Here is a 272,358-nt window from a genome sequence, read left to right on the forward strand (position 1 = left end):
GACGAAGGGATGCCAAGGCGGAGGAGCGGGGACTGCCTCCCTGAGGGCTGGGCAGGACTCTGCCTCGCTTTTGCTTTTTAAGGGTTTTTCTCATGTTGTTTGAAATTTTGGTTTGTTTATCCATCTGTTTGTAATTCTGCTGAGGTTTGGGTGTTTTATAGTTAACGAGAAATTGTTTTATGCACCCCAAGCTATTACGAGTGGGAGCAAGGGTGGGGGTTCTTGGAAGCTGTTGCTACGGACAGCTGAGTAAAGCAGATTTCCTACAAGGCCCTTTAAGTTTCGAGCCACAGCGCCGGCGTCCTCGGGGGGACCTTGCAGAAGTCTCTGCTCAGCGCAGATGCTGTCCCCACTTTCCTGCTTCTTTTACTCAAAAAGGCTTGCAGCGGGGAGCCTGCTCTCCCACGCAGACGCGCAGCGTCTGTCCCTCCCACGCCGGCCGATTTAATCCACCCCATTGCCACCGAGCTGGGGATGCTTTCGCATCGTGCACTGCCGGACGCTAAGCTGCCTCAGGTTTGTTACAGACCCCCAAAATGACTCAACACGAGACCCGTGATACTGCGGAAGTGAAGAATTCATTAATTTTACTACGATACAAAAACCATTCCTGTGCTTCAAGATGGGGTCATAGGAACGGAAAGACATCCTCAGCAACCCACGCACTACTCTGGCTCTCATTGGCTTCTCCATCTGGATCCTACCCAGCTAAAAATCTGTCTGGTAGCTCATGGAGCTTTCAAAGGAGTACTGGATCCTAGTCAAGTCCTTATCCTGGGTGTTGTATCAGCACAGCCTGTCCTTTTTTAACCGTTTTGTCCCCATGGATCGCCTCTTGATTGAAATCTCACTGCCTGTGGTTTCCTCTACTTCATAAGCTTGGTACTGTATCAAGATATCAGCTTCTAACTATTTGTTGAAGGATTAATTCCTCTCGCTGCTTTGTTTTAGAAACGTTCGTGCCCCTCGGTCATGGTTAGACTGAGTCACTTTCTGGCCAGACACAAGCAAAACTCTGCTGAATGGACAGGCAAAGCCAAAGGACCAGCTTGGTCCTCAATTTGACTACAAACAAATCATTCATCCACTGTGAATGAAGTGTTCCCAACAGAGCGAGGGGAAAAGGTTCAGGCCTTGGTGCGCAGCCCTCGTGCACTGAAAACCGTCCTTCCCACCAACGCAAGCACTTCTTCTGGTTGTCACCTCCATGGTTTGTACAGCCGTGTAAGTCAGCAACGGCTTTGACTCACTCGCTGCTCAGGGGAGATGCTAGATATGGCACTAATACAGGAACTATAGGTTGAATAACCTCAGATTTAGGGATTTAATAACTCTGGGGTATTTTACTGCTGTAAAATCAGGCAAAATGGTGGAATATAATCCATTGGGAGCAAATCCCTGGGAGGCGTTCACTGCTGGAAGGGGCTGGGGAGGATGCTGGTGGGTCTGAAACTCTCCCTGAGCATCTCCAGTGCCACTGCCACAAGGGTGAGGAGGAGAGGATGGAGGAGGTCACATCGACTCTCTGTGCCTTGGTGTCCAATGAACCACTTGCACAACTCGCTCCAACATGTTTATGGGATCTGGCAACACGGGCGAAAGCAGTACATTTCATAACCAATAACATACTAAAAATAGTGAAAGCACATAAAAGCCTTAGCAATGCCACCACAGAGCTGGAGGGACTCTCCATGCACATTTCGACGAGGGAATACTAACCTGGCCACCACTTCTGTAGAAGCAGGGCATCTGGGTATACCAGAGTTGTTACAGGAACAGAGTTAAGTCATAAACAGTAGCAGAAGCAGAAAGAAAGAAAGAGGTGTGGGCAAAGACGACCAGGCATGCTTTCAGCTGAGATGTGAAGGAGATAGGGAGCTAAAGGCAGATGCTGCTCCAGATGGCGGGAGCAGCAAAGAAGAAACGCTGGCACGTGCTGTCACCTGCTATCTAGCTCTCTTGGCAGCTGGTTGGGTTTTATTTTGCCAGGAATTAATAGGACAAAAGGAGAACCCACAGCAATGCAGCAGTGAAGCGGAGCTTTGCCCCAGAAGTGGGAAGGAGACAAAGCCATGGCACCTCCCTGCAGCCTGAGCCCCGTCTTGTCCCAGCCCTGCCCGTACTCCACGCTACTGCCACGACACAGCCCACACATCCAGCAGACTGAGCAGCATCAAGGCAATTCCCAGTTACTGCTCTGTTCGGAGAGCGGGGCGGGCTACGGTAAGGTGTATGACATGACTGGCAGCTGTGACCACTGCGGCCAGGTTCGTCTCTGAACCTGCAACCCCTGAAGGAGCCAAGGAGATGAAGGATTCATCCATCCCCAACTCATGCACAGCCTGCTCAGCAGCCCCGGGGGTTTTTTTGCCTCCAGGAGGTTGCTGGCAGACTGTCGACAAACACTCAGAGGCAGCAACGGTGGGTGGAAGCCAAGAGTGGGCTCTAGATGTTTTGGAGACCATTTTTCACGGGGTTTTTCCGGGGTGTTGAAAGAAACCCTTCATTCCCCATGCTTCTGGGACCTCGAGAAATACAACGGGGTGCTGCTGGATCTCTGGAGCTAATTAAATCCAAGCACCGAGCCTCAGCAGTTGGAGAAAGCTTGCTGAGCTTCATTGGTTATGTCGGCATTGCATAGGTGCCCGCGCAGCAGTCCTACCCGGCTCACGCCGAGTGCTGCAACACCCCCAGAGGGTCCACCTCTGGGCAGCAAGAAGTCCAGGGCAGAAATGCAATGGCTTTTCCATACCAGCAATGCCTCAATGTTGTGCTCCAAGCCCCACTGTGGTGTCACGGTAAGGACGGGGAACGAGACGCCGTCCCCAGCGTGGGGCTGGCAGTCAGGCAGCGCGGCGCTTGCACCAGGGAGAGCTGAGCCGTGCGGATGGGGGGCACGACCCAGCGCTTGCAGCAGGGAGTGGAAAGACTGCTGTAAGAGGTCAGCGCGTGGATACTTTTAAGAAACTGGCCTCGATGATTCACCAAAATGAGGTTTTGCATCACAGCCTGGATCTGGCCCTTTGTCTTCCGAGCCCCGGTCCCTTCCCAGGCAACTGTTCTGCCTGACGCAGAATAGGAGCACGTGCGAAACACGAGACCGTTCCGCAAACTGAATCCATCTGTCGGGTGTCCCAGCGCACCCCATTGTATCAAATCAATCTTACCCACATTTCCACTCACACCGAGCAAACGGTTTTCCAGACGGCACAAAGAGGGAGAAAGAAACGCGAGCGGGATGCAGCGAGGGAGCTGCGTGCTTCCCTTGACTTGCTCGTGCAACCCCCGGTCTGCCAACCGGCGAGGGCTTTCGTACGGGAAGGGGGGCAACTACAGAGGGACCCCCAAGTCTGTGTGACCGAGAGCAAGCGACTTAAAAAGGGAAAACCAAAATTAATAAATCTCCTTTTGTTCTGCTTGGACCCAGCTGAGGGAAGTTGATATAAAAAGCACAGAGAACTGAAACAGAGGGAGAAGGCTCACTCGCCTGCCAGTTGTGTTGTTCAAATCCAGCTCGCGCTCGGTAAGAAAACAAAATCCAAAGCCAAGACCACGCTCACATCCGCGTTCACATCCTCATTTGCATTTTTCCAAAAGATCGTGCTCTTGCATTTCAGTACCCGAAAGCTGTAAGATCCGTGTGTGCTCACACCCACCCATCGGAGTCATCCTGACTCACCGCTGGCTGCCGCTCGCCTGCCCCGGCCGTCGGCGAGAGCTCGTGCCCACCCCGGGCCATCACGGCTCTCGGTGAGCGCGGTTACCGCAAGGCAGGAGCTCACCAGCAGCCTCTGTGGCTTCTCATTGATTGTTATTAATGATTTTTAATCTGATGCTAAAGAGGTGAGGCCGGCAGTGCTGTGGGTAACAGCTGTCTCTGATTAACTCTGCATCGCGGAGTCGTTTTCCTTTGGAAGCCCACAGCCAACTATAAACTCCCTTTGGAAGGCCGTGGTGCCATTGTGTGAAAAGAGAAAAAAAAAAGGGGGGGGGAGGAGGAAAAAAAGTAAAAATCTCAGGAGACAATTAATTTATCATCTGCTTCTTGCTAACGTGTGTCCACAGGATGAACCCCTGTCACAAGACAGGGGAAAAACCAGTCTTTGTCAAAGCCAATCTGGAGATTTCCTCAATCCCCGAGGAAAACAAATATCTGCTAATCTCAGAGTCTCTGGGCCAGAACTGAATATCCATTAGACTGGGTCAAAGCCAAAACTTCAACTCTAGTCCTCTGCTTTTCCTTTTTGGGTTGGTTCTTTGTTTGTTTTGCAGAAAACGGGTGAACGCGGTGACTCCCTGCAGCACCGAATGCGGGTCTCACCAGCCCTCCCTAGCTGACCAGCCAGCTCTCCACCACTGCGGCGTGGCACGGGTTCCTCCTCTGCGGCACCGCAATCGGTGACATTCCCTGATGGTCCCTCTCCAGGGGGACCTCTGCCCCTCGAGAAGACACGCGTCTCGGCAGCGTAGCACGGCAATCCCCGCGCACACAACGCAGGAGAACACGGATGGAGGGGACTCAACAGGGATTTTTTTTTTTTTTTTTTTTTTTTTTAGGGCCGGCGCTTGGGCAACTGTACGTGCTTTGCGGCTTGAGTCCCAGAGCTCAGACATGGCACTGCCGTCCTGGCACAGCCACTGCTGCCACTTCTGTGCTCAGGCCAGGCACCCAGCGTACCCATCCTGATGCTCCACATCTGTCCCGGTTCTCCCTTCCCCCTGGCCCGGGGTCCTGGGCTGCCCGGCTACATGGACTAAGACACGTCAAAAAGCCATGAGGCCACCAAGATCTCTGTGGCTCGGGCCGAATTTTAACAAAGGTGTCCAGAAGAGAGAAGCTGGTGATTAACCCCTCCAACACATCTTCCTCAGCCCTCAGAGCCGTGGAGATCTTCCAAAGCAGTAATTCCCCAGCGAAGCAGACCACACAGATGTAAGCAGCTGGAAGAGAGGGCTTTAATTTTTTAATTAATTTTTTTTATGGTGGTGTTTTAACCTGCAGACAGTAATTTTAGGAGGAGCCGCTCATCTCCTTACATTTCCTTCTGCCCTACCTTAAACAACATTCACAGAGATAGAGAAAACTGCAAGGACATCACCAGGGGCTAAATCCCAAGTCTTCACGCCTACATCCCAGGACACAGCCTGCAGCTGCAAGCAAAACAACAAAAAAAAACCCAAACCAAACGAACCAGAGATTTGCCTGTCCAAAGCCATGATTTGTCCAGCTGACGACAGACTCGGGGACGCATTTAAAACCCCCACAAGGAAACCACAAAGGGCGACATAATAAGCCAAGACCCCTCTTCCCTATGGACATCCGTCACACAGGAGCCAGATGGTGAGCACATAGTCACATCACCGTCCTCTGGCGAACAGCATCAGACCAAATTTGCCACCGATTTGCCGTTACTTTGCTAAAACCGCAGGAGAGTTTCCCGTAACTCGGTAAGGGAGGGCAACGGGGGCTGCTGCTCCCTCTTGCCACCATCACGAACCATGGAGTCCAAGGCGTGAAGCCCATAAATGTGTCAGCTCTGGCATCCACCACACCACGAGAGCAGTCTGATAACCTCATGCACTCATTACATCACGAAACCGGCAATTTTGCCTGAAGTTTTTAGTTTGTTTTTAACACAGCAGTTGCATAAGCATTTTTGCATGCGGTCAGTTGTTAAACCTGGCCCAAGGTTTCCTTCAAAATGGTGAAAGTGTTATTTTAGGGGGGAGGGAGGTTGTGCACACTGAAAAAAACCAGACCTATGCAAGCTTCAAATAAGTCTTTTTTTGTCCTGCAGACTAAAATTATTTGAGTTTAAATCACTGCTATTTTTTGGAATAGCACCTGGGAGAAGGTTTAACTCTCTGAACAAGCATTAATTTTAAAAAAAAGGAAGTTTATTAGTTCTATTCTTCAGAGGAATATAAGTCCTGTATTATTAACAGCATCAGGGATTATTAAAAACTGGTGAAAGCAAATTAAAATCTAATTCTGTTCTCACCATTTCCTGACCTCTTATGCTTTTCCTATCCTGGAGAGCGAGATGCTGCAAAAGACTGGTGGGATGGACGGGGCGTACGACGGGAAGGGGTCTCCACACAAGGTGAGGAACGTGCCTTCAAGCGGCTTCCCTGCCGCTGACAACCGACTCGTATTTTCCATTTCTGCTGGTTTTCACTTTCTTGTCCGCACACGCTGGAGCGGGAAGCAGCGAGAGTTCCCAGAGCCACAGCAAAAGGGTTTGGATTTCCTCCCCCCTCCGACCTCCTGATTTGCATTTGTATGAATGACAGCTTTTTCTTTTTTTCCATTGCATTTTATAAAATAGTTTCCATAAAATAGAAAAGAAGAGAAAATCCAAGCTCTTGTTATCTGAATATAGCCCTTGAGCAAAAGGAAAACGGAGCCCTACAAAGAGACTCGGCAAATTAACTCATTCCTGTTACAGCAGAAACCTGTCGTTATTAGATGCAGCATCATTAAACATAAGAAGCCTAATGCCAAATTTTAGCCGGAGAATAATTAACACCCAGCTCCTCGCACGCTTTCCTGGTGCTCCTGTTTCACCCGCTCCTTTAGGATACAGCCGTCTCATGCAAATCACAACAACCATCCGTAAAGCACCGATTACTTATCTTACAAGATGCAAACAAACAAATGCTCATTTTCCGTCCAGAGTGGCAGAGAGGTAGTAAATAAGGGAGAAAGAGATTCATCTGCTTACCTTGGTTTTTTGAAACACTTCTGTGTATCCCTGTGAACACTTACTTGCAGGTTGTATTTATTCTCCAACAGGTAATTTCATATACTGTTGCAGTTCCAATAGTTTGGGGTTTTTTTAAAGAACGTGACATAAAATCAACTAACCTTGAACTACCGCGGGCTGAGAGCCCAGGTTGCTCTGCAGATCTCTCATTCACGAAGGAAACCGTTTTTTCCAGGGGAAGAACAAAACTGCCTGGTGAGAAGGATCGGAATCAGTTTATGTGTTAACATGCTTTTTCTGGGACATAGCTCCACCTCAGACGTGAAAATAAAATAAATAAAGGGGGTTAAGAAACAATTGGAAACAGTTGATTTCTATTAAATTCTACAGGACTTTTCCTTGTGCCGTTGTTTTCAAGACGTGTCCGATCTTATGAGATCAGACACGCAGGTGCCCCGAGTGCAGTGAGAACACAAAACTTCTTTAATAAATCACACATGCAAACTCTCTATCATCTACACGCAATTGTTTTTCATCTTTTTTGCGTTTGTCAAAACAAGAAGGTTTTCCAGGGAAGATGCCATTCCTTTTGGAAGTGTCACATCTGTGGATTGCTGTGGAACACAGAGACATTGCTTTTCCCAAATCCCGTGACAGTAACCCATAAACACCTGAAACGCCTTAAATACTGCAGGCAGGCGGATCTACAGCTACGTACGGAAAACCTACGGAGCACCAGGTTTCTCCAGGATAGAGAGCACGTGAGGGAGGATGCAAACTTCATGCTCTCATGGTTGTGGCTAAGCAGCCGCTGGGTCATCCGGGGAGTGACGGGGAGGACTCCGTGTACGTGTGAATGCAGGTATTCGGCATTTCTCTGACACCTCAGGTTAAATTCTCAAGGAAAATCACTCTGTATTAAAGTATAGCCCCTTCTGCCCCTGAGTTTTTCTGTCTTGCAATATTTGCAGACTAAGATGATATAGCTGGTGATTTTGGGCTTATGTTCAGTTTGTGTAAAGCCCGACAGAAAACCATAAAACCTGGTGGAAATAAATCTATACGCTAAAGCCAGAAGCCATAGTTGTAAAAAAACAAAACCACCGAACAACAAACAAACAAAGCGAAACCAAAGAAAAATATTTTCCCTACAGTCCTTTTTCTAATCTACCGCTGATGTCTCACCTGAGCGAAGAGCCACTCTCTATCCTAGGTACTTCTGGGCATAAACGTCGGAGCAAACGGGTTGGGAAAATGGCTGCAAAGGAATATGCCAGCAATAGGAAACCTTCAGCCTGATGCACCCCAGTCAGCCACACTTGGAAACAAATTCCTCACACCCAGCCGTCAGAGAAAGGCAGAGGGTGGGCAGGGAAAAGAAACAATTTGAACGCGGCTTTTATTTGCCTGGAAAAAATGAGATTAGTAAAAGCCAGTTAAGATGAGGAAAAGGTGCTGAACCACCTGGGACAGCCGGGGTGGCTAACAAAACCAGGTTTAAGTCACTTCTGTCAGCTTTTATGTTCACACTGAAATGATACTGGGGGTGTTTTAAAGACAGCCCATGGAAAACATCCAGACAGGCATTTATGGCAGCACTTATCAGCTCTGTTTGCACTAACACTTTAGAGACGTTTCTAGCTAAGCCTGCGAAGGAAGCCAACATGAAAAGGGGCAAAAGTCAGCTGCTTCTCTCTGTGCCGAAGTTTGTCATGAACAAACCCTTAAACTAACGGGTAATTCTAGCTCTGTAAGAAGCACAACTGGAGCGGAGCGAGAATAACGGAGAGGGGATGCGTTGCTCGCTGTCTGAGTTTAAACCGGTACATCCACGTCAGGGGAAGGACGTGGGTGTTGTCAGGACTAGGGCAAAACGTCCCCAAGTTGATGGGGACAGACCAGAACACAGGAACTGTCCCAACGCTCCCCAAAAAGTCTTCAGGGGTGGTATTTTTGCTCTAGATGTGTGATTTTCCTCGATTCCCCCTGTCTTGAGCCAAGACTCTGGGACCGTACCCAGCCCCCAGGTCGTAACAAGAAACATGTTGCTCCACAAACGCTTTGACACGGGGGTTATTCCCAGTCTCACACCTTCTGCTTTACGTATAAAATCTGGTCACCCTCTCAGCTGAGCAAAAAGGACCGCAGGCACTTTGCTGCTGTCTGGAAAAGGGCAAAACCCTCGGCTGTCCCAGCACCGCAACCCGGGGAGCTGGTGGCTGGCACGGAGGAGGATCTGCTGCCCAACGCAGCCTCCACGAAAGGCGTACGAAGCAAAACGTACGGTGCGATTAAGGTACACTTTGGGAAAACAGAAAGCTCTACCGGGAGGCACCGAGAGAGCAGCCGGGAAAAGGCAGGGCTGGAAGTGCAGGAGACAGCTAGGACAAAAATAAGCATTATTTAGTAGCCAAGGAAGTATTTTCCTTTCTCTTCTATGCCTATAAAGATTATGAAAAACAGAGCCTGCAGGATGCCGTGGAGGTCAGAGAGTGAACCCAGGTCTCTTCTTGCTCTTGCTGTACATCCACCGTACGAACACACAGGCACAACCTTTTGCCCTGGTGAAGCCCCTTCGCCGTGACCTCGGGGGCAGCCGAGAAGCAGCGTCACCGCGTCCAGTGTTTGGAGGGTCCAGACAGAAAGGACAGCGACTGGCGCTTCCACAGCCCCTTCTGTTCGAGAAGTCAAGGTGGAGACCCGAGGGCTCAGTCTGAACTACATCAGCGCGAGTTAAAAATGAACTGGTTTCCATCTTACCCAGAAAGCTGGAGAAGAACGGGATGAAAGGCACGTACGACTCCTCCACCCTGGTCATTGCAAGCAATTACTCGTAACAACCTTTGCTGAAAGAAAGCTTTTAGCCACTGATGTGGCTATATCCAGGGGAATAAAACGGCCAAACCGGTGCGGAGCCTGTACCTCCCGACTCTCCCATCCACTGTCCTCTTCTTTCAGCACCCACATCACTGCGTGGCATCTGCTTTCATCATTTATTTTTTTTTTTTTTACCGTGTAATCACCAATAATCGTTTCTATGCACTAGGACTATTAGACATGCTTGTAAAGTGATTTCCTACCCCCGAGAGACTGTGCGGTCAGATACCTCGTGCGCTAACCCTTGAATTTTATCTACTTCAACACATACAGGGGCCCGAGGCCTTGAGGAAATTAACCATCCAAACAAATTCTGCTGAGGTTTAAAAGATGAATTATTTTAATAACGCTGAACTTATATTGGATTCTGGTTTGGAGACAGCACTCTGCAAAATCAGGCAAAATGTCTCAAACAAAGAGGGATTTGACCAAACTTCAGCTCAGTTGTCACATAGTTTTCTGTCTCCTTTCCTTGTGTTGCTGATTAACAAGATTATTTATGTCTAAGCACAAGTTCACTCTCTTTTCCTTATCCAGAAGCTTGTTCTTTCCGTGAGTTCCAGAGAAAAATGAAAGTTAGCGGATTAAAAATAGAAGAAAAAAATAAATGGCTATCTATCTCAAATGACTTTTGCTTCTGGCACTTCGAGAGCTGTTCCTTGTTTTGTTTGCTTTGCTTTATTTCTTGCCTTTTCGTCTCCCTCTTCTCAACAGCAAACTGCAAAGGTCAGACGCTACCACGATACATATGCCTTCCGCAGCAAGAGCTGCTCTGCAGTACTTGGCAGACAGAAAAACCAGACAGTTCCTTAAGCGAGGTCGCAATCCAGCCTCGCTAAGATCACCACCGCGTAAACAAGACACGAGAACCCTGAGTCATAGTCTGAGTGCAACAGAGCAGACGTCTCTCCCATATGGGTATCAGATGCAGAGCAACCAGGGATGGCGCACATCGATGAATAAATTAAAAAAAAAATAGACAATTGAGAAAAAGAGTGGATTTTATATCTGCGCGGAAGCGAGACGTCAAAGAGTCCATGCTGCCGGGGTGAAGACGACTCCAGTTGTTCCACAGAATTTTAGAGAAAAAAACAATGGGTGAGAAAGAAGTTCCTGAACTAAGAATAACCTGCCCCGGGACTTTCTGTGGAAGGTGAGGTTCAGCCATCGTTGCTGGGGTCCTTTATAGCTCCCAGTGCGTTTCACGCCAAAACGGATCACAACCGCGTTCCGTACGATGCTGCAGCTATGAAATACGCCCACCGCCGCGAGAGGACAGCGATGGCCCGACCGACCCGACAGGAAAGAGGGAATTTTGAGTTAATGCTTTTATACCCCGTGATCTTTACCAGACACGCTCTGAGACAGGGCGGACTTCAGAACCATTTGGCAAACATCACGGGTGTGAGCACTAAATTGAAGTCTGACCTGGAAGGAGCCACACTACAAGATGTTTGGCGGGTTTCTGCACCTTTGTACAAAGGGGTGCTGTGGGGTGACCCTGCAGCTTCTCAGGCGGCTAAAAGCATTTCAGACCCGCTGTTTACCTTGCCTAAACGACGTCAGATTGCTGCCAGGCATGCCTATGGGGCAGTCGTAGGAGAGCTCTCCCATCTGCACCCCAAACGCTGTGCAATACAGAAAGAAACGCGCACTTTCTTCTCTTCTTTGCTCTATTCTGCAGGTGACAGCCCCCCCAAGCCCTACCAGACGGACTTGTCCTTTTCCGATGCCTGCCCACACCACGCACGTGCGTGGGACTGTGAGCAAGCGAGCGGGAGTCCAGCAACCACATCTATAGAGCAACGGATGTGAAATCGTACCATCCACGATGCAGAAAGCTTCTCTCTGTTGCTGTTGGACAGATCTGGTGACCTCCATAATCTCTGTGATCTCAGGGAAGTCGGGCTACGGGTGAAAGCCCGTGTTCATGCAGGAACTACCCATCGGTTAAAGCCCAGCTACAGCAGCAAATCCCCTGGCTCAGGATTGCTTTAGTAGTTTCCGAAGGTAAATATAGCGTAAAGCAACACCGGGGGAGGAGAGGGGGAGGGCTCTCGCTTGGAGGAAGAAAGGCAGGACCATAGGCTTAGCAAGCTGTGGAGCAGTGATTCTTTCGTGGCAGAAGGTGGTTTTATCTCTAGCAATTCACTAGCGCCAAACTTAATAAAACCTTGTGTCACAGTCTATGACTTTCGAGCAGCGTCATGTCCCACAGCTTGAGCCCCTTTCCCTGCTGCAGGGAGCGAGCCCTTGCTGGACCAGCACAGGTTTGTCTCCCGTCGGCTGCAGCGGAATGGGTGAAGCACAGCTCCAACCTGGTCCCCAAACTGGAAGCAGATGGTCACTCCAGGCTGCCAGGCCACCCTGCTTCTCTGCCGAATGTTACTTTTACCCAAAAAGCACTTCCCTCCTCTCCAGGGCTCCCAAACAAAGTTCCAAAAACTAAAAGAAACCAGCTCCCCCTGCCCCGGGCTTTCTGCTTTGGTCTCAGCCTGGCATGAATCCTGCAGCAGCAGTTAGGTTTCTTCTAGGAAAAGAAAAAACCATCCCTGGCAGATCCAGCTCCTTCCAGCTCTCTGTGATGAAGTGGCAGTTGCCTACGCATCCCAGATCCTCCCCATTGCATCCTGCGGTTTATCCCCAAACTCCCACACTGCCCGCTGGTCCTTTAAGGTCTGTGAGTGAGATAACCTTGGCACAGTTCCCTTTGGCTTGTCTGAATTTCAGCTTTTCTAAGAGAAAAGGCGGGGGGGGGGGGGGGAAGCTTGTTTCAAAAACCCTGCACTGAAAAGTGCTGCTGTGATGGACTAGTGTGACAGTGGGCTGTGCCCAGTCCGCACGGGACGGGAAAGGGATCTATTACATCTCCAAAATTCGGGGTCTGGGTCTGCACGGAGTTCAGGATCTTAGCTACCCACACCTGTGGTTCAGACCTATCAGCCAGGGTAAGAGCCGTGCCGGTGGCAGGCAGGAGATCCCATATGTGGTTCCTCCATCACTGTCTCTTCTAGGATGACAGCCAAGCCCGAACTGGAACCGATGACAGAAGACATACACCTGAGGATGCCAACAGCCACGTGTCTGTAAACATCACGCCTTCGCGTGGCCAAGTGCATCACGCGTGCTGGAGAGAAGAAAGACGACAGAAGTTCTGGGAACCACCTCGCACGTGGAAGGGACAACACTTTTGGTGGTCCTCGCAGCGCCACACGCGATGGGGCAGAGCAGGGGGCGGATTCTGTGCTTTGTGAAGGCGATGAACGCAGACATTCATGTTGTGAGCTCCGGGAAGGACAAGTCTCCGCAGGACAGCTCTGTGTGTGATGTCCTGCCAAAGGCATGTTGGCCCTCACGATGGAAAAGGATCTTCAGCTGTAGTTGAAATCCAAACTGTGGTGTTGATGAATTACAACAATATATATCTGAAGTACTTTTTATTTTATTAATGAATAAAACAGGACGTGGAATGAAGATAAAAAGGGAATTCAGCTGAATTCAGCTAGCTTGTTAATTGAGTGGAAGCTTTCGCAGCTTGAAGTGAAAGATTCATTTCTGGGAACACATGAAACTAAACCAAACAAAAAAATTGAAAGTGGATTGCAGGAAGCAGCTCTAAACTAATAAGAGAACAGACTAGATGAGACCTAGAAGGTTTAGATGATCTGTTAACGATGAGCAGAGACACAATGACCATACAATGAAGCTGCTGGACAGTGAAGCGGGAGGCCTGCATTTAGTCCCTTGTCCTGCTCAGGAGATGCACACGGTGAGATATTGCTTCAAGGAGCTAAAGGACTAGGCTTAAAACACTGGGAGGAGTTGAATGACTATAGTTGGTCTTGGCTTCATCTCTCTGCCATAAAAACAAGTGAATTTAAGACACAGGATAAAAAGAAGTAGCACCAAGTGAAAAAAAAAAAAATAGAAAGTTTGTGTACACCAGCTGTTTATAGCAGGAGAATGAGTCAGTCTATCCCAGCAGTTTTCATTACGACCCAGATTAGGCCTTCAGCAAATCCCCACCTTGAAACTGGAAAAAGCCTCTGTACGTTGTATATAAATAGAAATTTTCCAGACACATGAGGACAAGAGCTCAGACTAACTGGACAGACAGCACCCCACAATGTAAAACACTTATTACTAAGAAAATGACCTTATTTATGGCAAATGTTAAGAACTAAAATAATGGAAGAAAGGGAAAAGCTAGGCATGTTTACATACTCCAGGAGTCTTTATTCCATGCACTACAACGGGGTGCTGGGATTGCCTGTTCCCCCTCCCAGGAATCACGTCGCTGTTTAAATGCAAAGCTCATCTGTCACAGGGGCAGACTCCACTTGATGCAGAGCCCAACAGAATTAATATCCCAGGCGAGGATGAAAGCCAGGACAGGTTGACTTGTTGCCAGTGATGGTGATGGCACCAGTCTGAACCCAGGCTGCTCCCAGGCGAGCTCTCTTGGGCACCACCATCTATCATTGCCTTCTACCCCAAGACTTGTGTCCCTTCCACAATCAATACAGCGACAGTTCCAGGTTCCTTTAGTCCATGTGGGACTACGGCTGACTACCCAGAAGATTAATTTTTCCCTGAATCCTCAAAAACATCAGCGACAGAAAGAAATGACAGCTGCTATTGCGCACCAAAACCGAGCCAAGCGTGGAGATGCTTCCTGAGCTCGCGAGGAAGGAACCCCTCGGCTGCAGCCTGCTTGCAAAGGGACTCGTTATCCATAAAACTAAACTTTATAAAACACAGCTAAAGGAGCTCTGGGCTTTCCCTGCAAAATCCATGGGATTTCCTGGGGTGTCTGTGATCCCAAGCAAAGACCAGCAGCTGCCTGCAGCTGCTCCCTGGGTAAGCCGTGCTTTAGGTCATGCACGGACTATTTGGAACGAGTCGGTGTGCTAGAAGGAGGCCTTATGCCAAACAACTCCAAAGAGCTGGAAGCAGATTTATAGGAGCACTAACCAAAAGTGCTGCAAATGCAAGACAGTGCCTCATGGCCTTGGTAGCTTTGATCCATCTTTGGTTCTGGGACTTTTTTTAGTTTAGAGAAACTACTTTACCAAGAGTAAAAGGCTATCCTGAGGAAAACCGAGTAGCAAAAAGCCTCACCAGAGCTGAAAGCCACTAGAAATGAACCAAATGCAATGCTGACCAAAACGGAGGGCAATAGCATTAGCTCAGGGAAGGCTTCCTAGAAACGTGACGGTGCTGCACCGGAAGCGGATTTAAAAGCAGAGGTGCGCAAAGCGATATGGAGCCAGCAACAGGAGCACCGAGCATAAAGTAACGAGGTAAAACTCAGGGTTTGGTGCAGAAAGCTTGGTCTTACTAATGGCACCTAGAGCTGGAAAAGATGCAATTATTATGAACCACAGAGCAAGGAAAAGAATCAACAGATTTGTTGTACTCACAGGTTACTGCAAGAAAAATACCACCTCTGTATAGACTAAATAATTATAAGAATACATTAAATAGAAACATTTTCCATTACCTACAGAGAGAGACATTTTTGGAGAGATGTCTAATGCCAAATATACTTCTGTACTTGATGCATCATCAGTGTTCTGGCAGGTGCCCTTAGAAAAATAAAGTGCATGTTTGTGGGCATTCAACACTCTGAGAGACACTTTCCTGTCACTTGGGTTGAGTTCAGCACCAGAGGTGTTTCACTGGAAAATACAACATATTTTTGTTGGTGTATCCAGGAGGGTTCCAAAGTCTACAAAGCCGATGCTTACATCTGGGGAAAATCTGCAGAAAAGGCATGACAGAAAGCTCCAACTCACTTTGGAAAGAGCTGGAGCTGTTAAGCTAAAGCTGAATTCCACGTACTGGAATTAAAGGAAAGATACCGGGCAGAGAAGAGTTTGGCAAGATGTACCCGGCTGCCACAACAGACGAGGAGATTCAAGGATTTCCTGGAATGACGATGTGCAAACAAAGCTGCCCTACTTCAGCTGCTCAAATTAGCAACCTGAGCGCGCTACTGTACAAAAAGCTGTCCCAGGGAACAAAGGATGCTGATCTTAACAGAGCACACACGGGAACTGAAGCAGCACGGCTTCAGCCCTTAGATGCTGTGATACACATCTCGAGAGGGTATTGGCACAGCCTCCATCACCAGCATGGTCAAAATCAAGACCTGTGCCGTGCGTGCCTTGGCGTTCGTAGAACTAGTACGCTCAAAAGGGATGGAGGTTTTGGCCACAGTTGGTGGTTACGTGTTTAAAAGCAGAAGCCCCTCCTTGAGGAAAACAGGTGTTATCTGCAATCAACCATAAACCACAAACATGGTTGGGATCCACAACCACAACCATCGCTGCTGCCAAAAAGATGCTGGCAAGGCACTCCTTCAGAACACAGTTCTGTTTCGGCTACGAACGCACAATTTGCAAAGCAGATAAAAACGTCTGGTGGTTGCAGAGACGCTCTACGCTCCCTCATTCATTGCTCTGGTGATGCCAACAACAGCTTTGCATATTGCGTTAGCAGCAGCACCACCACCGTGCCCTGTGCTCAGAGACCTGCTGATTGAAGAGATGGATTGCTGTCTCCTCCTACCCCAGGTGGGACCCCAGAGAACACCCTGCCCCAGCTCACCCTCAGAAGAACCTGCCCACCCAGCACCCACATTACCAGTAACAGACCTACCACATTCGGGGATCTCCTGCTCTAGAAATGAAATAAACTGGATAAGCCTCATAGCTCAAATATTTACAAAACAAAAAACAGTCTGCATATACTCTTGGGAAAAACCACAGATTGCAAATGCCAGATCTATTGTAGAAGAAGAGATCTCGCCGGTAGGCACTGGATCCAGCTAGTACACTCCTAACACATCTTTAGCCTTGATAGGATCTTTTGGTTTGGTGATGGGATTTTGTTTAAAGGCACCGGGGTAACAGAGAGGAATGTTTTATGCCAGCTGAAATAAACAATCACATGGAAGTAGTAGCTCAGGATTGTCACGTACGGCAAAACTGGTCAAACAGGAGGACGAAAATCAGTGATTCAAAAAACTTTTCACCAGAACGATGCAGGTACCTTTCTCTTTCCATGATACAGCTCGCTAGAAGATATGGCAGCTAACAAGACCAAGCTGACGTTTGCTAAATATGGCACCTGCAATAATAGTCCTTGTTGATGGGCTTAGCCATCTGTAGTAACATCAGGATCCGGAGTTTCCTTTCTGACTCACTCCTATTATCACCAGTGCATCGGGATGGCACAAAATGCCAAAACAGCGAAGGACCTACTGAAAAAAGACTCTCCAGAGTCAGACTCTCGTTTAAACGTTTGTATTTTGTCACTACTATTGCTATGTTGGCGAGCGAAGGAGAACGTGAGCAGGGACACCTTTCAGAGGCACTTTCAAGCAGCAGCTGGACCTGGCTGCGGTGCTGCCCAGACGCTCGTGGTACAGCAAGGCGGAACAAAGCCCTGAACAAAACAGGTCTCTGCTAAAAGTCGTGGCTCGGCGTCATTACCGAACAGCTCAGCTCCTGATTCTGCTGGAGCCTCTTAAAGTCAGAGCCTAGAAACGATCATCCCTGGGAACGACCTGGTAGGGAGAGAAGTTTTGGAGGACTCAGTAAAGACGGTCCGATGCCCACGAGTGTGTGGTGGTGGGAGCGTCACGGTCACGCACCCGTGCTGGGAAACGTGCAGACCCTGCTGTTCGGGGAGGTGATTACGGTGATGGATCTGTGGCCTGCCTGGCCTCCCAAATATTTTGTTGATAAGGACTCAGCAGACTGAAGTCACAAGAAAGGTTTTATTTCAACAGATCAGTGAGTTTGATCTGCTCTGCGGGGCACGGTAAAGTTTTAAAAGCAGACAAAAAACCAGAAGATGGTTTCTAATCTGCAACCTTGAGTCTTGGTTTTACTAATGTGTGCTAACTCCAAGCGAATTACGCTTAATCATAGCTTGTAAAATAATAATTTAAAAAAGACAAATAGCACTGCTTATGCATTAATGACCAAAGCCGCTGAACTGGTGACAAGCGAAAGTCGTGAATGAATGACTGTTAGTATCCTACAAGTAGGTGCTAGCTGCTGCACAAGGAGGAAAGGAGCCTCAAAGAGACAGAAGGCTCATAAAGACAGGGAATACAGAGCAGACAAATAACATTTAGGAATAATATTAACATAATATTTAGTCCCAATAGGCAGTAGTCTTAGCACGCCAGCAACTGATACAGGCAAAATTGTCACGACAGACAGAAAACACCACGCCACAGGAAGGGGCTAAAGGGCAAGAAGTAAAGGTTGTTTGCATGCGAAATTGTGTTCCTGTCAAGTGACGGCATGGGGGAAGGAACAGATCTTAAACGAGAACAGGATATAAGATGAGGACAGGCCAAGGAGGAGCGCAAAAGCACAGACAAGTATTTGATGCGATAGAGAAGAAAAAGCCAAATGAGGTTCTGAATGGATGCGATTTGGGCAAAAGTCAGTGTTCATCAAGGCCAAGAGAAAAGGATGTTGCATTAATTGAGACATGATGAGATAACAACTTGGACAAGAGTTTTAGCTGTGAGGAAGAAAAGGTTGAATACTTATGGCTGAAAACACTTAATACAGGAACAGGAAAACAAGATGATGTTTATTGGCCAGAAAAAGAAGGAAAATCTCTATCCACCACCTGAATTGTGTCAGCTGAGACAAGTCCTCCCAGGAGGCTTTCCTTCCCCTCCCACATTGTACAGCTTCCTCCTTTAACTCTGCTCCCTTCCCAGCTTTCTGTTATCATTTGGATGTCTATCTTTTCTTCTGCAAAAAGGACTTGACCAAGGAAAACAGAGGGCTTGTAAATCTGCCTGCCTGAATGTGGCTTTTTGATGTCTGGAGCACACAGACACACTGCTGAAATTTATGGTTTCCAAGGACTGAGAAAGGGAGAAATTTATGTTAGGAAAATGTGACTGTCATCATCGTTTATCTCCCGGTTTTGTAATGGAAAACAGACATGTTACAAACACATACACACAAAGCCCAGCGTGAGATGGTTTATGAACTCGAGTGCATTAACCAAGACCCATTCCGTAAAGACTGGTAATAATAAAATTAATAACGCAATAAATCACACGCCATCTGTAACATCACATCACCATCCACCTGGCAGGGGAGACAGCACCCCGTTGAGAAGCAAGGCAGCAGCATCTCTCTCCTCCTCCATCCTTCATTCTGTCTGTATCAATCAAAAAGACTTTGGATCCTTCTGATCAACAGACTGACCACAAACACCCCAACGGTCCTTACGGAAGCTGTTGTACGTTACACAAGCAGCAAATAAAATGCAGAGCTACGCCAGATTTACTGAGGACGCTTCAAAGTGAGAGCTTCAGGAAAGCCCATCCTAAACACGTGGATTACCTGAAATCGTACAGCTCATTACACTGAAGCAGATAACTAGAGCAACTCGAGCAATTAGCTGGAAGGAGTTAAGCCATTAAAATGGAAACGCTCAAATCTGTGTACTAAAGGATACAGACAAATTTGCATTCCCGCTAAATGAGTGTGCTTTTCAGTCCTTGGCAGCTCATTTGGAGTTTTGGATTTACGGCAGGAAACAATATAGATTATGCTTCAGACAACCACAGCTGATTTCTTGAGACTATTTGCAAGGAAACCTGAAACTTGCAATAAGATAAAAGAGTATCTATTTGATCTGGTACCAAATCATTTGAATTCAAAGCTACCTCAATTTCTGAAGTTTACACCAAGCCGTTTCAAAGTATTTAAACCGTTTTGCAAGCGTTTAGACAGGAAGCTTTTCTATACTCACCCTGGAGGAAGTGGTGGCATTATTGATATTTGTCCTGCACTACATTAAGTGTGGCTGTGGAGTTATTTATGTGCTTTTCCTGACTTCTTTTGACACAGGAGTTGATTGCAGTGCTGTATGATTACGTCTGCATCTCCGAATCTTTCTCTCTCAGCTGGAAAGTCTCAAGTTCCAAGCTGGGATTCCCTCTCCACCCCCTTCTCATGTACTTAACCCTCCTTCTGCTGGAAGTGCCTGGTAAACACCCACAAAACCCCTCTTAGGTACAGAAGGCTGCAGAGAAGCAGGAAGTGGGAAGGCAGCGTTTTAAGAGGAAAAGAAGTATTTTTTTAGATGCTCCCTCCTTATTAACTCTTGTGCTATAAGAAAGCTCTTTCTGTTATGACACTTTTAACTGTGGACCCTTAGAAACCAAGCAGTCCCGAAGACTAAGGATTTCAAGCCTCTTTTTTTTAAAAAAAAAAAAAAAATTGTTTCTGTCTTCAATTCTTTTTCTTATGATCTTTGTCAACCCACCCCTCCTCCCTCGCTTCCCAGACCACCTACGGACGGAAGCACTGTTCATTACTAACACTGTCGGCTACCAACAAGCATCTGTGCACGAGAACCTATCGCTTTTCTGTTTCACCGGTCACAACTCAGTGCGAGGCACTTCTAGCCAAACTCAACCAAAAAAAGCAGAGCTCAGACTGCTCTGAAGGTTTCGAGCAAACCTGGCACACGCAGACGACCACGGTCATTATACTCAGAACTTGCACGCTATCATTTCCATTTACTCACCAGAACCAGCATCCCTGACACATCATGGGCTCCACTGCCATCGTGTATTGCTCTGGACAAAGTCGGGGACACAAACTGAGAATGGCAACTAAATGCTACAGACCCTGCCTGCGATGAGACGCGGGCTGTTGGTAACTCAGGGACGGTCGCCTGGGGCTGCGCTGGTGCAGCGGGAGCCGTTCCCATCTCTGCTCCAGAATTTCCCTGTCAGTAATTGTGAGGATACCTGCCTTGTGTCTCTCGGACACATGAAAACTCTGGTATGCAGCCATTAAGATAAGGACGATTGATTACTCTAGATAGAATATTAACTTATGCAACATAAAGTTTCCTTCCCGTCCTTCCTCACAACATCTAAGCAAGTGATAGACAGTGGCGTCAGTCATCGGGCGTGCTTCGCTATGCACATCTGGTATTTCCACGGAGGTATCTGTTTTCAGCGCTCCTTCCAAGTAACTACAGGGGTTCAGATACAGAGGGTGAAGGAACATCCTTGAGCGGCAGGAGACACTCCTTGGCCAAGCTCTTTCTCTAGGAGATCTCAGCTGTGCCTGCTGGGGCGACCCACGGTAGCGCAGATGTGCAGACAGAAATTACCCCGTATGCATTGGTGAGCTGCTGCTTGTGTTTTATCTCTGCCCAAGTTAATGCACTTGGGTTTTGGTGCGAAAGACATGAGGTTGCTCTGGGCTTTTTTCAGCATGTTGACAAACTTTATTTAGGAATTTGTTCTATTGGCAGCTGAGACTTTTTAGTAAAACCAGATCAAGGGGAACAAACTAGTGGTGGGTTTAGTGTTTCTGGATGGTTTAGGGCCAATCTCGCTTTCGCATAGCTGCAATCTGGAAGCAGGAAAAGTACCTGAGATATAGAACAGAAACTCCTTTTAAGATTTTCAGTTGATTAAAGCTGAAACCATAGAGAACGGGACTGGAAAAGACCCATAAACTCCAGAAATAAGCACCCAAGACCTATACCACAGCATTGCTAACAACAGAGAAAAAGAGGAAATTCTCATCAGAGAAGAATGAGCTTTCAAGCTCAAAAATCGTTTCAAGGTAGAACTTGATACCCTCATGAATTACGGACTGCATGACGAAACAAAACCGCCAACCTCCGCTGCTGTCACGAGGGCTTGGTCTGCCCGGTTACCTGGTGCTGAACACAGACTGAAGGCGAAACCGCTCACCGTTTGCTGGCTGTTCGTCGTGCCCCATCAGTGCCACACGAAGGTCAAGGCTCGGGGTCCCGCTGGTTACCTGAAAGACTCAAAAAGAATTTCTGATGTCATGGGAGACTGCCACTGCAGGAAACCTGGACATCAGCAAAGCCCTCAATCTTTTACACTTTTTTCACTTGTACATTTTAATTTTATGGCTTTTGAATGTAGAGTATTTAATACATTACTGGGTTGTGCTTTACAGCATGTGCTGGGTAGGGAGAAAATAGGGGCACCGTCCTCTGAGAGAGTCCAGGGAAAGGATTTGATGCCCGTGGGCTTTGCTGCGTGGATGTGTTGTGAGACTGGCGAAGCTGCTGACGGTGGGAACCACGGGCATCCCACGGGAAAACCCTTACACACTTATCACAGCGTGCCAGGCTGCCCTAGGTCAAGGCACACTCCCGTTACCAGCACAAATCGCGGGGCTGCATTTGGTGATATTCTTGCCAGTGGCAGCCGATCAAGAGCAGAAGGTACCTACAGATGAGAAATCCACCTCTCTCGACTGTTCAGTCATTAATCTTCCTTCACACACGTTGTCACACACTCTGCCTCGTTTCCCACCTGAATTTGACTAGTTTCTGGTTCTTGCAATTCCCTCCCTGCCCAAACCGAAGAGCTCTTCACTAGCCAGTGTTTTCTTCCCAAGAGCAAGACTCCAGTCAAGGGCTTTCAACTCTTACCCTCTATTTGCCCAGATCTGCACGGTGGTTAAAGCCGCAAAGATTCAGAGGGACTCGGAGCCAAAAGCCTGCAGCCACGAGGGAGCTCAAATCCAAGCACACGCTTCTCTGTCAGGCTCAGAAAGCTCCATGCCATCAATCAGATCAGTGAAACGACGCAGGTAAGAACAAAATAAAAGCGAAACACACACAAAAAATCCTTCCTCAACATACTGAGCCACTTACTATCTACAAAGCTTTCTCAGTCATAAGCATTTGCTCAAAGAAAGGAACCGGCGTGGAAACCTATGTCAATCTGTGCAGACATTTGCAGAGGTCAAAGTTTCTTATGGGAATATTCCTGCAAAAGTTGATTTTGTGGCAGAAAAGATGAATACCTTCCACCTTTTACAAAAAGTAAAGCAAAAGGAAAAAATGATTTTCACTAACAGCAAAGCGCATTCAGCCTTTTGCCACAGAAGAAAATTTCCATGAAAACGTAGGAAAATGTCAGAGGTGGAAAGCATGGAGATGTGCTGTTTTGTTGAAATCCAGAGAAGGGGCCAGAGAAGCTCCTGGTTTCATTATAATGGTCAATTTAACAAAACTCAAAGGCATTTCAGGCAGAACCCAAAACAGATGTAATCCCCCCCCCCCAAGATGCTTACAAACGATTTAAAAACACAGTAAGGTACAAAGAAACTTTAAAAAAAAAATCAGAATAAAATCCCAAACCTCCACCCACCACCTCCCCCTCTGCCTACCTCCAAAGCCGCTGTCCCTCGGATAAATGTAGGAGATTTTGGTCACTACTTCATTTCAAAAAATGAAGAACTTCTCAACGTGAACCACCTCCCTGGGCTGCACTTTTAACTGCAGAAAGGAACGAAAAGCAACTTGAATGAATGAAAAGGGAGGAAGGGATTCAAAACAAATCAACAAACTGTTTCTCATCTTTTCCTTGATTCCTCCCGCCTCCACTTTTATGAACATTTTTGCTTTTTTTTTTTTACTTCTCCTCTGGTTTTGCTGAAGAGAGCAGGGAGCCCATTAGAGCAAGGGGATTAAGAGAGCTGAAGTAGGATTGAGTAATAAAATTGCTGTTAAATAACACCAATTATGCAAGGCAGATGGCCCCGAGGAGAGAGCACAGCGTTTCACATGCGCTGGGACGGGAAGCAGAACCGATCCTGCTCTGCTTCAGAAAGAGCACGTCGTTTGGGTCCGATTAAATCACGCCAATTTGTGATTATTAGAGAAGGGCCACCCTAAGAGGGTTATGACATCGGGGAGGTGGAAGCAGGCATTTTGGGGAGGAAAGGAATCAAATGCCAAATTTAGCTGCTGTTTAGCCTAGACTGGAATTTCGCAAGAGTTCTCAGTGCAATTCACAGTACCGGCTACTCGGGTGGTCACCTGGGTGCTTGCAAAAGAATGTTTAATTTTGCTCCCCTCCATGGGAACGCCGGGGAAAATCTGGTTACTAAACTGAAAATGTTACTAATTAATGGCAGGCACGTAATTTCTGACTGTGGCGATATTTGTAACTCTTAAATAAGCCAAGTAAGAGAGCAACTTCCCTGTGCACCAGGTAATGTCTGTAACTGGGGTTTTCTTCTGTTAAGTGCAATTCAGAATCCAGCAGACCAAGAGTTCCTGATTTATTTCTTTTTAATTAGAGGTGGCCAGCCAAGCTCCTCTGGTAAGATCAAAGCAGCAAAATGGATCTAGGTTCTTCATAAGATTAAAAATAAATGTTATAGAAATGGGAGAGTAAAAAAACGTGTAAGAGGAAGTGAGAAGAGGGGAGAAGCAACTTCTAGGACCAAAGTAGTAGGGGGTGTGAGCCAACCCCATGCAAACTCAAACAACAAGATAGCCATATATAAATATATATATACACACACATACACACACATCAAGCAAGCTGAAGTGCACATTTCAGCTAGTCAAATGTTGCTGACCAGCTCCCAATTCTTCTTCTGCTTTACTCAGAAAACCAATGGTAACCTTAATATATAGTTCCTCAATTAAAAATGGAATTATTTTAAATATACATACAGATTTGGTAATATCAAAAGAGTAAAGCCCCTTTGATTTCAGTGTACTTGCTTAAATGTTCAGACCCTGCTATGACGCACTCAACAGTTTGACAAGCAAACCCCAGTACATCTTGAAAACAGAAATCCCAAAGATTCCTTAAGAAAAGCAGGGAATCAGCATGGAAAACAGCGCTATCTATTATTTGCAAATTAAATACCATAAATCCAGCAAGGGACAATGAAGAGTCTGTCCTTGCAGCTGGCATCACGGAGTAGCATGGAGAGATGTCAGGCTAAGCTCAGCTTTCCATCCAGGCTTTTGTTGACCTGTTTCACAACCAGATTAACTTTCCTTTAACTAGTACGAAAGAGCTGAAATAAAATATTTACTGGAAGATTATATAACATATATTGACACTCTCTCAACCCAAGGTGATGGACAGAGATGAAACTGGACAGCCTAAATGTTCAAAACCACAGATTAACCTGAGGGACCGGAAGAACAACAGAACTTTTCCCAGTCTACCGATCAATTAAAAATATCCATGCTGATGAACAACATCCTAAAAATTTAATCTTCTGCCCAAAATATAAAATTTTATTAAATATCATCAGAGGACATTTTAACTTTGCAAAATGCATACTTAAAAAAACTGAAGAGCAAACAAACAAGAGAAAGCTTTCAAAAGTAGAATTCTTTAAAAAAAAAAAAAAAAGCCAGAAAGTGAAACAAAGTAGACATTTGTTCTCCACTTAAATTTTGCACATGAAGCTGTAGATGCAGAAAAATAGGTTTTCATCTGCCTCCATCCAGTTTATCATGCTACAGAGCAAGACTTGATTAAAAATCCCCTGGCACCCTTCGAAAGAGGAGCGTTAACCCCTTGCCCCGGCCAAACTGCCCGTGGGCAATAGCGTCCCACACGCTTCAGCTCTAACGTCAGCTCTGCGCGACTCCTCTTGCCGCACGGTTAGCGACTCCTGTTTTTCTGGGGTACAAACCAACATCTAAGTATATCGAACCTTGTTTAGCAGCGAAATCGAGTATGTCCGTTTGTAGTAGCGCACGAAACCAGCAATCTCAGTTTACCCCAAACACCACGCTAACTGAATGACTTTCTTATTCCCGGCTTCATTCAAGGAAATGAGGTTTGACTGGTGAGTACTCACCTAAATCAGCAGAGCTTACAGAAGTGCTTTGGGATCGCAGCGAATGAAAGGAACATTCTTATTTCTGATAATGGGAAACAGTTTTTGTTGAATTATAGTTATGGCTCTACATTTTCAGTACTTACATAATTAGGAATTCAGAAGGAATATCGATTGCCAAGTTTGTGCAGAGTGAGATTATAGAGTGATTTGGGGTGGGGTTTTTTTTAGGTATTGGTTTCCTCGCTGTATTTTCTAACATGAAACTCCACAGTGGCTCTGTGAAGTGGATAATAACGTACAGGGCCACCAAAGCACAGCCGAACGCACGCCAGGATCTCCACGATGGAGACAAGCACTACAGCAACATTTTGGCCGGGATTCCTTGCTTTATAGGCAAACTGTCAATACTGAAATGCCTAAAAATGTGGCTAATTAAGGCATTCCAGTTGATTTGGGTCACAGAAGGGTGCTCATTTTTATAGTTTTGTTTTGCAAGACAAAATATGTAAAACTAACAAGGAATGAAAGAAAGAAAAAGAAAACCAGAAAAGAAATAACCCACGCCCTTCACTTATTTTAGACCAATTTCTGGTTGTACAATCCATCAAACCATAACGTTTTGATTCGTTTTTACACTGGGACCACAGAAGCCCTTAAGAATTCATGAGATGGATGCTCTTTCAGGTGGGATTCAAGAGGAAGTGATGTGAAAGGTCACCGTAATGGTACCGCACTGCCTGTCCGGCCATAACTACATGTCAAGAATTTGAGTACAACATCAAGATAAATGGTGAGGTCCCGGCTATAGCGACCTTAATATCGAAAATAACCAACGGGGCCAAGCTGGGTAACCAGAGGCTCTTCTCCCCCAAAGCCTGAACATTATTACACAAAACAAAATCAAACCATGAAAACAGTATTCTGCAGGTGGCAAGATGAATTACGGATAAACTCTGCAGCTGATCCTGGTCTAACCTTACAAGAAATGTCCCCTGAATACTCTTAGTCATATGTTCTCAATCTCTGCCTCTTGCACAAAAGCAGCATGAGGGGAAAAAGAACAGTTAAAAATGGGCATGTTAGAAGGTTTGCTGAGGGAAAAGAACCTTATTATTAAAAAGGCAGAGACGGTGAATAACAGGAGACATAATGAGAACACATTTCTAGCTGACCTACTAAATGGTCAAGCATTCTTCAAGGGCAGAACTACATCCATGGTGAAACGACCCCAACCTACCCAAACAGAGCGCCAGGGAAAACCCTCAGTACCCCTGGCTTTTCGTTCCTTGAGTTACCTTACACTACTTTTAGGACTTCTTACTGTTACGTTGACATGTTATTGTTACTCCAACCTCTGTATGAATATATTCTTCGCACTTGCACAGAACCTCACAGGCTCTTCACAGTCACAAGCGTTTCCTAGAAGGGAATTAATTCCTGAATTACTCTTCTTGGGAATGACTTATTTGGATGTGACATACCCTGTGATGTCTAGAAAACACATAAAACATTCCTGAAGACATTTCCTCCCTGGACAAGGACATCAAATCTACAGAAAAGGAACAGGGACAGGGATTACTCATAGGAATACCTCGCTCAATGTTGAAGTCTCCTTTCTTCGAACCATAAACATCGTGTGACACAGCTTAGGCCAATGTAAACATTGACATAACACTGCGAAAAATTCACATCTTGAGAACACACAGCCTTAACATCTGAATGCACAGGAGGGTCTTAATAAGCTGCTCTCCTTACCCATTTTATTTCATTCGATTTGTACACTCTCCGTTCCACACTGGTGGAGTGGGTTTCATTCTCTTGCAATCTAGTGAATGCTATTTCACTGCACAGCGTGCCTTTACAATCGCTTTTAGCAGAAGAGACTTGAGCATGAAGCAGTTTAGTGGCTAAAGAAAACTTCTCCTGAACTCAAGTTCATCTTGTCCTCGAGCTGAAAAATGCAGAGAGAACAGAATTCTTAATTGCACCATAAAACAAAGACAGATACCCTCCAGTTTAAACGCATCTGTGTTCCCCTCAAAAGCAGAAGATACCTAGGACGCAGAAGGAAAGCCAAGTAAGAGTAAAACTTTCTGAAGAAGGCAAGAAAAAAGCGCTGGGGCCAATATGAATATAGCAAGAGAGCGGTATGCGGTAGCACGCAGCAGCTTTGCCATCCCAGCTTTCTCACTGTCATTTCCAAGTGATAAATTATTATTCAACAGCCACGCTAAAATGTACAGGCCTTGCTTTATTTTTAGGCTTCTATTTAGATGCCAAGCTCTTCAAACATCATCCAGTCTGAGAAACGGTATTAAAAAAGAAACTGAAGAGTAGCCAAATTCTTGGCCTGTTGCAAACATTGTATTCAATAAGCTGTGGTTCAGTTTGAATTGTACTTGTGCGTCAAGAAATATCCTAAAGAGAAGTAGGAATTCACATAAAGCGTAATACTTACCAGGGACAACATTCCCAGAAATTGGGCCTGCTTAACCCTTCCTTTCATTAAAAAAAAAAAAAAAAAGTTATCCAGAATTCAATCCTGTAGAATTTGTGGCTATGTCCCATTCATTAATACATTAAACGCATTATGAGCCATATATTGACAATAACCATAGAGCAACTCAGCTGAAAAACAAATACAAAGCAACATCTCCCCCAGTAAACTCTATATTTTTCTAAAACGCGCACCATTAAGATAATCAGGTTATAGCAAACATGTATCTCTTCCACTCAAGCTTAGCAAATAGGAAAATGTAGCTTTCTTGCAATCGGTATCAAACTTCCCCTAAGTTTCAGTGGAGAGAGGATTTCACCTTCCGTTGCAAGTTGGGTAACAAGACAGGTATCGGACTTTTGCAGCCCAGCTTTTTATGGCTGAATCCCACAAACGGCTGGACAAAGGAGGCAGGAGGAACTAAAAAGGAGAGCGCTCAGAAGAATCGTTCACATTTTTAAAAAAATGAATTCATAAATTCTTTGTATAAAACAGGATTTGCAGACTCAAAAATTTCACTATGGTATTTTTCTTGCCCTGGAAGTTCAGATAATAACATGATCTAAGATTGAAATCTTCCTTACAGACTTAGTCTTCCTTCTCAGTTTGACAGCAGAGCTGGCCAGACAGCATCTGACTTCAAATACTCCCGAACTACGCTCTTACAGCACAGTCCAGTCAAACCGTACTCATTCCTAAGGCAGAGAGCAACTTAGAGCTGCACTATTCATAAATACACATTTATTTTTCATTAGAAATGCATAATTACAGCATTTAAAAGCATTTTCCCCTAGAAAAGTAGTTAAGCAACAGTACAAACAAAATTGTTAGTCTTCTGCAAATACAGTTTTCATTACACTGAACAGAAAACACCAGCAAAAGGCTAATACTTGCAGTTATGGGATTTTTCTTTTTTTAAATATTTTCCATTTTTGTTATAAACACCATAGCAAATAAAAAAAAGCTGTTTAAACAGTGAAAAATATTTGAGCTCTTGATCTTCTATATGTGGTAAAGCAAGTATTGCAAAGCAGCAATACACTTCCTAAGATATCTGCAGACATTCAAATGGCATATTTCACAGAAGAAATGAACAGGATGAAACATTAATTTAGTCTCACGGGTTTGATTCATTAGATTTCCTTCCCTCTTTGTGAAAGAATTTTTTCTCTTTAAGTGTACCTAAGGGCAGGCCATTTTTATTTTTGTTTTCTGAAGGCCAGATCCTCAACTGATGTAGCGATGTAGCTCCGCTTTAATAAAATGGGTCTGATTTATTCCAGGCGAGGACAACCAGATCATCAGAACTCTATTTGCAGGAGATGTTTGAGGTGTGACCATTAGTCTAACAGGCATTTCCCTTCTCCTGTTGTTGCACGAAGACCGCGGCGCTTGGCTTCTGACTGCGCTTCGCCGGCATCGTGGTTGACGCAGCTTTTCACAATTCTCTTATTGAATTTGGATCGCTCCGTGTTCTATCTGCATTTCTGGTTGGATTGCTGATTGAAGGGTATCAGTGCCCTGCAAAAGGGAAACGTGAAGTCAGTAAATCAATACAAGTGCTTTCCATCGGTGTAGCCAAGGGAATGTGAACATTTTATACTAATATAAAGTTCTTGTATATACCAGTGCAAAATCTGCATGGATACCCTCTCTGTGACAGAGCTGAAACGGGAATACACTTACAAAGGCACCAAAAATAACATAAAGAGTCCACATGAAGACTAAGTAGACTAATGCCCTTCAGGCTGGAAAGAGAAGGCTGAAATAATGAATCATGATAAGGATCTATAATAAAATCATGAGTGGCACAAAGAGAGGAAACAGAGAACAATTATTCCCTCTCTCTTCCCAAAAAAGAACCAGCTCTAAAAAGAGACCAAACCAAAACCTGTGTCTGGCACGACAACGTGCCGAAGCTGTGGAAGGACTTGTCCCAGCACGATGTACGCACTGACAGCTCCGGGGTAGGGAGCTGAACAGCGTTACGGGAGGAAAGTCCACCAAGGGTGATCACAGAAAACACAGTAGGAAGTCCCGGAGTGAAAGAACTATTGTAGGTAAGGAGAGTAAAAATTACCTGTTGGCCCTGTGCATGGAATTTCCCCAGCTGGTGCAGGATAGGGTCTAAAACTGCTGACTTTACCCACTGCAGTCTTTCTCTATTTTGTGTAAAATGAGAATAGCGCTACTATAGTGAACTTTTTTCTCAAAGAAAATTCTTCCTACAGGCCTGACTCTACTCACTTGCCAAGCAAAAACCATCCTTCGCAAAAGAATTTCAAGTAAACACAACTGACTTAAGTTTTCAAAGGAAGTCTCCTTAAAAATTAAATTACTGCCTAGCAGTAATCCGACAATGCTGCGAAAGGATAATCCCATAGCAAACTGCCGTTTTAGCCAAGTTAGTTGGAGTAAGGAAAACTAGATTACGAAACAAACTCCATCTTTAGAGCTATAAAATGAATAGCATTTAAGAACAGCTGTATTGGCTTGGAGAAAGTCCATCACACCCAATAAGCCTTCCCCTGATAGCAGCCAATCTCACAAACATAGATAAACTACAAGAAAAGGGCAAGCATTTAATGATATTTTCCTGTACACTCCCACAGATTCCAGAGATCTGCCCTCGATGGATTTTCCCTCCATAAATTCATCTAATAGATGCTTTGTGTAACGCCCTGGATACAGCGTTATTTCTGTGGCAATACTTCTGTTAGGAAAAAGTCTTACTTGAAGCCCTGGTTTATATCTGCGAGATGACCCACAAAGACACAAGGGTGGAAACTCAACTAGATTTCCCATCCTTTAGGTTTTACTACACAGTCGCGAGTTATTTATTCAAATGAAAATACTGGAGGTTCAAAATTATCACGCGTTGCTCCTAAATTAAGGGTTTGTTGTCAAATTATTTCTAACCGTCCCTCTGCCTTGTTGCAAGTAATTGCACAGAGCTACAAGATTTTTTTCCTGTTCAGCTTTAAAGGTGATTTGGTGTTTACTTAAACGTTCAACAAATTAGTGCTGAAGTGGTGAATAATTCTATCAGAATTTCAAGCAACCATCAAAGTTTTCTTTCCCATTAGAGGAAAACTGTACTATTATTATCAAAGACTAGCGACAACAGCAATACTGAATATTTACCCACCATTCAGACCAGAAGTAGACGACTGCCCAAAGGGACTAGAAGCACACTTTAGATTTGGAATTATGGGTTTTTTGCAAATCTAACAAAATTTACCACCGGCGTATGAATTTGAGCACAGAATTAATCCAAATATTCCGTCATCATCACATTCTGTATTTCTAAATTTTGCAAGCTGCAAGAGTGCTATCGAGCCATGAAAACAAGCCAACTAAACTTAAATCCCCAAAATGCATCTGATTTCAAACCATGCCTCCCTCCGTGCGTGCATTTGCAATTTTATGCCAGCAAAAGACTGTTCATATAGTAATAGTCTGTGTTTACATATGTGGCTTAGGGTCACTATGAAACCATCAGAATCCTAGCTATTAGTACTTCTGTCTACAGCTAATTTGCAAATACAAAATCGCGCATGAATACATTGAAAATACGAAATTGAAGCGCGTATTGCTGAAGTCAGAGAAGGGATTCATTTCAAACAGCCTCACTCCTCCCTTCAGCTTTGCACGCGCGATTGCTTCCAAAGGCACGCCTTCCAGGCAAAAAGGTCTGAAAACTGGTGTCTTGCTTTCAGACATTCAGTAAATTTGCAGTTGTGGTGTTTCAAACACGAATTTTGTGTGGGGCATAGCATCCAACCCAGGTGGATAATAAACTCCACTTTTATAAGGTTGGATTGATAAATAGATTAAAAAAATCATTGAAAACATCTCAGAACCTCGCAATGAACCATATGAAAACAGATAAAAGCGTGACCACAGCCTCACTGGGAGGGGTCTCCCTTCAGCTAAGAGATCTGACTGGGACTATTCCGTATTTTTACCCAGAAGAGCCATTGGGCTATCCATGTAACTCAGCGTAATGCAAATACCCAGTTGGTTTCTCCAATTCATTAATGGATCCTTAGCTTTCAGTTTGTGTAAACTGAGGAAATATTTATGGCAAACTTATTTTTAGTCTTGTCTGGTTTTCCTTTCATACTCTTCTTATTTCACATTCCTTTGCCGCTTCTCTTCAGCTTTGTATAAATCTCAGTGGTTAACCACAATATTAAAACCTAACACGGTGCAAAGTGTCCCCAAAGAGAAAAATAACTCCTCCGGTGGCTGCCAGTCACGCGGGAGACGGATGCCGAGGTTTAGAACTGCCCTCCGCATCCTCCTGCCCATCAGAGGAGAGAGGGGAGGACAGGCACAAGGAACGGACCCAGGACAAAGTCCCTGGGAGGGAAATTTGAGAATTTCCCAGGCCTGGCGCGAGGACAGCAGCACGAGAAACACCTCTGGCTACCCAGCGCCTAGACACTTTGTTAATTGCACGGGACCAGCACTACTTGAGGATTTATAAGAAATAAGTCCCTGTAGTAACTCTTATTGTCCGGCGTACTATTACAGATGACTATGAATAAAATATTGAGAAGGTTAGTGCAGAGACAGATCTAGAAAATAGGGAAAAATGACTATTGAGGGCTCATCTACAGGGGAAGAGCAGTGTACAGAAAACTGGAAGGTAATCTTGCAGCACAGCACACTCGCGTGCCGGGCACTCTGATCCTTTCTGGCAGGGAGCACAATTCTTCTGAAAAGCACTTTGTGGCATCCGGGTGGGAATCCAGCGCGGCCCGGAGGGGCTAAGAGAGTTTAGAGCTCTGGTCTCCCTGCCCGCCCCAGCCCGCGCAGATGGCGCTTGGGCAAGATGCGATGCAGCTCCATCTTTTGTCTGAGCCTTCTTCGCCACTGGAATAGCTAACGGGCTCTAACTCCATACAGCGAACTGAGCTGCAGACTGCCCGGCCCATGGAAGAAGCACCAAGCACTTGAGCTTTGTGCACACCAAGTCTGGATGTGATTCCCTTGATTTCTTATGCATTTATTTTTTTTTTTCCTCGATAGACTCAATATCCAAACGTTCATAGCCAGATCAGAATTCTCTACAAAACTGGGTAGGTGTTGGACAAAATTCCACTCTAATATTGGCTGCTAAGGTTACCGTTATATTTTGGCTAGCAAGCAATAGCTTATTTTACAGTTGGCGTTCTCTAGAAAAGAAGCCCTCTACAGTGGGGTTCAGGGCAGAATGGGTAATCATCTTCAGAAAAACTTGTGACAAATGTTTTAAGTCAACATTCTTGTGTTGTCATCAGTCACAGCTTCAGGCTGATGAGAAATTTTTTTCAGGTGTCAGATACATGACTGTTCAAACTGATTTAAAAAGGAAAAAAAAAAAAAAGATAATTCCTCCACCATAACTGAGAGGATCGAGCGTTCACTTACAATTGCTAACATTGCAACTCCTGCGGGAAATCCAGGCTGTTGATCAAAATAACTGGAAAACTGCTGTCAGAAAGGGAATAACATTTTTTAAGAGAAACCTCAGTTTGAAAAATACTTTTTGGATAGATTCCAAACAAGTTTTTTACCCTGTCCTTCAATATGGCTTTCAGCCTTCAAGGATACAAAAAACTAAAGATGACCAAAATAACTATTCTCTAGAGGCACTGAGCAAGAACACAGAAGGAGGAATAGTCAAAGACCATTTATACCTTTAACAAAATCGTGTTTCTAATTATAGATGATTTTTTAATTTTTTTTTTTTTTTAATGGTTTGGAAACAGGATCATAAACTTATTGGGACAGCAGTATTTGTGGATAGATATATAGTTCATCTGACAGATGTTTCAATCAAGTTAAGTACATTCAAATGGCAAAAAGACATATATACATACTTGATTAGCCGCGGAGTGGTCTGTCACCGGTGTCAGCTGCACATACTGCACTTGGATATCGCTCCCCTGGAGCGGGGATCCGTCAACACTCCCTGACGCAGGCTCAGCAGAAGCAACAGCTATCAGCTGAGCACCCTGCAACACCTGCAGGGAGAGCAACGGAGACAGCAGCTTGTAAACAACCACAATCAGAAACGCATTACGAACCACCTAACTTAAACCAGATGCAAACCCAAAGAGCATTAAAAAGAAACACAAGAAAACTTGTCTATCGCTAACAGTTGCTTTAAATCATGCGGGTTTCCGAGAGGACATGGTACGCAGATGGGAAGAGTCCCATACTAGATGCTTGCCGCATTTTGCCTAACGAGATTCATAATTCTGTTAATGATTACTGCGAAGACGAAGTACGCTGGGCTGCGCAGGTGACAGAGTGTGACAACGTCAAGAGCACGCAACAACATCACTGAGTAATGCTGTTACCGTTACGTAGACAAATGCAGATCCAAGATACTCCTCACAGCCAAAGGTATTCAACTTTGGACAATTTATTACAGTAATGTTCATAGGAAGGCGTAGATTTAAGAGCTACTGCTAATGAATGATTACTCTAAATACATAGTCTTCACCAGTCTAATGCAGGCAAGTCCCCTGTAGGCTTCAAAAACCAAAGAACAGTTGATCCATCTCAAAGTGCTTGCTTAAAAATGTTCCTGTGATTAGACTAATTTTAATTTACTTCTTGAAACACAAATCAGAATAAAATACATGTATTTGAACAAGGACAAGCCCCCCAGTCTCATTTTCTAAATACGGCCAAAATACACATATTCGGTTTTAATTTCTATATGCCATGGACAATGTACTTTGAAACGATGGTATTTGAACCACAATGAACAAAAGACATCTTTCAAATGAAGGAAAGAGAACAAAGAACAAAAATAACATTCTTAACAAAGGTTTTTCTTAACAAAGTATGATTTCTCAGCTGATCTGCGGGTGGGTGGCCATGAAGGAGTGAGTAGACCAGAATTTCTCTAGGGAGTGTGGGAAGCAAAAAGAGGTGACCTCCATAAATGACCTTCAGGGGTGTTGTCAGGATTTTATAGGGATCTTGGGTGTTCTGAGATACCGTCGCCATCAAACTGCAAAAGGATGCTACATTTTGTTTTTACAGGAGTCAGCAGAATTCTCTCATCCTAGGGTATTTGTTTTGGAACTACACGATACATACTGTCGGAACCACAGCACCATCTGTCCTATTGATTACCTGCAGGTCTTAAATATATTTAGTTTCCTTTATTTCTGAACTACAAACCTCAGGACGACTGTGAGCAACCAAACAAGCCCATCGCTCTCACATACAAACTGTTTTACAAGAGAGAAGCCTAAAACTTACAACAGTATCAGCATCCCTGGTTTATGGTATGTTCTCAGCTGGAGAAGACCAACTAACTCTGTTACACGTTATCTTATACCAAGCCTATTAGATTCCCAGTGATAATCTACCTCTACCATCCTGCCCACAAAAAAACCCCAACAAAACAACCCAGCAATATTCGCATTAAATACTTCTTGCTGTCAAATTACACGTCCCTATTGGTTTCATGCGAACGGTTATCCGCTTTTCCTATCGTGTCTTCCTGCTAGATAAACTATTTGTAATTAAGCTTCCATTCACAACAAAATGGGAAGCATTTTTATAGGATGCAATGATGAAGCTGAGCTGGTTTTCACAGCTACATGCACTGTGCTTGGTTTCCAGTTGTAGAGTTTGGAAGAACAGATTGATAAGTTGGAGAGATAAGACATCAAACATTATAAAACTCACAATTAATATAGTTTTTCCTTCTTTGTCATGTCCTGTTTGTGCAGACCCCAAGGACCACAGGCAGGTGAGGGTCCATGCAAGGCAGATTCATTTCCATGAGCATTATGCCAAACGATTTGGGTTTTGCAAACCAGGTGATTGGCTCCAAATCGGATGTCGCGCCGATGTGTTTACTCTCCAGCAATCGCCGCCTTTGTATTTTTCCTTATAGCCACAAAACATCAGACTTCGAGACCCAATCTTGCTTTTAGGAAACCACGAAGGAGGAAGCACGGTGACAGAGCAACGTAGACCATGCTGCGGAGAATACAGCACCGAAACACTCTAAAGAGCTTTTTACTGCTGATTCACATCAATCAGCCACTGAAGACACGCTACTAGCACTGAGAGAACAAAAAAATCAATTTGGACTTTGAAATCTAAAAGCAGAACAATCAAATGCTGGAAGAGATTTCTTAATGTTTCTCCACCTCGCGTGTGCTAACATAAATCTGTCCTAGATTTCTTGAAATACTGCCTAGCTTGTTATCGTGGCACGACCGGCCGTATAACCAGTCACTGAGTAAATGAGAATAAAAGCACGAGCAGGGAGAAGAGTCCATCTGAATTAAACGGACTGAATTGTAAATGAGGGAATGAGCAACAAGCTCTTTTTAATACCTGTTCATAGGTAACGCTCTAAACAAAATTCTTATTTTGCCGTTTCTGTTTGAATTACTGTACAGCTTCCGAAAGGAAGATACAAGCGGATGAGAGCAGAAAGGGAGAATTGCCATCTTTACCTCCATCATCATCATCATCGTCATTATTATTATTGTTAAAGGCATTTGGAAATAAAGCTGTTTCTGTAGTCTCAATGGCCCAGGACCTTGTGTTGAATCTGCTGAGCCAACCTGAGGATCAATGCAATCTCAGGCTCAGCCTGGACCGTTGGATCCCACTTTGTGTGTCGGAACACCTCCGTCGTGTGCAGCACGACGCTGACCTGCAGTGTACTAAAGAGATCGCTTAACTAACCACACCGTATTCATAAGATAACACGGTTTACCAAGAATCTCAATGCATCCAGATAGGAAAATCCAACTGAACTGACATTAAAACCGGCAATAAATTATATTTTTCTCTAATGGAGATTAAGATAAATTTATTATATTTCTGTTTAACTTTTAAAATAGGCTAAAAATTTGTTCTGCTGAAGAACGATGACTGACATCACCCTTAGTACTTCTCACAAACAGCAGTATCGATAAGTGTTCTGTTCAGGAAGAGCCCAACTCGGGCAAATAGATTGGCAAGTTAACTCGGGCTGGGAAGAGCCCTAACAATGCTAAAAAAGAGTGCCTTGAAAATTAACAAGCAGACCAAAAAAATGTGGTGGGTTTTGTTTTGTTTTTTAAATAATAATTCAGTGGAGTATTTAGAAAAAGTATGTTTGGTCATCTATTACCGCTTGCTGTCAGTGGTAAAAAATTGTCTTGACAGTGACGAGATCCTCAGCTTTCGTGCAGCCGGAGCACACTCTGCACAGTGCAGAATTATTTCCACCGCAAAAGTAAGCAACTGCACAGCTGGAACAGAGCAGCTCGCTGAATTTTTCTGTCCTTTCAGCTTGCAGTTACAACCACGGACACATGCTTCTCCCCAAACACAAAATCTACTGAAAAATGTTTATCAAAAAAAAAATCAGAATACTTTAGGGAAATGTCTGCAAGATATTTGAGAATATCTTTGAGGCGCATGTCTTTGAGAATGCTTCAAAGCTACGACTGCTCTCAAGCACATTTGTGACCTGGCCCGATCTTTGCAAGCCTTCGTGTCCCAAACCTTGTTGCCTCAAAGACTACCACATTGCATGGCGACCCCCGTGAGGGCAACTTGCCTAAATTAAAAAGCAAGCTTAAAAGAGCCCCTCCTCTCACTATTCCCATCACCTTTCAGAGCAAAAAAAAGTTCCCTAATGCCTTCAGATGGAAATATAAATGCGCTTCTAATAGTTTTGATTTTAAATGGTCCTAAAAATGCTAGAAGGAATAGGAGCCCTCCTACCCACTCCAAGCGTGTTGTGCCCATCCGTACGTTCCCTGTCCCTCCTCACAGCGACGTTAACACATCCCCAGGCCTCCTGATCAGATCCGCAGCAGAAGCACAGACCCCTGCAGCAGTATCCCACTGACCCGAATATCTTTGCCTTTCTCTTTGGTTTTATGGGTCATTTTCCCCCCTCTCCACCTTTTTTCCTCTATCACTGTCTCTTCAAAGTCTTGATGATTTGGGTTGTGCAAGCTATTGAGCCTGAAGGTCCTGGATTTCGAGTTTTTGTCCCTTCTTCAGCGAGATGCTTGCCATATAAAACACAATAATAAAATTAGTATTAATAATGAAAACCAGCTACTTTCTCTGCTCCCTTCCTTTCCATTTAAAGACCATTTCAGGCCATAACTAATAGATCCCATTCAACATTCAACTGCCAGGGCAGGAAATAAAATTTTTAAAAAATATTTAAAGGTAATAGGTTTTCCTTCAGTTTCTTCCAAAATTATTCAAGCATAGTTTCCAACCATAGTTCAATCCATATCACATCCCTCTGCCGATTTTACTTATCACTGAGAATTACTCTTCTGGAAACCCGTAACTTAAAACTTTTCTCTAGACCCTAACCTTCAAAACCAGGTAACTGTTTTGGGATAGCTGAAGTTTGTTTACCAAAAAAGCCCATTCCTCAGACTGGTCCTTGCCAGACTGAGCCTTCTAAAACACATTCTTGCTACTGTTGTTGTGAGCTTTTTTTATTAATCTAGGCAAGCACATATGTTTGCCTACCTATAAAAAGCTCAAAACCAAGACACATTGGGATTTTGGTGTCTTTTTTCCATCTTTTCTTCCCATTTCTAGTGCAGGAATGCAATAAAAGATGACATTTCTTTAAAAAAATGAGTTTTGGAATCACTGAAAGAATGGTTGTTTATAGAAGGTTCACATCTGAAAATCCTGTAACACTTAGAGCCAGCAAGTAACCATTTCAGCAAATGGTGCACAACAGAAATGAGTTGTGCATCGGAAAAAGGAAAGATCTCCGCGATACGCTCTAGCTAAAACATTGGTAAAAAGGACACTTTGGGCCCAAAAGTGTAAGGATGGTTATGGGTTTAGATGATTCCTAGAAAACAAAAAATTAAGAAAATACCTGCCGATCATCCTCCTACACCGTCATTCATCACTGCTGGCAAAACTACGCCAATACATTCAAATACCGAACAGCCCCTTCAAATGATAGGAGGCTCGGCTGAGAAACACGTTCGCTGAAATAAGATAACTCCCTCTAGGTGACGCTTTTCAGTCTTAACATTTTCTTCACGAAGCCTTCAGACTAAAAACATCCGTTCTATTTAGTGCCAACAAAACATTTATTTAGTAGATTTACAGGTGAGTTTACCTGGGGCACCTGGTGTCTATATTTAGGTGCAGAACTTAAAACTTTTTAGTATCAGAAATTATTGAGTTCCTTGAAAACATCAGAGGCTTAGACTAATCAAGGTCTCTGTCACCTTGGCAATTACTAAGCAATCTGGAACAGGCAATGCAGAATGCCAAAAGAATGGAGCTGTATGGAAAAACCCCAAGATTTTCTTCCCTAAGATTGGCTTTTGTAGTTCTTAATTTCACTTGATGAAACAAAGCAAGACCCAACACTAGGAAACAAGTCCAGTATGGAAGGAATTAAAGGGAAATCAGTAACAGGATCTACTTTACACTCCTTCCTCTTTGAGTCATCGGTTCAATTTAACCAAGGTCAAGTGTATTGAAAAGCTCAGATCCGATAGTGGCTGATACAAAGTTATTTTGGTGATTTTACAGTCCAGATCCAATAAAATTAAAATGTTAACGTGACAAAAAGGAGTGGCAGCAAAGGACAGGCTGACCTAACTGTGCTCGACGAAGCAGTCCTCTTCATGCTACAATCAAGCAGTATTCGTCGAAAACCACTGTAACCCTTGCGCTGTATTTATCTATCCCATATGTATATAAAGTAAGAATGCATAGAGCCTGATGATGTGTTATCTTTCCGGCGAAATAAATTCACATTCGACCTGTAATTCTTCAGAAGAAATACAGAGCTGACAACACGGACCAAGGATCGCTACGCATTGCCGCATATTTCTACGCTGTACTTAAAATTAAACAATATGTATTTTGATCGAATTACAAGACAGTTTTAAGGACTAAGTTTTTTCTTCCAAACTTTTCAAAATATTAAAAGCAATAAAAGACTGGAAGTTCCTCTTCCAAAAAGATAAGGAAGACAGATGGCTCGCAGCGTTGCAGGGAATATCTGCAGCTTTTCTCTCTCAGTCACTAGTGATGAGAAGCATACAGAGGTGTGAGCAGCACATGGAAGATGTAACCCGTCCTTTAGATCATTTATTGGCAACCCTTTTTTTAAGCAGAAGCCTCCAAAATATGAGGCCTCTCTTCTTGTTAAGGGGAATTTTTGTGGCTGCTGTATGTCCGACTTCAAACTACTAAGATCACCCTAAAGGAAAAAGCCTAAATACATACCACTCGCATTTTTTCCAAAAATTACATCTATTAATTTGTTATTTTTCAAGCTGAACTTGTTCTGATTATCATTTCGTTATTACCAGTATCGCCACAAGAGAAAAACCCCTCTGGGCCGTAACGTCTACTCCAATAATGTGTTTTATATCCAGCCACCAGAGAGTTTCCAGAAATTCACAGGTTTTTCTATTTTACTGTTACAAAGGGCTGATCATTGTCTAGTTTGTCTTACATGACATAAATTAAAGACCCTTACACAAAGCAATTTCCATGAAAACCACAGCTGCTTTTTGAAGTATAACATCTCTTTTAGAGGCCGTCCCATCTTTATTTTAAATACTTCAATTGACAGAACAGCACGGAGCATCTAACGTACCGCCCCATCTTCTGGGTCTTCTCATTACTCCCTGCAGGAGAAGGTCTGGGAGGTGAAAGCTTGTATTTTGTCCTGCCAGGCAGGCCACCAAACGTTCACCAGTATAAAAAAAAAAAATAATTCTGGAATATTTGTTCGTAGAAAAATACACTACATTGCATCTAGCTTTATTAAAAGGCAGGTTGAGTCAATCATATCTAGTAATCTAGGTCAGAGTGTCAAACTGACCCGTTACTTTCATTACTTAGCATTTAATTACGCTGCCATTTACGTATCACTAATTATTCATTTTCTTTCATATCTCTGATTAAAATACTGAATGGCATTAGTCAAAGATATTTGTGGGAAAACACCAGAAAATACAAGTTGGAAGGCTTAAAATGACTTTTTCCAATATATCAACTAAATTCTTTTGAATACATTTAACACTGGCTTCAGTCACTTGCTATAGGGGTACGTTTTCAAATGATCGCAACACCATCTCGGAAACACAAAGCAAATAAGTTTACTGCCAATCAAGCTCACAAAACCAAGGCCATTTTTAATAAAATAATGCTGATTCACATTAAGTATGCTAACACGTTTTAATTCTTTACTCATTACCTTCTAAACATTTCCTCTAAACTGGGCATATTTATTGAATTAAAAACACACTCCTCCTAATGTCTGTGCCCACATCAAAACGTAAAAGCAACTGATGCCGAACAAAAGATTCAGCTCTTAATTCCCCTCTTCACTTGAGCAAGATACCAGGTATGGACTGGGCTATGCAGAGAAGAAAAAAGAAAAAATAAGGGTGCCGAGAGACCCCGTGGTAACGAAGCAGCTACCAAAGTCCAAGTCCCTGAATCACAAATCCTGTTGGCAGTTTCCATCACCCAAAATCAAATTGCTCCACTCCCTGTCCTCAAATATTGCAGTGTCGTATGATACGGGTTTTGCAGAAAATTACACGGCAAGAGCTTTGGTAACGTTAAGGTAACATATTCCCGTTAACGTCCCAATACCTTTCTCTTAAAATAAAAGTACGTTTGATCTAAGGTAACCGGAAACAATATAAAAAGGATCCACTGCTCTTAAAGATTAGGTTATCATTCTGAAGTTAATGATCTAGTTCGTAAAGCTTAAATTAGAGCCGTTCCTCACTCCAACAACAATCTATACCTCAATTTGCTGTTTATTTCCTACATAAAACGTGCCAATACAAAAATAAATTCAGCATATATAAAAGTCTAATATATAGCAGTTCACAGAGAGAGGAACTCTCCCTGCTGCGTATTTCTAAGTGTGCTGAATCGAACCGTGCAAAATGTGACCTTAAATCTGTCAAAACTTCATTAACTAACACCCCTACAGAGTCATATAACTGAGAGCACCTCCTTTAAATTCCCCAAACTAAAAGGCATGAAAAGGGAAACTGATTTCAGCTCTACCAAGTGTGGAAAAATGAAAAGAATAATTCCAGAGTACATTTTTATCGGCGGCATTATTTCCTTGCATAACAAATAATAAACCATCTCATCTGCTTTTACTTTGAGCATATACCACAGCACAGATCTACTCAGCAACGTCTACTCCAAGATTCCCTTAACGCGCCTGTACGAAACCTGGCGAAGCAGCCCGACACAAACTGCAGCTCTTGTGGTTCCTTAAACAAACTTTACACAAATGTCCATCTTTCTGGCTACCGCGGTTGGATTGAGTTAGATAAGCGATGGCAAATTGCGGTTTAGCGTATTTAAACCATCTGCGTCTTCAAAAGCCCTTTCCCAACGCACCACCTTGCTTCCTGAGACCCCCGTTTCAGTGATCCCCAAGGAGAGCAAGTCTCTGCCTCTGAAGACCAACTATTCAGTAAAGCCACCACTACTTTCCAGCGCTCTGGTTTTATGGGGAGTAGCAGCCAGCAGTGAAATGTTGTAAGAGGTCCCGAGCAAAGAAAAATGAGACACGCAGAACTGCGTGAAGTTTTGGAAGGGAAAGCGTGGCAGAGGTTCATGATCTTTATTAACACTCTGGGTACAAGCTATTTAAAAAGAAAAATTACGAGTAAATATTCTGAGGTCTTTGAAAAGTGTTCACATCTAATTTGGTAAATAAACCGGAGAAACCTAAGGGGCAGAAAAAGATCAAATTAATACAGTTCAAGTTGTCTTTTAAAAACCAAACACGCACCTGCTCTCCCCATCACTCTCTGACCCTTTCCTCTCTCCAGGTTAAGCGCATCCTGCCTAAATTTAAGTGAACACCTAAAGACAAAGATGCAGTTGGTAAAAGTATCTCACGCCTTTGCCGGGTCAACGCACGTACTCTCCCACGGCAAGCTGGGGGTCCCTCAGCAGTCTAACAGCTCCTTTGAGAAGTGGTTGGCATTGAACACAGAAGGGTAATCGCTGTAATTAAAACTTTATCCGTGAACTATTACGCTGGCTGAAAGGGATGCAAAGTTAATTATGAAGAAATAAAAGCCCAAATCAAGCTTTGTACGATGTGATCTAAATAGAGTGAGATTACAGGAAATCCCGTAAGTACATGGTCCACACTGAGATCAGCGGTATTTTAGTTTAACTCGGTATCACAGGTAGACAGACAGTAACGTGTCTGCCAGCGCTCACGGATAACAAAGCAGGGAAAGAGGTACTCGTGCTTTGGGGTCACATCCCATGGAAGCCAGCTGGGGTCCTTCCTTTGACTTCAAGTAGAGATGGGCTCAGGCCCTATAAAATGGTGTAAAATGCACCAAACCAAAACACGGACTTCCACTGAAAAGACACTTTCAACTAGCACATGTGCAAAACTTTATTATAATTCATTGGCAGTTCAACTGCAGATGTAATTTCAGTAAAAATGACTTGGTTACGGAAAGAAGAGTTACCTCATCTAAATTCACTGTATCAAATTAAAGAGGCTATTTGGAAGTATGAGGCTTGTAAGGAAATCCGCATCGTACATCTGACTCATCTTTTGTATGAAGCTCCTCTTAGTAAATCGTCCACGGATGGAAACTTCTCAAATACCTTTTTCAGATGTTGCACTTCCCAAACCGCAACGTACGGTTACACAAAAGGTAGTCTGATTTCCCTGCACCTGCCCTAAATTTCGTAGTTTTGGTATTTCGTGCCCACCTTCTCTGAAGGCAAGGCTCTGCTTCATCGACCTCTTTTCTGTACCTCTTCTCTGGTCAACCAATGTTTGACATCATACGAGCTACACGCACGCATATGGGGACGCGACTGCCAGGTAATTAATCCACCAAAAGGTATCTCATACATCCCAATCACCTTTTGGCAAGAAAGAAAAAAAAAGACAGAAATATGTAACTACGCATTTCAGCTCAACTCAGCCTTCAACATTCTGTCACAGCTTTGCAAAATCTTTTGAGTTAATTCAATCTAAGAACAGTAAATATTATTCAAATCTATGCAATTGCAACATTTTGTGATGAAATGGCTTAGTGTTAGCAATAAGTACAATAAAATTGATGGAACTACTTCCAAAAGAAAGGTTTTTTTAAGAGTGGACAATTAAATCTCTCTGCGATAATTCACTATTTTGAGCAATACTAAAGAAGCCTTTGGCTTAAATCTGTGGGGTTTGTTGGTTTGTTTTTTTTTTTTTTCCCAACAGAATGTTATTTTTGGGTTTTATTCAATGTACAACTGAGTGCTATTAAGAAATGGCTGGACGCTTCAGAGAAAAATACTACAGCGGCAAAGAAATCTTACTAAGCTGGAGCTGCCGAGTGCAAAAGCTCAAGAAACAAGTCACACACGAGCGACCCAGACTCCCTCCGACTGTCCAGCGCTGATAAAGGTTATTGAAGTGAGTAATGAACGGTGACTCACGCAGCAGCTGGCTGGTGGGAAATTGGTTGTTGTGACATAACCCAGCCAAGAGGGAAAGGATAAGTCAGACCTAAAGGACTGTCTTCCTTTACATTTTTATGTGACAAGTCCCTGCTAGTTGAATAAATGTAAACACGGCTTTAAATGTCACCCCGCTGCTCCCATCCTTCGGTCTCGAATCCCGGATGGGATTAGTTACGCTTAAAACAAAAGGTCAAGATAAATGCTGAAGTACTTGTAGCATTTACTATGAAATTCTGGTAAAGTCTTCAGGCAGTTGCAGCAGAAATAGCATTCCATTTTTTCATAAATAACTGAAAACTAGGATTTGGACTCTTAGTGGTGATGAGAGGGTACATCTCCTCTGATGAGGCTAGTAGTAAATATGCCACTTAAAAATAGTAAGACCGGATCACTGAGGATCTACCAGAATCACACACATCTGTTATTTTGCTTAAAAACGTCTAAAACAATTTATCAGTTTCCCCTCGGAATGGTGATTTTACTTTGATTCCAGAAAAGACAAGGCATTTGGGGGGAACCACAAATGTTTACATCACAACTGGCAGGGATTTTTTATTATTTTTTTTCCTCAAATACTAGCAAAATAACATCTGAAAGTTTGGCTCTTGTTGCTAGGGTAACACAACACTGCTCCTACCGTACACTGCAGGATCCTATTAAGTTGGAGAAATGTGGATGGGGGAAAAAAAAAAAAAAAAAGCACATGCGACAACGGCACGAGCCTCTTCTGCACAGAGGAACAGAAAAGTCCTAAAGAAAAGAAAATGAATATACTACCTCCTGCACTTTAATTAGGAAACGATGTAATCAGCTTGATTTCTATCAATCGGTCTCAGAAGTACGTAATGGCTTCACAAGAGAAGCAGAACGGTAGGAACGAGCACGGCGAGGAGTTAACTGTAACCGTGCCTGCACTATAAATCAGGAGTTGGAGAAAGTTGTAAGGCAGTACTTGTCAATTAAAGAACACAAGAAGAAAGCAGTACTCCTGAGAATTACCTGGATTACATTAACAGGTTTCGGACAGAAACTTGCACAAAAATATAATGCTGTAGACATAATTCAAGGGGAAAAAAACCCAACAAACAAAACCCCAGGAAGAACGAGAAACAGTGCAAACTGGAAGGAGCAGATTCAAACGCTGGGGACTCTCCCTTTAACAGAGCCAGGCCCCGAGGGAAGATGCTCTCTGGTTTGCACACACGGGAAAGGAATCCAGAACTTGAAAGCGTCTGTCCTCTTTAGTTTTGCTCTTCCACCCAAATCTCCAGTCAGACAGGACTGACAAGGAGCCCTAAGACACACAAACGCGAGGAGTTCAATTCGTGCTACAGCAGGGTACGGACTTTTGTAAGGGGAATGTGCGCTCCAGAATTTTGGGTAGAAATAAACGTATGAAATGGCTGGGTTTTAGAAAGAAAAACAGACAAGAACACCTGGACATCTCGCAACACCCGTACAAAAGACTACAGGATATCAGTAGGAAGAGAATTAAAATACCCAACTGTACCTCTAATCCTGGCTTTTATCTACTAGTAAAGTTTATGCAAAAAGAATCCAAAATAATGCAAGCTTTATCTACTTCATTTAAATTATTCACACTGAGAAAGATAGCGTCGCTGTAAACTGCTCGGTGTGCTCCAATGATGACCAAAACTAAAAGCAGATGTGTATTATAAGCTATATATCATGTTCCACCTTAGAAAACCTTATGTCTCACGTCAAAAACATTTTCAGAAAATAGTTCTCAAACGAAAGCAATTAGGAAAAATGATTGATTTCTTTCATTAAAGTGGATGTTCTTACATATATCCACTGTCATTTTTAAAACTATCGTCTTTTTGACAAATTTAATAATGTTAGACTAACACAAATCACCATTCTCTGATTTCCATCAAAGTTCACAGATAAGACATCAGTTATATTTACTTCTCTCCACGTGAAGCCGTATCTTTTCTACTTAGCTTCTCCATCAGAAGCCGCGCGGTAACGTTAACTCAGACGCGCTTTCCCTGTAGCCGACGCACCAAGCGGACAAACGTTTCCGATACCCCGGCGAAGAAACTGGGAATCGGCGCTTCTTTTACACCAGCCTTTGCAATGAGGCAAACACGCTTTTTCTAATTTAAAGTCATAAAATGAAAATGAATCTGAATGGAGCGTCAGTTTGACTAAGTCGTGTACTACATGTTACGGTACTGCAGATGATACTGCTCCAATTTTGCAAAGGAATTCCTGGTTACAGTATTAATTTCCTCCTTTATTTATTTTTCTCAATTTGGAGCCAGTAAGCTGGCATTTAAGAATTATACAAATTCTTACAAATGCGAATTGCCAGTTACATTCCACGTTGACAACACAAGCAAAATCATTTTTTCTTGTAGTGATTTTCAAAATTTATTTTTTTTTTTTTTTTTTTGCTTGCATGGATTAGCCTACGGCATGAAGTTCTGCATGGGAAAGCATTTTCAGAGAAACTACTATTAAACTATTAACTGCTATAACCAAACCTCTGCTGTTTAAATTCTGAACAAAGAGGAATATAAGTGATTGTTTATCCACTTCACTTCCTGCATTGCTTAGAAAACTGTATCAAGTCATTCTAAACACATTAGGTAACACATACACCCTGCTCTGCTATAAATCATTAAAATCTCTTTGGTTTGGGGGTGGAAAACAATTGGCACAGGAGTCGAGTGCCTGTTCTCCCCTGTGAATTAAACTCCAACCATATGTCTATTGTCAGGGCAATTTTACCCTTTGAGAGCGCCGGTCTCGGTGGTTCTCCAAGATTTTGTGCCCTTATCTCTCGTTTATTCGCCCATTCGTTTACCATTTGTGCTCGTTTTCCACTTCAGTGAAACCCGCGGCAGATGATTACTTTGGGATGTAATTACAGGAACCGTCCATCAGGAACACCATCTCCAAATCCTCGACTACTTTGCTGTAGAGCTGAAAGTTTCACCTATGTGGAGCTTCCAGACGTTAATGGCCTGAGGTTGAACTTAAATCAGGGTCTCCCATACGGCAATATATTTTGCTACCAGCTGAGCCTCCAGGCCAGCCAAAGGTCTTTACTTTCTGAAGCCACATGCAGATAGCATTTGCATACATGTTAAACTTTCCGATCATCATTGGGATTTTTTTAAAATGCATTTTTGAACAGCTCTCAATTTTTTTTTTTTTTTTTTTTTTTTTTTTGAGAAAAGGGAGAGGAATATGGAGTGTGAATTTGAAGCAGACTTCAATGAAAGCTCTGGACCCAAAACCATTGTTTTCTTAGAGTACACATCTGGTTTTCCCCAACATACTGCCAGTTCTGTAACTCAGTTTAATACCCAGCTGGGATAATGTAAAACTAGCATATAACCTAAAATAAATGCTAGAAGCACATATTTTTGTTCAGTAATACTTACACGCGTTCAGTTCAACTTGACTAACATTCTACCCGCATACTGAACAGTTTGTATCAATGAGGGGGGGGGAAAAAGAGGGGGGGGAAGAAAAATCACACCCCAAACCAGGCACCGTGCATGTGTGTGGCCACACAATTGGAAACGAGAACTAAAGCTCACCAGAGCAGCGTAAAATCTTGCTTTAAGGTTAAAATGACTTATTTTTACAATCAAAACACGAGTTTTGAACGCAAAGACATTTAAAATGCGGTTTTTCTCACAACATCAGAAAGGAATTATCAAAGCGTCTCACACTAGCGTGGTGCAGGAATGTTCCCCGGGCTGCCGACAACCTTTTCCCTCACCAACTCGAAACTTTCTTCCTTCTAGTCCGTGGGAAGTACAAATGTCTGGTAACAAAATTTTTAATTCTTAGGAAACTAAGGCTGTTGGAGTGCACGGAGGAAATTGCTGAACAAAGCAAGCTGAATCCACAGAACGCTCTTGTAGAGAAAAATCATCATCTTTTGGCCACTTTGATGGCCAAAACACAAATCAAAAAGCCGTGCGGCAATAAAAGTGACAACCTGATAATGTCATCCTGAAGGCTGCTAAGAGGTAAGCACGAAGCAAGGACCACAGCGAGCTCAGTTTGAAAGCAATTTGTAAACTGTTACTAAAGGAGGTTAAAGAAGTGTCAGTAAAAGTTATTCCTTCTTCCAGCCCATTAACGCATGAATTATTTTGACTTAGATTACCAGATTTTTATTCACACAATAACTTTACATCCTACAGCCTGACTCTATATGTCTGGCTGTTCTTATAGAGATGAATAAAGGCTTAAAATGGATTCAGCATTTTAGGAAAAAAATCCAAACATTTGGACTTGATCAAATCTGGTCCTGATACAAATTACAGCACTTACAAACCAGATTTGCAGCCCTCACGTGGTTTCTGAGACTGCCTTGGGAGTGTAAAATGCCAAGATGCTATTAATATAAAGATTCCATATAGCATGTACTCAGGCATTTTTTTCATATCTAATAAAGAACACGCTACTTTTTTTTTTTCCCCTTCAAAATTCAACATATTAGACTTCAGCACAAGAAGATCATTAAGACAGGCACCCTGAATGACCCTGCAGCAGCGTACCAACCAGCGAGAGTACTTACACCGACTCGATTACTCCAGCTGAGTAACACAGGCAGCCTTGGGCCCTGAATTCACCGTTAATAGAGGTATTCTGGGAATATTTCCCTCTTACATTTATAATTTCTTTCTGAACACCAAGGTGTTCTCAGAAACCTAATTTCCTCCTGGTACCAACATTTTCCTCCAGAAAAAAACCTTCGGTTGCATCTTGCTGTAACCACAAGGGTCCGAGTGCAAGGACTCCCAACTCCATACTACAGAAGTTATTTCACAACCTCCATTAAATCCAAGTTTCAGACTTTCGGAATCTTTTGCAGGGAGAAGGAGAGGAACGGGATTTAAGGAGGAGGAGGTAGTAAGTGGTACTTCAGCATTTGCCACAGCAAGAAGATAAAAGCACGGGAAAGAAGAAAGGGGGAAACTAGACTCCCCAAGGGTGCAGGAGATTTATAGCTTACCGAGTGTTCCCTCCGATACTTTGCTTTTATTTACCTACCAATGTGCATACTGCTTTTTCCCCGCATATGGCTTAGAAATTAGATCACACAAAGCATAAAGGCACCCACTGTACAATAAATAAGCCACAGAGAAGTAACAAACTGGCATCAGAAAAGAAAAATTTAAAATTTTCTTTCCCTTTTGACCGCAGTCACATTAAAAAAATCTTTAGTAATTATCCATCCTAGCATTTGAGATAAATAATAAACCACTGTACGTCACGGAGCATGATTAGCCTGTGTTATAAAAAAAGCAATAGTAGTTAATAATTAGATTTTAAAGTTTAAAAGATGGTAGACACAATCTAGCAGGCAAACGGTGAACAGGTAAACTTTTCTAACAGGTTTGAGAGTCTACGTTTTGTGAAAAATTTAATCTCCAAAATACACGGAAATGAAAATGGCTAGCCATTTTCATAGCAATGACAACATCCTATATGTGACCGATCGGGGGTTAATTTAATTGCCTGAGCGTCCAGACAGACAGATGGAAAGAGTGAGATGAAGACGACCATGAAATCTGGTCTCACCCTCCCGGAGCGCGAGCTACGCACGGCGAACGTGCAAGCAGCCTGTGCCAGCACGTTTACCATCTGCAGATCACGCCCGAGTCCATCTCACCAGTAGTTTTAGAGGAGGGAACTTCTGCATTGTCCGGGGATGATCCTCCTCTGCCTGCAATCCCCAGATTGTCATTATTAGGGCTCAGCGATCCGACGTTTTCCTTCTCTACGCTACTGGGGAGCAGACCTGAACTGAATAGTGAATTCACTTCAAAGCAAACGCCCTCCTGCTTTGTCCCTTCAAGCTGCATCCAATTTGCAGATTTTTCAACTGTTCTTCCCTTCTGAAATCCTGGGCGTCTTCTGAAGAGCAGGGGCAAATACCAGCCTTGTGCTGGCTAATGACTGCAGGATTGCTGGGTTCACACCACATTTTGTGCTGACTATTGTATTAAAGTGATTCAAAATGTCAAGAGGCAACTCAAGGAAAAAAACCTCAACTTTTTTTTGGTGAGGTAAGGTTGGTCAGAAGTAACATTTACAATTGAAATACTGTAATTTGAACCCTTGACAACCTTTGATATTTCTTCACTTGGTTCAAAATTTGTTATAGTGTGAATTTCTACCGCTGTAAAAATGTCCTGTCATTTTGAACCGAACCACTGGTGACATTTACTGTGGTCTTTTCAGAGACCCACTCAGGCCAGCCCTAGACCTCTTACAGCTTTACGGACAAAGAGCTCCTTTGAGAGTACGAGCCAGCTCCATATAGACTGATGCATGTCTTTAAACCATTACAGATCTCATGACATAAAACATAACTGCAGTTGCTGACATTCATAAACGAATTTGTAATGCATTAGAGCAGAGGGAAACGGTTACGTTATACAGTCCCCCTTGGGCTTTTCAGGGTCTCCAGCGAGCAAGAAACCGAGCAGTACACGACGTTGCGCTGTGAAGGAACAAATCCACACCTGAGGTTGTGCCGACCCCTTCATATCTTCCAATAACGAGCAAAACCATCTATCAGAGAGCGTATTAACATTACCACTGACAAACATTGCTTCTTCGGACAAGTAACAAGTGCTGAATGTCAGGAAGGCAAAGATTAAATAAAAAAAAAAATCCAGTTGACGTTGCAAAAAACCTGTCTGAAGTTTATTAACGTGTTACTACCAAGGAAAGTTTCTAAGTACTTGGACACTGCAAACGACAAAACGGTTTTGCGCTGAAGGGGATAACGGTGCGCGGGAAAACACCCAACGCGGACAAAACTGTAATAATGGCACAAGAATGAATCCAAAAATGTTTCCGCTTCTCATGCGAGAAAAGCGCATCTCAGCGCTCATACACATTTTATCTGTCTAAAGAATCTGAGACTAAGGATGCACAGAGAGACAGAAATTCCACTTAAAAGATTAAGAGAGCAAGCGGAAAGTTCAAAGTGACCCCATCTATTTGATTCTCAACAGACTACCTTCGGGTAAGATATCGACAAGAAAAAAACAGTAATAAAATGCCTGCTGCCGAGCACTGCTGTTATTGGACACAAAACACAGGCTAAAAGTGTATTACTGTATGGTAAGATAAACTTTTACATCTTGATAAATAGCTGAGAAAGTTTGTAGACATTATGTTGATGAAATGCTGAGATAATTCAGCAGTGGGTAGAACTGCAATTAGTTTTTGTTATGCCAGATGCCTAATAAAACCAAAGGGGAAAAGTTCTGTATTGAGAAACAATTTGAAATAGTTAAAATCAGAGAAATCGCACTTTGTAACTTGGGTTTAGAACTAAGTCCATCAGCAACGACCATACTTACTATAAACAACAGAAGTTTCTATTCACGCATACAGCCTAAACCACTTGACCAGGAGCCAGCTGTGCAGTAAAAGCAACGCTATCTTTCAAAAGCTTCCAATGGAATATTTTAGATATACAGATAAAATTCAAAATACATCATATGTATCACTGGAGGGAAAAAAAAAAGGGGGGGGGGGAGAGAAAGCAAACATCAGTTTTATTGTTTTTACTGCAGCTGGAAATTAGATTTCAGATTGAAAGGAAAGGACAAACAATACTCAGTCTTATGTCTAAATATCTTTGTTCACTGGTTGATAACTGGGGAAGGTTTTCTTCCAAGGAAAATAAAGTAATGAACCCAACCAAAAAAAACCAAAGGGTGAGAGAGGATTCAGTCTGTGTGATATTAAGGATACAAATCATCTTAAATTACATGCTAATAAAGAGACAGCTCTGAGCTTTACAGACCAAAAATTTCTCACGCTTATCCAATATTCTAAATGTTTCTGGCCTCGATCCTTCTCTGGGCACAGCTGCTTCAGACTGAAGTACGAGCAGATTTTGGCCACCGAGGTAGCGCAGCCAGGCCCAGGATCGGAGCGCGGGCGCAATGCTCCGGGTCTCTGTCATCCCCCTCCCACCCGTGACACAACCCCCCCCCCCCCCATCTCTCTCCAGCTTTTAGACAAGCACCTGAAGCTAGAAACCATCATCATCCCGGGGATAATGCAGAGGTTTTTCTTCTAAGCAAACCTGCCATGCAGACTGGGACAGAGAAGATAAAGAAGAGTGTGCAATTTATTTTTTTTTTTTTTTTAAAAATCTGATAAAACCTTCATAAAGTGGATTTATTAAACATGCCAGACAACTTGGAAAGCTAAACTAGTTTTAATATCGTGATGACTGAGTATATTTAAAAAGAAAGGGAGGATGATTTTGCTTCAAATTTTAATTAGATAAAATCTATCGTAGATCTCAAAAGCATAAACAAAAAAGAGTAATAAGCTGCTAATCTCCTACCCGTTTCCAAGTTTTTACTCACTCAATGGTAACAAAAGTGAATGGTCCCAAAATTTCTTTAATAGGATATAGTTTCTATTGGTCACCTCTGACTAACACTGCTAAAAGCAGCAGATTAACAGTTTTGGGAGATTACACAAATTTTCCTGACTTTGAAAGTTCTGCTTTCAATTTCTTTAACAGCATTATTGTCTATTTTTATAAAAAGCCAAGAATTTCAAATGAAGAATTTTTAGAAGGGTTTATTTAAGATCTACGTTCTTACTTTTTTATGTACGAGGCGGCACCACGACCAATAATTTCTTTGAAAAACTTAAGGATTTTGAAATATCTGGCTAATGAGTGAATAATTGTCGAGGAACTCGATGACTTACGTCGCTGGTATCCCAGGTAAATAGGAACTGCCCAGATACAGAATGTTCTCAGCAAAGTGTCCAAGACTCTGGAAACTGGCTCAAGGCGAGCCGCGTGTTTTTGGAAACACGATGCAGCGGAAGGACTTGTGGAAGGACTCCTATGGGACAGGCTGAACTGAAGGAATATTCAAAGGCTACGAAAGATTTATTATATAATGCAACCACCTGAATTTTTCTATGTAAGACACATCGCGTTTTAAATTTAAAGAGATACCTAAATGGTGTTGTCATCTTTTCTCCTATAGAGCGCGTCCGTCAAAGCAAAGAATTTTGTGGTAACCTGGGAAAGCATTACAGCCATGACAACAGTGAAAAATGCTAAGCAAAAAAACTGACAAGTTGGTATAAAAGCCTTGACCGGATATTCTGAAGGGCAGACCACTGAACCCCATTCCCAGTATTGCCTCTGTAAACAGGGAAAATCTTCAAAATTCAAATTACGTATTAAACACTTGTGTTTCACATGACATCCCCAGCTACAGCAACGGATTTTGCCAGTATTTACCTTTACAACACAAGAAAAAAAATAATTACTATTCTTTGCATTAGCAGGAAATCCTCCCCTTCGCTAAGCTGTACCTTCCACTTCACTCTCAAGAAGCCACAAGCCCTGTTTCCCCCAGATCTGAGTTTCCTTAACCTGGGCACACAGAGACGAGCTTAACGCAGACCTTTGGGGACCTGAAGCTTAAACTCCAGGTGGGTCCCCTGCTCTTACACCCTTTTTTCAGAACGGAATAGAATGTTATCTCACCTAGTATCTGACTAAATACTGCCAAGTATTTTTACAGACTTAGTAATTTATTGCTCTGTGTCGTTTTATTGTGATCATAACCTTTTCATTAGCTTGTAAATTAATGATGTGAAAGAGTGAATAAAAAACAAGGGTGAAGATATTCCAAAGCTGTCATGAATATTTTTTTAATAAAAACATTTTGAAAGCAAGTATTTATTTTAGCTGAAAAAAAATGCCTCTAAGTTCCTTTAGTTCTTTTATACGCAGCTGTAGGCAACTGCTAGATGAACGAAACATTCTGCAGCTACCTAACAAGAAACAAGTACTTCTAGTACAGACAGTAAGATTAAAACCAAACTCATTAAAAGACACCAATAGCTGACCTGGGGCTACTTCTGCTAACATTTGGTTAACACTTCGGAAGGGATGCAAAGAATCTACGCCCCACTTTGGCAGTCTTTAGACTTCGGGTGATTACGAACAAGGTTTTCTCAAGGAGGCTCGAATTTGCTGTACAGGTCTATGGACCACAGCCAGAATTTTTTTTATTTTTTTTTTTTTTAGGGAATATACACGTTAAAACCCAGTATTGAAAATCCATATAATAAAAGGTAGGCAACGACACAAACGGCAGATTATTCTGATTGTAAATCGAAAGCCCAGAAGTCGCAGAGTGCCAAATTTACCAGTGGAAATGTAAATCCTGCCCTCACGGCCGCTCACTTCGTTATCGGAACGAGAGGGGCTCCACGGGACGAGGGGTCTGCAGCCCTGCTCCCAGCTGACCCCACAGCTGGAACACGCAGCCTGCCAGGGCAAGGCTCTGTTAGCAGAGAAAAGCACAACGTTGGCTCTTCCGCACCCTTCAAATCCTTGTTCCTTATTTTTATTTCTTAGACGTGCGTGTGTGTGTACGTATACATATGTATATGTATATGTAATTTCAAATAAACAAATCACTTCGCTTTGTCGACTAAATTAAAAGCTTCCTGAAGCAACTGCGTTTGCAACGCAATAAAGGAGAATTCATTTATCTGAAATTTAACAAGGAAATCAAATCCATCCCAAAGATTTTGGGGGAAAACCTTATCACAAACATGCCAAGGTTCCTCTGTCCACCAGGAATCACGAAGCACGTGAACAGAGTTGTTAACTCGGAGAAGAACCACACTGCAACCTGCACCACGTATCAGAGCGCTCTGAAAATGTGAAAATCTAATGGTTTTTATATAACTGGTTCAAATCTGACACTGCTAGGGGACTATGGACTTTGAGTGAGTTTTTCTGTGTAAGTCTGTGAATTCTACTAATTCACAGAAGAAAAATGGAAGAGTTTTCTGTTATTAGTCACTCACAAGCTCCTTCGTAAAGAAGTAGGGCTCAGACGTGATCTCAAACAAGGCAGAAAGGAATCGAGCCCTTTTCCTCCAAAAGCAAGAAAACGTCTTCAGCTTCTTCCTTGGTACAAGCAGGACAAAATCTATTACGAATCAGAGAAAACTCTCAAAGATGTAGACAAGAAATCCAGAATTCAGAATTTCTTATCGTAGTTCCCTACCAACTTAAGTGATCCAGGGCAAGTCACTGCTTCCACCTCTTCTCCTGTACCATGAAGTTGTTTCCTCTTCCTTACAGGGACATTTGGAAAACCGACAAAAAAGCTTGAAAGATGAAAAACAAGGGTATGAGCCGCTTCTGGCAGCGACTCCGCTGTCAGAGCTGCACTTAAAAACCGACTTAAAATGGGAGATAAATCTCTGCCCCCCTCTGGAAGTAGGCAACCAATTAGAATATGAAATTTTATACGAGATAAGTTTTTCTGTCCCAGAATTTCTTCTGTGCTTTCTCTCAAGTTTTTACAGGATCCTACAGACCTGAGCTTCAGCTGAAATTTCTCTGACAATATAACTTTTTCCATTGTTGGAAATATTCACACAACCGCTGTCTGGGATTTCTTTGCTATTAACCGCGCAGCTAATTGGTACTTCAGCACCCAAATCTGGCTATCTTTTTGTACAGTAACTACGACTGCCATTAGAGAGACGTATTGACGGTCAAAGAACTGCATGTGAAAGGAACTTCAATTCAAAGACAACGTCCTCATTAACTCAAAGACAACATCCTCGTTAACTCATGCACTTCTGAAATTATAACTACATTAGGACCTTGTAATGACGCAGAATATCTGTGATCAATCCCTCGAGATTCTTCCTGAGGTCTCTTAAAATGCAAAAGGTGGAGTAACACAGAATATCATTAATAAGATACACGGCAATTACTGTCTAATTGCAAATTTATGGATTTTTAAATCACGCATCATCGAGCAAAAATAGTTCTGCTTTAAAATTGGCAATGTTATATTCCTTACACTATCTCAAACATTATTTGCTGTTCTGTTAAAGAGGAAAATGTTGTGAGTAGCATGTTCTCTGGCAGAAGGCAGGCAAATTCTAATGTACTAATTATGATTAATTAGACAGCATTTAATTCGCAACCATAATGAAAAAAACAAACCAAGACAAAATCTGTGCAGACTGAACAACAAAAACCTGACACACATGCACAGATATATATACACACACACACACAAACCAGAAGTTTTTCTACTGTTTCAGACACTCTTTCATATATCCCTTACATTTGCTGACAATTATGTGGTATGTTAGTGTTCGCACGCCACGGTATTTTCTCAAGATTACTTCAAGAAAGTTTCTATGGTTTTAAAATCAAACAATCAGTTTTGTTTCTGGAATCTTTACTTAATTTAGCATATCTAAAAAAACTTAATTTTTTTTATCCTCACTTCTCTGCTCACAACACCTGGTCTGTACAAATTCTTATCTTTTTTTTTTTTAACCTTTCCTATCAATTTTCCACAGTTAGAGTCTTCATGGCTTTTTTCCACATCTCTCCATGAGCAAATACACCAAGGTTTATGAAGCATTTGTTCTAGCCAACACCCAGTTCTCATGTGTTCGACAGCATTATGTGTTAAAAAAAAACACCTTGTAAGAATAAAAGGGTTTCCTCTTCTGCTTGATTTATCTTGTGGATATTATTTTCCTTTTCATAGGTGACTTGCAAGAATAGTGAATAGAAGGGCAAAAATCCAGGCAGAGATGATCTTTTCGTGACAATAAACCCCACTCCTCTCCCCTTCCCTTGACTCTCCCAGCCTCGGGAGCGCTGTTTAGCACAGCTCCAACCTATGAAAAATTAGTAACAAATGGTTATATTTGTCATAGAGTGAAAATATTTCCAATACTCGGGGTTTTTTTATATGGCATATGTATATATACGCATACATACATATTTCACTAGCTTGGTCAATTAGGGAAAGTGGTTCAATATGCTCTTAATTTTTCTCTTTTTTTTTTTAAAAAAATAATTTTTAAGTCCTCGTGTTGTCAGATGTGCACATTTTGCCAATTTGAACCAATTTCTACCTCCTCCCAAAACCCGTGGGGGCACTTCACACATATTTCATTCCTGGACTCTGAATCCTGAGAGGACGTACAAGGGACTGTAAAAGGGTTTGCGCAGAATATTTGGGAAGGTTTAAACTTTGAACTGATAAGGCGGAAAGATCGCGGCCAGGCGCGTGACCGCAGGATTTTGTCAACTGCAGAGGAAGACAGAAAAAGGTAGTCCGCTTCTAATCTTATCTAAAGATTTGTGTTGCTCCAAGCACGGTACAAAAGTTTCAGCAAAATACAACACAGTAACGTGTATTTTAATACAATGCAACCCCGAGCTGACATATCACACACTAACTAAATGCTGGATTCAACTATTAGCGACTACTGAGCCTACAAAGTAGAAAATACCAAGCAACTAAAATAATAAGACTTTTGTAGCTGGAGCCAAACACTTCAAGGTCTGATCCAGGTCTTGTCAAATCAATGGCAAAATTCCCCGTAGCTTGAAACAGAACAGCATGAAACAAAAGCACGAAGAGTAGAAATACCCGATATTCGCTCAGAAAAAACACAATTCAGCTGAGAATATGAGTAACAGCCACATGAGCTGGGACACTGGAGATAAGCTGGGGAAACCCAAGATGCCCTCCCCAAAAGTTGTGGTAGCGTGATGTAACCTCTAGAATTAAGGTAAACACAGAAAGTTGTATCCTGGCCAAGGCCAGAAGAGCTTTTTCTGCAAATGTGTAATTATATACTTCTCCTCTAATGCCTCCCCTATGCCTCCCGATTCCCCAGCTTTAGATAATGTTATTAGGAAAGCTATAACCACAGATGAGTTAAGATAAAATATATAGAGATATATATAAGCACGCACGCGCACACAAAATCTTGGATGTCTCCTTTTCCAACTGCAGCGTGACACGTCCTGCAAATAGTGAGTCTATATTGAATATTTTGTTGCTCTTACATTGACTAAGCAGACTAAGAAAATTGCGTGGTACTTCTGATCAGCTGGAATCATACAGTCATGGCTCAAAAGACAGTAGACTGCCCTGTTACATGTAAAAATAAACATTTAAGAGTGCCTATCTATAACAGGACATAGAAAAAAAATTAAGTGGATAAGCTAAACTACATTAAATCCTTCAGCACGCTCATTCGTAATTCAACTGACTTTCATTAAATTCAATCTAATTATACTCAAAAGTGAATTAAGAGATATGAATTAAATCTGTTTGAATTCTGTAAAAAAGTGTCCACGCAGGGGCTTATTATGGTTTAAAATAATCCACTGAATGTATATCTTTGGGTAATTTAGATAAGCTTTTTGAAGTATTCTTGTACAGAGAAGCCCAAACGAACACAGGTTCGCTCTCAAGCATGAGTTCAGTAGAATTATCAAAGGTATTCTCATACATAAATCTACAATTTTTGGATTATGCTTTTAAAACATAATATAAAAATTAATCTGTTGACATTTTTAATGCAGAATGGTGCACACGACCATTGTCTGCTATAGCTTTGTGCTCACTGCTGGCCATGTTTATTAAATATTTATTGCAGGCACCTCAGGACGTAACATCCATCCAAGCAGCCTTTATTGAATGCAATCAATCTCGCACTTGTCCCGTTAATGTTCAGCCTTCTAAGCCAGCAAAGGAGCGCCAAAGTTGGTATAAATCACGTGGGAAATGCGGGGGTTTTTGGGTAACAAATCTGACCTTCTAGAATATCACCTGAAAGATTGTTATAATCGCTGTCCACAATAGACTTTTTTCTCCCTGATGCAATTACATTTCCCTTTTTATTAGAAGCTTTATTTACCGTGTACAGTCACCTCATGTCCACTGACTATAATCCCCTACTTTTTTCACTCTATCCCCCCCGAAACCGCCATGGAAGAGGACTCCCTCCCATCGCCAGCCTGCTGTAACGATGCCCGGACCACGTTACGCTTTGATATTCTGGAGCCCAGCCAGTTCCAGCTCTATTAGTGCTGCGCATTACCTCCATCCAAACAAATCGCTATGGGTATTCCCCTCGCTCCGGGAGGCAAATGCTCCTGGAATGTGGGAATTGATGCCAAAACCAAGTCCAGATCTGGAGTGAGAATCAGCACCCTCCGTTTTATGAGAAATAGATTGAAAATGCTCCCGAGGTCATACTGCAGGTGTACGATCCCCAGAACCTGTCGGGACGTACCGCTTGCTTGCTTCCTCCGTCTTTCACGCCTCCAACACGTGAGGTTCAAGAAAAGAGGGAAGGGAAAGTCCCGAGGTATTCTGTAAAGATTAACATTCAAATGATAACTTACAATCTTGATGATAGCCTTAAATTACTGCAGAGTTTGGCCAGGTCCGGTGTCGTGACTAAGCCGCAGATCAAGAGCCCACTGCTCTATAACTCGCCACGTGCCAGGAGTGCGCAAGTTCTTACTTACGTGACAATATACAGCAATACAGTATGAGCACACGGATCATAAATCTGCGATTTAATTGCTACCATCTAAAGCACAATACAGTTCTTGACGTGTTAAAGAAATCCAAGAGCGCTTACATCTCGTGTGCGAGCATAACGTATACGCGCGTTTTGTGAACGCTACCCGCGTTTTCCATTTATCTACTTACAATCCCTTTTGAAACCCTGCCAAAGCAAAATCTCAAAAAACCCTCTCGCTTACCTAGAAGTCTCCTGCAGTGAATATCCTAACATATCCATCAAGCACATCTACGCGTTTTCAACAGTCTGAGAAATTACTGAAAATTTTATTAATAGAGTCATTAAATGTTTCAGGTTTCCTTTTCTCTGAGGAAGTTGATGCCTGTCCCCGATGAATAATTATATTTAGGAGATTCCTGAGCTCTGTTTCTAGTTTCAAATACTTGTAGCTAACGGCAGCAAGAAATAACTCCACGAAAAATCTTCACAAGAAAAGCTTCATTCAAATACATTATGGTTTCATTCCAACACACTGTTACACTGAAATTGGAACAAAACCTGCTACAATTTTAATGCATCAATCTACAGAAATACACACCAATTTAAGTCACACGGGTGAAAAAACAGGAGCAAGTTATATATCGCCAATCCCCGCGCTTACTTTGATAGCTGCGTCTTAGGGATTTTCATTAAACGTACGGAAAGGGAAAGCCCAGCCCCTCGAAGCTCTGGATGGAGCGCCGGGCTCTCGTTTATCTTTCTCTCTCGTGAGCCCTTGCACTGTAGCTGGACAAGGTCACTTGCCTTTCCAGGCACCATCTCAAAATCGGAGTTAACTTTCACCTTTTAAATGATGCTTTCGATATAGTCACTGGGAGTTTTTACGGGAGAGATATTAACATGATTTTAAATATTGAGGGATTATGAGCGACGAGAACAATTCCGTGTCCGGTGCTCGGAAAAAGGCAGGACAGACAAAGCACAGTTGCCTGCTGAGATCGTTCTGAAAGAGGATATTTGTCCTGCTCTTGCTGTCCTGGGCCTCTTTTGGCCACGCTTCACCTTTGCCAGACTCGCAATTGATGTACAGTTGTTTTTGAGACTTTACTAGGGTGTTTCTTGGAACTAGCAAACACCAAACCCATTTTCTTGACTCATTATGGCTTAAGTTTTATTTTCCACTAATTCGGGTAGGGATGGGTTTCCCATAAGGGATTAATTCCCTGTGCTACCTAGGCTCTCCAAGATTTCTGTTTCTGTTTTAGCACGCAAGACAAGAACATTTTTGCCTGAAAGGAACACTGTCATTACAAGAGAAATAACAAATATTTCTGTATATCGAGCTGGTATTATTCTGCTTTGTATGGCAAACTAGTCCTGATAGTCAAATACTTCTGGAAGTTGCTACACAAAATGTTTTTGCTTTAGGATTTTTTTCATGCACACAAATTAAGTTGAACATTCGCATTTCTTCTCCTAGTCCTTTGTTTTCTGAGTTTTCAAGAGAATCGCTTCATGGAAAAGATAGAAGTTCTTAGAATTTCTTTTTTTTATTAAACAAATTTTAAAGAACACAAGGTTAAAGGTGAAAGATGCCACTGCTATTGTTGGCTGGCTGTTTGCGAGTTGTCTGAAAATATATATGGAGCAGTCTCTCTGTAAAAATGGCCTTTCGTTTGGATAACTGTAATAAAGATTTGCTTGGCAAGTGTTTTCACAGGAAAAAGCTTTACATATGTGATTTTTTTTTTCCATAAAAAGACACAAACTGAAAACAGAGATAGCAGTACACAAGCCTATACGTAGCAAAAAATCCTCAGCAATTTTGAAAACAGAAAATTAAAAGAAATTCTGCCACAGATAAATTAAAGCCCCCTTAGCTCCTGTGTAGCCTTGTTTAACAAGTACCTTTGAGGAGATATTTGGGTTCAAACTTCTTCAAAGTCTGAACCCAGTGACTTGGGTGACGCTGGATGTGGTCCAAAGCTCGTCTTTTCATTTAATGCCAAGTTCTGAACTGTCAATTCAGTAGAGCAGACACACAATGCCAAGAAAATTCTTTAGCAGTTCTTTAGCACCCTGCTACTGTTATTTTGCCCTTCTAAATCCAGCTGCAACCAAAGAATCTTAAAAGCCCCGCAGACATTAGTTAATTAGGCCTTGAAATTTGGACACGAAACCACTACATTTTTGGATCAGTTTTCATTGCATTTCTGCAGAGATGTTTCAGGCAAACAGTGATTTAATTGGTAAGTAACTTCATTTGAGTTGAAAATGTCTTGTGTTGAAAACGCAAACTTTTAAAAGGGAAAGGCTCACAGATGGGGCTTCAGCCAAAGGGAACCTTTAACTCCCCAAATCCTCCTACCCTCTTGTCAGAGCTCAAGCACAGCTTGGGGGGTTTAGGAAGTAGAGAAACAGCCCACGTGTTGTTCCTAGGAAACAAGGATGGGTTAAAGATCCAGACCGATCCCTCTCAGTATCCTCCTTTCCCACCTGTAAATCCCAGTCCACGCACACGCAGCACAGACGCCCACTCGTGCACGCAGCCCAGGCGCTCAGAAGTGCATAACGCAGCGAGATTTAAAAGTGGGATTGCTGGGGGAAAGCCCGGGGAGTACTGCCTGCGTTCGAGACAAGAATCCCGCCCTCGGAGCAGTCTAGCTAAAACCCACGGTAATCGCCGATCAAATTCTTGTGCTAGAAAAAAACCCATATATAAACTAGATTTGCCAAACAGTGTCTATATTGTTTTGCTCCTGTTTTAGTAAGAGTACAGGAATAAAGACGCAAGCAGAACTTAGGTCTACTTTGAATTCTGTGTCTTCAGTTATTAGCTTGTACATCATCTGTACATAACTGCACGCATTACTATCCACACATAATTGAAATCCCGTTGATAACCTATTTCTGTCTTCAGAGAGATAAACGACCCTTACAAAAATTATTCCCTTCCTCCAAAACCTCGCAGCTAGCGCTTCAAAAATACACGACACCACGCAGAACAAGCATCTCCTCATTTAAAACAATGCCTTCTTTTTCTTTGCTTGTGCATATGAATACAGGAGGAGGGAAGTTTATAGCCTGAACTCTCTTTCGGTCAAAATCTACGCCCAGTTTGTAAATACAAGTTTGGCTATCGACAGGCTCGTCACAAGTTATTGTCTGCCTGAGGTCTGCGATAACACATTTAGCATAAAATGAAGATCTGAGCACAAAGCTGCTACGCGCTGTTGGTAAATTCAGTTGCGGCACAAAACGTTACTACCCAAATCTGCAGAGACCTTGGGTGTCTGCTTAAAAACACACAGCTTTACCTTCTGCGTCCTGCCCGAGACAGCTGGATGTCGAGTGTTTCTCATTTAAGAGCATTTAATACAATTTAGAAAGACTGAAGTATCTAAGCAGATGTATCTAATTCCCCTCAAGTGATTTTACAAAATGAATTTAATTCCTCATGAGTGTTTTGAATGACTTACCCCACAAAAAAAAAAAAGAGAAATGCCAGAAATCTAGAACTTACACACAACTTAGCAGTAACAGACCGTATCTGTAAACAACTTAAAAGAGGGAAAAGAGCCCTCGTTTCAGCTGCAGTGTATTTACTAGTGAAAAAAAGAATATGTTAAAGCAGTTCACAATATTTTACTCAAAACATACTGCTTACAGAATGCTTTTCTTCTCAAATGTACCTTAGTAACAGTATAAATACAACTTCTGCATTTATAAGCTAGTGAGCTTACCTGCGAAAGGGCAAATCTTTAGCCAAGAACCTAATACTCCCTAATATTAGGAGAAACACTATGGGATTTTTAAATTGTCAAGACTGGTTTTTAACCTTAACATTCAGAAAGGTGGATGACAGCGTAACATGCACGTCCTGGGAGCTGACAAACCATTCTGATGACAAATTCCAGCAGAAACTTCTGCAAGAGAGTCCAAACCAGCTTAGCAACATGTAAAAGCAGCGTAGCGGCAGGTGAAATTCATCCCCAACAAGTACAAGTTAACACCACATGGACTTACAAATTAACTATGTACGTTCCTGAAAAAGAAACGCAGTTAAATAGAGGTTGTAATGTCAGGCTAAACAGATGTGAGAGGCACGGGAACCAAGGAAATTAAAAATGTTACGTCATTTTGTAAAATAGTATTTAGTGCTATGCCGTTAAGTACGCGTCCCATTTTAGCTTCTCAATCTTAGAAACAAACCAAAAAGCAAATAGAGAAAGTGGCCCAGAGGAAAGTAGTAAAATATATTGGGAGACCTAAAAGTTCTTTCCTGCGGAAGAGGGGGGTAAGGTTTGCAGGTTACCAAGACAAAGAGGCACCACGGGGCTGTGGCACCCAAGGCCAATCTCTCCTCACACTTCACTGATTTAGTTCAGCATCACGAGACGCTCTCCAGCTTTGCTTTTTTTGCAGCATTTTAAGCACTTTCTAAATGCAAACTGACTGTTATTTCAGTGCTCGTAGCACGCTCGTTTTACGTCGCCAATAACATCAGTTCCGGTTATCAGAGGTTCACTACGCGGGTGCTGACGGCACGGCGCGGACTGAAGCGCGTCCTGGACTGACGCACGTCTTGCCTGCTCTTTACCTCACGCTGACACGCTGCTGAAGTCCTCTCGCTACGCCGACAGCACTAGAAACCGCTGCCGTAACACCTGAACGCAGCAGGGTGAGCTGAGGATAAAGAGGACAAGAGTGCTAAGGGGAAAAAGGCTGTTTGGATTAAGAGAGTGGAACATTCTTTAAATGAAGCCATATTTGAAATGGCTAGAAAAGGCTTCCAAAACAGGCAATTTATTTTCTTCGTTGCTGCTGCAAATCAAGAAAAATTCCAAACTGAATTTGAGCAGCAGGAAGATTTATTTTTTTTAAATGAAAGACTTAATCATGGAATCGAAACCCACATCTGTAACTTAAAAGTTATATTTATATGTGACAAAACTACTGAAACCGATACCACAGAGCACCACATATCTTTAGCAAACGGATGTATGATGACAGCTGAAGTGACTAACAACAATATTAATTAATTTTGGTCAGTCCTGAAACTTTATTAAAAACTGCTAACAGATTTCACAGCCTGTCAGATGAATTTACTGCACCCTCAACAAAAAAACAAGTGGGAAAACGAAGAGACGAAAAGACAATTATTAGCTATCAGAAAAGTAAATTCTTACCAATTTCATGCTCTTCGCTATCTCAGGGTGTGATGCAGAATCTAAACTAAGTGTCAGGAAGAATCCCTCGCTCTACAACGGCTCCTCTTTAACATTCCTCCTGAAACGTGAGCACCCTCTTTACGGCAATTCACTATCTGCTTGCTAAAATTTTCAGGATGTTCATTCCAAATACATATTTCTTACTACTTTGCTGAACAGTTAAACGTTGTCAACTGAAATAAAGCAGACACAGCTGGAAATGCAGCTCTAAGAAAACAAAGACATTATAAGCTCAATCTTTTAGCATGTAAAGTTCTTATTAAGTAAATAGGGCTCTCCTTGCCAAACAGGCATGGGAGAAAATGTTATTTTCTAATCACTCTCTAAAATAGAAAAAGTTTAGAAAACTTTCTTCTTTAATAAAAAAAAAATACCCTTTTCTCATTCCTATATATTACGAATTTTTACATAAACATCTAAATAATACTTTTTCAAAATCCCATAACCTGCATATTCTACAAACATCAATATCAGATAAAATCACCACGGCAGTCCATGAAAAAAAAAATAAAAATTCCTCCTCTATCAGTAAAATCTGCAGAAAATAATAAAAAAACAGCAATTTTTTTGCACATCTGTTTGACACCAAGAAAATAAAATTTCTTTTTAAAAATCCTTCGGCCTAGACATATCAGTCAAAACAGTGGGAGTAAATTAGAGAGTATTTATATATAAGCCCACATATTTTACCAATACAGTAAAATCCCACCTCCACCCATATGGGGTTAAAAATGATTATACAAGATATTAATAAAAAGTAAAATACTAACAGAAAGCATATATTCAGTAGAGTATTTTTGCAATATTTCCTCTAATCCATTATCTTCCGGCAAGTTTTTGGATCATTCTTCAAAATAAAAAAAACCTATGTTATCAATGAAGAATGTTGCCCAGGGAATAAATTACTTAAGGGATCAGAAAAACATTTGTTATTCTACCATTTCTTAACAAAAAAAGAAGCATCCGACCTGTTCTCTTCTTTGGCAGGAAAGTGTTAAAGCTTTGCAAAAATCAGCTTTAATAACAGTATTACCAAGTGCTCCCTTTTCCCACTTAGGCTGTAGGATATTTTTTTCCTGACGCGACAGATAGTTAACATGCAAAAATAAACTTTTTCTTAGATTTCGTACTGAATTATGTACTAAACGCCAGTGACATCTTTTGCCAAGATACTTCTGACACACAAGACTCTTCCCGCAGGCCGGCTTCTGAAGAGCAATGCATCCCAAATGAGCTCAATTAATGCGAGGTTAAGTTTTTTCTCTGCAGCAACGGTGCAAGTGCTGTCAACAGCAGTGACATTCGGACTTCAGTTCTTGGAATTAAAAAAAATATCAATCAATCAATTCTAGCTCTAATTTAATGAATACACCTGTTGGATGAGCTTTTCAGCAATGTAGATGCTTTGAGCTGACAGAAAAGCCCACTGTTAATTAAGACATTACTTTAGAAAGTCACTAAACGACTTCACCAGACCATGAACAGCCTTGCCAAGGAGAGTCACCTAAAGGCTTCCTTGGTTACAAACCACCGTGGGGCAGCTCTAGAGCTGGACACCCCGGCCAGGAGGTTCACAGCGCTTATTTTTTTGCTGGCAAAGCTTGACGCAAGCAGCCGGACTGACCGCGACGTGACCGCCACAGTGAACACATATAGGCCAATGTGCAAATTGACCTAACAGCAGCAAAACAGCTCCTCCCCATCATCAGGGAATAATTTGCCTATAAAGAAAATGAGCTGCTCGCAAGTCTGCTACATGTCTTAAAGGGCTTGGCCATTATTGACTTTAAACCACTGGCACAAAATCATATGCTTATTACTTAATTAATCCAGTCTTCTGGGTTTGAAGTTCGTGTAATCGACTTGTTCAAGGGAAGAGCTGCAAGGACTGAGTCCTTCAAGTAAAGTCAAGAGGACAAACATGAACTATCCACACTTTGCTCCTGCAGAACATCTTGGAACTCTGACAGCTCTGGGATGTGCAGAGCAGCTCCTGCTTCCTCCAACTCGATGAGGAAAAAAAAGAGAGAAGGTAAAACTATCTGAATATTTATCTGCACAGCTGCATATTCTGAATCTTGGGCTTCTATTGGGACAGTCACCAAGCACAAGCTGCTGAGGGCTGTTAGCAGTCTTGGAACAGACACTGTCACTGAATTGCTCGCAAGTTTTACAATCCAGCTTCGTAGTTACAACTAAGATCCAAGGCCAACACAATCCCAAGCAGCAGAACACACTGAAAGCGTAGCTCGTATCCAACTGCCTCCCTTGGGGTGAAATTGTTTTTGTCTTGAAAAACAACTGAGAAGAAACCCAAGGACCCATGCAATGATCTAAACATTATCAGAAGATGTTCCCCAACAAAGCAGCAGGTAACGGCAAGCACATCAGAACCATCAGGTTCTGCTGACAGCAGGGTTGATTGGGAAACTTTCCCAAAGATGTTGAGATTTCATGGCTTTCAGCAACCACAGCCAAGCAGGTTCGCACAGGATAAGCCTGTAGCTTCTGTAAGCCTAGTGTAAATTCTTGGTTGCCTTACTCTGTCCTACCATCGTTATATGGTCAAGGATGACTCATTAGAGTAGAATATCACTGGTACTCTTGAACTGGTAAGGGATGGATAAAAGCATGGGAGAAAGCAGATGGGTTTTGCAGTCTTGTACGCATCGGTTTCCTGACTCAATGCTTTGTAGCCATCTTACTGCAGCCCTGCCTATATTTAATAAGAGGAAGAGGAGTATGCGGGTGGAAGAAAAAGCAAATCTACCTCTTGAGCAAGCATAGTCCTTTATTGCATTGAATAGCGTTTCCTTGTTTAGCGCCGAAGAACTGCATGAAGGCAAGCCACCCAAGAGTGCTCGGGTTTCTCAGAGTCTTTTGGGGATGTCCTTGGCGTCTGGGTTTGAAGTTAGTGTCATCAACTTGTTCAAGAGAGAGATTTGCTAGTCTACCATCTTGTCGCTGCAGGTTTGGCAAGTGAAACATCTGCAGATAGAGGCCTTCCTGGGATAGAAGGCTCTTCAGATGAGTAAAGGTACTCACAGCCTTTTAGCTATTGCTGGGCTTTTTCATGTTCAAAGCGGTAATCTGAATCCATGAGACAACAGTGAAGCCATTGTGGGCAGAAGACATTTTTTTCCCCAGCTTTAACAGAATCTTACAGGTTGTCAGTGACAACTAGAAAACCTAATTTCATTGCCCTGATATATGAAAATACCTAAATCAAAAACTGATGCAAACTGCAGTAAAATCTCAGTATGCTCTATCTTCACTTAAGGGGTGAAAAGAAGCAGACATTGCCCTTTAAGCCCTCAGCGTGAGGCACACGAAATGACAGAACTGATCCAAAATACAAGTCCCAGATCGGGAATATGAGGTACATGAACGACCGCAGAGGAACGTACATATGGATGGATTTTCATGACATTGAGAACAACATGTTTTACAAGGGAAATGAAAAACCATACTGTTGTACATCAGCATAAGCCAAATTAAGGAGATTTTTCAGTTTCAAGTCTGGGCACAAAATAAGAGGGACTAAACATTTTTCAGAAACTAAAAGTCGACTGTTTATTTCTTTTCTAGCACCATCAACCACATTCTTTTCCATATAAATTAAGTCCAAATTTTAAAAGAAAAACATTCCAAAATATTTGTGAAAGTAAATAGCCTAGAATTATTCGCGACATGAATTTAAGCATAGAAAGTTACTGATCTATAAAAAGCAACTCTTCTAGAACCCTAAGAATTCTTTCTTCTTTCAGTATTTTTCAAAAAAAACCCCGTATCTGGTACACCTGGCACACAACCAAGCCCGTAAGAGTGACTAATCGAGAGACAGGGATGCAAGGATGGGAGCTGGAATGTGCTTGGGTCAGATGAACTTCCTAACCCCAATCTGGATGGCTAAGGTTTGCTGACTTTGTTTGGTCTATCTCACCGGATGCTTTCCTTGGCATTGATACAGGTGAGGGTTTTTTGCAGTCAGCTACAACAGTCTTCAACTGTAAAATTCTGAGCAGTCATTTTGATGTTAAAGAGAAGAGCTCTGACTGAAGCTTTGGCTGGGATATTAAATTCTAAATCATAAGAACCTAATAAAAGACAAAAATAGTCTTATAAATATTTATAATTTATTCTTATTACATTTTATTTATTACTGAAGAAAGTATGAACCATGGAAAATTACACTGAGCCATCAAGCTTAGCATATTATAAGTGAAAGGCCATTTTTTACATTCTGGAAACAGATAAACAGAAAGGCTTCTAAATAAATCCTTTAAAGCTCCTAATCCAAGACAAACATGACGATTATGATTGTAGAACGCTCCTGCAGAGCGTTTGTCGGGTACTTTAATTGTTTCATGCGGTAGAAATAACCCCTCTACTGATAGGACAGCAGCCGTAGTTAAAAGCTAGAGCACATCTGGTTATTTTACACATACTAAAAATGGCTTCTTGTTCAGACATGCAATGACCGCTAAAAAAAAAATAAAATAAAATGTGAAACCAACTATTTTTCCTGTTAAAATATTTTGACAATATTAATGCTGGAACTCTTGAGCTGTGCCATTGCTTTTTACAGTGGAAGTAATGGTTTGTATTGGCCCAAGCTGCTACTACACCCTGTAGAACGATGGGGCTTGCTGGGTCTCCGTCTCTGCCGGCAGCTCTAGTGAGAATTCAAAGTTGCCGTGAGCCGCATTTAGTGCAAAGGCCGTAACTGACAACTGAGACGTCAGAACTAGATGTTCTTTGCATTACTATCTATTATTTCTAATATAGAAACCAAATCTAAATACACGCAAGAAAGTTATTTGCCACTTGGTCTTAAGTGTCACATAACAGATAAACTTCCCCTAAATTTACAGTGAAATTTGAATCATGGCCACATTTTGCCCTCTGACACCTTCTAACATGGTAACCCAGAACTGGTTTAGGCTCTTCTTTTTGAAGAAGAGAGAGAAATTAGGATCATGATGCTGTGTAGTGAAAGACCCTTTTGATTTTAGTCAAAAAAAAAAAAAAAAAAAAAAAGATTTCTGTTTATTCTACTACCTGGAGTTCTTTGCCTATAGGCAGCATTATCATCTAAAAATTAAGTTGACTTTGAAGCCGTTGCAATAAAACATAAATGGCCAGCAAACGAAACGACAATGAAAAAATGGTAAGGGAGAAAAGAACAAGCTTAGACTTATCCTCTTACTTCCATGTATTTAACCTACATACCTCAGGAAGGAAGAGGCCGGATAACAAGTTGATTGCCTTTTTTTTTGTGAATCACCTTCGTTCTGAACTTTTTGATCTTAGCCTTCTCATAACCTTGAAATCCAATAATGATAAAATTCCGGAGATGTTATGGAGACCACAAGGGCACTTAACTGAAGTGTACTGTTACAGATATGACATTTAGAATCAGGCCTGGAGTTGGCTGGACAGATTCGCTAATATAATAAAAATAGCCTTTGCTTTCCCACATTTTACTATCTGTCTTTGTTTATTCAACCATTCAGCAAACCCAGCTGGATCACAGACATTGTCATCAAAGAAACATTCTAGGTCAGCCAGAAGTGGATGCCAATTGTCTAAAAATAAATAGAGGCTTTGTCACTGGAGTATAATTTTAAGGCCCTTGTAATGAATAATGGAATAGAAAAATCTTTCCAAGCAAGTGGGATACACTGATTGCAAGCAGAAAGATTTCACAGTTAATCTGAAATTCACAGTTATTGTAAGCTCCAGATAACCTAATTTTTATTTTGCTTCAATGAAAATGATACATAGAAGAGCTTATTAAAAGGTTTGGTATTTTTTTTACATACTTAAAGAGCTGCAGAATGCCTTGGAAGACAGATGAGACTAGCATTTACCTATCACACAGACAAGAAAACTGAAACGATGTGGTGAACCAATTTCCTATGGGTCACCAAGTGGCAGAACTGGGATCAGATTTCGCACGTTCTAGCTCTTATCCCTGATATAATGCACAAATTATTTCCTCTAAGCTAAGAGAACAGACAAGATAAGAACACATAGCTTTATCGGTATAGCCTAATTGCTAAAGATCTTAAAGGAGCTTAAATAAGAAGCAGAGCACCTACAGAAGTCAAAGATGTTATAAGAACTAGAGCTTGGCCCTGTAAAGATATTAATTTTCTTTAAAGAAAATACTTATCTAAAAATAAATTCCTTCACAAAAGTTTTTAAAAGCTACTTCCTCAATGGATAAATACAGAAGTTTTCCAACTGACATTTATCCAAGTCTCATCAGCAAAGATGAGATTTTTGTCTCAAGTGTCTGTCGCTGCAGAGTCAAAGATCATGTGGAAACTCATTGTAAATCTGTAAATCAAACAGAATTTTTGCTCCATTTTCTTTGGTCTTCATTAATTCCTACATAAAACATTTTCCAGCCTTTTCTACTCAGCTCAAGGTGCCCCAAAAATGGGACGGGGCAGGGAAGACCCATTTAAGGTTTCCTTCTGCCAAGTTGCATTGTAACAGCAGTTTCTGTATTGGGCAACGTGAGATGCCAAAGAAAATCACAGTAAACGTGAGAGCTACGCACTGCGGGTGATGCCCACAATAATAGCACGAATGACCACAATCACAGCTGCGCTTCCTTGGTGCAGACTAAGCTGCCTTTTCACTACCACGTCAAAACCACGGGATAATCCTGCTGAGTTAAAAAGTGATGCTGGACACTTTGGGAGATGATAAAAAAAACGCACTCAAAAAGAAGCAGCATTCAGATGAACAATTTCCTGATTGTTAACTGTCAATCTGTCAATTCACTGAAGTCAGAAGTACCAAGGAAGCTCAGGGATTTGGGGTACGACAGCATCAGGGTCATTCAAGCTGAGTTAGAAATGTTATCGTTCCAAGTTTTTAGAAATGAACGGGTTTGCCCCCAATTCCTTCAATTCGCTAGAATGAATCCCACTGGCCAAAACGAATGCAAGTTCTGTTAAGATGACAGCAATCATTTACAGGACTACAATTTCAGAATCATTAAGCCAGATTCAAGGAACCTCTTTGTTATCTCCTTTTCACACACAGCAGAGGTGGAACAGGAGGGGAAACCTCCGATCCCCAGCTACGCAAGGGGTGCCGGTTGATGTGAACCCTCGCTCCGTGCTGGGACAGACCGCACGTTGTACGATTTGACGTTCTGTATGTAAACTCTTCTGGACTGGCTCAGTTCTTATGACCATAAAGTACTACGTATTAAGAAGCTTCGTAATGCAGTAATAGCCTCGCATTTTTCATAAACTCTATACCAACAGCGAAGGTATTTTTTCTACAGTTACGCTTCGCAATGGCAGGCACGGGATTTGAGTAGTAGTAGTTTTGGCTTTCTGTCCGGCACTCAATAGATTATATGACATTAAGGAATGGACTACATCCCCAAGAACCATAAATTCAAGTCCTAAAACAACACAGTATGTCAATATTTCTTTTAGGAATGGGAGTCACTAAATTGATCGTCACTGAGCTGGTTATGTTTTTCGCTTGTTCAGTATTTTGAAATCATCGAGATAAAACGTCCAAAGAATGACATAGTAACTGAGTAAGGTTCAAGTGAATATAACCCGCTGCTTCTTGTAAAACCAGAGAATTACCGAACACATCGCTATACTTTTGGCATTGCCTCTGTGAGATATAAGCTCTCTCATGCTTTTGACATCTGATGGTGCTGTAAAATATATTAGAAATGATGTTACATCTCTTCAGAAGGAAATCCAACCAATTTCTAACCTTCCATAAGCTGCAGAAATTGTTTAAAATCTAAAGCAAACTATCCCAGACACAAATAATTTTCTTTTCTAATTGGCTGGAACTCTACTGTTCCTTAAAAAAAACTCCTAACAAAATCTTTCTTTACAGCGCTTTAATTCTGTAAGCGCTACAACTCAAAAGTTTCTTAGGTTTCTCAAAGTGCTCATACATTCATGATAAAAATAGTCTGGAAAAATACATTTAAACAGGAAAAAAAAAAAGGAAGAAAAGGTTTTGCACGTTTTTCTCATCAGGTTGGATTCTAGTTTTCTATTAAACTTATTCCAAGAAAGAAATGATTCACACTCCCCGAGTTTAAATGCTGAGAAATTTATGGTATCTTCCATCCTCACCCTGCCTGCTCCAATGAGTCTGCAAGCAATGGGAATTAAAAGCCACAGCAATGACAAGAACGTGAAACCAATGCTTCCCAGCCTCTCGGGGAGAACATGTCAGATACTTGCGACCGCAAACTTGCTTTTGTTTACTCTGTTGTGAAATACTTCATATTCTGCTCAGTTCTGTGGTTGAAAGAGGCTTAATGAATAAAATCTGCTTTAGAGATAATACGCAGACTGTTGTGAAGACAATTCCCTGTAAACATTGATACACAAACACTACCATAAAGATGTAAAAGATAAAGGCTGTCTGAAGTTACGCTAAGAACAATCTCATACTATTAACTCACACAAAACAAGTGAAAACGTTTATCGACAGATCTCTCTCTTCAGAAGGAAGAAATGAAAGCTGCAAGGACTCAGCGAGCATCATTTTATCCTGCTGCCGAGATGCAGCCAGGCAGCACTCAAAGGGAAAGGTGACAACACAGGTTGAGCCACACAGCTGGAAGAGTTTATTTCTCCTCAATTAGAAGATCAGCTCAAGAGGAAAATATATAAGGAGCTGGAACGATCTGGCCTCGCGTGGTGGTTTTGTGCTCACTCAGGGCTGAAACGTTTGCTGGAGCAAGGCTTCGGCCTTTCTTTCCAACTGGCCGCGTCCAGGCAGAAAGTGTTTCACAACACCTTGCCCAGACTCCAGGCCAGGGAAGCTCAGCTGTTAAAAGTCCCTAACATCACATCACCCTTCCAAGTCACAATTTAGAAACACGTTAAAAGATTTAAAGACCAACATTAACATAACATGAAATATTTACAGTCGACCTTGTGGTTAAGCTATTTATCGTCCAGTTAGGAAAATGCTCTCTGTGCCAGTGCTTGAACCTTCTGGGCTCTCTCGAAGTACCGGGACTGCTAAGGTAACAGGGCTTGCTCCCCGGTTCCTTGCCTTGGCATTCATGGTCTCATCTTATAGACCCTGCCTGCTGGAAAAATTTTCTGGCAAAATCACATTCTTTCCTCCTGGAATCTGAGCATCTATCTTCTGTCACTGTATACTGTGTCTATCTGGGTCGACTCTCGCACACAACCACGGGACAAGCTCATGAGACATCCCTGCTCCTTGTAACTGTTCTTTCCCATTGCAGACCCACACGGTGTCTTCTTCATAAGATGAAACCAAAACCATTATTAACACGTTCTTTCAGTCCAAGTCTTTCAGACATCACTTTCTATGCAGCGTAGGCATTCTTGTTTTCACTCTTCCGTGGGACAAAATGCCAAAAGGTGATATTCAATGCTTCATTGCTGCTATTCTGCAATTTAATCATATCCAGTAGAGACTGGATTGCAAGGGTTTTAATGGATCTGAGCCTACCATAAACTTCTGGATTAAAATAAATAGCCTGGAGAAAAGGAGGCTGAGGAGAGACCTTATCGCTCTCTACAACTACCCGAAAGGAGGGTGTAGCTCATGGGGTGCTGGTCTGTTCTCACAAGTAACAAGTGATAGGACAAGAGGAAATGGCCTCAAGTTGCACCAGGGGAGGTTTAGACTGGTTATTAGGAAAAATTTCTTCACCGAAAGGGTTATCAAGCATTGGAACAGGCTGCCCAAGGAAGTGGTGGAGCCACCATCCCTGGAGGTATTTAAAAGACATGCAGATGTGGTGCTTGGGGACATGGTTTAGTGGTGGGCTTGGCAATGCTAAGTTAACGGTTGGACTTGATGATCTTAAAGGTCTTTTCCAACCTAAATGCTTCTATGAAATATAAAAGATTGAACAGTCATAGTGTATCTTTTTAAGCACTTGTTTTGAACAAAACAATGAAACCCCTAGTTTGCTATCTTAAGTAAAAGCTCCTCTAGTCATTCCAAGGCCTACTGAACCCACACGCTGACACTGGAGATACGCCGCCTCAAGCCTCCTGCCGTAATAGCTTTAATTATCTTCTGCAAGATCCCATCCTCTGTGGTAGCTCTGGCAGCAGCAAGCCACATCGTGTCTGAATCTGGACAGGCTTTGTTTGTGTATAGTTGGTTTTGATCAGGTTGACATGTACTAAATTTAACTCCGATCTTTGTTCCACTGCGCTTTTGGCAAAAGCTCTAGAAACAATGTCTGCAAACATAAAATGTCCAATAGTTTCGTATTTCATTGGCTAATTGTATATCTGCAGTCAAAAGAGCAATCTTTATATTCTAGTGGGATATCACCTATTTGCTCCCTTTGGCAATACCAGTTCGTGGCTGATGGTCAGCTGGCCTCTCCAAGCCGAATCATGGAAACTTTTCACATAGCTCTATCAGAGCCAAAACCTCCTCCTCTTTTTGACTGCACCGGTGGATAACTGTTTGGGGTTTTTTTAGCAACTACACTGAGCTTCGGTTCTGATTACGCAGAGGTAAAACAAGCATACGACGTCAGAAAGCTTACACCATTTCAGTAATGTCAGAGTCCTGGGGCTTCATATGTTGTGGGTTGGTTGGTGTTTTGGGTTTGGTTTGGGTTTTTTGGGGGACAGGAGGGTGGATTTGTGGATTTACAATCCCATTCATAAGTTATCTTTACCCATCAGCATTCCTAGGCTGCTGATTCAGACAACTCACACAGGAATCTCCTCCTGCTCTACCTAGGCAGCACAGTAACAGCTGCACCTTTAACGGGACCTTTCTGCACTCTCTTGTGCTCCTCCGAATGCGTCACCGACGTTACCTGGATCTGACACACTGAGATTTCTTTCTCATCTCCTTTTTAAACTCGGCTATACTGCCTCTTCCGAAATCCACTACTGCGGACACCCAAAAGCAGCTTCTCTCCTCCCGCACTTATTAGCCCTGGCTCTGTCCATGCTGAGACACCACAGAAGAGCTGTGCTCCCTTGTCCCTCCTCCCTGCCCGCAGGCTCTCCCTCCTCCCGATGTGATCCCCTCCTCTTCTCCCAGTCCTCCCCCAGCGCACAAACCGACCCACAACCTCAATATCTTCACTTGACGCCGCAGACCATCTCCTGCCTTCTCCCTGGGGCCCTTTCCAGCGCGCATGCTCTGCTGACCATAAATCGGACTAACTCCAGCATATTATTTATCGCCTTTCGTCCCAGCTGAGTACATATCCAAATATAATGACACTGCTGCCGACACTCAAAAGAGATTTTTCTAGCGTGGTCATTGCAGCAGTCTCGTCTGTATTCGTCTGCAAGCCAGACTCTCCCCTGGGTTGTCCCTTGGCCATCACTGCTCTGTGCTCTCAAAACCACGCCGTAATTTTCAACAGAGCATCTCTGGTGTTGAATGGAACTGAAATGATAATCTGGGAAAACTGTCTCTTTCAAAAAGATTAAGATGCAAATAAAAAATATAATTATGCTTTTTATGGGCTCTTGTTATGGCCCTCCTGTCCTCGCGAGGAGGCAGAACTGCTGAGTTAAACAAAATAAAATATTGAACAGACACATTTCTGCTGGACTCTAGCTCTACGACCCACGTGGTTTGTGGCTGCAGGTCTCTTGTCCTGCAGTATTTTGTATTCTTCCTCATGCCCGCAGCAGCAGGGCGATATCCATACTTTTTACCACAAACCAAGTGGTTTGCTTTGATGGACCAATTCTATTGCTTTGAAAAGCATTTTGCTTCTGAGGCTCTTCCATCAGATTGCTATCACAATCTGTTCTCTTCTCACAGAAACAATTAAAAAATCCTTCCAATTTGAAAAAAACAGTTCCTGAGGCTTTGATTAGTCACAGGATTTTCTATGATTCCAACCACTTTAAGCACCTTCTCTCTTAGAAGGTAAAAATGCATCTCTCCCCTGTGTTTCAGATCTTATTGGAACGTAGCCCTGTTCCAATTTTTTCTATCCAATTTCACAGGCACCTTCCTCTTTCAGAGTTGAAAGAAAATTGTTGAGTGTCTCAAGTGTGTCAAAACCAGCTATTACTGTCCAACCGTATTCCTTTTTGCTGTAGTCAGGCCATTCTTGTTTAAACTTTCCTGTACACCTAGAAAATTTCAACTCTGACGTGTGTTTTACATCCTTTGTCCTCCCACTGATGATATCTTTTTTTTTTAAATGCCTCGTACCACAGTGATCACATGAGATTTTTGAAAGACTGCATGTGCGCATTTGTATTGTTTGGGTTTTTTAAATTCCTGTTCCAAGTTGGCTATGCAAAATAGTAACATAACCTTCACAACCATCCACATGTATTTTGCCGCAACACCTTGCTGGCAAAAGCATAACGACCTGGCACGAATAAGTTTTTTCCTGAAATAAGTATTCTAAGAGCTCTCGCATCACTACCAAGAAAGGCTGTGGAGGAAGGATCGACCATGTAACATTGACAAGACTGATTTATAATGAAAAATATGATATCGATGAAGAAAGCAGTCTCAAGCGACTCAACAGAAACAACACAAACACAGGAATATTGAACCACCATGCAGAAAATGAGAAGAAAAAACAAAAGTTGCACTCCCTTCTATTTTCTGATCTCAGTTATCACTCATGTTCAAATGTTGTGATTTTTACATGAAGTCAGAACTTGAGATCACATTTACGGTGTTGTGCCAGAACCCACGTGCTCCCGCGCGCGCTGGGATGAAAGAGCTGGAAGCCTGAGAGCGATCAAGCTGCCCAAGTTTTACCTGGCAATCACTACGGAACCCAAGGGACTGAGTTGTCCAAATCACTCTGAATTTCAGAAAAGCTGTTAGGTCTTTGAAACCAGTTATACAAAAGTGGCACAAGCGTACTTCAAAGGGTCTAGCGCAGTATATTCGTGAAGTTTCAGCAAAGAGCAGAACCAAGAAGGAATGTCGGGTCGGGCAGGAGCCAGGAAGGCAGCCTTTGATGGGGCTATGAGAACAGAGACCAGGGGAAACCAAAGCACAGCCAAAATGAGACGACTCTTAAGGAGTCGAACTTTTCCTGGAGCAACTAAAGAAAAAAGATGCCAAAGTCTATCTGGAGGGAGAAACAAGCCCCTGATTAGACATATGGATGACTACTGTAAATAAAATGTAGGAGAGTAGAGAAAGTTGACTTTTTGACCTAAAAAGAGCAGCTCAGAAAGGCTTTAAAAACCAGCACAAAATTGAAGTTTTTATTGAAGCTAATTCTTAAGATGGTGCTATGTAATCCTGAGAACAGAAGATCCATGCCTGGTTTTCCACAGAAAAAAACCCCCGCCAGAATCAAAATCATTCCAAAGCAACTTTAAATTCACAGCTCACACAGAATTCAATATTCTAGTACCAGAGAAGTCTGTGCAAGAACTGTGCACGTCAAAGAGCTGGCTTCCATCAAGCCCACGCTCTCAAACCCAAAGGTTCCCTGCTACCTATCAACACTGCTTCCAAAATATAAAAATGAGGCCTGTGCTTTTTTAAGGGGGTGCATCTAATCCAACCTCATTTTAAAAGGCATCTGGGGCCTCCATTTCATTGGGTTCTCTGGTCAACTCTTCTGGTTTTGAGACTACAGTGGAATATTAGAGTTGAAAAGACACATTACATCTCTTCCACAATTTAAAACGGAGATTTTAGAAGAAGGGTTGCCTTCTACCAACACATACAAAGACGAAGCAAATAATTAACACCGAAAAGTCTCAGTAACTGAAGTGTTGGCCATGGTTAACATCAAAACAAAACCATCAGTGCCGCAAACTTTCACCTGACAACAAACTACTTTGCTATCCAGACAATATAGGTGCAATTCATATAACCCAATTCTGTTACACCCATATATATATACGTATGTATATAAGTGCCACATATTTCCTATATGTTTTCTAATGGGGGGAGCACAACTTTCTTTGCTCCGTAATAAGGGCTGGTCTCAACTGTGGCGCATTCACGCTCGAGGTGAGAATTTCATAACGACGCTTCGGAAGCACGGTTTATGTGTTTGCAAAAACATCCCAGCCACAGTCACCTGCGCCGCTGAGGAATGCGAACATCTCGGCATGCTCCAGACCACCACTCTGCTGTTAACTTTGCCCTATAGCTCTTCTTTTATTATTAGATTGTAAAACTTTGTTTACCAAAATGAAGTTGGTTTTGTTTTTTTTTTCAACAGTAGACTTCCTTCACACTATATACTGTTTTTGTGAGAAAGCCCACAGCTACCAAATTATGCCTTGAAACTGTTCTTTTAATTCCTCGCAGCATCTGCTGGTCAGAGGAAATAACGTTAAGTTGGTTTGTATTTTGTAACTACTGCGCTGGCTGTGACATCATCATTCCCCAGCACTATTTCAGTAACAGGCACATGGGAACTGTTCCTCCAATTTTTTTTTCCCCTTTTAAAGTAACTATTCTCAAAATAGAATTCTCAAATTCTCTCAGCTACAGACTTAAATCTTTGCACTGTCCATACCAATACAGGTATGAAGGAAAAAGCGTAATTTTTAAGTAATTTTCTCTAAGAATACACCATAAACTCGATGGCACAGCATCGCGCTGAGCGCGGTCACAACTCAGCAGTCACTGCTATCTTCAGGGGATTTTTAATTCAGCTTCCACAGCACCTGCAACAGAGCTACGTTGGCTCCAGGCTTGAGAAAACCTGCACATACGCCCATTCTTAATTTCACAGGAATAAGGACCACATACGTAGTAAAATTTAATGCGGACAACTCTCTTTAAACACAAGCTGCTCGTATAGCCTGGCACCATCATTCCTTCCAGGAAGATGCTATCAACAACAAAGCAGATAATGTCATATGAACCATAAAACTTCATCGACCATAAACCTAAATACATCATAGCCTCACAGGGGCAGCTATCATTATTACTGTGCAAGTTCATACTTTTTAAATAAAAAGATTATTTTAAAGCAGACCAGATTTTTTTTAACGCTGAAAAAAAATTTTGTCTTATGTTTCACCCTCACAAAAACATTTCATTTCGGCACGTTGGTTTGAATACCACAAAATTAAATATTTTTTGTGTGTGTTTTTACTCCCGTATTTCCTTACTTTTACTGCTTATTATATTGCAGCTTTTCCTCACTGAAGCAAATACAGAAAGAACTTTCCAAATCAGGGAAGAGGAAGACTGGGGATTTTTTAGCTTTTGATTTTTGCACTCAGTTGGCTTGAAAAAAGCAAGGATTTTTATTTCATTCAAACATTTTGCACCAATTTCTGCTTTAATAATAATTACAGTAAAAATGCAAACAGATGACAAATCAATTTATCATTTTAATAAAATGTTTTACTTGAAATGGAAAACGCAATTCTCAACAAATTCAACATTTGGAATTAATATGGCATTTGTATGAATTTAGAAAAAATTCAAAATAAATGTCAGTTCTTGTACTGTCATCAAGGCCTGACTAATAAAAAACAAACCAATTAACCGCAATGGCTGAAGTCTGTGACTTTTAAGTTCTTTTCTTGATCATTAGTGTTTGCAAATGCTGGGAATAAGAGCTGCTGGATGCCATGTGCCATTACAGAACTGGAGCTGGGGAAAACCACCAAGTTGTCAGTTGTGTTTTCCTGGTCTAAGCAAAACAGATTTAAAGAGATACTGTTGGCTTTCAGGGGATAATTTAAAGAGCATTGATTTTCTTTATGAAGTATACTTCCCTTTTTCACAGTTATGCAATAGTGCACAGTTAAAAGGATGCGAGTTTTTCACTACAGGATATTCCGAAGAGAAAAAAAAAATGCAATTTGTCTGGAAATGTCAATTACTTAAGGAGAGAAACAAGGAGGAAGGTCAAAGTTTCTCTGTCAGTATGGACAAAGTCTGAGAAGTAGGATTGCACTGTTATAAGTTTACAATTTATACTGATTTAGATAGAGGCTGTAAGGAAAAGATTTTCTGCTTAATATTTCAGGCAGGGAAAAAAATTATAAAACAATAAATACTTATGAAACAATCTGGCTTAGTCTGTTGTAACGGAACAGGAAATCAGATTAAGACTATGTTAAAACCAGGGAATGTCGGTGCTTCACTCTGGAAGACGCTGGCTCCCAAGGCACTGCAGAAGTCGTCAGCCTTGACCAAAGCTCAGACGCTGACTTTGCTAACGGCTCGCTACAGCGGGACCGTGCATTGCAAAGTGCTACGGGGAACGCGAGGCTGCTATTAATGCACTCGTGCTGCTGCTGGCAACGAGATCAAGAGCAGTAACGTTGTCCATTCGGTCAGCGATTTTGCAACATTCTAGGAATTCTTTTATTCCTCTGACTCTCTCTGTTAGTCTTGCTTCAAGTTTTCATCAGAGCTTTCCAGAAAAATCAAGTGATACGGAATTACTGTACGGTGAGAAGGACGGTTAAAAGTTAGTGATGTTTAACTGTGGCTTCTAGCAGCGTTGCAAGCCAGTAAATGTGTTGTGGTATTATTGAAAAAAAGAAGAAAAAAAAGGATATATTCACAGAGAAAGAGGGCCCAATTCAAACTTCAGATGTTCTGACTTTGTAAGGGTGTCATTCCTTTTTCATTAACCAAGTCAGTCTCGATCTTGGTATTATCAGTGAGACAAAATTCTGCTCTTTTAAAGATCAGTGACAGATTTTTTAAAAAATCAACTTTGACAGCAGTCTCCAAATATATTCCACTATCTTTCCATAATAATGAAAAAGACACTATTCAACTCATGGAGAACTAAAGCATCTGTGTATCTTTGAAAAAGTAACTCCATAAAGTCCCCAATACTGGTATGCCAAGATTTGTATTCTTCAAAGCAAGTGATCTAAATTAAATTTTCCCAAAGGAAAGGAGCGTTTCTAATGAAGACATTTACAACTGATGTACCTAGTAAATATTCTTATATAATGGTATTTTCTAAAAGGACAGAAGAAAGTGTCCCCTGAACAGTTTTATCTACTCATTTCTAGGTCACTCATTCAGAATCCTGGGTTTCGTCAACTACTACTTATCTACCCCAGATAACATACATGGACCCAAATGAGAATCATCTTAATTTGAAAAAACCTCCAGAGAAGAAGGAACATCTGTTCCCCGTGTTTGAGGCTTTTAAGCATTTACTTACATGAATGGTCATGCAATACAATCATGAAACTAGAGCGATTATTTTGTTGTTGTTGAGAGTTCAGTGTTGGACTAAATGGACTCCAAATAGTGGTAAAACTGTTAGCATCACTTGGAAAAGAATTAGGCCAATAACAAATGTTTTTGACAGTTCCATTCCCATTACGCAAGTCTAAGTCCTGTTTCATTTAATTCAGAACAGATGATTCACTGATCACTCCTTTCTTCAGGTTTCAGATAGTGTCTCTCTGACATATCACCATGGACAACGAAAAAAAACACACTGAAAAGTAAAATCATTTGGTATTTTACCATACGCCTTTGAAGATCGGCGTCCTGGTCTCTGGTAGCGCACAGATGGACAGAGAGAACAGTCAGTCCTTCAGGAGACCCACAAGCTGGGTGCACACCAAAATGCCACCCGTTGGCACGTGGCTGTGCAAGACATACGCCGAGTGAGTATCATCGGCAAAATTACGTTCACTACCAACTTTTGGCATACCTCTATATGCAACACTGGGAGACGTACTCTTTTCCATACGCTTACAACCCATTTCTATCACCTGCAAAAGTCTTTTTTATGTATTGACCTCTTCTAAAACAAACTGATCTTGAAGGAAAAAGTGATCCCACCAAAGTCAACAACAAAAGTCACTGTGCCACTATTGAAACAATCTCATTCATTTCTCAGAGCATGGCTTTTGGTTCGCTCTTCTGTACAGCTTTCTCCTCTCTACAGGGACACCTCCTTTGTTCATACTCAGAGCACAGCCGATGTCCTATCCCTGAACCGCACACTAGTGCATTCCTGCTGTTATTTATGTGAAATGCTGTAATACCTGCCGTCTGCTAAAAGAAAACCTCCCCAAAAAAATCTCACAACATGGTTCTGGAACGTAAAAGTACTGGTGGGTATTTTTGTCATTGCTACCTGTTACATCTACTTATTTACTGGCACCACTGACGTTTTGCCTCTGACTGAATTTGATGCCTTACAGCCACTTCCACAGTGGTCAGCGTCTTTACCAGTGAAACCCCTGAACTGACTTCGGTTTGGAGTCAACGCTTAGCACCAACTCAGAAGCAAAACAGAGCGAGTCTTGGAAGCCATACACGAGCCACGTGTAAGATGGATTTAAAGATGGTGTTACCGTGGGACCGAGACACCTCATTTTCGGTATCGTTACGAGCCACCTATAACAAAACGGTTAACTAGAAAATCACACTAACATGATAAATAACTTAATCCTAACGCTTCCTTCTGGTGAACTCTGTAACACTTCTGCTGTTTAACACAAATATTTAGCAACATTCCAGAAGCATGGAATGACATATTTCAGGAATAAAAATAGTTGTAGAAAAATGAAGCCATTTATAAACCAGATTCATTCATAGCTCAACCCTGGTTGGAGCCCAGAGTTTCTATCAAAGAAAAAGAATATCTGCGTGTAAAGCAGTACTGCTTTTTGCTTCCAGATCAGTTGGGAACTGATAGCTCTAGCTGAATAATTGATGGAGCCATGATACAACAATTAATCCCAGCAGACTGGATCAAATAAAATGAAGCAAGTTTATAATTCAAAGTACTTATTCCACAAAGAAGAATTTTGTTCACAGAACACTAAAGAAACAGCTAAGGCAAGCTACAGCGGATGATTTTCCAAACATACTTTCCAAATGTTACTCACAGTAATACAGAGATGTGCTTTGAATAAAAGTGAATATATCTCAGCTAATTCAAATAGCGTCTGAGCTCAGAACTGAAAACTGCACTGTTGACGTGGGATTTCAGTGTCTAAAATAAGTGACAAAGTGGTCAACTTGGGTTTTTAATGTATGCGCTTGAAATAGAAACGCACATTAACTATTAAAAGATACACCGAACTATATGGCATCCTATGCGGTTTGCTGCAGTCAGCATACAAATCACAAAACTAGGCTCTGTGATCATCCTTCTTCAATTTATTAGATACTCGCTCAGCTAGTTTGAAATAGTTTAAGGATTCTGGAAAACTGGACTGAAAATATATTTGAACTATGGGAAGGATTAAATACGTGAACAACAGACATAAAAGTCAATCAACTGCTCAATTCTCACCATGTTTAACATTATCTTGTTAAACCCTGAAAACTGTAAATCACACTGCTTTTCTCCTAAAAAGCTAAGTTCATTCTTCATTTGCAATCGAGCCACTGCGGTTTAATTTCTAAAAGGAATAGCTTTTGTGACCAAACTTGGCAAAAAGCAATTGTTTTAACGGAGAGGAGGCAAAAAAGGGGAGCCGCTTCCCACCTCCACATACTTCAACTGGTCACAAAAGATTTCCGAGGTCGTGACCACCATTTGTGAAATACCACAAAATCCCACCGATCATTTATCCTAGACAGACAATTTGGAAATCCCAAAATAGATTTAAGCCATCGAGATTTTCCTGTTGTGCTTAACATAGTGGAAAGGTTAATTATGCTTTAATTATGCTAATGGCCTGAACTCTACACTTGCCATGGAGTAACCTGACAACACATACACACACTTATTTTGTTTTTTCATCAGGATGAAACAAGATCTCAAGTAAGTAGCTGGTCTCCAGCCAAGGATATTAGCATTAGAATATATCCAGTATCAACCCATCATGGGCACTGACAATCCAATTGTGCCATCTATTCCCCAAATCCTTTTTGGGTTGGAATTTGGAATGTGGGACAGTGATTTCTGAACACACAATGCAGAGGCATCCCTAATGTTTAAAATAACTGAGCATGGAACTATGAGAGCATACAAAGTGGAGCAGTGATGGGATAAGGGCAAATCTGCAGCATAAAGGCAGGGCTCATATCACATGATGAGAAAAATCATAAATGAAGAGCACTAAAAAAAAATAAACAAAACAAAAAGAAATGATTTCTCTAGATTAGCACAGCAAGATAGCTTTGTGGTGACTGCTATTCTACAAGCAGATATTTTTATTACCAAAATCTCTAATAAGAGACAGCTTAGACCTATGCCTTCTATGAAGGTGGAGAAAATTATTTTTCCTTATATTTAAAAGATTATCACTTCATATCTCATCTCTTCTTATTAAGTTTACAGCAATATTAAAACAAGATTTGGGTGAATAAAGAACATAATATACTCCAAAATAGAGAACATATTCTTTGGAGCATTATAAATCCTCCTGTCTGCTTGAATGGAATTTTAATGGAACAACCCACCCTCTTAGGAGAAGAATAAAAAAAAAATGACAGAAAATATTATCCTTTTCCAAAACCTTCATTAAACAGCTTTCCTTTACAATCACCACAGATCACTATGGACTCTGTTGCTCAGGGACTGTATCAAAACCTATGAGAGATAAACAAATTACCTTCATTAATTCTTTCCACCAGTCAGAACATTTTTACAAATGGAAACAAGAATTTGGAAAGAAAAAAAAAATCCTAATACCTATCAGTATTACCATAATGGCTGGTTTTGACATAGCTCTGTACATTCTACTACCGTTGATCAGTGAGGCAAAGAAAAACAACCGAGTTTGTGACGTGAAAAGGTAACAGCACAAGGCTCTACGGGTCATCAAGAGAGATGCTGTACTGGGAACTGGGACTTCTGAACAGAAGACAAAAATAGTTACGTGACATAATGTCTAAATCTTGAGAAGCGCTAGGGAAAAACTCTATGTTTAAAACACAGACATTATATTCTGTGCTTACGGCCAAGTATCTGCTGGAATTTACTGTTTGCTCCCAAAACAAATCTTTACCTGCGTCACTGAAATGAAGCATGACAGCAGGGTCAAATTTGAATCCTCTGTTATTAACGGGAAGCTATTTCTTTATCGTTACACTTTGCCAAAAGCTGGAGTGACCCAAAAAATGCCATAAATATCAGATTTTGCTGCCGGAGACTTTGTTTACTTTGCCTTCGGCAGAGGTTTTTGGGGTTGTTTCTTTTAGCATATAAAGGTAGGCTGGGTCCCAAATTAGAAGAGACAAATAAAAACCCAAGACAAAACACTGTGTGGCTGTTGATGTATGGTAATTAATGATAATTAGTAGATGGGGAAAAACTTCTTAAAAGAGCTGACTTGAAAGGCAACTGCAAACTTTCTTACATGTCATCTCTTAGGTGCTATACTAAGATCCTGGATGAGACAAAGCATTGTCATAATAAAATTAAAGGCATCACAATTACAGCTGCCCACAAGACAAGATCAAGGACTTCACATAAAAAAGCCGAGCAAATGCCAGCGAATAACAATCACGAAGTGGCTGATGAGGAATTCAAAAGAAAGTTGAGCATTTTTCAAGAAGCCCTATGGACTGCAGATGCTTGTGCTTTCACAAACGGTAAATCCAAAACGGCTTGGTACGCAGTACGACGGACCCGACGGGCGTCACTGAACCTTAGTGGAGACGGCGAGCAGAGGGCAGACGTGCCCGTGATTTCCTAAGCTCACATTTTAAACCAGGTGCTGAACTGCAGATTAACAACAACAATTAATGACCTTTGATAGACTAAAGCATACAAATATCTACACACCAAACCTTAAGTACACTAAAATGACTTAATATTTGCTTTATCTCCAAAGTAACAATTCTTCCACTCCTGATAAACTTAGTTAAGCCTGTTTCTTTTTTGTTTCCTTCCTTTCCCACACGTAAAATCTATTTGAATACATTTATCTGAAACTATTCTTTCCACCCTCTATTACATTTGCATGAAAACTTCACCACGCATCAGATCAGTTCCCTTCTGCATTAAGGGCACAAACGTATAATAGTTACTGCTTGTGCCATCCCACACTTACACAAAGCTGACACCTTTTTATTTCCTCATCGTATAAAGGCTGCTTTAAAGTTGAGAGAAGAAAATGCAAACCTATTTGCTAATTTTGCAGAATCTTTTAATCAGTCCCTGCTCAAGGTTGAGTAAAAGAAAGCAAGTTAACCCAGCATTCAGGATCAGCAACCGGCCAATGAAAGATTCTTTTCAATAGCTGGAGATAGCACAAAGAAAGTAAATTCATCTAAGCTATTCTTTTTTCTTAGCAGCGTGACATTTGGATAGCTAATTTTAGTTAAGTATTGAAAAGGCTAGGAAATAGTGCCACTACTACTTGATACAACCAAAGAAAAATCCCTAAAAGGCAGATTTGTGCATTTTCTGCATACACCAGGGCAAGGAACTCATTTTGTCTTGTCTGTTCTTCCACCGATTTTGTGTAAATTTGAGTAACAGATGGAAAAGAGGCAGAGGCTCTAGAAGTCCCTGCTAAACACTCTGAAAATGGGGAAATATTTATCCATCACAATGAATGAAATAACGTCGAGTTTCAAGAGGACTAAACTACTTCGAGGGAGTGCCAATGTATACCTGCTATATCTTGGAATAGAAAATGGAGTAATAAACATGCCGTAGAGTGGAAAATGTCAAAGTACTGACGGCAGTCAGGTGTAACAATTACTACATTTGAGAATAGGCCACGCTGCTGGGGAAAAAAAAAAAAGCTTTTCCTCTTGACCCAGTTCAGGACACTGCTCTTGGTGATGTATCAGACACGGACACGGCTGGTTTTCTCCGTAAAATAAAGCAGTATCTTCTGGCACAAAATAAAGCAGAAAAAGCTAAATGCGGCCAGTTTGTAAATGAAACTTATGACCCAGTAACGGCTGCAGGGACGTGACACCGCTGACTCTCTGGTACAAAAGATATTTTTACTGCCTTCCCAGCAGTATGCACTGTGAATGAGCAAGGAGATGGAGACAGCACAATGGAAAGAAAAACAACTTAAATCTCAGTAAGGTGAAGGAGAAGACCTGCATAAATAGCAGCAACTAGGTATCCTTCTTTGTACACTGCTCAGAATTTGCCAGGGTCATTCCTTCCATCGCCTTTTAAACAAATCTTACTTTAGGAAAAGAGGTACAACATATCTTTAAACAAAAAAAAGTGATGAAAATCACTGGATGTGGTCAGGTTAATGCAGTGAAACTCTCACCAAAATAAAAAAAAAAATAATTACAAGACTCCTGCCTTTTTTCTTTACCTTAAATCTAAAAAGTATAAAAACCAAAAACCCCAAAACTATTAATCACTTGTTGAGTAACAGATTAAAAAATGTGCTAGCAAAATATTCAGGTTTTCCATTCTTTAAAGAAAACAAAGAAAATATTTTACACATTTCGCAATTTAAAACCATAAGAATAAAAATTGCAGCTGCTTTCCAATCATGGTGGCTTTCAATACCTGCTACAGCTTTCTGTACTGACTAGGGAACTTAGTCATCCAATACCTCAGTTCTGAAATTGTACATAATTAACGGGGACAGAAGTACAATTAGACGCAAAGAACCAGTACATATTCTCATTGCTATAAAAAAGTGTGACATTTTGAGGCTCTCCAAGACAGCTGAAAGGCCAAAGGATCCCCCAACTCAGTGGCAGAGACACGGAAAGAAACGGTCCTGTCACCGTAACTGCATCAGAATTTAACTCTTAACGAAACAAAACAGAATCCCTGGATTTGCAGCAGAGGTGTTTTTAAAAAATGTTAACTCGTTTATAGAGCAAGGCCTGCTGACTTTCAATGAGATCTAACTCACTCATCATTTGCCCCCAAATGTGGATAAATTACATTATGTAGTAAAAAACGTATGGCATTTTCAATTAACTATCAGAATTCATTTCCCATTTTGTAACTACGGAGAATGTATTTTCCCATCAATACTTCTTGAGCAGCAGTTCCCCTTCCATGTTATTCCTCCTATTTTGTTATGCTTTCCTGACTGCCACTGAAGGACTGTATTTTCCGAGTACTGTCTCCTCATATTGGGGTAGAAGAATTCAGTTGTTCTATCATCACATATAATAACCTGGGGTAAACACTTTGCAGAGATTTGTTTCAGGAATCTTACACAAAATGACGACACCAAGGACCGCTGGAGATGAGCTGCTGTCCTACTGGAGAGCATCTTACCCTGCTTTACAATTACAAAGAAGGTGAAAACCTTCTACAAATGCATTTTAAATTCTACAGTTAAACTACACCTAACGGTTTATTACAGCTACTTTTTTTTAGTTACCCATACTTAATTACACCAATGTTACAGTTTTCCTTACAATATTAATTTTTCTAGAGATGTTTTGTATATTACTGATCACCTATGTAGTAGGGGTTTTCCCTAAGCTTATTTTTTTAAAATCCTTTTGTTTTAATACACTTAACTGCTTTAAATTTCTTCATTTTAATTTGCTAAAATACTACTTTCTCTAGCAAACTAACTTTTCACAACTAAAAAGTATGGTGAGTGTTTCTGATGATCTGCTTTGAGGAACAGTTAAAGTGGACCTCTTCTATGGAATGCCAAATTAAAAGAGCGTATGTGCACAAAGGACTACCTTCAAGCGGGGGGGGGGAAGGGAAAAATCTCATAATTAAAATGCTCACACTTCAGTATTTTAAGCAATCTTACTTTATCCATAAATACATTGTGCTTCTACATGAAATTTGCATAAAGCACATTTTGTTTCAAAACTACGCTCTTCATTTTTGCTCCTAAAAGTAGAGCAGACCTGCAAGATTTTAGTACAACCTATTATTGAAGAAGTATCAGCTCAAAATAATCATTTCATTTTTTTCAAAACCGTACAAGCAGTTTTGAAGTTCCAGCTGAACTACATTGGGGTTTTAATTTTGTTGTTTTTCTTCTAACAATCCTGTTTGTCTCCCCGGGCATGTTATTCGAAGCAGATGTGCTGAAAGAAGAAAAAGCCTTTTCAATCTACTACAGCAGCTGGCGCAGAAGTTAACGTCTTCTTCCCTTCTCTCCTCTGCACCCGAGCACACACGCGGGCACACGCAGACCCTATGTCAGCAATGCATGCAGAAAGACTCACGCTGCGAACGCGTCTCTGTCCCCACGGTACGACAGTTTACAAGGTTGATGTCGGAGCAGCACATTTCTTGCACTTCAAATTTCCTCCTCATTTCTCCAAGCTTTCGCCAAGAAAGTAACTGACAATCGTCTTAATACTACTGCCCTCTACTGCTACAAAATTAGGGACTGGAACAGAACTCCACGTTGTAGTCATTCTTGCCTAAGGAAGTTGAATAAAGAATTTTTGTATTTTTAAATCTATAACTTTTTAATTAGATGCATTACATGAAAATTAAGAACTGTGGAAGATGGCTCTTTCCTCTGTTTTGGATAAATACATTATTATTATAAGTTGTTAATATTGATAGAAACTGCAGTATCTATTCCAAAGGCTTAGTAAAGGCAATTAAAATGCAAACTCAGAAAATATATTAAATGGTTTCTTTCCCATTAAAGTGACATCTGCAAAACACATAAAAGTGAGCAGAAGTTGAGTTAATATGTCAACACATTTTTGTTTGTATAATTGAAAATCATGCTTGAGTTATGGGTTAAATTGGACCTTAAAAAAATGTGGAGCCCTCACTGAAAAGCAAGGTGTATCTCAATAGTGATCAGGGGAGTAAAGAGATACAAAAACTAGATGTTAGAAGAGCTGGTTTAAGCCTGTCCCATAGGTTTGTAAATTATTTCCTCCACAAACAAACCTATTTTCATTTTCGTTTGATCCACTCGCAAATGAGATTCACTGGATGTTACGTGGAATTACTAGAACAGTTGGGGGTTTTCCCCCTGAACATTTGGAACCATTTCTCCCCTTTTCCACTCCTCTACGATTTAACAGCTTGCCCTTCGCTTCAGACCACAGCAGAGTACAGAAATAGGACAGATGTTTCAAACATAGGTGATGAGGTCATATCTCCTTCAGAGCTGTATTACAGGGCGTGCTATGTATTGAAAACAGATTTGAAGGAGACATCAGATTCATACCCGTCCTGAGGACATTAAAGACAAGCTCTCACTGATCTCTCATACACGTCTACATCCTAACCTTGCGGGCTCAACAGCAGCTAACTGCTACTTCCCAGCGCTGAAGTCTGTCATATTTTCTCCATCGCTACGGCAATTTCCCAAGAATATCTCTTCTGATCATGGATTCGTATACTCTCATATGATCCTTACACATATGAGGATGCTTTTCTAAAGTTTGCTTGGTGAGTTACTCCACAGCCCCATATCTGAACTCTCCTAGACCTGAGAGCTGCCATAAAGCCCACAGCAGCAGAGTAAAAGTCCAGAAGAAGATAAAGCAATCACTGCTCCATACAAATACCTCATTGAGCAGCAGAAAAATCTGTTATTAATGTGATCCTGTATATGTAACTCAACAGTTACGGACAGGTCTCACCCCACCGCTTGGATTACAAACTTACCCGGAAGACACTGTGTCTACAACTATGTAAGATGCCACGTTTCTTTTTTAAAAATGGAACGTAGCAGAAGCAATTCTGCATTTGTTTCATATGCACACGGCAAGAAGACCGATGCTACAAAAGCAATTTACACTGGCTAGCTTTTTTCTGTAAAACCTGTCATACATGCTGTTTGTTCTGGATTCTCCTGCTGCTTCTAACTTACCTACAGATACTGATACTAAGTGAACTAAATGCTGCTAACTCTTATTTATGTTTTGTTCATTCAACATAACAAATTGTCAGCTCTCCAGGAATATGTATGATCGTATTTTAGATTTTAAAGTGCATTAACTTTTTAATTTAAGAACTAAGGCTATTAGTTGAAGACCACTTGACTGGTGTCATTTGTAATTCATTTCGAAATTGGAGTAACACTGGCTGAGAGGCTGTACAAAATGCAATGTCTAAAATGCAGAATCAAGGAATGTCAAGCTACTGAAATTGTCCTGTTCTACCTCTTTATAGCCCGTGTTTATTTCTGAATGCCGTGGCACTACGTCAGCATGTCTCGTGTAGGACAGACGTTGAACACCTCCTGAGATGCAGAACACTCAGGCTCAAAGGATCAAAGGATGGAGTTATGGAGAAAGGCCGGCAGGTAATCAGAGGAAGGAACGAGACAAGTTAGAAAACTTCCGGTAATTCATAAGTATAAAATGCAAAGTCCAAAAAAATTCCCACTGGTCCACAGCTTCAAGTATTAGTTAATATGAAGTCTAATTATTTTTGCAGTTTGGTATTTTTATTAAACGTGCACTGAAATATGAAACTTTCAGCTAATAGAACACATGTGTAGGTAGAAAGCGTTCTTTTTGGCATGATTTCATTAGTTCCATGAACAATGATGCCAGAAAAACAAGATCTAAATTCAGTGCAACTACCAGGACAGACAATTCAAGGCGGGGGGGGGGGGGAGTTCAAATCAACAACTGGCGGCATTCTGCAGAGAAGTCAGTATTTCTTACTAGCATTATGAGGCTTAAAACATATCTATCACCTTGGAAATTTTACTGATAACATTTCACAGTAGCTTTATGCCATTTTTTGCTTTAGTTCCTATGAAGTTAACTCCATGCTTTGCAGTCCCAGCTTCTTGTTAACCTTGTATTTGTGATTCTGAGTGAAAGCCCACATCGGGCAGCAGTACTAAACCTCACCCAACTAGAGAGGACACCTACAGCCGCTAAGTGTACAGTAACACCTGGAAAACAGCAGCACGAGATGAATTTTCAAAGGGAATATTTAGTCGCCAAGCTAAGATCTGATACCATCAATAAGTATATATTAGTCAGCTAAGAATGTTCAGTAATTGATGTCTCCAAAGTGCCACATTATTTACTTTCCTTATTATCAATATTCTGCACTGTCCCTTGGCAGCATGCAGTGAAGTTGGAAACATGGAAGAAAAAACCATTCTGCTGAAAAGTAACGGGCAGAGGAGGAGACGACAGAAGTCTCTCTGATCACAGGTCCCATCCAGATGATTGCAAGCTACTGGATTGTTATGACTTACATTACCACCGAACCATATCGTATGGCAGGGTTTGTGCTCTTATCCCACTACAAGCGCCAAGGAAAACGGATCGGTTTCAACTTCCATCCTTAAACCACAAACACAGTTGAGTTCAACTCATTTTCCTTTGCAATTTTTATGAGCTAATAGCTCAAAAAATGATCGCTTAACACAGATCAGCTGATGAGCAGAAGCCAGTTCAGCCACAGACCTCCCCTCTACCCCCTCGCATAACACACACAGCAGAGCTGTTGCAAGGAATCACGTGCGTGCTACTCATCCACTTCGGTGCAAAACAGGGCTTAAAACTGCTGATGAAGGTTTCAGTATCTAATGCAGAACGGAGATAAAAATCCCCTAAATATTTGCTTGCTCCTGTGTTTTGGTCCACTGGAAAATGGTTCAGCAGCAAATACTTTTGGAGGAGCTTGAGGGTTGCTGTGAATTTGCACAGGAAGTGTGACAACGCCTGGCTGTAGATACTCAAGAGACAGCAGGGAACTCTTTTACACCAAAATGCAGCTGAGGCCATGAAGAATAAAAACCCCCAGCATTTCACCATTTGTTTTCAAGGAAAGTTTAAAAGCAGAGTATAATTAGTGAAAAAAACAAAACCTGGATGCTGAACGATGCTAACCTGATTTCCTACACACACGTGTATGGCCACCACCACTTAGAGGGAACCAAGATTATCCCAAATACGATATGCTGTGTAGTAGTACAGAGGCCTTTCTAGAGATAAGCTGATGTTGATTTTAAAAAAACCAAACACCACCAAAAATCTATTAAATCATGCTTTTCTTCCCTATACATTTACAAACACACTTTTAGAACACCTTTTGCCCAGCTTAGCCTTATTCTGCACAAACTAATGCAACTGTTCAGATGATCAGCAAGACTCCGCTTATGGGCATTTTGAGGTTTTTTACTACTCTAGAGTTTACAGTTTTTAACTCTGTGACTACTTTAGCATGGGACACTGCTGAATGCTGCTGTTGTAAGAAAGGACTCGCCTCTCCCGGCCTAACATATGGGGTTTCAGGAAAATACGGTCTTCCAAGCATTTCCCTTAAAAATAGCCTGAACTCCCAACAATGTCTTAAACTACATTCTTTGGTTCTATTTAAGAGAGAGATGGATGCAATTTGTGGAATACTTGTTATGAATAGATATTTCAAGGGGAAAAATAACAGTACTAGACTATAATTAAAAAAAAAAAAAGGTAATTTAATCTACATGCCACTCTCGGAGAGACATAACATCACCCAGTATTAGTCTTTTAAGATAATGTCCTTTGCACAGCAGTATTTCAGAATGAAGGAAAAAAGAACAGTAAGTACTAAAACAAAGGTTCTGACATGTCTCCAAAAAATCACCTTTCCTAGTCTCACTTCTGCAAAAGTACTTCTGATTAAAGTCTCAGTAAAGAACACTTAAAGTGGGTTTTTTTAATTATTTTTCATTTTTTAAATACAGCTTAGATTGGGTCCCCACACAAATACTGTATGGGGTCAAAAGTTCAGAGTACCAGCAGCTTCTCAAGGCCTTTAAGTTCAAGAACCTTCATGATCTGAGCCTCTTGAATTCAAGTTCTAGCCATATGTCTCACAACTTATTAATATTCAACAGGAACAAAAAAAAAAATTCATAACACATTTATTCAAGTGGCCTGGCTAGAAAGCTTCTCACAGCAGTATTTTTGTGCTGGGGATATTTTAATAGAGCTCAACATTTAGTAAAGTGTGTCTGAGATCAAATGTTAGCAATTTTGCTGACACCTGACATGGAAATTCTGCTAATTTAATCACTTATTGACTCATCACTCAAAGTAAAAGCTGCTTTTTCTTACCTCATGTATGCATAAGCACCTAATAAAGCCATCTTATCAAAAAGAACAAAAGCAGATGTGAGAGATCTGTTTCTCCCAAGACAGTCATATAATGAAAAAATAGCTGCTGAAACCTCAGCAATAAATGTTCTTAGGTTTGCAGGGACTGCAGTCCGCAGCTGGCCAGTGTGACAGCTGGTGACAGAGAAAAGACCGTACTGTACACAATATAATCAATCCAGTTAGTGAACCTAAGAGCAAAGAGGCCAAAGACAAGCAGGTATAAAAGACAGGGATAAAGGATCTTGCAGGAGTAATGAAATAAGCTCGGTCAAATACTTGGAGTCCACAGACAAAACACTTAGCTTATATTTTATCATTTTGCAAGTTGTTTATTTAAACAGAAAGACCAGAACAGATTTTGCTCTTTAAAACAGCCACTAATAATGTGAGATCGTTCCAACTGCAACATGCATTCTAAAGACCAAAGTAAAACACTGTTTAAAACTCAAATCTGTTCCTACCTGTCCATCTTGACCCACATGAACTTGATGTATCTGCAGGTTTCCCTGTAAAATAAGAGCATTGACAATAAACACAACTTTGGAATTTAAAAAGTTGCTCTGCCCTGAAAAAGGGTCTGTTTCTCATCTCATTATTAAACAACTTCAATATTAAGGAAATCTATTAATTTAGGAAATTCTGCTGAGGATTATTTTGGCAATCCAGCTACAATTCAACGGTCAGCACTTTAACCACAGAGGATAAACAGACTAAAAAGCAGGGAGGTTTTTCAGCACCAGCATGGTTTGCTTTTTGAAAGTTATTGTATAATGTGAAGTGCTTTTAGGCAAAGTTGGTTTGTATGGCTTTTGAGGTAAGACTTTTGTTTTTCCTTATTTATATAAAACTGCACATTTAAGTCAAATCCTTACTAAACTAGAATTAGCAGTTTAACACTTTTACATGTATGGAGTGCTGTTTACTATTTGTTATTACAAAGTTACTGCCTGTGCTAACAGATTTTTTTTTCATTTTATTGAAATTTGATAGCAAAGACTAACATAGTTTTATTACAGGAATTACATCTATTACAAAAAATTCTCAATAAGGTAAAGTATTTTAAAGGAAACTGTAGCTACAAAGTCTAACAATGAAAGGAGTATCTTTACAAAATGAAGGTTTTATTCCTATGCTCGGAGATGTCTTTTCAAAAGTACTCTTAGATGAAGAAAAAGCAGCTTCCCAAACACAGAGACTTGCGGTGAAACAGCACATTTCTTTGAGGAAAAAATACCAATTCTTTGATTTGCATGTTTTCTGCATTTTGTCTTACTGGCAGCACTTCCTCTTATTTGAAGCTGTGTACATCATCATAAATTTTAAGCCAGATGTTTGCATCTGTCACGGACAAATGTAGCCCTTAAAAGTCTTACATACGGGAACTTCAGATGAAGCCAATGGACACCGGGGTGTGCTTGAACCTCAGGATTAATTACAATTAGTATCTGCTGAATCATCATTTTTTCACTGGCTCTTTACCCAAGAGCTGCTTCAGTTTTATTGTAGCACACTATGGATTCCTTTAGACCCAGAACATTTTGATCCTTTCTTATTTCTCTCTAGGTCTGACAAGCTCTTCAAAGGAGACTGCCTTTAATGATAATATTTATATAATATTTACCATAATATTTATTCTACAATAGCTCCCTGTGTTAACAGTATTCATCTGCACCAAAAGTGGTTTTATGAGATGTGATTTAGGGCATTTTGGAAACGGATTAAACTAACCCGCAAGCAGATATGCTTAACAACGGGTAAAAAACTCTACAGGGAAATCGTACAGATTAAAATTGTAGTCTGCACTTATGTTTTACCTTATTTTGCTATTGCTTCTTCATGGAAACAAAGTACTCAGGAAATCTAACAGCTGTCTTAGCAGTTAGGAGTCACTATATATTCTTAAATAACCACCAATTGCACTCTCACTCAGGTAAATTCAGACAGCCTTAATGGCTGTTTTGCCTGAGTGGGGAAAAAAAAGTCAAAATTGGAGGGTTCAGTACTGGATTTATCCATTTCCATTCTACTGTACTGTTTTCATGGAAAAAACTATGAAGTGCAAATCCTGCTGTGCCAGATTACTCGATCAGTAACAAAGGCAAGTTCATTCTGCAATACATCTGTACTAGAATGTGCCTGAAGGTTTCTCCAACTCTTGATCAGCAGTTCCCACCATAAGAGACGCTAAGTATTCTGCACACATTTAGTTCATAAATCTAACGAAAATAATTTCATTTCTCAGTGGCAGTGCAAGCACCTAAGCTGGTTTCCTATAGTACTCTGTCAGTACTAGATTTCCAAAGGAGACCATCAGCCTTTTGCAACGATCACTAGGGTAACACACACACAGAGCTGTCTTGGCTGGTCAAGGAAAAACCAGAAAAAAACAGAAAACCCAAAAAGAAACCCCCCCCAAAACGCCCAGCACATTGCATCCTGGCTCCACCACATGCTCTCACTTCTGCCCCGCTGGTCTCTGTACTGCAGCAGATCTCAGAGGTGCGGGTTTATAATCGGGGCCCTAAGTTCTGGCCAACATCTGCTCCGCAAACACACAAACTTTTGGCTCACCTCACTGTCCTGCGTGATTTGGACTTGCTCGCCTTGAGGAACCTGGGCTATGTGGAGGTGGCCCTGTGGGATCCGCAACAAAAGAAAACACCAAGGAGCATCAGAAGAAAATCATAACTAGAGGAAGAAGCTACTACCTTGGATTCAATACAGCTTAACTTATGGAAGCAAAATGCATATTCAATGAAAACCATTAAAGATAGCTTTAAAAAAAAAAGTGCATCCATATTTCCTCATCTTTTTATGCAAAGCATAAGCAGAGTGACTTTGAAGAAAGAATGGTTCATTTTCACATAAGAGGAAAGAAAATAGGCATAATAATAAATAACATTTATGTAGTGCATTTCTCTATAGACAAAGTATCTGCATTTTTGATGACACACAAAGCATGGGACTAACTTGCTCTGCTAGATTAGCACTGTGCCTGAAACATTCATCCCATTTAAAGACCTTGGAAACTCAGTTCTTAAAACAGATACGCCAAGACTTACTACTCACTAAGAGCGAGGCTTTAAAAGGTGTCTGTAAGTATCATATATCTTTGTACACTCACATAGTATAGTACCATGCTTAAGACTCTCTCTCAAGGTGCTATAAATTGGCAGGAAGTCATTAATTTGACTGCAGTTACATCGATTTATGTTAGGGGAGAATCTGCCCTAACAGTTTTAATAATCTTAATACTTTGTATTGCTGACCATAGGCACCACTTCAGAATGGTATCAAGCCTACCATTTGATCAAAACATGGATAAGAGTGGACGGAATTCCTTCTGCATCCTGACTAGCCCAGTGAAATCTTTGCTACTGTGATTTACCTGAAGGGAGACTGGATTCTAAATAACCTGCTTCAGGGTTTATAAGGCTTTGTGTTCATTTTAATATGCCTGCATGAGACAGAGATTAAAGATAATCATTTGGAATTCTGTCAAAGGCTCTTCTTATTTTATAACACAAGAACAATTGCATGTGATTTTCAAAGAAACACAGATCCCTCTATTTCAAACAGTTTCATTTCCTTTGGAAGGAAACTGTCTATTTATAGGGAGAAAAAACATACTGAAAGTATCACTCTGACAATAGAGACTGTATATAAAATTAGAGCACAGCCCAGTCCCTATTGAGATTAGAATCACTTTCCCTCCTTAACATCAAGCTCTTAGGGCTCCCAGGAAAAAGCACCAAACATTTAAAAGATCCATTTATAGCAATTTCAAACATAAGCAATCCTTTCTGACTAACGGGAGGGGGGAGAAGGTGACTTGATTCACCTTTGTATCGTGCAGCATTCCAAAAAAGAACTGCTCGCTCATCTTTCGCAGACACATAGCTGGCCTTCAAGGACAGTCCCTTTCATTTGTTTGCTAATTCAAGTCAATACTGATATTTTTAAACATATATAGTATAAATAACTACTACCTTACTAATGACTCTTAGCCTAATCTACAGGTACCACTCCCTAGAACTGAAAAAGCAATACCATGTTCACCTGTTTCAACCCAGGGCCCCCTCTACATGTTTGACAAACTATGACAATTTACAAATTTAGATAGTGGTTGTGGCTCATAGTGGATTTTTCCTGGATTCTGCAATCAATTTAAAGGCTAGTTGACAGGTGAGATCTTCTAATGAGGCAAACTTTCATCACTTGCATCTATAAACATAACCATTTTGTCTATTATATCCATGTATTTCATGTAATTTTCCCTTCTACATTGTCTTTCAAGACTAGAAAACTACTGTTCAGTCATCAATTAAATCTCATAAAAAAATCTGTACAGGAGTTAAGAAGATATGCTCTTTAAAATATATAGGGGAACCAAGAGACAAAGAAATTCACAGGATAATACTGTAAAGTTATGGCAAAAGTGAAGTGGAAACGGAACCTCTGCACCCAGTTCCTGCAGAAAGAACATTATTTCACTGAGGATGCTCTCAACTGACAGGAGGGAAAAAAGTTTGCAAGTTAGTTTATTGAACTTTTCTTTAGTCCCCTTCCAAGTTTGAGAAGAGTAACTCAAAGCATTTAGGACCTAGTTCCATTAAGCAATCACTCTCCAGGATTAGCTCCTCAACTTCCACTGAAGTCGTACAGTATCCCGGTACGTAACAGGAAAGGTCTTTGGGAACACCAAAGGGGCGGCCCTGACATCCCAAGCCCATCTGAATCTCACAGCTACTGGTCCCTAGCATCCCCTACATCCACACCCCAGCTCCTTTTTTCTTACTTTATAAACAACCTTTTTCACTTTGGAAAAATGTGCTCTCTACTGCAATTTCCTCTCCACGACTCTTACGGTTGCTGTCTGGAGTTCCTCTCCATCACTTTAATCTCAAACCCCTTCACTTTCATGCACTCCACAAAAAATGGCTAATATTTTAAGTCCTCCTTTTAAGCAAGGCTTACAGCTCTGACAGTTGCCTTCAACACTGTGCCACACACCTTGAAACTCCCCCTCAATTTCCACAACATTTTTCTCCTACGATTCTTCTACTGTTACTCCGGTAAACCTCCAGCAGGTCTAACAGACATGTCTTTTTTTGATAAGACTCCAAAAGCATCTGTCCTTCACAGCCCTTTATTCTTCATCATATTTCTGAGCAACTTCACCATTTCCACACTATTTGCAGCTCTACATGACCAGGCTTGAGTATTCCCTGTGTCGATAGAGAATTATTCAATTGGGCAGATTTGCTCCTTCTCTCCTGCACTGCCTCTCTTACCTGGGAAGAGAATACTATAAATATTTACCAAAGATGCTTCGTTATCCTACTTCAGACTCTTCTTTGTAATGGCATCGACTAAAGTCTTTGCAACAGCCAGACCGCTGGGTACTACAGTTTATTTTATTGAATATTATCTCTCAAGAATTCTTGTTTATTTGCCCATTTCCACTTGTTTCTTTAGCCTGGTTTCGAAGGGAAGCGGGCATCCACGATCATCATGTAGAACGGGTACGTACGTGTCTACGCACATTTTTTTCTGTTCTGAGCCTGGCACAGCTGAGTACGGGCCCATACTCAGACCTCTGGGCACCTTCAAAACACTAATACCATCCGTGAAAAAGCTTCTATGTTCTATGACGGGGCATAAATGCTGCAAACTGCAAAGCCTGAAGTTTTTTAAAACTAATGGCAGACAGATTTCACACATTAAATTCTCAGGTTTCTACCACAAAAGAATGAGTGTGTAGATATAATTCACTGTTTCTGAATGCCGCACGTCAGGCATGCCACACAATCCATTATTTCATTATTTTCTTCTGCTTTTTTCTAAAATTTGAATTTAAAACAATCCTTGTAGTCAAACTGTGGCACAGAGGAACTAAAGCCAGGGTGATTTTTTTCAGAGTACACTAAAACCATATATAAAAATAATCACGGCTTGAGTTAGGGTAGGTGTCTCAGGCTTAAAAAATGTCAATATTTATAACTTTTACTTGTATACATGTATCTAAATGAATACACATGTAAAGGACTCGGCTAACAGATGTTCAAAAACGCCTGAGAATGCAGTTTTGTAAAAATGAAAATAAATAAATAAATGCATTCTTGTTTTGAAAGCCGTAGCTAGAACAACCTCTGAAGTGTAAATCATATGCTAAGCATTACTGCTATTATTATGGCAAGTGTAAGCAAACGGCCAGGTAGAGACTAGTCAATTCTATAGACAATAATGAATGTGCATTTATTTGCAACAATTGTGCGAGCAAATCCTGCATGAAGATTTCTGCCAAATGACTCTAAATATTTTTTCATAAGTCTTTAACGTTTATTTTCTGAAAAATCATGCTTAAGAAGTGATAATTGGTCACTTTTTTGAAATAAAAGAAATAAATTTCAACTGAAGCAAAGTTTGCAATATTCTAGATTCTTTATATGGAATCATTTGGAAAAAGTTGAGTACATACTACTTGGACTTGTCCATCTTCTCCTATTTGGTGGATCTGAACCTGCTGAGCATTGGCTAGCGCGTAGTGTAGAGCCTGTGGCTGGTTCTGCTGGATCTCATTAGAAGCTGAAACTGAACTCTGCGAACCCTCTGAAAGAGAGACAAAAATCCAGCTTATTATACGTGTACGTCTCATGCCAGTGGCAACAACGCATACTTAAAAACTGTGGGAAGCAAATGCAGTCAGTAAGCAGATGCAGATCATTTAAACGTTAATATTCTTACGCATGTTCATTGCTCTTCTGTAGATTTGCTCCAAATTCCAAAGGAGTTCCAAAGGCTATTTTATCTCTGAGAAAGCATATGTTTAAAAAGCATCTTTTGAACCTAGATTAAAGATTCTGCAACTGTAAGAGTGACACCACAGCAAACCCACATACGTTTCCTAAGCAGTTCAACACTATGCACCTCTGCAGCTGAGAACTATCATTGCTGCTGCCACCACCAAAGATACATTTGAAAACCCAACCTGTAAATTGAAATTATCATATAAATAAAGGATCTCTCTCAATTGTTTTTCAAGATCCATCATCTATAATTCGTACTGACACACGTGAGCCTGGAATTAATTTTTTAAACCTCAAAATGGCAGGTTGATTGCTTGACTTGGATGAATTTAAGCACTACCTCACCCTGCGAAGTAAGGCCTTCTGAAAGGCCCCTACGAAAAGGAAGACACCTGGGTGCTATCCTCGCAACAGTGACAGGCACACCATCGCGTGATTTCAAGAAGAAAACAACAAGCAGACACATCATAGATTCATTTCTAGGTTTTCCAGCTGCGGGGAAAGGATTCTTATAAATCTAAGATGCAAAAGGCAAGGAAAAAGAAGTACAATTTATATATATATATATATTTTTTTTATAAAATCACTCATCCTCTTTTTTTTTTTTTGAAACATGACTTTTTTATGTATGGGTCTTCCTACAGACTGAGGCATCCCTAGCAGGTAAATGCATCACTAGACACCATACATCCTTTTAGGAATCAGGATAGGCTATCGATCGATTACACTTTTGCAGCACTTGTGATAAGTTCAAGTACGCACTGCTAGGACAAACCTTAAAATGTCTCAGTATCATACTAATATCATCCCAGTATCATACTAAGATTCAACACCAGTCTTAATTTTCCTTTTTTTTTTTTTGAGACATATTGGAGAACGGGACCGTCATAAAAGGCTTTTAGAATAACGTATTTGAAGAAATACTTTTTACATACAGTGTTCCTGTAAACAGCTTTAACAGTTTTCTTTTGCTATGCCACAAAAACACATTGAACGAAATCGCTGAAGCCTTAAGTGTTTCACAATTTTTCTAAATCATTTATTGCTCTGACAATGACTTTTATGCTATAACGTAACGTAAAACACTAACGTCTAACATATAGTAACATTCAATACTACAGGGCTTTCAAGTACAGGAAACTATAATGAAAATATTTAAGAAACAGTGTCACTCTACTTCCATTGTAGATCATTTCCTCACAAGATTTTATGTATTGCTTAAATAAGCACTAGAAAGGCCTCGTCGGAGATGGTTGATGTATTTTGATTTTTTAAATTATAGTTGGGGTTTTTTGAACCAACACAGCAGGAAGCCATGTTTCATAACATTTTAATACCTCTACTTAATACTCTAAGATTTATAGTGAAAAGAGAACGTTAGTTTTGCAAGAATGAGCTTTAACCTCACATACAAATATTTTAATGGCAATGTTGTTTAATAAAACCATCCCTTTGGGTTTTTTTCATCCTGTCTGCAAACGTTTGTGTAAGATGACAATTTTAAGTCTAAACATGGGATCTGGAAGCTAACTCAAAACCACCAAACTAGTATTTACTTATTTGTTGAAAAGTTTAGTTGCTTAACAATTCAACTAGACAGCTCCAATTATGTTAATGATCTGCAAATACATAACTACAACCAGAAAACTTATGCAGTACCATAACAAGTACATGGTTTTCTGTCTGCTGGACATACATCTTTAATACCTTACGTTTCACACGGAGGTAACTGCAGAATGTCTATAATTTCTTAATTATAGTCCTGTTGCTTACTGGGTAATTCCAGTATTTCCTGCACTGGTGTACAATGGAAGATTGCTGAACAGAAATCAGGATGGGATTAGTAAATCACAATTGGCAGAAAATCCTGCACCTAATATGAGAAACTGCACCGTCAACCAAATAGAAACGTGATTTGTTCCAATTCTGATCGTGCTTTCCATTGCCAGTGGCTTTATCATGGTCACGAAAGTAACAGATATTCTAGAAAGATCGTTTACCTGAGTCTTTTTTCCACTCTTCCTCTCATTTCCATTACTTCAGTCCTAAGAATATTTTATGCAATTCATTTTCTGTAATTTTTATTTTACAAATAGCATTTTGCTAGGATGCTAAATGGCTACGAAAGCCCACTGTTATTCATCTTGCTTCTTACAGGCTACCACTAGTCCATTCTGCTGTGATTCTGTCTTTCCATCGTGCTTCCCGGTCCCCCACTACGTAATTCAACAGCTGAGTTGAGTTACAACTCAACTTCTAGTCAAACCACAGCGTCCAAATACATAATCCTCCATTTAGATATGTGGGTGTATACACATATATGCATACGTACATAACTTCATATGCGCAAACATATATAGTGTAAATGTAAATACACACACACAAAGAGCAAAACTGGACTTGGGACACAAGTGAGGTAAGACGTGTTTCACTTACCGATGTAATAACTTTCTAGCAGCACTTTTCCTGTAGCTTACACATAACATTACACAAACTAAAATGCTGCACTTCTGAGAAAACACCACCTATAATGAGTATTTATTTTCTGATTAAGTTATGTACTGAAAGAATATCAAAGAAATAAGAGCTGCAGCAGATAAAAATATGTATTTACATATGTATTATATACACATATTGAAATACATTTTTAACTGTAAAGTCCAAAAGCCTTTATTTGTAAACCATCTTTTGCTCCACAGATGCTAGAAATTATTACACTTTTCAGAGGTGGGAACAGAAGACAGAGACTGAATGCAATCATACTTTACATCTCGTGTGGTCACTTATAAATAGATTTCAGTTTGGCTTCACTGCAACAACCACAGTTGGGTTTTCTTTCTTTTTTGTTGCGATTTTGGTGGCGTTTTTTTCTTCTTAGGAAAAAAGAAGAGAGGATTCAACAGTGTCTAAAAACAAAACATCCTTTATAAGTATTGTTTTTCCTCTCTAAATCTCTGACCAGACAAAAGTAATATTTATCCATTTTTAAACATTCCCCATTAAAAACAAACACAAACACGAATAGCACACAGCTTGAATAGAGGATATGTCAACAGTTATAAATCACTATCACGTAAACTATCTAGCCTCACATTTACAACTTTGATATATTAGAGAATCCCTGGCAGCGAGAAGCTATCCAGCTGAACTCCTGCTTTGAAATTTTCCACTGCACTAGTTACAAAGGGGTACTTTGACACGAACCAAATCGCTTACGCAGTGCTACTCCTGAGCACGTTACACACGGCATTCCCAAAACACCCTCCACTACACCGAACAGCTCTGGAGCCACCCACAGATGGAAGATGCTGCGTGGACCATTCCACAAGGGACTAAGTTGCGGTGCCAGGGGAAAAATCCCAACTGCTGAAATATTCCTTCCTCTCAAGTTGAAATCAGACCTTTTACATTTTCCATTTGTTTACTACACGTGCTTATGAGTCAACGAAAATTTAGCCTAAGTGAGTCCATCTTCTCAGACAAATGTTCCAGAGTTGGCAAAATCACCCCCAAAGCAGTTACTTCTATCACATTTCTCAAAGCTAATCTTCCTCAGACACTGCAGAGCAAGATTAGATTTGTCAGACAAGTGTAATTTGTAACTGTTTCAAGAATATGTGTGTTTAATTCTCAACTAAGATCAGTTTTAAAATTCCTCGCTTCAAAGGCAAAACCTTTGGCATTTTCTAATTCTTTCCTATTCTACTTCATATTTATCAGTTGAGCATCTGCCTTCTCATTTTGGAAGGAAACGTAGGAAATACAGATTCTGTAGCAGAGGGGATTCATGCGTAGTCTGCTTCTGTGTTGTTATTCAAAATTGTTTTCCTAGTGTCTAAGCCTCCCAGCCTCACACCTCTGCTTACAAACTAGGACGTATTTTCTTGCTTCCTTGATGTGCAGTCCTAGCAAGGAAAGGTTAATGGCCAGATGTAGCAGAACAGTCCTCAAAAAAAAAAGAAAAAGCAGGAAAAACCACCATTACTGAATGATTAATAGAAATAAAACTGTACACTGTAAACCATTATCTTCACCTGACTCATCCAGTGCTAAATGCCTCCAATTTTGCAGAACAGCTTTGAAGATTTGGCTGCACATCCATTTTTATATGTGACATCTCGGCATAGGCTGAGCACTTCAACCTAAATCTACATATAAATCCCAAAGTCATAGAAGTAATTAAAAATTCCAACATGGAAAACTGTGATAACAGCTTTAACAATCTTAAGAGAAATTAAAAGAAAGGGAGAAGGCACTCTTCAATTAATCCTCCTCCCAGAAACCTCATTTCCTACTGTCTTCCCTCCATAGACTGCTAACGTTTTTCAAGAGAGTATCTAGCTAAATTATCATGGCAGCCATGTGTACAACCTCTGTCAGAAAAAAAAAAAAAAAAAGAGAAAAACACACATTAAGGAGCAAAGTGTTGGCTTTGAGAAGAGCATAGCAAACCAGTGCAATTAATACCTCAATTCCAACAAAAGGCAAGAGCTTCAAACAGAAGTGACAGATAAAATAAGGAAAACTAACTTCTGCCTAAATATAACGGTCTGCTACAACAACTTTATGCTACTCATAAATCTTGTGGCTACTGTAAGGCTGCACAGTCAATTAAAGGTAGAGCAATCTCAATTCATAGCCTTGGGGGTGAAGGACAGAGAAGAGATACTCATTCCTCTTTTCCTACCAGCTTCCTTAGGCACGTTTTTGTCTGCAGATCAGTTCCTCTTGAACTCTTAACACTTGAACACTATCACAGAATTACAACGCCAAAAGCTTGTAAGGCTACGTAAGACCTACGGGCTCAGCCTCCTGCTTTTCTATGTCATTTGCTTAGCTAATTTTTCCCTATGATAAACAGAGCAGAGAGGAAATCTGTTATCATTTTTAACTGCACAATTCAAATCAAAGCCACGTGCTACATAAACTTTTATGCACAAGCAGCTGAAAAAGCCCAAAAGTTATGTACTTGTTGGACATGCCAAAAGAATGAAGCTCAAGAATAGCAATCCTCTTTAGATGTAAATAATTCAGAATTATTTATTAGGTGTGCAATAACTCATAAAAATCACCAAATCACAGAATAGATGAGGTTGAAAGTGATCTCTGGAGATCATCTAATCCAATGCCCTTCCTCAAAACATAGGCAACCAGCACCGGACTGCATCCAGGAGGATTGTGACTGTCTCCAGGGATGGCGTCTTCGCAGCTTCTCTGGACAACCCGTGACTGCGTTCAACCACCCTCAAGACTCCTCAGAGCCAGAGAAATAATTAGAGTCAGGTCGCAGGCAGGGGAGTTTCAGGCCGCTATGTTTATTTTTTTTTTAATGAGGCAAATTAATTGCTGCTAAAAAGCATCTCTGGAAAAATCAAGTCCCCTAATTCACAGGGGAGGATGTCCAGCAGGGCAGTGACCATGCTGATTTGAGACTATTTCAGGACTAACAAAAATATTATTTTTAATCATATGTAGAGATGTTCAACAATTTTCACTGCCAAACAGAAAACACTAAGTTATTCTAGATTTCTAGCACACCAGCATTTAAGAAAATATTCTGTAACACATAAGAGAACGGTGGTCCTTTCAATACTTGAAGAAAGCGCCAACAAATTTCTGCTGATTGAAACACGTATTATTATACTAAGACATAACAGAAAGCTATCTTGCTATTATCAGCCCCTAGAGATAGCTGATGAAAAATATTACTTCAAGCCAAACACAACAGTTTTGGATTTGAGCCTTTTTCTTGTTGCACCTCTCGGTCACAGTTTTAACTTGTGATTGTAGTATTTCATATTAAGAAGTGGAAAAACCTTATCAAACTCTGGAAAAAGTTCATACAGGGAACGTGGTATTCATTCATTCAGGCTCAAGACACTGAAATCATATTTAAACCTCTAATGATGTTTTCAGAACAGCTCAGCTGCACGGCAGACAATGTGATACTATGCGTCAACTCAATGCATCTGTTGATGGCAATACTGCACCTCAAAAAGAAGTGTTTTCTGAAGACTATGAGAATATCTTCTAGAGTAAGCCCTAAAACTTCCCGAGGAAATTTCCATCATTTAGCTAAGAATCAGCAGGTTTACGTACTTCCACCAATAGCCTAGGTCTGTCATATTTAACCTGGCAAAAGGGGGGAGCGCGTGTGTAATTTTTTCCCCTACATGGCATCATCTGAAACGCTTGTTCGCAAAGAGATGAAAGTGCTTTCCTACTGAATGTGCGACACCGCTGTTGTACCTAAATCAGGAGAGGAGGTGACACCCCCAGCTTCGGGCCCTCAGTGACCTAACCTGGCTAGTCACAGAACCATGCTCTGCTAAATTTCCTGATCAAACCAAATCTAGCTTCTTTCAATACAAGTCATACGGTCTTATGCCGACTGAACGGAGCCGAGGTCAGAGCTTCTCTGAACAGCTCGGAGGACATTCACAAGGATCTGCGCTGCACATCCCCCATACTTCACGGTGGAAACACGACACAACAGCCATTCGCAATCTTTTTCAGAGCCTTTTTTTTAATTAGACCTTTTGTGAGAAGTAGCTACTATATTCTGCCCAACAGAGAAACAACTCAAGTGCCTGTTATGTGTGACTTGACATGGAGCAAACGTATTACTCGCTAAAACCAAGTGCAGGTATTCTTGCAAATATATGCAACCACAGCTGGGTGGAGACCTGACATAAAGCACCTCGAAGCTGATCTTAATAGCTATAACTAACAATAGTGGGAAAGACAGTTTCTCAAGTAGCTGAATTCCAGACCCTTCAAGGCTCACCTTAAATTGCCCCCTGAAACAAATGCTACCATAAAAACTGTCTGGGTTCATATGTAACACTTTAAAAAGCCATATTTGACAGCTATGTTGTCATAACTGTGAAATACAGACCTCCTTTACTTCAGAGCTGTGAAATATTACTTCTCTTTCCTGCTAGCTGGCAGAAGGAATTCTGCTATATCCACTATACAGTGCGTATAATAAGGAACAGATGCCTGTGAATTATGATGCTGTAATTCCATTGAAGGGTTCCAGGGATGTCAAACCACAAAGGCAAAGTCTGAGCGGTTCATGAAGTTACCTGAACAGAGCGGTGGAATTACAGCCCTGTCATGCAAAAGTTACCTTTCTAAACATGCCTGAATCCACATTTTTTTCTTGCTTCTCTTCTTCTCTTTCTTCTCCCTATATCCTCATTCAGCCTCTCCACCCACTCTCCTGGTTTTCCTCATACCTCCTTTTTCTTCTTCAGGTGAAATACCACTCCCACCTGATTCTGGAACACAAATTAGTTTTTCAAAGCACCACCCAATTCTGAAAAGCGATCTGTTTTTCTAAGAGCTTTTTGATGGTGGGCGTGAATGTAGCAGTGAATTCATCTAACATCTTTACAGCCTCCCAGAAAATGATGCCAATGATGTTCTGAGTAAGAGCAATATTTTAAAGAAAATTAACAAAAGACTCTGAATCCATGGGAATATTTTCAAGTACCGTTACCAAAGGCAGCTGTTAATGTTATTGCCGGTGCTCTACTTTTGGCTGCAGCGTACACAGCCCTGCCAATGACATGCCAACATGCCTCGGCTCACCTTCATCATCTTCAGGACCAAAGACATCTTTAGAAGGCCATGAAGCCACCTCTTTGCTATCTAGGGGACTTGGGAGATGAGACAGCCTGGGGAGACCCAGGTGGTGTAAAAACGCCGGGGGAAATCCTGGAGATCGACGTGCCAAAGGTACAGCTCAACTCCAGCTAAAGGAGCCAGCCTGGGCGCGCGACCCAAAATACCAAGGTGGCTCTTGCAGAACCAGCCCACGAGCATCTGTACCGCTCTGCTCCCACCCACTCAGATAGCAGGAATCCCAGGAGTTAATTCAGGTCTCTCTGTATGCACGGAACAATTTACTCACAAATCAGGTTAGTGGAATTGGGAGAAAAAAAATCTGAGTTTTCACTTAACCACAACAAAAATAACCCACCAAAACTTATTATTTTACAGCCTTCTGAGGGCAAGAACTCACTGAGGCTGAGCCTGTGTTTTACATCTCTACACTGGTCTCCCTAAATCTCCAAACCAGGAGATTAAAGATTAATATTTTTAAATAATAAATCTCAACAACAGTCAAGGAGTACGGTCTAATGAACACAGGCCCATAATATCCACTTACTACTGCATTTTTATTCTAAAATACTGATTGCTAAGAGACTGAAAATAAAAATCCCATCAACATATATGGCTTATGGTTATCATTACGTTGATTAGTTGTTTTAATTTGAGAATTTTGGATACGATTCCTAGTTCCAGCACATAAAATTTTCCATTGAAAGCAGATTTTGGCATTCTTTGCATGAGATACAGTGGTTAGTGTTAACATGCAACCAAAAATTTTATGCAGGCAAATAAACTTACTTCCTTTTCTTTGGGCTCACTTCCAAAACACTGGTTTTAATATATGATGTACAAATGTCCCATAACACTGCTTTATATTAAAAGCATGAGCCAGAAATGTCCTATGAGAACACTTCTTAGGTCAGTATTTTTCATTTGTTATTATTATTCATGCCTACATACCTATATGGAAATATAGAATCACCTACAACATATTTAATTTCTTCAGAGAAAAATACTTCAGGAACAAAATTTAGCATGTCCTACTAAATGGTGTGAACACACCGAGAAAGATTTACTGACTTGACTCCTCTTATGAACATCAGTTGCAGAAACGTTTTGACCTTCTACTCAGAAAATTGAACATGGTAAAAAAAAAAAACAAAATTCATGATAGCACGAAGCTGCACATACTGAATTTTTTTAGTTAACACATGTGGACAGATGTTCTCAAGCATCCCAGTGAAGCCAAGCGTTCAGATAACGTGCAAATCAACAAAATCAATCTCTTTGGAGTGTACTACCCTTTCATTTCTGGCAAATCTGTATTTTACTACTGTTTTAGAGACAGACTCCCTTCTTCATCTTGCTCCTGTGAACACACGCACAGATCTCACGTCCTTTCTAGGACCGTTAATGCACTGCAACCAGGAGCGTGACCGCAATTTGTAGATGAAACAGGATTAGAAGCTCATCCTACCAAGGACCGGCTTTGGAACAAGTCCCACGAGGCTGCGCAGGACTCCGAACGTACCTGGAGGTGGTCGGTTTGCACTGAAGGCTCGTGATGATTTAACTACAAATGGTTGGCTTCACTTACTACATGGATACGCTCCTTGAGGAGCACTGTAGACATACATACACTGTAACAGAGGCCTTTCTGCCAATGATAAGTGGTACTTGAAAAAAAAATAATATACAGGACTATAAAATCTACTCCAAAAATTTTGTTACACAAAAATATTCACATTTGTAGCTACTACCTGCACCTGTTGTAAATATAACTTAAGATCCAAGTAATTTTCAGGTATATTGAAAAATAAATAGCATTATTACCGTAAGTTTCCATTTCTGTTGGGGTTGGTTTGGTTTTGGTGGGTTGGTTTGGTTTTTTACCTGAACCACTGTAAGACGATGATGATGGTGTTCGCCTTGAAAAGCTTTTAACGGCAAGACTCTGCCCTCGCTGTTTCCGCCTCCAAGCTGTTCGGCATTTGGAGTCTATGCTTTGCTTGATTCGATACCAGTCAGATTCTGTGATTCCGAATTTGTAAAATAGGTGACCTGTAATTACAGAGAAACACAAAGGGGTGAAAATCAGCATAAATCTGTATTTTCAGGAAACGCATAGATGACACACAGTCACACGCACAAGGTGAACAAAGCAACTCTGAAAAATTTTAGAACTGCCCTCGTGCTTGACGCTGCCTAAAGCAATACAATGACATTACAAAAAACACCAAAGCTATACAGTGATGTGATTTCAACTATTCACAAAATTAAGTCATCATACATATGCACAGTTATGTATTTTAAAATGTCAGTGATCTACGAAATTTTCTAATTTACGCCTCTGTCCGTGGAAACTGCACTATTACATTCAAGCTGTGCAACACTGACTAACAGAAGGATCCAGCACCCCGAAGCCAAAACTGCATAAAGCTTTATTTCTCACTGATAGTGCCCCGCTATACGTGTAAGTCTGATAAGTAGAAAGCCATAGAAAGCTCCCTATAAAAAAACCTCTTTTAAACCTCAGTTCGACAATTCATCAGAATCCAATAAAAATGCAATACAAAATTAGAATCTTCTGAAAACGCTACTACTAGTATTACGTCATTTAAAGAGCCACATTATGCACTTTGCAGCATGTGGTGCTAAGGTGCCGAACTGTTACATAAACACAACGTTGACTCCTGAGTAGATCTGAGTATTTTGAAGCAAAGCTCATACAGATTGAGTCCTGCTGCCAACTCAAACCAGGTTTGTTATCATGTGCAACCTCTGCACCCAAAGGGGAAGCCTAGTTATACGAGAAACAGAAGGAGCAAAAAAGACTATTTCAGGTATGACAAGAAATACTTGTTTCAACATCTGGACAAACGGCTCAAACTGGGAAGGAAACCTATTGTGCATTGTCAGCTGTTTCAAGGTCCTCCTCATATTGTTACATACTTTTATCATTTCATCGTAAGCTTCCGAGTGGTTTATAGTTTGCTTAAAGCATCCACAGTTGAGAGCATTTGATGGTATGTTAAGAGAAATTCATAATCCTCACAGCTGTACGAAAAAACATTTGAAAAAGTAAACCCAAAGGTTCAAAACCTGTGAATTAAAACAGAACTATCTGAACATTTAACATTCCTTAAAACTTCGGTACTTCTAAACTTTCCAGATTTAGACGTGCAATACTGCAGTTAAAGAACAACCCAAAGCTGTAATACATGCTTTTACTCAACATGACTATGCTTGAGGGATCTCCAAGATTGTTATTCCCCCTTTTAGTATCAGTTGCTTTCCATACCCTGAAAAGTAAAATAATCTTTTAAACCTACTGGGTTTTCAATCTTACTCTCAAATAGAATCCTGATCCTGTGAAGTACTTGCTTAAGCTGCTGCACAGTCCTACGAACAGGATACGGTCTGCTCCTGTAAAACAAATGATTTGAAGCCTACCACCGCAAAAGTCCAGGTTTGCACAAACCAAGAGCTTTGTACCCTCCTTTGTATTACAAATAAGGCCAGAGTCCTCAGAAACTGAAATTTGCAGGTTACGGATCTGACATAGTCGAGTGGAGCACTGCATCTCTTAAGTTATCATCATTTTTTCAGCACATCTGTTTTCCAATACTCTTTTTTTTTTATATATATAGATCTGTTCAAAAATTAATTTGAAATAAAGTAGAGAGCGTACAGGAGGAAAACACTGGCATCAAAATGCTAATTCAAAAGTGCTTTAAAGGCCCCAAGATTTCTCACTTCAAGTGACAGCAAGCACGTTACTTAGGGATTGCTTTACAACCCCTACATTATGTCTCCAAAAAGGAGGTGGGAGTAGGAAAGGAGGAAAATCGACTGAAATTATCATCTGCTGCTGTGCAACAGTTTCCTTTCCATAGGTGTCAGCAAAAGGAAAGCACATTCTGTATTGTAAATACTGAGACCACATTTCTCAGTGTAATCTATTACTAATGTGCACTACACAGAGAAATGGGTTTATAAACGTTTGCAGTAATGTCCAATAAAAATAGTTGTGCTTTAACTCTTTATACGGCTTCAGCTGTCAGTACGTACAAAAGTACTTGTGTAGTCCCACATAAAATAGTCATATGCTCTGCGGTTATTTTGAAAAAATGGCCATATTTCATTCATAAATACATTTTAATGACTTTCACGTTGTATGCTGCTCTGTTTAGAGAAGTGACTGAATCAACTGTAGGTCAGAGAAAACTCTGATAGAAAAGCAGTCTAGCTAGAGATTTTAACTATTACAGTGTAATCCATGGGATATTCCAGGGTGTCACTTAATCCAAAGAGGAATCAAAAGCAATGTAAATTATTTGGGATGGGATAGCCTCAGGTGCGGTGAGCTGTTCATACTAGGACACCCAAGCCGAGTAGGACAAGAGCTTGAGAAAGATGCTGAGTGCCAGAGCTGTGACATAAAACGTCCCAGAAACGGCTCTATTGAGGGAAGACAGGAAAATACCTTCTTCTTTTTACTGATCACAAAAGCTATCATTTAATCAATGTCATAAGGAAAAGCCATGAAATACTGGATAGAGAGACCACTACCTTCATGGAGAGAACATGACTACAGAGGAAAGCATGGAAAATAGGTAACAAGCTAAACAGGGTGAAGTCGGAGAAGATTTTAGATTAGCAAGTCCAAAGACACCGGGCACAGCTTTCCAAAGCCAGGCGCGCTTCCTTCTTTCCCCCTTCTCATGAAGTTCCTACTGAGCTGTTACGGTGGTCGAAGGTGTAAAACTGGTACAGACGAAACGCCTGCTGTTTGCACAGATTTTTACTGTAACTGCGTACTCAGTCACAGTAACTGCATGTGCAAATGAGGCATGAAAAATTAGCCCTTAAGAACAAAGATAGTTGATACAAAGGTTAAATGAATTTCAGATGTATAAATCTATTCAGTTGGTATTACAATCTAAAATGTTATTCTACGAACAGGTCTTTAGCAACCACATTTCATAACAGTCCACCGATGACTGAAGAAAAATCTACTGCTAACGACAGCGGGATATTTTTTAAGCAGATAAAAAGTTCACCATAACATTAGAAATATGTTTTACCTGTAGTAGAGAGATACATCCCGAAAACATGTGCAAACAATATTAGAAAACTGAAGCGTGCTGACTTTCTGTTCTCTACCCATAAATGATCACATGCAGAAGAGCTTTCAGCTGTCTCATTCCGAGTATGTCAAATACCAAAAAGAAAAAGTAAGGCAGGCAGCACTAAAGCAAGACACTGCAAATGAGACTTTTAACCTGGGGAAACGCATATTAGAAAAGACAGAAATACTTCAGCGAGAAGGGATTTGACTTTTTCGGAACATTTGCTAGTCAAAAGCAGCATGAAGCACTGTAATTTGTAAGCAGCACAGTATCTATGAGCCACATCACAACCCTGCTAAAAACACATAAAAAATACATTCAGCAATATAATTCAGCACTTTGGCAAAAAGACAACAGTATTTTGGAAGACAGATGCACTTCTACAAGGAGACTGAAGTAAAGGATTTAGATCATCTAAGGATGGCTGACTGTTTTTAGCGATCTTTTTATTTAAATGGTTGCCGGTAACATTCAAAACAAAGGATGTGCTTGTTTTTAAACACTGAGGGTCCAAAGTTTGCTTTCTTTGGGAACCTCACTTCCTTAACAAAGCTTTCTATGAAAACACACCAGAGACTTAAAATAGTTCAGTTATTTAACAAATTGCAAGAGCTTGAGTGATTTCTATAGCCCAGATACATACTAGCAGCAGCTTGGGAGACAAAAAGGTCTGCACAAAGAATTCCCGGAGACACGGGCTGTTCTGAAACGCACAAAAAGGAAATCACTTTGGTTTGCAAACAAAAACCAACGTTCAAGTCTTATCAAGCAAAAGCTTAGGAAGGTGTGTGTGCATTGGGAAAATTAAAGAAGTTGGCTTTAAAAACCAACAGGTGCATCATGCTGAGTTCTGCCTTCCACATCCTAGATTAGAAACACAGCACATTTTTGCCGAAGTTCCTATAAAAACTAGAAAGATGACTGACACAACGAGGTCTAGAATGCTTCTTGTGCACCGCAAAATAAATCTTCCTGTAGTTCAAAGGAAAGAAAGGAGAGGAGGAAAAAAAAAAAGCTTGGAAATGCAGTGAAGATGATCTGGTGCAAACACAAAGATCGTCAGCAATGATGTCTGAAATGACTGTACACTCCCGAACTTTTGGGGCATTTAATGCACAAAACAGGAGGAGAAAGGGTTGGATTTTTTCAAAACCAGGGCTAATTAGAAAAAAAAGAAAACCCCATGAAAACAACGTTCCTGAGAAAGTAATTCTCTCTTAAAGGTCACAAGTCAGTCAGCAGACAAAACAATCCACATAAAACATTAAATTGTAAAGAAATTTAATTAAGAACAAATTGAGGGGGAAGATAAGGCATTTGTAATATCAAAACCAGACATGAAGTATTCCATCTTGATATCACATTTAAAATCAGCCCACTAAAGAACAAACTTCACATCAATAGCTTGCATTTGGATATTGCTAAGTCGTGCTGCTTCCCATTCTCCAGAAATACCAGATTTCTTGAGCAAATTAAAAGGTAAATCATTCTTTTCAGGCACTTGGCAGTGTTCCCTTTGCTGCCCTTTATAGTGAGATGGCAGAGACTTTCCCTCTGTTGTTGTTACATTATGAAAGATTAAAGCATTACCACTAAAGAATCTCAACAGCCACATGTATAAAATAGACATATTTACATTAAATGTGCAATCCAAAGAGATTTGGTTAACTGTTCCTTCCATTTTCAAATTCAACATAATTTTTAAAGTCTAGAGAAAAAGCAACAGGATGTCATTTTCAAAACTCAAGTGATTAAACTGATTAACACAATCTTTTTTTAATTGACAGGAATATGATGGATATTATGAAAAACAAGGGCTTCGGATTCTGCCTGCACAGAATCATGAAGAGGGGTGATTATTTGGGGGTTTGGCTAACAAAACGCATTTTTTCACAGAAGGGTCATACATTTGGAGTTCTTTTTATTAAACGAATAGCGTATGACAACAAAATCTGCTGTACTAAATATTGGAACGGCGGAGGAAAAAATTAAGCACCTCTGAAGTTACTTCTTGCGCCTTAAGGCTTCAATTCTTCAAACGTAATCATGGTCATGCATTGACCATATTGAAACAATTTTAAAAAGAGTAATTGTTTACTCATTTGAGGGCTGGGGTGGGGGGACATGATGTCTACAGCTGGGAGGCAGTTTTCCCCTCCAAAAGTCAGAAGTGTTTAGGGTTGGGCAAAGGGATGCAGGAGGGGAGAGCGACATCGTCCTCGGTCAAGGGAAACTCGCCCCGCTGCAGTCGGTGGGGTGGCAGAACCTTGGCAGCTTCTCCAACGTCACATGCTTGTGAACGTCGATCACGTCGCCAGATAATCACTTCCCATAACACTGTTCTCATCCACAGGCTAAACGACGTCCAAAAAGAGATGGGGGGAGCCGTTAAACACTTGGAGAGAGCGAGCAGGGAAGGAAAATTCAGCTACCAAGCAATCACTCTGTTTTCCATTTTATTTCTACAGTTTCTTTGTTTAACTATTACATTCACATCTTTCAAACGGCTATAAATTTATAGACTACAAGAGACTAGAGTGGGCACACGTTGCAGCACTATATTCAGTAGGTACCTGAAATTCCATTCTACTACACATACCTAAAGCGTTTACTAAACCTGTGTCAGTAACCGGAATATTTTAAACAGTGAAATATAAAAATCAAACATTATAAAATGTTCACAAAATCTGAACTTTTTCAGGAAATTTTCAATTGTCAGCTTTTAAAGAAATGCCCTGTTTTCCTAGGTACAGAAGATACGGTTAAAGAGGAATTCTGCAAATAAGATTCCATAGAAAACAGGTTATTTTATTATACTCTTCAACTAAGTTATAATAATACATAAACCTCAAAATTTCATGTTAATCAAATCCCCTTCTACTTGGGACAGTAGGAACTCAACTCTATACCAGAGATCATGAGGAGTCATAGCTTAGGTAACTTTATGACAAAACACGTAACTGCTAATTTTACAACACTGCTTTACAACAAATACCTAGAAATATTTTACCTACAGTAAGAAAATTAAATCCGTCATGACAAGAGAATAAGGCAATTCATAAATACCACTAAGAACACAATTGAAAAAGCCAGGCATGTTTGAGGAAACCCTCCAGATATGAAAAACATCAGTGAAGTCAGTGGTCTTAAGTGCAGGCATGTGATTAGACAATTTAGGGAATAAGGACTAACTTTAGGGACGTCAAAAATTCTTTTTTCCAGGAGTGTATCGCTCATATTGCATAGTTCTCCTGGCTTCCAGATGCCATCATGATGTGGGTGTTATACAAATACACGCGTCAGCACATTAAGGAACCAAATTCTGAACACTGTATTTTCATACCTTTTACAAGATAACTGGAACAGAAGCGAGACTGTGGACAAAATCCCCGTAACGCAGGTCTCACAATTACCAAGACGCCATCTGCCCCAAACTATGACTACCATAAATTCTGCGAGTTCAAGAACGGGATGGGTTGAGGTAACATCCTATCCCTCATTGCTTCCCTTCTGAATGAAAATCTCCTTCCTAATATATACAAAAGCAGGATGGGTTAGCTATTTCAAGAAAAACAACAATTTAAAACGTTTTCTCATCTCAGCTCCTAAACCAAAGCCAAGTTCAAATTTTAAGTATCTGTCTGGTAGGAATACTTTCTGGGATCAAAAGGGTGCATTTTGATGAACCAGCATCAAAGCAAGCCACAAATGTTAAAACTACAATCAGCAACTATTTATAAAATGCTAATTACACTGTTCAGACAATCTGCTGATTACAATTCTATGCCAATAGAACACTAAACCTTTTAGAAGAACAGGCAAGAAAGTTTTCCTCAGTAATGTCAGATTACTCTATCTTGTTGAGGAAACATTTCAGAAATGAACTTGTTTTAAATATCTACCAAGCAGAATAAAAAGTGTTTGCGCATATAGGCTTGTGTCGTGAAAGTGAATTATTCACCGCTTCGGTTGTTACAACTTCCTCTGTCAATCGGAAGCTGCGGATCCGATGATTTGGTGGATGCAGACAGATGGCTGCAGCCACATTTATTATTCGCATTTGTCTCAAGCAAAGGCCTAATACAAGAGACCATTCACCTTTTACAAGTGATTGCTAAAAGTCTTTCTGCTTTGGGTAAAATACGGAGTCTCCAACATCCAGATAGTTTTTGTTGGTTTTTTGGGTTTTGTCTCTTTTAAAAAAAAAAAAAAGTTACGAGAAAGCAGTACAACCCAAAAGGCATGAGGTTTCTCTTTCTCTGTTCTTGCTCTCTGTAAAGCACAGATAGAATGTCTTATGTTTTAAAAGACTTAAAGCATTTTGAAACTAAATGTTACACGAGAAAACTAAACACCTGTTGATGCTTATATGCAGATCTGGCTCAGATTTCATTCTGGCAAGGTGCTGTTAAAGATATAAAAACTAGCTTCCAATTGTCAAAATATTTCACATCTAATTTTATTTTATTCAAAGTTCATTTGTCTGAATATTTCATTAATATTTCTTTAGAACATTTGCCAGAGCATTTCATTTTTAACAAACCACAGAACCACAGGGAACATGAAATTAAAAATTATTTTAAATGCCATTGTCCTACAAATTAAAAGGACCCACGTAGGTCTACAGGACCCTACTAGAAGTTTCAAAATCAAAAATAAAATTACTTAGCATCCAGAATCTCCAAATTCCACCAATGTATCCTCTTCCAAAACAGAAGAGCTCCTACATTCAGACACACCTTATCACCTTTCTGGAAAACCAGCCAGTTTATTTTTATCTAGTTTACCAGGAGCAGAACCTGTTTGCTTTAGACTCCTCCAGAGACAGCCATAAGCATGCAAATAATGCCATCTAGTGGAACGTCAAATTTACCATTCTGGCAAGAAACGGCAGCATTTTTATCCGTGCATGTGTATACGTTTGCTCAATCTCCGACTCCCTCGCAGCACGCGCCAAGTGCTACAAAAGGTTAGCAGAACTGCAGAAGCAGGGAGACGCTGTGAAATGGAAGCGAGCGAATTAATCGCTACAGGAATAGAGTATTTTTGATGTTCCTGGTTGCACACTTTGATTGAAGTGAGTTCCACAGTAGTGGCTGTAAGGCATTGCCCGTAAAGATCTTTTGAACGCTTTTCTCTGGTGGTGACAGAATAGCAACAGCTGCATAAATCTAACTGTTAATAACCGGAGTGTAGTTATCAAAACCATCAAGTGTCTAAGTCATTAAATGAATCGATCGACCTCGCGAGAAAATAATCCTAGACTAAATCAGAGGTTTTACAATCTGAAAATGGAAAAGTCTTCATGTCATCTACTACAGACTTGCTTCAGTTCACAAATTACACGAGAGGTATTCCACCACTGGACAAATGATATATGTTTGCTTGCAGGTTTTTCTTCCCCAATTTTTAAAGAAAAACACATTGCTTGCTTAAAAAAAAAAAAAAACAAAAAACAAAAAAACAACAGATTGCAAAAATCCAGAGACACAGCAAATAAAAAAAGATACCTTGAAAAAAGAAGATCTATGTTTCATTTCCTCCCAAAATATATATAATCGTGCAACATTTGGGTCTCAGTATGAAAGCAAAAATTACATACTTCATATAGCTATAGCTGTACAGCTAAAAATTGCAACGGCAGCATTCCATACAGACTGCACAAGCGTTTTCATCTGAAATGGCTTTTCATGAAGATTAGGACCTAAGGACTCCAACACTTGTTTGACTTACCCAGCCACTAACAATCTCCTTCCAAATAAAATACCTAATGCACTCACGATAACTATTACCTTCTCTTTGCATAATAAAAACGCGCTTACGGGCTACCATGCTTTTGAGACTTCAGTTACATTTCCCATTTATTTTTTGCACATTGAAAAGGTCAGAGCATTCATGTACGATCAGAGTGAGCAAGCAAAGACCTTGCTACTTCTTTAGCTCACTGGGAGAAACGATCCCACCAGGTTTATCAGACGTTGTTCTGGTTTGGAATGGAACATACGTAAGTATATGATGTGTTTATTGCCAAAGGATCAACTTACTGTTTGAAATCAAAGTCTGATGCTCAAAACAAATGGAATCACCTAAATTGAAGCAATAACGCTGGATCGAAATAAACACTTCTGATTTTAAGGAGTCGCTGCCAATAACCACACATCAGGTCATTTTTGATAGCCACAATTTTACGGAGAAGTTGATTAAACAGCTGTTTGTCTTTTCCCCAGCAGCACAATGCGATCTGACAGAACCAGCAGCAGAACCGATGGAAAAAGGAGGGTTGTTGCTTTAACCACCCCCTTCCCGAGACATCCCGTTACATAAGCCCTCACCGCAGTGCCTCGGGAGCCCATCTGGATGGCAAACGCCACCACACGTGCCGCCAAGAAAAACTCACTTATGAATCAACAACGAAAATTTCTCCCCTTCCGAAGGAGCTTGTGGGTTTGGAAAGGACCGGCACGACAGAAACCTGAACGCTGCGGGAATTTATTTACATTTTACTTGCAGTCAGCTTGAAGCATCTCCTCACTTCACTTTTTAACCCTTGTGAAATGGGGAAAAGAAAGTTCAAAGCCAGGAAAGGAAAAGCTATGCAACTTTCTGGAATTCCGTTTACGAGATTTTGTGAAATCACAGCTCTCCTCGAACACAGCAATGCGTTTTCCAGATGAATGTACATTATTTTTACACTGATTAATCTGTGTTTGGTGGCTGAGCTGCTCTCAGAATGTCAGGGATCAAATACTTTCTTAGACTCTTCATGTCTTCTAAAACCACACCGTAAAAGTTCAATTTTGTCATTTATAGGCCTTCAATGGCAAAGAAAATATCTATTGTCTGGAGTCCATTAGAAGCTCATTAGGATATTTTATTTATGCAGGGACTGAGCCTAAGTGATACTGGGTAACCACCAGCCTCTTCTACACACGGTGAGAGTAAAGCATGCTCTGCATCCTTCTGAATTAAGGACACCACCGCTGCACACTGGAGTAACTACCCTGCAGACAGTCATAACACTGGAAGAGTTCCGTGTCTGGAGGAATCAGCCCAAAGAAAACAGTGATTAGTACAACCGTGATACAAAGGGTCCTCTATTTCACTTGTGACTTCATAGCTCAGATGGATCTTCAGTATTGATAAAGATGATCCTTGGACATCGCACTCAAGACGATTATAAATGGTCCAATACTTCTTGCTGACATCAGGGTTTGGGGTTTGGTAATATATGACTACAATATGACTTCTGAAATCCACGCAAGACTCCTTTGATTTCCATTAGAAAAAAAAAAGAGCACTCGTTCAGCTAAATTATCGTATTTGTAGCAGTAACTTTCCCAATGAAGACATCTTTCTTGCAAATTACCCAACGTGGCCCTTTTTTCATTTAAACTCACCGAGAAAACTGCTTCTATGCTCCCAGATTTATCTGAATGTTTTTTAGCTGCCTCTCAAGAAGTGAGGACCAGCACACTTCAGCATGTGCTTTAAATAAGTCTGGCCAAAGCGGAAAAGTATCGACAGGATGGAACAACTGTGCATCGGCTGGAAAGAGATGGTCCAAGTGACCTAATGCATTAGTTTTCTTCTTTCTGCAGAGTCTACGAACTCACAAATGCTTGACAGCACACCACGCGCAATCAAGTTGCAGGCAATCACAGTTGCGACTGACAGGCTAAGCAGCTGCTTACGTTCAAGAATGGAAAATTAAATTCGTCGCTTGTATAATGCAAGAACAACAAGAAGTGTGAGAAGGAGAGGAGAAAACACACTGCCAACGATTTATTTTATTTCCCAAAATTGCTGCCTTTATTTCGGTTTATTAAACAGTAACTGGCCAGGAAAGTAATTGAAAAAAACATAAGTGCCCAGGAAAGAAGAAAACAACAGCCAGCATTAAATTACAGTGCTTACATAAAGTCGGTAAGCAAGTGCCAGCATTGATGCCATTTATGAGAACTGCGGTGCTGAGATAAACTCAATGGGTTCTCATATTATCTTCTTGCCTAGCCTCAAAAGAGGTTATCACTTCCCTCCATGTGGCAGCATTTAATTGATTCACAAAGAAGCAGCTATTTGGAACTGAATTGCAGCTCTGAGGAAGACAACATGTTTGCAAAAAGCAGCACTGCTGCATCACAAGGCCTTTCCCGAGGGTGCTGTACAAAAAAAATTAATGCTTTTTGGATATGAGAGAAGCACAACAGAAATGCTTTCTTTCACTTCTAGCCATTTAAAGATGTGCTGAACTCTCAGGCTTTGCTTCTCACTCTCTTCTTGAATATGAGATCGTTCAACACCTCTGGAACTCTCCCTCCTCTCTCCCCAAGCTCTGCCCCTAACAACAGTCACCACTCGTGGACATCAGAGAGAACCACCACGCAGCTTTCCTGAAGTTGTCAGACAGAGATGGTCCACTCAGTCCGACCCAGAGCAGAGGTTCTAAATAGCACACAGCTCAGGACCTGCCTCGGCTCCCCCATGTGCCACAGGCCTCATGCTGCAGAACTGGGCAAATTCTTGTCTGCTTACACTCAACCCTTCCAACTGTAACATGGAGTTTGTCCTACCTCTAAGCCATGATCTGGTAGTTGAGGAGAAATGCACTACAGCATCTGATAACACCACAGTCCTCAAAGGAACAGGCTGAAGCAAATTTTTGTTTCCAAAGAGCTACGGTCCATGGTATCTATTACCAGGAGAAGAAAATGTTGGCAAGAAGTACTTCCAGGGACCACGAGATTAGCTCATCCATGCGGATACAAACCACACAACTTCTTTTCAAACTACTACAGTTTGGAAGATTAGTTAATGTCCTATATAATGAAGAAACAGAAGCACGGGTTAAGCAGAAAACATCAGAGATCCTCAAAAAATAACTAGCTTGAGCACTGCCACTAACCCATTCCTCTTCCCCCCAAACCTCCAGGGCATCCAGAGCGTGACTGATTCTTGAGTTCACTGCTCTGTAAGGGGGGATGGATTGAAACGACTATTAGCAATACAGTCGCAACAATCCAAGTTACAGAAATTCATCCATTTCTAGTGCTGATGAAGTATTAAAGAGATAGGATGAAATGCCAATTTAAAGAATTGTGAATTTTTCTTGAAGTTCTCCAAGAGTCTCCTGATGGAATCCAAGGTCTAGATGCACGTCTACAATTGCTGAGAACCAAGGCTTGTAGCGATCTCTGTTGCATCGAGGTGTAACACTGTTTTAAACCACTGACTATATATACTATACACTCCGACAGTTACGGACTAGTACGATATTCAGAAATGAGACACATGAAGCCCAGAATTATAAACAGGAAATGAAAGAAGACCGAGAGAGAGTGCAAAAAAGTATACAAAGATTAAGGAGGGAAAAAAGGAGATAAAAGGAAAAATGGGTATAGTTTATAAAAATGTAGCAATAAAAAAGGCTTTTTTTAAAGTGGAAGAATGAAAAAATAGAAAATATTAAATGCATGCTGTATTTATAGTATACACTTTCAGTAACTGTAATGTTTATTTATATAAAACATTCTATATAGTAGCAACAGTCTGCAGTATCTCATACAACAGATCCACTGATGAGAAACATTAGAGCTAACAGTTTGTCTGAGAAGCAACTTACTGCCCTTCCTCCAGTATTTAAAAGCATGAGAACGCTTAGGAAAAATGGAACAGAAGTGTGGTAAATTCGTTGTTTATCCTGCATTGCTATTAAGATCAAAATCTTCATTAAAAGCAAATGAGAAGCTGAAACAGTAGTGACTTACTGCAATCCGCAGATTTTACATGACACAAATTACAAGTTGCTTAGACCGGCCCAATCTGCATTATGTCTGGGTTATGTGAATTAATATATATATATACACACACACACACGCACTCATACACTGATCTGACATACATTACACACTCAAGCAGGAGTCAAATGTGTTTCCTATTACACAAATGTGGGTGGTCTGTTTCTCCAGCAGTATCGTGTCAATTAATTTTGGGAAGCAGTACAGTGCTTAATTCTATTTGACCAGCCCTCTGAAGAGGACATAGCTCTGTTTCATTCTTCTATCAATGTGTATTAACATCTCTTTCAACTAGCAGAGTAGCAAAGTGGTCTCATCTTTCCTGGAAGCAGTATTATGACACAATAGAAACACTGAGGTTTGATGAGCAATTTCTTTCTATTCTACATTTTTAATTACATCTTAAAAAGTAAAGTTATGTGCTATTGGAAACAGAATATACATCATTTACCATATAGTTAAAAATCAGACTTTATCATAAGGTATTTTCAGATAACACTTTTTTCCTATGTTATTTAGTGACAGAGATGAAATAAATGTTAAGTCATGAACAGAAATGGGGAAAAAAAAAAAATCTATCACTCTACGAAGTAGAGTAGTCTTGGAAGCAGATGGGAAAATTCAAGAGAATAGTACTAAGCTGGCTATAACAGCACTCATACGTCTGCCTCCGCAGCGCCTCCCTCTCTGCGGGTGCTGGGGGTTTGGTGAGGTTTTTTTGTTCTTGTTTGCTGTGGTGGTTTTTTTTTAAACAACAGTCATGTCCCTAATGTGAGAGTTATTTCAATATGCATCAATGGTTCCCTGAGCAACAGACAACTGTATGGAGCTGAAAGAGGCTTTCTAGTGCCCAATACTACAACTGAACTAAGGGCACGGGTTCCCTTAACAGAATTAGTGAATTTATATCTCCTTCCTCCACCCAACCACTTGTTCCGCATTTAATCTGTATGGACTGATCTTCTAGTCTCTTGTCATAATTGGCCAAAACTGACAAATAAGTTAAAAATTATTGGTGATAGTCAGCAAAAATATACGTGCAGACACAAGAGGCTGTCACAGAAGTGACACACTAACAAAGTTACGCACACAGGAAATTACTAATGTTATTTTGGTTTTATTATTTTAAAGAATAAGAACTATTGATAGATTTTCTTTTATGAACTTCAGAAATCCTGTCAATTTTTTCCAAGACATGTAAAATTATCCTTTGTGTTATAAAGTTTCTTATAAATGCAAAATTCTGAATTTGGAAATCTGTTTTTTCAAACTCATTTGTGGAGATTACTCTAAAATCTCAAAAGAGCCAAACCTGTATTTTCTGTTACACAAAGAAAATTACAACTGTGGATGTTCTTATATCTTATTTCACCAGAAAACATCTACATTTTTAGTAGGGCTGAAGTAATGAGCTACTTAGTGACATATAGTGTGTTTAAGTCATTTTGGTTTCTTGCCCAAAAACTCTCTTCAATACCACTGCCACCCCACAAGCAAATTTATACCACAAGTGTAATTTATACTTCCAAAGATAAACTTTCATCTCTCTTGCGGTAAACCTCATGCAGTATATCAAGAATTTTTAATAAACATACATCTCTTCATTTTCTAGTTTCTGCATATTATACAAAATATTCTCTCCATTAAATACAGATTTGGTTGGTGTTTTCTTTTCCTTCTAGAAAAAGAAAGGAAGGGAAATCTTTCCACTGACAAACTGTAAGAAACTTGAAACAAAAGGAAAAATAAAATCCGTTAGATTGGGCTTGAGCTTTTCTAGCTATGATTGGCAAATGCGAGGCTGACGACGTTAGATTTTTTCATTTAAGTTAAAATAATGCATCAAAGTATTACTGCTCAGAGCAGAAGCAAACCATATTGTTAGAACAATCACCTAGTTTAGTTCCCATGCTAGCGCTGCACTCAGTTTTTGGTAGTTTTTATGGAAGAACACTTCACCAGTAAAAAACAGATGGTCTGTGGACTAGTAAAGCAAAGTGGATATGGCATGGTAGGGCTTTCCCAGTACCCCTCTGACAAGTATTCGGGATGAAGTCGTGGCACAGCTGAACATGGCCAGAATCTCATCCTCGGAAGTGATGAATGACTCATGTCATTCATAAACAGGCTACTGAAATCAAATTTTATCTCAACTTAATTATTTGCTGTGATGACATATTATTACATGAAATCATCATCTCTGGACCAATGTTGTTATTATTAAATCTGCTGCTTCATCCAGTTTACATACATTTTCTTCAGTTGTTGCCACAGGATTCTCTGTCATTGCTGACAGCAAATCTCACCAAGCATTAACATTTTGGTACCCAAAAAAGCGCACTGTGTTCAGATTCACACAGGGTGTATTTTTTCCAGAAGGCACGCACCATCCCTCATTTATCACGGACCAGTTCCCAAAAGAGAGCAACACACTAGACACCATGAAGAAGAAATAAAGATACGTTTCAGATACCTGGATCCCAAACCTTCCAAACTGTGATTATGACGTCAAAGACACAAACAGCACTTTCTGTGCCCATCATTCAGAATAAGCTGCTGCTGCTTATGATCCACTGCTGTTACATTTCTGGCTCTCCCAACTGCAGGGATCACTTCTATAATCCCATTTCTTCATGGTCAGAATGCCTCACATAAATGACATAATCCCTAGCTCAAGCAGTCAGTCACACAAGCACATTCCTTCCCCTTGCTCACATTTTCAAAAACCTGTTCTTCCTACACAAATAGTTCTAAACTCACTCATTTGATTTGTGCTTATAGATTTAAGGGATGGGGAAAAGGGTTGCTAGTGACTTGCTTCAACATTGGAGCAAAGGAAGAAGGCTGTGCTTTTCTTGATGTTTCTAAAAACTATTGTAAAAAACCTCTAAGTTTTAAAACCACAATGGAACAAGGTCATTTACATTGATGAGATCAATAGATAAAAAAGGTTTTGGAGATCAAAATTAAACACCATCTCCCTTAAAAATACGTATTTAATATATTTGCAGGAGAAACCTGAAGTCATCTGCTTCAAGTATGTAACGAGACAAAGACTGGCCTAATGTCACAGACTGAACGGGTTAGATTTGCCTATGAATTTCCCTGAGACGGCCAGTGAGTTACTCGAAGCAAAAGCAGGTCAATAGGACTGCATTTCCTCAGCTCAGCATAAAAAAAAAAAGCACAGCAGTCTCATCATCGAATATTCTTCATATTTTCTTCCATGTAACTATCAAACACATTGCCCTAGCAGAAGAATAAAAACAAAACATCAAATTCTTCAAACACTGTTCAAAATAAGCTCTCTCTGGCTATGTTCTTAAGCCTTAATTGGCATTTCAAATTGGCAATTGCATACAAAACACTCTAGTATAACAAATTATTCCCCCTCTACTAATCCATTGGTGACCTACATAAGATGTGACTATAAAGAATCTTTTAACAGTGAGATCTACTGGTGTATTAAAATCTAGTTCAATTAGTAAAACTGGTCATTTTTAGACTCTCATTCCACGCTAACAGTTAAATTTGTTTGCATGCGTAGCAAAGGTATCTCACAAGAGCTCTAACACTTGTGTCAGGTGCTTGGCTGTTTGAGCAGCCTTCGCCTATCTCCTTTACTGGAAAATACGTACGCTATAATGCATGGAACAGACTCACCGAGTAATCCTCTACTACAAGTCAGAGCAAGATGCATACATTCAGGTGGTTCTTCACTCAAAACTAGTGGCTATGCCTACTATATTCTATATGCAAAACACATTTAATTCCTTTTAAATTGCCAAAAATTGCATCTTCAATATAAGTAATATTTGTTTGTTACTGCATAATAGCTTTAATAACCAAGAGATTCATGCAGACAGAAGTACATTAGCATCATATGCATACCTGTTATAAATCCAGAGACTTTATACTTACTCCTTTAGTACATATTGCAAATTTCCTCCATCTCAACATCAGCAAGTCTTTTGAAATGATACACACAAATGGGAAGTCAAAAATTGAGATTCAAGACCGTACTGTTCTGAGCACTTGAGCAATACTTAAATATGTAAAATTTATTATTTGTTCCATTATCTGAGAAAGTAATATTTCTCCAATATTTACTACACTTGTTGCGCTCACAGCTGGTAGTTGCAAAGAAATCTGAATTCAGACTTCAAGATTGAGGAATTTCTGGTGAACACCCACAACAAACTAAATAAGCCCATTAGGATTCCTTCATAAACAAAAGCGAACAAAACATCTGTCTGGCAACAATACATACCCCATTCTTACAAAAGGTAGTTTAACTGCAGTAGCAGACAGTTTCTGTCTTATCCACACAGTATTAATTCAGAAGTTTCAGTATTATACTCACAGCGAATTCCGTAAATCATGAGAGGATCAAGTTGCTTCTTCCCATGCTTGCCCTGGCCCGAAAGGTTGGAGATGGCCTGAATTTCCCGATGGAAGAGATAATCAAGCAATGTCAGTGCCATCTTCTCGGCTGTGCGGCAGTTCGTGCTGATGTGCAGCATGTCAGCAGGGGTGATGGGGCAACGGACCCGCATCTCGGGATTATTTTCATCTCCGAGCCATGTCCCATTGGGGTAATCCTCTAAAAAAAAAAAAAGGAAATTCTAATTGTGGCACAAAATGAAACAGCCAGGTTCAAGTTACAGTCAACATTTCTTAAGTTATCGTGAGCTCTTCCAGTTTTCTTCGTAGTCTCCATAAACTTCTTTAAAATTTAGCACAATTAACAGGCTCACAGAATTTGCCACAGATAAATCATTCTCAAATCCACACCAACGGTGACCAAAAGTTATTGCCATTCATGGTTGGGCTACATGAGGAAGTGGCGCAATTAGTCCAGATGTCTAACTCGCTCTCAGGTATCTTTTTTTAAGTGTCTCATACTAGAGGACACCAGCTGAAAGAGCACACTATATTCAGTGTTCTCGTTCGTGACAGTCATCCTCTAAGAATGAAGATTACTAATTTCAAGATGCTAACAGCTTTGAATCACATTTTTCCCCCAAAACATCAGAATAAAATGAGTCTAAGCAAGATTATAAATTCAAGAAGTTATAATCAATAGTGAGCAGTAACTTATTTCCATCACTGAAAAGAATATTTCAAACAACAACAATCATTCAAAATGTAGCCAGAGTTCCCAATCAAAGTGTTGGTCTTCCTTCAAATCTACCAGCCAGTAGTCTACAGTATTTCCTAAACACACAGTTTACCAAGGAACAGGCCCAGCATAAAGATAATGAATCAATCACTAATTATCTGCCACATACATCTTCCCTTCTATTCAAGTATAAGGTCATTAGCAGCAGAATCTATTTTAATGTTACCCACCGGCAGAACTATACCTAACTTCTCTTGTGTAGGCACAAACACACATATATAAAGAAGGCTTTTGATTTTTGTCTCAGCCTCTCAGTTTAGCAGAAAAAAAACCCTATTCATTTTAAGATGAATACTAAGTCCTCACTGGAAATTAATCTTTGCAGACAATGCCAGAAGTTAGCGGTTCCAAGACTAACCAGAAACCAGAGCAGAGCTCATAAGGATGACCGATCCCTACTGAAGTGGAGGATGCAACACAGGACCTAGGATAAGACTGTTGTTCCAGATAAAAACAAAATTTCCAGTACAAATCTTGACAATGCTAATAGCAACTGGACAGAACAACATTCCAGTACTATTTCAATGTTCACTGACACAGACCATTTGGATTTGATTTCTACGTTTGCTCAGCTTTGTGGAGTAAAGCAAAGCTTCCCGACGTAGGAGTCACTCAGCCCTTCCCTAACTAGAGCTTTATGTCGTCGTCGTGTCACACACCTTCGGAAGGGTAAAAATGTGAACCAGGTCATTCAATTACATGACTTATCTTTCATTAAATGCCTTTAGAGTTTCATGGTATATATGAAGTCACGAATTCCTGGTTTCCATAACCCTTCTAGTCACAAAATGGGTGACAGAGTGCAGACAGATGAGCATCTCCCGTGTGACCCCTGCGCAAGCAGCATCTTTATTTCCAAGTATCAGCACAAGTTAAGCAGCTTGTATTTTACTAGACTACAAGCCAAAAGTGTGCAATAAAAATGTAACATAAAAGCAACTCAAACACTAAAAAACACTTTTCCAACATGACCTTTGGGTTGAGTCACACCACATGTCAGATGCAAGTTTATTGCAATGAATAATGATAGTATGAAGCAAATGTTAGGTTATGCAATACTGATACATCATTACAAACATGAGATTATCAACGATGATAATTTCTAAGGAAAAATATTTATTGCTGACATATGCAGCAGCTAGTCCCTCAAACTTTTTTCTGGTGAAATCAGAACTTAATGCTCTGTTCTGAGTATTTTTTTTATACACTCACACATTTTTTTTTTAGATATATATTTGAACTTTACTTTTTATCCTGAACTATGTAATAGGGCACACTAGCTGTTTTCTGCTCACAGTACCAGATGCCATTTGAAAAATAAGGTGGTTCAGATTAATTATTACTTGTTTTGAATGCCACTGTGTCTGGCCTTACCACAAGTCTGGTTAACATTATCAGGGAAAACAACAGTCTGTTCCTGAAGATAAATTGACTGTTTTATAAAACTCTGGGCAGAGCTGGCAAAGCAAAACCATCCCTGCACAAACGTGTAATTTTTTCAAAGAAATTCTAGGAAGCCCGAGTAAATGATTCTACATCCTATCAAAATCTTACTGCCTTACCAGTTCACAGACTTACTATTAGAGTTACTACTATTTCTGGAACACCTTTCACCTGCAGTCTTGTTTAAAAAAATGCTATCAACCTACATGAACCAAAGATTTTTTTCAATTTGCAAAATCATCTCTTTTTTTATTACTGGCACGGAGTCTAGAACATACTGTTTTTACCACGTGCAACTGTTCTTTTATTGCTAACAGCCTGGAAAAAAGACATTATCTTGTTATTCTGACCTACGAACACGTGCCCCACATTAAATTATCTCTTGCATTTTCCTCCTGCTTTAAAAAGCTTTAAAAGCTTCAACAGAAAGGGAATTTGCTATAATCATTTTGCATTAAGTGGAACTTGCATGACTAAAGTTAAACATGACTCTACTGTCTCACTGCAGCTACTTGAGGGCACAAAGGCTAAACTATTCCTTATCGTATATAAAAATAATTCCTACCAGCCTGCCAACACATCTGGCACTTTGCATAGAACAAATATGGTGAGATTGGTACATAAAAAAAACGGTGGAAAAAAATACAGTGCCGGTTACAAGGGAGGCAGAACTGCTCTGAACAAGTGGTGCGGTATGGCAGAAGACAGACTAAGGAAAGGGGAAAAAAAAAAAAAGAGACTAGGAGTTTGACGGAAATTCTCTCTGAACAATTAAGTACATAAACGCTATCAATTAAAGCTGCATGGTTTGAAGCTCCTAGCACTCCAACATTCTTTTATGCTTACTGAAATGGTTCTTTACATGTATTATCAGGCATTATATGTAATATCTAGATAGAATCTAGATGAGTCAGGTTATTCAGTACATACAATGTAATAGCCAGATAGCGAGTCAGGACTCCACTAGGCACTGTACAACCATACACAGCTGCTTCTGTTTCTTAAAGGCCACCAAAAAAAACCTAACTTGTGAAGGGTTGGGGAGGAAGAATAGAGTCAAAGAACACTCTTTTCTTAAAAATAATGTGCACACACTCATCCGTAACTCAGTTAACCAAGCACCTTTTCTGTTCTGCCCTGAAGTATTTTTCTTTCAGTAATTTTCCTAATGGCCTTGCTGTACTTTGAACACATTTTGAGTGCTATGTGCAAAGGTACTTCCTTGAGTTTCTTTACACCAAATATTGTATCAGAGAAGTGGCTCTTGATCATTTCTACTTCCAGTGTTAAAAGTGCTGACATTTTTATCTGATTTCCCCTCTGTACTCAGAAGCTCATTTCAATGACAGACAAATTTCTAGCTCCTCTTCACTATTTTTAAGATGAGAAAATTTGGCTTTATCTCCATTCTACTGAATCCAGAACTAGTTTGCTTTTCACCATTGTTTTAAACTCTTTTTTACTGCATTAAGTCCATTTCTGTTATCTCACAACACAGCTGACCGTTCCTCTGTTCCGGCAGGCACATGCAAGAAGACGAGAGGCGGCTGGTGCTGCAACACAAACGAGCATTTCTACGGGAACAGGAAGAGCGAGCTTTAAGGTTAGTATCAAGAAAAACCTATGTCAAGGGAACAAAAAACAGACAAGACTCGCTGTGGCTTTCAGACTCGTTCTTGACACGTGTATGTGTTTCCCTGCCCGGGGAGATGACGGACACTTAACTGTTACTCACATCTTTCCATCAGGATACACTCCCCTGGTTTGACATGTGAGCATTAGCAGTAAGGCTAGAAACAGAGCCTGGCTCTGCTGTCTCGCTAGGTGCTGCCAATCACTCCTTTAAAACAAGGGAAAACAAAAGGAAACACCTGCCCACATAAACACTCGAGTTAACACGTTCCATTATTCCCAGTAGTTGTGTTTATTTTACTAACAAGGCTGGGTGCAATCTGGCATTTGCAGCAGAGAAAAATGACTGGTAGCTGCAGTACAAAAGGCAGAAAGATGAATTAACCCCACCAAAACCCAAATCCTAACCTACAAAAATAAACCCCCATTTCTAGAGAACTTAAATAATATTTTGGCTGATGTGTAAAAGATTCAACATCACCTTTTTAAATAAACTTCTGTCAATTAGCCCAAGTCCTTTGCCCCTGCAAGAGTTCACAGGGGTAGTGATTAACCAACAGAGACTACAGACCACTGACTTTATTAACTAACAACCATTAAATATAAGGAACGGGGTGACAACCAGGCTATACCTCAACCTACAAATCTAGCAATGTGATTTAAAGCTTGTGCTAGAAGAACGGCTAAAAAACTAGAGTTAAAGCTATATTCACCAAAACCTCCTCCCACCTCAAAAAGCAGTTAAAACGCTGGGAGTTCTGGCAGAACGAAGCGTACAACACACACACGTCCACGAACAGCAGAAAACCTGGATACAGAACTGGAGTTTTTCGCCTGACTATTCTCATGGGGAAAAAAAAAGGTTTCATTTCCATGTAAATATAAAAGAAAGATAGGCAGAAGAAAGGATTTGGCTAACAGAGACACAGTTCCAGTTAACTTCTAAGCCCCAATGGTCAGAGGGCCAGTACATTATATGAGATATTCTACAATATATCCTGCGCTCATGGTTTCTTCAGTTGTCTGACACAGCACAAAAACATGTATGGGCACATAAATACTATGGTGTGCACAGAAGTCTCAGCATAACGTCAGTGAGATTGCTTGTTTGTTAAAAGTAAGGCCTCAGTTTTAGTACATGGTTAAATCCATGAGAGAAAGAGGAGATTCACTTATTTTATGACTCATGGAAGGCCAGAGAATTGATTCAACGTAAGTAGAAAATGAGGACTATGCAATCATCTGTAATTTAAAACAATCAGCTAAAAAAAAATCCAGATAAAATTGAGAAAATTAATATCCCTGGACTTAGAGGACTTTTTAAACCCTTAGAAAATGTTTCATGTCAGAAAAACAGCTAATTTAGATTTTGCCCACTTTCTTGTTTGTTGCCTCTTTGTTATATTTAACTTTACACAGTGGACCAGACTGTTCGTTCCAAACATCACCGTGACAGATACCTGGAAGAAACCATTGTTCATCTGTTTGCTCCCAATAATAATAATAATTTAAAAAAAAAAAAGGCAATTCAGTTTCTATAGTTTTCTTTGGCTTTAACAAGTCACTGAAGCTCTTGAAGTCTCAACAGTGCCTTCACATCAGCTACATACAATATTGTTTTAAGGTACAAAAAGTTTGCTATTTAGAAGTTCATTCTCACTGTCTGTATCTGGTCATAAGGAGCTTGGCAGGAAAAGCAAAGTGCTGCAAATGATCATATAACATGTGAGACTTGATCTTACAGTGAACTGGAAAATCCTGTGGACAGATAAGTCTGGGCCGCGTACAAAGAGCTGCTTGGATTCACATTTGGAAAGCAAATTCTGAGCATTATTTAATACTACTATTGTAAAATGACTGTTTCAGATGCAAAGTTGAAGAGGCAATATGTGACTAAATTTTATTGGGCAAAATATTATTCGTCCTTAACTAACACACTACGCAGACCAGTTTTCCCTTATCTTCTCAAAAAATATGCATGTTTAAATTTCTAATTATATATTTTGAGCAGTCTTAATATGCAGTAAAAGGAACGCAGAGAAAGCAGACACGATACAAAACTATCACGTATGGTGCCAAGCATCATACATCAGTGTATCAAGTGTAAAGTTCACTGACCCAAACTCTAAATCAACGGATCCTGCCATTTGAGTTATATCACTTAAAAACAGCTTTCATGGAGCTCTGTTCAAGAGCATTTCACATACTTGGGAGATACTAGCGACAGTGTGTTTCTTTCTTAGTAATTTCAAAGCCTTGGCTTTAACACAACCATTTTTGAAAATATCTGCTTTTAAAGCAGCGAAGTAATGCTGAATGGGACATTCTTATACCACAAAGCTGAGAGGGCCTGATTTTTTTCCCCTTCCATATAAAGACAGGACAGTAACTCTATTGTGAAAGATTTAAAAGGATAACATAATGTGCATTAATGTTTTAGGAACAGATGCTGCTCTTGTTTGCACAGTAAGTCACAGATTAAATATTTTAAATGTTACCATATACTGAATGTGTGTAAGAACAGTATTATTATAATATTCCTTTCCTTCTTGAAAGCAATATCTAGCATTAATCAAAATAATGCTCTCATCGCATCTCCTAGAAGCATGCAAGTATAATCACAGTGCCTTTAGACAGCTTATTCTTTAGTTGAACAGTAAGTATCCAACATTTGCACTTTGGTGAGCTAAATTGAAGCAGCTGCTTAAGTTAATATTTTTCTATACATAAGCTGCATAAAAAAAGCGAGGTCTGTTTTTACCAATATTCTAATGTGAAATCTTGAAGAGCAAGTCCTTGTAAAGTCTTTCAAAATAAAATTCAACCCCTTCAGAGGAAACATAAAACTGCCTGATCACAGCAAAACTGATTGATCAAAACAATTAGTAAATATATTTGGGTATTATCTATTCTTTGCTTTCTGCTGTTTGCACATTTCTTGGTAAAACAGTACTAAATGTAAAATTCTGAAACTGCTATTTAGTGCGAGATCAAGACGTCAGAAATAGTTCCTTATGAACTAAGCACGATCTTTTAGACATAAATTGCATGCAGTTTACCCAACAGATGAGCAATCACAAGCAAGCAACAGCCAGAATTTTTGACTGTTTCCTGTAAATCCAAAACTGTACCACTCAAGTCAGAACTAAGTGTTGTGGAAGTTACTATGTAAGTACAGAACGAATACAACATCCTCACCCAGCAATTTGATAATCCCAGAATAAGGCAGGGGACAATAGGTAGACTACAGAGGCAAGTGACAACACACACTGAGATGATAGGCATCACCAAAAGAAAGACTATCATAAAGTATCTTAAAAGAAAAGTATCATAACTGTGGCTAAGTTTTATGTAAACACCATGAGAAAAGACATTTTTATGAGCAGTGATGTATATATAGTTATGAGGATCTCCTCCCAAGGAAGTAGAAGAAAGCATAAAAGTCTCCAAAAACATTACAAGCAAGGAAACCTGCCGTCTATGGCTGAGGAAGTCAGGGCAACTCTAAACAGTGACTGGGAGATGGCAAAGGCATCCTTCGTAATGAAGGTGCTATGGAGTAGCAAAAGGGATGCAAGGAGAAGATGATGGTGTTAAAATGAAGAGTTTGGAAAATCATATTTGTAACAGCTTTCTGGTGATAAGGCCAGAGAGGAGGCCTTACAGTAAATAAGATGGGAGATAGCTGGAGCCTAGACAAAAGAGTGCTATTTCACCTCAGATGTTATCTATTAAGAAAATAAAAGGCTCCTTTTAGGCATTGATCATTGGAAAAATCTACTCACCATTCTTACCAAAGCTTATTTGCTCATAGTTGCTGCAACTTGCTTTTCTTCGTCTAATGCTGAAACTCATCAGTTAAAAAGTTTAGACAAATATATTTGAGAATGTCAGAATATTTTCTAACAGATTTGTGGTGAGCATGAAAGTACATACGGCTGCCAGGTTATAGCTTAGTCAATTGAAAACCAACCCGTGACAGGATTACAGTCACATACCAGTACAAGAGAATTCATTAAAGTCTGAAAACAATATAGGTACTTAATATCATAGGTTTAAGACTTCTGTAATTTAAAACTAGTGCGGATCTAGTGTTCTTCACAGTATTATTTTTTGCAGTGGAAGGCAAAATCCAAAAGAACGTGACAATGTTAGGATGAAAGCGGTCACAAAGAGAAACTATACACGAGGCCTTACTTACCAGGTAATCCAACTAGTACTGATATCTTCAGAGACAGGAAGGTCTAAAGAATTGATTTGCAAATTAAGTTCTGTGCAAGAAGGACACTAAATATCAGCTGTAGCATTATAGGTTGGTGAAATCCAATTCAAAGTCTACAGACCTTTATAAATGTATAAGAACTCTGGAAAGCACAGAAAAATAGCTTCCTCAAAATAACAGTCTAAAATTTTCCTTCTATTACCACCCTGAAAGTGTTAGTAGCATGCTATCTGGAAACTGAAGAGGAAAAATTGAATTGTGCGACCACTTCATTTAGCACACACATTCCCACGCAACTATTAAAAAAAAAAAATTTTCAGCATGTTTAGTGTATAAAATCTAATGGCTCTCCCACTCCAAAACCATGAAATCTCTTCCTGGGCTATCTTTGCTTTGCATAATACACTGAACTGTACAAAGTCGGAGGGTGCCCATGACATTTAAGACACACAATTCTGCACAGCTTCAATACTCCTGAGACAAATACCAGCTCCGCTCCAATCAGAGCTGAACAGATGGATAAAAGTCACCGCGTTACAAACTACTTAACACACATAGCAACTAAACCCTCACAAACACAAATGGACAAACAAGTTTTTTGTAGCAGTTTCTGAAGATCAACAGTTCTTTACAAAAATAACTCGTAGATGCAAGATCCAAATGATGATGTCTTAAAAATGTTCTTCATTAATCAACTGCACATCATTTTTAAGTCTAATTAAAAAGTTCAAGATAAAAAACCCACAGCTTTGTTTAAACTGAGTGTATGCTGTACTCCAAAACGACAGTAAAAACACATTCATGTCAAAATTAACTGGACTTTTCAGAGAGCAAAACCACATCTATCAATTGTTGACGTTTACTTTAAACACTTCTTAGTGACAAATGTTTGTTTCTTATTCCATTAAACAAGAAAGATGTGTAATCTATGCTGGGGGAAAAAAAAAAAAAACAACAAAAAAACCCCCAAAACCCAAGGACAATGAACAAGAAAAAAGTTCCTTGAATTTTTAAACAGAGGTTTCCTCTGGATCAAAGAAAAAGCACACAGTGCCTCAGGAGAACACAGCAAAAACGTTAATTTCCATTACATTTACATTGTTTTCATCTACCAAAACCTTTCAGAAAACCAACCTCTATCCAAATTCTCAGATACTTGCACAGTAAAATGGTTTGTTTAGAAGTTTGACCAGTCATGCTATAACTCATGTTTGGTGGTTCCTTTCCTCCAGAAAACATTTCTGCTAAAACAGACACGTACATGTATTTAGAGAATAAGTGCTACAGAAAAGACTTCTAAAAACCACGGGAACAGCTGAGTACTTCAAGTTTCTAAAAGCCATGCTTCCAAAAGAAACAGTTTCTATGAAAACACAAAGGTGTGCTCCTGATGTAAACCACTTGGCTGCATTTCTACCACAAGGCAGGAGCTACCTGTATAGCTCGGATGTTTCAAATGACAGAGAGAGAAAGAAAAAAGAATGGTTAACCAGACCTGAGATTTATTTAGGTAAGTGCACTGCGAGTACGAACGGTTTCACAACTGGCAATGTAGTTCAATTTAATTAGAGGAGCTCTCCAAAAGCTCTTCCAAATCAGAACTACTTAGCTAAGATTATACCGAAGATAATTACACAACAAGATCATCTCTGGTTTGAAACAAGGACTCTTGGTTAAAATGAGGACCTTTTTTAACATCATTAATGTATTGTGTTAAAAAAAAGAGGGAATTTTTTTCCTAAGTCAGAAATATAAAGAGACAGGTGATGGTTAAGTCAAATACACCTTACAAACAACACTACAATTAACATTTTAGCATTGCTTGAGCAGTTTAAATGACCACATAGAGCAGCTTGGACACAGTTTTATTTGGTAGGTTGTATGTTTGCTGTTTTACAACCTTTCTGCTTTTTCACTTCTACTGCAATGGGCTTCTTCATTCAGTACCTTGTTTCCATACAGTAAAAATATGTTTATATCTTTTTACTTAAGATTTAAATGAAGGCTCTTATCCAGATCTCTAGAAGCCGAAGATGCATTTAAACACTCAGAGCATCAGTGGCATTTAACTCTTCCAACTGTTTCTAGAGGAAGATACCTTCTTAAAAGAGAAGTTTGATAAAACAGAATTTTGAGCTTTGATCTTATTATTAAATCATCATCCATTTGTAGAAAAGTTTTTTTTTACATCTAAAGCATATGTTTATAAACTTACACTACTGTTTATACATCCACACCAACTGCTCTTCTCTAATTTCCCCAGAAGATCCACTTGGGCTGCAACAAAGTTAGAGTAGAAAAGACACACTCTAACATACACATTCGAAATTAGAACAGACTAATCACTTTTGACAGTTATTACTATCCATGGGGTAAAATTACAGGTTAAATGAAAAAACACTATTTCTTAGTTGGCTGAATAAGGATGCACTTGATATTTTCTATGCCAAAAATATGACATTAATAAAAATAGTAACTCACGCACTAATAAGCCTTACAGTCTATTTTAATTCAGTTTTACACTGGTAATTTAATACTGACCAACTCTATTCTTGCTTGGTTTTATCTTCAATTGTGCAAGATTACTGCATGAACAGCACTCTTAGAACTGCAGTCCAACAAATGCATCAGGTGTTGATATTTCTACTGTCCCCATGTGAAAGGACATTAATTATTCCAAAGTGAAATTTGGAAAAAAATCTCAAAATTGCACAAAAAAGTAGAGATTCAGTATCTCTAGATGCTTTCAGTTCATAAACACTACATCTTAAAATCAACACTTTGCAGACCATTAACTGCTTCTGTAAGATGGATGAGCATTTCCAGTTTTCTGAAAAGTAAAAGAACAAATCAAGTAACTGGTGCTCAAAGAAAAGAGGGAACAGGCCTTACTGCACATGCAAAAAGAGTAATATACAACTGAAGATGGAATAAAGTTAGAGTTCAGTGGGCAAACACCACCACCCCCCCTTACTCTAGATCATTACTGGAACTGGGAACCAGGCTCCACGCTTCTGGGTAATTATTTTTAAGGAATAGAAAGGCACTAACATTAATATTTTTTAAACTACCATACATGATTAAATGCTCTTTGAAAACAGCCAGCAGAGAGCAAACAAAGCCTTTCTATAAATCTATTAACTAAATTCTGAAAATATCCAGAGGTCAATGCCATATCCAAAGTCAGCTAAAGCCAAACTATAAACACGGTTTAGTTTTGCTTTCCGGACACAGGACGACAGATGGGAGTCATACTGAAAACCTGTTGTTTAGTCTCAGTGCGTACGGGCTGAAGTACACCATTCTCACCCTCTCGTATTTTACAATCAATTGAGATTCCTTTGAGCAACTCAGAATTCCTTCACAGACGATGAAAGCAAGCTGATGAGTGCTGTAACTTTTGCCTTTTACTACTGAAGAAAACAAGTCTGCACAACAGACCTATTATTCTTCATCAATTTATTAATAATTTAATTTCTGTGACACACTGCAGGCTCATTCACTTAGCATTCCCTCCGTGCAAATGGTCCCCTCTCATCTTTGTGAGGACAAGAAGAGGTAGGTGTGGGGGATTACTAATCTGATTCTCAAAGCATTCATCAATCTCAGAGAGATTTTTAATGGATGAGTGTTCTAACAGTCTGAAGAAAATCAGATCCGAAGACATTAATGGATTACCTGTTTCTTCAAAATTTACACGTACAACAGTGGCAGAAAAGGCCAACTTCACAGTTGTCTGTGCAAATCTGTGCCAAACAAGCAAGTCCAAAAGAGCATTATACAACAAATACCCTCCTAATGTTACAAACTTAGTTCCTGGCATAGATGACGCAGAGCTGTATGAAATATTAACATTCTCCACAAAGAGTACGCTTTACATGTATTTTCATATCAAAATATCAGCACTATCTGTAATCTGATTTTTTTTTTTTTTTTGAGAGAGAGGAACTCCTCAGTCTCAGTCTCCTTTAATTTCCAATTGACCCAAAATGAAATACCCTTGGAACCGACTCTGTCTCACAACATACGAAGAGGACAGAACCTAAAAGCTCTTTACAATATGTGTACGTTTTAGGAGTATCCATAAAAGTTGAAGAATCCTAGGTTCACACACCTTAGAACAACATTTTCAGAAACAATCTTTGGTGCATGAGCCTTTTAGCAGACTGACTTCTAAAGTTTTCTAAGTATCAAAGTTTTAAAGCATCTTGTTCAATTGTTAGTCAGTTCTGAAATCTTTGAATGCACTCTTAAACACTCAGATTCAGGCTATCTTGAATTAACCTTTACCACTAATTGTATCCTAACCTGTTCACACCCAACATGCTTTTACCAATGGCAGGAGATCATGCAGAAGAACCTGAATCACTCCTAAATTAAAGTCCTTCTATTTCAATGTTAGAGACCAAAAGACAACACATTTACCTCTTAAGTGGAAAGGTCACTTTGCACTTATTCTGCTGCAATAATTTCCTGAGTAATTTATTCATCTCTGGGACATGAGTGTAAATATGAACTACCACATCCAGAATAACACTTCAGTAAATATTCAATAAATATGTTTTTTTTAAAGTAATTAGGAAAATTATTAAATTGAAGTCTAGGATTCAAATTACATTTGTATAAAAAATACTGATACTTTCAAACTAATCCTAGAACATAATTTATCATACATTGTTTTCACCTAAAACTGTCCCTTATATCATCTTGTTTGTGATTAAAATATAGCAACTAACATTCATTTCAATATCTCCAACCACATAAAATACAATGTCTTTATAAGGTTAATCTAAAATTCTTGGATGTCACTACATTTGATTACAGTGTCCAAGACAAAGAATTTTCAGAAAAATCTGACACTACACACTATCCTGTTAACACTGGTTTTAATATGAATTTCCTTATTAAAACTGTTTACAGTTGCTAAAATAACTATTTTACATTCATAAGAATTACACAAGTGGACTGCCATAATAAGTTACAGGAGAAGATGGACTAACAGATTTTATTTCCCAGAGAAGACATTTATTTTCCTGAAACAATATTTCATCTTGGTGACAGGAAATCCTGCAGGTTGCATGTGTTACTTTGAAGGGTTTAAAATATAAAGCCTCACTGCTATAGTGGGGCATACTTTTTAAATTCTACAAGTAATTTTAATTAGCTGTTCTGCCTGCAAAACTAGTAAAAATGAGGGGAAAACACCCCCAAAAACCAAAACCAACCAACCAACCAATTCATTCGCTCCTATCTGCTGCTTGCTGTACTGCCTAACAGTTCAAGGTTGTACCCATGATACGATCTCTGAAGCTTCCAGTTGAATCTTAGTTCATTCCACCACCACGTTTACTTTGCTCAAGTAGCCTTACAGTTAGATCAGCGTACCTTCAGAGTTCAGCGTGATAAGCGTGACATTGTTCCCAATACTTTGGCTTCCTAATTGTCCGCTGTTGGAAACTGAGTCACTGGCCTCAGAGCCACTCTCTCCGTCTTCATTGTGACTGTCGTCATGCCCTGGAACTTTCACCACTATGGTGTTCTGCCTACGTCCAGGAACAGCACTATGGAAAAGAGAAGTAGGTAACTTTGGGAAAACACAATCCTTGATCTGGAATAGCATCATTATAAGGGAATTAAAAACACTAATTGACAAAATTAAATGTATTATAAAAGCACGCTCCTTTAAACAAGTTGACTCATGTTTACAACTCAGAGCTGTCCAGCAAAATAAAATGGAAGGAAAATAGCAGAAGGAATAAAAAATTTTAGACGCACACTTTTTAAATTTGCGTCAATGGAAAAGTCTAAGCCCAGTGTGCAAAACAAACAAATACTTAAATAGTTTCTAAAAAACATATTTTATTACATTTTCTATCCAGAATCTCAGGTTCCACTTAATTTAAAATTTGCTTTAGACAGTACAAATTCTGACAAGCCCTCCTGGGCTGCTGTTTATTTCTTCTTCAGTTGGTTAAATACAGGGTCTTGGCATGTTCCCAAGTGATCATGCACCCATGTAAAAAAATATGTAGCTATGGGCACTCTTTCTGTCAACTATCAACTAATGTTGAACTAGTCCCAGATCCTCTAAGACGCTCTCTCCCCGTCAAGAATGAAGCATTGCTCTGTACCTTGACTGTTGAAACAAGGTTTCCTTAGGCAGAACTGTCAGCCTAATAAAACATTCAAGTACCGGTTCAATGTTTTTCCCCCACACTATTACCTAGAACAATCCTCATTTTGCACTTCAAATTGCTGCACAGACTGATATTGATCTATCATAGGAGGGAAGGAAGAAGGACGATTCCCATAACTGCTACTAACTTGCTAAGGATATTTTCCAGAGAATCCGCCGTTCTGCTCAATGGCTCTTCCTGCCCAACCATCTTGGCTACAATTGAATTCTGCCGGTCGTTGTTCAGTATTACTGTGGTCTGAGGGACAACACTACAAGACAAAAATCAGAGAGGAAAACGGAATGTAAAGGAGTAAACCTTATAAATAATACATTAACACAGTCTTACGGTTTAAGGAGTCTTCTTAAAAACAGAGACTGCCTCTAAGCCTAGCTCTTTCTCTCAGCATCGCTGTTATGTATCAAATGCTAAAGCTGGTAATCCATCTCATTTGACATCTGTACCATTTCAAGTACTCAAAATTCTTTCAGAGGACGGATGGCTTCCATGGAATTATGTAAAAGTCCACAACCCTTGGCAAAGCGATAAAGAATTTATCAACTCAAGAGACACAGGAGGAGGTTTGTAAATCGCAGCTCCAAAGAGCCACCAAATTCTTGGTTTGAAAAGTCTGAGAGTGAGCATTTTCAGAGATACTACAGCCAACTTCCACGGTAATGCACCGTTTTTAGTAAGATAATTCCTAGGGGGAAAAAAAGAAATAAATGTAAAAGTATTGCAAAACTGGATGGTGAGCTTAGTTAAAAGCATGTACTGTTTTGCAAGGCTGGGAGCTTCTGGAGGTCAGGGAGATGAGAGTGGTAGTAGGGGCATCAGAGCAGAATGGGGACAGATAGACTTTAAATTATGGCAAGACTAAACTATTTCTTCTGTGCATTTCACATACAAAAGAAAAAATCTCAAACAAACAACAGAAAAACATTTAGTGTGTGGGAAACCAGAACGTCTTCTCTATCACTTACAATGTAGAAGGAAATAACAAGAGAAGTGTTGCACAGAAAAATGCACTAAGCCTACACTTTAATTAAAGTGTATACTTTAATTAAATAACTAAAGTCTATACTTTAATACAAAAGTAAATATGAAGTAAATAATTGTCTCCAGCATGCAGATTATAATTTAATTTGGTTTCAGAGATTATTACCGTTATTCCCACACCATTACTCAATCTTCTATGGCATGGTTTTAATATTTAAGACTGTTTCTGCTGCGTTCATGGTAAACTTGAGGAGACAACTAAGAAAAAAAATCTGTGTTTTAGTGACAGAGAAGGTTTTCTTCATTCTCTCTGCTTCCAACAGTAAATAGTCCACTACTGTTTTTACTGATCCAACATCTCAAACATGACTGATGGTCATTTACTTTTCCTAACTGTATTCCTTGGCTAATTGTTGAAACACAAATTAAACAAAGCTGATGACAGCAATGCTGTGTTTATTTCAGCTGTAAGAAAGTGCATGCTTGCTTGAATATTCATGCGTCTACATAAGACTAACCCCTACAATATCCATCGTTAAGACCTACAGAAAAAATAAGAAACTGTCATAAGAGCTAACGATAAATAGATCTCAACTTTGGCACAGATAAAATGATTCACCACTGGGTTTTTGGAATTAAAAAGCCCAAGGGCCTAATGCCCTGCCTCCCTCTTACAGTAACTGCATCTGCTGCTAGCAACAACTGGGATTCCTCCTGGACTGCCAATGATCTGTTGGATTGCAAACCTTGAGAGGCTCTGGAAGATGTTTGTCTAATAGACAAGTACAGACTGTAGTAGAGCTTTCCACATGTATGTGATGTTTGAACTGTATTAAGTAATAAATGGGGGGGTGGGGTTTTTTAATTGCTCTCTAGAGTATAAGGGTTTATGATGCTTTCATAGTCACCTTTTCAACATTTTCTCCATTATCAAGAGGGAGAACCCACACACATTTCTTACTTTAAAAAAGACAACTTCTGTCTATTTCCTCAATGCCAGCACTGCACATTTTGAAAAACCACATCAAATACTTGATAAATACCGATCCATGGCAACGTTGGCAGTCCCCCCAGTCTAGCAGCAATACATGTTCTTGTTATATTTCCCAAATTGTCCCAATAGTTACATTTGAAGTTTTTACATGGCAGTTTAAAGTGTTCAAGAATTTTACACTTCCTTTTACACGCTGTTCTTTATCACCATCTTTTCTTGCAATCACTTCTGAATGCCTGTTTAAGCATCACTTACCAAAGCTTATTTTAATGAACACTCTGAGTAATTAATTTCAGCTATAGAGATAAATGCAATAAAATTACATTTATAAAGTCCTTAGGATTTTGCTCATATTAAGTTTATATTTGAAAAAGAGACTTAGCACTAAAAATTGACATAAAATAAGGAAAAGGGTGGAGAGGGTTGCCCCCTTTTTTTTTAAAAAAACAATACTCATTTTTAAAAAGACAATCTAGAGAGTGAAACGGATGGCACATAGCTAATTTAAACAAATTTGGATTAAGGAAATACATTTATGCAACCCAGCAGCACAGATTTATCCCCTCTTCAATGCATCAGTGTATGCTCAATCTTGCTTACTTCCATGCATTTTTTTAATTTTTTTTTTTTTTCCAAATTTATCCCTAAACAAACACCCATGAAAACACTGGCTCCATGAATTAACTTTTCCCAGTTAGTAGAGTGGATTATCAACAGGAAAAAAAATCTACTTTCACAGTTGTTTTGGGGGGAGCCACTAACTAAATGTACCATTTTCCTGACACATATTTTCCTGGCGATACAGCACAAAGGCAAAACCAGATACCACATACACAAGAAAAATCTCTGTAACAAGCCACAGCAACTACCAAATTGTCCGACAATTGTTTTGCATTTGGAAATGAACGGTCATCAAGTTGTAAGGACTCAAAGAATCTATAAAAGCAGTATGGAGAGAAAAATCAAGGTCACACACAAAGCAGTGGTAGAGAACAGCTAAAATAAGCATTTGGAAATGTTCAACACAGCACAACAAACCTACAACCGCCACGTAACTTTTCTGAGCGATTAACCTGCCCGAGTAGGAACTCTACACCTAGTTTGAAAATAACTGAATTAAGTTTTTTGTCAATTACCAGTATCTATTACCAGGAATCATTACTGTCGAATAAAAGATTATTTCTGTGTTCTTTCTCCAGCAAAACTCACACAATTCTTCTTCAATCTTAAAGGAGAAGGAATTTCTTGTGTTTAATGCGTAACTCCTGAAGAATGATGCTTTCAAAAGCAGTCTGCATGAGCAGGATGAGGTAACCTTTCCATTCACAACACCATAAATGTTAACCAAGAAACTACAATTCTGGTCCTTGTTCTACGTGGAACAAGAACGGCTACAGAATTTGCTGAGAAATTCTGACAATGAGGCATCACGAGGCAGAAATTTTCAGAGCTGATGCTGTGAAACCTGAGCAGTTACTTATCTGGAAGAAAAAGAAAATAATACAAAAAAGTGCCATTATGCTTGAAAAAGAGTTTCACAGGATTGCCTTAGAATCCAATTCGTACACAGGAGAAACGGATATCCACAAGACTCCCTGCAGACACAGGAATGTGGTTACCAGTAACTTTCCTGTGAGATGCTCTATTCTCTGTTTTCAGTTTTATTTATTTATGTTCGAGACAACAATAAGAAATCTGCTGAATGTACACAAAATAAACAAGGAATTCTATGTAAAGTCAAAATATTGGGCCAACCTGACAAAATCCATCAGAGGAAATCATTAAAACTCATTACAGCCTAGTGTATCCTCATATGGGATTCTTCTAATTTCTTTTTTTCAGTCTGTACATCTCAGAGAAGATGAACCAATTTTAGTCATTACTGACATACTAAAATGCAGAATACAAAAATCACAAAGAAGGAAAGCTTCTGATATTCACTCAGATCCCAAATGAAACAACTCTTTGTGCGAGTGCTGCCAGTACTATAGTCATGAAGATGGAAAGAAAATATTAAGAAGGGTCAGGGGGAGGGCTTCAGTACTTTCCATTTGTGTTCATATATTCCTTTCCCCATAAGCATTAGAACTTGGAGAGACTGGTTCTGCAATTTGCTTATTCTTGGACACAACTTAGTAAAAAATTTAAAATGCACGCAACCTACAGATATTATTATATTTTGGGATTTTTTTTTTAAATGCAGCTTACCAAATAATCTGTTAAATGAGAGGTGAAAATATTTCTAAAAACCATAAACATACCAGATAATGATTTTCAAGTGTGCATATTTAGCCTCTGCTGGGTTTTTCTAAATATAAAGCACATTCTATATTTTGCATAAGAAAATTGCTGCCAGAGGTAATTTTCAGTATGGAAAACGTGTGAGTCAGATATAATCATTAGTCTTAACTGTTGGGTTTTCATTGCCAATAACCTGTCAATCACACAGAAAGCAGCCAGTGACATAAAAGAACTTTTGGCAATACCAGGACCATCATCTCCTCCTCTTCCCAGATGAGGTTTTCATTTAGAGAGAGAGAGAAAAACAAAGTGAAAGGAACTAACTGACATTTCTACCTTCCACAAGGTACAAGATCAAAAAGTTTCTCCAAATGGATAAAAATTACTTGTGGAAAAACTCAGACTGAAATTTTCAGACAAGAAGTTATTCTTGTTTTCCTAGACACACTAATAGTTAAGGGAATAGTTACAGCAGTGCTCAACCAGTTAAAGAAAAAAAAAAGGAGAGTCCTCTCTTTAGCCCATTTCTGAGCCTCCTTTGCACATGCGAACATCTGCAAATAGGTAAATAAGAGCTCAGAGACAGAGCTCAGCTTAAGAGACGTTCAGGTAGCCACATCCACATGAACTGCTGTTTCCTGTCTGTATAACACTTTGTGGTCACTACAACACCCACGCAGTGCGTGCTGCTTATCTGGAAGGCAGGGCTTCTGAGGATCTCATTCTCATCTTCCTCTGGCACACGTATTAGAAGGAGATACAGAAAGAGGGATCAGAAAGGCAGGAGTTGGAGTTACTGCTGGCAGACTGCTTGTACTAAACGTCTCCAGCCAAACACAGCCTTAAGGAAAGCAAGTCTGGGAAAGAAACCTTGAACTCTGATATTTTCCAGTTTAAGGCTAGGGACCGACCTGAAGACTGAAAGGTATAGCTCATGCATTTGTGGGGGCTCTGGAGGAATATTACAATTAGCCCTACCACAAAGAAAATTGTTTTCCAAATGATATAGAAAAATACCATTTTAGAAGTGTGGTGTTTTCCATACTTTTTTTTTCTTTTTTATCTTTCACTAACACTTGTGTTCATCGGTAAGAACAGCCACTCTTTGGGTCTTTTCATCACTATTTAGGAAGATAACGTTAAAACGCTCCTTCCTCTTGACGACCACCCACTTCCTTTGCCTTCTGCACATACAGTTAAGATTCCCTATCCAAACAGGAATGACAAAACTGACTTATGAATTTACACCGTGGTATACATGAACAAACGCACGAACCAGCAAAGCATACACAAAATGACATTGGATTTATGCCCCAAAAATGAACGCAGCTCCTCATCTCCCAGGAGAGAGCAAACTCACCAACACCCAAACCGTTCACCTACAGCGGGACACTTGCTGTAGGGCAGAGCGCTGCACAGGCACTTGAACAGTTAAAATTTTCATGTCCCTAAACCATGTATTCGCCTAGTCACAGCCAATTGCCAGAAAAGCAGCAGTGTTATCCATCATTTTCAGTAAGAGTTCAGTCATCAAAAATTATCTTTGGATTCTTTGCATCTGGAACGTCACATAAGAACAGACATTATAAAGATAGCACTAATGATTAGGTCTGTAAAAAGACAAGCCAAAGTACACCAGCCATCACTGGAGAGAGATTCATGGATCTGAAAACTTAGAAAGCTGTAATGAATTTATAATAAAACAAATGCAGCATTTATTACAACATACTGTTAACAGTTTAAGAACATTTAACATCAAATTTTCAGCTCAAGTAAGTAAAAGCCAGAAATTTTACAAGTTACAAAATACATCCATATAGAGTTTATTGTACTCAGCCTTACCTACAGAGAGAGCCTCTGAATTGGCTGACAATCAGAAAGACAGGAATTACTGGCTTTAAGACCAATTTTAAAAGCTGTTAAAGTCTGTTGTGGATTACTCTGCTCTGAGAAAAGCTATACACACTTGTACAACCAAGTGCAATCATTTGTAAGTGGCAACACTCATTTCCAACTAGTTCACCAACTAGTCAGCAGCCAGATAATGCTACAAGTGACCCGAAGAACCTACCACCTACCAAGTCAAGCTTGTAAAATCCCTGAAGTAACAACACCTGTATGCGTACGCAAGCAACTTCATATCTTTTTATTTAAAAACAAAACAAAATAATTTATCTTATTTCGAACACAAGTGAAACTCCACAAAAATTGAAACACAGTCTCCAAAGAACCTTTTGGCCTAAGCAGATACAAAAAAGCAGCAAACCCCAGTATGTCCATGCCACGTGCAAGCGACATAACTAGGATTGAAAAATACTATAACAGAAAGAGCATTAATAGTCTTCTACTTTTGGTTATGGACAAGAAAAGGACAGGTCACGACTTACAATTAACAGGTTAACACAAGCCTCTTTAAAGATATACGGACTTAAAAATACAACAGCAAACACATTGTTTTTTTTCAGAGAGTATAGAAAGAAATATAGATAGGTAAGTAGCACCACAGCCTACTGGAGACTGTATTAAACATGAAGTGAGAAAGGCTGATCTATAAGGGAACGACAGTCATTTTCCATAACAAAGTTTTTAGGCTTGACTGATCCTGAACACAGTTACTACGTATGACACCACTGCAGCGTTAGTACAAAAACAGAAATTGCTATGTGTTTAGAAAACACTGTATGAAACAAAAGTAAAGACTTTGAATTGACAGTCAACACAGAAGTAAAAAAAAAAAGCAATAAAAGGAAGAAAGAGTAAGAGCTTTTAGCCGACTAAAAACACATATATGTGTAGTGGCACTTGTAGATATTACTAGGCAGGCTTTGCTTTTTGCAATCTACATAATTTAACACTTAAATACCTTCACAAATTTGGCCCAATATCAAGAATAATTTCAGGAATCTCTAAACCAAAGCAAAGCCCACTCGCTAAATATAAGAACTTCTTCAATAACCTTCCATGCCCAGTCAAAAGTAGAAAGGCTGGCAAAAGATAACACAAAGACACATCAATAATTTATCAAGGTTGGTTATAGAAGTGCAGAATATTAGATTAGAATCATAAAAGGGAGATTGTTGTGGCTTAGTACTCTAACAAAATGTTACTTTTACTTACTAAACACACACCTGATCTATGACACCACCTGTACTAGGTACATTCCAAACAGCGCAAAAAGCCCATTTTTTCCTGCAACTTCAAATGCCCACCAGAAATTAGTAACAACTAACAGACATTGTATAACCAAAATATCAAATACTAGTATTAAAATGTTCTATTTCTACAGCAAAAAAGCAAAGAGACAAAAATAAAATTCACCCACGTACATTATAGAAAACTCCTGAAATACTAACAACAAAATGTAATAAAATAGAGAAGCGTTAGCAAGGTTATTTAGATGAAAGGGTAAGAAAGAAAACCCCCAGAGGAATCAAAAACTTGCCTGTCCACCCAGAGTGCCAGAATGTGCAAGAAAAAAATTTTCAGACCAGTTTGTTAAGTTATGTTATGAACAGGACACTAAACACCCTAACTTTTATGAACTACAAAGAAGCGTGCATATTTATGATCCACAATCAAGTTCAAATGATGCAGGTACGATCCTTTATTATACAGTTAGCTACTTCTAGATTTATTTTCCAAATTTTGTTACAAATTGTAATATCTAACATCAGTATAGGTCTGGCTTATGCAACACTAGAAGTCTGGGGGTGAAGGAAGCAGCATTATAAACTGGCTTTCAAGACACTAGAGACAGTAACTGAAGCCTCGATGGTCACCAGATAACAAACTGCAAATAAATACAACATTGAGTTCTCTTTGCAGAAATCTAAACACACAGCTCACTCAGAGCCAGTTTGTAAATAATTTCATCATGTATCTCTGGTTTTCTTGCTTTTCATAATTACCCAACCAGTTATGTACACTTGCCATCACACATGTCTTTATAGAAAGGCCAAGGATGCTGCTACTCTGAGAGCTGGTACCGAATCTTTAATTTCCATATAACCCAAAGGGATGTTAAAGAAACATCACTCTTCGCTTTTTACAAAGAATATAATTTTTAAAGTTATTAGGAGCAGATTTCCTGTCTCATACTCCACCCTTCAATATGGAACAAAGAGATTGAGCTAAAGATATGCAAAAATGTACAGTTCCACAAAAAGGAAAAATTCTGTTTGGAAAGACATTCAGAATCCAAACAGTGTGTTTTTCACGTTTGGAAATGTATCAGTTCAATAGCATCTGCTGCCAAATAAAGCAGATGGAAGAGTGGCTCTTTGCCATCTCACCAACCTTGCCGAGACCTTGCTAGATATTAGGCTGTTTCATCTTTTTGAAGCTCTGAATCCATCTATAGCTCTTCTCCACCTTGCTCAAAGTAAAACTAGGACTCTCCAAAAACACTGTAGGGTTTTTTTTCTTTTAAAACTATACTATATGCATTATTTTCCATAAGTAGCCACACCAGTTGTTTTTCCAACTTTTAAAAATAGTATTAACGCCACGTACTTTAACCTGGTGTCAACTGGTATGCAAATTATTTTGAAACACAACTTGAATTGCTGTCATTTCCAAAGGAAGATGAAAACTTGCCCCCTTTAATCACAAATTGAGTAGCTGCTCTCCTCTTCATTCATTCGTTTGGTTGTACTCTCAGAATTAAATACCCCAAGTTCCAGGGAGTGCTCTTAATAATGGATTTTCAAACCCCCAAGCATCTCCAGAGATTGTAACATTAAAAATATTTAAATTCTCAAAACTGGAATCCAAATGAATACATAAGGCTTTTCTGCCCCCTTCTGTTTATTACAGGGTTGATAAATTACTTCTTAAAATATATAGTATGTAATATATGCTTCCACAATCCAGTGTACTGCTTCAAATATATTAAGATTTTTAGAGCTTCACTAAAATATAATCCTAATAATTATTTTCATCCATTTTACAACATTCATGAGGTAAAAACTGTCCACTTTCATTAAAGACAATTCTTTTCAATTGTTTATTTAGGAAAAAGGAAAAAGTATGAGTCATATGAAGGCATTTGTCCTGAACCAAATTTCAAGTCATGCAGCCTTTACATTTATTTCTTGAATGCAATAGCCGGCTAGGCTCTTGGAACCACAGAATTAAAGTAAATGTTCTGCCTTCCCCAGAATTCATCCAATATGACCTTATGGGATTTGGCAATGGGGTAGGTTAACCCACATTTTAATACTACTATAACTGGTTTTAAGAGTTATTAGACACTAATTACACTAATAAATGTCCCCCTAATCTACGTATAAAACTCAAAGCCCTTTTGATCCCCAGGTACACCCCTCTCATTCTCAGATGCCCTTACAATTAAAGGATGTTGATTTCCAAAATGTCTTGGCATAAGGGGGAAATCCTGTGCGCAATCAGTTCTCTCGTTTCTAGCTTACTATTTTGAATAGCAATACATTGCACCACAAGGGACGTCACACAACTGCATTTCTGGTTTTGGTGCCGTAACTTTCAAGGTTTATTCTCTACACCCAGGAAAACTCACTGCATGATTACCTGGCAAACAGTAAACTATTAAGCTTTGTAACACATCTACAAGACTGAAACCTTTGTCTAAAACTTGAAGAAAGTTTATTACCTAAGATTTGCTTTTCAGTGTATATTGCTGAAAATCTTAGCTAGCATTGTATGTAATAATTCAAAATTATGTATTACTAAAGGATTATTTTTAGTGCTTTAAGCCTCACAGGCATATTTTAAATACTACCACCACAATTCAAAAAAATCCAAGCCACACACTTTGCATCCATTTCTCAGACATAAGTTATCAGCTGCTACTTGATCATCTGAATCATTGGACTATTTATTATAAGTGATATTTCATTAGAAACCATTAACTTGAGAAAAATTGGACTTGGAAGAATGAATCAACACAGTTCAAATCTTGGTCAGTTTGAAAAATTTTATAGATTAAATTATATCCCATACATGCATGAATTATTGAACTCTCCAAAACAGATGAAATATTGGTATTAAATTGTTATTTTAATTCCATAACTGACCTTGCACTCTCAACCTAAATGCTATCTGGAAGTTATACATTGTTTCTGAATTTATCAAATCCCAACAACAAATTACTAAACACTTGGCTCCTCAATATCTTAGTGCAACAATAATGGAATGCAAAATTCCAATGAGAACACTGCTGCATAAGCTTCTTCAATCCAAGATGCCATTTCTCCTTAGTCCTGTGTGAATTTTAACTCCCAAGAGGGAAGGGAGTAAATGTAAAATCTTTACAAACTGCTGGCTTGTAACAAAATATCTTCACTTGCTGATGGTCTGTAACAAAAACTCCAGACAGACAACCAACAAGGGAAGCTTAATTTCAAAATATCTAAGTCTCCAGTATAAATGTCCAAAGCAAGAATTACCATTGTTTGCAGCACTGCTGCTGTAGATCTCACAGGACACAGCAAATAATGATTAAAAAAAATCAGAGTCATGAGAGTTCTTAACTATTTTCAATAAAAAGTTGTATTGATCCTAAATATAATGTATTGCAGAAGTCCAATTAATTCATAGCACGTACTTCTACATGAAACGCATGTTTCAACACAGGTAAAATAAAAAGATGTAAATTGGTATTCTTACTGCTATGCAGGACCAGAATCAATCTCAAGATGTTGAGGCTGATGAGTTCTTGTGACAAATTAGGAGCTTTGGAAAGCATTGTCATGTTTTTCAGGGAATCAAAGATGGCAAGTTGTTTTGGTTTGGGTTTTTTTTTTCACAACACAGTCAAAGAAACTAACACTATGCAGCCCTGGATAAAGAAAGAGGGGCTGACATCTAATGAAAGAAATTTTTCGATTAGTTCAATTTCATAAAATGAATTTTTGAATGCAAGACAGAACCATAATTTTCAGATAAACATGTCTAATACACCTCAAGAAGGTATTTGGGTTTTTCATCCATCCACTTACATAGCTCAAGCCACAACAATTCTTCCAGACTCAAATACAGCTGATCGCTTGCTGGCATTATAAGGTGACAGAGCATGTGGGCACGCGTATGTGTTTACAGAGGAAGGTATGTGTAAGAAACCCCTTTATAACCTGCTTTGCAGTACAGATTTAGAAAAAACAATGGGAGACAGTAGAACTGAAAACCGAGGCCCCAAAAGGCACGAAAAGTAACAGCACTGTGAAGACCAATCGATGCAAATATAAATGGCAGTTCCAATTCTGACTCTCTTAGTCAAACTTACATTTTACCAGAAACTTTTTATCACAGTATCAAAATTCTGTTTATATTTATGTGCTCTTTAAAAAACATGAGATTCTAACCAAAATTTTTAAATTCATAGAAAGGAGTAAAATCCTCTAAAGCCACAAAGTGTTAATCATGATCTTTACATTTTGTTAATATTGACTTTGTCCCCTAACAGTGAGTGTATCAGAAATGACCATGGTGAAAACAGATCACAGATGATTGTGCCATTTCCCTTCAACCCCTTCCCTGCCCAGACATAAACAGACTGGACTTGCATGAAAGAGCTATTCACATGAGGGCAGCACAATCACCCTCAATTCTTCACGAAACAAACCCGTTAATTTTAAACAGAACTCTTATTGGCTGAAGCTACAGGCATGACACTTGGAACTGGGAATATAAAATAAATGTTTGCATACCGTACCATTGACTGATGACAGAAAGTGACAGGGAAAGGTTGTTAATTTATTGATAGCACAGGGTCCAGTCCAAAACAATGACAAAAGTTCATCTGTGTTTTTGTCAGCCACTCCCAGACTTAAAGGTTGGCACTACAGACTCTGCTGGATGAGGCCCCAGAAAAAAGGCTCTAACATAAGATATACAGAAGGATAAATAAACCTGCCTTGCTTATAGAGTGAGAAGAATTTCTGAAAACCTGACAAACTCCAAAGCTTCTCCAAATAAAACCTTTGTAACACATTCTGATTAACACCCCAAATCGCTGACTGTATTTTCAAGATGTTATCTGTAACACTCCGGTCCCTCTCATCCCCCAAAATGCAGCTTAATTTTACATCTTTCACCGAGCTGCTGGCTGAGTTGTCTTGAGGACTGAATCTGCTTCCAGGGAAATATTTTTTCAGGCCTAGAGTTCAGTGCACAAGACCAGGCTCACAGCAGGCAGAGTAATGTACCTGCATCTTGAAAATAAACCATATTCCATACATCTTTCAGGACATTATATTCCTCAATACATGCTTTGTTTCAAACTGGCTACTTAAAAAATAAAAAAAAAAATTAAAAAAAAATTGAAGGTCTTCAGACCCGAAGAGGGTGTACTTCCAGGAAGGGACAGTTAGCTCTTAAGTTCAGTTAAAGACAGTGACAATCCTGAAGATTTACACTGTTAATTTATTCATCACTGAATTAAAAAAAGGAAAGAAAAAATAGGCATAAATTAAACTTGGATAGTGGTTTACATCACCTAATGAGTTACAGTATCAATCGCCGCAAATGAGGAAAAGAGGTTAACTATATACCCCAGAGACTCAACAGCCACTATTTAGTGATAAGAACTGAAGAATTACTCTTCTTTTTAGAAGCCTGGATTAGCATAGTAGGATAATTTATTATAATCTATAAAAATCCTTATGATAAAAATGAAACAAAAATGAAAACGCTATTCAACACCTGATAACATGAAATTACGTTGGTCAAGGGGTTTGTAACTCTCAGAAAATATATATACACAAAAATTAGAATTCTAGCTATTTTGGTTTTTGTATCAATACCTTGATTATATTTCTTTTGTTTGTTTCCCTAAAGGCTTTATGCAGGAGCATCAATGGCTTTGCTAAATCTAGGAGAACAGTTATCTTACACTTCTTTCTACCCCACATCCCCCTGCTTTACAACTTCACTTTAAATCATCTCAGTTTTCAATTTCACATTATTTGACTACAAAGCCACTTATAAACAAAGAAACAATCACAGACCAGAAACACAGAACTGGAACTTGGGAAATCTGGAGCCAAAAGGCTTGCCAACTGGCACACCGCAAAGTGGATGAACAAATCCTGTTCTTCAAAACCTATTACACCCTGATGATTAAACTTAATGGTAAAACAAACACATTAATGATCTACACCTACAAAAATAAAAGCAAGTTTGTATATCCCATCTGGTACAGAACTGCATCAAGCCTTCTCTTTTGCATGTAAAAAAAAAAAACCCTTGTTTTGTATCTTAAGACAAATGCTGTTTTCTAAAACTAGCTGATTGAACCTACCAACACCCCAGTTAACTGCAGATGAGACTATCTGAAGCAGCTCCACTTTAATAAGCTGACGTCTGACCCACTGACAAGGCTTGTTCAAGGATATCATATTAGGTTTTGCACAGAGTGCACTAAACTCTGCAATTCTATTTAACTCTCTGGTTCCCATTAAAGACAAAAAATAGGCAATTCTATCTCTATGCTTAGCGATCAGCATCATTAATCGGTTAGCCACAAACGCATATGGTAAAGAACCAGATGTATGCGGTCTGTATTTCAACTTTACTATTACAAAGGCTCAAAGAAAATACCTGAACAAAAGAAAAACTCCGTTTACCTATGAATTTCCGTATTTCATCAGAAACACTGTTAAGTGTGAAAATACCAATTTAAAATTTAACTCCTCTCCAAAATTAATGCATTTTAAAAACTGCTCTCAATTATATCTATTTACCCAACAAAAATTTCCAAAGTAACAGAGCAGAATTGTACAATGTAGTATTTGCAGAAAATATCCCTAAAAACAAATGACGGAGAGTTCTGCGAAACGAAAACAAATTCCTATGTTATCTGAAGCAATCAACCTTAACCATTTATACTTGGGCTTACCCATGCAGAAAAATGATTAATAGAAAGACGTTGACAAAAATAACACCGTTTCTGGACTGAAATCTTTCAGATGAAATATTTTCTTTAAAACACAGATAAAAGATTTTAGTCGCACTGTCACACTACGTGTTCATCAATTTATAAATCTCAAGACCTGGGCACATGCTAAATTTCAAACTTATCACTTGCGGCTGCCATACTGACAGCCCATCAGGCATCGCACCAATTCTCCTATCCAAGAAACGTTCAGCAGCTACTGGAATTTTTGACCAGCATGGTACTTCATAAAGAAAAGAAATTAGAGGGTTTTAATAGCCATACTGCAGGAAATGTTGCAGCCAGAGGAAGAGAGACAATCACATCCTGGATGGAAAAGCAGGGCTGTGCTAATGCTGCACACAAAGCCAGTCAAAGCTCAGAACATCGGGACAATACACGTACTCCCATTACTAATTTATTACATTATTTTGCTACTGTTCTTGGCTCTTTTCAAGCTCCATATAATTCAACATAACTCTGTGCAATCTAAGGATTTTTGCCATCCATTCCACTAGTTTAGAAACCTTCTGACAGACTTTCTTCCAAGAAAGAAATTTTAAAAACTGTACTAACACTATGTCTCTGTAGGTAATCCTAACAACTACATATTGTTAAGTAGCAGCCACTAAACACTGAGAAAATACTTTCTAAAATTCTTCTTTAACTCCTCATCCCTTCCCCCCAAAGAAAAGGAGATTTAACATCCTGCTGTTTCTCCAATCCCACCTAATTGCACTCTTACAACCAAATCTGACAAAAGAAAGAGGTCTGAGAGATACTAAACACCTGTTAAAATCTGTAGCTGGGGTAAGGACAAGCCCAAATACTACACCCCAGTAACAGAAAGTCAGAAAGGTCTCGTCCATTAGCCCACCGCAGTAGCTCCTGCAGTCCCACATCCTGCTATCATGGGAACAGCATGGAAGATTTCAGAATCCCACAGCAGGTAGCATCATGGGCCACACAGGAAACACGAGGCTTGTCCAGTGAAGAGGCAGAGGACAGAGGACAAAAACCTATACGAAACTACGCTTGTTTAGTTCTGCTTTTCAAGTGATGATTTATTGAAATAAAACAGGTACAAGCCTTTCCACCTTGCTTACGGCCTATTGCTGTTTCCCCCAAAACAGTTTACATATCTCAAATTTGGAGTGGCTTCCTTTCAAAAGTAGTTTTCTCCTGTTAGTTATTGCTGTAGCTTAAACTTCTGACTTAGAAATCTAAAAGTTAGCATATTGTTCCTCTGTATCTCAACTGCTCATACAAATTATTCATTACACAGCACCACGTAACCCTTTATTTTCTTCCTTATCTGCACTGCAATTAGCTAGTATATAATGAAGTATCATAACAGCAGATGAGAACAGACAATAAGAACAAAAGAATTGAGAACACAATCCAGCTTTCATGAAGCCATACTTAACACAAAATATCGAGCAGTAGACAGTACTGTAATTTCTGAATTCAACATTTCGTCGTTTTCCAAGAAACATCAGCAAGCCTTCAAAAATCACATACCCAGCAAAGGTTGCTGGAAGATTTCCACACATATCACTCCTCACGTGTTCAATAAAGAGACAGAAAGCAGAATGAGACTCTAAAATACACTGCATTTCTGTCCTGGGAGCTAATAACATGGAGTGGTTCCTGATTTACTACAAATCTCCTTGAAAACTTCTGCTTCATTTCCCTAATATGAATTTTTAAAACTTGGAAACAACAGTTTGGCACAAAAGAGGTATGAGTTATCCCTATAAATCAATGTGTTAAGTTTACTAGAAAAGACAACTTATCATAGAACGTAAATCTGACAACCGTTACAAAGTGAGACTCCAGGCTCCTTAATGCAGCTATACGGACAGATTACACTTTATCACTCCATCTTATAAGCAGCCAGGGTACAGTGCTACACACAGCATAAAATTCCACATCACAGTCAAGGCAGGCCATAGAACGTAGCTGTGACTTCACCTGGTACACTGTAACGACACAATTCCACCACAAGATGACACAAAAGAAAGCTCCTCTATCCAAGCTGTCCTTGTTTTCATCACATGATGACATAAGCATATTTCAAACTGACAAGTCTTGGGAATTCATTTAATTTCAAAAGCACAAAGAGCACAAAGCAATTAAACTGTGTGAATTCATAATTCACTGTTCATACACTTTACTGTGTGCATGGCTGTAAAACAAGTTTTGATTATGTTAAGCCTGCACCAAACTAATGTAAGTAACTAAATTACAAGAAAAACTGTAAACAAAATTCACTATAGAGTGGAAGAGAGAAAAAAAAAACCCTAAGCTATTTATCGAAAAAAGAATGAGAGCCTGCTTTACTGGCAGTGTAGCACCATCTGGTTGGCATGCTTTTGCTAACTACCATGTTTTTGTTAAAGTGGCAAAGCTGGTGTTACTGCAGTGGCAGAAGGAGGAGAAGGAGGTTGAAGAATCTTGTTCGGATGCAGAATCTGAAAATCACTATCCAAAATACTAGCTCTTGCTGGCAGCTCCCCACTGCATTCTGCAATGTGAGGGGAAGAGGGAGCAATACAGAGAGTTGATAAAACACAACAGTGCATGCAGGTTTTAATTGGAAATAATCAACAAGTGATAAAGGTTTTTATGAATGAGACACAGGGAATTCAGTGAAATGTTCCATCCCTGTCAAACTGAAGTGTTACTTACTAATGCCAAGTTAAACACATACACCCCTAACTATTTTCTTTTGAGTCATATAGGCCACAGACTACTAAAAGAACAAAAAGCCCTCAGTACTTTAGTGGCAAGACGCATTCGATAGTGTGCAACTTCATACCAAGACTAAGAAATATTTGGGGCAGAGAATCTTACAGTCTTCAAGACTTCTATCTAAATTATGTCCAGACTGCCTGAGAAGCCGTCATCATAAATTTGTACACCCAAACCAAAAGATTAAACACCAAGCTCACCATCAACACACAGGAGAGATTTCCGATGGTTACAGAGATTAAAAAAAAAAAAAAAAACAAACCCACCCTCAGATCTGACGAATCCCATAAGAAACTCAAAATAGTACAATTTACAGAAGAAAGCATTCATGGAACATGAATTAATAGATCCCCAAAGGGACCACGTATTTCTGAAAATGTTTTTGAAGTCTTTTCTGCACAAACTGAAGTAAGAAGTTCAGCTTATGCACAAGAACTTGAATATTTCTAATAGAATGACAGAAAACAGATTTAAAGACAGTTCCTTCAGAAGTTATTGATCAAGACCATTTAGCAAGAATGCCAGTATAATATTCTAGTTACTTGCTCTATTATCCAAAGAGTTATTGCATGTACTTTGTTTTGATATAAACCTTACCCATAATTGACCTCTACAATGTATGATTGGGAAGCCTTCAAAAGCATAGGTTAATGTAGACACAGCACCTATTTTAAAGGAAAATTAAATGGAAAAGGGGAAAAGGAGGATGTCCTATGATCAGGATGTTCATCACCACCACAAGAACAAAGACCAATAAAGGAATTCTAAACTGGGGCCCAAACATTGTGTTTGGTCATCTAAAAAGGGAAGTTGTTTTGGAAAAGTTTGAGGACATCAACTGCTCCTAACTGGACAGGTGAATGTTACAGCAACAGGAGCAGAAAGTACTCAGATTTACACTGAAAATACATAGGACATGTGAACTTTTAAAACAGAGATCAAGAAACATACAGCAGGGAGCAAGTAGTGGCCTAGTAGAAAAAGGGTAATGTTTGTGGTGGTTTGGGTTGGGTTTTTCACCCCCTTACCTCACATGGCTGAGTCCCACAACATATAGCAAGAAACTAATTTTTTTCTATAGAACTGTAGAGTAGTGCACCTGAAACACTGCATTGAGTATAACATACCAAAAATACATTCAAAATAATTTTCAGATATTGACAAAGTTGAGAAAGTGATGAAAAAGATCAGAAGATGGAAAAAACAAACTGACAAAAGATGAATTAAGTTAGTATATCTTGACTAGAATGGTATGCCATGTGAAAGTTACCTATACACCTTTCTAATGGAGAATAAGAAGTAATTATTTAGAGAAGTATTAAGGGGTTTTAGCTATAAAAATATGAATGAGGAGGGAAGAGTTTTTAGACAAAAGAGTCTTTTGATAAGCATATTTCTCTGGCTGGAATCCTCTCCATGGTAAAATGGCAGGCATATCAAAATTTAGACATTTAAAACTGTATCAGGCAACTCATACATAAAGCAAGAGTCTTTAGAAAACAATCACATAAAACAAACTCTGTTGTATTTCTGGTGAATAAAAGTAAAATGAGAAGTAATTAGAATGATGATTAACTCATTAACTCAATACAGCCACATAAACAGAAGGAAAGCAAGTCTAAAAATCCTGTCTGAAATAGCTGATGAGACTTTTCCAGAGGATGGATGAATCAGCCTGGTTTAAGTCAAAATGAAATGTGGAAATAGTTGCAAACTGTCCATGGATCAGTGTCTCATTCTAATTCAAAGTAACATCATGAAACCAGTAAAAAAATTACCTTCAAGATAAATTAATTCTACATTCATAAACAGCATACCAAGCTCTCGACAGCTATACAGAAAACTGCAGAACTAGATGCCAAAGAAATGGATTTACGTTATTTTAAAAAGCACATTGATGAGTAATCTGTTCTTTTCTTACCATCGTACTTTATTGCACGTCTGCGTAGCGCCAAGAGGAGAACCTGCCACCATGGGGACTTGGATGGGGCTATGCTGTTTGTTCATGACAAGATCCAACTTCTCTTCCAATGATTTACAGGTAGCCTCTAGTGCCAGTAACTTTGCCTCAATGCTATCCAACCGCAGGCATATTGTCTGATTAATGGAATACAGGAATGACTAGAAAGGGGAGAATGCAAAAGAAACCGATTTTAAAGACTTATGTATTTATCTTCAGCAACATGCACATAAGGAAGCTCCAGATAAATATGACTGGAAAACAATTCTAAAGGACAAAATTCAGCCACGTACAAAACTGATGACATCCAGGGGCATTTTAGCATTCTTGAATTCTTCCAGATCTTTATTTAGAAGCCAAAAGCATCCCAGCCAAACACATTTTCACCTAAGCACTTTGTTAGTACGATTTCATACACCACAAAATCATTTAAAATGACATGCCAAAGCTTTTCATTCAATACATGTAAAAACAAAAGGATTATAAAACTATGAATGCACCCTCCTGGATAAAGTTTAATAAGATTTTTTTCCTGCACAAACAGATAAATTCAGATATTACAGTGGAAATTATATCAACACAAATAACCTCAGAGACAATTAACAGCGCTCACTTAACTTTTCTCCTGAACAACAAATCAAGAAAAGCAAATAAATAAAATCTGTTTTCCTAACCAACTTTATTCAAGAGAAAGCATATTCTACTTGGTTCCTCTGGGGAAAAACAGGTCATTAAAGGGTAATGTTACACACGTTCTCCTTTGCAAACAGCAACTATGCCATCTTGTGGCCCTCCGTTACAATTTACACATCTAATCAAGCTGGTTTACGGGGCTGCTCCCCTGGTGCTCTTTCAATATAGAGCTTCCATCTCTATGACCATTTCAAAAATACAGAATTACATACTATTTAACGTGTGTGGCAGTAAAATATTAATCATATACTTACACTCCAAGACAAAAACACTACCTAAAGCACACTAGTGAGAAAGGCAGGGGAAGTTCTGCAAGTACAAAAAGGCCTGAGCTACTGAGCCTGTACCAACTATGGCTTAACTATCAGGAAAATGTTGTTAGCTTAAAATACTAATTTAAAATACGCCGAAAGTATCTATAAATTGCAATACAAATACATGCTAAAGCATATCTTTTAGGTCAACTTCATTCACTTTATCAAAAAATGTGACAATAGTGATGTCTGAGTCACTGGAATTAATTCTGATGACATTTTATATCACATATAAAATTCTTGCATCTGGTTTTACACTGGAAGATTAGCCAATCACATTTTAAAATTTATGCACAAAGAGGGAAAAACATTTATAAGAAAGCTATGAATAATTCCAATATTATGTATAAACCACTTATTTTACATTCTCATAATATAATTTCCCCAAGAAAGCTAACTTAATTGGTATTATGAATAAAACAAAAAAAGGCATTATCATAACCTTAATAGAGGGATCCTGGCAGTTAATTTCTATACGCTGACGTTTCAGAGCAGGCTCTACATCATCATCTGTCACTTCATGATTCTCCAACACAACTGTGAAGAAAAATAAGCACTGGCATAGTTTATAATACAAGAGAAGAAGGCTCAAATTAAAAATACATTAAATGGACAAAACAACAACAACAAAAAGGCATTTAATTAACATACTGTATGTATTCTTTTACACTTATTTGGGTTTTCTCTTAAATATATGACAATGGTTTACTGCTTCTCAAAAAACATTTATCCAAATCTAAGACTTTGTTTCAAAAGCACGGAGGATGTTACAGTCAAGCATTACCTTGGATTTCTTTATTAGGAACTTACCATGAGGTAGCTTCCGAACTCTTGTGTTTATACAAAACCATAAAAAGCGCTAACGAATTTCTGTACAAAGACAGGATTACACCCACTACTCAGTGCAGTAGCGGGTTATTTTTCCCCAGTATAGATGAACAAAATCCTGCAAGCTTTCCCATCTAAATACTCACAGCTGCAGACCTATAGGTCCTAATGGCCTTTCACCTAAAAGGTACACATTTTGAAGAAAACAGTAACAAAAAGGAACTGCTTTGAGAACTGGAAGGCCCGGCTGGTAAAATCCAGAGGTAAAGCCCTGAAAAGCCTCACTGTCAGAGCATCACCTCAGGTCTGACCAGGTTTGTGTTGCTTCACCAGACTGAGCAAAGGAAGACTTGTTTAAGGGTGACCATACTACAGCTGCCAGTCCTGAACGCCGTGTTACCAGCTAGGCTAGGACAGGTCCCAGCTTCTCCTCCAACTCTTTGGGAACATTTCTGAAGTAGTTTTTTCGTTCTGCATCACAAAAACCTTTTTTGACATGTGTTTCTGTTTTCTGTAACTGTAGTTACTGCTCTTTCCGTCACTTACAGGTAATGGCAGCATAGGATCAATGGCTATAGCGAGTCTCAACACATTTTCACTTAGTAGGTCAAGTTGTAAGCAAGGAATAACACAATATTTGCTTTTAGAAGTGGTTTTCAATTTTACTGTCATTTTGTTATACATACAAAGAATTTTAATAATGTATGAGAGAAACTATTTTACAAGTAAAACAACAATCCATAGTAGAGGGGTGATAGTTCTCAAAAGCCTAAAACATATATTTGGCCTGGAAAAAAACCAAGAGATTGCAGGAGGCCATATTCGATTCAAAGCTTTTGGCAACAGTCTACCTCTGCACAAAAAAAAGCCCAACGCAATAAAGCCTTTAAAAGAAAAGTAAAATAAAAAAAATAATAATCTGATCTAAAGGGTATTGAAGATAGACAAGTTAAGCCATTGAAAACTTGGTATGTAGTCTTAACAAGCGCCTCTCGGAAAAAAATCTGCAGCGTTGCTTTATATTTTTAAGAACAGCTCAACAGGGATTTCCATCTTATTAATGGGCAATACTATAAGTCATCTTTCTCATGCCGTCACTACCATCTCTACTGTACCTGGGTTATCTGGAGTCAAGTCTTCAACAGCAATCTGAACAACATCTGCCAAATCCTGTTCTGACATCATTCAGAACCAGGCAGCAATATCCAGTCAAACACCACTGCAGGCCCCCAAATAAGTAATTTTACAAGTCATGCGATCCTGAAAAACAGCAGCAAAAAGAGCATTAATACAGATATACTTGATACATCGACACTGCATTTATTTTTTCTTTCTTCCTCTATAAAAGGAGATGCAGTTCGTAATAGAAGTGACCAGCCTACAAAGTGATCGTCCAGTGGTACCAGCTGCTACTTTATTCGGTAGCCTCGTCAAAGAGCCAAGGACTGAACTACCTGCATCCCCCCTATATATCTTTCTATACTAGGACCGAGCCTCGCTGATCCACCTTTCTGCATTTTCCCAATGGATAAAAAGAACATTTAGCTTCAGAGATTTGGCAGCTCATCACTATAAAACACAAAATAAAATGTTTTAATTTTTATTTTGTTTTAGAAGTTTTAAGAGCACACAAGACTGTTGCTAAATCGCAGGGGTTTAATTTACAAATTATTACTTAGTTCTTGGAAGTGATAAGAATTTAGTATTTAGTCTTGATATCACAAAAGCATATGAAGTTCCCAAGCCACATTAGATTTGCGATTACTGCATTCTGTACAGATCTATATGCACACAAGACCCTCACAAGTAAGAATTTTAACAGGCCTCTCAAAATCTTCATAAACCTTCAGTGAGAACAGGGAGCTTCCTCGCAGCTAATTATAACTAGATCTGAAGCAAAACTTGACTTTTTTTCTCGTCTATTGAACTTGCCTGTTTTTTCTACAGCTCAATTCTGATGAAACTATTTTCAGAATATGGTCCTAATTTTAAAGCCAAAGTATTTCTCAGCCCTGCTCCCTTGGAATTCTCTGTCAAGGTTATTTATTAGTGTTTTAAGAGAAACCTTCAGCCTGTAAAATTGCATTAAAATCACTGGAACCATTCATATCTGTGCTTTCCCACAGTTTACAAAAGGATGGACAAGGAATACTAAGAGATCAGATGATTTTCTTGCTTTTTAACCTGAAGCAAAAAAACACTAGAGAGATAATATGAGGTTTACCAATGGAAATGGTAATTCATCCCTTAACACTGACACTGAATCAAATCCAACTATGCATAAAGATTTTCCTCTTTCCCTCTTCCACTTGAGCACCAGAAAGCCATTAAGCCAGACAGGTGGAATACAAATTTTTTTTAAGAGACCGACACAACCTACAGAAGAATTTTAAGACTGGCCTGAGCAACCACTGCATGCTGTGAAAGTCCATCTCAAAAGGAGGACTCCCCATGTATCAGAATTGTTTACTCAAAATACCAGCACTGCCAATACTGAGTCATTTGAAATTCGGATCATGGTGAAAAACTGTTGGGACAGCACAGACTGTGGCAGCACGCCCAAAAAAACTGGCAATACGTTAGTGCATATGGATGCCATTTTGGCAAATTCTATTTGCCATTTCTGAGAAATCCTGGTAACCAGCCAGGCTTAACATAATAAAACAGCTGTGCTACAGTTACTGTTTCATAATGTCACATACTGCTACTAATATTAAGAACCCTGCCCTCCACTTAAAGGAAGGCATCCACCACTCCCAACACTAAAAAAGAACAAACTAGAACAAAACCCAACTTTTAAAAACTTTGTCTATTTACACAATTCAATATTTCACTAATATTTCATGTGTTGCATTTAAACCAGTTACAAATACATCAATATTTTATAAAACAGCCCAAAGGATTTGCAATGCTTTTGTTTAAATCCACTTTAAAACTTCATGTCGTGCACATATTTAGCCTTCTAAAATTCAGTATTAAAAAATTACTGAAATTAAACCTTGCTTCAATACAAACAAAAAATAATTTCATACTTCTGACATCTGTTCACCCCTTCTCATGGGTCATAGTCTGAGAGCATTCAGAAAAGTACCACCAAAATATTCTGACACAGAGTCTTTAAACAAGGGCATAACAACCAAACTATGATTGGCACTACAGCTACTACACATACACAGCAATGTGTCTTCATAGCATTAGTATTTATTTCCATTTAAACAAATTTTATTACAATTTCAGTCAGACACAGCTCATAGGCAATTAGCCAACATCCTGACGGAACACATTTTTGCCTTCTCAACAAGCAGAACAAAATATACTTCTGCTGTCACCTGATGCAGTAACCTCCTGTATAACAATATAAGGGGAAAAGAAATTAATTTGTTATTAATGTTAGATGCGTGGATTAGGAAAGCAATGCCCAAGTATGCTACAGTGGGTACTGCAACCACAACAGCTATCACAACTCGAATAGAATGGTCCTCTTCCAAATTCAGAATTTCAATTTATAATACAAAATTTTAGGAGTGGTCTAACCTTGCTTGCAGAACTAAGGGTAAAAGCCGGATAAAATTTAACAGGATTAGAGTTAAATTCATTTATCAGCTTTAAAAAGCCTCAGTCAACAAATTAAGAATAATAATTTTGCCAATATAGTTTCCCCATATTTTACTCAGTGTTTACCAGCATTTCCTCATGTAAAACACTTCTTTTCTTGAAATTTGCTACATGTTCCCAGCCTCCTTTTTTTTTTTTTTCCTTCCTTCTGGCTGAAACCCCAGTCCCCATTAATTCTAAATTAAGTATATGTACATTGGCATTAAAAAGCCAATGCTGAAATATTACCTGGAACAAATATTAAGCTAGAAGAAAGAAATATTAACAGAAAGCTGGGAAGCTAGGATAAACTACAACAGGGACAAGAAATGTGCCGACTTTTTCTCCTCCAACCAGCATGTGGAAGTTGGATCAACAGAGCAGTATTTTATAGTCAATTTGGCATTATCTGGGGGAAGGGTACGGGAAGACAGCTTACACCCGACCATGGAAACTATTTCATTAACACATACACTGCAGGAGGTCTCGGCCAAACTCAAACTGACTCCAGCTGAGCTATTTTGGTAGATCTACATTGTACTCAACACTTCTCCCAGAGGGCTTTTTGGGGGTTGGAAGAGACTGCTTCAACTCTTACCCAACGCAAGAACTGAAAGACAGGTTACAGTGTGTATCGGAGGGATTTCCTCCCACCTCCATTCCCACTTCAGCCCTGAGTGCCTTCAGATTTCAGTTACCTCAAATGTTTCTAACCCTTCGCACCTCTTGCATCACATAGCCAATTCCCAGATCAGCTCTTTTACTGTCCACCCTTTCCCCACCCCAGGCCAGACACTACTATGGTAATTCTTGCCTAATAAACCCACCGGAAACCCAATCCTGTTGCATAAAGCAGCACAAATTAAAAATTGTCTCACGTTTTAATCACAATGAATAATGGAAATAATCACACAGAGCAAACATACTGCATTAATTCCTTCTTACCTCCCAAAGGAAAAATATATTTTCAAAATTTGAGAAAACAGTCCTAAGATTCCAAGACAGATCAAGCATCAACATGGAGCAACAGAACTAAATCTTTCAGTAATAAATACAGTCCATTTCATCACCCATCAAAACTTAAAAATATTTATTTCCCTATTTATGTATTATGAGTTGAAAGTAAAGACAAACACTCCTCTCTGTTCTTGGCTTTTCATATTCAGAAACAAAGCCAAAAAAGGGGAGCAAAAAGCCTAAAGCATTCCTACAACCACTTGCTAGGAGGTGGCTCTAGTACTGGAACACTCAGAAAAACTAATCAGAGACAACTAGAGGTATAAATTTAAAGCAAGTTAGATAAAGCGCACTAAATATCTCTGCCAATACTCCTACTCAGAATTGATACACTTAACACAGAACTAAAGTAGCCTTTGTTTAATTAAGTAAATTAATATTTGTAAGCAACTAAATTAAATTCACCTGAATTCCAAATTATTTTCTCCACATGCAAGTTTACTGCAATTTAATTAATCTATTTTAAAACATTAATTCAGACTAATTCTTCTGAGCAGTCCCTTGTAAACAAACCTATTTACTGAAATATCTGATGGCTTTACAAAGTCACAGGGCATCATTCCAAAGTGTATAATCAAAAACATCCAACGCCTTGTTAACATATAAAAACATGCACAAAACATAAATCTTCTCTCTCATACTAATTAGTGAGGGTAAACACTATACTAAAAAAAAACATTTTCCAAAGCTCTAGTCTACCTAGAGTGTTTAATTGAACTTCTCTTATTTGAGCAGCTAATCACTCCCCTGGCTAATATTTCTCAGTGCTATTGATAAATAAAAAAAACTTCTCTCATACTTCAACTTGCACTATGACAAAAATTTACTTCTGATTGTGTGAAAAGAGCTGAAGGGTGGCATTTTACTTTGCCCAGCCCCAAAGCCCCAAATGTTTTTCCTCCTCTTCATTTCACTTTCCCTTTAAAACGACTAAGGCCAATTTGCAAATACATCATTTCTGTTACAAATACATATTCCTCTTTACACACGCACTATTAGCCAATCAGCCTATTTTTTCTGAGCCTAGTATCTACCACTAATAGGACAAACAAAGGTCCTTATCTTGCAAAGAGCTATGATTTGTTGACGCTTATAGAATTTTTCTGAAAGAGCAAACCAGCTAGACTACAAAGGCAAGCCTAACGATAAGAATGTATGTGATACGTGCATGCAAGTGCATTAATCCTCTGTGAGGACAACGTTGCGCAGAAATAAAATGCCCTTATGCTGTAAGGGCATTATAGTATAAAGATCATCCACCCTCTGAAAGTAAAGATCCATAGAGGACATAATACTCACTAACTCAACTGCTTTTGTTAAGTCAGTTCAACTTCCCTGAGTACCTGTCCCTTCAGGGAAACAGCCCTGAAAGCCCACCAAGCTTTAAGTCTCTGTGCAAGGAATAATCCATGCTAAGAATGCCTTTGTGCAGCTCGGTTTCATTCACTCTGGAAGCAAATGATGCAAAACCAGCACAAAGATACTCCAAGTACAAACAATTTTTCACACGATAGTCTTAAAGTATAACCAGCACGCTCAGGGTATAACCCTGGCTAAACTGGCAGACCTCCCGCGTTGACAAGTCTGTCGTGTCTTCACGGAAACAATCTCTATGAGTAGTCCCACGGAAAGAATGGGGAAACGTTCACATAATTTGATACATGAAGTTATTCACTGTTTTTACAAGGTTCAGAACCTGACAATGCTCTTTTAGTCTTGCTCAGTGACTTGCAACGTTTTTATAATCCCAAAGTCTGGCTTTTTCTCTAAGATAAAGTCACTTCAGTTGGCAGCTGGAACAGAGCCTTCCTACACTAATTAATAGTTGCCCAACAGGCCTCATCGGTGCAAATGTTAATGCACTGTAACAGATGAAGAATAACATAATAAAACGCAACAATTTTACAGCATGCAGGGTTAAATGCACTGTAAATACAAGAGCTACCAGCCTCCCTTATGCTCCAGCTCTCTGAAGCTGCAGTCTATCAGAATATGAAGTTGAAAATTATTTTCAGGGGGAGGATGGGGGGGGAAGAGGAGATCAGAATTTACACTTCTTTATTACTACTAAAAACTATAAAGGAGAAGATTCTAATCTGTCTTAGCATCTGTTTAGCTTTCATCCTTATTCTCAATCCACCTTAAAAGGCAAGTAAAAACATAGTGTTTTAAGTAAATTTCCTAGTAAAACTACACAAGCATTTCAGTGTAACAATTTAAAAAAATTAGTGTAACAACATACAGGCATCTTTGGTTCAGCTAAAGATCAGGAAAAAAAGTCTATCCTCCCAAAACATGACAGAAACGTTCCTTATCTGTGAAAGCACAGATACCAGCCATAACATTCTGGAGATAGATATATAAAATAAATATCACTCACAGAGATGCTATGCTGATGGACTCCAGTACAAGTTCTTAAAATACATATAGCAACAGAAAAAGGGAAACAGCTGCTCCAAGAATAAAGGATCTTGAAATTTCATTGGAGGACAAAATATTGCAGGAAGGCAGAAATTCTCAAATATTGCTATGCCAGCTCACATTATTATTATTATTATTTTATTGTTTTGCTTCTAGAAGTATTCCCCCTCTTTTTTTTTTTTCATTCCACCTGGTACAAGCCACTGTTTTGCTTGGAAGCCTTTTTCTAACTCTTCTAATACACTGCCATTGGCCACAATCCTAACATGACGTACAACAAACTAAAACAGGAATACCACTGTCCTGCTTTCCCGTGTGCTCCTACCAGCTTAACACGTTCTCGCACAAGGAACAACGGGGTTGAGCGTGTGCCCACCTACGACAGCAACTCAAATACAAATTCTCTGTGGACCCCATATAAACACTCCTGCTGCTGTCATGTGCCAACACCTGCACTGCCACATCTTTGATATGACTATTCCCAAGTGAGCTAGGAAGGATACGTTAACACCTATTATAACTACACTTTCAGGTGCTTAGACATGAAAAAAAAAAAAATCTGAATTTAATTTTACAGACATATAATCCCATTGAACTTAATGAGACTACCCATATGGACTGGATATACATAAGTGTTTGCAGATTCAGCGCCTCAAGGCAGAGGTCAGTTTTCTGCATCATGGTATAACTATTCAGGACGTAGGTCATTAATGCTAGGCACAATTTGTACGGCTGAAAACCAGCAAATACAAAGCAAGAACTGCCCAGACAGCAAATGCAGTATGCAGAACCAGATGTAGTCATGTTGTTTTATTGTTTTCATCCACTAGATGGAGAATCTTTATTGCTAACAGTTCCAAAAAAAACCTGCAAACACTTAAATTCAAAGAACAAACTTCCAGAATTAGTTTCATATTATATATATAAAAGTGTCTCCCAGCCTCAAAGAACTTCTACCCACGATTACAGGTTTTTTGAGATAGGTAGTCCAGATGTCCTTTGAACTTTGGGTAATTTGAAGCTAGAAGTTAATACTTTTTTTTTTTATAACCTCTTAATCTGTTTTTCTGTGATACTTCATATTGACTTTAAGAATTTCAAACCACTGCCTAACAGAATCAGAATTATTTGGGCATATCTTAAATCTTTACAAAAACTGTAACACCGATAAAAGTATTTTTCTTTTATGCCTCAATAAACTCCAAAACATCCTGCAGATGTTGGGAATGGACGTATTTTTGGTGAGATTATCAGCACAACTTGAATGCTTGCAGAGCGTACTCCAGTTAGTGAAGGCAGTTCACAATGTCAGACTCAGCATGCCTTAAAACACCTTGCCTAACTCACAGTGCCGATGCCTTTACACATGGTTGTACCCTTGGGCCTTTCTATGCCAGAAACTGTCCTCAAAGTTTGGTCCTGTACATTTCCTATTCAGGAGTACTTTCATGTGTTCCCAGCAAAATGACACTCCTATTAAACAGGTAAAATTGAACCCAAAAACTATGCTACTGCTAACTTCTAGTTGAAACATGAACAAACAAGAAAAATGAATGGAACAAAAATACAGCTGCACCCCAATTCATTGTCATGCTGTCCACAAGCAGAAAGCTCTTACCAGAACACGATGTATATGAGAAAGAGCAAAACTTTGCTTGAAGTTTAATACTGCAGTGTAAGTGGATTATACAGCAAAGTATTGTACTTAAATACTTGATTATACAGCAGTCAAAGCATTGTACTTAAATACTTGAATTCTGAGTGCTTTATTTCCTGTTTTCCATCACAAAACTCAAAAGACATTAAGAGTTACGCTGCTTCTAACGTGAAAGAAACCACAGTAGTATACAGACTTCAGCAACAACAGGTCTAGTACGATGTATGCTACTGGTCCACCAAGGGATCACCCTACACACTATTCAGGATTCAATTTTCCCCATTTGGGAAAGAAAAAAACCAAACCTTCCTCCCCAAAAAAACAAGGTGCAGTATCTGCCTGGTTCCTGAATAAAAGGTGTTATTTTAGAAGAGTTGGTATTATTCCTCCTGCAGGGGAAACAGAGAGGAAACAACAGTGATTTTTAAACATCTTGTAGGGCCTTTACTGAGAAGTGATTTAGAGCTGAAGTGGGGAACTTTCTTTGAAAAGCCACTATTCCAGAAAATGCTGGTAGCTGAGGTATCCCCAGCTACGAAATCAACCTCATACTAACTCAGAGCAGGTATCACCCAAAGCTCTTGCACCACACTGTAATTTTCACAAGCAGCAGGACAAAGTAACACAGCAAATGAGCTTCACCACTGCTACTCCAAAGCTCCGCAGAATTGGCTGAGAAGCTGACTGAGAAAAGCTGTGAAGTCTTCTTCCAGTCCTGGGAATCAAACACTTGGCAGAAGGGTACAAGCAGTACAAACATCTCTTACAGACATCGGAACGTGGTCTTTTTCTGATGAGTCTCTTTTGCAACTGAGGGATCTGCATTATGCTCATGAAATGTAAGTTACTTCATGACGGATCAAGGCAGCACATTTTCCCCCAGCAAGTATGTGTAAACTGGAACAAGGTTTATCACCAGATCTTTGAGCCTAAACTTGCATGAGAGGAGACTCTGGAGAATAAAATTTCTATCAAATTTGAGTTTCATTACTTAATTTTTAGGCAGGAAAAAAGTGTACTGATAGTAAAACACTTTGAAATCTCCACGGCATAAACTGAAATAATTTTGAGAAATTTTAACTCTAATCTCCCATATGAAGCAAATGCCAAAAAGCTGAAAAGTTCTTTAAGACTGTACATGATACATTAGTAGCTGCTTTCTAGCTAACAATACTGTGTGTTGACCACTTTGAGATACTTTCTCTACAACTACTGGTTCAAAGCAAAGGGATTTTTTAAGGAATATATGTATGAGAAGAATAACTTATCTAGATACCACCTATTTATTCAACATTTGAATCCCCTTTGGAAATTGGGAAATAAACAGCATAACAAAAGGGTTGCAACTAAAAATAACAGTTTTAAAAAACTGTCAGATGCTACCAGGAGGGAGGAGATAAAAAATTTTTAGTATTAAAACACTTACTGAAACTTGCTGAATAAATGACAGCTGCTGAATACTGACCACCTACATAATACTTTATACCCGATAAAAGCACTTGCGCACATCTCTAACATAGCTTCACTATTTCAATATTAAGTAGCTATCCCGTGAGTTTCCCTCCTGCTTAATACTTTAATTCTCTCCATTTTACATTTGATATTTGTGAAACTCTATGCAATCTATATTATTTTAAGCTTATTTCCATTTTGCAAGACTGAAAGTACACAGTCAAGATCAAAAGATAGGAAATAAAGAGATTTTAAGAAAATTAGCAGTTTTCAACTTCTACCTGTGAAAGCCCAGTTTTTCTTTATGTTGTACAATTATTTCAGTATCACAAAGTAATTTTTCCCCCTCTCATAAAAAAATAATTCTCTGTATTCAAGAAAACAGCTTAATGAATGGTATCACAGATGGTACTTCAAATGACCACTGAAACGGCAAGGCCATTAATTATTTAATAAGAAATGTTTACCAAAGAACAAATTTCAGAGATTATATTTTGTATGAAGATTCCCTCTTTCGGAGGCCCACAAAGTGGGAAAAGGCACACCACTGTGCCACAAGATTTGCTGACTCCATTGGAAGACTTATCACCAATTTTGGCATCGCTGACCACATGCTAACAGTTACATTACCAGAAGAGCCTGTGATTCTTCAAACCTTCCAACAACATTTATTCCAGGTTTATAAAGAGTCCAAGAAGAAAGGCTGAGTAAAGAATAAGCCAGCAACCATACTATCTAGAAAAAAAAAAACCCTGACCTGGATTAGACTTCTGTCCGAAGGGCTGAACTACTGAATTCCTAAAACACATCCTGTATTACTACCTCTGCCAAAGCAAATATTACTTCATGGACCAAACACCGCAATTTAGTGTAAACAGAAAATGATTACTTTTAAATATGTTGCTAAGAAGTGTATGATAATTGGGTGGAGGGGGTGTTAAATGAGTTTATTAGAAATTATCCAAAATGTCAAAAGAAAACCATAACACGATACAATCTCATGTTTTCTAGGAAAAAAACACTAAAAGTGAAACAATAATTCTTTAAATTATGGTAGCTAGAACTGGACTTTTTAATTAACAAAAACTACTTATTATTCGCTTTCATAAAAATCAGACTTAGGTTGGAAGCTCTTATTTGCTCTGAAGAGTTAAAGATATTACTAAATTCAGGGTACATTTCAAACTGAAATCACCGCAGTAGGCAAGTATAAGTATATACATCTTTGATCAAACTAAAAACTGGCTCTGGCACAGATCTCTCCATGTTTAACAATATCCATATTTTTCAATCATAAAGAATCAGAACGTTCTCTACTTTAAGCCAAGGAAAAGATCATTCAGAAACTTTAGTTAGCATGGAAAATTGCTTTTATGTGTTTCTGGAAGCAGACACACCGCAGAAATGACCCGTCACTGTCTAGATAAAAATGAAAGCAACAGCAACTAAGCCCTGTATCTTGGGTAGCGGAACTGTATTCCTGAGCCATGCACACCCTAAGAATACAAGCACAGCTCCAATATCCAACTCCTACATCACATTACCAACACCACACTAGGCTAGAGCTGAAACTCTGTGATGAAAACCCCCATCAGTCAAATTGCAACCAGAAGAAGCTGCCGAGGAAAACGTCTTGCCCTGTGCTGGTTTGCAACAAAACAGCACTGCTGCGAAGCCACTTCCATCTGGCTAAGCTGTTCTACGTCCAAAGCTGCTACCCGTCTCGGCTCCAAAACATCGTGTGCATGTCATGGGGCGCTCTCCCACAATACATCATTTGTCAGGTCTGTGTAGTGGAGCATGCACACTATGCCAGACTCTATTTTCCTCTGACCGTCAGATTCCTTCACCATGTTAAAACTAGCTCTTCTCCAGAAACAAAAAACAAATGCGAGGTAGGGTGTGGGACTAAGACATATACCTGGCCTTCTTTGGTGTGCTTCGTGAGACACCGTTGCTTCATGCACGCTTTTCATGGACAGAAGGAATTAAACTGGAAGGTTGCAGTATCTGAAAGTCTGAACTTCCTCTTTGCAGGAAAGAGACTTTGCTGTATCACTTTGAAGCTTTGCCTCAAAGTTGTGCAGTCTAAACACAGCGGGCACCCCAGCACTAGTATGCACTATGACAGGCATTTGCCTCAAGTTCAAGGGAAATTTGTGCAAAATGCTTTATTCTTATGTGTTGGGCCTACCCAAAACAGAATCTTTGACAACAAAAGGGAACACCATAATTTATATTTTTCCTACTATGTGCAGTGCTAATCTTCTATACACTGGAAAAACCTTCTGATCTCGCAATTCCAGGGGGGAACAAGGACAGACCCCAGTGTTGACACAGGCTTCTACTATCAAAAAGCATGATGGCCAACGTAAAATATACAAGTAATCTGCTTACTCAAAAGTCTTCTAATAGATTGTACCTCCTGTAGCTATCTGGAAAAAGGAAACAGATCTTAGTGCTGTTTTAAAACACAAGGATAATACTAGTATTTTAAAACTCTTACCAAAAAATACTTATGAAAATAAACTGAAGAGCATCATTTCAGTGGAAAAACGTAGAGCAAGTAGTTCTTCAGATTCTGAAATACTTTCATAAGTACAGTCTGATCCTGTTTTACCATTCCCCCTCCTTCCTCTAGGCAAAAAAAAGTAACTCCAGCTGTAAACTTGCAAGACTATATATTCATAGGATGTTCAAGAGAGGTACGCTGGTACATGTAACAGACATTTGTGTCTAAGGAGCAGGGAATGAAGGGGTGTTTTAACTTTACAGTTGCTATGAATACACTCCACAGGAAGGAGATGCATTCTTTTTTCATCATAAAATACAGGTGCTCCAATTTTCAGAGGAAAATTTGAACTTAATGTATTTTTCCCTTAAGTGGTCTAAGTCAGGGTGTCACAAACAGGAAGCAAGATAAAATAATTTTGTTCAACAGACGACGTTACAAATTATTTTATTTAAAGTCCCAAATGCAAAGGATTTAACGAAGTTAATCCTTTTGTGCACTTTTGCTTAATGTCTTAACATGCAGTCTAACAAGTGGTAGGCAAAACTAAGCGCTTAACAGTACCTTTAAAAACCTATAACTGCAAGGAAACAAGTGTTTGACATGACTTTAAAGACATTTTATTCTTTTTATTTTTACTTGAAAAAAATTGTGATTTAGCCTTTTAATGAATATGTAAAAAACAGAAAACAAAATTACTTCAATAGTTAACAACTAAATAGCAAATTTCAAACTAAAGAAAATCAAATCTGTGAAAAAAATTTTATTGGCAAAGTTTAGTATACATAGACATTCTGTTGTTCTAATTCTAATCATTAGCTTTGCATTGTCTCCTCCTACAAGTAGCTCCTGCTGTTCTGCTCAATTCACATAATTCTGTAGATCTCTGGGACAAGAGCTTCTGTGCACAGAGAGATACCCATCTCTTCCTTTCAAAAGGAACGTACTGAGAGAGTCCTTAAGTTACTTCCTAAGGAGCATGACAGCAATTTCAATTCAAGGCATTCTTCAATGAAAGATATGAAGACATTCAAGTTCTGACAAGAGAAAGGCATGTATTCTTCCTGCACAAACAACCTTTACAGGTTTAGGGGAAAGCTCAAGATAAAGACCAGAGACAACTTCCAAGTCCTTGCAAATGTGAGCATATTACTGTAATTCATGTGGGTCTGAATCCCACAGCACTACTCCTTGCAAAATCAAGGGAAACCTGTAAGTAGCACTTCTGGTTACACGGAGCTATGACTACAAGCTCATCTTCACCTAACAGTACAAAACAGTGTAAAACACAGATGATGTACTGTGTTAAAAACAGCACAAGCAGGAAACAAGCCTTTTTCAAACATGTTTAGCAGAACATGTGCCAATGGAACCCCTTCTAATGAGAATATTGATAATTACTATCACAATCTTAATGTTATTATTCAATTACTCCAAGTGTTATTAATCAATTATTCCTTTAAAAGAACCTTAAAATTTAAAACCTGTCCTCTAACTACACAACTTAAAACGTGGCTGGATAATTAAGACATTAAAACCAGTCACTGTTATTGTAAAACAGATCATAAATTACAAAATAAAGAAAAAAGTTACAAAATATTTTCATCTTCTGAAGGAGATGGAATGTTTCTGAGATTCAAACTCAATCTTTTTACTCTCCTCAATAAATTAACTCGTCTTTCTTCGTAACAGCTTTTCATGTATTATTGAAAATGGAACTACTGCCAAGATGTCATTTAATGTAGGGAATAACGCTCATACAGTTTCAGAACAAATTCCTGTCATTCTGGTCGATTTCTATGGACATTCATTTTAAATGTATATTAATACTTTCTAACCAAGAAAATCCATTGTTTCAAGATGCACTGCTATAAAAATATTAAGACAAAAGTCTGGTTTTGTTTGGGGTTTTTGCTTCTTGTTTTAAGATCTTGCTTCAATACTCAAAATTCAACAAATTTTATGTTTGCTTCTTGAAAGACTGACATCAACAGGATACTACACCTAAGATAACCTCACACAGAAGGCAAAAAAAAATGCAAAAAAGTTCCCAATTATCATTTTACAACAATCTGAAAGCTGCTTCCACTGAAGCAATCACCCAGTTACTAATACCCCTCCAAACTTGTTTAAAAAAAAAAAATCTTGAGCGCTCTAAAAATAAACTGATATATAAACTGTATGTCCCACAATAGGATAAAATTACTATATTTGGTTAAAGTACACAACTTCCAACTGTACAAGGATTTTAAAAAAAAAAAAATAAAAGCAACACTTGAATAATAAGGAAAAAGGGAAGACCACGTGTGTTTGTCAAACAGCTCACTAATATGAACAGACTAGAAAATACCAACCCGATATGGATGTGAAAAACCCTTACTATGAGTACATGACCACACACGCCAAACAGCACCTCAGCAGACTACTTTCCCACACACACACACTAGCAGGAATGGGGAAAGCAGCAGCCCCTTTCCATTACCGCTACCTGCAAGCGGCGGAGAAAAGGAAGAGGCAGTACCAATGTCACCAGTCACTCACACTCTCCTACGACAGGGAGGGAGGGAGGGAGGGAGGGGAGGAGGGAGGGACACCTCTTCCCAAAAACCTGCCTGCAGTGCAGCGTGTGCGCGACCCGCGGGGAGGGCTCAAACCTGCCCCGTCCTTCGGAACGAGAAAACACAGCCCTCGGGGAGATGGGGGAGAGACAGGGCACGGTCTTCGGGGACACTGCCGGGGGAAGGACGGACCGGACCCTCCACCTCAAACGCCGCACGCCCCGCAGGGGTGACCAGCGGCCCCCCGCAGCGGTAGCAAGAGCAGGGACCAGCAGCGAGGAGCCCCGGCAGGGGGGTAACACCCCTCCCCAGGCCTGAGCGCGGAGAAAGCAGGCGGGGAGCGAGGCGGTGAACAGCAGCCCCCCGCGGAGGGCCCAGCTCCGGCGTCCCGCGGCGGGAGGAGGCGAGTCCCCCGGTCGCCCTCCCCCGCCCCGTCCGGGTGAGGGGGCGGGGGCCCGCGGCCCCCCCGCCTCGGCTCGGCCCCTCCCCGAAGCCGCCGCCTCGCGGCCCTGGTGCTCGGGCGGCTCTGTGAGGAGCGGGAAGGCTGTGAGGGCCGGGGCTACACGCCCGGCGTCAGGCCCCCCGGGAGCTCAGCCCCAGCCGTCCGGCCGCGGGGCGCCGCGGTTACCGTGTGCGGTGCCGAATTCTCGTGGTGTTTGTCGAGCGGCTGCGATAATGGCGTCCTTCCTCGCGAGAGATCTCCCTCTCCTCAGCGCGCAGGCGCCGCCGCCCTGCGCCCGCTCGGCCCCCGCCCGCCCCGAACGGCCGCGCAAGCGCACAGCAGGCGCGGCCTCGCGGCCGCCCTTCACCGAGGCGCCGCCAGGAGAGACTACAATTCCCAAAGGGCAGCGCGCCGGCCCTTCGGTACCGCCCCCGCCGAGCAGGCCGGGACCTGTAGTACCCGCACCGGGAGCGGTGCATGCCGGGACTTGTAGTCCGCGCCGCACACCCCACACACGGCACCCCCACGCCTCGCACACTAGACCCACGCACACGCGCTACACCCACACAACGTCCCCCCTCTCTCTCCCCCACTCACCCTGAGGCGCGCACCGGGCCCTGCCACAACCCTGAGGGCTCCGCAGAACCCTCTTGTTCGGACCGGGACGCCACGACAGGCTCCAGCCCTGCGCCCCGGGACGGTGAGGGACCTGCCAGCGTTTCGGACAACGCGGCCAAGCGTTCCCGCAGCCTGCGGTCACGTCCTGCCGGGCATGGCTCTGCGAGTGCTTCTCCGACAGCGTCTGGGGCTATCGCAAACTCCAGTGTCACATCTCCTTTTTTTATTATTATTCAGCGTTTCCAGACCTGCCGGGCAATGTAGCCACAGGGGTTGGCCAGCGGAGTTGTCAGCAAGCAGATTAAACCTGTATCTGCACCTCGAGAGCCGCCTGCGCTGAGCCATTCACACACTTGTAATAAGTAATTGGAGGTAATTTGGTGATCAAAATGGGCTAGATGAGAAAAAGCAATCTTTCTGCACCATGCTGCACCAGAGAACATCCTGTTTGGCGAGGCTTAACCAAAATGTTGCAAATTGCAGTGCTATGTTACTATGACAACTTGTATCTCTGTAACAAACTACCCAGACTTGGAGGAGCCACGATAACCGAAGAAGCAGAAAGGCGCGAAAATCAACCTATAAAGGGGGCTGTTTAGCTTGTTTGAATTTGCGAGCGCTTGGCGGAGCCGCGGCTCCCCGGCCGCCCAGCGCTGCTTTTGCTTTCCTACCTTAATAAATACAGATTGAATTTACTTTGGACTCTATTTGTCTCAATTCAACTATAACACACTGACACGTTCCCTTCTCCTACTCCTTCCTCCGGTCCTTCCATGAAATTTCTCCCTGCTCAAATGGCTCCTGAGCGCTCGCACCGCTGAGATGGGATGAGCTGAATGCGAGCTGTCATATTAAGGAGAAAAATGTCACCGTGCTCAGAACACAGCTGAAGAACAGGCAGCAAGTGGGAATTTGCTAAATTAGCTCATCAGACTGATTCTTCTGTTGCTTCGTTCCTGCATTTGGTGTGAGAACAGAATGACTGGGCGAAGGTGGAAAACCTTCTGTTAACCTTCTGGGAATGATAAAAATATGCAAAAGTGCAAAAAGGAAGCATGCAGGAAATATGCAAGTAGCTCTGAAAGATGACAAAGATTAGACTATTTTACTATATCCTTGTATATCACAGTGTTGCCAAAACCAGACCATTGTCATACTTCGTTTTTCAGCTTCAGTGTAGCCAGCGGTGACTTTCAGAATTCTGCATAAAAATACTCCTTAAATAAGCTGCTTAATTCAGTTCTGCGGTGTCACGACGTGCAATCAAATCCGCTCTGGTTCAGCTGTAATTGGCTACCCTGCCATCTCCAGCCCGATGGCTACGCGGAGCCGTTGCCACGGCTGTTGGGCTAGCGGTTTGAAACGCTGTTCTCAGGCACTGTAGCTTTGTTGTGTTCAAACTCAAGGTATTCACTGCAGGACTTTTGTACCTGGAACAAATTAAACAGTGCATGTCACAAAAGCGCCAGTCTCTAAAGTGTTTCAGACCAGCAATTGCTCCTGCTCATCTGTCTGGGAGTTATGGAGAGAGTCTGAGAACAGGGCTTGAGGGGTTTTATGTTTCAGGCAAGGAAACATGCTGGCAGAGGCATGTGCGCCTTGCCTTTCTTCGAAAGTGCTCATAGCGACTTCTCAAGCTGGCGTTTTTAGTATTAAAGAGTTGTCGTGAGCCTGGGAATTAACAACTGGTGTGTTAGGAAAACCCTTGCTTCTGCTTCCAGATTCGTAACTGTTCAGCTGAGTCTGTTGATTTATTTATTATGTTCTCTTCCTTCACAAGCAGATTAGGAAGTTCAAAGGTTAAACTACTTAAAAACTGACTTTTCACACAGGATTATTTCATGCTTTGCTGCACGGATTTGCCCTGCAACAGATTTGCCGAACAGTTTCTGCTGCACTCAAGCAATTGCCAGGTCCCAGCTAGAAAAAATGGGACATAAATATCAGTATACTACCTGTTGTGGGAAGTTGCTAGTAAAAGCCTTTGCCATCATAAACCAAATGCGATGTAAAAGCTGTCCTGTTTTCTCATCAGTACATTCCTTCCCAGAGATTATTAACACACATTGTGCTGAGGATGTGAGATCCTGCTCCTCTCTGTACAGCCAGTAAATCATTTCTCAGCTAAACCAACACAAAACAGAAAAACTTGCATTGTTGTAAAGCAATTATACTATCTGCCTATAGTCGTCAAATTAACTGCAGGAAACACTGGCAGGATCCAACCGATGTCTACATCTTTGATCACAGATAGCAACATAATAAAAAAATAACACAGCAATTTATCACTGAGAAAGGCCGCAGCACTACCTTCTGCTAGCAAGTTGGTCCGCTCTGGTCATTAAGGCAATCTGGAATATACAAGTAACTTACCTCTTGTAAGGGGTTTTTCCCCGTCTTTACCAGAGATATGATTTTAGATTTTTTTTTCCCCCTATCATTTCTTCCCACACAGGGGGCATTTCCTTTTAAAATTTGGAATTACACCAATAAATGACAAAGAGACTCCGCTATCACAGCCTATCCCTTGTTCCCCTTGAGACTCACACAGCCAGATAAGACATACTCCTCATGCAGCGTAAAGTATGACAGAAAACATTGTAAAGAGCAGAAGAAAGAGGATCTTCCTGTTCACAACCCCACAGTGGAGACCTCCTTTGTGCTTAAATCAGAAGGCCCAAATTTGGCTTTTAGTCTTTAATTTACAGCACCAACACATGAATGACTTACCCAGGGATAATTGTTTCCTGTGCTTCGCAATCTCCTAAGCTTTATGAGCTTTCAAAAGTGTGTTCACCTGAATATTTCTGCAATAATGTAATGAAATTCAGTGTAAGTCCCCCTCTAGTGAACAAAGGCTTCACTACACCATGTGATAAGAGACTGCCCATGAGGAAGCACCAGGAAGAAGTTGATATGCTGTAAATTGTATTCTGATTTAAACCATGGTAACTTGCTCGAGTGCCTACATCAAATCCATTTTTATTTTCCTTCCCCCTTATAAAAATGAGTAAGAACTTCAGGGTGCTAATATATCAATTTCATTTTTTAATTTTATAGAAGAAAATACATCCTGTTGCCCTGTTAGTCTGTTGTCGTCCCCCCCCCCAAAAAACAGGTATTTCTTTGTTTCTTTGTTGTTTTATTTCCCCACCTTTTTCATCCTCTTTTTTTAGTCTCTCTCTTGCATTTTATGTATGTGCTAACTTTTCTCTCTTGTGTTATGAAGAATCATTTGGTTCCAGGAAATATCTAGCTTATTTTACTGTTGTATCAGCATTCATTTACTATTGTTTCCTAAGGAAGTTGCTGCTTTCACATGTTTTGTGTGGATCAAGAGAGACCTCATTCATTGGTTTCCTCTTTTTTTTTTTTGTTAGGGAAAAAAACTTACCATAGCATCAAATGTAAAAAATTAACACACTGTGCACACAATTTTGCAGCTGCATCAGCAGCAGGAAAACAAAGGTTGCCAAACAAAGCATTTGTTTAAACAAGTGACAGGCATTCATAATTATACTCACTGCTGAGCATGAGAATATAGAAACAAAGGCATGAAGAACACAGAAGATGTGATCAGGGCACAGAAGTAACTCCAGAGTATTTGCCATAAGAACTCTGTAGGAATAATTTCCTTTCCTTGGATAAAATCCTTGATCACATCCTATGCTATTACAAACAAAAAGAGTAGCTGAAGTTCCCCTGTTTATTCAGTTTCTGTTTGAATGAGTTTATTCATTTGCTATATACTAACACTCATCACTGGACAGGGACACAAGCACATCCTTGTGAGCACAGCATGCACTATCTTGTGACATAGTGATACTTAATTAAAAGTTATATAAAATACATTTTTTAAACAAAGGTAATATTAATGCTATTTGTAAAGTTGCTGTGGCATTTCTTTTATCAACAGATAACTTCTCTGCTGTTGAAATCCGTCGTCAGTTTTCCTCCTCCAGGTACATACTTCCTCATCACTTTTCAGACACCGTGTCCATTTTCAATTCTCTCAGAATTGTTTTTTGATTTTGTTACAGAAAACAGGTCAGGATCAAGTAGGTTTTGCTCCTGAACCTACTTCAGCTAGCTCTATGACTTAGGGGAAGATACAGACATTTTCTGTTCTAGCTCTGATCTCACTTATGGTTTATGAAGATCCTCCTAATTTTCATGAATGAGGATGGAAGAAAAGGCCTTGAGTTCCCCCAGCAGAGAGAAAAACATCGTCACACGTTTGGTCATCCAGCTGGTCAAAGTTCATGGTCTTGTCAGATCATTTTTGCCAGTCTGAGAAATGAGGTGAGAAGGGTCAGGCACGATCACAATGTTCACTTACTTATTTACACACTGTTCCATCTCCCTGTATACATCACGAAAAAAAAAAATGACAGGAGGCTATTCCCCTTCTCAGAAATCTGCCATTCTGACAAGCTCTGTATTTGCACTTTGCCCAACTGTGATCTTCCCAGGATCACGCTCACAGCTGTTTCTGCTGCCCTTTTACCTCTGTTACCCAGCTGATATCTTTACCTAGTATTTGCTAGTTTGCCTAGCTTTGCTCAGGTTTGCCGCAGACCATGTTTACTTGGTCAGGTACCATTATCATCATCAGTCTTTTTTAATCCACTGGGATTATCAAAAGCCTGAAGGGGAGCTCATTACACTTACTGATTTTAGAGGACTTTATCCTTTTCTTCAGACTGAAGGTTGCCTGAGAACTGCTTTTTCATTTACTATGTAGTCCCCACCTTTATATATATATTTTTTTTCCCGCAGACATCCAGATACAAACTGTTACATAGCATCAATGTACCATTAATGCTATTATTCTAAGCAGAATTTGACCCTCCTTGTTCTGGACCTGCATCCATTTAGACACATGTTCAAAATCATTTGCAACGTAACCCCATTTTTTCAAGTGTGAGAGATAAAATAAACTAAATCTTCATCAGTGGCCCCTCAGCAAGTTTCCATATAACACCACATTTGTCATATGCAGGATGGTAGGGCTACCATTCCGAATGGTCCTGACTGCTCCAGAAGTGCAACAAACGCCAAGTCCTGCACTTGGGATGGTACAATCCTGTGCGGCGGTACAACCTGGGGAGTGACTGCTAGGGTGAAAAGCTCTGGAGAAAATCACTGTGAACCCTGGAGGACAAGTTGAACACGTAGCAGCAGTGCACCCTCGCAGCGATGGAGGTTAATGGCATAGTGGGCTATATATTAGAAAGAGCCTCAAGTGACTATTCCCCACTACTCAGCACTTGTGAGGACACATCTGGAATACTCTGTCCTGTTTGGGGACTCCCTAATGCAAGAGAGAGAATGAAAATCTGGACGGAGTAGAGGTGGTTAGCAGGCTGGTGAGCTCTGTCGCATCACTAAGTGTCCTAGCAAAATCTGGACATCAACAAAAAGTGTCCCTTAGGCTGAAGTAATGTCTAACATGGGAAGTGGGAGCCAATCCAGAGAAACGAGCGTTAAAGCCACCCAGTAGTGACCTGACTGCTTTGTGAAAGCTGCCCTAGGTGGTATTTTTAGCTACTCCATGGGGGTTCCCCATAGACTCCTCAGCAGCAATGCCATCCCAGGCAGCTCCCCACTACTTGATCGATCATCCTGCCAGCTGCTATAAAACAATAACTAGGTGAGGAAAATGTTAATTATGAAATCACTTTCCTTCTATCTTTTTAATTACAGTAAAACTGCAAGACTGTATTTTGTCTGAATTTTTGGGTTTGACTTGCCAATGTTGCAACTGAGACAATATTAGGACAGGAACACCCTTGCAAGCATGATGCCAGGAGAATCAGATTTCTTAAACACTAAATCAAGGAGGTAATTTTCTCTCTGCAGGTAACAGCATTCATTTGAAGTTAACCAGAGTGTGAGTACTGGCAACCCTCTAGTAAGCATCAGAAAGAAAACAAATATTGATCTTCTCTGTCTAGTCTGGAGGCACTTACAGCAAAAGTCAGCAAGAAATTTCTAGATTTTTACTTCTCCAGTTTCTGTGGAGACAAAGTAAGCACATTTCCATTGTATACAGTCACACTCCACATATGAAATTACCCACAATTATGAGCAACAATAGAAGTTTGATTTTGTAGTTCTTCAGGAAGAACCCCTAGCTGATAATGGTTTGCTCTTAGATGCTCTGAAGCAGGCAGCTGAGGTAATAAATAACAAGCATTAAGACACTCCTAACTAGCAGGTTTTGGAGTAGTAAATAGCACAGATAAGCTTGTCACTTTAGGATACTAAAGAGGATTCCCTGAGCCTAAGCCTTGCACTTACACCCTGTGTGACAAGAGATGACAGACATGCATATGTTTAATGAAAATATCATAAAGCAAAAACATTTCTAATTCAAAATACCAAATTTTGTTAAGTAAAAACAAACAACTATCAAAATATATTTCATGGGTAAATATACAGATTAAGGAGTGACTTTTAGTGGCAATTTTTTAATGGCACAATGTTAATAGCCTTATCATTTCTGCTTGCTCTGTCCTTGACAGATTCTGTAGCTTTTAAAATATGCTCTCCTATGTACTTAATGGAGGAAAGTAATCACAGGGACTTTGCAAATACTTACATGAGAATTATTAAAGGCCCCACGATACTTTTGTGCTGTCATGACCCTGGGGGCACTAACAAGCCTTCATGGCCTCACAAGCCCCTCCTGGAGCCTCCACCCACCACACTGCTTATGGCCAGGAGCCCATTTAAGCTCAAGCCTGATCCCCTAAGCTCTGTTGCAAGGGCACCCATCCCCAGGTTTGTCTTTAGCCCTCTCTCTAGGAAGGACTTTGCACCCTTGGTGTTGCTTGTCTTTGGCCTTGTCTCCTTTTGCTCCTGCCTGGGCTCTCTGGTTGGACCTTGGACCTGACTTTTCAACTTGCTATGTTTGGGGCTGCCACTGGCCCCTTTTACCAGCAGCCAGCTCAGCCTCTGTGAGGTGGCACCTTGCTGGGGAGGGTGCTGCCTGTGCTGGGCCCATCCTTGGCTCCATGGTCCCCTGTCCTTGGGGAGCAGCTGGCCCTGGCTGCTCCCTGACCTGCCTAGACATGCTGTTCTAACAACTCTCCATCTTCATTCCTGTTTGGCCTACTACAATCTGTATCATTATGAGAAGTCTTTAGAGAATGAATTGCTTCCCTGTGTTTCTGTGCTTGGCCTGAGAAACTACAGCTCTACCTCCAAAGCTACTTGTGTCTGTGCCACTTGTGTGGATTGCAGCTATGGGAGGAAGAGCAGCCATCCCAATGAAAATTAAAGGATCTCTCACGTAAGGTAACAAAGCTATTGGAATTGCATCTGGAAATAAGAGAGTAACATTCTTCATGCTTTCATCCCTAACAAACATAGGTCAGGAAAGCATCTTAATCTGTTCTCCCTGCTGGAAAAACAACACTTCAGCTGGGTCAAAGTGATGTGTGAGCTGAAGTGAGGGGAGGCAATGATGGTTCCTTATGTCTGTTCCTATTTCTAGTCTTTACAAAATTATTCCTCTTATTGGACATCTAATAGTTCAGAAAAACAAATTCCTCACCTTGAGCTTGCAATGGTACTGTATTACATGGTGGGAGCTAAACCACTCTTCTGCAGGAGGCTGTTCCTCCTTCCTGTTTTCCTGGGCAAGCCTTGATCTCTATTAGATTTCTGTGAAGTCACCAGGCCTCAGAATTGCAGCTGTTAATGATGGCAATTCTTAGTTATCAGTATTCAAACAGACAACTATTCAGATTCAAGGAATCATGAAGAAATGATAAGAAACCTCTCCTTGCATACAAAAGAGCGGTTTCTGTAACCCTTTAGAGTTCTTAGAGCCAGCTGAGAAAGAACCTGGAAAGCACACGTAAAATAATCATCAACTAGCCAGCCCTCCAATGACATGTAAAGCCAATGAAGAAGCTAGTCCAGGGACAAGTTGAAAATTAACTACTTGATTAGCTCCACATTTCCAACCAGGAAAGGGTGCTCTCAAATTTTTTTTATAAATAGGTCTGGAGACCCCTCAGTTACCTTGAAGCTGTATATTCACAGGGGTTTTTTTGCTTCTGCTTTGCATTGATAGGCTCTGGAAAACTCCTCTACCTGTTTGACAAACTGAAGATTTCAAGTGCCAAGGTGATAGCAATGAATAGTGTGAAGGCAAATACCCTGGTGCATTTATACAAGCAGCTGAAAACTATATGGAGTCCACCAGCAGTGCCAGCACGACTCTGCAGTCTGGCCGCCTGCGCTCATAAAAACAGGAATGATGCATGTAAGTATTTCAGTTTATCAAAACAGTACTGGATACCTGCGTAAGAGAGATGCAGCAGTACAAAGATGACAAATGTAGTTGTGTTGCTGCTCTTTCTTATTTGTCAGCTAACCAAAAAGGGAAATTTGAGAAGGTGACTGAAAGATTAAAGAAAAAAGAGTGAATAGAATGAGAGAAACTAGAGATAGAAATACTGTACTGAATGGCATGATCTGTCTCCATGTGCAGGATTAAACCACTGTTATTTCTACTGTTAGTGTTACTGGGTTCTTTGTGATCTTTCATTTGTAACTACAATGAAGAAACAGACTATACAACAATTCATTTTTAATTTTATCCTCCAAGGTTTTGACTGTTTTCAATGAAGACTGTATTTATAAGTGTAATTCAAAGCACATTTAGTGCAAATTGATTCTGAGTGACTTTGAATTTAATAGACACTACAATGTTTAATTTAGAAAATGAGACCTAACAGAAGTACAGACCACTAAAACCCTCCAAATGTGGTGTACGGGAGAACTACAATGAAACACTTCCTGAGATGCAGGATACTACTGGAAGATGTCAAAGATTCAGTTATTTAAAATACTTATTAACTTATCTACAAATAAGATGAGGCCAGCCAGAGACTGTGTGTCTTCTCATTTGTGTGCAGATAATGGAGCAATAGTAAAGAGTAATTTTTTACATCTAGGAAATCCTTTTGTTTTCTAATTTTTATCCTCTGTAAATGTATTTAGCTTACTAACTTTTCCCAAAGAACAGCCAGATCCTTCCTTGAATAGAGACACGACTCCCTTCTATTTAAATTATCAAATGACAAATTTTTACTTACTGAACTGACGAGCAAACGGCTGATTTTGTGACACATTTAAAACAAAGCAGAATGGAGACAAGCATAGGGCTTTGTTTATATTGAAAGCTCAAGAAATAGTGAGTAACTTTCAATGTTTAATAGCTCAACACTTGTAAATGTATTTTTGAAGATGATGCCAAAATACATTCTGCCACTGAGTGACTAGCATTTCAAAAAACCTGGTAGATTAGCTGCCAAGTGCAATGATGTGCACTGTTGCATGTATTCCTACACATGGAAGTTTTATGTAATATATAGCATGCAAGCTTCCCAGTCCCCCAGCACGTAAGAAATAATTCAGAGCAGTTTTTATAAAGATACAGTGTTTGCCATGTTCTTCAGACTTCTCAGTCTAAATTTTTTCCTTTTTTTTTTTTTTTGCTACTCAGAATAGAAAATGTGACTTGTATTCTGAAAGCTTGAACAGAATGCACACTTCAATCTAGTACCATAACTTGTTAATACAGCACTTCACCTTCCTTTTGAAAAGGTGCCTTTTAAATCTACAGGAGATGCCTGATTCTAGAAGCAAGACTAGCATTAAATTGTTTTACTAGTGAAAACTACTACAAGAGCCTAATGCAAAATTAAAATGAGTCACACGTATCCACGACAGTATTCTTCCCTTTTCTGACCTGCATAGAGCTTTCTTAGTACAGCTCAAAAGTCTCTTAAAACTTTTACTTCCTTCCCTACCAGTTTTTTTTCTTTACAAGCGTGCTCAGAAACTTCATTCTTCCCATTAAAATAAGGAAAAAGAGCCATTGTTTATCTAATCAAAGAAAAGCAATACAGTAATGTTTATAAAAACAATGATTCAGCCTTATAAAAGAGTAGCTTTTCTAACAAATTCATATTAATTAGGTGTACTAATTAGGTGCATGCAAAAGTAGCTTTTCTAATTAATTCATACTAACTAGGTGTTTGTACAACTGTATGTACACTTACTCCATACAAGGATGTGTACATATGAGAGAACATATTTTAATAGCCACAAACAATGTCTATATTACTCCTTTATCTGCAATTTATCAGCAAACTTATTCAGTGTTGGAGATTCAATAGCTAAAGCCAAAATCTGTGCCAGTAAGAGTAACGCCTGGGCTCATACAATTTTACTCATCATGTGCAGTGACATGAATTACTGCTTCAGAGGGGAAATCCAGAGAATCCACTGTAATTGTGGTTAAGAGTTCTGTATCTTTATTCATTAATTTTTATTATTTATTCATTATTTTTATATTTGAAGACATAAACTAAGATTGCAAGTGAATATTCACTGCGAGTCCAACGACTTCCAATTTCAGAAGTCCCACAGACAATATAAATCAACATCCTTCATTAAAAAAGTAATGAAACCCATGAATCAGCAGCACCAAATCCCTCTACACAGTTCCTAATTCTTCTGCTTGTTCAGTTTTAATATACCACAAAACTTTATGGCCTATAGAATTAAAAACTTCAGGAATGGAACATATTACAATTGAGTGTTATGTTTCTGTTCCATTAGTGAAAGTATTACTCTAGGAAAATTAGTTGAAATTGTTGAGTGGAGTAAGAAAGCAAACAAGAGAAAAGCTGAGATCTCTAGATCGCCACATGCGGTGAAGAAAGTAATTATTTCATGGGTTCTCATGGTCCATCAGTTTCCAGTAAGGGGTGAAATGATGCCGTATTTTTTGCTGTGGATATTTGCCCATGGGGAACTGTACTAAGAAATCAAAACTCGTTTCATGGTAACAAACATTCCAGGAAGAGATCATACAAGGCTGTTCCATTGTAAGACCATCGCCGATTAAAATAATTACAATTGCTGTCTATCTCTGTTTACTCTCATTCCCCTCTTCAGTTTAACACAGATGCTATTTATTACTTCGATCTTTCTCTACTCTATGACGTTCATGCAGGAAATGCCAAAACAAACTAAAAACACTATCTTTGGAATGGCTGGTTTCGGCTACCAGTGAATAGACACCAGCTCTGAATAAGCCAGCCTGTGGGTTCCTCCATCTGGTGGCTAGACCCTCTGCACAACATGCATTCAAAGCAAAAAGAACAATCAATTAAATTCCACTATTCACAGCTGACAGTACAAACAGCCCTTTCAGTGACAAAAACTTGGTCAAAGAAACGGTAAAATTGGACTATTGAGCTCTTAGGTAATGTCTTCAATGTAAAGTTCACCATTTTCCCAAACTTCATGTCTTATCTTTCTCCCCTCACCCTTCCCACATGTGGGAGTAGTCTCTCACCGACCTGCATAGTGATGCTTTCACTTGGCAGTTAACTCAAGACATTTGCTGTGAGGACCTAGGTTAAACAATTCAAAGGCTGACGCTTCCCAGTGCCTTTTCTGCATTGCCCTTGTGTCCCCACAAGGACAAAAGTATTTTTCTGCAATTCACTGGGAAAGAACTTTAGAAACATTGCTGAGAATCATAGCATATATGTAAGAATTTCTAGTGACGTGGACTACTGCAGTGGATGCCTGTACTAAGCTCTGTGGTATCTTGGAGGCTGTGGCTTCAGGCGCCTTTTAATACAATAGGGAGGAAGTTGCTGGAAATGTTCTTCATAGGGATTTTAAGTCTATGGAGTATACCCTCACCCTAGTAATTATTGCCAGAACAGACCTGAATGGGTTTTTTTCTTTCTTATCCTTTTAGAAGTTACAAGAAAAGCAAAATCCTTCAAGTTTGCAGTTGTTTGGGGTTTTTTTTAAGAATTGTTTAAGTACAGCAATAACATGCAATCCAGGTGTGCCATCTCCAGGACTGCACGTACAATTGCAGTAACTACACAAATCGTCCATGAGATATCTTCTAAGCCCCTTCCATGCTGAGTTACTAAGCCTGCATGCATAATTTTAGCAAATGTTTTTATACAGAAAAGATAAAGCCTCTGTTTGCTTTACTGTGCCAACTGGAATTACCTCCTCCTTATCTGGACTTAGCCTCAGTCGCTGCCTTCTCATCCAGGCTCCTATCTCAGCCAAACATTCTGGAAGCAACGAAAAGCTCAGCATTTCACAATCTGCTGCTGCTTTCCTGTTGAGCTTAGAGGACCCTGTCAGTCACATCCGTTTGGTAAAAAAGCACTGGACTGTTTATCAATAAACTGGCCTACATCACAGTCCAAATCTGACATCAATTCAGCAGAACTTTCAACACCTTGTCACGAGGGACCTCAGCCAACCATCACTGTTATCCTCCAAAATCTTGATTCATACTAAAAAGCTTCAAAGAAATCAACCTATCTTGGATTTCCTCTGTAATATTCAATCCAAGTGGCTGAAGCAGAGCCATGGTCCTTTAAAGTTTAAATGGTTCTTTACTGAGTTTCAGTAATATGTTTGGGTTTATTTTTCTAATTCAGAATGTGTTGCTATGGAAAGCACCCCTGCTCAACTTAGGACAAAAACGTATTTTCTTCAAGTGGGTGAGCTTTCTCAACTGTTCCCACTGTGCTGTCCTCCCTGTTCTACTTCAGAGCTGGGTGAAGCTTGTTTCAAAGTCCCTGTGTAAACAAATCAAAAAGTGCTTTATTCAACAGGTTTTCATTTGGTTGGGGTTTTTTCCTCCTTAAAGATTAAAGCGATAAAGACTGAAATCCACTGAAGCGGGGTCTTTTTACTCCTCATTCTTACTTGACAACCACCTGAATTAATTTTCATATTTTCTTCCACTTTTGTAACCCATATATGAGAACTCTCTCCTCCCCAGGATGCTTACAGGGAATTCAAAAATGAAACATTGAAAAATGTTTTGTCTCTTTAAATCAAGTTTACAATAGTGTAAATTGGCAGCAAATCCTTTCATTTAACTGAATTTATTTTGGATTTTTACCATAGACCTGTGGCCTTCAAAATATCTTCTTGGAAATTGTCTTATAAATTATGATAACCCAGTAATATACAGAACCTGTCTTTTCATCAGGATCTTGACTCCCACACCAAAGCTTCTGATACTTGTATCAATGCTAAATGAACTTTTTAACAATTACTCCAAACAGACCTGTTAAAGCATCCACAGCTGCGATTAATTATAGAAAAAAATTCAAAAGATTGGGACTGTTTGGATGGCTCCATACATCTAGTTCAGCTGGGAAAAGTAGGAAAAAAATACAGTGCAAATGTAAGAAGCCTCCAAATACTATAAAATTAAATGGAGCATCGCTGTGTCTGGAAGGTTTTAAAAAAGTAAATCAAGCACAGATTAGGCACAGATTAGTTTGTGGCAGATCTCTCTTCACAGATGACTCGCATCTTGGTCATGCTTGTTTTATTACAGTATTTACTATAACTGTTCTGACAATACCATAGATATGCATGTAACAAAGGTAAAAAATAGACTAGACCCTCAGTAAGCTGATGGTAAATGAGGCATGCATAAAGCAAAGTATGCAAACTGCATTTTACCTAAATTGTCACTTTTTTTTTTTTTACTTTGCACATTTGAAAACAGATCTAGCAGATGAGGTTTCTATTTCTCTTTCCACACAGACTCTGTATCACTTTAATTCATCCAGCAGGCCAATTGCCAGATTTCTGGTTGCAGTGTTCTCCATACACAGAAACTACTCTCAGTTCAGGAACAAGAGAGAGCATAGCTGAAACCTCCCAGATGGTCCAGAAATGTAACAAATTTGGAAAAACATGAGAACAACAGAAATCTGGCTGCTGTTGCTCTCTCCAGCTCACTGCATGCGAGTCATGTCTCTCTTGCATAAACCACCATCTCTAGCTGGGACACAGCCAAGGAGAAACTCTGGTTTTGGAATGGTCCAGAAAAGAAGATTTTGGCCACACTGGCTAAGTGCTGGGAATAAGGTTTAGGGCTTATGTTTCCTTTTGCACAGGTAGTTTTTGCCTTTCTGTCTGCCGTTTCCAAAACAAACCATCTCACTGCCACTGAGCTTGTATTTTGAAGGGTTTTCTTTAACCCTATAGAAAAGAAAAGGGTTTTTTTTAATTAACTGCTAAGGTTTTACTGAAATTTATGCTCAGTAAGAAACAGCATGTGCACATAAAACTGGATGCAGATTCTGTGAATGATTCAGAAGGAAAACAAAAATTTTGTAGGTCAAAGTTATTTCTCTTTAGTTTTGCACCTGAACAGCCCATCGTTTCCGAAAGCCTACGCCATAAGAACTTTCCTTTGGTTGTGCTCTTCAACCCACAAGAAATGACTCATTCTGTTCAGCTTAGTAGCTCTATCATAAACTTCACATTTTCAAAACCTTGCAGGATCAAATCCCTAAAAAGCTTCACAAAGTTCGGTCATCTTAATGCCACAGTGTAACGCAGTGGAGTTTGAGGCTTGTTTTTTCATTTGCCTTTAACAGGCAGAAAAGTGATAGTTGTACAGAAACTTGCTCTGCAACTGTGAGCATCTACACTATGATATAGGATATACATACATTAGTTAATTTGGTAGATGTGACTTCTAAGCTGTCCAAGATTATCAATTGTATTTAGAGGACATCACAGAAAAATGGAATGTGAAAGAATGATAATCTTGGTTTGTTAGTCAATGAGAATAAAACCCAGTATCTCTTGTTTATGCTCAGTATTACAATATCTGAAGCTATGTCTGAGCTCCCTGCTGCAATTAAGCATGAAACTCATATGGGCTGTTGTCATGACCAGAAGCTACCTGTTGTTCCTAAGTAGCTTCAGCAACAGACACATCTGACCTGTGCTAAATAGAGTTGCCTAACCATGATCAATACACTATTATTAAGCCTGAATGAATAATGGTGTTTATGGGCAGCAACTGTTTTCAATTTCATCAAGTACGCATCTCTTCTTAAGTTACAGGACACTGTATGTTGAAGATAGTAAGATCAGCCATCCCGAAAAACATTGGGAGTCAAACCAAGAATTCATTATGTTTGCAACTGAATCCTAGTATACAAAAAAAAAGACTGTGCTTTAAAGAAGGCTTATCTTGGGGGGTAGGAAGTAAAATGAAATTTAAACCCAGGTTTAACATCCTAAGATCACATGTTCTTTTGTCTATCTCCTGAAAACCTGTTTTCTGATCATGTAGCCACCCAAAGCAAATCACTTGCCAGATTTCAACCTCCTCTTACTCAACTGAGTAGTACTTTAAATAGGTTATACTGTGAATGCAATGAAAACTTCTTACACAATGTTGTCAACTACAGCAAATGCTTCTTGGTTGGCTTGAGCTAAGTATTTTGTCTCCATTTCAGTTAAACATTCTCAATGCTACGTCACATTCCTCCTCATGAAAATTCAAAAGTACTCACCCTAACAAGATTAAAAATCCCCAGAAAGGACATGCAGATTTGCAAAATGATTTTAAGAGAGTAACCAAGAAATATGACTCAAAGCAGGTGGCAAGACAAAGGCCAGGAGCTGGTGTGGTGTTCTGCTCCTGGCTGCCCAACAGACCTGGCAAAAATGAGGACACTTACTTCATCTTTGCTTTCACCAACACCACCAGCTTTTTATCAACATCCCTTTTTGCTTTGTGTTCCCCACTGGCAGCTGTAACACAGAAAAGGTACAAGGAGTAACCAAGATTGTAACCAGTTTCATCAAGGCTTGCGTCACACAGTGCCAAACACTGGTTAAACTGACCCCTTTTACTATCCCAGGCTGGGCCTTATTTTACCCTCCAGGCTTTGAGACAGATACAGTCAGGTAAAGTGGCCATAAAGTTAACTTTTCCTAACTTTTCTGGATGCAGTTTGGGGCAGGGACCTTGCTGTGCCAGGGCCACCCATATCTCTCAGAGAGACAGATCATGCTCCAGCCCAAGTTCAGCTGGAAGAAACCAAAACCTCCTACTTAAGCAAAACTGACTTGACAAGAATAAATGCTAATCCCCTAAAGTGTGTAAGCAAGCCCTGCTGCTATCACCCTGTGAGGAAATACAGTTTTGGTGTGAGTGAGGCACGGGAATTAGCCTGACCATGGGAAATGGCGAACACGCACCCATAGGGAATCGTGGTCTCTTCTCTAATGTTGTCACTGGATAAAATGCTGGTAGAATCCAGTCTCGGCCTGTCCCTGAGGGAAAAGCTGCTGACTGGGTACAAGCCGCCTTCAACCGTGCTGAGAGAACCCGCCCGCGCCCCTGAGGGAGCGACAGCGGCGGGGGGGGCGTGCCGGAAGGGGCCGTGACGGGCTGGGCGGTGGCACCCGGCGACTCCGCGGACTGCTCCGCGATGTTGCCGTTGCTGCGCCGGGTTTGGGTGGCGGCTGCCTCACGGCGGGGGATACGACGGTGCAGCCTGGGCGCCTGCTGCTCCTACCGCCTGCGAGACGCTTGTGAGTGCTGCCGCCCTTCCGCGCCGCTTCCCTCAGGGGGAGCCCCTTCCCTCAGGGGGGTCCGCCCAGGGACAGGCTGCCTCAGGCCGGGGCTGCCGTCAGCCCTCGACCGGAGCAGCTTCCGCCGCCTGAGGAGAGCAGGTCGCTGTCCGGAGCCCCCCTCGCTCTCCCCGCCCGGCTCGTTGTCCCCCACCCCGGGGCAGACCCGCTGCCCACCCCGCTGCGCCCTCCCCAGCCTGCCCCGGGCCTGGGCAGCGCCCACGTCCCTCCATTGCTTCCAGCGGGCTGAGGGGGCTGCCGGTGCCTCGAAAGTTTGTGTAGAAGAGGTGGGGACGCCAAGTTCAGTCCGGTTTTGTCCGCGACAATTCATCTGCTGAAACATCAGGAAATGGCAGTAACGATAACAGGGTTGTGGCACTTTTGGAGTATGTTTTGCTCGCCCGCCTCAGTGTTAGCTGTGCGCAGTGACCTTGCGCAGGCTGATAAAGTTTGCTCCTTGCTGAGGAAACGGGGGGGGGGGGCAAGGTTATTTAGCTGTCCCTCATGTGAGTGGTTTGTTAAAGGATTTCACTTATTTTATCCTTTTCCCGTGTGAAAGACCATGGGCAGTTGTATCTAATGAAGTAGCTGGTAACGCGGGGCTTCGAACCCTCCCTGGTTTGGGTTCAGTGGCTGGGCAGGGCACAAAAAAATTTTGTCTGTGGGTTGTTGATGTCGGAGGACAGCAGGTAAACCAGTGCTCCCCAAGTCCACACAGATCTCAGTTCTCTTTTTTTAAGCAGAATAAAATCCAGTGGAAACTGTACTAATGCATCTGCCCTGCTCGTGCCAGTTTGAGATGCCCAAGCTGCCCCCAAAATGGGTAGTTTTGGGTTTTGCAGGTGTGGGGATCAGCTGTAGGTCCTGATTGCCTAAGCTAGTCTTGGGCAATATTGGTATGGGTGCTTCAGGAGCAGTGGTGTAACTCCTAAGCACACGTAGGCGAAAGACTGGCACCTTCAAGAGAGTATTTTTGCCTTCTAGTGGGAATTATCCTGTGTCTGGTGCAACCTGACATCAGTGATGGTACTGGTGTGTACCATCTCTAAGCAAAGCTGAAGCAGTGTGCTGAAATTCTGGCAAAGCTGTAAAACAGAAGCCACCTTAAAATCAATTGGCAATAAAAGGAAAACAATCTTCTGGCAAATAAGGGGACAGAATTTCTTTGAAGAGCATTTTGCAAATGCAGAAAGGTGTCAACACAATTCTAAGTCAAACTACTGCACTTCCCTGTGTGGCTTTGAGTCATGCAAATGGAATGTATAATTTTTTTTACTTTCCTGTGCATCAGCTGACTTGAATTAACCCTTGGAGCAAACATGCCAAAGCACCTTCTCTTGCCAAAAAGTTCTGAAGCATTTAGTTGGAAGTTCTGTATCGTGCATTAGAGCCTGACTCTCTTCATCATCTTCCAGTGCATCCACTTTGGCAGAGTCCGCTTACAATTCCTGGGGGCACCCGACAGTCTCCTATCAATATCCAGTGGAGAGACAGTGTTTATGACCCCTTTCTGAAGCCTCTGAAAATCAGCTATGACCCAGCAACATGTCTTCACATCTGGAACAATGGATATTCATTCCTGGTTGAGTTTGATGATTCTACTGATAGATCAAGTAAGCAAAACTCAGACAAATCTATTTAATGTCTTATTAATGCTTAGAGAGGAGAAATGTTTGCATGATGTAAAACCTCAGGGCAAACGTTGAAAATGAATGTACAGTTAAAGAACACTTTAGCTGAACGTGGATTTATAGTGATGGGAATTGTAATGCAGAAGTTCTATATAGGCCTCACTTTTGCTATGTATTTATTACTACAGACATTGTGCACAAATCTTCTGTTGTAGGTTGAAACTTATTGCACAAGCCTTAATGCCCTCTTTTGATTAGGTCACAGCTTTGTCTACATGAGTCAATCTTCAGTCATATGTACCTGTATCTACTTAATTTGAAATGAGATTCCATCATTATACTTTATTAATCTGCCACTCAACTCTTTTGTGGTGTTAACAGATATATTTAATGCATTTGAAATAATCAGCAGCAAAGTGACTTTCAGTTGGAAAGCACACATACTTATCTCAGTAAGCTTTTGGAGAATTAAATAATACTGAGCTGCTGCCATAGGGAGCAGGTGTGTGTGTTCCTGTTTTAGTGTAAGCAGGAGTCTGTGCATGCAAAATGCAATTATGCATTCCAGCAATTTAATGTGAAGAAGCACTCTGATCTGAGCAGCTAAATCTTTAAATGCTCAATAGAATCAAGTGACTTAAAATCAAGATGTTGCTACCAAATTCTGGATTTTCTGTTCATTGTTCCTTTTAAAAGTTGACTTTAACAAAGGATATTGCTGGTATGTATAAAGAAGATATTTTGTAAAGGGTAGATGAACTGGTAGCAGTCGGTCAGGGATATTGTGAAGCACGTTATTCATGTTGATTACTCAACTTGTCCTGGAGGGAAACATTGAGGGACCCTGGGCAAGTTTGAACCCATTTGATTACAGTCATTGCTGTTTAAGACAACTGCTTACCATGAGAGATGCTAGAACTTCATAAGGGATGTAGTAATGCTCTTGGAAAGGAAGCTTTCAGCATACTAATAAACAACTGCTTTGTCTCTGCGATACGAGTATTTTTGGTTTATGTTTAGAAAGAGGCTGATAAAATAATGCAGCAAAAATGGTAGTGGTGGAATGCATGGAGCTTTCAGGGGGTTGTGTGATGTTTGGGGGTCTCTTTTGTTGTTTATAGCTGTTGACCAAGAATATTAGTTTCCAACCAGGGAATATTCTTGTCCTTGTTCATTTGAGCACTGTGATATGTAATGAAGAAACCAAGCAGTGCCCTTCTATTTGCATGGTGCAAACTGCTGTTGTGTTAGTGGGGTGGGGTTAGAGGAGAGACTAAGTTGGAGACATCGCTTCTTAGCTCATCAGTGATTTTAACTTACTAACTTTAGATTGGTTCTGCTTTTAATTTAACAGTCTTTTACTTTATACAGCCATACCCTGCTATCTGTTGAGGATGCATTCCCAAAAAGTGTAATGGTTTGCAGCTCAATGGATAACAAAGTTGGGGTTTTTTTCTGCAAGGATTGATGTAATGGAGGGGAACTGCCTGCAGGAGATTAGGAAATACACACCATTTAAATACACAGGGACAGTTTTTGTGACAGGCAAGCATGGGATCATCAGAACTGTCAATTAGAGGGGTGCCGGCCTTTCAGGGGCTGGCTGTTCAGAGCACATCACCGCTCTGAGAGATCTTACCTGCTTCATCTGTGAGACTGAACACTTGAGGTAAATGTTTAAGTGTGAGCATTCTTGCTGCCTCTTTCTGGATGGCTGCCTTTTTATCATCATCATCTTCCTCAAATGAATTGAAGTCAATGAAGGGTGATGATGGCTAGTGGAGGATGGCATTAAACTGTCAGTGACAGGATTCCAAAGTGACAGAGGAACAACAGATCACGGGATGTTGCTGTATAAATGGCCAGGTTTTCAAGCACTTGCCTGTCTCCTCCACCTTTGTCTCTTTACTGTTTCTATTTTCTGATTTTTCTTTCTGCCAGCTTCTGTCTAACAATGTTAGAAATACAGAGAAGAAAGTGTATGCATAAACCAAAAAAAAAAAAAGCAACAGAACTGATACAGAAGATGAAAAAGACAAAATGAAACGTGCATCCAGGATAGACAAAAATGCCCAACTCCTGAGATGAGGCAAAACAAGGCTTGGGCAAAAGATGAAGGTAGTGCTGCCATGGGGTGTTTGCTTATGAGCAGAGCAGGAGGATGAAGGAGGAGGAGGAGGGTGTGGGGAAGGTATGTACAGTACATGGTCCTGTCTGTGTGCGTGAATGCCACCTGCTGCAAGGAAATGAGACTGAAACAGAACTAGGACTACAACAAAAAGTGATGTGATTCTTTCCCCTGCTTGTTGTTAGAGTTCCTGTAAACCTCTGTTCTGTTTTGAAATGATCAAGACTGGTAAACTGAGAGGAAATGAATGGCAAAAATGCATGTAAAGGAACTGTAAGTTCCTACTTGTTTCCTGTCACTTTCTAGTGTCCACTATAGGAACCTGATTTTTTACATATGTGTGCCTGTGTCTAATGTTATTCATGAGGTAAACATTCGAGTGAATATGATTATTAACATGAACATAGTCACTTGCAGGTTTGCATCATCACATAATCAGGAACGGATAGTGTTAGACTGCAGAAACTTTCATTCTGAAAGGCTTGGCAGTGTGGGCCACATCTTAATCCCATCCCTGAAAGTTATTTTTCTCTGTTATGATTTTTTTAGTGATTGCAGTATTGCATTTATGCTAAGAGCTCAGTGGATGAAATCAATTAAATGTCAATTTGCATAGCTCATTTTACCTTACTCTTCTATCACAAGTTCTAGTTAGAATTTCAAAACTGCCGGCTGGCTTTCAGAGGAGAAGAAAAAAAGAAAAAAAATCCCAACTCTTAATGCCTCTCATTGTTTTCTCCTTAGTATTAAAGTGATTAACTTCTTTTCAAAAGTAGCATTGGGATTATGTACTTTGTACAGTGGTTTGCTATAAAATTTAACCATGACGTACAGTTAAGTAAAAATCAGCAAATGGGTCTCTACAGCTACATATTTGTTAGCCCTTTGCAAGTAATTATGGTGTCTCATTTACCAGATGCTGTGATGTAATAACTATCAAGAAGACATTGCAGGATGTTCCTGATTCACTTAGGAGGAAATGAGTAAAAACCAACACTACAGAGAAAACTAGGCAGACTTTTTCATTCATGTGTTTGCAAAATGATGAGATGCCTCCTGAAATCAGGAGAGCAGACTGAATGTTTAGCTTTACTTGTGGCTAAAAAGTGCACTGAAGCTTCCAGAAACTCAGAATCTTGCCCAGACTGTATGATTAGATGCTTTGTGGAGTGTAGCTTGAGCAGTTTACAATAGGCACAATATTAGCATATTTCTGGTTGTGCAGGCAATCTTTTCACATTGGTTATGCAATCTGAAAGATGTGTTGAAGCAGAATAGTATGCTTGGATTTTTGTAATTTAAAAAAAAAAAAGTTGAACATTTGACACAATGTACTGGTTTTTCTGGCAAAATTGGATTTTTAAGTCTTGGGAAAATTCAATATTTTTCATAGATATTGAGGCTTCACTGGGATGCCGTTTTATAGATGTATCCATTGCTCTGTCACACGTGTTTCTTCTGGTAAGGCAGTTCCCATATGCCTGCTCAAAGAAAGCATAGTAATCGCCATGACTCTGCCAAACTTGATGTGGATTGGAAAAAAATTCCCTTGAGGGGGGATGGATGAGGAGACTGTTTAGTTTATCACCTTCAATTTGATGTAGTTGATTCAGGCTGCAGGGAAAAACAGTGATGTGTTTACTTGAACAATTTTGTTACGGCAAAGTAAATTGTAAAAGTAGCCAAGCAATAGAGGACTGTTTCAGTAAGGTAGTTGCTTCTCCTGATTTCTTCCCTGGGCAAACTTATTTCAAGCAGGATCTTGCTCTGTTATTTGGACAATTCTAAATCATGTTTATTAATATGTGTGTCTTGTTTTTTAGTAATCGTTGGAGGTCCCTTGGAAAACCAATACAGGCTAAAGCAGTTCCACTTCCACTGGGGAGCCATAAATGAGTGGGGTTCAGAGCACACAGTTGACAGTAAATTTTACCCGGCAGAGGTATGAGATAAAATGTTGAACAATGCAAATGCTTGTGGGGACTGGAGGTTGGGTCTCAGACTGTCTGAGGCTCTAGACTGCATGCTAGAAGACTCCCAGTTTGAAGAATTGCGGTTTACTGTTGAGGATCAGACCTGGTAGGTGCCACAGCTCCTCTACTGTTTTATTAGTAAGTTCATATTCCCTGTGTTTTCTGGAGAAGAACACAGTCTTAAAACTGAACATTGGCCCCATTACTGTAAGTTTCAGTAATGTTTTCTTCTCCCTGAATGTCCCCGGGGTAGCTGCCAGACAAGCCAGCGGCAGGCAGCAAAGAATCATAGTTATTCCAGCTCACTCTGGATGGAGTGGCACAACTCTTCTTGTCCTTCCTCCTTTTAAAGGGCAAAAGGATAAGATAGAAAGCAGACTGAGGGCACAGTCGGGTCTCAATGAACTCGCAGGTCCCAGCAGATGTGGTGCGGATCAGGTGGACAGCAAATATTCAGGTAAATGTGCAAGCTCAGATCTCAATGAAAGTGTAAGTGCTTTACCTCTGAGCTGCAGTGAGCAAAGAGTTCACATGAAGTGTAGGATCTGTTTTCTTGGGAGTACGGTGAATGCATTGCATCTCAGCCGCTGTCTCTAGCGGATATCCAAATCTAAAATCACTTTATTATTACTAAACGCTTGCAGAGAAACAAAGCACATAGTAAATACTCTTTAAAAAATATTTAAAGAGAAAATGGATGATTACTTAATTCTCACACCCATACCTATAACTCAAGAGGTCTGGTCCTGCTTACTTTGTATACAATAACTGTCGTGTGTATGTGACCCCAGAGCTTTGGCTAATGTTAGAAAGTTTATTCCAGTTACCAACTTTTTTGTGTGTTCCTTGAAGTCATTAGAATAATGCATAGTAGAGTTCTATGGTAATACAGTGGTTGTCATGATCACTTTATTTTCTGTTTTCAACTCGTAAGCAATTATTAAAGTAGCAAAACTTTTTGTGATGAAGTAACTACTAAGGCAGAAAGAGTCAATAAAAAGGATGGAGTCAACGGGACAAAAAACAGATTAAGTTGCTCAGAGAGGAAAGTATGACAGGTATAAACATAGTTATATGCCCAAATGGAGAATTTGAAAAATTATTATAGCTTATTTTTGAGAAGATGTTTATCTCCTGTTAATGCGTTCATAATGATGCCTGTCAGCTTGGCAAGGTGTTTGTTAAGAGCAAGAGCGTATGACTAAGTTTTGGAACTGGTGCTAGCTATCTAGTTAATACACAAAACCCCTCAATGGAACGCTTGTATTGGACTGTAAGCATTGCAGAGGGAGCTTGTTATGTACAGGAGAATGTTCCTTAGCAGAATAGCATGCTCTGTTCTTCCTGTTAGGAGATGGAAGAGTCATTCAGGTCCAGCTATACTAAGCTTTTTTTGTGCCTTTAACTAGCATTCCTGTAATCAGTCTCCCACAGATAAAACCCCTTTCGTATGTGTGAAATGTAGTTTATGGGGGTCTAGCTATTGTTTAAAAAAAGAAAAAAAAAAAAAAAAACAAAAGAAGGAAAAAATAAAGGAGTACCATTATTTTCCAGTAACATCGTGGTCCTCGTTTTTGGGGCATGTGATTTCTGAGGTAGCTCACTTCAGTGTCTCAAATTGCCAAGGACCAAATGTAGCAAAGATCAAAGCAAAGTTTCTTGATATCATTCCTGTGTTCTGTGCATGTGTTGATTTCTTATTTATTTATATTCCAGTTGCACTTAGTACACTGGAATGCCGTTGTGTACCCAACTTTTGAAGAAGCTGTAATGGAAGGTAACGGCTTAGCCGTTATTGGAGTGTTTTTAAAGGTAATTTCACTTTCTGTAATAAGCTGTAACAATGCCTCTTATTTTCATTTTGTTAAAACCAATTTAGGACAAATTACCTCTAGATTTTTGTTGTTGTTATAAAAAAAAAATACTTTTTAAGGTAGACACGTAGAATGTCAGTTTAATGATTCTCTAACTCCTACCTGTCCTCTGCAGCTAGGAGAACATCATGAAGGGCTTCAGACACTGGTTGATGCCTTGCCAGCAGTTAAACACAAGGTAAGTATTTTTAAGTATCGCACCAGTTATCAGTCAGTATAGCTAATGCAGTCAGTCAGCATCAAGAATACTTTGAGAATATCAAAACACTAATAAATGCTTTCTTCCTTAAATGTCAGTAGGGGGCCTGATTGACACCTTGGGTGAATTGTTGATTATACTGGAGGGGAAGCTAATTTCTAAGGAGGAATTGTATACTTTAAGCTTTCCAAACCTCTTGGTTTAAGAAATGATGCTCTTGAGATTGTATCCCCTTAGAAGGGCATGCACATGTTTAACGCTTGCTCTCACTGAAGCCTGCTCTTCTGCTTCTACGAAAACAGATGCCACTGGATTAGTTTTTGTGTGTTGTTTAACTGGAAGGAACTTTCTGTGCTGTGTAAAGTGGTAGTTTATTTCTTGTGGAACTAAGGCTTCCAGATTTTTGTCCGATCTTTAAGGAGATTATTGTTTGTTTGTTTTTTAAAACACCGTAAACTTTCTGCTAGGGGAATGGGACTCTTTCTTCATAGCTGATTTCTGACTTCTACCAGGAGAGGGAGTGCTGCACCTGTGATAGCATTCAGAAGCAGCTCATGCTCCTCCAGATGCCTATTCCTATTTGAAAGTACACACAAAAAAATACACATCAAGAATTTTGCTGGCTTGTAAGCACTTCCAGTTGAAGTCACTGTGCCATTATTTATCGCACTAAGGATTTTTTTTTTAAATCCAAATAAACCAAATATTTATGGCAGTGCAGTGAAAACTCTGCCAGATAAATGCCAAACAAATCAGTTCATTGCCAAAAAGACCTACAAAAATCTGTGAGTATACATCCATTATGAGAATACAATATGAATTTGAAAGAAACTAAAGATCTTTAAAAATAAATGGTAATATCAAACATTAGGCTCACCAAGCTGCATGTGGGCTGCTCTGAAAGGGGTCTCACTTCCAAAGGATGTTGGTGACCTGGCAACTCGTAAGCACTTGGCTTAAAACATTTGAAAACCTGTGTTGCCAGTATTATCACTGACTTAAGCACCAAACCCAAGGAATATCACCCTGGTGAGAAGGAGGAGGAAGGTCAGATAGTGCCCATTCTGATGTCCTTGCACCTTCCTCTCTCACACGGTGGGTGAAAGCTCCCATCTAGAATCTGTTGTCCAACTCCCTATTGAAAAATTCTGTACTGTAATATTTCTTATTCTCAGTGGGGAACTGATAAGGCCTATTGAAGGAAAAACAGGAACTTCATTTCCTGCATTGCCAGGATATCCTGGAAACACCTCAGGAGTAAAATGTTTGTGTAGGACATCATGGGCTCTGAAGCTCCTACATGCTGTCTGGTATCTCACTTGTGGGAGTGCAAATTCTGGAGACATGAATACTTGATGCGATTTAAGTAAAACTTTAGTCCTCTTCCCTCTCCCTGCTGCCTAAAATCACATCGTGAAAAGTAAAAGCGCTATTGTTTGCAGTCTATTAAGTTTATCTGGCAGAACTACCTGAACTTATTCCACCACTCTTTCTTTCTTTTTCCTGTTTGCCTCTAGCTCCCACAAAGACGCAGTCAGTTGCTCCTTTGCACTCCTTGTTTCTTCTGCACTGAATTCCTAATGGCTTGTGGGGACAACAGAAATATTTAAATTTTGTCGACTCACTAGCTGCCTCTTATGCCTCAAACCCAGCTTGCCAATTTTGTACAAGTTTAGGAGGTTTTAAATTATTTTATGTTGATCATTATTAATATTCACAATACCTAATTTTGCATATGTATAAATAGCACGTACAGTATTTCATCTTATTGTTAAGTTCTTTTTAAATTTCCTGTCACTTTTTTCCACAAAACACAATTTTAAAAAATAAATTCTTTCTGGGCTTTAGGACACCGTTATCGAGTTTGATGTCTTTGATCCCTCCTGTTTGATACCTTCATGCCCTGATTATTGGACCTACGCGGGCTCTTTGACTACTCCCCCACTTACTGAATCAGTCACATGGATTATTAAGAAGAAGCCAATAGAGGTTGATGAGAACCAGGTAAATCTCATGCTTACGCTTCAAATCATAGCGTACCTGTTTGATTGCCTGCTGCCGTGGAGGGGAAGATGCACAGTAGTAGTTGCTTACCAGTACCAGTAATTCTCTGAATACACAGAGATCAGTGGCTGCTTCACACTCAGTGTTTGTTTGGGGAGGTATCCGGACATTAAAAACAGCTAATTGAAAGACTTAAGACCTCTTCAGTAAACAGTTAAAGATGTTTCTCTAGCTCTCAGATAGCATTTTATCTTGATCTGTGATAAATGATGACTTATGCTGGAAGCTGCCCCTTGAAAACTTCTAAGGTTATGTATTGGACAACTGCATAACTTTGCTCTCCTTACCAGGATGCCGCGCTTTTTGTGGGGGGAAGGGAGGAGAAAGGGCAGGTTTTGTGCAATTCCAAACTCTGACCTTCTGTGCATATTCTCAATAGCCACATGCATTTGCACAGAGATCTTGCAGAGACTGCAAGGAGTAGTTCTCTGTTCTTCTCTTGGGCGGACTCTGAAGGTACAGAAGAGATGGTGGCTCCGAGTTCTTCACATGCCATTCTGATGGCAAGAGATAGAGTGAGGCCCCACTGGTGTGTTCTCCTTTGTCTTTGTAGGCATGTTTACTCTATATTTGGTTATACTGTCCTTGAATTCCTTTGTTTAATTCCCCTTTAAAAAGGACAGACAACCAAAGGTTGCAGCAAATGTTTGTATTACAGAAGTTATTTCAAGTGGAGGAGTTTGTGGTCAATAGTCTGTTACACCAACCCAAAGTTGACATCATATGCTTTTAATTTTAGTACTTCATGCTTCAATGTAATGTTGTTCCTTTGTAGATGTAGGGACAAGTAGAAAATGGTTAGAAGGAGGACTCATTGGAATTGTACTACAATTGTGGGTTTTGTTGGAAGTTCTCAGGATTTTTTTGTCTATTCAAAGAAGTAGAGTGCTTTGAGGGACATTACAGCACAGAACAAGTCTTGGAGATTGTTGCAAAGCAAGTAGAAATGAACAAACCCCAAAAAATCTACCATTTTTTCATGGTTTAAGAGACACTGAAAGTTATCTGTGCATTGTCCCTTTTTTGGAGGCTTTGACTAATAATGAAGTGTGAGTCCAACGACACGAGGCAAAATACTGATTTTTTTTTTTTTATATAACTTTTGCGTGGAGCTAGTCCATCTAGACAGTCATGCTCCAAACAAACGCTAACTCTGAAGAATAGCCATGTACTTGATCTTAATGTTTTAGTTTGCATAAAGGAACAGGACGGGAAGAACTGAAGATTGTTAACGGAGCAGAGAGAACTGAATGCATAGTGTGTCATTCTTTTCAATTGACCTTTTTATCTTTTTTTTTTTTTTCTTTCTTGGCTCTTCTTCACTCTCATTCTTTCATGGCACAGAAAGGCTCTTAGTTTACTTAACATTGTAATGCCCTTGTGAGCATTAAAAGCTGATCTGTTGCATACTTTATTTTAATCCCTAGTTATAAACCACTGAGAACAACAACTATGTAGATTGTTGCTTGTTGAGGTTCCCTCTTTTCTGGGTGCCAGCATTTGCATGTCTATATAATATAACTCCAGGAAGGGTGCAAATTAAGAAGGCTGGGGAGGTTTAAAGATGGCATATGTTCCCTTACTTGAACAGGAATCAGTTCTGTCTCAGATGTGCCACACTTGAGATTTAGTTTGCCTCGAGATGACTGACAATTCATCTTCTGCACTGATATGGATGATGGTGTAATCTTTACCAGCAGGTGACAAAGAAGTGCCAGTAGTTCACACTAAAGTTTCTCAGAATACAAATGTAATAATAGTACCTTTGATTATTTTTTTTTCCAAACATGAATGAATGTGTTTTGTCATGAACTCCAGTAATTTTCCAGTTAGTAAAGTCACAAAATTGGACATTTCTCATTCTCAGCTGGAGGCATTTCGGATGCTGCTTTTCACTTCAGATGGTGAAGAAGAAAAGAGAATGGTAGACAACTTTCGCCCACTTCAGCCATTAATGAATCGAACTGTGCGTTCATCCTTCCAAAGCAGGCATCTCTTGAATACCGAAGTACAGCCCAAGGACCACGCTGAGCAGATCAGGCCATAGATGGCCCATGAAATGGCAGTTCAGACTGCAGTACCTGGATATAACAGATGTTATTTTTTAATTATTATTTTTCCCTTTTCCGCAGTGTGTGTATGCCATACGATTTCACAGCCAGCCAGTTTTACTTCTGCTAAGTGCCATTTAACCTCCAGTAGAGAAGCTGTGGAATTTTTTTAGTTTTGTTTTTTTAAAGAAGTAAATAATATTAACTCTTAACAAATTGACTTGCTTCAAAGCAGGGATCAGTAAGGAATTATTTTGACAGTAAAAGGAAAAATAAGGGCAGGAGATCTCTTCCTGAATTGTTCTGTGTCTCTTCAACTGCTCTTTCAGTGACTTGCATGAATTCATAATCCCAACTAAAACATGGAAGCAGGAGGTGTGAAGAAGTGAAAAGTATTAATACTGATCAGGTCCTTTTGTGGAATTCAGAGGTTTGGGAAGTGAACTAGCTTCTCTACGCACATATATAGACACATTTATTCTTCTTCCTTTTTCCTTGGTGCTTAGGATGACAAGAGGAGAAGGGAAAAAATGACTTGTAGAATCTAATCTCTTTCCATTCCTTTGCACGATCCATGTTTGATATGGATGTCACAGAACGTCCACTCTGTCTACACCACAAGCCAGAAGACTTTTTCTAGAACCTTATAACAAGTGTAGAAGCTTTTAGCTTTGGCAGCTTTTACTTTTCTGTATTAATAATGTGCCAGGAGAAGAGAGCAGAAGAGAATTCACCAGTATCTCAAGACTGGCAAGAACAGCAAATTAGGTGAAAATGTCCAATTGATCCCAGGAAATTGAACACATCAAAGGAAGGTGAAATTAGATAAGCCCCAGCTGGCCTTCCCAATGGGATTTTTGGGGAAAAAAAATAACAGCAATTTCTGAAACCTAATTCAGTGCTAGGAGAGTATGGACAAAGCGCAGCATTCACATACTTGCCAGATTTTTTTTTTTTTTTTTCAGTAACTCAGAGTACCAGTGCACTCTCTTCAAAGTTTTGTCTTTGTACTTATAAAAAGAGTTACCTAGCTTCACGAAACTGGGGACCAGGTTGTATTGTAGCACCTTATGGTAATAGAGAAATGGTGGTTGAAACTTATTTGCGGACCAGACAAAATTGTTTGTAAGCTGCCTGCTGTGGAGCCTTATCCTAGAGTTATGGTCCAATTGCCACAAGTATTATCTACCTCTGAAGCATACTACTACTAGCCATAACTTCCTCTCTAGCACCTTTCTCACCGGCTTTTTATGCTTTACTGTATTTAACAGTGTGCCCGTGCATGCAATTCACATACCAAATATGTGGTCAGATTTTCTGAGGAGGAGCAGGTTTGTCTGTAAACTCATGATGTGATCTTGATTGATTGTATTCGAGGAGTTTTCTTGGAGAACAGATGTTACCTGGTCTGCCTCTGCCAGTAAGCAAGGTCATTGGTTGCTGGTGTGATTCAGCACAAATGATGCCAGGACACTAGCTTGTCAATGCTAAATGCAGAATTTTAGAATCGATACTTTTTTTTTTTAAGTCCAAGTGTTCAGTTTAAAAGCACTTTAATACTTTTTATTATGATCCTGATGATTTTAAGGCTTTTGAATATTTTTGTTTAACCAATTAAGTGCCCAGGTCCTGCCTTTGCTGCCTTAATAGCTCTACCTCAGGCATTTCAACAGTTGTGCCTTTCTCTGTTGGCAATTGGAAATGTGCTCACTTTACCATGTAGAATCACTCTAAGGTTAATACAAGGAAATCTCTCTTCTCTCCCAGTGTAGTATAATTATCTTTTCGGTGTAGTATATTCAACACAGTAGTGTATGCATCTTTGGTTTCCTTACCTCTCCCAAGTCCTTACTGCTCAGTTGAATTTTACCACCTTGGTTGAACTCAGATGAACTATACAATCTATATCAACTTAGTTCAACTGAGATGGTATAGTTCAACCACACAGTGTTTGGCATCATCAACCAGATTTTTTTTTTTTTTTTTACTATGTTTCTGCTCTGCAGAACCATATCAGTGATGGTTTTGCCAGAGAATGACAGGTTCCAAAATAATTTTGAAAGGGATATCTACAGTTCTGGCAATAGGAAAAAAAATTCTTTTACTTTCCGCCTGAATCTATGTGATCTAGTCATTGTTAAGCTTGAGGTTTTCGGGCAGTGCTGTTCTTGCAAACACATTTCTGAGGAGGACCCTGTGGGAAGATGGCAATGATTCAGAACTGGCATGTATCTTGTCTATCTTTGAGATTTTTGCTCCTCATTATTAGCAGTTAGGAAAAACTGTAATATAAAGACATTTTAATGTTACCTTCACATTTAAAAATACAAGTGACTCAGCAGCACTGAGCTAGCTATAGGTAGCCTGCATCAATATCCCTGTCATATATGAATGGGTCTTTTAAAAAGCTTCGTGCAATTGCTCAAAGTTTTTTTAGTTGCCTTGGTAATTTTCACCAAGTTTTTGTGTACTTTTGATCCACTGAACTTGTTTTGCTAGTTAGCATAGCTTTCCTAGCACATGCAAATACAAAATACATATTTTGTTCTTGGGGAGCTACTGTAGTGTAAATATTTCATCTTCAGGTGCTTCGTAATGCCGTAGTATGCTCATACCGAACTGAGTTCTCAATGGTTAGGTTTGCTCCACTGAACCAAATTTTCTTCCTAGGTGTGTAAATCTCTTCTTAACATGCTTACCATCATGCATCCATCAGAGATGATGTTGCATATCTTCTATTTTCAGTGATCTATTTAAAATTCTCGTAGAGATTTACTTACTTTGTTAAAGTATTGTCATGGCAGTTTTGTTAAGTTTTGTTAGAGAATAGGTAGTATATTATCCAGTCATACAGTCAATAAGGTACTCCATACGTATTTGTATAAACTCACATCTAAGTATACTGCCATAAAATTAATCAATTTCAGCACTGATTGTTTCAAATATCTGGAAAGAGGGTCAATGTAGAAAAAATTACTACAAAAATAAGCTTTACAGGAATTTTCTGTTACAGTTATTTTGCTGGTTTTTGAGTCTTGCATTTATGTGTTAGTGTTTTAGCATCTCTGGTTAAGGCAGGCAGTATCTCAGTTGCAGGGTGGATTGTCATTGAAATTAGCAGTCTGGAAATAAAGGTTTTTTGGGTTTGTTTTTTATTTTAACTTTTATGTTACAATGAATGTATTGGTCTTGCAAAAGCTAACTTCAAGAAAAATAATTCTAAGAAAAATAATTTTGTGTCCCTGCATGTGTATGTAAAACAGGAGGTGGGATATAATTCTTTTGCCTTATTCTCTCAGTTGTGTGGGGAGAAAAACAATTTGATTGTTGGACTAGAGGTGATATTTGTAATGATTTTGCACAACTAAGTTAAACTCTTTGAAAGGTGTCTGCACAGGAATCTTTACGCTCTTCTTTTAGGTGGTACAATACGAAAGGGTCCAAGCACACGTTTGTATTTGTCCTTGTATAGTAGTCACTTCTATTACTTAATACTGTACTGGGAGATGTTCCTGTGGCAATAAGTACTAGGAGTTAAAGACTGTAATAGAAATAATTTTGAGGACAGCTTACTGAAATGGGAGTACAAGTTTTTGACAGTAGATTTGCACCCATGTTGGTCTGAATTCCAGTTGCCTTTTGATATTTCTGTTAAATATCGCTCTTATCAGAAGTCTCTCTCTTGGTGGCTTCACAGTTTGAACAACTTCATTTGGCATTTGAGTGTTTGAACTGTATTTCTACATTCCAGAACTTTCACACCAGTGCATTTCAGGTGTATGCTGCCATTGCATATACCTGACCAGTCTCTTCTTGTTGTCTTCTGTCGTGGATGGCTTGCGTTGGTGTTTCTACAGCAGGTCTGACAGGAGTGTATCTTTGGGCTTCAAAAGCTACAGAAATGGAGATTACTTTGATCTCATGAAAATCTACTGGGTTTTAGAGCACTGGAATCCTACACGGCTTACTTTTGAGGAAGGGTCTCTTTTTCTGCTCAACTTCATAGTCAATAATATTTGCGTTAAAATTTCAATGCCTTAATTTTGAATGTCTTAACTTGTATTTCTTGGCACATCTTTGTTTTTTCTTTGTGCATCTTGTTTTTGTGGCAGTTATTACATTGTGTATTTTAATGTATGTTATCTGCCTAATCATAATTTACTGAAATAATTGTCTTTGCAGACAATATATGTAACAGGGAATGCCTTTTGTTCTCCTAGGATACAGGCCTTTTCCTCAGTTTTTACTGATGTAAGGAGACTTCTAGCTGCTGGATTTAAAACTGTTAAACTAGCGTGCAACTATGCAATAAAGAAACATAGAGAAACCTATGTCTGTATCTCATTGTGTAATTAAGCTCTCCAAGTTAAAAAGTAGGTTTTCTGTCAAGAAAATAATACAATTCCTCCTTGAGAATGAACCGGTTCATTATGAGGGGAGTTTAATCAGATGTCAGACATTCTGTGATACTTAAAAGCTATGAAAGACTCTGCTGAACTGTATTATAATTGGAATGAAAGAACAATGACCTCTCTGTTGCCGCTGTACTCATGGAAGGATATCTAATTATTTGCTACATTCAGCTAGATGCAATATGCCATCTAAAATGGGATTCCAAATTTTGGGCAACGTTGCTAGACTCCTTCATTTGACAGTGATCATTAAACTGGACCTGTCAACTAAGGTGCTTTTTCCGTTGTATAATTGGTCTTGATAAAACTGAGCGTTGATGTATTGTGTAATTCTCAAGAGTTTCACATTTAGTGGTTGTGGCTACAAGAATCTTATCAAGTAACCTGAAAAAAAAAATATTTGGGTAAAATAAAATACCAATTTAAAAAGAAATGGCTAATCAGGTGAAATAAGGGTTAATTTCTCTGTCTCACTGCTTAGCTATGCTTAGAATCTAGATATCCTATAGATATGTTATGCTTAGCTGATTTCATTCAAACAAGTTTCCACTTCTTTTGATGGGAAAAGTAGGAGATGACATTCCTGGTTAAGGAATTCCCCTCTTATATTGTTGTAGACAATACTTTTCCAGAAGGCCTCCCATACTGTGCTGTTTGGTACCCTTTGTGGTAGGTGAGCCATTTCAGTGGGACAAAAGAGTGGCACGGGTTAAGAGTGAGGCCAGCTCCACTGTTGTTACTATCGAAGGGTTCTAGAAGCTCCCACCACTTCCATTTACCCAACAAAAAAAGCTTATAAGCTCTTGTATTAGTACAGCTGAGGTGTTTGCTAAAGAAATGGCTTATTTGGTTCCAGCAGGCTTATTTTGATCAAGGCAGCTTTCCCGATAAATGGTTAAGACCATACACATTACTTCTAACAAATGGCCAGTTTACTTCTGATATTAGTAATTATTTGTCTTTCTGACAAATCATTCTTTCCGTCTTTCTTTTTGATGTGACAAACTTGAAGTGCCTGAGTATTAGCATATGGAGAACTGATTGTATAATCAAATAGTCTTCAAAGATTCTGCAGAATAACTTGGGGGCCTGAGGAGAGTTAATGTTCATGGTCAGAACTGATAACAATGCTTAGCATTTGTGAAGTGCTTTGAAGATATAAAGCACTATATGAACACACCCTAACACCATGACTGCAAAGCAGGTATTTTCTCAGCAATACAAATGGAGAAACAGTTGCAGGATTAAATCTGATTAATTTGGAAGACAATGAGTATGTGGTTGACTTTAAATGTGGCAGTGCAGTGGCTGCTACTCCACTGTTACTTGATCCCAGGATTTCCAAATGGAAATGATGTCAAAACCAAGGCTGAAGTCTGCAAATTCTTCACTGTCAGTCTATTACGAAATTCCCTTTTGGAAGAATTGGATGCAGAGAGAAAAAGATAAGTTGGTCCCATTCTTGTGAAAGTTAATAGAAATGTCTGTGTGTTAGGTTAATATTGGGTGTAAAATGCCAATCATCGAGCAGTTCATTTGTTTGTCTTAAGGTAAGACCTTAGTCTTGAGTGCTGGTGAAGTGAATCTATTGACGAATGATTTTGTTGACCCAGCTGTACAATTGAGTTTGAGCATACATCTTATTTAAATTCCAGTCCTGTCTGCTGGATCCTGATGTAATCAGACCAACACAGAGACAATCCTGTATGTTGTAGGAACGTGGTTTTTTCTGACTTTACAGTCCTGTGAACATTTTGCCTAGGATAAAGTATGAAATACAATAACAAGTAAATGTTGATAAATCTTAATTTGAGAAATAATCAGTTTAGATTACAGCCGTATAGCCTCTGCCACGGGGCTAATGTTAAGCTAGTAAGCTAAAGAAAAGCTTTTGGGGTTTCAGGAAAATTGTGTGATAAATATGTTTTGCTGTTTATTTTTAATTATTTTTCATAGTCTTTGCAGTCTCTTCAGGATCTCATTTCTCTTTGGAAAACAGGAAAAACATACTCGGTGCAAAGGTAATTTTTGTTTAACCTTTCTTCCTAAATAAGGGTGGTTGTATAAATGGAGAAAGGCTGAAGGCTGCAGTAAGGCTCTGGGATGTTGTGGCCAGTAGCCACTAGGTGTCAGGTTCTGACCGGTGCTTCTAGGGGCTGCTCAGGGTTTCTGTCCTGGTTGGAAGCAGTCATGAAGCCAATTACCAGTGTCACGAAAATGTTACTGAACTGCTACATCTTTCCCCAGAATACAGATCTCACGTTTCTCTGAGGTATCTTGCAGGAAAACCTCCTGATCCACCTGACTGCCTGTACTTGCAAGGAGGAGGATGGTCCAGGGAGGAAGGAAACCGACCTTGGGCACAACTTCTTGTGTGACACCAGCTAATCGCTTGCTGTGAAACTACTCCTCGAAGGTACCATTCCACCTCTCAATGGGAGTGACTGTTGTTGAGAATCAGGGCTTCCAGGCTTCAGTCTCTGAACTAATCTCCTATCACACAAGAACAAGAGAGAGTCTGAATTTGCTAAAGAATTGGCTCTTTAGGTGCTGTTGTGAAGTAGCTAAGTCAGTCTCCTTGGATGCAAAACCTATGCCTTCGTAGGCAATGTGAGAGAAGTTGCTCATTTTGCCTGCATGCCTGCCAGATTGGTGATTTTTTTTTTTTTTTTTTTGAAACAAGTCTTTTTGGTGATCTTGGCATCCAAAATGACAGGCAGATTTCTGCAGTGCCTCTGCAGAAATGCAGGTGATGCAGTGGTAGGGCCGTGGTCTGTCCTTGTGTGAAAATGTCAAATAGAAGAGCACAGCAAGCACACTAAAATCCGATGGGGCTGGGGGAATGGGGAGACCCGGGTTCTGGTGAACTTTAGGTTTATGCACACAGACCCATCCTCCTTTATGAGAACACAGAGTCCGGTCCTGTACCCCGGGGGGACCTTTGGTCCCTTTGTGCCCCCGCTCCCCGCCGGGCCTCTCTGGTCTCTTGGGGCGCAGGGATGGCGGAGGGGGGGCGGCGTGCGAGCTGCCCGCGCCTTGGAAGAGATCCGCCGGTAAGGGCCGAGCAAAGCCGGCGCTTCCCGGGGGCTGGCGGCCGGGGGCTGCCTGCGCAAGCCGGGGACACTGCAACACCCCCCCTCCCTCCCTCCCTCCTCCTCCTCCTCCTCCTCCTCCTCCTCCCGAAAAGGAGGCCAGGCCCGCGTTCCCCGCCTAAGCGGGAGGCGCTCGCCGCACGCCGCCCACCGCCGCCGGAACAAAAGGGGCGGCTGCATGGTGGCGGCGGAGCGCCCTGCCGCGCCCGCTCTGCTCCGCTCCCCGCTCCGCGCCCGGCCCCGCTCCGCTCCGCGCCACCATGTCGGGCAGCGGCGGCGGCAGCAGCAGCAGCAATGCGGTGAAGAAGAGGAGCCCGGCGGGCTCAGCCTCCTCGCTGGCGCAGGAGGAGGAGAAGCAGGCGATGGAGAAGATGCTGGAGGCGGCGGGTGGTGGGGTGCAGGAGAACGGTTGCGCCCGCTCGCCCTCGCCCTGCGCCTCCGCCGAAGGGGTGACCCTGCAGCGCTCCATCACGCTGCTCAACGGCGTGGCCATCATCGTAGGCACCATCATCGGTTCCGGCATCTTTGTCACCCCCACCGGCGTGCTGCGGGAGGCCGGCTCGCCTGGGCTGTCGCTGGTGGTGTGGGCCGTTTGCGGGGCCTTCTCCATCGTGGGTGCCCTCTGCTATGCCGAGCTGGGCACCACCATCACCAAGTCCGGCGGGGACTACGCCTACATGCTGGAGGTGTACGGCTCCCTGCCCGCCTTCCTCAAGCTCTGGATAGAGCTGCTCATCATCCGACCCTCCTCGCAGTACATCGTGGCTCTGGTCTTCGCCACCTACCTGCTCAAGCCCATCTTCCCCACCTGCCCGGTGCCCGACGAGGCTGCCAAGCTGGTGGCCTGTCTCTGTGTCCGTAAGTAACCCGCTGAACCTCTCTCGGTTCCCGCTGTCTTGCCGTCCCACGTGGCTCCCCATCTCCTTCCCCAAAAAGTCTGCCCAAACAGCTAGCTGCCTTGAGCCCATCGCTTTGTAGGAGATGCACCATCTCTCCTGTGCTACACTGGCTGCATACTGTTTCTCTGGGGCTGTTTTGAACAGCGTGAGTAGGAAACGTGGCCCCATCCCAAATAAATTGAGCTAAAAAAAGTCCCAAACTGCCAGTAATGGGCCAGCGAGCCTCTCTGATTTCCGGCAATGCAGTGCGCCACGTGCGATAAATGCAGCGTGCGTTTTGCCTGCGCGCTGGAATGGAATTTCTCATGCCCTCCCACAGAAGTGTGTTCGGGCAGGGTAAAATCCCCTTGCAACCCTGTGGTGCTGCGGTGGCTGGGATGGGCGTTGATGTGCAGTCATAGGTTAGGACAACGTGCAGCTGGGAAATTATCTGTCATGAGCAACTGGTGCTGAACGTGGCCTGTGCTGCAGTGCCTGGCTGTTTTCAGCACCAGTTTGGAGATCAGATGTTTCTTGGCTGTATGTGCGCTGCTACCATGCTCAAAGCCTGGCGGTTTTTTGCTGGCAAACATTGTATGTCGTGAGAAGTCACCTTGCACAGAAGTTCAGTCGTGCTGTGATGCATTTAGGGCTACTGATGTCTGCCATGGCACACAAATCTCTCTCCTGCTGCAGTTTTTATCATCTCTGGTATTTTGAGGTCTGCGGTTTTGCCAGTGAAGCCCCGTTTTCCATGCCTCCGGTGACTGCAAAGTCACCCCATCCAAATTCCTCGTTCTTTACATACAGGACCATTTTCTGCCTTTCTGTCTTCGTTTCCCATTCAGCCTGTGTTCCACTCCACTGGTAGTTCTTGTGCCATTGTGAAGGTATATAATGGGAGAGGGTATAATACTTTGCGAGGGCTTTCTAAAGTGTTTATTTGATGTACAAAGTTACAGTCGGGTGATATTATTTTTTTTTCTTTATTTTGAGGTTGTGAAGTCTGCTTGTTTGTGCTGTCTGAAGGGAGATTGTGTTAGATTCCTTTACCCTCTGAGGATCGCAGGCATTCAAAAGTTGCAGCACATGGTTGTTATGGGAAGATATATTGACTGTAAATATCATCATACACAAACTGACCGAGTACATCACATGGCTAGCTAGCAGATATAATAAGATAAATTACAGGGCAGCAAATTGTACTTTCTTTGGGCAAGATCTGAACTTATTGCCCAGATAAATTTTTAGGAACATCAGGGCAAGTATACAGGCGTGTGGGCTTTCCATCGAAGTTTTTAACAAAGTGGAGCGCATACATCAAGGAAATACAGTCACCCAACTAAGAAAGCTATAGGTGGGTTAGAAAATAGTTCTGCTGATGGGTTTCTTGCATCAGGTGGGGCCTTGTGGGAAACCTGGTTTGAGAGCTTTCCTGCGAGTCTGCAAGGAGGTTTCTCTCCTTTCAGAGGAGAGGGGTATGCATACGTGTGGTGTTCATGTTATTTGCTGAGAAGCTAACAGAAAGTTGATTAAATGGACTTTCTTAGTGGTTTATGTCAAAATTTTGCTGTGCAAGAACATATTGTACTTGACAAAACCTTTGAGAACGTGTTTCTAATATCAAATAACTTTTCATCTGCAGGATCTTTCCCAAAATAAGTGGGATGAGGTGTCTCTGTTCCCGTTTTACTGATGAGAAAACAAGTATGGGGTAAGGTAGCCTTGCCCATGGCAAGATCTGTTCCGTGACAGGGTTGATGGCAGCATGAAATTTCTTGATGCCAGGTCTTGTTCCCACTCCAATAAGTAATATAAGTGTCTCCAACTTTCTTTTGCCAGCAATTAGTAATTTTCCTGAAGCAGAATTTGTTCTTGAACCTTTATCTTGAAATGCCAAGGAAAGAGTTGCTAGTTCTACAAATCTGCGTCATTTCCATGTGTTTCTTCTTTAAACTTTACTCCCTCCTGCACCGCTGGCTACTATTTTGTTTATGCTTTGGGTTAAATTTTTGTTTGTCTCCTTTGCTACAAAAGGTTAGCGCATCACACATTGCCTTCAGCAAGTTAGTTTTCTGTAACTTTGATTTTTGGAGTTAGCTATTCTACTGTCTAGTGCCAAAACCACATCATGAGCTAGGAACAATAAATGAAGTAAATCTGGTCCAAGGACTTGGGAGAGTCCCACAAAACCTCTACGGACTAACAAGCGGCTTTGTTACACGGTTGTTCCAAACATATCCCTTCCCAGTGAGATATTATTTTTTTCCAAGAGCCCTAGGGTAGGAAGAATGGCCTATTTGTGCATATGCTCTAGACTATACGTTAACAAGCAAAGAGGGGAAGAACAGCTTAGGAAGCAAAAGGGGAATTTGGTGCCCTGGGCAGGAATACAGTTGACTTACTATGTAGCCAAAACCCAGCCCTCTAGAACAGTACCAGCTGTATTCTTTGCAAAGTTTGTATCTCAACATAAAATGCAATTGGCTGCATGGTTTCCAGTAAGAGGAGAAATAACAAAAGTTATTTGTTTCCACTTTGAGTGTTACTGGTGTTGAACAGTTGAATAAATAATGTGGTGTTCAGTATTTGCCACCATGAAGTACAGAAATTTAATTCCTAGACATGAAGATAATGAAAATAAATCACAGTCTTGAAATAAAAAATAGTTGGAATAAGGAATTTTGTTCCCCTTAAGGTGCTGAAGAAAACAAGGTGGGTGGTAAGTAGAATTTAAGTACGAATAGATATTTTCTGCTATCAAGATTGTAATCTACAAACAGTGGGTATGCAAGACTACTCCTTCCATAAGACAACATGAATGCTTGTTATGGTTGCCAAATCAAAGTGTGGGAATTCACTACAGGGAGGTCTTCCTGTAGCAAGATGGGTCAAGCTGTTCATCATTAGCGTGGCTTATTTTATATTCATTGCAAAACAGCCAGTGCTCCCTAGTCGTATGAATTTGCAGGTAGTGTGGCTTACGGCTTTTCAGGCTGTGGGTTACTTAGGTAACTCATGAACTGCATGTTAGTTTATCTGTAAGATTGGATGGCTGATACTTTTAGGACTGATAAATCATAAAAGCAAATGCTAAGGGATAAAAAGTGTACGGTCCACCTGATAGCCAAGCATTTTTTAGGCAGAAGTAGTTAAAGTTCATGAAACAGGATTTGTGCCTATGCGTGAACCCAACAATAATTTGAATTCCCCCAAATATGATCTCGTGTAAACCAATTTTACCTCTTCTACAGAGGATGGAGGGACAGTTACTAGGTCCTGACTTTTCATATTTGATGACATCTACATTACAGTATCAGATTGTACATGGCAAAGAACTACTAAGGATTTTATACTCTGTGTTTTAGGTCCACATTTGAGGCTATGTAGATAAATGAAAATCATTATATTTGTTGTTGGTTCCTCTTTCTTTTCTCTTGAGGAAGCATCACAATGGAACACGTATTTGCACTGCACTTCCAACCCACTTGTATGTTTTTCTGCGATTTTCTCCAATTTATTTTCACCATGAATAAAAAAAAATACACGGTATTTAAAAAAATATTTAGGTAGCAAGGGTAGTTTTGAAAGAACTTGTTGTTTATATATGTTGCAGGACCATCTTCACGTAGCAGGAGGAGGAGCATGTAAAACTGTTTAATCCTGTCTTTTTTTCCCATTGAAGAGGTAGTGTCCAGGTAATGGCCTGAAAAGTGACGTGGAGCAGCATCCAACTGCGAGCGCAGCAAGTGTAGTGCTGGCTGCCACTTGTGTCACATTTCTTAAATTTGAACTGATAAATCTTAAGAAAAATCGTTAAAAAATCCACAGAGCACAACCTAATACACAGTGTATGTTCTAGAGATGGCTCAAGGATGGCAAGTTTCAAATTGTTCAGTTAAAGACAACATGCGTATTCCTTATTTCTACCTGTGAGTTTGCAGATTGTCTACGTGTGAGAGGTCTTTGAATTGTGGTACAGTAAATTCCTGGTAGATAAGGGACACAAGGGATAACGCTGCTTCCATACCTGAGCTGGTTCTTGCTTGGTGTTTCCTACACTCCCCGGGTGCTCCATAACAGGTTATTCCATAATTTACTTCTTTCTTGACAATATAATCTGTTCCACAGAAGCTTGAGAATCCCTGCCAGTTGCATATAATTTTACTCTTCATCTTCAATGTCAGATCAGTGATTTGATTGTTAGCTTCTGAAGCCTTTTATCGCTTGTTAATTATATATGCTAAGCTGGCACTAACAACCCCAATATTGCTGCAGCAATATCTGCTCCTTCCAAAACTACAGTATTTTAATCTTCTTTAACGTTTCTTTAGACTTCCTTTGCTGCTTCTGAAATACAATTTTGGGCACTCCTCCTGCAGGCATGGAATTCCAGTAAAATGATCACATATTTCTTGTCTGTCTCTTTTGTTATGAGCAGCCTAATAGTGGAAGAATTAGTAGCAGTCAGCGCAGAGTTGAGTCACATCTAATAGCACCTGTCACAGGGAAGCGTAAGTGCCTCACACCCCCCTGAGTACATTGTGAGTTAGAGGAGGAGAATGATATCAAATCCAGGCTTTGGCAAAAGCATATAAACACATGCCTCGGATGCTTGCCAAATTACAGCCGTAGTCCATAAGTGAATATTCAGCGTTAGCATTTCAACTAGAAACCGCATATGTTGAAAGCAGGAGCGTCTTTATTTAATATTAAAGGTTTTACTTTAAATCTGACAGTTTGGCTGTTTGAGCAGCTGTTTAAAATGAAGCTATGGGTCGATTTTGAACTCATCAGGTATTAGATAGTAAGCAACGCAAGCACAAAATACATCTTATGCTTGTCTGTTTAAGATGGGTTTATTCTGCAGCATTACTACTTGGAATTAATCTGCCAGGACAAGCAGGGTGTAAAGCTTTGAAGACTTTTTTTTTTTTTTCTCCTCCAGAAAGGTGGATTAAATGCTGAAGCTGTATCAGTAAATCTGCACTTGTTTGATCAGAGTGGAAGGAAGGGGTCTTTGTAGAATCCCTGCTGTATGGCTAGTGTTGCAAGACTGAGCTTGCTTTTTTAAATCCATGTTTAATTAGAGAGAGTAGCATTAATGAAAATAGCCTCTGACACTAGCAGGATTCTCCTGAAATGGATGAAGGTTTGGAGGACTCTTGAAACGCAGCAAGCAACTACTGCATTTCTTGGCACCCCTCTCTTGGCTCTCACAACAAACGTCCCATTAAATTTTATTGTATTTGAATGATTTACACTACCACTGAGATCCTTCAGAGTCTTTCTCTTCTGACCTGAACAAATTGGGAAGGCTTTTTCAGAGAAACTCGCCATGGTCAGTCTAATTCAAAGCAACATCGCTAAGTATTTCAAGTATTCCAATAGTCTCGGAGTCCCAGTGTCAGATGTGGCCAGTAGATTAAATGCAACGGATGAGAAAGCAGTTTCTTGCCAGCATGCGGAGCTGAATTCTGACCCTCTGCGTGGCATAGGTGGCATGGAAACCTGCCTGGAATTTTTCATTAAGTTCACGACCTGGGATTTAGCACGGTGCTGAAATTCAGCTGCCTTCCTGTGGGTTTGTGGAACCTAATTCAGTACGACTATGGGAAAGGGTTTCTGTATCAGTGTGACATCAATGTGGGCGAGGTAAGATGCCGCGTTTTGCAGGGCCAGTAGCTGACCATCTGGCAAGGATGGTTCTGTGTCTGTGAGGCTTAATGTGCACATAAAATATTGCTAAGTGTTGTTTGCTGAGGTGGGGGATGACAGAAGAGGTGTTTAGCTTGTGATGTGCCATCCTTTTAATTTGCTGGGAATGGAAGAAATACACCTTTTGGTTTGGTCTATACTTGTCTTCCCGTGGTAAAATTACCTGTTTTGTGGAACTGCTGCATCGTGTAATCCAGACACTTTGACAGTAAAACCACAAGCTTCTTTCTAAGGAGACAAAACAGTAACTCCTGCCACCAGCTAGGAGTTAGCTCCCCTAGCATTAATAAGTTCTTCGTAGTTTTTCTTGTACCACACAGTTTGAATAGTGTGAACTTTATCACTGTTACTACGGTACCGTGGTACCAAAGCCATGGGTGCATTTGAGCTGAGATCCAGGCTCTGCAGTATCTGCAAACTGTGAAATTCTTCGCTGAGCTCCTCCTCCGGGCAGTCCTGGTGCTGCCTTTTGGCCCTGACGGTGCTGTGCTGCTTGGCACAGCTCTTGAGAGAGAGGTGGCACCTAAGTGCTTCTTCATTTATTCTTGCAGAATTCTGGAAACTTGAGGGTGTGGATGTTCCTGGGAACTGTGCTACATGATGAAATGCAAACATCATCCCACTTTGCACTAATTTCTCTGGCTCCCAGCTCCGAGCCTGTTTCAGCACCAGGGGCTTCCCAGAATTGAAAGCCGGCAGAGACGTGGAGCTGTGACACATTGAGGGTGTCTGCGGTCGTTTGTTGGAGACATCCAGAGCTCATAGTCTCGGTTAGGGAGTGGGTCTGGAGATGATCCCTCTTCTTGTACTCTAGCGGTAGGGCAGCCTTTGCCTTCTCCTTTCACCTGTTGTTTGTGGATGCGCCCATTCACTAATTCCTCAGCATTGCTGTTCTGGGAAAAAAAATAAAAAGGAAACTGTAAACTGTTGCCAGGTATGTTTATTATTATAAGTTGTTTTTAATACAGACACATTTGCTCTGGGGCCAAGTGCTCCTTTCCAACAGCCTCATGTGCCACTAAGCGTTTCTCTTCTACAGCCCTGGCTGTTAAGTTTCTCCCGGGACTTGTCCTTGAAGAAATATCTGCAAAGGTTTTCCTGCTGCTTTTTCTCTTTACCACCTTGCAGGGCACAAGTCTTCACTCAATATCTATCAAGTTGAAATTTCCCCAACCATTTTCGGTGTATCTCTTTGTATGCGTGTCTCCTGTTAGATTATGCCATCAGAAATAGAACCTGAGACTACTGGAAGACACTGTGGCATCACAGCCACCTGAATATAAAGTGGGTGGGTTTTTGGCATTGACAGCCCCATGGTTTAAACAACTATAGTCAGTATAGCGTAATTCCTTATTCGTACTGTGTGGAGTAACTATTTTTGATGTGTCTAACCTCTTGCGGGCTTAGGCAGCAGTCCTCTTTAAAGCATGTGGACCATTCTGTGTCTGTGCCACGTGCCGCTATCATCCCTGCGGTTCGTTTCTCGGTGGCCATGGGCTCAGTTCAGCTTGTTTCTGTTTGAAACCTGGTTGCACCATCTTTGGTAGAAGAGAAAACTGCTTGTCCGTCGTCCGCACATTGCGAAGAGCGAAAGGAGCAGCCTTTGCTGTAGGATGGGGCAATGGAAAGGAGCTCAGAGTTGTTCCGTGAGTAACGATGAGGAGAAAATCAACACCATCCAGTGGCAGATGGTAAATGGAAGCATTGTCTTGCAGTTGTAAGGGCTAAGTGCTTTGGAAACGTGTGTTACAAATGGGAATCATCGCATGATTCGTCCTCTGTGTGCAGGCAGTGTTTCAGTCCCCTTTTCCTGGTGCGGAAGCTGAAGTGGAGAATTTCCCTTCATTCTTCCCTTTTCTTTCCACAAGTTCCCTACCCTAGTATGCGTTTTTATTCTGATCCTGTAGTACCACGAGCAGGGTAACTTGCAGCAAGTTAATTGAGGTTACTTCTTTGAAGCAAGCTACTTACACACATTTATCCTTTTTATAGAGGTGTATACTGAATTACGTAGGAAGCACTACAGGTCAAGACCAGGGAAACCTGTAGAAGATGAAATAAAGGACAAAAGTGACATTGTGCAAGGCTCCCGAGGTATGTAACCTCACATGCAGCATGAACGCAGCTGTGCCTGTACCTCAAGAATTCCTACACCCATTTCAGAAATGTTTCACCTGAAAAGCTGCCAGAGATCTTGGGTTGAGCAAACTCTCGTCTCCTCATCAGCAAGTTACATGTACTGCTAGAACGTTTTTCTCCTGTGAGTGAGCACGAGTGCGCAGAGCTGTGAATCAGCTACTTGTTTGCTTTTTTTTTTTTCCCCTCCAAATGGAGCCTCCCTGAGCACTGTCTTTACTCCGTCTCCGATCCATGGCCGTGTTCCATTACCCGGGAAGGCTGCAGCCCTGCCTTTTTCTATAGGATCCTTGCCAAGAGTGTTGCATCATCAATGCGGAGCCCCGGGTTTACCTGTATTAGGGCTCCATTCACATACTGTTTGCTTTGGGCAGAACCACATGCCTGTAGGGCAGCTCTGCTACATCCTGCCTTTCCTTTGTAGACACAGGTGCTGTTGTTACATATAGCGTGTTCATCGTGGTCTTGTTCTGTGTGGGGATTGGCATGATCCCTTTCTATGGCAGCTTTGTAAGGATTTATTCCTGTTGTTGTCTAGAAATTATGTGTGGCAGGGATCTTGGAACTTGAGACTGGGAGATCAAAGGAATATGCCCGCAAAATGTGATTGGGAAGGGGCAAGGTTCTGGGTCCTATGTTGTATTAGTCGGTTTATCTTTGGTTTCTATCAGTAATGGGGAAATTACCTGACTCTGCAGGTGAGTGCCAGCGGAGTAGGTTCAGTGTCGTGCCTGAAGCCAGCTGGGACTATTCGGACAGAGTAAATAATTGAAGCCGGAGCTGCTGTTGTCTTTACAAAGCCAAACTTCTCTTTGAAAGTCTCTGGCTTCCCCTGTGGCTTGAGTATCTTGAAATGAAGCTCACCTTCTCACCAGAAGAGATGAAGGAGTGAACAACACCTTGTGAACATGTTCTCTCTACAGCAGTCAAAACCCAGTATCTATCCTACTTTTGCCAGAAGCAATAAGTACGTAAATAAAAGTACCCCCCTTACATTGGCAATCGCTGCAGCTTTCTAGCTCCTATTATCCCAATTATGTAAAGCCTTTGGAGAGGGGCTGCTGGATCGGACAGGCTGTGTCACGTCAGGTCGTGCTGAAATCTGTATTCCTAGAATGATTCCCGAGCACGGCCCCGACGGGTCACGATAAAGGTCTGCCTGGCTGCATAGCTGGCTTCTGCCAGCGGCTGGAGCCTTAGGAGAGGTGACGCAGAAATTAGGGCAGCGCAGCCTGATCTTTCCCTGCATTGTATCATTGCCCTGATTTATAGAAAAGCTGTGGCTGTGCGGCTTTCCCCTGTTGTTCGTGTGGAGCAGTTCATCCAAGGTGAACGGAGCGGTGCAAGGAGGGGTCCCTCAGTCCCGGTTTCGCAGGGTGGCATCTCGGATCAAAGGAATAAAACTTTCTGCCTTAAGAAACGCTAGCCCTCTGGTCTCCTGAGAAGTTGAGCAGCCACTGGAATTTGTCTTGGAGTTTTACTGAAAAAGTACTCGGTCTGTCTGTCTGTCTTGGTGTCTGTAGGATTCTTTCTGGTGAGTGAGACTGGGTTATTTTAGCCCTTCCCATGTTGAAAGCATGTAAGTGTAGTAACTCCACCACACTCCTTTAGGAAAGACAAATATTATTACACGGGGGGGGAAAGCAAAGCAGAGAGATTGTGACTTGAAGGGCTCTGAGTCATGACTGGCATGGAAGAAGCTCTCAGCTCTGTTCAGAGTCCCTGCCCCTATGTGTTTTCTTATTTTTACGGAGCCTGTTTATCTGGCACCGATACGTTCTTAAGGGCTGAATACAGACGCTTCCGTTGCTTTTCACTTTTGGACTGTGTAGAAAGCTTTTGCCTTTTATGTCCTCCGCCACCGTCCCACAGTCCGTCCGGCAGGCTCCATGCAGAACCAGAACATGAAGAACGGCCCTGAGAAAGTCAGTATTTAATGTGGAGGCTGAAGCAGCTATTGTCAAAGAAACAGAATGCCTAAATGGGGAAGGGAATGTCCCTGTCACACCTCTAAGGGCTGTCTTCACTAACGGGAAAAGTGTGCTTTTAGATGTGTTAGCTCATCCTTTAAATATCCCTCAGTAAACAAGGAGAGTTTTATTTTTAGCATAATCGCTGGTCGAAGTGAATCCTGGATCCTCTGTTCCCTCCCCATCCTCCCCATTGGGATTCACTAGAGGTGCTTTTAGCAGATGAATTGTGCTGTGTGCTTAGGGATACTTCACTCCGTTTTCTTCTCTCCCCCCTGGAGCACAGGCATACTGTAAGCTGACCTTGCTAACCTTTATTTTCTCCTCCCCTGTATATCTGGACAACATCCCTGTTAGCATACCACTTGGAGCAGAGATATCGCAGTCTTGCTGCAAGGTGACAGAGCTGTGACCCTGCAAAGCGCCAGCAGCGCTGGCCTGCCGCTTGATGCTGATAAGCCTCCCGAGTCTGGGCACGTGGCATCTTTCTCATTAGATGCACTGTATCTCCCCTGACCAGCACGGGGTGGAGGGACCCTGGGACACAGGGGGTTACGTTTGGGGGAGGTGGCGCGGCAGATTTGTCGGCGTGGTTCCTCACCGCTTGTTTTTGGCTGCGTGCCGAAGCGGGTCAGCCCAAAGCCCAGCTCCGTGCTGTCCTGTGACCTGCATGGGAGCCCACAGGGGTGTCCCTCCCGATGAAATAGCGCTGGGTTGGTTCGGTCTCGCCCCCTCCAAATGCCCAGACACCCCCAAAGGAGCTTGAAAGGCATGATACAAAAAAAAGTGAATCTGAAATGCCTTATTTACTTCTGGCTTTCATTCTTGTAGGATATATTGGATCACATGCTTTTCTTCGCAGAGATGTCCAACTCCTTCATTTCTCCAGACTTTAAATGCTCTTGTGTTGAGATGACACTAGATCCTGGGGTTTAGGGGGTAGGGGGGGGATGATCCTGAAAGCAGGCATCGTATTCTGGGATGTGCAGTCAGCTGCACTGGGACTGGCTTTGCTCTTCCCTGCCTAGGGATCCCCTACCAGCAGCCTTTAGCTGAGCAATGTACGGACACTTGTATCCTCTCAGCCCGATGCGTACTGGTGGTGTGCCGTGGCCGTAGCGGGCTCTCAGCCCCATGTGAATGACTGATGCAACCCGTCTCCCTTCTTGCTGCTGTGTGCTCTGACTCACCGGGAAGTCCTGTCGCCATCGGCGCTCGCTCGAGCGGGAACGTGAAGTCTGATCGTTGCTGTCAGACCCAGATCCTGCAGTCCCTGAAGACCGAGCTCTCTGACGCCGTCCCGTGGGTGCATCTGAGCCTGTCCGTGCCCGTACGTTCTGGGAAGACTGTTCCTGGCGTGGGCTCTCTGTGCGTTTCCCTCAACTCTTACCAATGCAGTTGCTTTCTCACAGGCAGGGCAGGATGCAGGGTGGCAGTGAGCCCATAAGACCCTTCCAAAATGCTTCTTCCTCCTCCCGTGATTTTATTTCCCGGTTTGCAGTTTATTGCGCCCTTGCTGGAAGAAGGGTGTGAGCCTGCGGGAACGTGCCTTTGCTCCGAGATACGAGCAGCTCCGGTGCGTGGTCCTGCCGCAAGCTGGAGAGCAATGGCAGGCACTGCCGGTCCTGTGCAACCATCTCATGCTGGAGATGGGCTAGTGAATACACGGTGTGGTGGTGCCTGCGTCCTCAGGGAACGCTCAGCTGGATACCGGTCCGTAGTTGGGAGGTAACCTTGATGCAGAGCAGCGTTGTGGTTTTCCCTGTGATGCTCAGCATGTGTTGAGGGTCTTGAGGTGCTGGGTGCTCTTGCTGGGCAGTAACCAAGCCATCCGACTACTGGTATTCCTGCCTCCCACCTTTATCCATCGCCTTCCCGCCCTGTTCTGAAGCACCCTGTGCGGCTCAGCCCCACGGGACAGGCTTGTGGCCAGAGTCTCCACTGGCGATCTCCCGGAGAGACTGGTGACCTGATGAAGGTGCTGCTGATCCCCCTGGTATCTCTGGAGGTCTGATTAAGGCTGAAATATCTGCATCAAATGCTCTGGGCTTTCAACTGTGAGCGTAGATACAGCCCATGACCTCAGGAGAGGGTCATCTACATCCGAACTGAATGTTTTGGGGAGCAGCTGTTTGGCGCTGGTTGAGGCAGCGGGTCCTGTGAAAACGAGCTGCAGGATGTGGGAAAGAACCTTTGCACGAGGGCAGACGCCAGCCCGGGAAGGAAACGGGTGAGAGGCCGACGGAGGAATGCAGTAGCCAGGTTTTATTCTAGCACATCCTGTAACAGAGCAGCAGTGGTTGCCTAACTCTGCCCTGCGCCAGCTTTAGAAAAACTTGCCTGGCTCCAGCAGAGTAAAAATACAAGCTGCAACCTGAGCGGGAAAGGATCCCGCAGGGCAAAGCCTCCAGCTCACGCAGAAAGGTCGAGATCCACTCCTCAGGTTGAGGTCGGCTCCAGGGGCTGGTGACAAGCTGGCGTGGAGGCAGTGAGGGGTGGCTCGGTGCAAGGGGACGAGGAAGGGAGGGCACCCGGCACGTGGGGCACAGTCATTCTCTGCGTGACATTTGCCTGTCTCTATAACAAGCAACAGGCTCTGGGGAGCGGGGAGCGAGCAGCGCACGAAAGTAGTGAGTGATCTGGAAGAGCAGTAAAGGTTTTAGCCATTATTTTCTCTGAAGCAGGTGAAACTCAGCCACTCAGCGGCTTCGGGCCTTTAGACAAGCCCTAGTTCACGCCGTTCCTCACCTGGTAGGAGTGCTACACGGAATAGCGGCAGGAGCGGGCGATGCAAAGGAGGGTGATGGGGAAACAGGGCAAAAAAAGGTAGGAAATTAGGCTTAGTTAGTTGCATTAACCACAGAGCAACTTGTAGGTGGTGGGAGCTTCTGGGCAAGCAAAATGCTGCACGAGGAGGCAGCGTCGAGTACAAGAGCAGCCCCAGCAAGTCCGAGCTCTGTGCAGCCCTCTCTTCCATCGCTGCGGCGTGCGGCCCTGGTGAGCGTCTCTGACAGTCTGCAGGACCGTCCCTGGCACCGCTGGTTGAGCAGGTCAAGCAGAGGATGAGGTTTTCCTTCGATCCGGCTTCTCTTCCCATCCGTGCCGCTGACCTGGAGGTGCTGTTTGCCTCATAGCTTGCTGAACGGGTCGGGACAGGGACGTCTCTTCCTTTACGTTTATTCAGTGGGCAGCACGGCGTGGCCTTTTAGGTGCTATTCTCATACAAATAACTATATATATTGGTTCTGGAAGCATGTACCGACATTTCTATGGTGTTTCCACACAACTGCGGCATTACGTTGGATCGAGTTAACAGAGATTGCGGCCCCAGCGCTTTGATGCTAATGGTTGCAGTAACCATTTTTATTTCCGTGCCCTTGGAAGCGTGCTGCTTTCCAGCGCAGCAGGGCAGTTCCTCGCCCGAGCAGTGCGTGCACCGCTCAAAGCACCTGTCGCCAAAACGAAAGATGGAATAGAGAAGTGTGTGGCTGCAGAGCCTGGCTTTTGAAAAGCTTCTATTTTAGGAAGAGATTCCTTGCGCTGGCTAAAGTTTTAGCAAAAAGCAAATGCCTATTTGTCATCGTTTGGTTTGCGTTTTAAGTGTTTCACTGAAAACTGATGTGTCTCCTCTTGCCTCTTTCCCTTAGTGCTCCTCACAGCAGTGAACTGTTACAGCGTGAAAGCTGCTACTCGTGTTCAGGATGCCTTTGCTGCGGCAAAACTGCTGGCGCTGGCTCTGATCATCATTCTTGGCTTCGTGCAGCTTGCAAAGGGTGAGTACGTTTCCTTTTTCTTTTGAAGGAATTAGGGACAAAGCCCAGGAGTCCTAACTCAAGCATTTCAGAGCTAGCAGAAGTGCTTTACAAGCGTCTTTTGTTCTCGTGCATGCTTGGGTGATGTTTCCAGCTCCTGCTTTGCAAAGGGCTGAGTGGGTTTGTGCATTTTATTTGTGAGATTCTGTCTTTACCTCGCTGAAGTTATGCTGGATTTCACGCTACTGGAACCCAGCCTATACCACCCAAGGTCTTTTCCTCTTAATTCAGTCACTGTACAACCTCTCGCTTTGAGATTGCAGAGCTGCCAAGTCTACGGGGAATGAAAATTTTGGTGCTCTGGCTCTCGGAAGTCTTTTCTGTAGCTGGTGGCTGGTCATGGCCATTTGTTAGTAGAGAATTATCTGCGTGTGCAAACCAACCCCCAGTAATTTTCATTCTTTCACAAACTACCCCTGCACGTTTCCCTTCTTCCAGCCTCAGGTACGGAATAGCTTGGTGGAGTCCGTGGGTCACGCAGGGACGCCTGGGTCAGGCAGGGCTGCAGAAACTGCACAACGAACAGAGATAGCAGGGCTCTCAGCTGACGCTAGCACGCGTGTCTGTCAACTAGCATCTAAAAAAGAAGATAAAAATGGGAAGATAAAGCAAATTTTTTGGTGGTTTTGCTTGTAATCTTCATGCACGCTTAAAATCCTCTCAAACCTAGGGAGATATTTTGTTCCAAACCCATCTGATTAACTAATCTGCACAGATAAGCTATACTGTGTACTTTTTTTTTGGTGTGAGTTTTGTGAAAATAAACTCTTCTTAGGAAACAGTTCAGGTCCTGTTAAATGTGGATAAAAGTCTATAGATAGTTCCTCCTGTCTCTGTACTGGCAAGTGTCTGTGTGTGCACATGCGTGTTTTTAATTCCTGTCTCAGCTATGGGAGCCAGTGCTGGCTTTGCAGAATTTCTTGCTTTATCAGAGGTTTTATTTTCTTCCAGCTCAGTGCCTACGCTCAACAGGAGCATTGTTTGAGGCTTATCACAAAATATACCTCCTTCCTCTTCATAACTCCCCAGGCTGCTTTGCTGAACTTTTTTTATTCTCTCTCTCTCTCTCTGAGAAGGAAGAGGATAAGTAAACGTAAATCTCTGTTAGTTCTTTAACCTTTTACCAATAAAAAGTCTTTACAATTGCTTTTTACTTGCAGGTAATGATCTTAATTTGCCTCTTCAGAATCACCTTCCCTCCCTCTATGCTGTTCTTGTGTCCTTTGGTTGAGGGTGAATCACTTTCTGCCCTGGTTCCTCAGGTATAAATACATGATATTTCCATTGACTTATATCCGTAACCAGTAAGAGATTTCAGTCTTGTGTACAAAAAAACCCCATCCTATACTCTTCTGTCCCAGAAGCTTCTTACCTCCTATGAAGCCTATCCCAGTTTCAAGGTTTTGGTAGGTCTGGAGAGGTACAGCTATGACTTGTGTGCATCCTCCAGTACAGCTCATTTCATGTGACCTTTAGTTTCCTACTAAACCAGCCGGCCTGTTCAGCCAGAGTGAAAGGTAACGAGCTCAAAAGCGGTGGTTAGGTGGTAACATCTGAAGGCGAAGACCTTTTCTTCCTGTCTGTGCACACAACGCTCAACGGAAAGCAAATTGGATCAGAGTGGGAACTTTGGGATCTACAGAGGATGCTCCTCACAAAGCCCACGTTTCCACCTCCTCCTAAGTGGCATGCTACCGCTTCTCTGAGTTCCTATTTTACAACATACTGCCTGGGATTCTGCCTCTGGTCTACCGTGGATTTTATTAATCTCCTTATGGCAGTTGCAGGCTCTCTGGTAAGTCCTTAAGAATGTGCAAGGCCCTTTCGTGTGCCCTTCCTCAGCTTCCGCAGACATTTTGCAACTTTCTCAACTTTTCTTTAAATCGTGCCAGGTAATAGCAGGGATACATCAAGAAACTGTCTTTTTTTTCCTTGTTTTTTCTTCAAAGAAAGCATACTAGCATCATTTAAAGCCTACTGAAAATAGGAGAGTACTGCACTGTTCTCCATCTTCACTGGGACAAGAAATGATGGGTGCAAGCTGTGAGGCAAGGGAAATTTAAATCAGCCATTAGAAAAAACACTTTTAGCTGTAATGCAGAGCTCAAGTAGATTGTCCAGGGAGGATGTCTCACTGGAGGTTTACAAGAACAGGTTAATAAACGCCTCACGGGAATGGTTTAAGTGAGTCGAACCTGCCTTGGAGCAGGGGGACAAACCCGGTGCACCTGGAAGCCGCCGTGCCTGTGCTCACCGGGGCCACACTGCGCGTTGGTGGTACAATACGGAGTAGCAAAATACTCCAGACCCGGTCCTGTAAAGTGCTGACGCTTTTAAATGCCTAACTTTTTTCTAAAAGCCTCTTTAACCTCTGAGTAGGTGGGTGATCCTGGGTCCCATACGTAACACAGTGCCGTGCCTTTACTCCTCTCTGTGCCCTTGGTTTCTTTTATACCAGTTCCAATGCTCTTTGGACAAAGAGGACTCTTACCACTAAGAGTAAGTAAATTCAGTGCCAAGCCGGCAGCTATTACTGGGGTGAAATACAGGCCAAGTCGATTTGTCTGGCGCTGCAGTTTCAGAGGTGAAGGGGTTGCGTGTTCCCATGACGCTCCGGATAGTGCCTGAACCGTGCTGATTAATTTGCTTTAACGGTCACTGTCCCATTGCTGGTTTAGGTTTACAGTATCCGTAAACAGAGGAGAGGAGCAATACCATAATTTCTTGCTCAAATGTGGAAACTTCTGGGACTTCACAGAAGCGCGTCTTTCTCTGGATTGGCCTCCCGCCTTCAGCTTTTGGCTTTTGGCCTTTTTATCCTTTCGTTGGCTATTTTCATTATTTTCAGAAAAGCAGTAACTTCTCAAGACAAAGAAATATGTGGCAATATTACCACACAGAAAATAGCGTTTCCTTGTGATCTTTCTGTGGACAGCTGTTTTACATCACTTCTTTCATGCAGCTTCAAAAGCAGGGTAGAACTTGGTTTCCTACTTACACGGCCTTTCAACTACTTGCAAGTTGACTCAGTATAGCTGACCCACTTGGGAGGCAATTATTTTACTAATACGAAAGTTACACTTTTAAAAGCCTTCGTGGGGTTAGAGTTGTGTTGCTTTAAAAGTTCAGTGTCCTGGACTTGGTATGTTGGTGTGTAAAACTGTATCTGTGGACCCCCAACCGTACAGCCCACCAGTCTGTAGTACTTAAATAGTATAAATAACTTACAGCATAGGCAGGATCAGGATTTTTTTCACTCCACTGTTAGAGGAACTAGGCTTATTTTTGGTTCTCCTGTTTTACCAGCTCTCTCAACTTGCCTTCTGTCCAGCCAGTATTTTTGGGCCGTATTCTTGACCTGGTGAGTGGGATGCCTGGGACTGGATCGTGCAGCCGGTGCGGGTTTAGGGGATGTTTTCTGCACTGGGTGTACCACGGAGGTCTGTGGATAGGGCTGGAGCTGTGTTCTTCGTACCTGATCACCCTGCACCTCACTGTGCCGTAAAAAATAACCTAGGCATGAAATGGTTTTAAAAAAAAAAAAAAAAAGTGCTAATCTTTAAGGCTACATTCATGCTTTTTACATGCGAGGAAATTCAGGAAAGATTTTTATGTCAAAAAATTCTAAAAAAGCATATCCCAGACATGTTTCGGATATATTCCTTTCTGTTGTTGATGTCCTAGGGTTTCTTAAATGTTTATCTGCCCTGGGACAGCTCAAGCAGTGAGGTGCTGTTCCTGGCTGCTGCGCATTCGGGGAGTGCTGCAGTGCTGAGCTCCAGCACTCGCTGCGATTCCTCGCCAGCAGTTCTGCTTAAAAAAAAAAAAAAAAAAGAATTGGACATTCAGGACTTAGGGAAATAGAATTTAGCACTCCTTTTATTGAATTATTTTTATTGAACTTAGTGTCCTTTTTCCCCTCTTAATGCCTGATTTCTGATTTAAATTTCTCGCCAGCGGTGCCTCGAGCGCGTGTTTGATGGCAGCAGTGTTATTCTCTCTAACTCCCTTCATCGGGCTTGTCAGAGACCTGCAGACTTGCATCTGCTGAATTAGCACGGGGTGAAGTAAGGACAAAGGAGGCAGGTTTTTAACTCCAGACGTTTGCTATGGAGAACTTAGACTAGGCAGCGAGTTTTGGTTTTAATCTTCGGTTTTGGGGTTTTTTTTCTTGAAATAGATGCGTACAGTATCAGCCAGCACTGGCACCCCGCACCCCAGTATCATTTGCTCTTTGTGCAAAGGTATTTAGAGGGGTAGTTGTGGCTGGCAACTTCTGAACTCAACGCGGGAGGGTTTCTGAAAGTACCAAAATGAAGATTTAAACCTTCAGTCGTTACTGGGTGCTTAGCATGTCTGTGAAGCCTCCTAAAAATACCGTCTGAGGGCCCCAGGTGCGAGGCAGCACGCACATCTGGGTGCTGCTTTCATTTATCGAATCCCTTTGCCTTTTGCTAGAAAACGCCCATTTGATCTCTCCCTTTCTCTGCGAGAGTTGTTTTACTAGTTCCCTGTCCAAACTCTCTTCTTTGCCTTTTTTTTTTTTTTTTTTTTCCTGAAAAAGCCTGTGATTGAGAAAGACCTGAGGGAGGGAAAGTTTACTCATTCTTCCTTTTCTCCCAGGTTTTCTTCTCTGCTGCCAGTGGCAGCATCAGTTGAATGTCCCAAAAAAGCCCCTTGAGCCGGGTCGGCGGTGAGACCCGGGGCTGAGCCGATGAGCTCTGCCAGCAGCGAAGGCGAGGATGCAGCTGCCCGTGCGGGGAGGGCAGGGCTGCTCTGGAGCGGTCCTGCTCGCGCGGCAGGAAAACTTGGTTTCGTGGCCGGTAATTAAAATCTCAGGCTCCCTTAGGTCTCAGAGCGCAATGGCACACGGATACTAAGAGGAAACAGGAGTGGTCGTTGTCTGAATTATCTTGGGTTTGTACTTAACGCTTAATCACGCTTGGCTGTCTGGAGAGGGATAACTATTTAGTGTTATATTTCACGTCAGTCGTGACTTGCTCTTTTGCTAACTGAGGGTAGGCGCAGCAACGTCTTTGTGCACGCCGTGGGTCATCGTACGCTGCGGGATAGCCATTGCACCGGTGTCTGTGCCCAGAGGGACCAGCTCACCCAAGGAACTGGCTCTGGGACATGACCTAGGACCCGAGAATCTACTGATGGTGGAGCTGTAGGTGTCTGAGATGAGTTTGGAGCCTAAAGCCAAACCAAATGGGTGTTCACTCAGCCAGCCCATGACTAACTCGCACTGGAGATCCTCTTTGGCAGGCAGGAGGCAAAGCCGATGGATAATAAATGTCCTTCAAGCTTTTCAGTGTGTCCCTGCAAGTTGGGGCTGAGGCTCGTGCAGAAAAGATTGCAAGAAAAGCGTGCCCTGCAGCTGCCCGTGCTGTTTCTTGTTACGCTGGCATTCAGAAATGCCACTATAACATGATTTTCCAGCAGCAAGCTTTGAAGGGAAGCTATTGTGCTTCTCTTACTCACGCTCTTGTTCACGGGGCACGCGGAGAGTGGAAGACAGTACCAACAGAGAGCACGAACGAGGAGGCTGGGAAAGGTGCCAGCATCCTGCACCTCTAAATCACATCAACCGCATGTTGGAGATTAATCATCCGTCTTAACGCTGGAGGGTCGATACAACGCAATTATGTTTTATGCGCCTCTCGCTCTCTCTAATCTTTGATTTCTTTTCCAGCCAAAGGTGGATGCAAATGCTGGGCCAGGTGGGCACGGCAGGTTAGCGTGCTGTGCGGCTTGCCCGCGCTGGTTTGGGGTGAGCAGCGGTTCGTTTCTGCTCAGACAACTTTTTTCTTGCCCTCTCTGCCCAGAAAAATTTTGGCGATTATCGATTCAAGGATAGAATTCAGCGTGATGGGGCTTTTGCGTTTTACAAGTGCAAAGTTGCCTGTCCAAAAATAAATAAAATGCATTTAATAACAACAACAGCAACAACAAAAATAAATACAGAAGCAGTGGGTGGGTGACCTGTGCTGCTTGTTGTGATCGCTGTGAGTTGGAGCGGCTCTGTACGCACACCCTGGCAGCTTGGCCTTTGCTGATGCTGTGAACTCTTGTTTGTTTAACATCGCGTATGGAGGCTCGTAGCTGCGTTAACCCTTCGGGGCGGAAGCGTGCCCTGATGTCTGAAAAGCTGCTTCATGCAAGGAGCTGGGGATTGTAGCACGTTGCTCGTTTTCGGTATCGTGAATGAACTGTCAAGGTAGGTGCCTCGCGTTGGAGGCTGGGGAACGCGTCTCGGACTGGCCACAGGGGACCCTGCTCACCGCTGTCGTGGGCCGAGAGGGTTTTAAGGCAGCTGACATGAGAGGCTCTGTCGGCTTCTCGTTTTTCCAAGCGCAGCTATCCCAGCAACGCAGACACATTTAACTAGAGAGCAGCTAATACTTTGGTATTTGCTTCTGTGCATCTCTCTCTGGATCTCCTTGGCCTCTCTGAAGTCTTCGGTTGCAGGAGAAGCGGTCGTTCATGCCTGAGGTGTATGGTGCAGTCGATAGCTCTGTGTCCGCGTGTGCTTTTGCTTGCATTTTACATTGATCCTTTCCCACAGCCTTCCGCTGGCATTAACGGCCCTGCCTGTGGTGCTGGAGGTGTGGGTGACGGGCAGGAGGATCTGCCCTCCCCAAATGTTCTTGGCTTTCCCACACGTCAAGCTGCTTGGCTCTGGTTAGCCCCTCCGGAGGGGGCCTGCTCAGGTGGCTCGTTCTTGTTTGTTATTCTAGATCACAGGTTTCTATGGATGTGGATTGAATCTGTTGTGCAGATATGAGAAGGAAAAAAAAAAAAGGAAAAACCCAAACCAAGCTTATGGAAGTGGCTGGAAACCCACTGGGTGGTTTGTTCAGGGTTTGCACCTTGCCCAGATAGGGACAGACAAGGGGGCAGCTAGGAAACACCTTTCCGTGCTGTGCTAAGGCTCGAAGGGACCCTCTTCATCCGGGATCTCCAAATTGCCTCTCTGCTTTCTGGCTCCCGGAGGAGGCACGGCATTTTGCATGCTCTGCATCGCTCCGGGGCTCGTGCCGCAGCTTCTGGGTCCGCTGCTTTGTTTCTCATCAGCAAACGTTATGCCGGCAGACGCGGAGGTTGTGAAAATCGAGAGGTGTTTGCTTAGGAGGAGGAGGAGGGTAAAAGGTTTTTTGGTGGGATCAGCAGGATGCGCAGGAGGTGGGGAAGGGTAACGAGTAGTGTCCTGGTGGACCGCTGCAAAAGGAGGAGTTGTGAAGCTTGAGTCGTGTGTGGGGTGGAGTGAATCCGGGAGCCCCTTGGGTTCACCCTGGAGGAGAAATAATATTGACGAAGCTTCCCAGCACTGGGAGGAGAGGGGAACTTTTCCATGAACCAGAAGGAAGTTGTTGAAATGAGGGGAAGTGTCATAGCCTGTCCACAGCTGGGGGCGAGAACCAGGGACAGAACCCAGGAGCTCTGGCTCCTCCTCCGATGCCCTCTCAGCTGGTCCAAGGTTTCTGGTGGTGTCTTTGAGATCCGTAAACTGTTCTGCTACGGGACCCAAGTTTAATAGCGATTGTTCAAAACTGCTTAATGCAAAGCTGTCTGCAGAGTGGCAGCGATCAGAGAGGAGCAAACAGCTCCTGTGGCCGCCGAGCTGCCGAAGAGATGCTCTCCTAACCCTGGCCCCTGCGTGTTTCTTGCCGTCTTGTTTTTCTGACTCAGTCAATTGAACTCGCTGCTTTTTGTCAGGAAATGGCTCAACAGCTGAATGGATCTTCTCCTCTGGGGTTTTTCGTATATACAACACATTTCTCCCTGGCTCTGTTTCCTCCACGAGCGAGACGCGCTGAGGGCCCCCCCTTCTCTTGCTGAGCTCTCGAGATGGCTGTGTTCCCTCTCCTCCCTGTTTAGGCAAGTTAAAAATACTTAATTACCATTAAATGCTTTCTGCAAGAGAAGATTGCTGTACTATTCAAACCGGAACGGACATGACTGGGGAGCAAATGAACATTTTCAAAGAAAGGGTCTGAACATGCAGCGCATGGACCCAAAATAGGTCCCTCCCGCAGAAAGGCCCCAGGTGACCCATCGCTTGCCGGCGCAATTACCAGAGTCTTGGCAGCTGGCAAGACCGGCAAATGGGGTTTATGTCAGAGCTTGTTACCTTAATTTGGTTAATTGTAGAGCAGAGTGCAGTTGAACAGCCAGTTCAAACCAGGTTTCAGATCGCCGGGGTGCTGGGCATGGGCAGGACATTGCCTGGAGAGCAGCGTGGGCCGGGGAGGACGGGGGCAGCCGGGAGGGTGGGCAGAGCACGCCTTCGCCCGGGATGCTCGTGGGAGAGGTCGAGGCCATGCTTGGCAGCCTCACCTGCAAATTTGTAACCCTTGATTTGATCCAAAATCTGCAATTCAAGCTTCCAGAGTCCGGAGGCTTGAATCGCACGCTCAGGCTTGAAAGATGCAGAGTGTCTGGAGCAGAGGTTCACACCTCCGTGTTGGAAGACATCTGGGATACCTTCCCAGCTTCTCTGCTGGAGCTTGGCTTTTTTGCCCCAAGATGTACAGTGCGGTGCCAGTGACGGTATCGCTGGTGGGTACAAATTATTATCGTTCCGCTGGCTGGCAGGGTGGGACAGAGCTTTGTGGTGATGGCGAAGGGGCATCCTGCGGGCACCTGAGAATACGAGCTTGTCCCCTTGGAGCGTGAAGAGATAGATCTCAGCTCCTCTGGTTATTTAATTGTGTTCTGACACATTGCTATCTCCACCTTACCATGGGAGCGTGGAGACGTGAAGTTTAGCAACTTGCTGCAAGTTTTTGGGGAGCTACAGCTTGCACGGTGAGGCAGGGAGAGGGCAGCAAGGTGTCAGCTCCTCAAGAGTCGAGGAGGAACAAAAAGCTCTTTCCTTCCTACGCAGTCTGCTCTCCTGGCTGCCTCCACGCTGACTTGCCGCTCCTTTGCCAGTAGCTGCATTTCGGTGCTTCAAAGAGATGGGTTAGGTGCGTGCCGCGGCGGGTGCGAGGAAGAGGTGTGCGAGTAATTAGTTATGAACCACCCATCCACCCGTCACCCCCGCCCACCCACGGTGTAACGAAATGCCAGGCTCTGTTTTAATTTCTTTGCCTCGGTGCCGCTCCCATAGCGGTGCTTTCCCTTTCCCTCCCCTTTGCTCGTGTCTCCTGGAGGGCAGCAGTCCTGACGCACGGCCAACGTGTCTGTACCGCCCAGGAAGCCACTAAATTGGGCTTGGACCCTTCCTTGCCCAGAGGCTGAAGATGCCCGTGGTTCCCAAGCGGGTGGCACATCTTGCATCCAGACACGTGGTTTTGGGCTGGGGACCACCGAGGTTCTCCTCCCCTCCCAGCCAGCTGGGCGAGCTCAGCCCTTCCTCGGTGGCACCAGCACACGGTTTCTGTGTGAGGTTTTGGAAGGCACAGAGCGAAACCTGCAGGTGCCTCAGAAAAAGGAACATTTGCCCTGCGAGCTTTTTGCCTGTGACAGAAAGAGGTTTTTGGTGGAAGCTGGTGTCCAGTTGTGGACAAGAAATGGAGGCGTGACACTGCTTGTGCCCCGCTCCTCTGGGATCAGAGCATCCTCCTGCCGTGGTGACGGCGGTGGTTCCTCGTGGTGGTGGTGGTCCCTCAGCCCCGGGTGGGAGCTGGGCTACTGGCAGAGCAAGAGCAGACCTTTGAGAAGAGACGTCCCAAGGGGTGTTTGAAATGCCTGGAGAGCTCTCCTGCTCTCCTAGTCGTCTGTGTGCGGTGCCAGTAGCTAATTACAGTCACTCTTAACAAAAAGTGTGTCTTATTCCCATAACAAAAGACCTGGAAAGAACCAGACTGGTAATTATTCAGGAGGGGCAGAAAATAAAACTCAGGAAAGCTGAGCCCGAGGGATCGAGCAGAATGTGATACCGTGCACACCCACCTCCTGCTCAGCCTTATTGTTCACAGCCAGGCCGGGGCATTAATGCTAAATTAAGATTATAGGACTGAACCTATAAGCCAGGAATTAAGGTTAAACTCGCAGCATTATGTAAGTGTCTCTGTATTTCCCGGCTTTTCTGTTACACTCTGATGTACGTGTTCTAACCTCACTTTTTAAAAACAATTGGTCATTTTGCTAAGGAGATTCACTGGCTAAAGGGGCATCAAATGCAGCCAGCACGTCCCAGGGTCGATTCAGAAGAGATCTTCCTGGCAAGGAGGTGCTGGGAGAGAGGGACGAGTCAACACCAGTGGAGCACTGCAATCTGCAGTGGGATCTGGACAAGTGGAGCCTTGGAAAACTGGCGTTTCCCAGACCTGATTGCCCAGTGCACGAGCTGCTGCTGTGGTCCCGGCAATTTTGCAGCTCACGCCCACAGCGTCCCCTTGCAGGGGGGATAGCAACCGGGCAGAGAAGACGGCAGAGGGATGCTGTCCTGGGTAGTTTTGTGAGCAGAGAGCATTTCGCACGCCGCGTTAGGGAGTATCTTTTTGCCCTGGTTAAGACTCAGCAGGAGGGAGGAAGGAGGCGAAGGGGAGCGGTGCCCGGGACGGAATGGATGGGGATGGAGCCGGAGGGCCAGGTAGAGAGGGTGAAAGCCAAGATGTAGCATCCCTCTCCTTTCCCCAGATGCACGCCCTGGGTACCTTGTGCTAAGAGATGAAGGGTTAAGCTCCAGGCCCTGCTGACTGCCATGTGATGCAGTTGTTCCAGCGATCAGTAAAGATCTGTGCCCTAAGAGGAATCACATGGGCTTCGACCATGCTCCCTGGATGCAAACGTGCCCCGCTGAATCCTGCCTCGCTCCCCGCTTCCGTCCTCGCCGAGGGGAGCGCTGGGGTCCGGGGCAGGGAGCGTGGCTTCGCCATCCCAGGCCTGCACCCAGGCTCCACATCAAAAGGCAGGGAACAAAACAACTGCAGAGCATTTTAAAGCAAAATAAATAAACCTTTAGCTGCTCCGGGACGGTTCTTACCAAAGGTACAATCGAGTTGTCTATTTATGGCTTTTTATTTCAAAAGCTGATACATAACAGGAACTTTTGATATTCATGTCCTAAAGAAGCTAACTTCTGACATTCAAGTCCCAAAGAACCTGACTTCCCACAATCAAAGGGTTTGCCACAACCCTCTGCTTTATCAGGTGGCTGGTGGGACTAGAGGAAATCCTGGGTTTCTGCTTTATTGGGTGGCTGGTGGAAGTGGAGGAAATCCTGGAGTTTTATCAAATGAAAGCAGCTTTCAATCGAGAGGACAATGCGACATTATCTGTTTGCATAGCATCTTCCAGCAGGAAGGTCCCCAGAATGTTTTCTTCACAGGGAGAAGATATCTGGGAGATGACCTCGGTGATAGCACGTTGCAATGTGAGAAAGTTTAGAGGACTTAGGAACGGCCGGTTGCTTGAGACAAGTATATTTGGGGCCGATTATTTGGTGCATTGCTCCGGGTGAATTAAGCTCTCTAAAACTGGAGGAATCAGCCCAATAGAAATACGTGCGCGTCCTCTCCAGCATAACCCAAAATGCATCGGCGTGATAATTAAGTGTGCTAAGAGCAGCTTTTGCCTCCGGGTTTTTCTGTTTCAACACCCACAAGGGCCCTTGGGGTTCACAGTCCATCTGCATCGATCCTTTCTTGGTTTTGTGTTCTGCAGGTGATGTGACAAACCTGACTCCCGAGCACTCCTTTGAAGGCACAAAAGTAGGCGTGGGGAATATTGTGTTGGCATTGTACAGCGGCCTCTTTGCCTACGGAGGATGGTAAGATGCAGCCCTGTATCTCTTTTCAATGCTAAGTACATTGCTTTGTCCCCAGGTTGTGTTTGGAGGAAGAGTGTGGTCCAGGACTTTCCATCATTCTTGTAACCAGGGCGATGAGGCTTTGGGTTTGTCTGGTAGCGTTAATGGTCATACTTCAGGCCCCGTTTCCAGCCGGGACATAGAAACACAAAGAATTGGTGGCGATCGTGGGATTTCGAAGGGGCAGCAGATGATGGGTTGCTTGGTGCAGCTCCTGGGTGGTGGTAACAGAAAGCAGCAGGGTGGGCTGAGCTGGCAGAGGAGAGGTGTGTTGCGTGCCAACGGATTACTCCGAGCATCAAACTGAAGCTCCTGGGGAGCTTCTTCATCAGGCCCTTGGAGCACTCGCAAGCACAAGGAGCTCGATCATTTTATTCCACGGACTAACCAGAATTAACCGCTGTTCTTTTTTCAATTACAGGAATTACTTGAATTTTGTTACAGAAGAGATGATAAATCCCTACAGGTAGGTGTGTGTCCTGCGATGACTTCCCTGGGGGGGAAACTCCTCCTTCTCGGGAAGCCCCTTCCTCCTGCGTGTAACAGGGGTTGCCGATCAGCCCAGAAGCCAAAGGCTTTTTCTAGGAAATAGAAAACGAGGTAAATTAAATTGTTCCTCCCTGGAATAGGGGAAGGAGAATAATAATCTCTGTACGAGAAGGGCTGCTGCTTACGCTGCTTTCCTGTGCTGCTAATATTATCGGTGTTGTTGGGAAGTCCTGTTTCCTTGGCATGGCACCTCCCTGAATTACAGGCGAGGAAGAAGCACTTTATGACTGTCTTGTATAAACTCCCGCAGGACTATTTGCGCATACATACGTTGGCCATGTGCTCTTCCCGTTCTCTTGAGCGACAGCCGCTTTCTGCAGCGCTCGTGCCTTGCAGGGTTATGCCGGGGAGCTGGTGAGATGAGAGTGGGCCACACCATGGCAGGACCGGGCTGATAAATCATTTTTGCTCATAGGGAAGGTGCCAATGAGGCGCTGTCAGTATGAAATTCAGGGTCACTTGTGCAAGAACCCATTCCTGGCTGACCCTGGCAGTGATTAGCGCCTGCTGGGAAGCGTAAGATTTGATACGCCCTTTCCTTGACAAACACAATTAAAAAAAATAATTTTGCAGATTGCAATTATTTTCTTGTCTTCTGAATGCAGCCATGGTATTTGACTCTCTCCTCTGGGGGCTTTGAGCTCCGCTAGACCAATTATACGTGGCATCAAGCAGGGTTTCCTTTTTTCAGTTTCCGTTCGCAAATGAAGTTAGACTATTTGGAAAGGCAAATTTGTCCCAACACAGCCTCGTCTTTACAGCCCCACTCAGACTGCGTCTGAACTCGTGTTCTTTGGGTTTCATCAGTCCAGCCAGCTGCACAGAGCTAGAGCCTAAAAACTGCCCGCTAAATTCTGACCTTTCCATCTCCCCCAAGAAACCCACCAGCACAAACACTTCTCCTTTGCGCAGACGAGAACGCACGTGCTGATGCTACTGGCTAGCAAGAGACACGGGGCGTTATTTTTAATTAATTACCTTTGCAGTGATCTTGCATTACTGCTTGCCCGACCAGCCAGAGCCTCTCCCTGCAAAAAGCCCTTTCTGCCATAATCCTTCGCTGTACGTGGGCCAGCCTCCAGGCTGTTCCCGTGCGGGCAGCCTCTCCTCTCGAAGGGGAGCGGCATGTGGCCGGGAAACTGGACATGCTGAAGAGCCAACGAAGAGCAGAACGGCTCAAGCCAGCTTTCAGTGAGCGCAGGAGGGCTGCAGCATGAGCCACAGACCCCTGGCATCAGCAGCTCTCTTCTCTGAACCTCAGCGCTCCAATACAATTTATATTTTCTTCCTAGAAACCTGCCTCTGGCTATCATCATCTCGCTACCTGTAGTCACTTTGGTTTATGTGCTGACAAACTTGGCTTACTTCACCACCCTGTCGACGGACCAGATGCTGACGTCCGAAGCCGTGGCTGTGGTAAGATAGGTGCATTTCTGACGTGACTCATCTATTTTCCAGGGCTGGTTAAATCAGACTTAAAATCTCCGCATGCATCTCCTAGTTTTGTTCCGTGCTGATCGGGACTGCTTACGAAAAAAAAAAAAAAAAAGCTGGTGTTTGACAGGAGATAAAGAACAACTGTGACAGGAGCGGGGAAGAACAGCGTGACACCGAGTGGGATTAATCACAGACAGTAGTAAGGGTGGGCAGACAGTTAACGCCGCTCTTAATTCATAAATATGCGAGGTTGCTGCTGGCCTCGTGACTTACCATCGGTTACCAGAGCATGATATTTATTGGAAAAGGTCATTCAGTCAGTACTGAACTAGATTGTTCTCTCTCTGTATCTTCCTTGTTTTAATTAAGAGAGAAAAATAATACTTCTATTAATTAAAATGCCATTGCGGTCAGAAATCCTGGTTGCTTTAGAAGTGAGTAGCCGGGACGTACGCAGCGCTGAGCTACTGGAGATGCCAGCCTGCATTGCATCGCTCTGGTCGTGCCTTCGCAAGTCTTGAAATCACTGTAACAGCGTTGGCATAAACGCGCAGTGAAGCAGCGCGGGGTCAGTTTGCGATAGAAAACTACAGCTCCCGGTCACCGCGTTTCTAAGGGGCTGTGCCCAACTGGCAATCCTGCGTGTCTGAATCTCCTCGCAGTTTCCATTTGGTCTTGAACTTTTGGATAGCCGTTCTGATAAATGTTGTGTCCTGACTCAGAGGGAAGGGCTTTCGGCTGATTTTTTTTTTTTTTTTTTTTTGGCCATTCCACAATATGCTTTTTCAGGAAGGAGCAGCAGCACGTGGCAATATGGAAAACTCCCTAACAGCTTCAGCACTAAGCCATGTCATTTGTTCAGATTTCTACAAATATTAAGTCTTTGTAGGCAGCTGATAGTTCTTTTGGATATTCTGGGTATGAAATGTCTGGCTTGTTGCCCCCATTTAGGATTTTGGGAACTATCACCTTGGCGTTATGTCCTGGATCATACCCGTCTTTGTTGGCTTATCGTGCTTTGGATCCGTTAATGGGTCTCTCTTCACTTCTTCCCGGTAGGTTTCTTGCTCGATTTTGTGGGTTTTGTTTACAAGTCATGCTTAATGCCTCTTCATTTGGAGCTGTCCTCCAAAGAGTGGCTGTGGGTAGACACAAAGTGTAAATAAAGGGTCTGGAGGCCATGTGGGGAATGCAGGGGGAAAAAAAAAAAAATTAAGACTTTAAAACCATATCCAGTTTAAAGGAAACCCTTGCAGTGGTCTTAGTCTTCCGTTCCTCAGGCAAAGTCCTGTTGAAGTTATTAGAACATAAACAAACCCAGACTTGGGGCTCAGCGATGTTGCCTGAGAAAGTGGCTTTAATGAAAAGCAAAAACTTATGAAACTTCAGGGCAGCAATCCCGCCAGAAAGGGGAGAAAGGACGGAGCGGGATGGGGACTGAGGTGGTTCCAGCTCTAACAGACATCTCCCGGGTTGTCTTAGGAGAGTCACTTAGTTGCTCTCTCTGGAAAGGAGGATATAAATATAAATACATCTTTTCTTGCGTTCTTTGTCCGTCTCCAGCCTTCCTTCTAAGACAGGGACTCCCCACTGTGTATGTATGCGCAGAACACCCCGTGCTGGGGTCTGATCCTGGAGGCCCCCACTCCCGAACCAGTGACTAGCAAAAGGGCACAGCCGGCATCGTGCAAGGCACCGCTGAGGTGGAAAACCTGCATGGAGCCTGGGCACTTCAGTCTTGCTGCCTCAGCCCTGTCTAGGCTGAGCTTGGGCTCTCCCCGCTCGTTTTGTGCTGAAGAGAAACCCCAGCCCTGGGCTGAAGGTTGCAGAGGTGATAACTGCTCTGTCTGCCCCACCTCAGGCTGTTCTTCGTGGGATCCCGAGAGGGACACTTGCCTTCAATCCTGTCCATGATTCACCCCAGGCTTCTCACTCCCGTGCCGTCCCTCATCTTTACGGTAAGGACCTGGGTCTGAGGTGATGAGCATCGACCGGGTATCGAGAAACAGGTCGGGGGTGGTTGGAGGGGGCTACTTGGGCACCTGCTGAGAGGACAGACCCTTCTCCTCATCATCATACCCTCATAGTTCACTTCTGGTTTGAAATCACTCCAGGCACCAACTGAAAATAGCTTAAATAAGTAAAAAATAATCAACGCGATTCTTTTCCTGGCAGATAGTTGTTCTAAAATACCTGTATTTAGTGTTGTAACATCCGTGGTTTTGCCTACTCCCTCTGCTAATGGCTTTTGGTTTCTGGATGCAGTGCGTCATGACCCTGCTCTATGCCTTCTCCAACAACATCTTCTCGGTCATCAACTTCTTCAGCTTCTTCAACTGGCTGTGCGTGGCTCTGGCCATCATCGGCATGATGTGGCTGCGTTACAAGAGGCCGGAGCTGGAAAGGCCCATCAAGGTGAGAACAATGCGGTGATTGCGTGGTGGGTCCTCCACGAGTCCCTTCTCAGCACCGGGGAAGGTTCAGCAAGTGCGGCTGCTTGTCCTGTACGGAAGAGGGACCGGGATCGCAAGCGTGCGGGGGAACTGTTGTGTTGCACTAACGCAGGTGTCCCCTGCCGAATGCGAATCGGTGCAGGAGGGCGCGGAGCTGCCGTGGCCACGGGGACGTCAGAGCGAAGGAGGCTCTGGGTGTCGGGGATGCGGCCGTGTTCTGGTGGGGCAGCTCTCGGTGACTAACATATTCCCAGGAGAAATCATAGGCTGTGGCTCTCAGTGAAACACTCTGTACCATCATGGAATTCACTTAAAATAGTTTTTTAATAAAGCAGACAAACCCACGCCTGCAGAGATGAGAACTTTGTTCTCTTTGTCCTTGGCCAGCTTGGCAGTACCGTGTCCCATCTGGGAGGAGGCCAAGATCATGTCAGCCACAAGCATGTCTGCCTTCCTTAAAGGCGTGTTTCTCACTCATCCCCCAGCACGCTCAGGTCTCTGCCAGGCAACAGGCAGCCAAAGACAAACAGACCCACAGACCTTGCCCAAAGTAACACTTTGCGGGGTGTCTCCTTTGTTTTTTGGTTTTTCTTCTAAAAACTGAGCTGCTCTCAGCGGGTGCCCTGCTCAGAGCAGTGTAGCCGAGTCCCCTGGGAAACTGCCGTGAAGCTGCTGCGGCTTGTGCTGGGCTTGTTGCTGGATTTGATGCTCTTGGTACAGGTGGGTTTTATAAGGAATCATTCAAGTACGGGATTGGGGTCCAAAAAAGAGCGCTGAGAAAGGCTCATGGCAAGCCACATCTCCGTGCTTTGTTTTGCTGGTCGCAAATATACGTGTGAGGTGTCAGCCGACATCTGTTTCCTCCAGGATCGCTGAAGAGCACTGCCTAACTCGATACCTTCCCCGTGGCAGTTCAAGGTCACGGTCCCCTTGTTCAGAGCACTGGGACAGGCAGGAGCACCGTCCACTTAGGGAACATGAACTCCTTTCCTCCCCGGGCTGTACAGCTGGAGAAACTTCACCGGGAAGCGTACCCTGTTCCCTGATACAACTTCTAACCTGGTTTTGGGTCCTTGTTTAGGTGAACATCTGCCTGCCCATTTTCTTCATCCTGGCCTGCTTGTTTCTCATTGCCGTTTCCTTCTGGATGACGCCGAAGGAATGTGCGATTGGCTTTGCAATCATCTTCAGTGGGATTCCTGTTTACTTCTTCGGGGTCTGGTGGCAAAACAAGCCCAAGTGGGTTCTCCAGGGCATCTGTAAGTATTTCCAGCGATGCGCAAGGGTGCAGCCTTGGCTTTTGCTCCAACAATAGCAGCTTCCCAGTGAGCACGCTACAACTAGTAGCACTGGCTCTCCTTTGTGTAGTGGAGGCTTCCAGTGTCTTGGCTCAATTCTTCTTTAACAAGTTTTAACCTGATGATCACCTTCTTACCAAGCACCCAAAACGCACCCTGACTTGCAATAATTGCAAAGTTTGGACCAAATATCACATGGGGTTTTTTTATCTTGGCAAACAGGTGGTTGTTACGTACTGGAGTGTCATTTGCTGAGCACGTTGCTGCCTCTCTTCTGCCTCCTGTAAAAGCACATGGTCAAGCCTTTTGTCAGCAGAGAATCCCTTTCTAGTGGCGTAGGAAGGGAAAAGAAGTAACAGCATAACGTTCTGAGCACAGTTGGTCTCAATTTGACTGCTGAAAATTCGTAATGAGTCCCAATCCGTCGCCTAGCCAGTGCTAACATTTCTGATCCGGTCAAAGCTCTCCTTGTCACCAAAATGTGGCAGCAGAGTAGAGGGAGTGGAAAATCCCCTGGATGTTTTCTCTTACGAGGTTTATTTTTAAGGTATATTTGTATAAGGGTTTCCAACAGCTGACACTACAGCACGGTGTGTTTTGAAGGGATGGAGAGGCTGCGCTTGGCACATCTAACCTCTGTCTGAACAACTGAATCAAGAAAGTCAATCCGTGGTGTCCAAGTAACTAAACTCTACCATCTGTCTCCCAGCTCCTACAGCAGGCTGACCTAGAAAAACAGACAAGTAGAAATGCCCAGCCTTGGCTGGATGCTTTTTATGAAGAAGAAAAAGGCTTTCAACAGTGCTCAGCTCTTGTTATTCTTTTTTTTTTTTTTTTTTTTTTACCCTCTGTCTGTCTCTCTCTCTCGTCACACTCCCTTTTTTATTCTGAGTATTAGGCTCAGTTCCTGGAAAAGCCATTTTTGCAGTGCCTGGGTGGCAAATTACCATATTAATTGTTTTCCACCACCAAAGGCTTGTAAGGAGAATCTAGAAAATATTCTGGGAACACAGAATGATAATCCTGCAAATGTCCAGTTAGAAACATATGAACTTTAAACACATGTGTATATTCATATATTGCAGATAATTTGATCAGCTCCAACTGATCTGAGTTTGACTTTGCGTGTATTTAGAATTAGTATTAGCTTTGCCTGGCAAGACTATCTTGTCATCTCCAAGCAGCAGAAAAGCACAGGCGTGTTTGGATACTGCCACCAAAACTAACGGCTGGAAAAATGAAGTTAGGTCAGTTTAGCACCTTTCCTGTGCAGACTTGCATCTGAAATCTCTTCACCTGCTCCGTGCAAGGCAGCGGGCTCTGCCTTGGCTTCGGTGCGCTGAGTTGGTTTTGTCCTGGGTACTCGAGCCTGTAAAGAAGCTGTGTGCACATACAGCCGAGGTTTTCAAAACTGGAAGTAAAAGCATCGGCTCATACTTTCTGTGCCCGTTCCTGCTGTTGTGCCTGACTCAGATTTGGCTGCTTGCAGTTCTGGCATCCAAACCTAGTGACCGTATCACTGTGCGGTTAAAACTGGCGTCGAGAAGTTCTGGAGCCTTTCTCGGGGCAGTACAGCATCCCAAAGCTCCCAGTGGTACACGTTTAAGTTCTGGGCAGGGGTAGAGAGAAGCCCGCTGCTCATTTGCTTTCAACTCTTAAATTGTATTTGGACTAATCTTGCTCAGAACCGCAGTGGGGAGGCAATGGGTCGGCCCTTTTGAGGCAGGGTGTCGTGAACCGAGACCAAGATACACGTTGGACCGTCTGCGTGCGATTTCTGACCAGTACTTTACTTTCTTCCCCGTAGTCTCCGCAACAGTCCTGTGCCAGAAACTGATGGAAGTGGTTCCGCAAGAATCATAAGCAGGAAAAGCAGAGACATTCGGCTCGAGGAAACGCACAATTTTATTTTAAGACGACACAAGGAGAAAACACTTCTGATCCCTCGTAAACGAAACCTAGGCACTGGAGCGCCCCGTCGGAGCTACTTCGTGTCTGACACCATGCCCCCAGCTCTGCCTTGCCCCCTCCAGCCCCTCCATCGCCACCCTTTAGCCTGGCAGATGAGCAACCCTGCGATGAGAAGTTCTTGGTACGAACGTGGGCCAGGAGGAGGAATTCCTGCCGGCAGCTTCAAAGGGGTCCTGCCCATCCGGCAGCAGCGAGTCCGATCAGCATCTGTGTGTGTGTGTGTGTGATACTGAGGGCTGTACTTCAGCTCTGTGTAGGCTTACTTGGGGTCTGGGATCCCCCAGATGGCAGCGGATCTGCTCATGAGCCCGGTTTGAGTGTTGCCGGCCGTACAAACGTGCCTGGGGCTGTCACGGAGCCACGGGGTGGTCCTAAGCCCGGCCCTCCTGCCCTACCTGGTCAAGGCGGGGTGGTTGGGTAGCAAAGGTTGGCTGATGGTGGCTCACACGCTCACACACACACAAACTCATACCAAAATACGTGCTGCTGGACGCTTTGGACTCTGTCCACTGGCAGTGACTTAGGTGAGACAAGGCAGAGCAGAATTAGTGTCAGAGAAATGACGTGGGGAAACCTCATCTGACTTTCATTGCATTCCTGAGGAGCACTCGGGATCCTCTACCACTGCCTGGCTCTCAACTCTCCGAGCCAAGCCATCTCCCTGCTGTTAAGCCAGTCCTCCGGGATGCTCTTCACCCAGCCCATCCCGTGGGCTGTGAATTAGCACCGGGGCAGGTGTGGGCCTGAGGGTAGCGTTTGTCCTGATAAACCCAGGGAATTGCAATTAGCAGAAGGCCAAGTCCTTGGCTTGCTCACTCCATGTTTTTCTGTAGATGGGCTATCATCCAGCATGGGATGAGCAACATCGTGCTCTCCAAATGGCCCTGTTTGTTGCCCTCGGTGTGATTCGTGTTTGCCCCTACACCATTTGCAAGGAGAAAATAAGGGTGGGATTCCCTTGGCTTGTTCCCTGGGGTCTGTCTGTGCATTGCCTGTCACCGTGCCCTTTGTTGTGCTGTGTCTCTTCTAGAATGTGCAGTGGAGATGGGACCAACTGGGTCTGGGGGTGTAGAAAGGGGCAGATGTCCTCGGGGGGCTGGAGCCTGGCTTTAATCTCGGTCTGCTGTAGATGGTCTGTTTTGCTCCAAGGAGCAGGGACTGGGGGCCTTGTCCTCCTCCATGCAAAACCGCAGCATCAGCTTTGGCTTGGTGAGACGCCCCCCACCAACATCATCCCACTCAGGGAGTGGTCTTTGAGCATAAACCACGATCCGCATGTGAAATCCTGTTTTGCTGTTGTGGGTGGTGTAGTCCCGTCCCCTGAGCCCACCCAAAATTCCTCTAGTTCCTGAGTAGTCACAACTGTCCTCTTAGGAACACGTTGCTTTATTTGGTCAAAAGCGTCACCTTTTCAGCAAAACTGCAGTTCTTGAACAATTTGCTCATAACGGCTCTGTGCTCCAGGCGATAGTTGGAAATCAAAAGCATCTTTTTCCCCACAAGTGAGCTGCTTCAGTCTCTGTTACAGATCTTCTTTGTGTTTGTGCTTTGGGTTGTTGAACTACTTTTTCTCCTCTATTTTTGTAAACTAAGCTGTTTGGAAGCCGGGATCCTCCAAGAGCTAATGCTTTCTACTGGATTCTCCTCTTAGCATAGAGTTATTTTGGATGAAGAGGCATTAAGGACACCAATGGTACTAGCTCATGCTTTGTCCTTTTAAGAAGTTCTTTAGCAAAAAAAGAGTGTGTGTTATAGCGGGTGGCTACCTCTGTTCAAGCGTGTGTGACAATGACCATGCCTACGTCAACGAGTGTCTACGTGCAGCTCTTTGCTATTGTTTCGCCAACCCCGCGTCTTTGCTTTGAGGCAGTGCAGGAGGAATAGGTGAGACAATCATCACTCTGAAAACCTTTGCTGTCGGGTTGCTGCTTCCATGGCAGCACAGTGTAGAGATACCCAAGGCAGCTCAGGTGCCACTCTACATGTGTTAGCGGTTAGCGTTGAGATCTCCTGGAGCTAAGTTGACCTGTGGAGAGTTGCAGCTGGTTTGGGTATATCTACAGTGCAGAAGAACCCAAAGTTTATGGTCAGTGCGTGGCTGTTCAGGGACCTACGTGCAATGAATTGGAGCATCTTGGATCCAGTGCCTGCAGAGGGGCATTTGCGTTAATAAGGTTGTGAACCATAAAACCTGAACTCAATTTTTGGAGTCCTCTTCCAGCTGAAGGCTGAGATGTTTTGGCAGGGTAGTGATGGGAAATAGCTGCTTATGCTGGACCTGTTTCATTGAGAGAGAATCTCAGTCTGTCACCTTCCACTTGCTCTACAGGGGTTTTTTGGCTGTAACAGCCTCAGGGCTGGTTTCCTGCAGGGCCTGGGTTCAGCGTAGGGGCTCTCAGTGCTAATATCTACCAGCAGAATTACTTGCGATGCAAAGGAAAGGGATTTTAACTCTCAGCCACCTCAATCCAACGTTAATTAGCACTCAAGTCCAATCCACAGATTGCTCAGAAAAGGGTCCAAATCTCCCAAAGGCGTGGGGGTTGCTTGGTTTGGACACATCTTTAAATGACTTTCATCTACTTTCATCACTAAAAGATAACCTCTTGGTGAACCTTTCACACTGGTTTTAAAGAGGAGATGTCACACAGAGAAACATTTTTTTATTAATTAACTGATCTTAATTAAATCCTTAACTCGCTTGCTTGTTCTTGATGAATTTTTGTGATTCTTGCTGCTAAAAATCTTTCTCTTGTACTAACCTGCTGGCTCTGGCATTGATACCATATGTTTTGTGGTGATCTCTCCAGCATCTCCATGGCAATAGAGGTATAGGAAGAAACTGAATCAAGTACCAGCACAGAATGACAAAAATGTCAAATTTGGTCAGCCACAGCTCACATCTCAAAGTTTATCTTTCAAAAACCTGATTTATTTTATCCCGGATTCACTGACCCCTGTAGTTCCTCTCCACCAGAGCTCGGTGACACGGCTGCAAGAGGGTGGCTTATTTTTTCCTGGAGGTCAGCGAGATAATGAGTAAGGGGGTAAAACTGAGTTTTGTTTTATAAAGGAGATGCAACTAAAGTAACTGTCACTGCAGCGGGTGAAACCGCTGTTAGCAGCGTCTGCTGTCCGGCACGACGGCTCGTAACTCAGATCAGCGACCAGGAGTGTCCCCGGGGGCTTCCCGGGTTCAGCTGGATTTTGGTATGGAAAAAGAGAGAATACGTCCCCGTGAAAGACCTCCGTGCCGCTTGTTTTCCTCAAACGGGGAATGAGATGTGTCACGGAGGGCGAGGGGAGCAGCGGAGACTTCACAGAAAATTTCTCATCGCTCCCAGCACTCGATGTGGGATTTTCCTGTTGTTTCTCTGTTTGCTCGTGCTCTTTCGAGCCCGTGATCAGTCGTGCCTGTTGCAACCCACCATGGGAGATAAACCCTTCCCGCAAAGGACACGTACACCCACAGTGACCGTGAATTTGCTTTCCTAAACAGTAGCTGCAGTTAAACGAGGTACCGCGTGAATCTATTTCATATGACAGTGTTCTGCAACTACAGCCGGAGCGGTCGTGCCGGTGGAATCGTAGAATCATTTAGGCTGGAAAAGACCTTTAAGATCTTTGAGTCCAACCGTGGAGCCGTGGCTGTGTATTTCTGCAGGTGATAGCCGTGCTGCAGTAGCCCCTCGGTCCTTGTACTAACCCCCCCTTGCAATTATCGCTGCTCTTAGGTTGGTGTAAGTATGTAGAGCCCCAGGCAGTCAGTTGTTAGGGATGTTCACGGAGTAGCATCCCACAGGGATTGCTAAACGGTAGGGCAGGGGCAGGCAGGAGCCCGCGGCCAGGCGCTTCCTTAGCGTTGGGTTCCTCTTTCCGAATGAGAAACCTTCTTCCTGACAAGGGGGAACCAGCCCTGCAAAACGCTCCTGGCCAAAAATGGAGCCGGGGGGGGGGGGGGGGGGGGGGGTTAGGTCATCCTGGGTGGATTTTAATTTTTCTTTTTTTTTTTTTTAACTTCCTGCAGTATTTGCAGTGTTTTCCATCTCAGATACTGTGTTCTGGTAAACATGCTTTTGTTTTTAATGGCACCTTCTGTGGATACTAAGTTCAAAGGGACTCTGTCACCATTGAACAAACTGGATTAAACTCGTAAGAAGCGGCTTTGTTGTTCTCCGAGCCCTCTCCTTGCGGGTGGCTCAGGCAGGGGAATAAATTGGGGTCCTCCATGGGCTCCTCCGCTGTGGGTCTGCCCCGAGAGCAGAGCCCTCGAGGGGCAGCGGCGTTGCAGCAGAGCTCTTCCCTGACCTCCCAACCATGGAGAGATGTTTGCAGTGGCAGAGTATTGGTCCAGCTGCGGGGAATCGCGGGGAAGGTTTCCCCTCAGTCTGGGAAGGTACCCGTGCCTTCAGCTGAGGCTATTTTAATAAATAAACAAATAAAATTAAAAAAAAAAAAAAAAGAAGGAAACAGCCGAATGTTGTCATTATGCAACAGTCTGGCTGTTTGGGGCTATTCTTGTGGGATGCCAGCTTTTCCATCAACCAGTTGTGCAAGTCCGTTTCTAATGACATCAAAGGGGAAGGTGACGTCGGCCCTTGAGAGAGGGCTGGAACAAAGCTTCCGACGGGAGCTTGGGAAAGGGCAGCCCAGGGGCGAGACGGCTCCGGTCCCCCCCCCCCCCCAGGGCTCATGCTGAGGTCTGCCGGCCGGCACCGTGACCTCAACAGCTCCCCTCGGACTGAATAGCAGCCTTGTGCTGGCCCTGGGAGCCCGGTGAGCATCTCCGGCCGTGGGATGGGATGGCATGGCATGGCTGGAGCCGGCGGCGCTTGGCTGCCAACCAGGGACTGCGGCAACCGGCTCCCTGCGGTGATGGGAATCTGCTCCCGCGCCTCCGCCGGGGATGTTGCCCATCCCAGGGTGTCCCATGAGATGTCAGCGTTGAGGGATGCTCAAGGGGCTCCTCGTTTCTGGTGGCTTCTTGAGGAGTTACAGCTGGTCAGCCTTACGCCGGTTTTGCCCGTACTTGAGAAGTTTCTTCCCATTTTACACGGTCTGAACTGGAACTAGCAGCTGAGGTGGGGGGGTGCGCATGTGTGCATGGGATGCGGCTGGGCTTGGTGGACCCAAGAGTTCCTAGTTTGGTGCAGATGCTCTCACCCGCAAGACGCAGCAGTAGGAAACGTGGCTTGGGTTAGGTTGTCTCTAAGGAACCGATGTCCAGAGGATTATTTCTTTGCTTTTAGTCCCCTGTTCCTTGCGTGAGAAGGGGTGTTGCTTCCTCCAGCTGTTGAAGTGTTAATGAGGAAAAAAAAATAAAAATATTTTTTTAAATATTGAATTAATTTTTAAATGGCCTAAAAGAGACTTTCTATCTACACCTAGATTATTCCCGTTGGGTGACGTTCATCTCAGCGCAGGGGCTCTGCGTGCGCTCGGATGCTCTCCCGCATCCCAGCTGGCGGGACGTGGGTGCTGCAGGGTCTGGCTGCGTCTCCTGCGCTGGGATGAATTTCACACGAAGGGAAAAAATCCGTATTTGTTCAGGGGACAGAGCGAGGTCCATGTCTCACCTAAATCCTTGCAAAGGAAGAATTGTAAATGGCACCCAGACCTTGTGCTGGCCTGCAGAACAAATAGAGGGTGAAAGTCACTTCTAGTGAATAATCTGACTTTTCAGAGATACCTTTCTTCTAAAGTTTGTATTTTTGTTGGTTTTTTTTTTTAAACACAGAAAAAAAGGATCTTAACATACAGAAGAAAATCTAGATCAGATTTACAATTTTGTTATATTTGGTTGCTTTAAAAATATTTTACTAATTTAAATGTTGCTGTAGATGACATTCTATTTATTTTAAGGGGTAAATATCTTTTAGTCTTAATACTTCTACAGTAAGCGCTGTCTATTTACAACGTTTGTGTTCCTGTCAACACAGCTATTCCACGACTGACCGAGTGCTGGTCAGCCAGTAGTAACTTAATCAAATTGCCTTGTAAAACAAGATGTGTCCTGCAATGTATTTTTTCTAGTATTTCTTGATTCTTTTATGTCTGTGGTTAACAAATTTGTTAAATGTTTGGGTTGTTCTATGTTTTGGGTTGTTGTTTTGTTCTGTTTTTTTAACAAAGAAAGCTGAATTACAACTCTCCGGTTGCTGGGTTTTGCCTCTAAAACTTTTATTTTGCAAAAGGTTGCCTTGTTCTTCCCACATCCTCCAGCACCCGAGCCCTGGGGTTCCAGGCATTCATTCCTCCCGCGGACAGGGCTAGAAGCGCGGCAAAGCAATGACAGCAGCCGTTCAGAGAATCCCAGAATCACAGGCTGGTGGGGGTTGGAAGGGACCTCTGGAGATCACCTAGTCCAACCTCCTGCCAAAGCAGGATCACCCAGAGCAGGTGGCACAGGATGGCGTCCAGGCGGGTTTTGAGTCTCTCCAGAGAAGGAGACTCCACACCCTCTCTGGGCAGCCTGTCCCAGTGCTCGGTCACCCTCAGAGGGAAGAAGTTTTTCCTCATTTTAAGATGGAACTTCCCATGTTCCAGTTTGTGCCCGTTGCCCCTTGTCCTGTGGCTGGGCACCACTGAGAAGAGTCTGGCGCCATCCTCTAGACATCCACCCTTTAGATATTGATAAGTGTTGATCCCCTCCCAGTCTGCTCTTCTCCAGATTAAACAGACCCAGCTCTCTCAGCCTTTCCTCACACCAGAGATGCTCCAGGCCCCTCACCCACCTCGCAGCCCTCCCCTGGACTCTCCCCAGTAGTTCCCTGTCTGTCTGGAACTGGGGAGCCCAGAGCTGGACACAGAACTCCAGATGTGGCCTCACCAGGGCAGAGCAGAGGGAGAGGAGAACCTCCTTTGACCTGCTGGCCACGCTCTTCTCAATGCACCCCAGGACACCACTGGCCTTTTTGGCCACGAGGGCACACTGCTGGTCATGGAGACCTTGTTGTCCACCAGGACTCCCAGGTCCATCTCCACAGAGCTGTTTCCCAGCAGGTCACCCCCTTAGCTGTACTGGTGCCTGGGGTTATTCCTCCCTGGGTGCAGGACCCTACACTTGCCCTTGTTGAATTTCATTGGGTTCCTCTCAGCCCAATTCTCTGGTCTGTCCAGATCCTGCTGGACATCCCTCTATCACCATCCTCCTTTTTAAATTCCAGTTACTGTTTCTGGTTTTGCATGTGTTAAAATAAGGGCACGGGAAAGTGGATGAGTTTTGGGCAAGAGGTGGGAGCAGAAGACGGATGTCCCAATTCTTAGGGTGTATCTGCATGGTTATATGAGAGACCTGGTGCTTATGCTGCTGGTAGAAGCTTGCAGCCAAAAGAAATGTCTATCAGCAGGAAGGTATCAAACTTTATAGGGGGAAAGCGATTCTCTGCTGCAATCCCTCTTCCCCGAGTCCTTCGGCGCTAGAGAGATGCTCTTGGCGAGTGGGAGGGGAGGGGATGCTCGAAGGTTTGCACTTTTGGGTGTGCAGATGGCAGAGCTCAGAAGTTTTCCTTCTTAAAGGAGAAGATGGTGCTGAGACTATTCCATTGACACCCACCCCCCCCCCCCCCCAAGAGAAGAAATGGGCATGAAATGCTAATGGAGCTTAGGAAGGCTGCAAAGAAAACCCAGTAGTAAAGGGAGACTTCAGCAATGCCTACATAGGCTGAATAGATGTTATACACAAATTTCACACTGAATTTTAGGTGCTACAGTCAACCGATGTCTCGAACAATGACAGAATTACAAGAAAGAGGCAATTCTTCATTTACTCTCAAGCATCGTGGCTGTTTCAGATAGTAACACTGGAAGAGAGAACCTGCAGCGTTACGTGCTCAAGCCCAACATCCTTGTAAGACCAAACCCAGCCACCACGGAAGTTAGAGGAGCATTAAAGAGAGCGCGGTTCCCAGGATAATGCGTGCGACAAAGGGCGCAGAGGCTCTCCGATATGGCATTAGAGACTCTTAGTGGAGGAATTAGAGTAATCTAAGAAAAACATCTCTAAAAGCCAGCCTGGCTAAACAGCAGAATAGCCTGTGCCATTAGTGATTTAAAAGAGATCATTCAAAAAGTGACAGTTGTGGCCAAAGAAGGAAAACAGAGGAGTGAATAAACTCTGGCAAATGAAATATAAAACCTCAATAAGACAAGTGAACAGCACATTCAGAAGTGGGACGCTGACGGCACGAGGAGGAGGAGGGCTGCGACGCCCGCAGGAAGCCTGCCAGAGACACAGTGGGCCCCGTGCTGTGCCGCAAAGCGCTTTAACAGACAGATAAGGCAGTAGCACAGAACGAAATGAGTTATTTGCATCCGTGTTCACTAAAGGCTTCCTTGGAGAAGTTCCCGTGCTGGAGTCTTTCTTCACAGGGAGCGAGCCCAAGGAATTGCTGCCAGATAAAGCATCGTGTTTTGGAGCAAAGCTCCAGCTGTGGGATTCAGAGGCCTTCAAGAGCTGCAAAGGGTCCCAGATCAGATTTAAGTGCTACCAGCAGACGTGTGCAACCCGCTGCACAGCATGGCAGTGATGCCCGTGGTGTGGGAGGTGGCAAACGGGATGCCGGTACAGGTAAAGGCTCCAGGAGCAGCCCAGACCGGTTGCAAGAAGCTGTTGTAGAGGATGCAGTGGGCAGAGAGATGGAGAAGAGCATCCTGGGGAGAAACACGCAGCTTTCATACAGGGAGGTCAGTCCTCAGCAGACCACCGAGCTTCCAGCACTGTGTATCTTTGGGTGTTCAGCAGGCTCAGGTCTCACTGAGCTTCCCGTGGGGTTTGAAAGAAGGAATTCATTTCAGTCATAATTGTTTGGGAGAGCGAAAACACTGGGAAAAGCAGGTAATTGTGGAGGGAGGTGGTCTGCAGAGCTTGCCCACGGATCTTCTCCTGGTTCAGGCCAGTTCAGCACACACAATCTGGAAAAGGAGATGGACCGGGGTGGCAAATTCTCCTGGAGAACGAGCATTTTTCAGGCTCATCAAATATAAAGTTGATTGCAACGAGGGATCTCCTGACAGGGCAATAAAACTGCAGATGAGAAGAGTGTTAGGAAGTGAGAAAGAAAAAGAAAAATCGCAATGCTGCTGTGAAATGTCACTCCGTGTGCCTGGTCCTGTCACCCCGCCGGGGCAGGACGGGGAGCGGGAGAGGACTCGGACCCGCTGTCGCACGAGCACCAGGCGAGCGCTCAGGCGGCCGGCCCGAACCAAAGGCAGGAAATGTTTTTTCACACACAGGAGCGTTAATCATGTGCTCAGCGTCAGGGGATGCTGTTGAGACAACTTTTATGTGTGTATAAAAGTTCAAAAAGAGCTCAGACAAAGGGGTTTGTTATTAACTGCAACAGCCCCGGTGCAGCCTCGAGGAGCACTAAATCTTTGTGAGTCCGAGGCTGGACGGACAAACCTGGGGCGGCATCAGGCTCGTGTTTCATACGAGTTTTCTCTGAAAGGTCACTGCTGGTGGCTGCTGGAAACGCGGTCCTTTGGCCATGCGTTGGCTCTTGGCTCCCCCCAGTTGTCCTTTCCTTTGGTGCCGCTGCAGCAGCCCTGCCTTTGTGCCCGGAGCATGAACGTCAATTCATCAACGGTGGCAGAAGAAGCCCCATGGTGGTGGAGGAAGCCTCGTGCTGGGCTTTGCCTGGGAAGGGCTCGCTGCATGGGAGCCACATGTGGACCCAGCACGGTCCCCAGGCAGCACCGAGCTGTCTAGACGCATCTCCCCAGCTTCGGTCTTGTGGCTGCTGGTCTTTAGTCCTGATGGCTGGAGGTTGCAGTGGTGATGGGAGGGGGCAGGCGTGGGAACGCAGCCCTTCTGGAGGACACACAGGCAGCGAGACTGATGTTTTTCCACCCTCGAACCGAAAACATGACATTTTTCTGCCCAAATCCAGGAGCATCTGTGTGTTTGAGCGGCACGGAGAGAGGCGCGGGGGTCTGCCACCAAGGAAGGGTGAGCCCTTGAAGCAGCAGGTAGAAATGCCTCTGCAAACTGGAGGCAAGCCCAGCAAAAAGCAATAAAACAGCTGTTTATTTGAAGATTTCTGCAAAAGATGAAAGACACTAGATGTGTTTGGGTTGGGAAGAAGCCACTGAGGGTGGGGTGTGACATGGGCTGGGAACTGCTTCAAGGATGCAAACATAAATGAAAGCAAGGAGCCGATGAGGAATTGTGGATAGAACTAATAAAGGGATCCTCTGAGGCAGATAAATTAAGGCACCGAAAATGAGATACAGGTATGAGGAAATTCAATAAAAGGAGAATTGATGTTGACAAGCTTCCTTGCAGCAAAATACACCCGACAACAAAATTGTCTGCTTCATATTGAAGCAATGGAAGTTCCGCGTGGAAGTCTTTTTCTTTAAAAGGAGTTGCTACTATTTCACCTGTCGCACAAAAGCCACGAAATAAAGGTGTCTCTTCAGAATGTGCCAGTCTGTCCTGATTTTGCTGGAGACCTATTTACGGTCTTAGAGCTCAGTAGCACAGGACTTACAGAAGAGTGGGTGTTGTAGAGCTTTAACACAAGTATGCCTCTAACCCCCTGATGACCTGACCTTAAAATATAACAGAGGGCTTTTTGCAGATACCTGTAAGATTTTTCCCCTGCATATTTACTGAGTACACAAGTTCCCTGCCTATCGCAAACTGCCACCACCCACTGGGGACGGACGGCACAGGAGATGGAGGTGCGGTCGGGGGGGACCTGGAAATCTGGGCTCTCCTCCAGCCAACCACCACTGTGCCTGGCCGTGCCTCAGTTTCCCCAGCTGCGAATGGTCTTGCCCATCTGCTGAGAACAGCTAAAACGTGCTGCCTGAATCAGGTGGGGCAATAAGTGCTGGAAATTCCCCTGCTCATCATCCAAGCTGCACGACGAGAAAGATAAATCCCCATTTGAATCCCTGCATCGAATTAGAGACCAGGGAAGTAAGAGAAGACAATTCCTCTTGTCCAAGCCTCTCTTTCCTAATTTAACTAACTTGTCCTTCAGACGCTGTCCTTCTGGGGCCACCCTGCAAGGCACCTTGTGTTCACATGAAGAGCACTGCCAGCACCCTGTCCCCGAAAGTCAGCTTGCAATCAAGGTTTGTTGGAGCAGAAAATGTACCTGTTGCTTTAGTCCTGTGAAACAGGTGCCTTGGGGAGCGTGCCCCCAGATTTGGGTCAGCTGAAAGCCCTTTCAGCACAATGCAATTACCCACCATGTGCACCAGGAGCCGTGGCAGTGGTGTTGGCCGGCAAAGAGCTGAGCGGCAGCCCAGTTCGAACGGAGCTGGCAAGGCGCTGAGGATGCCGGGCTGAGGGACAGCGCCTGAGACAACGGAAACAGGCAGGATGACAGATTATGTAAGAAAAATAATTCTTTTTTTGTGTTAAGAGCTCTTCTCAACACCTCCTTTTGGAACTGATTCCCCGCCTCCTCTTTGCAGCCAGGGCAATAAGCACTGAAACAATCCAGCGCAAGGATCCTGTCCCGCTCTCCCAGCTTCTCTGCATGGGTTGTCATCGCTTGTCACCGTGTCCTTCAGAGCTAGACCACACCACCGGCAGCAGCAAGGACATGCACAGGTTAGGAAGCAGCCTTGGTGGGTAGGGATGCGTTTGTCTACGGCTGCCTCCGAGCAGACCAGTAGAAGGTGTTTAAATGTGCTCTACGTATTGTGCCAGGCTCTTTGCACAACTCAAAGCAAGCTTTGAGCTGGGGATCATCAAAGACCTTGCCAGACTTCTGAAAATGAGGTACTGACTGTAACAGCATCAAGTTATGAATCTTGTAGCCTCCAGAGCAGTCAACAGTATTATCACAAAAAATGAGTAATGAAAATAAAAGGCGCAGAGCTTTGTGCACGCTAAGTGCCATAAGCAAATTCTAAGGATGTGGCAATATGCCTGTACAAACCCTAAAAGTGTAACTACGCAGTGGGAACACCAGTGTGTTCTCCACTTTGGACCAGTTTTCTGGCTGATTTGGTCAACGTCTCCAGGAGCCTGGCTCTGGATTTCAGTGAGGTCATTTCTGCTCTAACTTGCCCGGGAAAATCACGGGCTCTCCCTTGTGTAACCGCTGTGTGCTGCAAGCTGCGGAGAGCTCGTCCCTCTTAGCCTTTGGCTTTGCAGAGCTCATAAATCAGGTCTGGGCATCTCAGGTATTCGGGAGGTTTTGTGGTGTAATGAGCTGCACGGAGGTGCCGGCGCATGTTACGTATCTGCTGCAAAGACAACAGAACAGTTAAAGGAAAAAACCCAAAGCAATGTCTGGAGGGGATGTGTTACCTCTGCCAGGAGAAGGGCGGGTGGTGAAGCTCCTGCTCAGCCGATAGACACTAAAGCCCTGCAAGTCTCCGTGTGAGAAAGGATATGCAGAACACATTTGGGCCTGCAAGGACTTGAAATGAAGTTGCTGCTGGCCCTGGCTTTCATTAAACAAGTCAGCAGACCAATTGCACATAGATAATCAAAACAACAGTACATGTAATCTTTCTACATGGAGTCTTGAGAAAATCAAGCTGAACATTTTGGGGTTGTATCAACAACAGTTGGGGAAGCGGTTGTGTTGGCCACGGGGAGATCTGGCCAGCCGAAGACATGCGAGGAGGAGCTCAGTTTGCAGACCTTACTGCAAGGACTGAAAAGGATGCCCAGACCCGGTGGTCCACCGTGCCCAGCCCCTCTGCCAGGCACTGCCAGCCGTGAAAGCTGCCTGCAAGTCACTGGGACGTGGGCACTGCTGCGGGGAGCTGGCTGGACGGAGGAAAAAGCCACCGTGTGCCGCAGGAACCCAAAGGGAACAGGCTTTGGTGACCAGAAGCTGCCCGACGTGCTGGGCTAAATTACCACCTTTTCACCGTTTCGCTATTTCTTGCATCTTTGAAGTCAGCTGGTTGTTCAGATCTTTAAAAGATTTTCCCAGATGTCCCGATGAACCGGAGGACTTGCAGGGCTGGGAACGCTCGTGCCAGGCTGAGCTCCAGTCTCCTAACGCTGTTATTGCCGCCTGTCCGTCTGTCTGCAGCATTGCTCCTGCTAAATGGTATTTAGCCATTTGCCAACATTGTGTTTGCATTAGGGAAAAAAAAAAAAAAAAAAACTAATCAGCTTGACAAAGTTGCTTGAAATAGTCTTTTCAAAGAGGTGCTGGCTTTCTGCAATGTAAAGAGTTTAAGCTCTCACATGACGCGTTGGGTTGTGCAATTACTGCAGAAATCAGCATTGGCTCTAGACAGCGCGGTCACAGGGGGAAAGCAGGAACCTGAGGAAGCAGCCGAACGGAAAGGTCTGGGCTGACAAGCTGCTAATTGGAGAGTCCTTCCTCAGGTAGAGAAAATAACCGCTTCAAAATAAAAATGCCAGTTCCTAGAAAAAAGCAATTTAAAGGCACAATAATCCCACCAGTGTAGATCAGACCCTCTGGGTAACCAAAAATTACTCTTGCTGGTCACATTTTTATTTTTTTTTAGAAGCAATATCTGGGGATGGAAAACTCCTTTTGGCACTTGTTCATGTTTGTTTGTTTTCTCTAATATTTTCTAGAAAAAGCCAGAAGCCTGGTATTACCTAGTCTAGAAGTCTCAAACCTCTCTAGCTTTTTTTTTTTTAGTTTCCATGTTTAATTAAAATTAATGCTTTAAATTAAAACACAGAAAAGTGAAGCAAAAATAGTCTGCCTTTTTTCTCCCCGTGGAGTTTCTGAGCAGGTGCTCTCACTGCAGAGCAAAGGTTAAACAGCTTTTGTCTGTCTTATTCATTAAACCAAATTTGCGAGAACCTCCTACACCCAAGTCAAACGAGATAAACCCCAAAATCTTGCAAAATATTCTCTACAGGATTTTCTTCTCGCTGTGTGGGCCAAATACCATCTGGATTTCTTCCCTGCTCTCAGGACACAAAAACAAGCCTGCAAACCCACTTTTATACCCGCCTAATTCTGGCCGTGGCCTCGCAGCCTCCCCAGTGTCTGATGCAAGACCCTAGCGAGGGCCGTTGCAGCAGAAGAAACCAGCAGGAGCCATTCCGCAGCCTACAGGGTGGGAAAGCGCCCGCAGAGGCACAGCTCTGCCCCGTTTTGCCCCCAAACTGCTTCCTTCCTCGCAGGAGGTTCTTTTTTGCAGGAAAAGAGCCTTACAGTCAAGCCAGCAGGCAGGAGGCTGCTCAGTGCAAAGCTGTAACTGTTTCTCAGAAATGGGCTGTTTTGCTAAAGAACAAGATCCCCAGCAGAAACACATTTTACTGCAACTATCGGTAATTTAACCACCTTCTTGTTGTGGCCTGTTCTCACCTGGGCGTTGGGAAAAAGGCTTCAGCCTGAGAGCTTTTGGATGCTGAAGCCAGCTCTGTTGATTCATGCAGGGGGTTATGCGGGGAGGGATGCTTTTATTTGATTTTCCTTGCCCTTATTAAATGAATTCCAGCCTTTCTGTGGAGCTGCACGCCCTTCTTTGTGTGCCACAGTCTCCCAGGCGCCAGGCCTCATCCTGGTGCAAATCACAGCGGGGCGAGTGCTGCATTGGTGTTTCGGGGTGGTTTGCTCTGAGCATCGATGCGAGTGCTGCAAGGGTTGACCTGCTGCATCCTCACCCCCGAAACCCTGCCGGGATGGGGAGCTGCAACCGGCAACCCGCAGCGGTTCAAACCCTCTCAGAGCCTGTGTTGGAAAGAAACCACAGACGTGGGGGAAACTCCTCTCCCACCCATCTCTGAGAAAATAGCATGGAGATTTAAGGACAAAATTAATCTCAAGGCTGTTTAACTCCAGCCAGATGTGACGGAACTAGGGCTTGGGAAGAGATGGGGAACTGGAGACAAAGAGGAAAACTGACCCGGAATGAAAAAGGGATCTCGATCCTACATTAGATCAAAGAGCAAAAGGCACTTTGGGAAGAGCTTCCCACCTGGTTTGGTGGTGGGGCAGGTGGAGGAGCTGGCGATCCTCCCCTGTACAAATAACCCCAAAGGGGTGGCAGGAGGAATTGGGCCACAACCTTTCAGGTTGGATTGCAGCGCCTTGGAAAGTGAAGGGCTCTGGATACTGCTGCTCAAAGGCCAACCCAAACTCCCTGTACCATTTTGGTGAAGTTCCCCATGGTTTTAGACCGATGGAGTTACCACCCAGAGCTAAAGGATTTTCGCCAACTGGGTTTGGTGAGGTTTCCCTCATGGCCTGGGGTGCAGGCAGTGCTCAGCTCGCTGCCTCTCCCCAACAAATAACCACCAGCTTGCTCAAACCCCGCTGGCCTCCAGGTGCAGTGGATAAAGGTGAGGGATTTGGTAGGAATGAGGAACCGCAGCACCAGCCTGTGCCTGCCTCCAGCTGAGCCCTTCACCAGGCAAGTCTGTGCCTGGGGAGAGCCTCCAGCCTTTCCTGGGAGCTGCTTTGCAGTTCAGAGCATCGCCAGATCGCTTTGCTACGCATTTGTCTGCTACGTACCGATTCCCACTGATAAAAAGTTGTAATATGGTTCGTGTGAGCTAACAGCTCTGTGCAGAAGAAATGACCTTCCTGGCGGACCTCTCCGCTGGATGTCCCACACCAGTGATGTGGTACAGAAGGACTCACTGCCCTGTGTGGGCTGTGCGGCTTCTTTATTTCCTAGTGTCTTGAAATACTCATTACTCTTTTTAGTGGACTGGCATCCCCCAGTGCCACAGCAGAGGGGAACGGGCAGCTTCTGCAGCTGGTGTTGCACAAAGACATCCCTGTCCTCTTCTTCCTGGCACCTGTCCTGGTCTCTCGCTCTGTACCTGGAGGGCAGGGAAGAGCGATTGTATTAAATCAGAGCTGGCCCTTTACATGGGAGCGTAACCCACCGCTGCCGCTGGTGGGTGTGCGGATGGCCTGGGCAGAAGGAATAGCACCAGAATGGGCATCCTGCAGCCCACCGGACCCGGCCATGATCCTGCTCCCACCCTGATGCGGCTGGGTTGCTTCTCACCTCGGTCCTGTAATGTGACAGTTTATCTTGTGGGAAAGCGTGAAGCTGGCCCGAGTGTCAACAGCCACCATAGAAACCCAGTTTACGCTCCTGATCCTTGCCAGACAGCGCTGCAGAGCAAGCAGCAGATATCTGAGTAAATATTGGTTTTCAAATGGGACCTAAGTCCCATCTGCTTCATCAGCAGAATGGATCATGTGTGCTGTGTCAGGTTGTTTTTCACGTGGTTAGCTTTATAATAAAGCTGTGCTTTCCATTCAAACAGCACAGAAAAAAGCCTTAAGATCTGGTTTTTGCTTTCCTGTGTGAGTCTTTCTTTTCTAGTAAGAGAAATGACATCACAGGTCAGGAAACCAAGATGGTTATTTCCGAGAGAAAACAGTACACATTACAGTGATAGAAAAACTGTTAACGGATATTATTTTCATTGGGATTGCAGCTTGAGGTTAAAATTTCTTTAAAAAGAATTTCTTTTCTTTAAAAAATGAGTCAGTGATACATACACAGATATGGGACAATAACCTATTATATCATGTCTGTAAAAACACCCTGAAACATGTTCAGAAGTGGATGTGATGTCATCTTTTAAAACTAAATCGTACTAATTGCTGGAGTTTGAATCTATCCAAACACTCAATGCAAGAGAACAGTATTGTGATAAGGTGCTGGGCTTTGTAAATGAAACATGGTCTTCTGCTGGAAGGAAAAAAGAAAAGTGTTATCTACATTTCATGGTCCCAAAATTGCTAACCATCCCTGCAGGGTCTGCTGAGATTTTGAGGGTTCACAGGGAAGAGCGAGAAAGAGGCAACTCAATATAATTGCAGCCATGGAGCAAGCGTCTCCTGCTCCACACATGGTTTCTCATACCCACCACAACCAACACGATCAAACCAAAGTGCAGACCCCACTACAGCAGCTCCTTCTCCTAAAGGCTAATGCTTTAGGAAAATGTTTCTGCTCACCAGAGTGGTTAAAATACCCATGTGTACCTTTTTAAGCCATTGAGAATGAACAAATATTTTCTTTTCTTTTGCAAAACCACAAGGAATCTTGCCAGGGTCATCGTTTCCTGAGGGTAAGTGTTTAGCATGATAAGGGGTATATGGAGCTATCTTTACAGAGGGGCTAACAAAACCAGACTGAACTGGAGCAGAACATACCACATCCCTCCACAGTGCGCTGCTGAGACTGGTAAAGCCTCGTCAAATCAAGGTGACAGCAGCAGGTACGGCAGTAAGTAGATAATCTGATCCCAATAGCTGTCACAGCACTACCAGGAAAAGCAAATGCCAATCACTTGTGGAAAAACCTCATCACCCATCAGGACAGGGTCAGTGGCTTTTTGTGAAGGTAAACCAGAATTCATTTCATCAATGTCACTTTTATCAGGACTGAGGTAGGTGAAAATCAAACACTGTCGGTCCTTGTCCTTTACTTCCTCAGCTGTAAAAAAATGTAAAAGCGGGGCATGGGAGAGCAGTGAGAAGTGACCCACATCCACTCCTGCCACAAGGCAGGTTGACCTGCTCCAACCATCTTTGGCCAACTCTGGCCTCACAGGGTCTTAGACATGTCTTTGGAAATTTCACAGCCACCCCAGACAGTCTCTTCTCTGTCTCACTAGCCTGGCAGTCAGTAAGTTTTCTCTAATGTCTAAATGAAACCTTTCTCTGCTAATATATAAGCCAGCCTCCTCACCCTACCTGCCATGAGAGCAAGCTGGGTGAGCCACAAGACCAGGTAGACGTGCTCCCTTAGGAACCGAGGGAGGAAAATTGGTGCTTGAGAGCGCTTGAATGAGAGCATTGTATGTAGCCTGGTGATTGCAACAAAAGCCAGGCGAGATACTAAATGCTGTTCTGCCACAGCCTGCCTTCATGTCACTGGGGACAGCATTTGCCCCCAGTATTCCTTCTCCATTAAAGTAAAAAAACTCCTCTCCTCCAAAATATTCTGAGATCCTGTGATGAAGGGGTTTGTAATGGGAACTGAGTGTTGGCTAGGTGTTACTGATTATCTTTAAGTGAACTTGTATCTGCCTACTGAGGGAAAACAGGACTGATAACCGTATGCAGTGGCCGATCTTTTGCGAGAGAAAGCAGCACCTGCAAACGCACTGCACGCTCCGGCTCCGGAGATGGTCTATCTCAATAACGAAGTGTGGGGTGTTCAGGCACCTCATGGTAGAATTAAGTCTCCCTCAGTGAAACAAATGTGCTTGGACTTGTTCTTAGTCAAGTAAAACCACCAAATTAATACTGAGTTCCCGCTGGAACCGCTTTCTCTGTCACCTAATTCCTGAGGATTTAAGAAGAGAGGCGTACAACCTGAACCAGTGAAAGCTGGAGAAACTGAAATACAGAGGATTTCTTCACCTAAATAACCTCCGTTCACTTGAGTACATTGTGCTCCTTTTCTTCTCGCCCTGGGCTTGGTTATCCGTTTCCCACTCGCAAGAGCTCTGCACCTCCGCAGATGATGCAACGTCTCAGCAATTCTTGCAGCATGGTGCGGTGAGAGCCGGCTCAGGGCCCTTCTCTGCAGAGGAGCTGACATCTGGTGGGACACGAAAGCCATTGCAAGTCTTACTACATTCCAGTCTGGGTTGCATCAGACTTAGAATTTGAATAATGGGGGGGAAATGGTTGTGTACATAAGGGCAGGGGATTTTAAGGTATTTTTGGCTGCTTTGCTCTTATGAGTAATATGACCTTTCCTGTCCAGAACTCATGTCTCACCCCAGGCTTTCTGGGGTTTCCTTTTACTCACTTCTTTTCTACCTGGTTCACCCAATTATTTATACTTCTCTTTAGAAATAAAGTGGATTCAAAGATATCTGGGGTGCTGTGAACGGGGCTGAGCCCCAAATTGTGCACCTGAACCCAATCACTCTACAAAACCCTGACCCCAGAACGAGGTGAGCCAGGGACCTGTGCAATGACACTGGCATTTAAGAGGAGTGCCTCCGCATCACCTTGGTACATAAACAAGTGGAAAAATATCTAAACGCGCCCATAAATAAAATGGGAATAGAGCAAAACAAGCCTGAGGACGGGTAAGGAAAAAGCTTCAGCTGGTATGAGCCAGACTCCATCCCTCATATTGTGAACCCTACTGCCTTACACAGAGAAGATTAAGAAGCTTAGGTAGCCTAATTAATGGTTCACTAGCCTAATTAATGAAGATCTGGGAGAGACATAAAGGCAGTCTAAGATTTCTGCTTTCTCATGGCCGTTCTGGGAACTGGCACACTGACTCGAGCAGATTGATGGGGGCCAATGTCACAGAGAAACATGACAATAGCTGGACAGAGATTTTTCTATGCAGCTGCTGGAGCATTTTAATCAGGAGCAGCTTCAAGGCTGGGCTGGTAAATACTGCTGCCATGGCTCAGTGACACCGTGGACACCCTACACACTTGAAATACCACCATCAAAGCTGCTCCGATGAAATAGTGGAGGCAAAGACCAGTCCCTGCAGCAATCTGTGATGTCTGGAAAAGGACAAGCAAGAGAAGGCAGTGACACGTGCAGAAGAATTCAGCTGTTCTATAAGGAAGTTTGCAGAGGCTGACTTGAATAGCATGAAAACATTAGTTCCTCCAGGAGTCCTGTGCTTACTCATGTATGCGCGTACGCACTTGTGCTTGTATTAAGTTAGCAAAACCTTTCTTTGAAAAGAATTTCTGGATTTTGGTGCTTATCAGCGTGGTGGTAAATTGGAAAGACATGTTCAGCAAACAGGGGGGGCAGACCTTTCTCACGTGGCAGCTGTTCACCGTGAACAGCTGAAATAATTTAGCCATCTTGCGCTGCTCGCTGGAAGAGAAGGTGCGTGCACCACAAACAGGATTCCTTGGCAGTACAAAGCAATCAGCATTCGCTCCTCACCCTTGTAGGCAGTTTCAGCTGTTTTACACAAATCAGAAAGTATATATTACTCCCAGTACACAGCCACCCTTAAAATGCTGATCAGCCTTATCACTGAGCTGGATATTTTACTACCCTGAGAAGGCTCCTCTATTCAAGGCTAGAACCGGTGCTTGTGCAAAAGGTCCTTGTTTCAAGATTTAGAGCTATCTCGCACAAATGAGCCTGGCATGATACTGAAGAATGAAATGTTGCAGCAGGAAATACATATTAATGCTTCCTGCTCTGTACCTCCGCTTCTCGTCCTGGCACTTTGACTGTGAGTAAATTCCTTGAAAATGAAGCAAGCCCAGCCAGGCTGGGAAAGCTTCACGTGTACAGAAATATGGTGTGGAGGGGCTCGGTTTGATGGTAAAACCAAACTTATTATTTTAGGCATTAGCTGTTCATTTTGGTGCTGAAATGGAAGCATCTGCACTTAAAACCAGAGCTCAGAGATGGGGGAGGCATGCTCATTTGCTCTGGTTCAGTGGTGGAGACATTCTTATTTGCAGTAGAGCAGCGGTGGATTCAGGTCAGAATTTACTTTACCTTGTCTGTGGGGTTTTTTTATCTGCAGGTGTTTTCTATATGTTAACCGGAGCTGCCATCTTCATTATTACTGGTACTGATGCTAATAATTAGTGCTATAACACCAGAGTGCTATAACATCCTCATCTAGAACATGTAATGTTGTTGCACCATTATTAATGATCAGAAATGTGACTTTCCAAACCACTCTCCTGCTCTGTCTTGCTTTTTAATTCTTTCTCTGCAGCTTTCTTTTCAAAAATGTAGAAAATCCAATGAAGTCCCACTGGAATGGCAAAAGTAAGGGCTTTCACAGATTCACTGAGAATTTGTGGCTTCAAGTGTGACAATTTGCTGATGGATTTAGATTGATGTCCCTTGGGATGTGTATCTGAATAAAGCCACGCTTTGTACTTCCCTCCAGGGAAGCCTCTGCCTTCCTCTGCTTCCTCTGTTTTCAAGATATTAAAGCATCAATTTCTAAACAGAAAATTCAGGAAGCCAATTGAATGGCCATGAGATATTATCAGCTTCTGGTTATAAATGAGCCTTGAATGGAGCAAAGTACCGTTGCTGACTCGCAGCAGCCGCCGGCCTGGTCCGAATCCAGTTTCAGGTGCTACACATGTAAGCAGAGGCTCTGCCGGACTGTGAGCATGGCCAGGATAAAACCCCAGACATTCCGACATAAGGGACTTCTTTCAAAGTGAGCCTTCGTTATGGACATGCCCTTGACCCTCAGTTGCATTTGCTTTTAGAGATGAATGACTTTGAAACACTGTCGCTAGATCCTGAGGGGTTATATTTTTTGTGTTTTTTTTTTCCCTATTTTACATGTGTGGAGAAGGAAAATTGCAGCCTGAGCCTGGAGGAGACAGAGGGACCTGTTTCTTGAGTCGTTACGTGAAGCTTTCCTGCGTGAACTATACACCACACAGCAGTTAAAGAAAATAATTTTTCCTGGGCATCCTGACGTGTGTCAGAGCAGGTGTGGCAAGCCCTGAGCCTGCCGATCTTCTCCAGCACGCTGGTATTCCTGGGTGTTACACCGGCATGGTTTTATGCTCCCCTGCAGCGCTCTCCTGTTGCTCTGCAGGGCCTGCAGCTAAATCCCATTGCGGTGGATCCTACCAGCGTGGTTGAAGCGGTCCCTGCTCAGCAGCCCCACGGTTCTCTCTGTTTGTAGGGCTTATCTTCACTCTCATCTTTCTATACAGACAGTGTCAGAATACTCTACACACCAGCTTCTTTCTACAGTTGCATTTTTGGTTGATTTAGTTACTGTGCTGTCAGCATGTCCTCCCGCTTAATCTGTGCCATTAATTCCTTCCTTGCTACTGGCTTCAGAAAGCATTAACAAGGGAAAAATAAATCAAGTGTTAGAGCACAAAGAAGACTTGTGGGAAAAAGCTTTTGAGTCTTTTCTGAAGCTTTCATGCCTGTTATTCTTTACTTTGCTGATACAGCTGGATTTACCATCCTGTTGAACGAGCATATTCCAGACTATAAAAAAATAACAAAGTAAAACCACGTGCTCTTTGTATAGGTCAGAACTGGGGACGGGCTGCCAGATATAACAGCATAGGACAACTTCATAGCAGTAGGACGAAATGTGCAAACACAGGCAAGTCGAGCTTACGCTATGTTCCTCAAAACAAAGTGGAAAAAAACCCCTCAGATATAACAGAAATGAGAGTGTGAGGACGCCTGTGCGTGGGAGCATGTGTGCATGTGCCTGAACTCGGCCATGTTTGGGACCGCACATCTGTCTGCCAGCTGGGTGAAGATGTTTGTGTGAGTGTGTAGGAGTACATCCGTGCATGCCGCGAGGGAATGCGGAGCGGCCTTTCCCATTCAGGGTGATGGGAAGCCTGTGAAAAGAGCTCACCTAAGTCACCTTTGGAGTCTTCGATTCATGTTTTGGGGCATTGGTGCTCTCACGGCACAATCTTCGGTTTCATCTATAGAGTCAAGGTGTCCATCAAGGTGCCCCCTCAAGGAAGAGGCATTTCTTAACAGTTACCATCATTGCTACAGCAGGATTTCTACACCATGACGGAGCAGGGGTATATTTATCCCTGAGAAGTTCATGCCCTGTTTCATGCTTATATTGTGCTTTGTATTTTCAAAGTCCAGTGCAAAGTTTCCTTTGTCCTTTCATCCTCTTTTTTTCACATAAACCATGAGAAACTAGACTATATAGTTCAAGAGATCAGAGAACTCACACCAAGAATGTTCTACCCCACGCAGTTCCCCACATGGTGGTTAGCTCCAAATGACCCCGAACATCTGAAACTACACTTGGAAATATGGAAAATGAAGTTTTGAGAATGCAATTTGAGTTTACAGAGCAGAGGATCTCTGCACACTCAGTTATGGAAATAACCT

The 272,358-nt window shown here is 41.8% G+C and overlaps 3 protein-coding genes across 8 annotated transcripts; 2 read left to right on the forward strand and 1 right to left on the reverse strand.

Moving 5' to 3' along the window:
- Positions 1–27,474: 27,474 nt before the first annotated feature.
- BANP (BTG3 associated nuclear protein) lies at positions 27,475–179,403 on the reverse strand. 3 transcript variants are annotated; one of them, XM_054840759.1, is made up of 13 exons: positions 179,287–179,394; positions 164,563–164,707; positions 163,062–163,156; positions 161,574–161,773; positions 142,903–143,025; positions 141,964–142,139; positions 128,463–128,702; positions 111,067–111,234; positions 101,226–101,356; positions 97,316–97,378; positions 95,206–95,250; positions 33,611–33,754; positions 27,475–29,261 (listed from the first exon to the last, which is right to left on the reverse strand). In XM_054840759.1, the coding sequence occupies exons 2-13, from the start codon at positions 164,630–164,632 to the stop codon at positions 29,190–29,192; spliced, it is 1,527 nt and encodes a 508-aa protein (XP_054696734.1). In that variant the 5' UTR covers positions 164,633–164,707; positions 179,287–179,394; the 3' UTR covers positions 27,475–29,189. The 3 variants fall into 3 exon arrangements, with proteins under 3 accessions (XP_054696734.1, XP_054696735.1, XP_054696736.1); XM_054840760.1 differs by lacking the exon at positions 179,287–179,394 and adding an exon at positions 178,713–179,053; XM_054840761.1 differs by lacking the exon at positions 33,611–33,754 and having other exon boundaries at positions 179,287–179,403.
- A 7,480-nt stretch (positions 179,404–186,883) lies between these two features.
- On the forward strand, positions 186,884–230,069 carry CA5A (carbonic anhydrase 5A). 4 transcript variants are annotated; one of them, XM_054841026.1, is made up of 8 exons: positions 186,884–187,020; positions 187,805–187,996; positions 197,607–197,804; positions 201,774–201,892; positions 203,640–203,735; positions 203,913–203,975; positions 205,845–206,000; positions 207,928–212,442. In XM_054841026.1, the coding sequence occupies exons 2-8, from the start codon at positions 187,867–187,869 to the stop codon at positions 208,105–208,107; spliced, it is 942 nt and encodes a 313-aa protein (XP_054697001.1). In that variant the 5' UTR covers positions 186,884–187,020; positions 187,805–187,866; the 3' UTR covers positions 208,108–212,442. The 4 variants fall into 4 exon arrangements, 3 of the variants coding, with proteins under 3 accessions (XP_054697001.1, XP_054697000.1, XP_054697003.1); XR_008579173.1 differs by lacking the exons at positions 186,884–187,020; positions 207,928–212,442 and adding exons at positions 213,860–214,939; positions 229,965–230,069 and having other exon boundaries at positions 187,713–187,996; XM_054841025.1 differs by lacking the exon at positions 186,884–187,020 and having other exon boundaries at positions 187,671–187,996.
- Positions 215,729–255,745, forward strand: SLC7A5 (solute carrier family 7 member 5). The gene is made up of 10 exons (XM_054841024.1): positions 215,729–216,473; positions 229,965–230,090; positions 241,746–241,851; positions 242,312–242,356; positions 243,732–243,855; positions 244,828–244,931; positions 245,738–245,834; positions 246,142–246,291; positions 247,411–247,588; positions 249,435–255,745. Exons 1-10 carry the CDS (start codon positions 215,876–215,878, stop codon positions 249,488–249,490), a joined length of 1,584 nt encoding a protein of 527 aa, XP_054696999.1. The 5' UTR covers positions 215,729–215,875; the 3' UTR covers positions 249,491–255,745.
- Positions 255,746–272,358: the final 16,613 nt, after the last annotated feature.

This window comes from Grus americana, chromosome 13 (assembly GCF_028858705.1).
Source record: "Grus americana isolate bGruAme1 chromosome 13, bGruAme1.mat, whole genome shotgun sequence".
NCBI lineage: Eukaryota > Metazoa > Chordata > Aves > Gruiformes > Gruidae > Grus > Grus americana.

Bases quoted from the DNA above. Each gene is read 5' to 3' on its own strand.
- BANP (XM_054840759.1), bottom strand. From the start codon at position 164,632: ATGATGTCAGAACAGGATTTGGCAGATGTTGTTCAGATTGCTGTTGAA. The intron at 161,774-163,061 runs GTTATGATAATG...TCCCCTTTCTAG, and splicing joins GCCAGGATCCCTCTATTAAG to TCATTCCTGTATTCCATTAA. The intron at 95,251-97,315 runs GTGAGCCAAAAG...CTTATTTTACAG, and splicing joins AAATCACGCAGGACAGTGAG to GGAAACCTGCAGATACATCA.
- CA5A (XM_054841026.1), top strand. From the start codon at position 187,867: ATGAATAGTGTGAAGGCAAATACCCTGGTGCATTTATACAAGCAGCTG. The intron at 187,997-197,606 runs GTAAGTATTTCA...ATCATCTTCCAG, and splicing joins TAAAAACAGGAATGATGCAT to TGCATCCACTTTGGCAGAGT. The intron at 206,001-207,927 runs GTAAATCTCATG...TCTCATTCTCAG, and splicing joins TAGAGGTTGATGAGAACCAG to CTGGAGGCATTTCGGATGCT.
- SLC7A5 (XM_054841024.1), top strand. From the start codon at position 215,876: ATGTCGGGCAGCGGCGGCGGCAGCAGCAGCAGCAATGCGGTGAAGAAG. The intron at 245,835-246,141 runs GTAAGGACCTGG...TTCTGGATGCAG, and splicing joins TGCCGTCCCTCATCTTTACG to TGCGTCATGACCCTGCTCTA. The intron at 246,292-247,410 runs GTGAGAACAATG...GTCCTTGTTTAG, and splicing joins AGCTGGAAAGGCCCATCAAG to GTGAACATCTGCCTGCCCAT.